Here is a 287279-nt window from a genome sequence, read left to right as displayed (position 1 = left end):
AGTGAAGACGGAGCTGGAAGATGTGAGGCCGCTCTCGGCCCTGTCTGTCTCTCTGACTCTGTCCCCTCCGCTCCCCGCCTCTGTCTCTCTGCGCGTTTCTCGGGCAGGAGTAGTGGCAGAGGATTGGAGGATGGGTTATGTTATCCATTCACGAAGGAAAGGATCGAAGGAAAACCAAACATTGTTCAGATTCTGGAGGGTCTCGGCCTGAAACGTCGGCTGTTTACTGTTTCTCACAGATGCTGCCTGGCCTGCTGAGTTCCTCCAGCACTGTGCGTGTATCGCTGCAAGGAAAAGCCTGCGAGCTGAGTCAGGTCTGCTGCTGCAGTTCATTCATTAAAGACTCGGCTGACAATGTCAATGCCCGGCTCAGCAAATATGCAGATATCAGTAAAGTGAGAAAAAATGTAACCAGCAATACAACAGGACGGTGATCAATGAGGTCACTGATTTGAGGAATGACAGATAAATGTGAGATAGAAACATAGAAAATAGGTGCAGAAGTAGTCCATTCGGCCCTTCGAGTCTGCAAACAAGAACAAGAGATGTTCCATTGTCATTGACGAACCAGGGCAGAACTGCCGTGGGGAATGTTCGGTCCCTGGGAGTGCTGTAAAACAGAGAGATATCGGAGTGCAGATATCGAATTCCTTCAAAGTGTAAACACAGGTAGGCAGGACGGTGAAGAAGGTGTTTGCCACACTTGCATTAATCGTGAGAGTATTGGACACTGTACCGTAACGTCACATTACAGCTCTACCAGCCTTGGGGAAACTACTCTTGGAGCACGGCGTACAGTTATAGTTGCCCTGTGGTGAGAGGGTGACATTAAACTGGAGAGGGAGCAAAAGGGATTTAACAGGAGGCCGGATAGGCTGGAACATTCTCATCAGAGTGTATGTGACATTACAGAAGCTGATAAAATAATGGTAGACATTGATACGGACAATAGTGAATCTGTTATCTCCAGGGTCATGGAGTTGGAAGCTAGAGATTACAGGTATAAAGTGCGAGAGGAAAGATTTAACTGGGACCCTGAGGAGCAGGTTTTGTTCACAGAATGTGCTGTTTACATGGAACAAACTACCTCCAGTGATGGTATAGGGGGGCACAGTTGCCAAATCTCTTGGACTGTGGAGAGGGAAGTTTCACAGGGACATGGGCCAAATTCAGGTAACTGACAATGGTTTTGTTTGACCGCTTGGTCAGCATGGATGTGTTGGGCTGAAGGGCCTGTTTCTGTGCTGCATAACTCAGTGACTACGTCTGTTGCTGTGGCAGAGAAGGTTTGGGGAATGTAGACAGGAGAGTAAATGGTTGAGGATGGGGCAGATGGAACAGAATGTGGGGAAATGTGAGATCACCCATTCCCAGGAACAAACTGTAAGAGTTATTTCCACATGGAGATGGTCAGAGAGACCTGGGCGTCCTTGTAAACAAATCACTTGAGTTAACATGCAGATACAACAAGTAATGAGAGAGGCAAACAGTATTTTGTCCTGCGATCCAGGAGGAGTGGAGAAGAGGGGTACAGATGTCTCACTGGGAGTCTATAGGGCCCTGGTGAGAGCACACCTTGAATATAGTGTCCGGGTTTGGTCACACTTCCTCAGGAAGGATATCCCTGCAATAGAGAGAGCGCAGTGACTGTTCCCCACACTGACCGGGCTGGTTCCAAGGATGGAGGGTTGGTTATGTGAGAGGAGAGTGAGTGGGCTGGGTCTGTATTCCTGCAGTTAATGAGAAAATGAGGAAATCTGTTAGATTCTTTCAGGATGTGACAGACAGTAGGCAAGGAGGATCTTTCCCCTGAATGAGATCTCCATAACTGAGGAAAATACCCTCAGAATGAGGCATAAATCACAAACACCAGAGAATCTGCTGATGCTAGAAATCCAAAGCAAAACATACAAAATGCTGTAGGAACTCAGCAGGACAGGCAGCCTTTATGGAAAAGAGTAAACAGTCAACACTTCGTCCTGAGACCCTTCCATCAGATCTCTCCTTGGTGAAGGTTCTCAGCCTGAAGCATCGACTCATTACTCTTTCCCATAGATGCTGCCCGGCCTGCTGACTTCCTGCAGTATTTTGTGTCTGTTGATCAGAGTGAGGTGACAAGCATTCAGGATGGAAATGAGATCATATTCCTTTAATCTGAGAACAAAGAACTGTATTCCTTATATAAGTAATCTGGAGCCTCAGGTGCTGGGTTGAGTCAAAGTTGAGATCAACAGTCTCTGGGAGAATTTTAGTCTCTAAGTGAGTCCATAAGACCATCAGATTTAGGAGCAGAATTCAGCCATTTGGCCCATCGAGCCTGCTCTGCCATTTCATCATCACTGATCAATTTTTCCTCAGCCCCAATCTCTGCCTATATCCAGTGATTTGGCCTCTACAGCTGCCTGTGGACACAAATTCCACCGATTCACCACTCTCTGGCTGAAGAAATTCCTCCTCAACTCCACTCTAAAAGGATGCCCCTCTATTTTGAAACCAGGTGGTCTGGTTACAGACACTCCTACCACAGGAAAAGTGCTCTCCACATCCACTCACTCAAGCCCTTTCACTATTTGATAGGTTTCAATTCAGTAACCCTTCTTTCTTTGAATTTCCAGTGAATAGAGGCCTAGTGACATGAAACACTCTTCATTAGACAAGCCATTTAATCCTGGATAAAATTACCCATTTGTGACGTAATGTCAGTACAATAAATTCTGGATTTCAGAGATTTTTGCGTTTTGGAATCATGGATCAATCTGCCCAACATTAATCACTAGTTTGTACTGCAGTAAACACTGTTAATTTAACCCATGCAATCCCAGGCACACAGAGGCAAAATAAAGACAGGTGTAAATTTAGAGTAGGGAAGTTGAACTGTACTTGGAGGTAAAGCCTGATTACTAGGCCTCAGAACATTCTATTCCCCAAATGGTCAAAATAAAGCCAAGTAACAAGGTCGAAAATACCCACAACTTGCAGAATTACACGCCTCTCATTTTTTTCTGCTCCCTGGGATAAACACGGCGGGCCTGATCCACCCTGGCTGGGTGGCCTGGGCGAGATTCTCTCATACATCCACCAGGCCTACCCTCAAACCTAATCCAGAGGTCCAAGGGGGCACACAACCCCACAAACCCGATGACGAGTGTCAGGAGGAGGAAGATCCAATAAAGGCATGTGTTGGGCCTGGTGAATGAAGACATGGGCCGGATCAAAGTGGCAGCGTTGCGTGACACTGAGTCGAGAGTGACAAGATGAAGAAGCACAAGAGGGGCGATTCTCCCACTGATAGTCCTCTGTCTATTTGAATATTTTGGTATAATTCTTATTTAATTCCAGTGTTTATGTCAATGTTGTGTCTGATGCAATGTGTCTGTGATACTGCTACAAATCCGTTGTTCCTCTCACCTGTGCGTAAATAAACTCGATTTGAACTTTTCATTGAAATGTCCAAATCTCTCCTTCGCTCTCCTGCTGCCCTGTGTCATGAACTGAACCTCTTAGTGTTTATTTTCACAATATTTCATTTGATTTTATTTTCATTCTGCTTTTGATATTTGCGTTTCCCTTTTCAGTTTCAGGCCGCACCCCCGCCTGTCTCTGCCCTTCTGTACTTCCTCCCGCATTAAACGACAGCGGTAACCGCCACACATTGGCGCCACTTCCCATCCCCCAGCGTTCTGATTGGTGATGCATTTCTCCAAACAGCCAATGGAAATGCTCGGCATTCCCATCCTCATTAACATACCCCTTTGGGCGCTGGCTATTTATTCCGCGCTCCAAACAGCTTCTGCTTATTATTGTGTTTGAAACTGACGAGGAAATGCCTGATCCACCGAAACCCGCTCCCAAGAAGGGCGCCAAGAAAGCTCTGGCCAAACCGGCGAGCAAGTCTGGCAAGAAGCGCAAGAGGTCGAGGAAGGAGAGTTACGCCATCTACATCTACAAAGTGATGAAGCAGGTTCACCCCGACACCGGCATCTCCTCCAAGGCCATGAGCATCATGAATTCATTCGTGAGCGATATTTTCGAGCGCATCGCGGGTGAGGCTTCCCGCCTGGCCCATTACAACAAGCGGTCGACCATCAGCTCCCGGGAGATCCAGACCGCCGTGCGCCTGCTGCTGCCCGGGGAGCTGGCCAAGCACGCCGTGTCCGAAGGGACAAAGGCGGTGACCAAGTACACCAGCTCCAAGTAAATCTCCCCAGTGAGATGATCGAAAACAAAACGGCTCTTTTAAGAGCCACTCACAATTTCAATGAAAGAGTTGTACGAGCATTTAGGTAATAAATTACACATACTTTATGTCTGGTGACTTTTACAACAGCTAAATCGCGGTTTTAGTAAGCTCCCACTGAACTGACAAGGAATTGTTACCCCCCCCCACGCTTCCCCATCAGTCCGTCCCACTCGGTATCCATGCCAAGCGGAGGATTGCTGCCGTTGTTTTATTTGTGGCTTCTGGAGTTTATTGGTTCCAGTTGGGTAACTCCTGAATCTCATTTCAACTCGAGCCTGAAAGACATCATGGCTCTTTCATATGGAGAAGCGTCGACACTGCTTCTTATAGATGTTGCCTGGCCTGCTGTGTTCCACCAGCATTTTGTGTGTGTTGTTTGAATTTCCAGCATCTGCAGATTTCCTTCTGATGGCTCTTTCATATAATAACTTTATAAAATTGCAGACTATACTCTGGTCAAAGTTTGAGAAGAGTTGTTTTCCAGAACCTGATAACGTTCGCACAGAGACCGACCGCGGGCAGAAGCTGAGGGTCCGTTTTATTCGGTTCCGTTACGGGTTGTCATAAATTAGAGAATTGAGTTCCCAGACACTCCAATATCAACTACACTTAAATCAAATGTGCCCGGTTTCAGTAACAGAGGGAAATGCGAAGACCCAATCTTAAAACAGAACTGCAATTATTTAACTTGAAATTAAATTTGAACAATAGATTTATTTTTTGGCGGGCTTTCTTCCAGATTTCAGTGCACTTTGGGGAGGAGACGGTTATTTTCCGCGCTTCTACCTTTACGGACTGCTGATTGGTGATTAACCAGCTCTTCGATTGGAGCATTTCACTTCACCAATGAGAATAAGCAGGATCACACCAATCACAAACATTCAGTTTGCATTCTCAAAGAGGGTATAAAAAAGGCGAGTTTGGGCTGTATGAACATTCCTTCATTCTCGCTTGAGTAGGACTGTGATTGTGGAAATGTCTGGACGTGGAAAAGGCGGCGCTGGCAAAGCTCGGTCCAAGGCCAAATCTCGCTCGTCTCGGGCTGGACTGCAGTTCCCGGTCGGCCGGGTTCACAGACTCCTGAGAAAGGGCAACTATGCTGAGCGGGTGGGTGCCGGAGCCCCGGTCTATCTGGCTGCTGTGCTCGAGTATCTGACGGCCGAAATCCTCGAATTGGCCGGTAACGCGGCCCGGGACAATAAGAAGACCCGCATCATCCCCCGACACCTGCAGCTGGCCGTCCGCAACGACGAGGAGCTGAACAAGCTGCTGGGAGGGGTGACTATCGCTCAGGGCGGTGTGTTACCCAACATCCAGGCCGTCCTGTTGCCCAAGAAAACCGGCGCTGCCAGTAAGTGAAGCGACGTAAGCTGAATCTATTTACCCAAAGGCTCTTTTCAGAGCCAATCACAATGTCTGTGGAAGGGCTGAGCGGCGGGTGTTTTCCGTCCGTTTGATATCCTGCATCTGTCAATGTCTCGACATGTTTCTTCCGGCAGATAAACCAATATAAATCTGCAGGAAACCGGCTCGTTTTCCCCTCTCAGCCGACCGAATGTAGCTCTCTCCCCTTGCAGAGAGTCAGCGGGTTCACTAGGCGCAGAGTCGTGAAATGAACTTCCGGAGTCAGCCCCGAGAGGGAGAATTTAATCTCCGACCACTGAACGACTCCGCTCTTCATCACCCAGAACCGCGTTGTCTGGGTTCCACATTGCGGGTTGACCCCGGACCGTTCCGGTGTGCAGAAGGCGGGAACATCGCCTGTTCGTTGCTTCATGAGCGATTCCCATCGCCTCACAGAAAAACAACATTTGCGTTTTACATTTCAGAATCAAGTTTATTATCACCGGCATGTGACGTGAAATTTGTTAACTTAGCAGCAGCAGTTCAATGCAATACATAATCTAGCAGAGAGAGAAAAATAATAATAAATAAAATAACACATAATGGAAAAACAAGTAAATTAGTTACGTATACTGAATACACTATTTTTAAAATGTGCAAAGTCAGAGAAACTGTATATTGGAAAAGTGAGGTATTATCCAAAGCTTCAATGTCCATTTAGGAATCGGATGGCAGAGGGGAAGAAGCTGTTCCTGAATGGCTGAGTGTGTGCCTTCAGGCTTCTGTATCTCCTGCCTGACGGTAACAGTGAGAAAAGGGCATGCCCTGGGTGTTGGAGGTCTTTAATAATGGACGCTGCCTTTATGAGCACCGCTCCCTAAAGATGTCCTGGGTACTATCAGCAGCTTCTTTCGGTGCTGTGCAGTAGCCCCTCCACACCAGACAGATGCAGCCTGTCAGAATGCTCTCCGCGGTACAGCTATACAGGTCTCTGTCTGTCTACAAAGGTACGTTTACCCTGTGGAACCGACCGTATTTACTGAAAAAAACTCGTCCACCCAGGCCTCTGAATATAAATGAACATTTTGCGAAAGAGACCCTACTGACTGTCTTCATGCCAAAGAAACGCATTGATTGATCACCTTCTGACTAAAGAAATTTCTCATCTCTATTCTAGAGGGGCATCTTTGTATTGAGGGTGTGGTCTGCTTCTAGATTCCTCCATTATTGGAAACGTCCTCTCATATCAAAGCTATCTAGGCTTTTCAACATTCAATGTGTTTCTATACGATTCTCCCTCATTCTTCTAGATTCCTGTGAGTACAGGCACAGATTATCAAACCATATAACAATCACAGCACGGAAACAGGACATTCCGGCCCTCCTAGTCCGTGCCGAACTCTTAATCTCACCTAGTCCCACCTACCCGCACTCAGCCCATAACCCTCCACTCCTTTCCTGTCCATATACCTATCCAATTTTACCTTAAATGACACAACTGAACTGGCCTCTACTACTTCTACAGGAAGCTCATTCCACACAGCTATCACTCTCTGAGTAAAGAAATACCCCCTCGTGTTTCCCTTAAACTTTTGCCCCCTAACTCTCAAATCATGTCCTCTCGTTTGAATCTCCCCTACTCTCAATGGAAACAGCCTATTCACCTCAACTCTATCTATCCCTCTCAACATTTTAAATACCTCGATCAAATCCCCCCTCAACCTTCTATGCTCCAATGAATAGAGACCTAACTTGTTCAACCTTTCTCTGTAACTTAAGTGCTGAAACCCAGGTAACATCCTAGTAAATCGTCTCTGCACTCTCTCTAATTTATTGATATCTTTCCTATAATTCGGTGACCAGAACTGTACACAATATTCCAAATTTGGCCTTACCAATGCCTTGTACAATTGTAACATTACATCCCAACTTCTGTACTCAATGCTCTGATTTATAAAGGCCAGCGTTCCAAAAGCCTTCTTCACCACCCTATCTACATGAGACTCCACCTTCAGGGAACTATGCACTGTTATTCCTAGATCTCTCTGTTCCACTGCATTCCTCAATGCCCTACCATTTACCCTGTATGTTCTATTTGGATTATTCCTGCCAAAATGTAGAACCTCACACTTCTCAGCATTAAACTCTATCTGCCAACGTTCAGCCCATTTTTCTAACCGGCATAAATCTCCCTGCAAGCTTTGAAAACCCACCTCATTATCCACAACACCTCCTACCTTAGTATCATCAGCATACTTACTAATCCAATTTACCACCCCATCATCCAGATCATTTATGTATATTACAAACAACATTGGGCCCAAAACAGATCCCTGAGGCACCCCGCTAGTCACCGGCCTCCATCCCGATATACAATTATCCACTACTACTCTCTGGCATCTCCCATCTAGCCACTGTTGAATCCATTTTATTACTCCAGCATTAATACCTAACGACTGAACCTTCTTAACTAACCTTCCATGTGGAACTTTGTCAAAGGCCTTGCTGAAGTCCATATAGACTACATCCACTGCCTTACCCTCGTCAACATTCCTCGTAACTACTTCAAAAAATTCAATAAGGTTTCTCAAACATCCCAGTATTCTTCTAACATATGCAGTGATATCTAAGCCCCTGAGTCTAAGGGAGTCCCAGTCAACATTGGGGAAATTAGTCGCCCTCTACAATGACCCTGTTGTTTTTACATCTTTCATTCCCTGCTACATTTCAGTTTCTTTACCTCCTGCTGGCATTTGGGAGGCCTGTAGCACAACTCCGTCAGTGAATGCACCTCTCTTATCCTGAGCTCTATTCACACTGTCTCACTGGATAAACCCTCCAGTGTGTTCTCTCTTAGTCCCTCACCCACAATTCCATGCAAAGGCTGATCTGCCTCTTGTATGTCAATCCCAATTCCCTGATTTTATTAACATTTATCTTGCTTCTCTTTAAATCTTTTTGGTCATACAGCATCTCCACTCCTCTCAGTTAGGGATTCTAGTGTTTGTTATACGTGTTTTGTTTATTTTATCATTTGTGGCCTTGTGGAACAGTGCAGGCATGTACTTTGGTTTCCTGCATTCACAATTTTGTGTGCCACAGTCATATGATTATGCAAAGGCAGAGGGAGTTTAAATGAAGTGAACATGGGCATTTGGCATTTGATTGTGCATAGTTATGCACTTACCAAGATCCAATAAAAAGAAGTTAGATTTTAACAGAGCGGACATTCAATGAGTGGGCCAGAAATTGGAGTGGGGAGTTGAGGCTTCGGCACTTCTGAGAGGTGTAGGCTGTAGGAAGATATGTTTTTCTTTATTCTTTATTTCCTCTGTATTACACATTTGTAGCAGAAAGGATGCCAGACAAGATTCTGCCTAATGTCAGTGTCACAAAATTGTCTTGGCGGAAGGAGAGAGAGGGTGTTCGTGGCAGCTTGTCATTCAGGTTGGAGGCCTCTGACCAGTGACGTTCACAGGGATCGGTTCTGGTACTGTCATTTGTCATCAATGTGAACAGTTTCTCTGACATTGTTGTGAATGTGAATAGTCAGGTTGCAGATGACAGCAATGTTGGTGGTAAAGTAGAGAATGAAGATTCTTTGAGAGTACAATGGGATCGAGATGACCTGGGGAAGTCGGCCTAAGAATGGCAGATGGATGTTGATGTGGACAAGTATGAACTCTTGCATTTTGAGAAATCCAACCAGGGAAGGACCTGCACAGTAAATTCTTGTTCCTTGGAGAGTATTGCTGGCAGAGTGTCCATGGAATACAGGAACATCATTCATTGAAAGTGACAACACAGGTAGTCAGGATGGTGAAGATGATGTTTGGCCTATTTGTCTTCATTGGTCAGGGAACTGAGTTACAGGATTTGGGATGTCATATGACAACTGTAATCATCAAAGTGAGATTGCACTGTATTGTGCACAGTTCTAGTCACCCAGCTACAGGAAAGATGTCATGAAGCTGGAAAGTGTGGAGGGAAGTTTGATGAGGGTGTTACTGACACTGGAGGATTTGAATTATTAGCAGAAGTTTGGACAGACTGGGACCCTCTATCTCACCAGAGAGATTAAGGAGCTGTCTGGTGACCATCCAAAGGTTTCCAAAATAATTAGGCAATCACTCTTTGTGTCAGGGTAGGGAAGCATAAATTTACAGGACAATTGTTTAAGGTGAAGGGGAAACATTTAAAGGCTACCTGACAGGTGGGGGGATGTTGCATGTTTGATTGGGGAGACTAACACTACAGTAATAAGTGAGGGATTCGATGAGGCCTTGTAAGTAGAGGTTTTAAATAAAATGATGAATGGTGATTTTGATGGGATTACACTGCTGGCCTCCCAATAGGCTCAGGTATTGTGGAGCAGACATGTTGGTAAATCACACAGAGGTGTAATGGGAACAGGCTTACAGCAGTCGGGCATTTTGATTTCCCCAGCATTAACCAGATTACCTTTGTATGAAAAGCTTCAGTTTCCAGGAGTAATTTGGCAGATGCAGGATCAGTTCATCCCTCAGCAGAAACAATATTCAAAAGGGAGAATGAGGCAACCATCAGCAACAACGGAAGACAAAGGCAGCATAAAGGAACATGAGAGAGCAGAGAATATCACAAAAGTTAGTGGGAAGCTAAAGGATTAGTGGACTTCAAAAGAACAGAATGTAACTAAATAGCAATATGGAGAGTACAGATGAATAATTAAAGTAACTGGCCAATAGTATAAAGGGGAATAAGGATTTCTTTCAGATATTTAAAGAGTAAAAAGAGGCAAGAATGGATTAGGTTTCAGGTTTTCCATTCTCACCTTTGGAATCACATCGCTCCCTGATCCTCTTTTACACTGTTCAGTTTATTCTGTATTTCTTATTTAACTGGGCAATCTTGATAACTAAGCACAGCGTGATAAATGCATTTCAATGGTGAGGCAGTGCACATTGCAATAGACAATAGAGAGTAGGTGCAGGAGTAGGCCATTCGGCCTTTCTCGCCAGCACCGCCATTCACTGTGATCATGGCTGATCATGCACAATCAGTACCCCATTCCTGCCCTCTTCCCATATCCCTTGACCCCGCTATCTATAAGAGCTCTATCTAACTCTCTCTTGAAAGCATCCAGAGACTTGGCCTCCACTGCCTTCTGGGGCAGAGCATTACATATATCCACCACTCTCTGGGTGAAAAAGTTTTTCCGCATCTCTGTTCTAAATGGCCTACCACTTATTCTTAAACTGTGGCCTCTAGTTCTGGACTCACCCATCAGCGGGAACATGCTTCCTGCCTTCAGTGTATCCAATCTCTTAATAATCTTATATGTTTCAATCAGATCCCCTCTCATCCTTCTATATTCCCGTGTATACAAGCCCAGTCGCTCCAATCTTTCAACATATGACAGTCCCGCCATTCCTGGAATTAACTTTGTGAACCTACGCTGCACTCCCTCAATAGCAAGAATGTCCTTCCTCAAATTTATTGACCAAAACTGCAAAAGTCAAACCAGTGTAGAACTTACACTATGAATGATCGGTCATTAGGGAGTGTAATGGGCCGGAGAGATTTAGGGGTAAATCTCTCACACACAGTTCATTGAAAGTGGTGTCACTGGTAGACAGGGTGATGAAGAACGGGTTTAACATGCTGGTCTTCATTAGTCAGGGGACTGAGTATATCAGTTGGGATATTATGTTACAGTTGTGTAAGTGACTGGAGGCCACACTTGTATTGTGTACAGCTCTTGTCACCGTTTTAGGAAAGGTGGTTAAACTGGGGAGAGTGTAGAAAAGATTTCCAAGGATGTTTCCCGGACCTGAGGTTCTCAATTACACAGAGAGGTTGGTCAGACAATGTCCGTTGTCCTTTATTCCTTGGAATCAGAATCATTTATCACCGTGTTATATGACAAGGAATCTGTCATTTTATTTTGACAGCAGTACAATGCGATAAAGGTGCAGATGTGAACATTGTGTCAGCAGAACACCAAGAGATTCTGGGAATGGCGAACAACGCGGACAAAATGCTGGAGGAACCCGGCTAGTCAGGCAGCATCTCCCACCAGAGACCTGATGAAAGGTCTCAGTCCGAAAGTGGGCTGTATATTCCCACCATTGATGCTGCCTGACTTGTTGATTTCCACCAGCATTGAGTGTGTATTGTGTCAGAGAGAGTGAGTTAAAGGGGCGGGCGGCTCAGACCAGAGTCACTGTGTTTGTGGGTCCGAAAGCATCGTAGGATTTCTCAGCGCCTCCTGTAGAAAATGAAAAGATTTTTCTGTTACTGAAGCGCCCCACTCCCCAGCTCAGTCCCGAAGAGGGAATTAACCGCAAAGTTTTAATTAGATTAAATATTTCAGCCATAAAGCAGAGAACAGGTCAATGATCGGGAGAGCGAACGCGGCAATGCAGTAAGGAAACGGGTTAAAATAGAAAGCGCTGCCTTTAATCCCGATTAAACTTTCTTTCCAGCGAACATTCCGGTCTCAGGGACGGACAGGGACTAGTCTGAGTCTCCGCAGCGTCCGATTTGAATTGGAATCGGCGAGTTTTTGAGGAAAGAGAAACACAGAAAAATGAAGCCGCCGGGAGCAGACAGCAGGATGTCTCCGCCCCGTCCGCTCGCTGCCTTTAAATTGCTCTGTGCCGCCGCCTTTCGCTTCATTTCTCATTCAATTCTGATTGTGAGAAGGATTTACCAGAGTCGCCGACATGACCGAGACAGCACCCGCCGAAACGGCTCCTCCAGCCGCACCCGCCGCCGCAAAGACGACTCCCAAGAAGAAGGCGGCTGCCCGGAGCAAACCAACCGGTCCCTCGCTGGGCGAACAGATCGATAAGATCGTGGCGGGTTGTCGCGATAGGAAGGGTATGTCCGGTACGGCCATCATTAAGGCTCTGGCCGACAGCGGTGTCGATGTGGTGAAACTTCGCCCCCAGATCAAAATGAGCATCAAGAGGAAACTGGAAAGCGGCTCCTTGGTTCAGGCCAAGGGCTCGGGTATTTCGGGATCCTTTAAATCCGGTAAAGGAAAAACTGCCGTGAAGGTGGTGAAGAAAGCGAACAAGCCAGCGGCAAAGAAATCTGCCACCAAGAAATCTCCCAGTAAGAAGCTTGGCGCCAAGAAACCCGCGGCTAAGAAAGTGGGAGGTAAGAAACCAACAGCTAAGAAAGCGGCAGCTAAGAAACCAGCGGCTAAGAAACCCGCGGCTAAGAAAGCGGCGCCGAAGCCCAAGAGCCCCAAGAAAGCCGCAGCCCCGAAGACGAAGGCGGCCAAGAAGCCGAAGTCGAAATCCGCGAAACCCAGGAAGACAGCAGTCAAAAAGTGAATTGAGAATACACCATTTGTGTGTATCTGAACCCAACGGCTCTTCTCAGAGCCACCCACATCTCAGAAAAGAGCTGATTCAGAGTGTTGTGATTCCCGCGCCGGGTCCGATTGAGTTTTCCGGGGGAACTTCTCACATGGAACCCGAGATTACCGGTACCTCTGACATTTGGTGCGGCCGTGCCGTCTCAGTGTCTGAAATGAGACGTGGATGCCCGAGCTGAGATTGGGAGATATGGGATGTGGGCAGTTTCAGGCCCAATTCCTTCTCCGATCCGGAAGAGAGTGACTGAGACATTGACACCAGCGGAGATTCAGCTGAGTTGATTGGGAACTGCTGAAACCTATGCGAGAGGGGAGGGGGCGTGTTGAGAGAGGGATCCGTCTCTGGGGACGGACTGCAGCGGGAGGATATGTGATAAACTACCCGGTGGCATTGCCGACTGACCTTCATTCAGGCCCCAGCTACAAAACTACATAATTAATTTACACAAAACACCAATACCAAAAATGTACAAGAGAGTGAAATCTAATGTAAAAAATCACTATTTCCTGGTAGTCACCACCCCCCGAAATCCCCCACTGTACCCCTCGCGTCGGCATGCTCCCACTCCAAGCACAGCGGGCACGAACGTATCCCCATGTCCAAAGCAAACAAAACGGTAACAGCCGCACCAGCTGTACATGACAGGTTTGTGGGAGAAGTGAAGGGCCAGATGAGACCCTGACAGGGAGGGAAGCGCGTTAATCTCTGGATGCATTCAAGAGAGAGTTAGTTAGAGCTCTTATAGATAGCGGGGTCACGGGATATGGGGAGAGGGCAGGAACGGGGTACTGATTGTGTATGATAAGCCATGATCAGTGAATGGCGGAGCTGGCTAGAAGGGCCGAATGGCCTACTCCTGCACCTACTGTCCATTGTCTATTATCTCCTGTCCCTCGCTGAATTACCCTGTCTGCACAGAACTGATGCTCGGGGTCAATTAGAGCAAAACCGATCGGGAAGGCAGATCGCTACTACAATAATGATCAGCAAGCTACAGCCCTTTCCTTTGCCGTGGTAGTGGCTCTTAAAAGAGCCTTTTCTGGTGTTCGGTGTGTAGGCTGGGCTTAGGCGCGCTCCCCGCGGATGCGGCGGGCCAACTGGATGTCCTTGGGCATAATGGTGACTCGCTTGGCGTGGATGGCGCACAGGTTAGTATCCTCAAAGAGCCCGACCAGGTAAGCCTCACTTGCCTCCTGCAGGGCCATGACGGCCGAGCTCTGGAAACGCAGATCGGTTTTGAAGTCCTGAGCGATCTCCCGCACCAGGCGCTGGAAGGGAAGTTTGCGGATGAGCAGCTCGGTGGATTTCTGGTAGCGCCGGATCTCCCTCAGAGCCACGGTGCCGGGCCGGTAGCGATGAGGCTTCTTCACTCCGCCGGTGGCAGGAGCGCTCTTCCGCGCCGCTTTGGTCGCCAACTGTTTGCGAGGAGCTTTTCCTCCAGTCGATTTGCGCGCTGTCTGCTTGGTGCGGGCCATTCTGCTTCGGGAGTGAGAAGACAGGCAGAAATACAGGAACAAGATAGACGAAACGTGCTCCAAAACAGGGTTTTATAAAGCTGGGAAGGGCCGTCCCACCGCTTATGATTGGATGAACAGCGACTGTCTATTAAAGGATCTCATTGCTACGATTGGTTTATTGCTTTCATGCAGACTGGCGGCGAATAACAATTTTCGACAAAGTGGGAAATTGTTAGCTGGCGGTCGGACTTCATCCAATCGGAATGCACTGTGATTGGCGCCCGATTAATTTCAAACCGCCCGCCAATTTCAGAGCACCCAGCTTGATAACTTTTTATTTACAAGTAATTCTATCACGGATCATGGATTTTCAGTTTCATTTAATATCTAATTCCCTCAGTTAAGATTTGAATGCATGATTACGGAATCGACTCTCTGAACGACTTAACTGATTTCTGTCCGAGATGGACAGAATGATTAAGATCGATATAAATGCATCCAGAATTTACGGTAATCACCGCCTGGAAAGGTACAATCGTAGCTATATATTTTTGAAGCGGAATGATTAATCTATTTCAAATGAAACCAGATTAATATATCGACAAAAAATAATTAAAATCTTATAGACACGGCTCCCTCTGTGAGGCGGTGGGTGGCTCTTAGAAGAGCCTTTGTGTTCTCGGGAGGAAGTGGGAGTTTTTCAGCCGCCGAAGCCATAGAGAGTGCGGCCCTGGCGTTTCAGAGCGTACACCACATCCATGGCAGTGACCGTCTTGCGCTTGGCGTGTTCAGTGTAGGTGACCGCATCCCGGATCACATTCTCCAGGAAAACCTTCAGCACCCCGCGGGTCTCCTCGTAGATTAGACCCGAGATCCGCTTGACGCCGCCACGGCGAGCCAGACGGCGGATGGCCGGTTTGGTGATGCCCTGGATGTTATCACGGAGCACTTTACGGTGCCGCTTGGCTCCGCCTTTGCCCAGTCCTTTGCCTCCTTTCCCTCTGCCGGACATGATGCTGCTTCACTCAGGTCGCTGCTCAGTGACAAACCGACTGCTGCTGTCTCCTTTTATACACAGCGCCCCGACCTGCCCGAGAAACGCGCAGAGAGACAGAGGCGGGGAGGCGAGGAGACAGAGTCAGAGTGACGGACAGAGCCGAGAGCGGCCTCTCATCGTCCAGCTCCGCCTTCACTTTACCACACCCGCCAATTTCCAACGGTTTATCCGACACAAAGCGCTCCAGCTCCATCTGTGTCCTCTGATCCTAGACTTCCCCACTATAGGAAACATCCCCTCCACATCCACTCTAGACAGACAGAGAGACATACTTTATTGATCCCGGGGGAAATTGGGTTTCGTTACAGTCGCACCAACCAAGAATAGTGTAGAAAAATAGCAATATAAACCATAAATAATTAAATAATAATAAGTAAATTATGCCAACTGGAAATAAGTCCAGGACTAGCCTATTGGCTCAGGTTGTCTGACACTCCGAGGGACGAGTTGTAAAGTTTGATGGCCACAGGCAGGAATGACTTCCTATGACACTCAGTGTTGCATCTCGGTGGAATGAGTCTCTGGCTGAATGTACTCCTGTGCCTAACCAGTACATTATGGAGTGGATGGGAGTCACTGTCCAAGATGGCATGAAACATGTACAGACTGGAAGATTTCTGGAAATTTGCTGATTCTCCTGCTTTAAATTACCAGGAAGTGCTTTTCCATTCCGCAAATCCCCGAGGACCTCGGTCTGTCCCTCCCCGGCCCCATGACCAGTGCCAGCGTCCTCACACACAGCAGTTGGTGGGCGAGGGTGCAGTCACTTCCTGTGATGAGAGGGTTAATTCATCAGAACAATTGTTCCTCTGGGTCGCGAGGGAAATGAAAGTCTGGTCACATAAAGGAACAGGATACATAGGCAGATAGAAGGATATACAGAGCGCACGTTGCCGCCTTCTAAAGCCCAGGTAAAGAGGTGGCTGAGGAGCTGGTGTGAGGTGGGTGAGGGCTTTAGGTACGAGGATCATTGAGGTCCCGAGGGAAAGGTGAGACGGGTCCAAGGAGAGGAGCTCAACATCTCTAGGTTTCATTGTTTTACATGTGAGTGGGGGGGAGGGGGGGTTATAAGATGCAGAGGTTACCCCACTGGGAATGTCACAGCAAACTGGAGGGCTCACTTACAGAGGCAATCTACAGTCACACGGATTGGATTATAGTATTGACCCCCAATAACCACCGGGAGGTGGAGGAACACAGAGGTTTATGTTTATGGAGAGGTGCAGAACGGAACTGTCATAGTGGGAGACTTTATCTTCCCTAGAATTGACTGGATCTTGATCAATGCTTAGATGCTCAAGATTTCTTCAGCGATTCCGAGGAATGTTTGAAACATTATGTACAGAGCCCCACCAGAGGCGAGAACAGACGGGAATTAGTTCAGGGAAACGAGCCAGGCCAGCTGACGATCACAATTTATTTTTTCCGTTAGTTATGAGTAAGACAGAAGCCAAGGGGCATTGATTGGGAGCAGCCACTGCCAGACAAGTCCACATCTGACATGTGGGAGTTGTTTAAAGACCAGCAGATCTGAGTTCAGGATCAGCATGTTCCTGTAAGGATTAAGGACAAGGATGGTAAGGTAAGGGAACTTTGGATGAATGGAGAGATCCTGAATTTAGTCAGAAGGATATGAAAGGTTTAAGCAGCTAAAATCAGACTGGGTATCTTTGGAATATAAAGATAGCGGGGAAATGCTAAAGCTGGTGATAGGAAAGGCCAAATGGGGCCTCAAACTGTCCTTGTGGAGTGGGATCAAAGATAATCCCAAGGCCTTTTGATTTATATTAGTTAAACAGGGATAACCAGAGACTGGAAAGGTCCACTCAAGATTAAAGGAGGAATGATGTGGTTGAAATTAGATGAAGTGGCTGAGGTACTAAATGAGTCCGTTGTGTCAATATTTACTGAGGAGAAGGAATTGAATGTCAATGAAAACAGAGCGAGACATGCTAATGTGCAGAGATGTGTTGAGATTGAGGAGGAGGATGTGCTGGGACGTCTGAAAAGCAATAAGATGGATAAGACTCCAAGAACTGAACGCATATATCCTACAATAGTGAAAGAAGCAAGTGAGCAGATTGCTGGGGATTTGACAAGGATCTATTTCGGGGTCCCCAACTTTTTTTGCACCGCGGACCCATTTAATATCGACAATATTCTTGAGGACCAGCTGGCGGGGGGAGGTTTGTTAATATATACCAGAATACAGGTGAAACTATAAGTCACTTATAAGTGGCTAATTAATACACTCAATTTCATTTCTAAAAGGGTTTATCTAAAGAATTTAATATTAAACACACAGTGCATATTTTCCTCCCATGCATATAGTGATAAGTCAATTATAGGGCACTTATAAGTCAATAGCATCATAACATGTTAAGTAACATTTGGATATTAAACACAAAGCGCATATTTTCCTCATATGAACATATAAAATCATTGCAACACACCAATATTGGTGAATCAGTAAGAGCCCAGGGCTTGTTTCCCTGCAATAAGGCGGTCTCATCGGGGGGTGATGGGAGACATCAATACTCAAAAGGGGTTCCTTATGTCCTGACGAAGGGTCTCGGCCCGAAACGTCGACAGTGCTTCTCCTAACAGATGCTGCCTGGCCTGCTGTGTTCTACCAGCATTTTGTGTGTGTTTGAACTTCCAGCATCTGCAGATTTCCTCATGTTTGCTCCTTATATCCAGTCTATTCCGCAATTTAGTTTTTGCTGCATTCGTTGCAGAAAACCCGGCTTCACAGAGATATGATGTTGGAAACGGAAGCAACGTTTTCAGTGCTTTCGTGGCTATCTCAGGATATTCAGCCTTGACTTTGATCCAGAATGCCGGCAGAGATGTTATGTCAAACATATTTTTCAGCCCATCCTCATTTGCAAGCTCGAGGAGTTGATCTTCCCGCGCTGACATGGATAGTTGTCATTCTCCCCTGAAGTGACAAATTGAGTTCATTGAGCAGGTTGAAGATGTCACACAGATAAGCGAGTTTTGCTATCCACTCCTCGTCAAGTGTGCTGCCAGTGGTGACGTTTTTCCTGAAAGAAATCTCTGTAGCTGCTTTCTTAACTCAAAAACCTTGGCCAGGGCTCTCCATCTTGATAGCCACCTGACTTCAGTGTGAAAGAGAAGGCGTTTGTGCTCTGTATCCATTTCTTCACAAAGCTGCTCAAACAGATGTGAGTTAAGGGCTTTTACTTTGATGTGATTGATAACTTCAACGACGTCACTAAATACGCTATTAAGATCAGGTGACATTTTTCATGGAGAGGACATTGATGGGCTCACAGAGTGCATCACTGGTTACATCAACTTCTGTGTGGACTGCAATGTTCCGGCAAGAACTGTCCTTCGTTATTCAAATAACAAGTCATGGGTAACAAAGGACATTAAGGACAACCTGAACGCTAAAAAGAGGGCATTTAGGGATGGAAATAGGGAGGAGTTGAGGACAATACAGAGGGACCTGAAAGCCAAGATCAGGGAGGCTAAAGACAGGTGTAGGAGGAAGCACGAGGAAATCTGCAGATGCTGGAAATTCAAACACACACAAAATGCTGGTGGAACACAGCAGGCCAGGCAGCATCTGTAGGAAGAATCACCGTCGACGTTTTGGACCGAGACCCTTCGTCAGGACGCTTGAGTGGAAACTCCAGCAGAACAACATGAGAGAGGTCTGTAGTGGGATGAGGACCATCACAGGTTTCCGGCAAACTAGCAACAGAGGAGCTGAAGGCAGTGTGGACAGGGACGACAAACTTAACCTGTTCTTCAACAGATCTGACACTGTGGCCCCTGCCCATCCCCCACATGATTCATCTGTTTTCGGCCCCCAATCAACACGTACTCCACTCTCCCCTCCTACCCCTCCTCACAGACCTTGTCTTCACCATGTCTTCAACCTGAGCCTATGGAAGATGACCTGCCTCGTCCCTGTACCGAAGACGCCGTGCCCCAGTGGCTCCAATGACTACAGACCGGTGGCATTGACCTCCCACATCATGAAGACCCTGGAGAGACTTGTTCTAGGGCAGCTCCGGCCTATGATTAGGCCACACTTAGACCCCGTCCAGTTCGCCTACCAGCCTCGACTAGGAGATGAGGATGCCATCGTCTACCTGCTGAACCGTGTCTCCGCCTGCCTGGACAAGCCGGCGAGCACTGTGAGGGTCATGTTTTTTGACTTCTCCAGTGCGTTCAACACCATCCACCCTGCTCTGCTGGGTGAGAAGCTGACAGTGATGCAGGTGGATGCTTCCCTGGTGTCATAGATTATTGATTACCTGACTGGCAGACCACAGTACGTGAGCTTGCAACACTGTGTCAGACAGAGTGGTCAGCAGCACTGGGGCTCCACAGGGCACTGTCCTGTCTCCCTTTCTCTTCACCATCTACACCTCGGACTTCAACTACTGCACAAAGTCTTGCCATCTTCAGAAGTTTTCTGATGACTCTGCCATAGTTAGATGCATCAGCAAGGGAGATGAGGCGGAGTACAGGTGTACGGTGGGAAACTTTGTCAAATGGTGCGTGCAGAATCATCTGCAGCTTAATGTTAAAAAGACTAAAGAGCTGGTGGTGGACCTGAAGAGGGCTAAGGCACTGGTGACCCCTGTTTCCATCCAAGGGGTCAGTGTGGACATGGTGGAGGATTACAAATACCTGGGGATACGAATTGACAATAAACTGTACTGGTCAAAGAACAGTGAGGCTGTCTACAAGAAGGGTCAGAGCCGTCTCTATTTCCTGAGGAGACTGAGGTCCTTTAACATCTGCTAGACGATGCTGAGGCTGTTCCATGAGTCTGTGGTGGCCAGTGCTATCATGTTTGCTGTTGTGTGCTGGGACAGCAGGCTGAGGGTAGCAGACACCAACAGAATCAACAAACTCATTCGTAAGGCCAGTGATGTTGTGGGGGTGGAACTGGACTCTCTGAAGGTGGTGTATGAAAAGAAGATGCTGTCCAAGTTGCATGCCATCTTGGACAATGTCTCCCATCCAATGCATAATGTACTGGTTAGGCACAGGAGTACATTCAGCCAGAGACTCATTCCACCGAGATGCAACACTGAGCGTCATAGGAAGTCATTCCTGCCTGTGGCCATCAAACTTTACAACTCGTCCCTCGGAGTGTCAGACACCCTGAGCCAATATGCTGGTCCTCGACTTATTTCCATTTGGCATAATTTACTTATTATTATTTAATTATTTATGGTTTATATTGCTATATTTCTACACTATTCTTGGTTGGTGCGACTGTAACAAAACCCAGTTTCCCTCGGGATTAATAAAGTATGTCTGTCTGTCTGTGTCCTCAATTGCAACATATGAGGTCCCTCAGTACTGGAGTGTAGCAAATGTTGCAGCTTTGATCAAAAAAGGAAATAACAAGAATCTAGAGATCTATCGGCAAGGCAGCCTCATTTCAGTGGTGGAGAAGCTACAGGGGAGGATATTGAGGTACAGGGTTTATGCTCATTTGGAAAGGATTGGCCTGCTTAGCGACAATCACAATGGCTTTGTGCAGGCAGATCACACTTGATAAAGCTGATTGAGGTTTCTGAGGAGGTGATACAGACTCTGAGATATAGGATCAGAATTAGGCCATTAGGCCCATCAAATCTGCTCCGTCATTTCATCATGGCTAATCCATTTTCCCTCAAAGCCCCAATCTCCTGCCTTCTCCCCGTAACCCTTCATGATCTGACCAATCAAGAATCTACCAACCTCTGCCTTAAATATACATAAAGTCTTCGCTCCATAGCTGCCCGAGGCAACAAATTCCACAGATTCACCACTCTCTGGCTAAAGAAATTCCTCATCTCCACATTCTACGAGGATGATGCTCTATTCTGAGGCTGCGTCCTCTGGTCTCAGACACTCCCATCCTCTGCACATCCACTTTATCAAGGCCTTTCACCATTCCATAGGTTTCAATTAGGTCAGCCCTCATTGACCTAAATTCCAGTGAGTACAGGCCCAGAGCAATCAAACGCTCTTCATATGCCATGCTGTTTAATCCTGGAGTCAATTTTGAGAATCTCCTTTGAAACACATCCAGTTTCAGCTCATCCTTCCTAAGATAAAGGGCCCACAAATGCCCACAATACTCCAGTATGACCTCACCAGTACTTTATAAAGTCTCAACATTGTTATGATTGGTGCAGATATTGTGGACTGAAGGGCAGGTTGCCATCTGTTCCATATTGTGTACTGACGGATATGTTTGATCTACCAGCTATTGCAGGGACATGGGTACAGAGACTTCGACTGGGAATTTGACATTCCTACATGTCCAATGTTCCACACGGAATCGGCAAAATGGAAAGGAGCAGGGTGGATTTGTGCATAACGTGCTGGTGAAGGGGTGGATACAGTGCCACCAAAAGTATTCAGTCTCCTTTGGAGGTTTTCATGTTTATTGTTTTGCAATGTCGATTCACAGTGGATTTAATTTGGCTTTATTTTCCCACACTGATCAGCAGAATGGACTCTCTGGTGTCAAAGTGAAAAACAGATCTTTCCAAAGTGATCTAATTAATTGCAAATATAAAACACAAAACAATTTAATTGCATTGGTATTCACCTCCTTCAAGTCAAGTTGATGCACCTTTGTCAGTAATTACCGTTGGCTCTGTATGGATAGGTCTCTATCCGCTTTGCACATCTTAACACTGAAAATTTTCCCCATTCTTCTTTACAAAACTGCTGAAGCTCTGGCAGATTGCATGCGGTTCATGAGTGAACAGATCTTTTCAAGTCCAGTTACAAATTCTCAATTGGATTGAGGTCTTGACTCTGACTTGGCCACTCCAGGACATTAACTTTGGTTTTAAGTCATTCCTGTGACTTGCAGTTATTCTCCTGCTGGAAAATGAATTTTCTCCTACGTCACAGTTCACTTGCAGACTGAATTAAGTTTTCCTCCAAGATTTCACTGTATTTGGCTGCATTCATTTTACCCTCTACTTTTATGAGCCTTTCAGGGCCTGCTGCAGTGAAACAGCCCCACAGCATGATGCAGCCTCACCATGCTGGGATGGTGTGTTTCTGATGCTGTGCGGTGTTTGTCTTGCGCCAAACTTAGTGTTTAATCTGATGGCCAAAATGGTCAATTTTGTTTCATCAGACTATAGAACCTTCTTCCAGTTGACTTCAGAGTCTTCTGGCAAACCCCAGGTGAGATTTCATGAGAGCTTTTTTCAACAATGGCTTTCTCTTTGCTACTCTCCCATAAAGCTCTGACACGTGATGCATCTGGGCAACAGTTGTTGTATACACAGTCTCTCTCATCTCAGCCACTGAAGGTTGTGATTTCTCTAGAGTTATCACAGGTCTCTTGGTGGCCTCCCTCACTCATCCCCTTCTTGCACAGTCACTCAGTTTTTGAGGATGGCCTGATCCTGGCAGATTTACAGCTCTGCCATATTCTTTCCATTTCAGAATGAGTGACTTAACTGTACTCCAAGTGATATTCAGTGACTTGAACATTTCTTTGTATCCATCTCCTGAATTGTGTTTTTCAATTACCTTTTTGCAGAGCTGCTCAGAGTGTTAATTTGTTTTTATGGTGTAGTTTCTCCCAGGATACTGACTACCAACAATCGTGTATTTTTACTACAATCAATTGAAACACCTTGACTCACACAGAGACCTCCACTTAACTGATAATGTAATTCCTAAAACTACTTGGCTGCACCAGTGATGATTTGGGGGTGAATATTTATACAGTCAATTATTTTGTGTTTTATATCTGTAATTAATTTAAAGCACTTTGTGGAGATGTTTTCATTTTGACACAAAAGTCTTTTTCTCCTGATCAGTAAAACAAATGCCAAATTCAATCCACTATCATTCAATGTTGTAAAACAATAAAACATGACAACTTTAAAGCAGCATGAATACTTTTCATAGGTACCATACATGTAGGGACAGTGATGGTGAAAGGGGAGGGAAAGAAGACACGGGGAGGAGTGGTCTCAAGATCCTCAGGTGTTCCTCCCGATGGGATAAAGCACAAAAGGGGAAATATCAAAGAGAGATGAGAATGGAGCTGTGATTGTCATGAGAGATTTAATCGGAAGCAGATTGGGGTACCAGTACATCGAGTATCTTTGCTCTGTGAGCTGCAACAACCACAATCTGCCAGTGGCAATGCATTCTAGTTCCATTTCCCATTCACATACTGACATATTGGTGCCTTACAGGTGTCTTAACCAGTGGTGGGGTGGTAATGGGGACAAGCTGTCACTTCCTATTAATTGCTGCTTGTCAACCAAATTGTCAACCAAGTCCAGCTCCTGGCTTTTACATATGGCTTAGCTACGAAGCCCGACAGACTCTTCCTTAGTGACAGGGGAGGGTCTAAATGGGTTTACTGGCATCATATAACTAACTGCTATGGGCAGATGGGGCTTTCACCAACGGTTGGCAGCTCCTCTAGTGGAAGGAAAATTATGATCTGAAACCTCTACTGGCTTGTGGCTCGACCCATTCATGGGGAAGGCTTCGGGAGTAAACCCCGAGGAACAATCCAGAGCTGGATTCCCTGTCAGTCCGATGTTGAATGCAGACTGGCAATCCTGTGACACCGTTGGTGCCTGACCCCATCGGTCTCTGTCGTTGATCTGGATTCATCAGCTGTGTGGAGAGCAGGAGCCCCTGCATGGGCAACAGCTTGCTTTACGTATCGTACTACCCTGGCTTGCAAATTGACTTTCAGAGCGAGGGTACAATATCCATGGTCGACCCTGACCCAGCAGAGGGCCATCACTAACATGTCTGTCCATGGCCTCCTCTCCAGCTACGATGAGGCCAAATACGGGTTGGACGAGCAACATCTCATATTCTGATATTGATTTCTCCAAATTTCAGAAATCACTGCCCTCTGTTTCCACACATTCACCGAACTACTATTTATCTTCTGACTTTTCCCCCATTCTGGTGCCATTTACCCCCTTTACCTCTCCTCACGCACCATCATGACTTGCCCATCAACTCTCTCTGGTTCTCCACCTCCTTCGTGTCATCCCATGGTCCAACGTTCTCTCCTACTGGATTCCTTTCTCTTCATCTCTTTGCCTTTCCTGTCTGTCACCCAGGTCCTCACATCATCATCCCTCCACAAACCACACCCTCCCCCACTCACTTGTCCTCCTCCCCCTCGCCAGCACCTTATTCTGGCTTTTGTCCCTTTCTTTCTAATCCTGATGAAGGTTCTCAGCCCGAAATGTCGACTCTTTGCTGAGTTCCTGCAGTATTTTGTGCGTGTTTGCGTCAGTCTGTGTGTTGATTAAGCTGATCAAACTGGTACAGTGGAAGAGGAATTTGTGGAGTGGTCAGAGACAGTTTCTTACAGCAGGATCTTACCCAGGAACAGGACATCTCATATGTAATCTGTGTAATGAGGTGAGAATGCAGAGAGATCTTGTGGTGAAGGATCCCTGAAGAAGTGAGCACAATGTGGGAGAACTCCAGACCACAGATTGAGGGTGAACACCAGGGTCCAGAACCAGTGTCCTCAACCTAAATAAAGGCAATTACAGAGACGTGACAGTGGAGTTGTCTGGGGCAGATGGGGTAAATATGCTTAGGGACAGGTCAGCAATGAGCAGTGGCGATGTTTAAGGAGACTGTTCATAGCAGTCAGCAGACATTGATCCCGATTCTACAGAGGGATCACAGAGAGCAAAGAACATTCTGTGGTCAATGGAGTTCAAGGGAAATATTAAATCAAAGAGCATAAAAAGAGGCAAGGGTTGGCAGTAGAAAAGAGGATCAGGATTTTTCCAGGAACCAGTGATGAAACAAAAGCTAAAACTAACAAGGAAAAAGCAGATAGGTTAACTCAATAATTTTAATTAGTGTTCACAGTGGGGACACAGCAAACTTCCCAGAGATATCTAACAGTGACATTTCAACATTGTGCCATAATGTGTAACAATCACCATCAGGAGGGAGAAACTAATGGGACTAAATGCAAACATTTCCAGGTCCCAATGACCTGCACTGGAGGGTTTCACAGGAGGTCTGGAGAGAAAGTAGAGACATTGAAGTCTGTCAAAACTCACTGTTACAGAAAGGTCCCAGTGGAGTTGAAAACCATTGTTGAAGAAGGGTGGAAGATAAAAACCAGGTGACTGTAGTCCAGTTAACTTCACTTCAAGTACTGGAGTCTATAATCTGTGAAGAAATAACAAGTCATTTAGAAAAGTTTAATGTCATTGAATTAAGTCAACAGGGTTTACAGTCAGATTCACACAGCACAGAAACGAGCCCGTCAGCTCAAGTGGTCCACGCTGACCAAAGTTCCCATCTGAGCTTGTGGTCTGTCACCCCCTCACCCCCACATTAAGAACAAGGCTATCCTCCTGTTTAGCCCATATCCTTCAAAACTTTTCCTTCCCATCTACCTGTCCAAGTACTTTTTTTTAATATACCTGACTCAACCACTCCCCCCGGCAGCTCACTCCATACACTGACCAGCCTGTGTGTGATAAAGTTGCCCTTCAGGTTCCTATTAAATCTCATCTCAAACCAATGCCCTCCAGTTCTTGATTCCCCTACCCTGGCAAAAACATTGTTATCTTTGACTCAACCCAGACTGCTTATTATTTTATACACCTCTGCAATATTGCCACTCATTCTCCAACTTTCCAAGGAAAATTATCCAAAACGCTTTCCACAAATCAGTCCTTCGAGATCCAGTAACATGCCCGTAAATCACCTCTGCACTCTTTCCAGCTCAATGGTGTCTGTCATACTGCATGGTCACTAAAACTAAACACTATTTATGAAATGCGGCCAAACCAAAGTGTTGTACAACTGCACCATTTCATCCCAGCTTCTATATCCGGTGCTCTGACTGAAGGCCAGTGTTCCAAAAGCCTCTTCACCGCCCTGTCCATCTGGAACCTGGTTTTTGTCTCTGTAACCTGGGTTACTGAATGTTAAGTCATGTTTGACAAACATACCAGAGATTTGAGACTTTACAGGGGAAGTTGGAGAAGTGGTGATTTTGGATTTTCAGGAGCCATTTGCCAAGGTCCCACATGAAAGGCTCGTGCACAAGACCAGATCTCAGTACTGGGAAGGAAGCGTGTTAATATTGACTGAAGACTGGTTATCATACTGAGACAGAATAACAGGTCTGTTTCAGGCTGGGATGACATAACTACTGGAGTGTCGAGGTGTTGCCTGCACAACAAAATAGACACGGGTGCAGTGAGGGGTTCATAAGACCATATATGGCCAAAGTTCAGAGGTGAATGGTTCATTGACATTTACTGCTGGCGTGTTGGTGCAGAGAAACAGAGAAGTGTTGTTACAGTGTCAGACAAATGCACAATGATGGATTTTGGGAAGTTAAAGCAGGTCAGGACGTACCCAGTGAATGGCAGGGTCCTGAGGAGTGTTGATGAAAAGATAAACCTGAGGCACAGGTAAATAGTTCCCTGAATGTGCCAACACAGGTAGACAAAGTGGTGAAGAAGGTGCACAACATGCTTACCTTCATTGGCAAAGGCTCTGAGAGGAGTTGGGACATCACATTACAGTTGTACAAATCAATAATTACACCACACCAGGAGCACCCTGTGCAGTTCTGGTCACCATGAGAGGAAGGTTGTGATTAAGCTGGAAAGATGCAGAAACAATTCACAGGAATGTTACCTGGACTGCGGGCTTGATTTACAAGGAAAGATCAGACTGACTGGGACTGTTTTCCCTGGAGTGAAGGAATCTGAGGGGAGACCTGACAGAAGTTTATAAAACTATGAGAGGTGCAGACTAGGTAGACAGTCAGAATCACTTCCTCAGGTTAGAAATATCAAATATGAGAAGGCACAGCTTTAAAATGCCAGGGTGAGAATTTAAAGTGGGATGTCAGGGCAGGTTAGATTTCTGTTTCCGTACAGAGAGTGGTGAGGGCCGGGTTTGGGCTGCCATGGGGAGTGGTGGAAGTAGATATGATAATGACATTTAACAGGGTTTTTGATAACCCATGAATATTCAGAGAATTGAAGCACATGAATTATACGCAGGCTGAAGAGATTTAGTTCCATTTGACATCCTGTTCAGCACAGACAGAAGAAGGGCCTGTTCCTGTGCTGTACTGTTCTGTGTTCTCGGTGAGCATCAGTGACGGGGGAGTCTTTAGCCGGGGTCACAAACAGGTGTATCTGTGGCAAGGAGAGAGACTGCAGGATGGTGCATTACCTCCCTGGTACCAGGGCCAAGGATGTAACTGAACAAGTACAGGCCATTCTGAAAGGTCAGGGTGAGCAGCCAGAGGCCGTGTCCATATTGGTTCTAACAAAAGAGGCAAAGTCCTGCAAACAGAACTTAGGGAGTTGGGGAAAAAATTAAGTAGAAACTCTGTGGTGAGGAGGGGGGCAATCCCAGAGTCACCTGCTAGCGAGGGAAGAAAGAAAAAGGTGGTACAGTTATATGTGTGGCTCACAAGCTGGTGCAGGATGGAGGATTTTTGTTACATGGATCATTGGGTTCTCTTTCAGGAGAGGAGATGGGAAGAGTGAAAGGTCAGTAGTGGAGTTGACGGATGTGGATCAACACAGCAAGTAGGTCCAAATAGACAAATTACAGTGTCTCAGTCGCACTACAAGTGCACAGATAAACAAATACCAGATAGGCCTCAAATTTACATTTAATTTTTAAAAATGGATCTGAAAGAAACTTAACACAATTTTTGGTCTTTAATGGAGCAATCGGGAAAGGATCATGAGTTTTTAATCAAAAAATACTGATGATAGGCTTGTTCTGCCTACTTTTGAGTGGGGAAGGATCAGGAAATATACGAAATAAAGCCTTTAAAACTATCTATATATCTAGATCTCTGAACCAGCATTACTTATTTTTTGTGATGTGGCAATCACAATAATGTATGCAAGTCTTTGAAGTCCTTTGAAACTCTTAAGTATTTGAAAGAGAGCGAGCTAGAAATGATAATTAAAAGGAGAAAAGTTGAGAAGGTTTGTGAGACATAAATTCCAGCCTGACTGGGCTGAATAGCAAGTTTCTGTGTGCTGTATTACATCTTGTATATAATTTCCAGATAAAATATCAGAATATCAAAGTTTCTTAAAATTACTTCCTCAAAGGGATTTTATGATATTTTGTTGATAATCAATGATGCTCAAAGTTGCTGTATTTTCAAAGTTCAAGATAAGTTTATTATCAATGCATATGTCACCATATACAACCCCAAGGACATTCACAGTAAAAACTAAAAAAAACAATAGAATCATTAAAAGACTGCACCCAACAGGACAGACAAACAACTGTTGTGCAAAAGACAACAAGCTCTGTAAATACAAAAAGAAAGAAAAATAAATAAACAAACAATAAATATTGAGAGCATGGGATGGAGTCCTTGAAGGTGAGTCCACAGATTGTGGGAAGAACTCAGTGATGGGGCAAGTGAAGTTATCCCTTTTGACTCAGGGGGCTGATGATAACTTTTCCTGAACCTGGTGGTGTGGTCCCTGAGGCTCTCTGACCAACTCCTTGATGGCAGCAATGAGAGGAGAGCTTGTCCTGCGTGTTGGGGGTTCCTGATGAATGCTGCTTTCCTGCAATAGCATTTTGTGTAGATATGCTCAGTGGTAGGAAGGTCTTTACCTGCGATGGACAAAATTTACAAAATAGGTTTTAGTGTTTATAGGAATATTTTATTTAGAGATAAAGCACGGAACAGGCTCGAGCACCACCACTTAGCAGCCTCCAATTTAACCCTAGTCTATTCCTGTGGCAATTTGCAATGACCAATTAACCAACTAACCGATTTGTCTTTGGACAGTGGGAGGAAAGCTGGGCGGCGGTGTTAACTGTGAGGAGGATGCTAAGAGGATGCAGGGTGACTTGGATAGGTTAGTTGAGTGGGCAAATTCATGGCAGATGCAATTTAATGTGGATAAATGTGAGGTTATCCACTTTGGTTGCAAGAACAGGAAAAAAGATTATTATCTGAACGGTGGCCGATTCGGAATAGGGGAGATGCAACGAGACCTGGGTGTCATTGTACACCAGTCATTGAAGGTGGGCATGCAGGTACAGCAGGCGGTGAAAAAGGCAAATGGTATGTTGGCATTCATAGCAAAAGGATTTGAGTACAGGAGCAGGGAGGTTCTACAGCAGTTGTACAAGGCCTTGGTGAGACTGCATCTAAAATATCATTCTTGCCATAGGGGGAGTACAGAGAAGGTTCACCAGTTTGATTCCTGGGATGGCTGGACTTTCATATGAAGAAAGACTGGATCAACTAGGCTTATACTCACTGGAATTTAGAAGATTGAGGGGAGATCTTATTGAAACGTATAAAATTCTAAAGGGATTGGACAGGCTAGATGCAGGAAGATTGTTTCCGATGTTGGGGAAGACCAGAACGAGGGGTCACAGTTTAAGGATAAAGGGGAAGCCTTTTAGGACCGAGATGAGGAGAAACTTCTTCACACAAGAGAGTGGTGAATCTGTGGAATTCTCTGCCGCAGGAAACAGTTGAGGCCGGTTCATTGGCTATATTTAAGAGGAAGTTAGATATGGCCCTTGTGGCTAAAGGGATTGGGGGGTATGGAGAGAAAGCAGGTACAGGGTTCTGAGTTGGATGATCAGCCATGATCATACTGAATGGCGGTGCAGGCTCGAAGTGCCGAATGGCCTACTCCTGCACCTATTTTTAATGTTTCTATTAGAAATAAGAGAAAGAATAAAAAGCTACCGCAAACAGACTAACATGAGGGGTGTCATCACTTCCCCGGCTATAGGTTGACTCATTACAGAGCCGAGGGTCAGAATGACTTCAACCCGTGTTGATGCCATTAGCCCAGTACACCACTGCATAGTTAGGCCCAGTTAATGAGCACAGTGGCACCGAGGGGCTGAATTGTGTTTGTATCAGTGCCGGGTGCGGAACAGTTAATGCAGACGTACTTACAGCCTGGATTAGTACATGGCACAGTGATTCAGCCATACAGAGAAGGGCAGGACTGGTAGCTAAACATTCCAGGATTCAGATTCAGACAGTCCAGAGGGAGGTGAATGAGGCTGGGGGAGCTGTGCTGCTGATCAGGCAGAATGTCACAAATTCAAGGTCATCCAGTGAGACAGTGCGGGTAGAATTCAGGAATAAGAAGAGTGCAATCACTGTGATGGGATTGTACTGTAGGGCTCCAAATAGCCAGTAAGAGAGAGGAACAAATTTGTCGGCAGGTTATGGGCTGATGTAAAAACAACAGAGTAGCTTTGCTGAGTGAATAATCTCCCCAGAGTGACTGGGACTCCCTTACCACCTGAGACTTGGATGGGGCATTATTTGTTAAGTGTGTTCAGAAAGGTTTCCTGAAACAGTATGTAGATGGTCCACCATGGACGGAGACATTCTTGACTTTGCCTTGGGAAATATGGGACTCACCAGAGTGGTGGCGGGAACAACCAGTGTTCAAAGAGGAATTAGACAGGTCCTTCAGGGGAAATAACCTGCAGAGCTGTGGGGACAGAGTGGGGAATGAGAATGTGGAAATGTTGTAGCAGGAGTTGGTATAAACTTGATGGGTCAGATAGTCCAGACCATCCCAGAATGATCCTGTGACCATTAACAGTCTGAAAAAATCATTCTGGTCTCCAGTCAATCTTCCAAGCTCCAGGATGGACAAGATCAATTGTGTAATAAGGACACACTTCTGTAAAAACACTGACACTGTATTCCAAGCACACTGAGCTGCCAGAGCACAGCACCAGCCAGTGAGGACACAGACCAGTACAACACCCAGCTCTCTACTACAAAGTTCAAAGCTGAAAGTAAATGTAATATCAAAATACATTTCTCTCATCATACACAACCCCGGGGTTTCTTTTCTTGCGGGCATACTGCTGGTTTGTTAGAGCTCTTGGGGAGGGTATAAACTGATTTGGCAGGGGCGTGAGAACTGGCATGAAAGTACTTAGGATAGTACAGTTGGCAAAGAAAGAAAAGATAGCATGCAGTCACACTGTCAGGAAGAGCGAGCAGATGATAGGACACAACTGCAGCCAGCAGAGGGATGCAGAATCAATAAGGGTAGCAAATCCAATACTTGAAGTGTTATACCACAATGCACAGAGTATAAAAAATAAGGTGGATAACCTTATTGCCCTGTTACGGATTGTCATGTATACCCCTGGGAGGATGACGACCCAGAGACAGCAGCCCGTCAGGTCAGTGGTACTGAGACCCCAGACCGATGCTCCGCGGGAGGAAAGGTCAAGCAGAGCAGTGATGACAGCACACTCACAGTACAGGGGATGTGCAGGAGATTCTGTGGCAGCAACAGAGATGACACGATGGTGTGTTGTCTTCTGGCTACTGGGGTCAGGTTCGTCTCAGATGTGCAGGATTTCCTAAAGATAAACTTGCCAGTCGAGTCAGTGGTCAGTGGTTAGAACAAAGGTAAGGAGCAAATTCCTTGGAAAAAGGTAGTGAATCTGTGTAGCCTATGTCAGGATGTTGTTCAGTGACAAGAGATCAGCATTTAACACCGTCAATCCCACAGTCCTGATCAATAAGCTATGGAACCTGGTCCCTCTGCAAATGGATCCTCGACTTCCTAACCGGGAAACCACAATCTATGCGGATTAGTGATAATCCACACAAATTGTGTGGATTAATAGAGATGGGCTAATCCCTATTGACATCAGTCGATCTGCGGTTCAGAGGGTAAACAGCTTTAAATTCCTCGACATCAACATATCCGAGGATCTCACGTGGTCTGTACGTACCTGCTGAGTGGTGGAAAAGGCACAACAGCATCTCGTTCACCACAGACGACTGAGGAAGTTTGCTATGGGCCCCCAAATCCTAAGAACTTTCTACAGGGGCACAACTGGGAGCATCCCGACTGGCTGAATCACTGCCTTGTATGGGAACTGTACTTCCCTCAATCGCAGGACTCTGCAGAGTGTGTTGTGGACAGCCCAGCGCATCTGTAGTTGTGAACTTCCCATCATTCAGGACATTTACAAAGACAGGTGTGAGAAAAGGGCCCGAGGGATCATTGTGGACCCGAGTCACCCCAAGCACAATCTATTCCAGCAGCAACCATCTTTCTATATTAGCATGTCCTGCATTGAACTGCTGCTGCTAAATTAACAAATTTCCTGACTCCTGCCGGTGGTAATAAACCTGATTCTGGTTCTGACTCTGAATTCATCCCCACAGACGGATGTGGCCAATTCATTGGGTATATTGAATGAGGAGGTTCTCGATTGTGGTGGGGGGGGGGGGTGGGATAAGAGTGTTTGAGAGGGTTAAGAGATCTGTCATGATCTCTTATTCCTGGCAGAATGGGGCAGCAGACAGGATGGGCCAAATGGCCTAACTCTGCTCCTGTGTCTTATGGTCCGATGGTCTCGGAGCAGCTGCAGGACATTTCAAAGGGAAGGTTGAGCAGCCGGACATCGTGGTGGACGGTGCATGTTGGTAATAGCAACGTAGGGATACGGAGGGTTGTGTCCTGTGCAGTGAATTTAGAGAAATCAGACAGAAACTAAGACGTGACAGGGTGGAGGTTGAAAGGGAATCTGAAGGGTGAGTTGATGGAGGTGGATAAAATTATGTGAGGCATATAAAGGTCAGAGAGACAGAGACTGTTTCCCGTGGTGTGGCTGTCTAAAGCTATAGTTTTAAGGTGACAGGGGGGTGGTTTAAAGGGGATCTGAAGGGTAAATATTTGACACAGAGAATAGCTGGTATCCCAAATGAGCTGCCAGAGGAGGTGGTGGAGGCAAAAACACACAAAGTTTCTGTTGATGAACACTTCTCAGGAACCTGTCATTACTGTGTTCATCCTGCCCTGGTTTAACTTCCCAGTGCTGGGTCCATTGTTATTTTCCATCTGTATAAACAATCTGGATGAGAATGTGGTAAACTGGATCAGCAAGTTTGCAGATGACACCAAGATTAGGGGTATGATGGACAGCAAAGGCGGCTAGCAAATCTTGATGTGGGATGTGGACCAGCTGGCAGAATGAAGTTGGTTACAATCTGGAACACACTTCCTGGGGGGGGGGGGGGTGCAGGCTGGTATTTAAGGAACATCTGGCTGAACATTTGAATCACTAGGGTAGGAGACAGACCAAGTGCTGAGTTAGTGGAGACAGATTTTCGATGGTCAGTATAGACATGCAGAAACCACTGACTGTGAAAGTTCAGTGGGAACCTGGAACACAGAACTTCAGGATGGACTTACCTAAAACACTCAGAACCCAGGACAATGGATTTTTGTTGGACAAAGGTATTAATGCATTAGGGTTAATAGTGAATCAAACACCTCAAAAGGCTACCAAAATGCACCCATTCCACAGGCACCAGTAACAGTACTTTTAAATGGGAATTTGGTGAAGAACAATGGTTAATAGCAGGAGAGATGGCGGACAGCTTGGTCACAATGGAAGGGTGCAAATATCTTCTCAGAGGATAAGGGGTTTAGTGGGACAAGCTCACAGCTGAGAATGAAGTTAACAAACCCCACTGCAGTGGAGGACTGTTGTTGCCAGGGTTGTCCAGGATAGAAACAGACCCTCTGGCCCATCACATTTATGCTCCCTATCACGCACAGCTATACTAATCCCACTTTCCTGCATTAGTTTCATATCCCTCCAGGCCTTGTTCACCGAAGTACCTGTGCATGTGTCTCTAATATTGTTACACAGTTCCCTGTATGTGGCATCACAGGTAGACAGGGCTGTGTGTTCTACTTGCCTTATCAGCCAAAGAATTGCCTCTCATTAGAATTGTACAGAACTGCAAAAGACAGATTTAAAGGGGATCTGAGGGGTAACATCCTGCCCTGGTTGAACCGCCCAGAATAGAGTCAGTGATTTATACAGAACTGAAACCGTCCCTTTGGTAAAACTCATCCACGCCGACCAAGTTGTCGACCTGAACTCGTCCCATCCGCCTGCATTAGGCCCGTGTCCCTCTCAACCTTTCCTATCCATGTAACTGTGCAAATATGGTTGAAATATTGTACCTGAGGCAGAGAGCCGGTGCGGTGAGGCGCTGACAGACACTCACTGTTCCGTGGGCAGGAAGAGGAGAGGCCGATTCCCACAGTGGAGCCGAAACCCAAAGTAGAGACCGACTCCACTTTACTACAACCCCGTGCCCACCATCCCGGACCAACCGCCCACCCCGGACCGTTCCCCTGGAAACGACGTCTGTGAAGGCGGGACATGAATGACGTCAGCTCGTCACAGATCGGCACACTCGCGGTATCACGTGACTGTGACCACCAGCCCGGGAGGCGGGGCAGAGAGAGCTGTCAATCAGTGGAGCCGCTGAGAAATTGCGAGCATTGTAACAGAGTGGGTACAGAGGGGCATTTCCGGGAATAGTGACCCCCCTCCCCACACCCACAGGAATTGAATGTCTTACATACAGCAATATTCACATTTTAATTTGACTCTTCGGTCTTATAAATAGTTAATGTTTGTATTTTGTATAATCTTGTGTATATAATCTTTTATAATTTGGGGTGAAATAACGTTGTATCTGGATCACTGAACCTCTTCATGAAAACATAACGTTATGGAAAAATATTGTCAAAGTCAACATTTTAATCCAAATTAAGTTAATAGAAACGTAGAAAACCTCCAGCACAATACAGACCCTTCGGCCCACAAAGTTGTGCTTTAGAAAAGCCCTCTGTTTTTCTAAGCTCCATGTACCTATCTGAAAGTCTCTTAAAAGACCCTATCTTATCCGCCTCCACCACCGTTGCCAGCAGCCCATTCCACGCACTCACCACTCTCTGAATAAACAACTTGCCACTGACATCTCCTCTGTACCTACTCCCCAGCACCTTAAACCTGTGTCCGCTTGTGGCAGCCATTTCAGTCCTGGGAAAAAGCCTCTGACTATCCACACGATCAATGCCTCTCATCATCTTATACACCTCTATCAGGTCACCTCTCATTCTCTGTCGCTCCAAGTAGAAAAGGCCAAGTTCACTCAACCTATTCTCATAAGGCATGTTCCCCAATCCAAGCAACATCCTTGTAAATCTCACCTGAACCATTTCTATGGTTTCCATATCCTTCCTGTAGTGAGACGACCAGAACTGAGCACAATACTCCAAGTGGGGTCTGTCCATTGTCTTATATAGCTGCAACAATACTTCTCGGCTCCGAAGCTCAATCCTACGATTAATGAATACCAAGGCACCGTATGCCTTCTGAACCACAACGTCAGACTGTGTAGCATCTTTGAGTGTCCTATGGATTCAGACCCCTGATCCTCCACACTGCCAAGAGTCTTATCATTAATGGTACATTCTACCATCGAATTTGAACTACCAAAATGAACCACATCACACTTTCTTGCCACTTCTCTGCTCAGATTTGCATCCTATCAATGTCTCGCTGTTATCTCTGACCGCGCTCCACACTATCCACAACATCCCCAACCTTTATGTCATCAGCAGATTCGCTAACCCATCCCTCCACTTCCTCATCCAGGTCATTTATAAAAATCACAAAGAGTAGGGGTCCCAGTACAGATCTCTGGGGCACACCACTGTTCACCAGCCTCCGTGTAGAATATACCAACTCTATAACCACTCTTCGCCTTCTGTGGGCAAACCAGTTCTGGATCCACAAAGCAATGTCCCCTTGGATCCCATGCCTCCTTACTTTCTCAATGTGCCTTGCATTGTGTTCCTTATCGAATGCCTTGCTGAAATCCATATACACTACATCTACGGCTCTGCCTTCATCACTGTGTGCAGTCACATCCTCAAAAAATTCAACCAGGCTCGTAAGGCACGACCTGCCTTTCACAAAGCCATGCTGAATATTCCTAATCATATGATGCCTTCATAAATCCTGCCTCTCAGTATCTTCTCCATCAACTTACCGACCTCTGATGTAAGACTCACTTCTTGAGACTTGGTCAGAGCACAGCAATGGTTCGATTTTGTTTTGCATCGGCCTTGTCTGAGAACCTGGACTTTGGAGTCAACAGACTCTGAATACTCGCGCTATTTGTTCAATAATTAGATGTTCTTTTGAGCCCGTTACCTGTTTGAGAGTTTTGGTTACTAGTCCTGTTTTTGCCTAGCATTTATTGATTTACTTTCATTTGAACACTGTTCACATGAAAGATTTGTGAACTATCGACCCGCTTCAGTGTCTCTCACATTGCACTTTGGCCATATCCAAACCAGGGCAACAAAACAAACCCCATTTCAACAATGTATCGGATCACTAAAATATCACACCTTAGAATTAATGTCTTTGCTGATGTATGGAACCCACAGATGAACCCAATACTCTGAGAAACAGAGAAAATGCTGAATAGATCAGGCGGCATCTGTGTAAAGTTAATGTTGCATATGGAGTTGTTAATTCAGCTACTCTTGTCTGCTGAGTGATGTGTGTTTTCATCACTATCAGTTTCGGTTTTCACGTTCGTTTTCTTCCACACAACCCAAAACACCTTGACCTGTCACACAACCCCAAACCCCACGCACTACCACCACAGTCTGTAAAAGTACGTACTCACCAGGACTCCCTCGCTTTGCTTCCCAATATAAGTCCAGGACTAAATCAGCCCAATTCTACTGAAATAGGAAATTCCATTTTCACTGGTAGGTTTGCAAATGTCACATTATGTTAATCAAGGCTGCTTTCAAGTTTAACAGAATTGCTTCAATACCAATTCCTACCCACAATCGTATGGCTGTGAATCGTATCTGATCTCAGGACCTCATATTATATTCAATAACGCTGAACAAACAGCATCGTTTTGGGCCATTCAGAGGGCGGTTTTTCAACTGATAACTTTATCTCTCCAGGCATTCGGTGTAGCCTCCTGAACATTCCCAGGGTTCCTTAGTCTCATTTTGAACTTAAAAGAAATTCATAGAATCAGGTAGAGGCAAAAGTCACCAAGAGAAACTCGCTTATGAACTACTGCGCCCTGATATGGAAGATCTCGGACAGCAGGCCCACAGGTGAAGTATTGAATGGTGGGAATTGAAAGTGACCGCACTGGTTTCCTTTCGTAGACCAAAGTCCAGCTGGATGGTCTATCTGCGACTCTCTTTCTTTCTCTCTCTCTCTCATCTATTTTGTATCTTTTGCTTGTCTGTTTCTCTTTCACTTCCAGCATCTATTCCTCTCCCAATTTCAAGCACAATTTTTATTTTACAACAAACAAACAATACTGAGTTAACGAGTCATTGCTAGTGAGTGCAGAGGTTGCTCGGGGTTGAAGTGAGTGAAGTTATCCACGCTGCATCATCCAGCTACCCCCTGTATTTTGCACATTCAGGAAATGGACACAGTATCTATAGAAGCGAGACAAAGCAGCATCTATTTCATGGACCCTATACAGATTACAGAGGAGGAGATGTTTGCTCTCCTCAGATAAATGAGGAAAGATAAATCCCCAGGGTGTTCCCTCGGACTTTGCAGGAGGGAAGTGCAGAGAGTGCCAAAACTCTACCAGAGATATTTAAATCATGCTTTGCAACAGATGTGCTACCAGAGGACTGGAGGGCAGCAATGTTGTTCCGCTCTTTAAGGATGGCTCAAAAATTAAACCTGGAAATGATAGGCCCTTAGGCCTGACATCATTATTTTCAAAGTAAATGGAATTTATTTAAAGGGGCTGGATTTATAAGTATTTGGATAAACATGAACTGATTAAGGATATTCATCGGTGACGAGCGTGGTAGGTCATGCCAACTAATCTTACAGAGTTTTCAAGGAAGTTATCAGAAAAGTTCACAAAGGGAAGGAAGTGGATGTTGTCTACATGGACTTCAGAAAGGTATTTGACAAGGTCCTGCATAATGGTTTGGATAAGACGTTTCAGCGATTGGTGCTGGGTCTATTGTTGTCTGTCATCTATATCAGTGATCTGTGTGATAATGTGGTGAACTGGATCACAAATATATGGCTCATATCAAGATTAGGGCTGCTGTGGACAGCGAGGAATGCTATCATAGATTGCAGTGGGATCTGGACCAGCTGGTAAAATGGGCTGAAATTGGCAGATGGAACTTAATGCTGACAAGCATGAGTTCTTACACTTCTGTGGTGTACGGTGAACAGTGGGAAAGTAAGGAGTATGCTAGAACAAAGGGAACTGGGATTACATGTCCATAATAGTTGAAAGGGGAGTCAAGGTAGATAGTGTCATAAAGAAAGCTTTTGGCATATCAAAGTATCGAGTGCAGGAGATGGGATTATTTTGAAGTTGAATAAGTCAGTGGTGAGGCATAATTTGAAGTATTGTGTGCAGTTTTGTTTGCCAACTCACAGGAATGCAAATAAGTATGAAAGAGTGAAAGGAAATATTATAAGGACATTGCTGGGTCTGGAGGACCTGAGTAATAAGGAAAGATTGAATAGATTAGAACTTTATTTCTCGGAACGTAGAGGATTGAGAGGATATTGAAAGGGGTACACAAAATTATGAGGGGTATTGTTCGGGTACATGCAAGCAAGCTTTTCCCCCACAGGTTGGGTGGGATGACAACCGGAGGTCATGGGTTGAGGGTGAAAGGTGAAAGGTTTAAGGGATCATGAGCGGAAAGTTCGTCACTCAGAAGGTTGTGGAAAACACAAGTGGTATATGCAAGCTCGATTTCAATGTACCAGAGATGTCTGGATAGATTCATGGCTGATAGGGCTATGGAGGTCAATAGCTTTGGTGCACGCAGATGGGATTAGGCAATTTAAATAGTTATGGGGTGAAGGGCCTGTTTCTGTGTTGTACATTTCTGTGACATTATGGCCTCACCAGTACCCTGTAAAGTTGCAGCATAACCTCCCTGCTCTAAAATTCAATTTCTCTAGCCAATATTCTATTTGCAGGTTGATAACCAATTGAACGAAACGTTTGCAATCGCAGTCCCAAGTCACCCTGCACAGCAGCTTACTGCATGTTTTCAGCATTTAAATTATCATCTGAACTGTATTTTTTCTTAGAAATGGATGACGTTGCACTTGTCAGCATTTTACTCCATCTCCCAGACAATTCCCCATTGGTATCGATGTTGTCAGCTCATCCCACCACTCCTTAGAATGATCTCTGACTTCTCTGACCCTGCTACCTTGTTTGGCCACATATTGGCAACGCACTCTAGTCCGGTCTGCTGTGTAAGTCTAGGGAAGACAATATACGACCCGACCAAACATCTGAGATAGAGGTGCAAGCCCAGCTCAAACCCCTGTTATGTGGATGCTGTGTGATTTGTTACCGTGTTCAAAATGTACCACGGAATAACAGGTAGTACACCATATACAATTAAACTATTTAGCTTTATAATTCTTAATTTGACTAAAGGGTTAGTAGGAAAAACAAAGAAAATGGCCAATTTTAATAAAACAGTCTGAAGTGCACAAGTTAGAGCTGATAGTTTCCCATTCGCCGATCCTCCTCCTAAGTCCGCGGACGATGTTGAATCATGGTCCCACTCCGGGTCGAGTCCTATGACCTCTTCCCTCCGGCGTCTCCTTACTTCATCTCCCGCCGAACAGAAGACCCGGCTCTACACTGGTGTCAGGCACACAACACGAAAACACACAGCCTTCATTGGGCGGTTTATATTCCAAATCACTCTTTATCTCTTACCATAATCCAAACACTGCTTCTGCAGAAGGACTATTACGTCAGCATTGAAAAGTGATAGCATTAATCATGTCCTCATGACACTGAGATAATTTGCTACCCCTTCATACAAAGCACGGAGTCCAACCCAGGTGTACACTTAGAGAGCATCAGACGGAGAACTTCAAGCAGATGGTGTTTGGAAACCGGAATCCATGCCTGAGTGACCGGCGGAAGCAGGTACACTCACAACATTAGAGAATTGTCTGGGCGAGTACTTGAATTATCAAGACTCTGAAGGAAATAGCTGCTGAGCGAGGTCTTTTTTGGTACGATCGGTACTTGATCGTCAGCACGGACATTGTGGGCCGAACGGCCTGTTTCAGCGGTGCGGGGGGGGGGGAGGTGCATGATTCTGTGACTGTATGTTGCATTTATTAATCACAATAAAGGGGTTAGTTTACTCTCGTAGTGGGGGGGGGGGTGATGAGAGAGTGGATGGCGAGTAGACTGACAGCACTCAGTGTGAACACATCATCCGACATGTTTTGTTGTTGGTTGTGGGAAGCTGGGTTAGAGTGAGAGCAGGAGGCTGCCGAGATCGGTTGACCGGGGAAAATGTGAGGGAGAGCAATTCCATCGTTGATGGACTGGCCTGGCCAGCCCATAATAATTTTCGAGTGACCCATGGATTGAAATGACTTGTGGAATTGGTAGGCGAGTTGTGAGGGTTGGAGCAGTGGGACGCTGGAAGTGCATGAGTGTGGCTGGAGGTGATTCTGAATGTTGTCGGTCGGATTCTTCAGTGTGGTGCAGTTCGTGTTATGTCCAGTTGGGGTCGCGATCGTCCGACAGAGCGGAGATACAGAAGCCGTGTTTGAGTGAAGTTGATTGAAGTGGGACTGATGGCTTCAGAATTGGTTGAGCTACATGTCGTTTCCCGCCTGTGGCATTATGAAAGCAGAAATATAAATGTATAACTGTGATGAAAATGTTGATTGGAAGACGGAGTTGGGCTGGAATGAGAGCACCTGGTTTGGCTAATCTTTGAAGATAATAGGTGACTGAATGGCGGGAGAAAAGTGAGACTCTGCTGTGGGAAGGACACGTGTGAAAGGCTCCAGTATCGCAGTGAACAAACATCAAGATGATTCTGTTCACTGTGGTGTGTTCTGAAACATGCAGATGCGAAGGTATGAGTTCCTCGTTAGTATAGTGGTTAGTATCCCCGCCTGTCACGCGGGAGACCGGGGTTCAATTCCCCGACGGGGAGTTGCAAGTTTTACTGCATCATTCAAGGGGAATGTTGAATTAAGAAGACAAATTAAAGCGGACAAAGCATTTGTGTTTACGCTAAATCAGTTCATTGGGCATTGGCAAGGTGGAATATAGTTCGGACTGCTCTGAGGCCGGGTCAGTAGAGTCTTCCGAGAAGAAAGGGGCGTTGTTCTCAGCCTCTTTCCTCAAATATCCCCTGACAATCTGTATCTCAGAACCGTTACTTGTTCGTTATTCGTTATAACACTCAGTGACAGAGTCCATCATTCCGAGCATATTAATCCGGGGCATTTGTTGTCAATTATGAGTTCCCGCATGGTCCCACCACAGTAGTAAAGTAACTGACCACTATCAGTCCAGACAAAGGATGCCGGTCGGAAACGTCGTCTGTTTACCATTTTCCATCGATTATGCTTGTTCTGCCGAGTTCCTTCAGCTTTTTCTGTGTTGCTTGGATTTCCTGCATCTGCAGATTTCTCTTGTTTCTGACCAATATTATGTGTCACACTGGAACACTTCCTTTGCATCCTCATCTTGTTTTGGTATGCAAAATGGCTCCAGTCCCCCGCTGTGCAAAGGGGAACTCTGCTCTTCAAAGATCATTCTTCCCTGGGTTGACTGCACACGATCTGTAAACTTTCCTTGCCAAGACGCGACATTAACTTGACTCGCTGTGACTTCCACACTCCCCACTTCCCTTTCGTCCTGTAAAGGACAGCATGGATTGTGGCTGCAGTTGAACTGCACAGAGAATTCGGGTCTCCTCAGTGACCCTGTCATCGTCTGTCTGAAGAGGAGGATTGCGGAACGATAGGAGGCAGCTATCCTTTGGGTCCTCTCTCCATAGAGAGCTCTCAGTAAGAAACTTCAACAAGTTTCAACAGCAGCAAGAATATAAACCGCCTTGCCCACTGTACACTGGAGTTGCACGAGCATCCCAGCAAGGAATGAAGCTAATCAAGGGGGGTTCATTATAACAGAATCACTCAGTACAATTGAGGGGTTCAGACTCCACTGTTAACCCACCTTCCGTATGTATGGCCCCCAACACACTCAACAACTTGAGCGTTTAGTACCAACATGTGTTCATAAGTAAGCGTCATGTTCTTTGAGTGGAACAGGAGCTGTGCCGCTTCATCTATGACATGAGGCGAAGAATCCATCAAGGCCAAGAATTGAGAGGCAGGCATACATCAGGAGGCATTTTACAGCGGGCAGAATTACAATTGTACAAATTCTACAGTACAGTTTGGGAAAGGATTATTTAAAGTAAAGTTCATAGTTTGTGGTGGTTGTGGCGGCTGAGGCTGAAACTGTTATCAAAGTTGCTTTGGCGCTGAGGGCATCTTTGAACTCAGTGGCGAGACTGTCCACAAACAATGTGCACCTCTCACTGACGCCTCCACCTTTTACCAGTAACTGTCCTCCGCCATCTCCCCATGTTTCTTGAAGTGAATCAAAGAACTGCAAAATCCATAATTTAGGATAGCTTTTATTTTCTCTAAATAACACTATACAATGTTCGGCACAAAATAAATACCAGTCACAAGTGGTTGACAAGTCAAATGCATTTAAAGCAGGTAACGTTCAAACAAAATTTAGAATGAAATTGTAAACAGATTTAATCTAGTAATGATGAGCAACAATGTGGTCACTGTCATCTATATTAAATATAAAACAGAATACAAGTTAAAATAACATTCAAATCATACAGGGCAGCTGTCACAATATTTTTATACAATGGTCAATATTAATGAGACAATGGTAGAGCAGTCCAGGGAGTCTCCAGTCCTCACACAAATATTATCCACTCCCTTAACAGCTTGAAGCACTTGATTTCATCAGAAATTATTCAGAATTTTACTTACCTCTTTTCATCTCACACAAGTAACAATCTACATTTCCTTTAACCCGGACTCATTTAATCATCATTTGCAATAACATTCATTACGATCGAGTAAATCTGTGTATTTCTGAAATACCTTGTTTATCTACTTTACAAATTTATTAAGGTGCCCATCTGCTTTTTGTGCAATACGGTGTATCGTATGTCACTATGGATTGTGAAGGAAACACTTCAATATAACATGACATTTTAGTTCAAAGTGCATAAATGTCTCCATATAGCTCATTCTCTGTAAGATTTAAAATTAAGATGTGCATTTCTGAAAGAGGTCTAGGTTAAATTCAAAGGACAAATGTGATTTAATTATGTCTGGGTTAAAGTCAGAGGACAAAGGTGATTTAATTATGTCCGGGGACAAATGTGATTTAATTATGTCTGGGTTAAAGTCTGTAAACAAATGTGATTTAATTATGAATGCAGAAGCCCTGACAAGATTAACTGTTTGTGGAATCATTGAAGTCCTGAGATATGGACTATTGTTTTACAGAAACGTGTAAAAAAACAACTCCAAATATGGAATGGGAAAACACTGTGTACCTCCCGAGTCAGGGAGGGGAGGGGTAAGGAAGAAGGATAAAACCTGCTGCCCTGTCAGGTTCAGGGTTCCCTTCTCTGAGGGGGCCCAGCTCTGCAGAACTGTTAATAAACTTTGTTTCCTTGAATTTGTCTTAAAGCCATTATTTGGGAGCATGGCTCGTTTCTGACATTCTCCCATCGAGCTTTTGAGAGATTTACACCAGCCTCATCAAGAACTCAGGAGACACTACTGGGGTGAGCTTTGTTGTAACCATACCTGTGGGGGGCAGGGGTAAAACAGGTTTGTACTACTTCCTACTCAGACATTGGTTCGAGTTCTGTCTTGTTAAACATAGAATAGCACAGCACATTACAGGCCCTTTGGCCCACAATGTTGTGCCGTCCCTTAAACCCTGCCTCCCATATAACCTCCCCCCATCTTAAGTTCCTCCATATACCTGTCTAGTAGTCTCTTAAACATTGAGGTAGACTCGATTACATTTTCCTGTTCTTTCCGACTCTATTTCTCTAACTTTTTTTTCATCTTCTCTGCTCTTACTGCGAGAAGCAACCAATTATTTTTGCATTTCTCTCCAGGTGAACACCACAGGGCACCTGAAAGTTTCCTCTCTCCTTTATCTGTACTTCTGCAAGCACTCACTTCTTCCACTCCACCCACTTCTCAACATATTTCATTCTTTCTGCTCCATACCATAGGAATAGACATGCCACCGGAGTTGTCTTAGATGTCCAGTAAGGGACTCTCACGTGACTATTCAGACACACAATCAAGGCACTCACTCATACTTCAGAATTCCCTTTCTTTCGTGCATCATGGGATCAAATCCACCCCAAGGCATATGCATGATGACCAATGGGATTCAATCTAGCAGCAGACATCCTCTTTTCCTGTAGACTCATGAGATCCAGCCCTGCCCGAGGCAGCCACAGTTTCCCTCTATTCACTCAGCTGATTCAAACCCACCTAATGCTCCTTCTTTACTGTTGCAGCTTTCCTACAGTAGACAAAGGTGATGGACTACTCCACACACGAGGAATTCTGTTTGAGGACCGATTGGCTTCTGGGGCTGAATTCCTTTCTCTTGTACAACAAAGCCAAGGGTTCAGTTTCTCAGAGGAAACTCCATGTTTCCACCATCACCCATTAGCTGGAATCTGAAAACTCACACTCGTTCTTCAATCAAACCTCAGTTACCTGTGCACAAGGAGAACAACATGGCCTCTGAACCAAACTGTTCTCAAATTTGATCAAAGAAATATCACTTTTTACAGAGTTGTTTATTCGGAGACTGATAATGACCAAATGGTAATCTCCTTGCCCACCCCCACTCTCCACTTCCTGCAGCAATTGCTCCCTATGTGACTCCCTTGTCCACTCATCGCTCCGGACTGATCCCCCTCCTGGTACTTACACTTGCAAAGTGTCATACCCACCCCTACCCCTCCTCCCACACTACCATTCAGGGCCCTAACCAGTCCTTCCAGGTGAGGCAAAAATTCACCTGCGAGTCTGTTGGGGTTGTCTACTGTCTCCAGTGCTCCCGGTGTGGCCTCCTGTATATCAGTGCATCCTGATTTAGATTGGAGGACACTTCATCAAGCATCTTCGCTCCGTCTGCCAGGAAAAGTGGCATCTCCCCATGGCTATTATTTCAATTCCACTTCCTATTCACTTTCCAATATGTCAGTCCATCACCACCTCTACTGCCGCAATGAGTCCACACTCAGGTTGGAGGAGCAACGCCTTATATTCCAAAAGGGTAGCCTCCAACCTGATGGCATGAACATCAATTTCTTGCACTTCCACTAATTGCCCCCTGCTCTCCTTCACCATTCCACATTCCTGTTTCCTTCTCCTACTTAATCTCCTTACCTGTCCATCCCCTCCTTCTTCCCTTTCTTCCACGGTCTTCTCTTCTCTGCTATCAGATTCCCCTTCCGCTAGCCCTTCATCTCTATCACCAATCTATTTCCCAGCTCTTTCCTTAGCCCCTCCCCTCTCCCAGTTTCACATCGTCCCGCTGTTTCTTCTTCAAAGGCTCTAATCCATTTCCCTACTCCTTCATGTAAATTGGGCAGTGTGTTTTTCAGCCCTTCTAGATCCTGGGATCCCCAAGGGATATACTGCACTTGTCCTGATCATTTTACTAACAACGGCATCATTCTTCCTCCTTCTTCCCACCTGCCCTGGCTCTCCTCCTCACCTGACTCCCCATCTGCCTCAGGGTATGTCTTTACTGCCTCCCACACAAATGTCTCCGGGGTCCTCTTCTTCCCTCCGTCTCCCTGTGGAGTCCTTTCTTTTTGCCTTTATTCAATACTTGGTTATCCCCTAGAGTATTTTTCGCATCTCTCCTGGCAATCCCCTCTCAGTAACTTATCTGGCTCTCTCTCTACTTCCGCAAGTCGCTCCCCTACCACCTCCTTCTGCTCTTCTAGGCTTCTGCCTCCTACCTCTTCCCCGAAAATTCTCACATCCTCTCTCCACTTAACTCTTGCTCCTCCAATGAGTCACTTTCTCTTTCTTCCTGTCCTGATGAGCCACTTTCTTTTCTAGTCTGTTTATTTCTATAGTATAACCGATACTCCTCATACTCCTTTACCTCTCTCAAGTATTTCATCCGTTCAATCTCTTCTCCCATTTCTCTCTATACCTGTTCTATCTTTATCCTTTCTGCCTGTATTTCCTTCCATATCGCCGCTTTTTCCTTCTCATATTATTGTTTTTTTTTCCTCCTCATTATCCCAAACCTGTACTTCTCCCTGCATGTTTACTGTTCCCGTCAGCAGGGGTCACTGCTTAGGGGTTCCTACCCCATTATAGGGAGGGGGTTTTTCTGTTTCTTTCACATCCGGGTACGGAGCTGAAGCCAGCTTCTCACCGTACCCTTCTCTCTCTCTAACAGGCTGTTTCTCCAGCACCTTAGTGTTTTCCTCGCTTGTAATCAATATTCTACCTGTCCTCCTCAGCCTTTCCCCCTCCATTCTGAAGAGTTTTAGCACTTCCACTTCTCGTTCTCTGTTTTGCCCTCTTTTCTTAGATTTATCTTTTGGTTTGTATTTTTTAATGAGTCCCTCCATATCTTTGCACAAACTTTCATCAAACGTTCCTTCTCTTGGCCACTTTGTGACCAGGTTTTTGGTTCTTTTTTCCCATTTTTCTGAAGTTTTTGTGATCTCATTTTGAATTAACGGGAATTTTTTGCTCAGAATCTCTACTGCTGTTCCTTTCCCTGTCATGTTATTCTCTCTTTTTAAGGTATTTCAGAGATTCACAGTTTGTTTACTGGATAATATTATTTACTCTAATTCTACACCTAGTTCTAGTCTAACACCACGTGGACTTTTTCTTAACTAAACTTACTCTAATTCTACGCCTAGTCTAACACCTCGCCCGTTCAGACCCTTATCTCTTAAGGCGGTATCCACGAGGATTTAATACTCTAATTCTATTCTATTTTCCTTTCCCTGCCCGTTCAGCCCTTCATTTCATATGAAGCGGTACCCACAGGGATTTACCAACACTATGTGGTCTTTTTCTTAACGTCTTATTAACTTATTTGTACTTACCCTCACTGCAGTGTTCTTGAGCAATCCTCTGAGCCTCCTCTGCCAATTCTGCCAGATTCTTTGGACCGGAGAGACCCTTCGGCAGTGGTTCCACACTTCTGAAACTCCAAGACCTCCCCAAAGCCAACAGAATTCTTTCCCCAAATTGTCACAAAAAACGCTTTCCTTTTGTTTGGGTGCACCCTTAATTCTGTTAGCCTGTGGGGGTCCCTAGAGGACCTCTCATTAACACACCATTGTCTTCAACAAATAACTGACTTCATAGTTTTGGTTACACACAAAATTTATACTTTTATAAAATTACTACTTTTATACTCCAATACTTTTTCCTTGTTAGTTTTTAGCTTTAGTCTTATCACTGGTTCCTGGAAAAATCCTGCTCCTCTTCTCTGCCTCCTTTGAGCACAGAAGGTTCTTTGCTCTCTGTGATCCCTCTGTAGAATCAGGATCAACGTCTGCTGTGTGTTACAAACAGTCTCCTTAAACATCTGCTACTGTTTTCCCACATTGTGATCACTTCTTCAGGGATCCTTCACCACAAGATCTCTATGTAATCCCACCTCATTACACAGATTACATCTGAAATGGCCTGTTCCTGGGTAAGATCCTGCTGTAAGAAACTGTCTCTGACCACTCCACAAATTCCTCTTCCACTGTACCAGTTTGATTAGCTTAATCAACACACAGACTGAAGCAAACATGCACAAAATACTGCAGGAACTCAGCAAAGAGTCGACATTTCGGTCTGAGAACCTTCATCAGGATTAGAAAGAAAGGGACAAAAGCCAGAATAAGGTGCTGGGGAGGAGGAGGAGGACAAGTGAGTGGGGGAGGGGGGTGGTTTGTGGAGGGATGATGATGTGAGGAGCTGGGTGACAGGCAGAAAAGGCAAAGAGAGGAAGAGAAAGGAATCAATTAGGACAGAACGTTAGACGATGGGATGACACAAAGGAGGTGGAGAACTAGAGAGAGTTGATGGGCAGGCCATGAGGGTGTGTGAGGAGAAGTCAAGGGGTTAAATGGCACCAGAATTGGGGTAAAAGTCAGAAAAAAGGAGCAGTTTGGGAGGTGTAGTGATTTCAAGAACTTGGAGAAATCAATGTTCATTCCATCGAGATTGGAGGCGGCACAGTTAGTGTATGAGGTGTTGTTCATCTAACCCGTAGTTGGCCTCATCGTAGCAGGAGAGGAGGCCATGGACAGACATGTTAGTGATGGCCCTCTGCTGGGTCAGGGTCGACCATGGATATTGTACCCTCGCTCTGAAAGTCAATTTGCAAGCAAGCTGTTGCCCATGCAGGGGCTCCTGCTCTCCACGCAGCTGATGAATCCAGATCAACGACAGAGACCGGTGGGGTCAGGCAACAACGGTGTCACAGGATTGCCAGTCTGCATTGAACATCGGACTGACAGGGAATCCAGCTCTGGATTGTTCCTCGGGGTTTACTCCCGAAGCCTTCCCCATGAATGGGTCGAGCCACGAGCCAGTAGAGGTTTCAGATCAGAATTTTCCTTCCACTAGATGAGCTGCCAATCGTGGGTGAAAGCCCCATCTGCCCATAGCAGTTAGTTATATGATGCCAGTAAACCCATTTGCTACTGTCCACTGTCACTAGTTCTTTGGGCTTAGTAGCTAAGCCATATATAAAAGCCTGGAGCTGGATTTGGTTAACAGAGGCAATTTGAGGCACACACCATTGGCAGCATTTAATGGGAAGTGGCAGCTTGTCCCATTACCACACGATCACCAGTTAAGACAGCTGTAAGACGGTATGTGAATGGGGATCTCAATTGGAATGAGCTGCCACCAGCAGATCGTGGTTTTTGCAGCTCACAGAGCAAAGTTACTCGATGCAGCAGTACTCCAATCTGCTTCTGATTAAATCTCTCATGACAATCATATTTCCATTCTCATCTCTCTTTGATATTTCCCCTTTTGTGCTTTATCCCATCGGGAGGAACACCTGAGGATCTTGAGACCACTCCTCCCTGTGTCTTCTTTCCCTCCCCTTTCACCATCACTGTCCCTACATGTAAAGTGCCTATTAAGAAGTATTCCCACCTCTTGGAACTTTCCATATTTTATTTCATTACAACATTGAATCATAGTGGCTTGAATTTGGCTTTTTTTGATACTGATCAGCGGTTTAAAAAAAAAACTCGTGTCAAAGTGAAAACAGATCTCTACAAAGTGCTCTAAATTAATTACAAATATAATACATAAAATAATTGCCTGTGTAAGTATTCTCCCCCTTTAATATGACACATCAAATCATCACTGGTGTAGCCAATTGGTTTTAGGAGTTAGATTATCAGTTAAATGGAGATCACCGTGTGCAGTCAAGCTGTTTCAGTTGATAGTAGTAATAACACACAATACACAGGTAGTCAGTATCCTGGCAAACACTACACCATGAAGACAAAAGAACACTACAAGCAGCTCTGCAAAAAAGCTTCTTGAAGAGCACAGGTCAGGAGATGGTTACAAGAAGATTTCCAAGTCACTGAATATCCTTGGTGTACAATTTAGTCAATCATCCAGAAATGGAAAGAACATGTCACCGCTATTAATCTTGTTAAGAACCCCGTAACTGGGTGACTTACCAGCAAAGATAGGGACGTCCGTTGAAGTCTGATGATACTATTTTTAACAGTATTTATTAGTAAAAATACACAAAAATAATATCAATGCAAATATACAGATAATATACATCATCAATACTAAACCTAAAAGTGCGGGTATAATAATAATCAATAAGAAATAAGCTCTATCTTTGTCGAGGGGATAATGTATTGTCCGATGGAAATATAAAGTTCAGTGCAGTTCACACAAGCTGCCGTCTTTTGGTTGTCGCTGTGTTGCAATTGTTGGAGAGAGAGAGAGAGAAAGAGAATGGGAACATTTACCGCTACGGGTTTTGCCAACCTTCCTTTATGATTTCGATCCATCAGGTGTCTCGTTGTCGTGGCCGTTCAATTGTGACCTCTCCTTTAGCTAAACCGTTCTTCCGTGGTGAGCCCGCCACCCCGGCAAGGGAGGACGCACACGAGCTCCCACCGGCTTTCGCTATAAAAAGCTGTCACGGGATTTCTAGCGTTTCTCCTGGTGCGTCTAAAGGGGTGTTCCCCAGACCCCTCTTTTATCCTTACTCACGGGGTCTCAGATCAATCAGGTTGGGATGATGCAATCCCTCAACCAGACCACTCTATTTGTCCCCTGAGGGGTTTCAATGAATAGTACAGTACTCAATACACAATTCCTTCTCCAAGAGACAATGGCAGTAATCAGTGTTTCCGTTCCGCTTATGTCAGGAGACATTCCACCTGGTTGTTTATTCTGCATCTCTTCCTCTCATTTCCTGACATGCTGTGTATCTCTCTCATCCCCTGGGTCTCAGACCCGAAATAATAGCGATCTTGCGATTCTCAAGGTGGGGGGGGGGGGGGTCGGGCATTGGCGATTCTGGAACCTTCTGCCCATCAGATTTGCTCCACATTCGTAACAATCTATTTTCTAAATGGTGAGAAGATACAAAAATTACGGTGCAAAGGGATTTTTGAGTCACTGTGCTGGATTCTCTAAAGGTTAATTTGCAGGTCGAGCCTGTAGTGAGGAAGGCAAATATGATGTTAGCATTCATTTCAAGAGGACTAGAATATAAAAGCAAGAATGCAATGTTGAGACTTTATCAAGTACTGGTGAGGTCTCACTTGGAGTATTGGGAGCAATTATGGGCCCTTTATCTTCAGAAGGATGAGCTGAAACTGGATGGGTTTCAAACGAGATTCTCAAAAATGATTCCAGGATTAAACAGCGTCATATGAAGAGTGTTTGATAGTTCTGGGCCTTTATTCCCTGGAGTTTAGAATAATGAGGGATGATGAATTGAAACCTATCGAATGGTGAGCGGCCTTGATAAAGTTGATATGGAGAGGATGGGAGTGTCTAAGACCAGAGGACACGGGCGCAAATAGAGGGGCATCCTTTTAGAATGGAGATGAGGATGAATTTCTTCAGAGAGTGGTGAATTTGTGGAATTCATTGCCACAGGTGGCAGCTGTGGAGGCCAAGACTTTAGGTATTTAAGGCAGAAGTTGATTGGTTCTTGATTGGTCAGTGCATGAAGGGATACAGGGAGAAGGCAGGAGATTGGGGCTGAGAGGAAAGATGTATCAGCCAAGATGAAAAGACAGAGCAGACTTGATGGGCCAAATGGCCTAATTCTACTCCTGTATCTTATAACCTGTATCACCACCACCAAACCCTCGATCAATTTTGTCAAGCATGATCTGCCCACACAAAACCATGCTGATTGTCCCTAAGCAAGCCATGCCTTTCCAAATGTGGATAAATCCTGTACCTCAATATAGACTCGGATCTGCTGGTCTTTAAACAACTCCCACATGTCAGGCCTGGACTTGTCTAACAGTGGCTGCTCCCAATCAATGCCCCTTGGCTTCTGTCTTACTGCATTCTAACTTGCCCTCCTGTGATTTAGTACCTTCATACAAGATCTAATTTTATTCTTACTCATAGGTAAGAGAAATATAAGATCCCAAAATATTCACTGACTCTCAGCTGTCAGCTGGCCTGGTTCATTTCTGAAAAACTAATTCCCGTCTGTTCTGAACTCTGATTGGGCTCTACATAATGTTTCAAACACTCCTCAGATTCACTGAACCAGTCTGGAATATCTTAGCAATAAGCAAGTTGCAGTCAATTCTATGGAAGATAAAGTCCCCCACTTGTTACTGGGGAGGGGCAATTCAATAACCCCGTCAGTGTAACTGAAGTTTGCCTTTGTAAATGAACCCTCCAGTTTGCTGTGACATTCCCAGTTGTGTAATCTTTGCACCTTTTAACCCCCTTCCCCCCACTGACATGTAAAACAATCAAACCCAGGAATGTTGAGCTGCCAGCCCTGTCCATCTGACACATACTCCTAATGTTTAAATAAACTCATTTCAGACCATCAGTTCCACCATTGGCCTGACATTGGCTCTCGTTCTTTGCAGACTGTCTTGTCATCCATGCATTCTCCCACTCGCTACTCCAGTGCAAATTCCGCCAAGTGACACCATCAAACCTCCTGGTGAGGATATTGGTTCCCCTCCGGTCCAGATTGAAATGGTCTTGTTTGTCCCGGTCCCTCACCTGCCTGGAAGGGAGCCCATTGATCCATGAATCTGAAGCCCTCCCTCCTGCATCAGTTCCTCAGCAACATATTAAACTGCACGAAATATCAATTTCTCACCACACAACCACATGGTTTGGGTCATAATTCTGTAATTATAATCCTGGAAGACCTGCTGTTTTAACCTTTCAAAATCAATTTGTAGGACCTCATACCTGCTCGTTTAAACCTTTCCGTGTAGCACGAAGAAGCTTCCAGTAAACATATTGACTCCCCTCCTCACTGGACCTGTCTCACCTTCATTTCGAGAGGCAAATGATCCTTGTACCAGAAGCCCTACCAACCTCGCACCAGCTCCTCAGCCACCCCTTTACCTGGGCTTTAGAAGGCGCCAGAAGCGCGGTCTATATATCCTTCTATCTGCCTATGTATCCTGTTCCTTTATGTGACCGGACTTTCATTTCCCTCGCGACCCAGAGGAACAATTGTTCTGATGAATTAACCCTCTCATCTCTGGAAGTGACTGCACCCTCGCCCACCAACTGCTGTGTGTGAGGGCGCTCGCACTGGTCATGGGGTCGGGGAGGGACAGACTGAGGTCCTCGGGGATTTGCGGAATGGAAAAGCACTTCCTATAATTTAAAGCAGGAGAATCGGCAAATTTCCAGAAATCCTCCTGTCTGTACGTGGTGTGTGAGGGAGTTTATTTCGCTGGAGCGCTTTGTGTCGGATAAACCGTTGGAAATTGGCGGGTGTGGTAAAGTGAAGGCGGTGCTGGACGATGAGAGGCCGCTCTCGGCTCTGTCCGTCACTCTGACTCTGTCTCCTCCCCTCCCCGCCTCTGTCTCTCTGCGCGTTTCTCGGGCAGGTCGGGGCGCTGTGTATAAAAGGAGACAGCAGCAGTCGGTTTGTCACTGAGCAGCGACCTGAGTGAAGCAGCATCATGTCTGGCAGAGGGAAAGGAGGCAAAGGACTGGGCAAAGGCGGAGCCAAGCGGCACCGTAAAGTGCTCCGTGATAACATCCAGGGCATCACCAAACCGGCCATCCGCCGTCTGGCTCGCCGTGGTGGCGTCAAGCGGATCTCGGGTCTGATCTACGAGGAGACCCGCGGGGTGCTGAAGGTTTTCCTGGAGAATGTGATCCGGGATGCGGTCACCTACACTGAACACGCCAAGCGCAAGACGGTCACTGCCATGGATGTGGTGTACGCTCTGAAACGCCAGGGCCGCACTCTCTATGGCTTCGGCGGCTGAAAAACTCCCACTTCCTCCCGAGAACACAAAGGCTCTTCTAAGAGCCACCCACCGCCTCACAAACGGAGCCGTGTCCACAACCCTTTAATTATTTTTATCGATATATTTTGCTGAGATACTTTTGAAGCAGATTAATCCTTTATGCTTGAAATATGTTTGCGATTCTGCCTTTTCAGTCGGTGATTACGGCAGAAGCTCTGAATGCATTAAGATCGATCATCATCCCCTCGTCCGTCTCGGACAGAAATCAGTTCCCTCATTCAGAGAAACGATTCTGTAATCATTCATTTAAATCTTCACTGAGGGAATTATATATTAAATGAAACTGAAATTGTAGAATCCGTGATGCAATTAATGGTAAATAATATAAAAAAGTAATCAAGCACCGTTGCTGGGTGCTCTGAAATTGGCGGGCGATTTGAAATTAATCCTGCGCCAATCACACTGTATTCTGATTGCATGAAGTCCGACAGCCAGTAAATTCCTAGAAATCCTTCACTGTGTACGTGGTGTGTGAGGGAGTTTTCTTTCCCCTCTCTGGAGCTCTGTGTTTCGGATAAACCGTTGGAAATTGCCGGGTGTAGTAAAGTGAAGACGGAGCTGGAAGATGTGAGGCCGCTCTCGGCCCTGTCTGTCACTCTGACTCTGTCCCCTCACCTCCCCGCCTCTGTCTCTCTGCGCGTTTCTCGGGCAGGAGTAGTGGCAGAGGATTGGAGGATGGGTTATGTTATCCAGTCACGTAGGAAAGGATCGAAGGAAAACCAAACACAAGACATTGTTCAGATTCTGGAGGGTCTCGGCCTGAAACGTCGGCTGTTTACTGTTTCTCACAGATGCTGCCTGGCCTGCTGAGTTCCTCCAGCACTGTGCGTGTATCGCTGCAAGGAAAAGCCTGCGAGCTGAGTCAGGTCTGCTGCTGCAGTTCATTCATTACAGACTCGGCTGACAATGTCAATGCCCGGCTCAGCAAATATGCAGATATCAGTAAAGTGTGAAAAAATGTAACCAGCAATACAACAGGACGGTGATCAATGAGGTCACTGATTTGAGGAATGACAGATAAATGTGAGATAGAAACATAGAAAATAGGTGCAGAAGTAGTCCATTCGGCCCTTCGAGTCTGCAAACAAGAACAAGAGTTGTTCCATTGTCATTGACGAACCAGGGCAGAACTGCCGTGGGGAATGGTCGGTCCCTGGGAGTGCTGTAAAACAGAGAGATATCGGGGTGCAGATATCGAATTCCTTCAAAGTGTAAACACAGGTAGGCAGGACGGTGAAGAAGGTGTTTGCCACACTTGCATTCATCGGGAGAGTATTGGACACTGTACCGTAACGTCACATTACAGCTCTACCAGCCTTGGGGAAAATACTCTTGGAGCACGGCGTACAGTTATAGTTGCCCTGTGATGAGAGGGTGACATTAAACTGGAGAGGGTGCAAAAGGGATTTAACAGGAGGCCGGATAGGCTGGACATTTCCATCAGAGTGTATGTGACATTACAGAAGCTGATAAAATAATGGTAGACATTGATACGGACAATAGTGAATCTGTTATCTCCAGGGTCATGGAGTTGGAAGCTAGAGATTACAGGGATAAAGTGCGAGAGGAAAGATTTAACTGGGACCCTGAGGAGCAGGTTTTGTTCACAGAATGTGCTGTTTACATGGAACAAACTACCTCCAGTGATGGTATAGGGGGGCACAGTTGCCAAATCTCTCGGACTGTGGAGAGGGAAGTTTCACAGGGACATGGGCCAAATTCAGGTAACTGACAATGGTTTTGTTTGGCCGCTTGGTCAGCATGGATGTGTTGGGCTGAAGGGCCTGTTTCTGTGCTGCATAACTCAGTGACTACGTCTGTTGCTGTGGCAGAGAAGGTTTGGGGAATGTAGACTGGAGAGTAAATGGTTGAGGATGGGGCAGATGGAACAGAATGTGGGGAAATGTGAGATCACCCATTCCCAGGAACAAACTGTAAGAGTTATTTCCACATGGAGATGGTCAGAGAGACCTGGGCGTCCTTGTAAACAAATCACTTGAGTTAACATGCAGATACAACAAGTAATGAGAGAGGCAAACAGTATTTTGTCCTGCGATCCAGGAGGAGTGGAGAAGAGGGTTACAGATGTCTCACTGGGTGTCTATAGGGCCCTGGTGAGAGCACACCTTGAATATAGTGTCCGGGTTTGGTCACACTTCCTCAGGAAGGATATCCCTGCAATAGAGAGAGCGCAGTGACTGTTCCCCACACTGACCGGGCTGGTTCCAGGTATGGAGGGTTGGTTATGTGAGAGGAGAGTGAGTGGGCTGGGTCTGTATTCCTGCAGTTAATGAGAAAATGAGGAAATCTGTTAGATTCTTTCAGGATGTGACAGACAGTAGGCAAGGAGGATCTTTCCCCTGAATGAGATCTCCATAACTGAGGAAAATACCCTCAGAATGAGGCATAAATCACAAACAAGAGAGAATCTGCTGATGCTAGAAATCCAAAGCAAAACATACAAAATGCTGTAGGAACTCAGCAGGACAGGCAGCCTTTATGGAAAAGAGTAAACAGTCAACACTTCGTCCCGAGACCCTTCCATCAGATCTCTCCTTGGTGAAGGTTCTCAGCCTGAAGCATCGACTCATTACTCTTTCCCATAGATGCTGCCCGGCCTGCTGACTTCCTGCAGTATTTTGTGTCTGTTGATCAGAGTGAGGTGACAAGCATTCAGGATGGAAATGAGATCATATTCCTTTAATCTGAGAACAAAGAACTGTATTCCTTATATAAGTAATCTGGAGCCTCAGGTGCTGGGTTGAGTCAAAGTTGAGATGAACAGTCTCTGGGAAAATTTTAGTCTCTAAGTGAGTCCATAAGACCATCAGAGTTAGGAGCAGAATTCAGCCATTTGGCCCATCGAGCCTGCTCTGCCATTTCATCATCACTGATCAATTTTTCCTCAGCCCCAATCTCTGCCTATATCCAGTGATTTGGCCTCTACAGCTGCCTGTGGACACAAATTCCACCGATTCACCACTCTCTGGCTGAAGAAATTCCTCCTCAACTCCACTCTAAAAGGATGCCCCTCTATTTTGAAACCAGGTGGTCTGGTTACAGACACTCCTACCACAGGAAAAGTCCTCTCCACATCCACTCACTCAAGCCCTTTCACTATTTGATAGGTTTCAATTCAGTAACCCTTCTTTCTTTGAATTTCCAGTGAATAGAGGCCTAGTGACATGAAACACTCTTCATTAGACAAGCCATTTAATCCTGGATAAAATTACCCATTTGTGACGTAATGTCAGTACAATAAATTCTGGATTTCAGAGATTTTTGCGTTTTGGAATCATGGATCAATCTGCCCAACATTAATCATTAGTTTGTACTGCAGTAAACACTGTTAATTTAACCCATGCAATCCCAGGCACACAGAGGCAAAATAAAGACAGGTGTAAATTTAGAGTAGGGAAGTTGAACTGTACTTGGAGGTAAAGCCTGATTACTACGCCTCAGAACATTCTATTCCCCAAATGGTCAAAATAAAGCCAAGTAACAAGGTCGAAAATACCCACAACTTGCAGAATTACACGCCTCTCATTTTTTTTTGCTCCCTGGGATAAACACGGCGGGCCTAATCCACCCTGGCTGGGTGGCCTGGGCGAGATTCTCTCATACATCCACCAGGCCTACCCTCAAACCTAATCCAGAGGTCCAAGGGGGCACACAACCCCACAAACCGGATGACTAGTGTCAGGAGGAGGAAGATCCAATAAAGGCATGTGTTGGGCCTGGTGAATGAAGGCATGGGCCGGATCAAAGTGGCAGCGTTGCGTGACACTGAGTCGAGAGTGACGAGATGAAGAAGCACAAGAGGGGCGATTCTCCCACTGATAGTCCTCTGTCTATTTGAATATTTAGGTATAATTCTTATTTAATTCCAGTGTTTATGTCAATGTTGTGTCTGATGCAATGTGTCTGTGATACTGCTACAAATCCGTTGTTCCTCTCACCTGTGCGTAAATAAACTCGATTTGAACTTTTCATTGAAATGTCCAAATCTCTCCTTCGCTCTCCTGCTGCCCTGTGTCATGAACTGAACCTCTTAGTGTTTATTTTCACAATATTTCATTTGATTTTATTTTCATTCTGCTTTTGATATTTGCGTTTCCCTTTTCAATGTCAGCCCGCACCCCCGCCTGTCTCTGCCCTTCTGTACTTCCTCCCGCATTAAACGACAGCGGTAACCGCCACACATTGGCGCCACTTCCCATCCCCCAGCGTTCTGATTGGTGATTCATTTCTCCAAACAGCCAATGGAAATGCTCAGCATTCCCATCCTCGTTAACATACCCCTTTGGGCGCTGCCTATTTATTCCGCGCTCCGGACAGCTTCTGCTTATTATTGTGTTTGAAACCGACGAGGAAATGCCTGATCCACCGAAACCCGCTCCCAAGAAGGGCGCCAAGAAAGCTCTGGCCAAACCGGCGAGCAAGTCTGGCAAGAAGCGCAAGAGGTCGAGGAAGGAGAGTTACGCCATCTACATCTACAAAGTGATGAAGCAGGTTCACCCCGACACCGGCATCTCCTCCAAGGCCATGAGCATCATGAATTCATTCGTGAGCGATATTTTCGAGCGCATCGCGGGTGAGGCTTCCCGCCTGGCCCATTACAACAAGCGGTCGACCATCAGCTCCCGGGAGATCCAGACCGCCGTGCGCCTGCTGCTGCCCGGGGAGCTGGCCAAGCACGCCGTGTCCGAAGGGACAAAGGCGGTGACCAAGTACACCAGCTCCAAGTAAACCTCCCCAGTGAGATGATCGAAAACAAAACGGCTCTTTTAAGAGCCACTCACAATTTCAATGAAAGAGTTGTACGAGCATTTAGGTAATAAATTACACATACTTTATGTCTGGTGACTTTTACAACAGCTAAATCGCGGTTTTAGTAAGCTCCCACTGAACTGACAAGGAATTGTTACCCCCCACGCTTCCCCATCAGTCCGTCCCACTCGGTATCCATGCCAAGCGGAGGATTGCTGCCGTTGTTTTATTTGTGGCTTCTGGAGTTTATTGGTTCCAGTTGGGTAACTCCTGAATCTCATTTCAACTCGAGCCTGAAAGACATCATGGCTCTTTCATATGGAGAAGCGTCGACACTGCTTCTTATAGATGTTGCCTGGCCTGCTGTGTTCCACCAGCATTTTGTGTGTGTTGTTTGAATTTCCAGCATCTGCAGATTTCCTTCTGATGGCTCTTTCATATAATAACTTTATAAAATTGCAGACTATACTCTGGTCAAAGTTTGAGAAGAGTTGTTTTCCAGAACCTGATAACGTTCGCACAGAGACCGACCGCGGGCAGAAGCTGAGGGTCCGTTTTATTCGGTTCCGTTACGGGTTGTCATAAATTAGAGAATTGAGTTCCCAGACACTCCAATATCAACTACACTTAAATCAAATGTGCCCGGTTTCAGTAACAGAGGGAAATGCGAAGACCCAATCTTAAAACAGAACTGCAATTATTTAACTTGAAATTAAATTTGAACAATAGATTTATTTTTTGGCGGGCTTTCTTCCAGATTTCAGTGCACTTTGGGGAGGAGACGGTTATTTTCCGCGCTTCTACCTTTACGGACTGCTGATTGGTGATTAACCAGCTCTTCGATTGGAGCATTTCTCTTCACCAATGAGAATAAGCAGGATCACACCAATCACAAACATTCAGTTTGCATTCTCAAAGAGGGTATAAAAAAGGCGAGTTTGGGCTGTATGAACATTCCTTCATTCTCGCTTGAGTAGGACTGTGATTGTGGAAATGTCTGGACGTGGAAAAGGCGGCGCTGGCAAAGCTCGGTCCAAGGCCAAATCTCGCTCGTCTCGGGCTGGACTGCAGTTCCCGGTCGGCCGGGTTCACAGACTCCTGAGAAAGGGCAACTATGCCGAGCGGGTGGGTGCCGGAGCCCCGGTCTATCTGGCTGCTGTGCTCGAGTATCTGACGGCCGAAATCCTCGAATTGGCCGGTAACGCGGCCCGGGACAATAAGAAGACCCGCATCATCCCCCGACACCTGCAGCTGGCCGTCCGCAACGACGAGGAGCTGAACAAGCTGCTGGGAGGGGTGACTATCGCTCAGGGCGGTGTGTTACCCAACATCCAGGCCGTCCTGTTGCCCAAGAAAACCGGCGCTGCCAGTAAGTGAAGCGACGTAAGCTGAATCTATTTACCCAAAGGCTCTTTTCAGAGCCACTCACAATGTCTGTGGAAGGGCTGAGCGGCGGGTGTTTTCCGTCCGTTTGATATCCTGCATCTGTCAGTGCCTCGACATGTTTCTTCCGGCAGATAAACCAATATAAATCTGCAGGGAAACCGGTTCGTTTCAGTCCCGGCTCGTTTTCCCCTCTCAGCCGACCGAATGTAGCTCTCTCCCCTTGCAGAGAGTCAGCGGGTTCACTAGGCGCAGAGTCGTGAAATGAACTTCCGGAGTCAGCCCCGAGAGGGAGAATTTAATCTCCGACCACTGAACGACTCCGCTCTTCATCACCCAGAACCGCGTTGTCTGGGTTCCACATTGCGGGTTGACCCCGGACCGTTCCGGTGTGCAGAAGGCGGGAACATCGCCTGTTCGTTGCTTCATGAGCGATTCCCATCGCCTCACAGAAAAATAACATTTGCGTTTTACATTTCAGAATCAAGTTTATTATCACCGGCATGTGACGTGAAATTTGTTAACTTAGCAGCAGCAGTTCAATGCAATACATAATCTAGCAGAGAGAGAAAAATAATAATAAATAAAATAACACATAATGGAAAAACAAGTAAATTAGTTACGTATACTGAATACACTATTTTTAAAATGTGCAAAGTCAGAGAAACTGTATATTGGAAAAGTGAGGTATTATCCAAAGCTTCAATGTCCATTTAGGAATCGGATGGCAGAGGGGAAGAAGCTGTTCCTGAATGGCTGAGTGTGTGCCTTCAGGCTTCTGTATCTCCTGCCTGACGGTAACAGTGAGAAAAGGGCATGCCCTGGGTGTTGGAGGTCTTTAATAATGGACGCTGCCTTTATGAGCACCGCTCCCTAAAGATGTCCTGGGTACTATCAGCAGCTTCTTTCGGTGCTGTGCAGTAGCCCCTCCACACCAGACAGATGCAGCCTGTCAGAATGCTCTCCGCGGTACAGCTATACAGGTCTCTGACTGTCTACAAAGGTACGTTTACCCTGTGGAACCGACCGTATTTACTGAAAAAAAACTCGTCCACCCAGGCCTCTGAATATAAATGAACATTTTGCGAAAGAGACCCTACTGACTGTCTTCATGCCAAAGAAACGCATTGATTGATCACCTTCTGACTAAAGAAATTTCTCATCTCTATTCTAGAGGGGCATCTTTGTATTGAGGGTGTGGTCTGCTTCTAGATTCCTCCATTATTGGAAACATCCTCTCATATCAACGCTATCTAGGCTTTTCAACATTCAATGTGTTTCTATACGATTCTCCCTCATTCTTCTAGATTCCTGTGAGTACAGGCACAGATTATCAAAACATATAACAATCACAGCACGGAAACAGGCCATTCCGGCCCTCCTAGTCCGTGCCCAACTCTTAATCTCACCTAGTCCCACCTACCCGCACTCAGCCCATAACCCTCCACTCCTTTCCTGTCCATATACCTATCCAATTTTACCTTAAATGACACAACTGAACTGGCCTCTACTACTTCTACAGGAAGCTCATTCCACACAGCTATCACTCTCTGAGTAAAGAAATACCCCCTCGTGTTTCCCTTAAACTTTTGCCCCCTAACTCTCAAATCATGTCCTCTCGTTTGAATCTCCCCTACTCTCAATGGAAACAGCCTATTCACCTCAACTCTATCTATCCCTCTCAACATTTTAAATACCTCGATCAAATCCCCCCTCAACCTTCTACGCTCCAATGAATAGAGACCTAACTTGTTCAACCTTTCTCTGTAACTTAAGTGCTGAAACCCAGGTAACATCCTAGTAAATCGTCTCTGCACTCTCTCTAATTTATTGATATCTTTCCTATAATTCGGTGACCAGAACTGTACACAATATTCCAAATTTGGCCTTACCAATGCCTTGTACAATTGTAACATTACGTCCCAACTTCTGTACTCAATGCTCTGATTTATAAAGGCCAGCGTTCCAAAAGCCTTCTTCACCACCCTATCTACATGAGACTCCACCTTCAGGGAACTATGCACTGTTATTCCTAGATCTCTCTGTTCCACTGCATTCCTCAATGCCCTACCATTTACCCTGTATGTTCTATTTGGATTATTCCTGCCAAAATGTAGAATCTCACACTTCTCAGCATTAAACTCTATCTGCCAATGTTCAGCCCATTTTTCTAACCGGCATAAATCTCCCTGCAAGCTTTGAAAACCCACCTCATTATCCACAACACCTCCTACCTTAGTATCATCAGCATACTTACTAATCGAATTTACCACCCCATCATCCAGATCATTTATGTATATTACAAACAACATTGGGCCCAAAACAGATCCCTGAGGCACCCCGCTAGTCACCGGCCTCCATCCCGATATACAATTATCCACTACTACTCTCTGGCATCTCCCATCTAGCCACTGTTGAATCCATTTTATTACTCCAGCATTAATACCTAACGACTGAACCTTCTTAACTAACCTTCCATGTGGAACTTTGTCAAAGGCCTTGCTGAAGTCCATATAGACTACATTCACTGCCTTACCCTCGTCAACATTCCTCGTAACTACTTCAAAAAATTCAATAAGGTTTCTCAAACATCCCAGTATTCTTCTAACATATGCAGTGATATCTAAGCCCCTGAGTCTAAGGGAGTCCCAGTCAACATTGGGGAAATTAGTCGCCCTCTACAATGACCCTGTTGTTTTTACATCTTTCGTTCCCTGCTACATTTCAGTTTCTTTACCTGCTGGCATTTGGGAGGCCTGTAGCACAACTCCGTCAGTGAATGCACCTCTCTTATCCTGAGCTCTATTCACACTGTCTCACTGGATGAAGCCTCCAGTGTGTTCTCTCTTAGTCCCTCACCCACAATTCCATGCAAAGGCTGATCTGCCTCTTGTATGTCAATCCCAATTTCCTGATTTTATTAACATTTATCTTGCTTCTCTTTAAATCTTTTTGGTCATCCAGCATCTCCATTCCTCTCAGTTAGGGATTCTAGTGTTTGTTATACGTGTTTTGTTTATTTTATCATTTGTGGCCTTGTGGAACAGTGCAGGCATGTACTTTGGTTTCCTGCATTCACAATTTTGTGTGCCACAGTCATATGATTATGCAAAGGCAGAGGGAGTTTAAATGAAGTGAACATGGGCATTTGGCATTTGATTGTGCATAGTTATGCACTTACCAAGATCCAATAAAAAGAAGTTAGATTTTAACAGAGCGGACATTCAATGAGTGGGCCAGAAATTGGAGTGGGGAGTTGAGGCTTCGGCACTTCTGAGAGGTGTAGGCTGTAGGAAGATATGTTTTTCTTTATTCTTTATTTCTTCTGTATTACACATTTGTAGCAGAAAGGATGCCAGACAAGATTCTGCCTAATGTCAGTGTCACAAAATTGTCTTGGTGGAAGGAGAGAGAGGGTGTTCATGGCAGCTTGTCATTCAGGTTGGAGGCCTCTGACCAGTGACGTTCACAGGGATCGGTTCTGGTACTGTCATTTGTCATCAATGTGAACAGTTTCTCTGACATTGTTATGAATGCGAATAGTGAGGTTGCAGATGACAGCAATGTTGGTGGTAAAGTAGAGAGTGAAGATTCTTTGAGAGTACAATGGGATCGAGATGACCTGGGGAAGTCGGCCTAAGAATGGCAGATGGATGTTGATGTGGACAAGTATGAACTCTTGCATTTTGAGAAATCCAACCAGGGAAGGACCTGCACAGTAAATTCTTGTTCCTTGGAGAGTATTGCTGGCAGAGTGTCCATGGAATACAGGAACATCATTCACTGAAAATGACAACACAAGTAGTCAGGATGGTGAAGATGATGTTTGGCCTATTTGTCTTCATTGGTCAGGCAATTGAGTTACAGGATTTGGGATGTCATATGACAACTGTAATCATCAAAGTGAGATTGCACTGTATTGTGCACAGTTCTAGTCACCCAGCTACAGGAAGGATGTCATGAAGCTGGAAAGTGTGGAGGGAGGTTTGATGAGGGTGTTACTGACACTGGAGGATTTAAATTATTAGCAGAAGTTTGGACAGACTGGGACTCTCTTTCTCACCAGAGAGATTAAGGAGCTGTCTGGTGACCATCCAAAGGTTTACAAAATCAGTAGGCAATCACTCTTTGTGTCAGGGTAGGAAGCATAAATTTACAAGACAATTGTTTAAGGTGAAGGGGAAACATTTAAAGTCTACCTGATAGGTGGGGGGATGTTGCATGTTTGATTGGGGAGACCAACACTACAGTAATAAGTGAGGGATTTGATGAGGCCTTGTAAGTAGAGGTTTTAAATAAAATGATGAATGGTGATTTTGATGGGATTACACTGCTGGCCTCCCAATAGGCTCAGGTATTGTGGAGCAGACATATTGGTAAATCACACAGAGGTGTAATGGGAACAGGCTTCCAGCAGTCGGGCATTTTGACTTCCCCAGCATTAACCAGATTACCTTTGTATGAAAAGCTTGAGTTTCCAGGAGTAATTTGGCAGATGCAGGATCAGTTCATCCCTCAGCAGAAACAATATTTGAAAGGGCGAATGAGGCAACCATCACCAACAATGGAAGACAAAGGCAGCATAAAGGAACATGAGAGAGCAGAGAATATCACAAAAGTTAGTGGGGAGCTAAAGGATTAGTCGACTTAAAAAGAACAGAAGGTAACTAAATAGCAATATGGAGAGAACAGATGAATTATTAAAGTAACTGGCCAATAGTATAAAGGGGAATAAGGATTTCTTTCAGGTAGTTAAAGAGTAAAAGAGGCAAGAATGGATCAGGTTTCAGGTTTCCCATTCTCACCTTCGGAATCACATCCCTCCCTGATCCCCTTTTACACTGTTTAGTTTATTCTGTATTTCTTATTTAACTGGGCAATCTTGATCATTTAGCACAGCGTGATAAATACATTTCAATGGTGAGGCAGTGCACATTGCAATAGACAATAGAGAGTAGGAGCAGGAGTAGGCCATTCAGCCGTTCTCGCCAGCACCGCCATTCACTGTGATCATGGCTGATCATGCACAATCAGTACCCCATTCCTGCCCTCTTCCCATATCCCTTGACACCGCTATCTATAAGAGTTCTATCTAACTCTCTCTTGAAAGCATCCAGAGACTTGGCCTCCACTACCTTCTGGGCCAGAGCATTCCATATATCCACCACTCTCTGGGTGAAAAAGTTTTTCCGCATCTCTGTTCTAAATGGCCTACCACTTATTCTTAAACTGTGGCCTCTAGTTCTGGACTCACCCATCAGCGGGAACATGCTTCCTGCCTTCAGTGTATACAATCTCTTAATAATCTTATATGTTTCAATCAGATCCCCTCTCATCCTTCTATATTCCCGTGTATACAAGCCCAGTCGCTCCAATCTTTCAACATATGACAGTCCCGCCATTCCGGGAATTAACTTTGTGAACCTACGCTGCACTCCCTCAATAGCAAGAATGTCCTTCCTCAAATTTGTTGACCAAAACTGCACACAAAGTCAAACCAGTGTAGAACTTACACTATGAATGATCGGTCATTAGGGAGTGTAATGGGCCGGAGAGATTTAGGGGTAAATCTCTCACACACAGTTCATTGAAAGTGGTGTCACTGGTAGACAGGGTGGTGAAGAACGGGTTTAACATGCTAGTCTTCATTAGTCAGGGGACTGAGTATATCAGTTGCGACATTATGTTACAGTTGTGTAAGTGACTGGAGGCCACACTTGTATTGTGTACAGCTCTTGTCACCGTTTTAGGAAACGGGGTTAAACTGGGGAGAGTGTAGAAAAGATTTCCAAGGATGTTTCCCGGACCTGAGGTTCTCAGTTACACAGAGGTTGGTCAGACAATGTCCGTTGTCCTTTATTCCTTGGAATCAGAATCATTTATCACCGTGTTATATGACAAGGAATCTGTCATTTTATTTTGACAGCAGTACAATGCGATGAAGGTGCAGATGTGAACATTGTGTCAGCAGAACGCCAAGAGGTTCTGGGAATGGCGAACAACGCGGACAAAATGCTGGAGGAACCCGGCTAGTCAGGCAGCATCTCCCACCAGAGACCTGATGAAGGGTCTCAGTCCGAAAGTGGGCTGTATATTCCCACTATTGACGCTGTCTGACTTGTTGATTTCCACCAGCATTGAGTGTGTATTGTGTCAGAGAGAGTGAGTTAAAGGGGCGGGCGGCTTAGACCAGAGTCACTGTGTTTGTGAGTCCGAACACATCGTAGGATTTCTCAGCGCCTCCTGTAGAAAATGAAAAGATTTTTCTGTTACTGAAGCGCCCCACTCCCCAGCTCAGTCCCGAAGAGGGAATTAACCGCAAAGTTTTAATTCGATTAAATATTTCAGCCAGAAAGCAGAGAACAGGTCAACGATCGGGAGAGCGAATGCGGGCAATGCAGTAATGAAACGGGTTAAAATAGAAAGCGCTGCCTTTAATCCTGATTAAACTTTCTTTCCAGCGAACATTCCGGTCTCAGGGACGGACAGGGACTAGTCCGAGTCTCCGCAGCGTCCGATTTGAATTGGAATCGGCGAGTTTTTGAGGAGTGAGAAACACAGAAAAATGAAGCCGCCGGGAGCTGACAGGAGGATGTCTCCGCCCCGTCCGCTCGCTGCCTTTAAATTGCTCTGTGCCGCCGCCTTTCGCTTCATTTCTCATTCAGTTCTGATTGTGAGAAGGATTTACCAGAGTCGCCGACATGACTGAGACAGCACCCGCCGAAACGGCTCCTCCAGCCGCACCCGCCGCCGCAAAGAAGACTCCCAAGAAGAAGGCGGCTGCCCGGAGCAAACCAACCGGTCCCTCGCTGGGCGAACAGATCGATAAGATCGTGGCGGGTTGTCACGATAGGAAGGGTATGTCCGGTACGGCCATCATTAAGGCTCTGGCCGACAGCGGTGTCGATGTGGTGAAACTTCGCCCCCAGATCAAGATGAGCATCAAGAGGTTTTAAATAAAATGATGAATGGTGATTTTGATGGGATTACACTGCTGGCCTCCCAATAGGCTCAGGGATTGTGGAGCAGACATGTTGGTAAATCACACAGAGGTGTAATGGGAACAGGCTTACAGCAGTCGGGCATTTTGACTTCCCCAGCATTAACCAGATTACCTTTGTATGAAAAGCTTGAGTTTCCAGGAGTAATTTGGCAGATGCAGGATCAGTTCATCCCTCAGCAGAAACAATATTTGAAAGGGAGAATGAGGCAACCATCAGCAACAACGGAAGACAAAGGCAGCATAAAGGAACATGAGAGAGCAGAGAATATCACAAAAGTTAGTGGGGAGCTAAAGGATTAGTGGACTTAAAAAGAACAAAAGGTAACTAAATAGCAATATGGAGAGAACAGATGAATAATTAAAGTAACTGGCCAATAGTATAAAGGGGAATAAGGATTTCTTTCAGATATTTAAAGAGTAAAACGAGGCAAGAATGGATTAGGTTTCAGATTTTCCATTCTCACCTTTGGAATCACATCCCTCCCTGATCCTCTTTTACACTGTTTAGTTTATTCTGTATTTCTTATTTAACTGGGCAATCTTGATAATTTAGCACAGCGTGATAAATACATTTCAATGGTGAGGCAGTGCACATTGCAATAGACAATAGAGAGTAGGAGCAGGAGTAGGCCATTCGGCCCTTCTGGCCAGCACCGCCATTCACTGTGATCATGGCTGATCATGCACAATCAGTACCCCATTCCTGCCCTCTTCCCATATCCCTTGACACCGCTATCTATAAGAGTTCTATCTAACTCTCTCTTGAAAGCATCCAGAGACTTGGCCTCCACTGCCTTCTGGGCCAGAGCATTCCATATATCCACCACTCTCTGGGTGAAAAAGTTTTTCCGCATCTCTGTTCTAAATGGCCTACCCCTTATTCTTAAACTGTGGCCTCTAGTTCTGGACTCACCCATCAGCGGGAACATGCTTCCTGCCTTCAGTTTGTCCAATCTCTTGTATTGTGTACAGCTCTTGTCACCGTTTTAGGAAAGGTGGTTAAACTGGGGAGAGTGTAGAAAAGATTTCCAAGGATGTTTCCCGGACCTGAGGTTCTCAATTACACAGAGAGGTTGGTCAGACAATGTCCGTTGTCCTTTATTCCTTGGAATCAGAATCATTTATCACCGTGTTATATGACAAGGAATCTGTCATTTTATTTTGACAGCAGTACAATGCGATGAAGGTGCAGATGTGAACATTGTGTCAGCAGAACACCAAGAGATTCTGGGAATGGCGAACAACGCGGACAAAATGCTGGAGGAACCCGGCTAGTCAGGCAGCATCTCCCACCAGAGACCTGATGAAGGGTCTCAGTCCGAAAGTGGGCTGTATATTCCCACCATTGATGCTGCCTGACTTGTTGATTTCCACCAGCATTGAGTGTGTATTGTGTCAGAGAGAGTGAGTTAAAGGGGCGGGCGGCTCAGACCAGAGTCACTGTGTTTGTGGGTCCGAACACATCGTAGGATTTCTCAGCGCCTCCTGTAGAAAATGAAAAGATTTTTCTGTTACTGAAGCGCCCCACTCCCCAGCTCAGTCCCGAAGAGGGAATTAACCGCAAAGTTTTAATTAGATTAAATATTTCAGCCATAAAGCAGAGAACAGGTCAATGATCGGGAGAGCGAACGCGGCAATGCAGTAATGAAACGGGTTAAAATAGAAAGCGCTGCCTTTAATCCCGATTAAACTTTCTTTCCAGCGAACATTCCGGTCTCAGTGACAGACAGGGACTAGTCCGAGTCTCCGCAGCGTCCGATTTGAATTGGAATCGGCGAGTTTTTGAGGAGAGAGAAACACAGAAAAATGAAGCTGCCGGGAGCTGACAGCAGGATGTCTCCGCCCCGTCCGCTCGCTGCCTTTAAATTGCTCTGTGCCGCCGCCTTTCGCTTCATTTCTCATTCAGTTCTGATTGTGAGAAGGATTTACCAGAGTCGCCGACATGACTGAGACAGCACCCGCCGAAACGGCTCCTCCAGCCGCACCCGCCGCCGCAAAGAAGACTCCCAAGAAGAAGGCGGCTGCCCGGAGCAAACCAACCGGTCCCTCGCTGGGAGAACAGATCGATAAGATCGTGGCGGGTTGTCACGATAGGAAGGGTATGTCCGGTACGGCCATCATTAAGGCTCTGGCCGACAGCGGTGTCGATGTGGTGAAACTTCGCCCCCAGATCAAGATGAGTATCAAGAGGAAAGTGGAAAGCGGCTCCTTGGTTCAGGCCAAGGGCTCGGGTGTTTCGGGATCCTTTAAATCCGGTAAAGGAAAAACTGCCGTGAAGGTGGTGAAGAAAGCGAACAAGCCAGCGGCAAAGAAATCTGCCACCAAGAAATCTCCCAGTAAGAAGCTTGGCGCCAAGAAACCCGCGGCTAAGAAAGTGGGAGGTAAGAAACCAACAGCTAAGAAAGCGGCAGCTAAGAAACTAGCGGCTAAGAAACCAGCAGCTAAGAAACCCGCGGCTAAGAAAGCGGCGCCGAAGCCCAAGAGCCCCAAGAAAGCCGCAGCCCCGAAGACGAAGGCGGCCAAGAAGCCGAAGTCGAAATCCGCGAAACCCAAGAAGACAGCAGTCAAAAAGTGAATTGAGAATACACCATTTGTGTGTATCTGAACCCAACGGCTCTTCTCAGAGCCACCCACATCTCAGAAAAGAACTGATTCAGAGTGTTGTGATTCCCGCGCCGGGTCCGATTGAGTTTTCCGGGGGAACTTCTCACATGGAACCCGAGATTACCGGTACCTCTGACATTTGGTGCGGCCGTGCCGTCTCAGTGTCTGAAATGAGACGTGGATGCCCGAGCTGAGATTGAGAGATATGGGATGTGGGCAGTTTCAGGCCCAATTCCTTCTCCGATCCGGGAGAGAGTGACTGAGACATTGACACCAGCGGAGATTCAGCTGAGTTGATTGGGAACTGCTGAAAGCTACGCGAGAGGGGAGGGGGCGTGTTGAGAGAGGGATCCGTCTCTGGGGACGGACTGCAGCGGGAGGATATGTGATAAACTACCCGGTGGACCTTCATTCCGGCCCCAGCTACAAAACTACATAGTTAATTTACACAAAACACCAATACCAAAAATGTACAAGAGAGTGAAATCTAATGTAAAAAAATCACTATTTCCTGGTAGTCACCAACCCCCCCCGAAATCCCCCACTGTACCCCTCGCGTCGGCATGCTCCCACTCCAAGCACAGCGGGCACGAACGTATCCCCATGTCCAAAGCAAACAAAACGGTAACAGCCGCACCAGCTGTACATGACAGGTTTGTGGGAGAAGTGAAGGGCCAGATGAGACCCTGACAGGGAGGGAAGCGCGTTAATCTCTGGATGCATTCAAGAGAGAGTTAGATAGAGCTCTTATAGATAGCGGTGTCAAGGAATATGGGGAGAGGGCAGGGACCGGGTACTGATCGTGTATGATAAGCCATGATCACAGTGAATGGCGGAGCTGGCTAGAAGGGCCGAATGGCCTACTCCTGCACCTACTGTCCATTGTCTATTATCTCCTGTCCCTCGCTGAATTACCCTGTCTGCACAGAGCTGATGCTCGGGGTCAATTAGAGCAAAACCGATCGGGAAGGCAGGTCGCTACTACAATAATGATCAGCAAGCTACAGCCCTTTCCTTTGCCGTGGTAGTGGCTCTTAAAAGAGCCGTTTCTTGTGTTCGGTGTGTAGACTGGGTTTAGGCGCGCTCCCCGCGGATGCGGCGGGCCAACTGGATGTCCTTGGGCATAATGGTGACTCGCTTGGCGTGGATGGCGCACAGGTTAGTATCCTCAAAGAGCCCGACCAGGTAAGCCTCACTTGCCTCCTGCAGGGCCATGACGGCCGAGCTCTGGAAACGCAGATCGGTTTTGAAGTCCTGAGCGATCTCCCGCACCAGGCGCTGGAAGGGAAGTTTGCGGATGAGCAGCTCGGTGGATTTCTGGTAGCGCCGGATCTCCCTCAGAGCCACGGTGCCGGGCCGGTAGCGATGAGGCTTCTTCACTCCGCCGGTGGCAGGAGCGCTCTTCCGCGCCGCTTTGGTCGCCAACTGTTTGCGAGGAGCTTTTCCGCCAGTCGATTTGCGCGCTGTCTGCTTGGTGCGGGCCATTCTGCTCCGGGAGTGAGAGCACAGGCTGAAATACAGGAACAAGATAGACGAAACGGGCTCCAGCACAGGCTTTTATACAGCTGGGAAGGGCCGTCCCACCGCTTATGATTGGCTGAACAGCGACTGTCTATTAAAGGATCTAGTTGCTACGATTGGTTTATTGATTTCATGTAGACTGGCGGCGAATAACTATTTTCGACAAAATGGAAAATTGTTAACTGGCGGTCGGTCTTCATCCAATCAGAATGCACTGTGATTGGCGCCCGATTAATTTCAAACCGCCCGCCAATTACAGAGCGCCCAGCTTGATAACTTTTTATTTACAATTAATTCTATCACGGATCATGGATTTTCAGTTTCATTTAATATCTAATTCCCTCAGTTAAGATTTGAATGCATGATTACGGAATCGACTCTCTAAACGACTTAACTGATTTCTGTCCGAGATTGACAGAATGATTAAGATCGATATAAATGCATCCAAAATTTACGGTAATCACCGCCTGGAAAGGTACAATCGTAGCTATATATTTTTGAAGCGGAATGATTAATCTATTTCAAATGAAACCAGATTAATATATCGACAAAAAAAATAATTAAAAGATTGTGGACACGGCTCCCTCTGTGAGGTGGTGAGTGGCTCTTAGAAGAGCCTTTGTGTTCTCGGGAGGAAGTGGGAGTTTTTCAGCCGCCGAAGCCATAGAGAGTGCGGCCCTGGCGTTTCAGAGCGTACACCACATCCATGGCAGTGACCGTCTTGCGCTTGGCGTGTTCAGTGTAGGTGACCGCATCCCGGATCACATTCTCCAGGAAAACCTTCAGCACCCCGCGGGTCTCCTCGTAGATCAGACCCGAGATCCGCTTAACGCCGCCACGGCGAGCCAGACGGCGGATGGCCGGTTTGGTGATGCCCTGGATGTTATCACGGAGCACTTTGCGGTGTCGCTTGGCTCCGCCTTTGCCCAGTCCTTTGCCTCCTTTCCCTCTGCCAGACATGATGCTGCTTCACTCAGGTCGCTGCTCAGTGACAAACCGACTGCTGCTGTCTCCTTTTATACACAGCGCCCCGACCTGCCCGAGAAACGCGCAGAGAGACAGAGGCGGGGAGGGGAGGAAACAGAGTAAGAGTGACGGACAGAGCCGAGAGTGACCTCTCATCGTCCAGCCCCGCCTTCACTTTACCACACCCGGCAACTTCCAACGATTTATCCGACACAAAGCGCTCCAGCTCCATCTGTGTCCTCTGATCCTAGACTTCCCCACTATAGGAAACATCCCCTCCACATCCACTCTAGACAGACAGAGAGACATACTATATTGATCCCGGTGGAAATTGGGTTTCGTTACAGTCGCACCAACCAAGAATAGTGTAGAAATATAGCAATATAAACCATAAATAATTAAATAATAATAAATAAATTATGCCAACTGGAAATAAGTCCAGGACCAGCCTATTGGCTCAGGTTGTCCGACACTCCGAGGGACGAGTTGTAAAGTTTGATGGCCACAGGCAGGAATGACTTCCTATGACGCTCAGTGTTGCATCTCGGTGGAATGAGTCTCTGGCTGAATGTACTCCTGTGCCTAACCAGTACATTATGGAGTGGATGGGAGTCATTGTCCAAGATGGCATGAAACATGTACAGAGTGGAAGATTTCTGGAAATTTGCTGATTCTCCTGCTTTAAATTACCAGGAAGTGCTTTTCCATTCCGCAAATCCCCGAGGACCTCAGTCTGTCCCTCCCCGGCCCCATGACCAGTGCGAGCGTCCTCACACACAGCAGTTGGTGGGCGAGGGTGCAGTCACTTTCAGTGATGAGAGGGTTAATTCATCAGAACAATTGTTCCTCTGGGTCGCGAGGGAAATGAAAGTCTGGTCACATAAAGGAACAGGATACATAGGCAGATAGAAGGATATACAGAGCGCACGTTGCCGCCTTCTAAAGCCCAGGTAAAGAGGTGGCTGAGGAGCTAGTGTGAGGTGGGTGAGGGCTTTAGGTACGAGGATCATTGAGGTCCCGAGGGAAAGGTGAGACGGGTCCAAGGAGAGGAGCTCAACATCTCTAGGTTTCATTGTTTTACATGTGAGTGGGGGGGAGGAGGGTTATAAGATGCAGAGGTTACCCCACTGGGAATGTCACAGCAAACTGCAGGGCTCACTTACAGAGGCAATCTACAGTCACACGGATTGGATTATAGTATTGACCCCCAATAACCACCGGGAGGTGGAGGAACACAGAGGTTTATGTTTATGGAGAGATGCAGAACGGAACTGTCATAGTGGGAGACTTTATCTTCCCTAGAATTGACTGCATCTTGCTCAATGCTTAGATGCTCAAGATTTCTTCAGCGATTCCGAGGAATGTTTGAAACATTATGTACAGAGCCCCACCAGAGGCGAGAACAGACGGGAATTAGTTCAGGGAAACGAGCCAGGCCAGCTGATGATCACAATTTATTTTGTTCGTTAGTTATGAGTAAGACAGAAGACAAGGGGCATTGATTGGGAGCAGCCACTATCAGACAAGTCCACATCTGACATGTGGGAGTTGTTTAAAGACCAGCAGATCTGAGTTCAGGATCAGCATGTTCCTGGAAGGAGTAAGGACATGGGTGGTAATTTAAGGGAACTTTGGATGAATGGAGAGATCCTGAATTTAGTCAGAAGGATATGGAAGGTTTAAGAAGCTAAAATCAGACTGGGTATCTTTGGAATATAAAGATAGCGGGGAAATGCTAAAGCTGGTGATAGGAAAGGCCAAATGGGGCCTCAAACTGTCCTTGTGGAGTGGGATCAAAGATAATCCCAAGGCCTTTTGATTTATATTAGTTAAACAGGGATAACCAGAGACTGGAAAGGTCCACTCAAGATTAAAGGAGGAATGATGTGGTTGAAATTAGATGAAGTGGCTGAGGTACTAAATGAGTCCGTTGTGTCAATATTTACTGAGGAGAAGGAATTGAATGTCAATGAAAACAGAGCGAGACATGCTAATGTGCAGAGATGTGTTGAGATTGAGGAGGAGGATATGCTGGGACGTCTGAAAAGCAATAAGATGGATAAGACTCCAAGAACTGAACGCATATATCCTACAATAGTGAAAGAAGCAAGTGAGCAGATTGCTGGGGATTTGACAAGGATCTATGTCGGGGTTCCCAACTTTTTTTGCACCGCGGACCCATTTAATATTGACAATATTCTTGAGGACCAGCTGGCGGGGGGAGGTTTGTTAATATATACCAGAATACAGGTGAAACTATAAGTCACTTATAAGTGGCTAATTAATACACTCAATTTCATTTCTAAAAGGGTTTATCTAAAGAATTTAATATTAAACTCACAGTGCATATTTTCCTCCCATGCATATAGTGATAAGTCAATTATAGGGCACTTATAAGTCAATAGCATCATAACATGTTAAGTAACATTTGGATATTAAACACAAAGCGCATATTTTCCTCGTATGAACATATAAAATCATTGCAACACACCAATATTGGTGAATCAGTAAGAGCCCTGGGCTTGTTTCCCTGCAATAAGGCGGTCTCATCGAGGGGTGATGGGAGACAGCAATACTCAAAAGGGGTTCCTTATGTCCTGACGAAGGGTCTCGGCCCAAAACGTCGACAGTGCTTCTTCCTGTAGATGCTGCCTGGCCTGCTGTGTTCTACCAGCATTTTGTGTGTGTTTGAATTTCCAGCATCTGCAGATTTCCTCGTGTTTGCTCCTTATATCCAGTCTATTCCGCATTTTAGTTTTTGTTGCATTCGTTGCAGAAAATCCCGCTTCACAGAGATATGATGTTGGAAACGGAAGCAACGTTTTCAGTGCTTTAGTGGCTGTCTCAGGATATTCAGCCTTGACTTTGATCCAGAATGCCGGCAGAGATGTTATGTCAAACATATTTTTCAGCCCACCGTCATTTGCAAGCTCGAGGAGTTGATCTTCCCGCGCTGACATGGATAGTTGTCATTCTCCCCTGAAGTGACAAATTGAGTTCATTGAGCAGGTTGAAGATGTCACACAGATAAGCGAGTTTTGCTATCCACTCCTCGTCAAGTGTGCTGCCAGTGGTGACGTTTTTCCTGAAAGAAATCTCTGTAGCTGCTCTCTTAACTCAAAAACCTTGGCCAGGGCTCTCCATCTTGATAGCCACCTGACTTCAGTGTGAAAGAGAAGGCGTTTGTGCTCTGTATCCATTTCTTCACAAAGCTGCTCAAACAGATATGAGTTAAGGGCTTTTACTTTGATGTGATTGATAACTTCAACGACGTCACTAAATACGCTGTTAAGATCAGGTGACATTTTTCATGGAGAGGACATTGATGGGCTCACAGAGTGCATCACTGGTTACATCAGCTTCTGTGTGGACTGCAATGTTCCGGCAAGAACTGTCCTTCGTTATTCAAATAACAAGTCATGGGTAACAAAGGACATTAAGGACAACCTGAACGCTAAAAAGAGGGCATTTAGGGATGGAAATAGGGAGGAGTTGAGGACAATACAGAGGGACCTGAAAGCCAAGATCAGGGAGGCTAAAGACAGGTGTAGGAGGAAGCACGAGGAAATCTGCAGATGCTGGAAATTCAAACACACACAAAATGCTGGTGGAACACAGCAGGCCAGGCAGCATCTATAGGAAGAATCACCGTCGACGTTTCGGACCGAGACCCTTCGTCAGGACGCTTGAGTGGAAACTCCAGCAGAACAACATGAGAGAGGTCTGGAGTGGGATGAGGACCATCACTGGGTTCCGGCAAACTAGCAACAGAGGAGCTGAAGGTAGTGTGGACAGGGACAACAAACTTAACCTGTTCTTCAACAGATCTGACACTGTGGCCCCTGCCCATCCCCCACATGATTCATCTGTTTTCGGTCCCCAACCAACACATACTCCACTCTCCCCTCCTCACAGCCCCCCACCCTGCTCTCAGGACTACACCCCTCCCCCACCTGAAACCACCACGGTGGGCTTCACAGCTGAACAGGTGAGAAGACAGCTGAAACGTCTCCACCCAAGCAAGGCTGCAGGCCCGGATGGTGTCAGCCCCAGGGTGCTCACAGCCTGTGCCCCCCAGCTATGTGGAGTACTTCACCATGTCTTCAACCTGAGCCTGAGTCTCCAGAGGGTTCCTGTGCTATGGAAGATGTCCTGCCTCGTCCCTGTACTGAAGACGCCGTGCCCCAGTGGCTCCAATGACTACAGACCGGTGGCATTGACCTCCCACATCATGAAGACCCTGGAGAGACTTGTTCTAGGGCAGCTCCGGCCTATGGTTAGGCCACACTTAGACCCCGTCCAGTTCGCCTACCAGCCTCGACTAGGAGTTGAGGATGCCATCGTCTACCTGCTGAACCGTGTCTACGCCTGCCTGGACAAGCCGGCGAGCACTGTGATTTTTTGACTTCTCCAGTGCGTTCAACACCATCCGCACTGCTCTGCTGGGTGAGAAGCTGACAGTGATGTAGGTGGATGCTTCCCTGGTGTCATAGATTATTGATTACCTGACTGGCAGACCACAGTACGTGAGCTTGCAAATCTGTGTCAGACAGAGTGGTCAGCAGCACTGGGGCTCCACAGGGGACTGTCCTGTCTCCCTTTCTCTTCACCATCTACACCTCGGACTTCAACTACTGCACAAAGTCTTGCCATCTTCAGAAGTTTTCTGATGACTCTGCCATAGTTAGATGCATCAGCAAGGGAGATAGATAGATAGATAGATAGATACTTTATTCATCCCCATGGGGAAATTCCAACTTTTTTCCAATGTCCCATACACTTGTTGTAGCAAAACTAATTACACACAATACTTAACTCAGTAAAAAAATATGATATGCATCTAAATCACTAACTCAAAAGCATTAATAATAGCTTTTAAAAAGTTCTTAAGTCCTGGCGGTAGAATTGTAAAGCCTAATGGCATTGGGGAGTATTGACCTCTTCATCCTGTCTGAGGAGCATTGCATCGATAGTAACCTGTCGCTGAAACTGTTTCTCTGTCTCTGGATGGTGCTATGTAGAGGATGTTCAGAGTTATCCATAATTGACCGTAGCCTACTCAGCGCCCTTCGCTCAGCTACCGATGTTAAACTCTCCAGTACTTTGCCCACGACAGAGCCCGCCTTCCTTACCAGCTTATTAAGACGTGAGGCGTCCCTCTTCTTAATGCTTCCTCCCCAACACGCCACCACAAAGAAGAGGGCGCTCTCCACAACTGACGTATAGAACATCTTCAGCATCTCACTACAGACATTGAATGACGCCAACCTTCTTAGGAAGTACAGTCGCCTCTGTGCCTTCCTGCACAAGGCATCTGTGTTGGCAGTCCAGTCTAGCTTCTCGTCTAACTGTACTCCCAGATACTTGTAGGTCTTAACCTGCTCCACACATTCTCCATTAAAGTACAGGTGTACGGTGGGAAACTTTGTCAAATGGTGCGTGCAGAATCATCTGCAGCTTAATGTTAAAAAGACTAAGGAGCTGGTGGTGGACCTGAAGAGGGCTAAGGCACTGGTGACCCCTGTTTCCATCCAAGGGGTCAGTGTGGACATGGTGGAGGATTACAAATACCTGGGGATACGAATTGACAATAAACTGGACTGGTCAAAGAACAGTGAGGCTGTCTACAAGAAGGGTCAGAGCCATCTCTATTTCCTGAGGAGACTGAGGTCCTTTAACATCTGCCAGACGATGCTGAGGCTGTTCCATGAGTCTGTGGTGGCCAGTGCTATCACGTTTGCTGTTGTGTGCTGGGGCAGCAGGCTGAGGGTAGCAGACACCAACAGAATCAACAAACTCATTCGTAAGGCCAGTGATGTTGTGGGGGTGGAACTGGACTCTCTGAAGGCAGTGTATGAAAAGAAGATGCTGTCCAAGTTGCATGCCATCTTGGACAACGTCTCCCATCCAATGCATAATGTACTGGTTAGGCACAGGAGTACATTTAGCCAGAGACTCATTCCACCGAGATGCAACACTGAGCATCATAGGAAGTCATTCCTGCCTGTGGCCATCAAACTTTACAACTCCTCCCTCGGAGTGTCAGACACCCTGAGCCAATATGCTGGTCCTGGACTTATTTCCATTTGGCATAATTTACTTATTATTATTTATTTATGGTTTTATATTGCTATATTTCTACACTATTCCTGGTTGGTGCGACTGTAACGAAACCCAGTTTCCCTCGGGATTAATAAAGTATGTCTGTCTGTCTGTGTCCTCAATTGCAACATATGAGGTCCCTCAGTACTGGAGTGTAGCAAATGTTGCAGCTTTGATCAAGAAAGGAAATAACAAGAATCTAGAGATCTATCGGCAAGTCAGCCTCATTTCAGTGGTGGAGAAGCTACAGGGGAGGATATTGAGGTACAGGGTTTATGCTCATTTGGAAAGGCACGGCCTGTTTAGGGACAATCAGCATGGCTTTGTGCAGGCAGATCACACTTGATAAAGCTGATTGAGGTTTCTGAGGAGGTGATACAGACTCTGAGATATAGGATCAGAATTAGGCCATTAGGCCCATCAAATCTGCTCCGTCATTTCATCATGGCTAATCCATTTTCCCTCAAAGCCCCAATCTCCTGCCTTCTCCCCACAACCCTTCATGATCTGACCAATCAAGAATCTACCAACCTCTGCCTTACATATACATAAAGTCTTCGCTCCGTAGCTGCCCGAGGCAACAAATTCCACAGATTCACCACTCTCTGGCTAAAGAAATTCCTCATACCCACATTCTACAAGGATGGTGCTCTATTCTGAGGCTGCGTCCTCTGGTCTCAGACACTCCCATCCTCTGCACATCCACTTTATCAAGGCCTTTCACCATTCGATAGGTTTCAATTAGGTCAGACCTCATTGACCTAAATTCCAGTGAGTACAGGTCCAGAGCAATCAAACGCTCTTCATATGCCATGCTGTTTAATCCTGGAGTCAATTTTGAGAATCTCCTTTGAAACACATCCAGTTTCAGCTCATCCTTCCTAAGATAAAGGGCCCACAAATGCTCACAATACTCCAGTATGACCTCACCAGTACTTTATAAAGTCTCAACATTGTTATGATTGGTGCAGATATTGTGGACTGAAGGGCAGGTTGCCATCTGTTCCATATTGTGTACTGACGAATATGTTTGATCTACCAGCTATTGCAGGGACATGGGTACAGAGACTTCGACTGGGAATTTGACATTCCTACATGTCCAATGTTCCACACGGAATCGGCAAAATGGAAAGGAGCAGGGTGGATTTGTTCATAACGTGCTGGTGAAGGGGTGGATACAGTGCCACCAAAAGTATTCAGTCTCCTTTGGAGGTTTTCATGTTTATTGTTTTGCAACGTTGATTCACAGTGGATTTAATTTGGCTTTATTTTCCCACACTGATCAGCAGAATGGACTCTCTGGTGTCAAAGTGAAAAACAGATCTTTCCAAAGTGATCTAATTAATTGCAAATATAAAACACAAAACAATTTAATTGCATTGGTATTCACCTCCTTCAAGTCAAGTTGATGCACCTTTGTCAGTAATTACCGTTGGCTCTGTGTGGATAGGTCTCTATCCGCTTTGCACATCTTAACACTGAAAATTTTCCCCATTCTTCTTTACAAAACTGCTGAAGCTCTGGCAGATTGCATGTGGTTCATGAGTGAACAGATCTTTTCAAGTTCAGTTACAAATTCTCAATTGGATTGAGGTCTGGACTCTGACTTGGCCACTCCAGGACATTAACTTTGGTTTTAAGTCATTCCTGTGACTTGCAGTTATTCTCCTGCTGGAAAATGAATTTTCTCCTAAGTCACAGTTCACTTGCAGACTGAATTAGGTTTTCCTCCAAGATTTCACTGTTTTTGGCTGCATTCATTTTACCCTCTACTTTTATGAGCCTTTCAGGGCCTGCTGCAGTGAAACAGCCCCACAGCATGATGCAGCCTCACCATGCTGGGATGGTGTGTTTCTGATGCTGTGCGGTGTTTGTCTTGCGCCAAACTTAGTGTTTAATCTGATGGCCAAAATGGTCAATTTTGTTTCATCAGACTATAGAACCTTCTTCCAGTTGACTTCAGAGTCTTCTGGCAAACTCCAGGTGAGATTTCATGAGAGCTTTTTTCAACAATGGCTTTCTCTTTGCTGCTCTCCCAAAAAGCTCTGTCAGGTGAGGCATCTGGGCAACAGTTGTTGTATACACAGTCTCTCTCATCTCAGCCACTGAAGATTGTGATTTCTCTAGAGTTAGCATAGGTCTCTTGGTGGCCTCCCTCACTTGTCCCCTTCTTGCACAGTCACTCAGTTTTTGAGGATGGCCTGATCCTGGCAGATTTACAGCTCTGCCATATTCTTTCCATTTCAGGATGAGTGACTTAACTGTACTCCAAGTGATATTCAGTGACCTGAACATTTCTTTGTATCCATCTCCTGAATTGTGTTTTTCAATTACCTTTTTGCAGAGCTGCTCAGAGTGTTAATTTGTTTTTATGGTGTAGTTTCTCCCAGGATACTGACTACCAACAATCGTGTATTTTTACTACAATCAATTGAAACACCTTGACTCACACAGAGACCTCCACTTAACTGATAATGTAATTCCTAAAACTACTTGGCTGCACCAGTGATGATTTGGGGGTGAATATTTATACAGTCAATTATTTTGTGTTTTATATCTGTAATTAATTTAAAGCACTTTGTGGAGATGTTTTCACTTTGACACAAAAGTCTTTTTCTCTTGATCAGTAAAACAAATGCCAAATTCAATCCACTATCATTCAATGTTGTAAAACAATAAAACATGACAACTTTAAAGCAGCATGAATACTTTTCATAGGTACCTTACACGTAGGGACAGTGATGGTGAAAGGGGAGGGAAAGAAGACACGGGGAGGAGTGGTCTCAAGATCCTCAGGTGTTCCTCCCGATGGGATAAAGCACAAAAGGGGAAATATCAAAGAGAGATGAGAATGGAGCTGTGATTGTCATGAGAGATTTAATCGGAAGCAGATTGGGGTACCAGTACATCGAGTATCTTTGCTCTGTGAGCGGCAACAACCACAATCTGCCAGTGGCAATGCATTCTAGTTCCATTTCCCATTCACATACTGACATATTGGTGCCTTACAGGTGTCTTAACCAGTGGTGGGGTGGTAATGGGGACAAGCTGTCACTTCCTATTAATTGCTGCTTGTCAACCAAATTGTCAACCAAGTCCAGCTCCTGGCTTTTATATATGGCTTAGCTACGAAGCCCGACAGACTCTTCCTTAGTGACAGGGGAGGGTCTAAATGGGTTTACTGGCATCATATAACTAACTGCTATGGGCAGATGGGGCTTTCACCCACGGTTGGCAGCTCCTCTAGTGGAAGGAAAATTCTGATCTGAAACCTCTACTGGCTTGTGGCTAGACCCATTCATGGGGAAGGCTTCGGGAGTAAACCCCGAGGAACAATCCAGAGCTGGATTCCCTGTCAGTCAGATGTTCAATGCGGACTGGCAATCCTGTGACACCGTTGGTGCCTGATCCCACCGGTCTCTGTCGTTGATCTGGATTCATCAGCTGTGTGGAGAGCAGGAGCCCCTGCATGGGCAACAGCTTGCTTTACGTATCGTACTACCCTGGCTTGCATATTGACTTTCACAGTGAGAGTACAATATCCATGGTCGACCCTGACCCAGCAGAGGGCCATCACTAACATGTCTGTCCATGGCCTCCACTCCTGCTACGATGAGGCCAACTACAGGTTGGACGAGCAACATCTCATATTCTGATATTGATTTCTCCAAATTTCAGAAATCACTGCCCTCTGTTTCCACACATTCACCGAACTACTATTTATCTTCTGACTTTTCCCCCATTCTGGTGCCATTTACCCCCTTTACCTCTCCTCACGCACCATCATGACTTGCCCATCAACTCTCTCTGGTTCTCCACCTCCTTCGTGTCATCCCATGGTCCAACGTTCTCTCCTACTGGATTCCTTTCTCTTCATCTCTTTGCCTTTCCTGTCTGTCACCCAGGTCCTCACATCATCATCCCTCCAGAAACCACCCCCTCCCCCACTCACTTGTCCTCCTCCCCTTCGCCATCACCTTATTCTGGCTTTTGTCCCTTTCTTTCTAATCCTGATGAAGGTTCTCAGCCCGAAATGTCGACTCTTTGCTGAGTTCCTGCAGTATTTTGTGCGTGTTTGCGTCAGTCTGTGTGTTGATTAAGCTGATCAAACTGGTACAGTGGAAGAGGAATTTGTGGAGTGGTCAGAGACAGTTTCTTACAGCAGGATCTTACCCAGGAACAGGACATCTCATATGTAATCTGTGCAATGAGGTGAGAATGCAGAGAGATCTTGTGGTGAATGATCCCTGAAGAAGTGATCACAATGTGGGAGAACTCCAGACCACAGATAGAGGGTGAACACCAGGGTCCAGAACCAGTGTCCTCAACCTAAATAAAGGCAATTACAGAGACGTGACAGTGGAGTTGTCTGGGGCAGATGGGGTAAATATGCTTAGGGACAGGTCAGTAATGAGCAGTGGCGATGTTTAAGGAGACTGTTCATAACAGTCAGCAGACATTGATCCCGATTCTACAGAGGGATCACACAGAGCAAAGAACGTTCTGTGGTCAATGGAGTTCAAGGGAAATATTAAATCAAAGAGGATAAAAAGAGGCAAGGGTTGGCAGTAGAAAAGAGGATCAGGATTTTTCCAGGAACCAGTGATGAGACAAAAGCTAAAACTAACAAGGAAAAAGCAGATAGGTTAACTCAATAATTTTAATTAGTGTTCACAGTGGGGACACAGCAAACATCCCAGAGATATCTAACAGTGACATTTCAACATTGTGCCATAATGTGTAACAATCACCATCAGGAGGGAGAAACTAATGGGACTAAAAGCAAACATTTCCAGGTCCCAACGACCTGCACTGGAGGGTTTCACAGGAAGTCTGGAGAGAAAGTAGAGACATTGAAGTCTGTCAAAACTCACTGTTACAGAAAGGTCCCAGTGGAGTTGAAAACCATTGTTGAAGAAGGGTGGAAGATAAAAACCAGGTGACTGTAGTCCAGTTAACTTCACTTCAAGTACTGGAGTCTATAATCTGTGAAGAAATAAGAAGTCATTTAGAAAAGTTTAATGTCATTGAATTAAGTCAACAGGGTTTACAGTCAGATTCACACTGCACAGAAACGAGCCCGTCAGCTCAAATGGTCCACGCTGACCAAAGTTCCCATCTGAGCTTGTGGTCTGTAACCCCCTCACCACCACATTAAGAACAAGGCTATCCTCCTCCTTAGCCCATATCCTTCAAAACTTTTCCTTCCCATCTACCTGTCCAAGTACTTTTTTAAAATATACCTGACTCAACCACTCCCCCCGGCAGCTCACTCCATACACTGACCAGCCTGTGTGTGGAAAAGTTGCCCTTCAGATTCCTATTAAATCTCATCTCAAACCAATGCCCTCCAGTTCTTGATTCCCCAACCCTGACAAAAACATTGTTATCTTTGACTCAACCCAGGCTGCTTATTATTTTATATACCTCTGCAATATCGCCACTCATTCTCCAACTTTCCAAGGAAAATTATCCAAAACGCTTTCCACAAATCAGTCCTTCGAGATCCAGTAACATGCCCGTAAATCACCTCTGCACTCTTTCCAGCTCAATGGTGTCTGTCATACTGCATGATCACTAAAACTAAACACTATTTATGAAAGGCGGCCAAACCAACGTGTTGTACAACTGCACCATTTCATCCCAGCTTCTATATCCGGTGCTCTGACTGAAGGCCAGTGTTCCAAAAGCCTCTTCACCACCCTGTCCATCTGGAACCTGGTTTTTGTCTCTGTAACCTGGGTTACTGAATGTTAAGTCATGTTTGACAAACATACCAGAGATTTGAGACTTTACAGGGGAAGTTGGAGAAGTGGTGATTTTGGATTTTCAGGAGCCATTTGCCAAGGTCCCACATGAAAGGCTCGTGCACAAGACCAGATCTCAGTACTGGGAAGGAAGCGTGTTAATATTGACTAAAGACTGGTTATCATACTGAGACAGAATAACAGGTCTGTTTCAGGCTGGGATGACATAACTACTGGAGTGTCGAGGTGTTGCCTGCACAACAAAATAGAGACGGGTGCAGTGAGGGGTTCATAAGACCATATATGACCAAAGTTCAGAGGTGAATGGTTCATTGACATTTATTGCTAGGGCATTAGTGCAGAGAAACAGAGAAGTGTTGTTACAGTGTCAGACAAATGCACAATGATGGATTTTGGGAAGTTAAAGCAGGTCAGGACGTACCCAGTGAATGGCAGGGTCCTGAGGAGTGTTGATGAAAAGATAAACCTGAGGCACAGGTAAATAGTTCCCTGAATGTGCCAACACAGGTAGACAAAGTGGTGAAGAAGGTGCACAACATGCTTACCTTCATTGGCAAAGGCTCTGAGAGGAGTTGGGACATCACATTACAGTTGTACAAATCAATAATTACACCACACCAGGAGCACCCTGTGCAGTTCTGGTCACCATGAGAGGAAGGTTGTGATTAAGCTGGAAAGATGCAGAAACAATTCACAGGAATGTTACCTGGACTGCGGGCTTGATTTACAAGGAAAGATCAGACTGACTGGGACTGTTTTCCCTGGAGTGAAGGAATCTGAGGGGAGACCTGACAGAAGTTTATAAAACTATGAGAGGTGCAGACTAGGTAGACAGTCAGAATCACTTCCTCAGGTTAGAAATATCAAATATGAGAAGGCACAGCTTTAAAATGCCAGGGTGAGAATTTAAAGTGGGATGTCAGGGCAGGTTAGATTTCTGCTTCCGTACAGAGAGTGGTGAGGGCCGGGTTTGGGCTGCCATAGGGAGTGGTAGAAGTAGATATGATAATGACATTTAACAGGGTTTTTGATAAACACATGAATATTCAGAGAATTGAAGCACATGAATTATACGCAGGCAGAAGGGATTTAGTTCCATTTGACATTGTGTTCAGCACAGACATCATGGGAAGAAGGGCCTGTTCCTGTGCTGTACTGTTCTGCGTTCTCGGTGAGCCTCAGTGACAGGGGAGTCTTTAGCCGGGGTCACAGACAGGTGTATCTGTGGCAAGGAGAGAGACTGCAGGATGGTGCATTACCTCCCTGGTACCAGGGCCAAGGATGTAACTGAACAAGTACAGGCCATTCTGAAAGGTCAGGGTGAGCAGCCAGAGGCCGTGTCCATATTGGTTCTAACAAAAGAGGCAAAGTCCTGCAAACAGAACTTAGGGAGTTGGGGAAAAAATTAAGTAGAAACTCTGTGGTGAGGAGGGGGGCAATCCCAGTGTCACCTGCTAGCGAGGGAAGAAAGAAAAAGGTGGTACAGTTATATGTGTGGCTCACAAGCTGGTGCAGGACGGAGGATTTTTGCTACATGGATCATTGGGTTCTCTTTCAGGAGAGGAGATGGGAAGAGTGAAAGGTCAGTAGTGGAGTTGACGGATGTGGATCAACACAGCAAGTAGGTCCAAATAGACAAATTACAGTGTCTCAGTCGCACTACAAGTGCACAGATAAACTAATACCAGATAGGCCTCAAATTTACATTTAATTTTTAAAAATGGATCTGAAAGAAACTTAACACAATTTTTGGTCTTTAATGGAGCAATCGGGAAAGGATCATGAGTTTTTAATCAAAAAATACTGATGATAGGCTTGTTCTGCCTACTTTTGAGTGGGGAAGGATCAGGAAATATCCGAAATAAAGCCTTTAAAACTATCTATATATCTAGATCTCTGAACCAGCATTACTTATTTTTTGTGATGTGGCAATCACAATAATGTATGCAAGTCTTTGAAGTCCTTTGAAACTCTTAAGTATTTGAAAGAGAGCGAGCTAGAAATGATAATTAAAAGGAGAAAAGTTGAGAAGGTTTGTGAGGCATAAATTCCAGCCTGATTGGGCTGAATAGCAAGTTTCTGTGTGCTGTATTACATCTTGTATATAATTTCCAGATAAAATATCAGAATATCAAAGTTTCTTAAAATTACTTCCTCAAAGGGATTTTATGATATTTTGTCAATAATCAATGATGCTCAAAGTTGGTGTATTTTCAAAGTTCAAGATAAGTTTATTATCAATGCATATGTCACCATATACAACCCCAAGGACATTCACAGTAAAAACTAAAAAAAACAATAGAATCATTAAAAGACTGCACCCAACAGGACAGACAAACAACTGTTGTGCAAAAGACAACAAGCTCTGTAAATACAAAAAGAAAGAAAAATAAATAAACAAACAATAAATATTGAGAGCATGGGATGGAGTCCTTGAAGGTGAGTCCACAGATTGTGGGAAGAACTCAGTGATGGGGCAAGTGAAGTTATCCCTTTTGGCTCAGGGGGCTGATGATAACTTTTACTGAACCCGGTGGTGTGGTCCCTGAGGCTCTCTGACCAACTCCTTGATGGCAGCAATGAGAGGAGAGCTTGTCCTGCGTGTTGGGGGTTCCTGATGAATGCTGCTTTCCTGCAATAGCATTTTGTGTAGATATGCTCAGTGGTAGGAAGGTCTTTACCTGCGATGGACAAAATTTACAAAATAAGTTTTAGTGTTTATAGGAATATTTTATTTAGAGATAAAGCACGGAACAGGCCTTCGAGCACCACCACTTAGCAGCCTCCAATTTAACCCTAGTCTATTCCTGTGGCAATTTGCAATGACCAATTAACCAACTAACCGATTTGTCTTTGGACAGTGGGAGGAAAGCTGGGCGGCGGTGTTAACTGTGAGGAGGATGCTAAGAGGATGCAGGGTGACTTGGATAGGTTAGTTGAGTGGGCAAATTCATGGCAGATGCAATTTAATGTGGATAAATGTGAGGTTATCCACTTTGGTTGCAAGAACAGGAAAAAAGATTATTATCTGAACGGTGGCCGATTAGGAAAAGGGGAGATGCAACGAGACCTGGGTGTCATTGTACACCAGTCATTGAAGGTGGGCATGCAGGTACAGCAGGCGGTGAAAAAGGCAAATGGTATGTTGGCATTCATAGCAAAAGGATTTGAGTACAGGAGCAGGGAGGTTCTACAGCAGTTGTACAAGGCCTTGGTGAGACTGCATCTAGAATATCATTCTTGCCATAGGGGGAGTACAGAGAAGGTTCACCAGATTGATTCCTGGGATGGCAGGACTTTCATATGAAGAAAGACTGGATCGACTAGGCTTATACTCACTGGAATTTAGAAGATTGAGGGGAGATCTTATTGAAACGTATAAAATTCTAAAGGGATTGGACAGGCTAGATGCAGGAAGATTGTTTCCGATGTTGGGGAAGTCCAGAACGAGGGGTCACAGTTTAAGGATAAAGGGGAAGCCTTTTAGGACCGAGATGAGGAGAAACTTCTTCACACAGAGAGTGGTGAATCTGTGGAATTCTCTGCCGCAGGAAACAGTTGAGGCCGGTTCATTGGCTATATTTAAGAGGAAGTTAGATAAGGCCCTTGTGGCTAAAGGGATCGGGGGGTATGGAGAGAAAGCAGGTACAGGGTTCTGAGTTGGATGATCAGCCATGATCATACTGAATGGCGGTGCAGGATCGAAGGGCCGAATGGCCTACTCCTGCAGCTATTTTTAATGTTTCTATTAGAAATAAGAGAAAGAATAAAAAGCTACCGCAAACAGTCTAACATGAGGGGTGTCGTCACTTCCCCGGCTATAGGTTGACTCATTACAGAGCCGAGGGTCAGAATGACTTCAACCCGTGTTGATGCCATTAGCCCAGTACACCACTGCATAGTTAGGCCCAGTTAATGAGCACAGTGGCACCGAGGGGCTGAAGTGTGTTTGTATCAGTGCCGGGTGTGGAACAGTTAATGCAGACGTACTTAGAGCCTGGATTAGTACATGGCACAGTGATTCATCCATACAGAGAAGGGCAGGACTGGTAGCTAAACATTCCAGGATTCAGATTCAGACAGTCCAGAGGGAGGTGAATGAGGCTGGGGGAGCTGTACTGCTGATCAGGCAGAATGTCACAAATTCAAGGTCATCCAGTGAGACAGTGCGGGTAGAACTCAGGAATAAGAAGAGTGCAATCACTGTGATGGGATTGTACTGTAGGGCTCCAAATAGCCAGTAAGAGAGAGGAACAAATATGTCGGCAGGTTATGGGCTGATGTAAAAACAACAGAGTAGCTTTGCTGAGTGAATAATCTCCCCAGAGTGACTGGGACTCCCTTACCACCTGAGACTTGGATGGGGCATTATTTGTTAAGTGTGTTCAGAAAGGTTTCCTGAAACAGTATGTAGATGGTCCACCATGGACGGAGACATTCTTGACTTTGCCTTGGGAAATATGGGACTTACCAGAGTGGTGGCGGGAACAACCAGTGTTCAACGAGGAATTATACAGGTCCTTCAGGGGAAATAACCTGCAGAGCTGTGGGGACATTGTGGGGAATTGGACTGTGGAAATGTTGTAGCAGGAGTTGGTATAAACTTGATGAGTCAGATAGTCCAGACCATCCTAGAATGATCCTGTGACCAATAACAGTCTGAAAAAATCATTCTGGTCTCCAATCAATCTTCCAAGCTCCAGGGTGGACAAGATCAATTGTGTAATAAGGACACACTTCTGTAAAAACACTGACACTGTATTCCAAGCACACTGAGCTGCCAGAGCACAGCACCGGCCAGTGAGGACACAGACCAGTACAACACCCGGCTCTCTACTACAAAGTTCAAAGCTGAAAGTAAATGTAATATCAAAATACATTTCTCTCATCATACACAACCCCGGGATTTATTTTCTTGTGGGCATACTGCTGGTTTGTTAGAGCTCTTGGGGAAGGTATAAACTGATTTGGCAGGGGCATGAGAACTGGCATGAAAGTACTTAGGATAGTACAGTTGGTAAAGAAAGAAAAGATAGCATGCAGTCACACTGTCAGGAAGAGCCAGCAGATGATAGGACATAACTGCAGCCAGCAGAGGGATGCAGAATCAATAAGGGTAGCAAATCCAATACTTGAAGTGTTATACCTCAATGCACAGTGTATAAAAAATAAGGTGGATAATCTTATTGCCCTGTTACGGATTGTCATGTATACCCCTGGGAGGATGACGACCCAGAGACAGCAGCCCGTCAGGTTGGTGGTACTGAGACCCCAGACCGATGCTCCGCGGGAGGAAAGGTCAAGCAGAGCAGTGATGACAGCACACTCACAGTACAGGGGATGTGCAGGAGATTCTGTGGCAGCAACAGAGATGACACGATGGTGTGTTGTCTTCTGGCTACTGGGGTCAGGTTCGTCTCAGATGTGCAGGATTTCCTAAAGATAAACTTGCCAGTCGAGTCAGTGGTCAGTGGTTAGAACAAAGGTAAGGAGCAAATTCCTTGGAAAAAGGTAGTGAATCTGTGTAGCCTATGTCAGGATGTTGTTCAGTGACAAGAGATCAGCATTTAACACCGTCAATCCCACAGTCCTGATCAATAAGCTATGGAACCTGGTCCCTCTGCAAATGGATCCTTGACTTCCTAACCGGGAAACCACAATCTATGCGGATTAGTGATAATCCACACAGATTGTGTAGATTCATGGAGATGGGCTAATCCCTATTGACATCAGTCGATCTGCGGTTCAGAGGCTAAACAGCTTTAAATTCCTCGACATCAACATATCCGAGGATCTCACGTGGTCTGTACGTACCTGCTGAGTGGTGGAAAAGGCACAACAGCATTTTGTTCACTGCAGACGACTGAGGAAGTTTGCTATGGGCCCCCAAATCCTAAGAACTTTCTACAGGGGCACAACTGGGAGCATCCCGACTGGCTGAATCACTGCCTTGTATGGGAACTGTACTTCCCTCAATCGCAGGACTCTGCAGAGTGTGTTGCGGACAGCCCAGCGCATCTGTAGTTGTGAACTTCCCATCATTCAGGACATTTACAAAGACAGGTGTGAGAAAAGGGCCCGAGGGATCATTGTGGACCCAAGTCACCCCAAGCACAATCTATTCCAGCAGCAACCATCTTTCTATATTAGCAAGTCCTGCATTGAACTGCTGCTGCTAAATTAACAAATTTCCTGACTCCTGCCGGTGGTAATAAACCTGATTCTGGTTCTGACTCTGAATTCATCCCCACAGACGGATGTGGCCAATTCACTGGGTATATTGAATGTGGAGGTTCTCAATTGTGGGGGGGGGGGTGGGATAAGAGTGTTTGAGAGGGTTAAGAGATCTGTCATGATCTCTTATTCCTGGCAGAATGGTGCAGCAGACTGGATGGGCCAAATGGCCTAATTCTGCTCCTGTGTCTTATGGTCCGATGGTCTCGGAGCAGCTGCAGGACATTTCAAAGGGAAGGTTGAGCAGCCGGACATCGTGGTGGACGGTGCATGTTGGTAATAGCAACGTAGGGATACGGAGGGTTGTGTCCTGTGCAGTGAATTTAGAGAAATCAGACAGAAACTAAGACGTGACAGGGTGGAGGTTGAGTTGATGGAGGTGGATAAAATTATGTGAGGCATATAAAGGTCAGAGAGACAGAGACTGTTTCCCGTGGTGTGGCTGTCTAAAGCTATAGTTTTAAGGTGACAGGGGGGTGGTTTAAAGGGGATCTGAAGGGTAAATATTTGACACAGAGAATAGCTGGTATCCCAAATGAGCTGCCAGAGGAGGTGGTGGAGGCAAAAACACACAAAGTTTCTGTTGATGAACACTTCCCAGGAACCTGTCATTACTGTGTTCATCCTGCCCTGGTTTAACTTCCCAGTGCTGGGTCCATTGTTATTTTCCATCTGTATAAACAATCTGGATGAGAATGTGGTAAACTGGATCAGCAAGTTTGCAGATGACACCAAGATTAGGGTATGATGGACAGCAAAGGCGGCTAGCAAATCTTGATGTGGGATGTGGACCAGCTGGCAGAATGAAGTTGGTTACAATCTGGAACACACTTCCTGGGGGGGGGGGGGGTGCAGGCTGGTATTTAAGGAACATCTGGCTGAACATTTGAATCACTAGGGTAGGAGACAGACCAAGTGCTGAGTTAGTGGAGACAGATTTTCGATGGTCAGTATAGACACGCAAAAACCACTGACTGTGAAAGTTCAGTGGGAACCTGGAACACAGAACTTCAGGATGGACTTACCTAAAACACTCAGAACCCAGGACAATGGATTTTTGTTGGACAAAGGTATTAATGCATTAGGGTTAATAGTGAATCAAACACCTCAAAAGGCTACCAAAATGCACCCATTCCACAGGCACCAGTAACAGTACTTTTAAATGGGAATTTGGTGAAGAACAATGGTTAATAGCAGGAGAGATGGCAGACAGCTTGGTCACAATGGAAGGGTGCAAATATCTTCTCAGAGGATAAGGGGTTTAGTGGGACAAGCTCACAGCTGAGAATGAAGGTAACAAACCCCACTGCAGTGGAGGACTGTTGTTGCCAGGGTTGTCCAGGATAGAAACAGACCCTCTGGCCCATCACATTTATGCTCCCTATCACGCACAGCTGTACTAATCCCACTTTCCTGCATTAGTTTCATATCCGTCCAGGCCTTGTTCACCGAAGTACCTGTGCATGTGTCTCTAATATTGTTACACAGTTCCCTGTATGTGGCATCACAGGTAGACAGGGTTGTGTGTTCTACTTGCCTTATCAGCCAAAGAATTGCCTCTCATTAGAATTGTACAGAACTGCAAAAGACAGATTTAAAGGGGATCTGAGGGGTAACATCCTGCCCTGGTTGAACCGCCCAGAATAGAGTCAGTGATTTATACAGAACTGAAACCGTCCCTTTGGTAAAACTCATCCACGCCGACCAAGTTGTCGACCTGAACTCGTCCCATCCGCCTGCATTAGGCCCGTGTCCCTCTCAACCTTTCCTATCCATGTAACTGTGCAAATATGGTTGAAATATTGTACCTGAGGCAGAGAGCCGGTGCGGTGAGGCGCTGACAGACACTCACTGTTCCGTGGGCAGGAAGAGGAGAGGCCGATTCCCACAGTGGAGCCGAAACCCAAAGTAGAGACCGACTCCACTTTACCACAACCCCGTGCCCACCATCCCGGACTCACCGCCCACCCCGGACCGTTCCCCAGGAAACGACGTCTGTGAAGGCGGGACATGAATGACGTCAGCTCGTCACAGATCGGCACACTCGCGGTATCACGTGACGGTGACCAAATTCCCGGGAGGCGGGGCAGAGAGAGCTGTCAATCAGTGGAGCCGATGAGGAATTGCGAGCATTGTAACAGAGTGGGTACAGAGGGGCATTTCCGGGAATAGTGACCCTCCTCCCCACACCCACGGGAATTGAATGTCTTACATACAGTAATATTCACATTTTAATTTGACTCTTCGGTCTTATAAATAGTTAATGTTTGTATTTTGTATAATCTTGTGTATATAATCTTTTATAATTTGGGGTGAAATAACGTTGTATCTGGATCACTGAACCTCTTCATGAAAACAGAACGTTATGGAAAAATATTGTCAAAGTCAACATTTTAATCCAAATTAAGTCAATAGAAACGTAGAAAACCTCCAGCACAATACAGACCCTTCGGCCCACAAAGTTGTGCTGAACATGTCCCTACCTTAGAAGTTACTGGGCTTACCCATAGCCCTCTGTTTTTCTAAGCTCCATGTACCTATCTGAAAGTCTCTTAAAAGACCCTATCTTATCCGTCTCCACCACCGTTGCCAGCAGCCCATTCCACGCACTCACCACTCTCTGAATAAACAACTTGCCACTGACATCTCCTCTGTACCTACTCCCCAGCACCTTAAACCTGTGTCCGCTTGTGGCAGCCATTTCAGACCTGGGAAAAAGCCTCTGACTATCCACACGATCAATGCCTCTCATCATCTTATACACCTCTATCAGGTCACCTCTCATTCTCTGTTGCTCCAAGTAGAAAAGGCCAAGTTCACTCAACCTATTCTCATAAGGCATGTTCCCCAATCCAAGCAACATCCTTGTAAATCTCATCTGAACCATTTCTATGGTTTCCATATCCTTCCTGTAGTGAGACGACCAGAACTGAGCACAATACTCCAAGTGTCTTATATAGCTGCAACAATACTTCTCAGCTCCGAAGCTCAATCCTACGATTAATGAATACCAAGGCGCCATATGCCTTTTGAACCACAACGTCAGACTGCGTAGCATCTTTGAGTGTCCTATGGATTCAGACCTCTGATCCTCCACACTGCCAAGAGTCTTATCATTAATGCTACATTCTACCATCGTATTTGAACTACCAAAATGAACCACATCACACTTTCTTGCCACTTCTCTGCTCAGATTTGCATCCTATCAATGTCTCGCCGTTATCTCTGACCGCGCTCCACACTATCCACAACACCCCCAACCTTTATGTCATCAGCAGATTCGCTAACCCATCCCTCCACTTCCTCATCCAGGTCATTTATAAAAATCACAAAGAGTAGGGGTCCCAGTACAGATCTCTGGGGCACACCGCTGTTCACCAGCCTCCGTGTAGAATATACCAACTCTATAACCACTCTTCGCCTTCTGTGGGCAAACCAGTTCTGGATCCACAGAGCAACTTCCCCTTGGATCCCATGCCTCCTTACTTTCTCAATGTGTTCCTTATCGAATGCCTTGCTGAAATCCATATAGACTACATCTACGGCTTTGCCTTCATCACTGTGTGCAGTCACATCCTCAAAAAATTCAACCAGGCTCGTAAGGCACGACCTGCCTTTCACAAAGCCATGCTGAATATTCCTAATCATATGATGCCTTCATAAATCCTGCCTCTCAGTATCTTCTCCATCAACTTACCGACCTCTGATGTAAGACTCACTTCTTGAGACTTGGTCAGAGCACAGCAACGGATCGATTTTGTTTTGCATCGGCCTTGTCTGAGAACCTGGACTTTGGAGTCAACTGACTCTGAAGACTCGCGCTATTTGTTCAATAATTAGATGTTCTTTTGAGCCCGTTACCTGTTTGAGAGTTTTGGTTACTAGTCCTGATTTGGCCCAGCGTTTATTGATTTACTTTCATTTGAACACTGTTCACTTGAAAGATTTGTGAACTATCGACCCGCTTCAGTGACTCTCACATTGCACTTTGGCCATTTCCAAACCAGGGCGACAAAACAAACCCCATTTCAACAATGTATCGGATCACTAAGATATCACACCTTAGAATTAATGTCTTTGCTGATGTATGGAACCCACAGATGAACCCAATACTCTGAGAAACAGAGAAAATGCTGAATAGATCAGGCGCAATCTGTGTAAAGTTAATGTTGCATATGGAGTCGTTAATTCAGCTACTCTTGTCTGCTGAGTGATGTGTGTTTTCATCACTATCAGTTTCGGTTTTCACGTTCATTTTCTTCCACACAACCCAAAACACCTTGACCTGTCACACAACCCCAAACCCCACGCACTACCACCACAGTCTGTAAAAGGACGTACTCACCAGGACTCCCTCACTTTGCTTCCCAATATAAGTCCAGGACTAAATCAGCCCAATTCTACTGACATAGGAAATTCCATTTTCACTGGTAGGTTTGCAAATGCCACATTACGTTAATCAAGGTTGCTTTCAAGTTTAACAGAATTGCTTCAATAGCAATTCCTACCCACAATCGTACGGCTGTGGATCGTATCTGATCTCAGGACCTCGTATTATATTCAATAACGCTGAACAAACAGCATCGTTTTGGGCCATTCGGAGGGCGGTTTTTCAACTGATAACTTTATCTCTCCAGGCATTCGGTGTAGCCTCCTGAACATTCCCAGGGTTCCTTAGTCTCATTTTGAACTTAAAAGAAATTCATAGAATCAGGTAGAGGCAAGACAAACTCGCTTATAAACTACTGCGCCCTGATATTGAAGATCTCGGACAGCAGGCCCACAGGTGAAGTATTGAATGGTGGGAATTGAAAGTGACCGCACTGGTTTCCTTTTGTAGACCAAAGTCCAGCTGGATGGTCTATCTGCGACTCTCTTTCTTTCTCTCTCTCTCTCTCTCATCTATTTTGTATCTTATGCTTGTCTGTTTCTCTTTCACTTCCAGCATCTATTCCTCTCCCAATTTCAAGCACAATTTTTATTTTACAACAAACAAACAATACTGAGTTAACGAGTCATTGCTAGTGAGTGCAGAGGTTGCTCGGGGTTGAAGTGAGTGAAGTTATCCACGCTGCATCATCCAGCTACCCCCTGTATTTTGCACATTCAGGAGATGGACACAGTGTCTATAGAAGTGTGACAAAGCAGCATCTATTTCATGGACCCTATACAGATTACAGAGGAGGAGATGTTTGCTCTCCTCAGATAAATGAGGAAAGATAAATCCCCAGGGTGTTCCCTCGGACTCTGCAGGAGGGAAGTGCAGAGAGTGCCAGAACTCTACCAGAGATATTTAAATCGTGCTTTGCAACAGATGTGCTACCAGAGGACTGGAGGGCAGCAATGTTGTTCCGCTCTTTAAGGATGGCTCAAAAATTAAACCTGGAAATGATAGGCCCTTAAGCCTGACATCATTATTTTCAAAGTAAATGGAATTTATTTAGAGGGGCTGGATTTATAAGTATTTGGATAAACATGAACTGATTAAGGATATTCATCGGCGTCGAGCGTGGTAGGTCATGCCAACTAATCTTATAGAGTTTTCAAGGAAGTTATCAGAAAAGTTCACAAAGGGAAGGAAGTGGATGTTGTCTACATGGACTTCAGAAAGGTATTTGACAAGGTCCTGCATAATGGTTTGGATAAGACTTTTCAGCGATTGGTGCTGGGTCTATTGTTGTCTGTCATCTATATCAATGATCTGTGTGATAATGTGGTGAACTGGATCACAAATATATGGCTCATATCAAGATTAGGGCTGCTGTGGACAGCGAGGAATGCTATCATAGATTGCAGTGGGATCTGGACCAGCTGGTAAAATGGGCTGAAATTGGCAGATGGAACTTAATGCTGACAAGCGTGAGTTCTTACACTTCTGTGGTGTACGGTGAACAGTGGGAAAGTAAGGAGTATGCTAGAACAAAGGGAACTGGGATTACATGTCCATAATAGTTGAAAGGGGTGTCAAGGTAGATAGTGTCATAAAGAAAGCTTTTGGCATATCAAAGTATCGAGTGCAGGAGATGGGATTATTTTGAAGTTGAATAAGTCAGTGGTGAGGCATAATTTGAAGTATTGTGTGCAGTTTTGTTTGCCAACTCACAGGAATGCAAATAAGTTTGAAAGAATGAAAGGAAATATTACAAGGACGTTGCTGGGTCTGGAGGACCTGAGTAATAAGGAAAGATTGAATAGATTAGAACTTTATTTCTCGGAACGTAGAGGATTGAGAGGATATTGAAAGGGGTACACAAAATTATGAGGGGTATTGTTCGGGTACATGCAAGCAAGCTTTTCCCCCACAGTTTGGGTGGGATGACAACCGGAGGTCATGGGTTGAGGGTGAAAGGTGAAAGGTTTAAGGGATCATGAGCGGAAAGTTCGTCACTCAGAAGGTTGTGGAAAACACAAGTGGTATATGCAAGCTCGATTTCAATGTACCAGAGAAGTCTGGATAGGTTCATGGCTGATCGGGCTATGGAGGTCAATAGCCTTGGTGCACGCAGATGGGATTAGGCAATTTAAATAGTTATGGGGTGAAGGGCCTGTTTCTGTGTTGTACATTTCTGTGACATTATGGCCTCACCAGTACCCTGTAAAGTTGCAGCATAACCTCCCTGCTCTAAAATTCAATTTCTCTAGCCAACATTCTATTTGCAGGTTGATAACCAATTGAACGAAACGTTTGCAATCGCGGTCCCAAGTCACCCTGCACAGCAGCTTACTGCATTTTTTCAGCATTTAAATTATCATCTGAACTGTATTTTTTCTTAGAAATGGATGACGTTGCTCTTGTCAGCATTTTACTCCATCTGCCAGACAATTCCCCATTGCTATCGATGTTGTCAGCTCATCCCACCACCCCTTAGAATGATCTCTGACTTCTCTGACCCTGCTACCTTGTTTGGCAACATATTGGCAACGCACTCTAGTCCGGTCTGCTGCGTAAGTCTAGGGAAGACAATATACGGCCCGGCCAAACATCTGAGATAGAGGTGCAAGCCCAGCTCAAACCCCTGTTTATGTGGATGCTGAGTGATTTGTTACCGTGTTCAAAATGTACCACGGAATAACAGGTAGTACACCATATACAATTAAACTATTTAGCTTTATAATTCTTAATTTGACTAAAGGGTTAGTAGGAAAAAACAAAGAAAATGGCCAATTTTAATAAAACAGTCTGAAGTGCACAAGTTAGAGCTGATAGTTTCCCATTCGCCGATCCTCCTTCTACGTCCCCGGACGATGTTGAATCATGGTCCCACTCCGGTTCGAGTCCTATGACCTCTTCCCTCCGGCGTCTCCTTCCTTCATCTCCCGCCGAACAGAAGACCCGGCTCTACACCGGTGTCAGGCACTCAACACGAAAACACACAGCCTTCATTGGGCGGTTTACATTCCAAATCACTCGTTATCTCTTACCATAATCCAAACACTGCTTCTGCAGAAGGACTATTACGTCAGCATTGAAAAGTGATAGCATTAATCATGTCCTCATGACATTGAGATAATTTGCTACCCCTTCATACAAAGCACAGAGTCCAACCCAGGTGTACACTTAGAGAGCATCAGACGGAGAACTTCATGCAGATGGTGTTTGGAAACCGGAATCCATGCCTGAGTGACCGGCGGAAGCAGGTACACTCACAACATTAGAGAATTGTCTGGGCGAGTACTTGAATTATCAAGACTCTGAAGGAAATAGCTGCTGAGCGAGGTCTTTTTTGGTATGATCAGTACTTGATCGTCAGCACGGACATTGTGGGCCGAACGGCCTGTTTCAGCGGTGCGGGGGGGGAGGTGCATGATTCTGTGACTGTATGTTGCATTTATTAATCACAATAAAGTGTATAGTTTACTCTCGTAATGGGGGGGGGGGTGGTTGGTGATGAGAGAGTGGATGGCGAGTAGACTGACAGCACTCAGTGTGAACACATCATCCGACATGTTTTGTTGTTGGTTGTGGGAAGCTGGGTTAGAGTGAGAGCAGGAAGCTGCCGAGTTCGGTTGACCAGGGAAAATGTGAGGGAGAGCAATTCCATCGTTGATGGACTGGCCTGGCCAGCCCATACTAATTTTCGAGTGACGCATGGATTGAAATGACTTGTGGAATTGGTAGGCGAGTTGTGAGGGTTGGAGCAGTGGGACGCTGGAAGTGCATGAGTGTGGCTGGAGGTGATTCTGAATGTTGTCGGTCGGATTCTTCAGTGTGGTGCAGTTCGTGTTATGTCCAGTTGGGGTCGCGATCGTCCGACAGAGCGGAGATACAGAAGCCGTGTTTGAGTGAAGTTGATTGAAGTGGGAGTGATGGCTTCAGAATTGGTTGAGCTACATATCGTTTCCCGCCTGTGGTATTATGAAAGCAGAAATATAAATGTATAACTGTGATGAAAATGTTGATTGGAAGACGGAGTTGGGCTGGAATGAGAGCACCTGGTTTGGCTAATCTTTGAAGATAATAGGTGACTAAATGGCTGGAGGAAAGTGAGACTCTGCTGTGGGAAGGACACGTGTGAAAGGCTCCAGTATCGCAGTGAAGAAACATCAAGATGATTCTGTTCACTGTGGTGTGTTCTGAAACATGCAGATGCGAAGGTATGAGTTCCTCGTTAGTATAGTGGTTAGTATCCCCGCCTGTCACGCGGGAGACCGGGGTTCAATTCCCCGACGGGGAGTTACAAGTTTTACTGCATCACTCAAGGGGAATTGAATGAAGAAGACAAATTAAAGCGGACAAAGCATTTGTGTTTACGCTAAATCAGTTCATTGGGTATTGGCAAGGTGGAATATAGTTCAGACTGCTCTGAGGCCGGGTCAGTAGAGTCTTCCGAGAAGAAAGGGGCGTTGTTCTCAGCCTCTTTCCTCAAATATCCCCTGACAATCTGTATCTCAGAACCGTTACTTGTTCGTTATTCGTTTTTACACTCAGTGACAGAGTCCATCATTCCGAGCATATTAATCCGGGGCATTTGTTGTCAATTATGAGTTCCCGCATGGTCCCACCACAGTAGTAAAGTAACTGACCACTATCAGTCCAGACAAAGGATGCCGGTCGGAAACGTCGTCTGTTTACCATTTTCCATCGATTATGCTTGTTCTGCCGAGTTCCTTCAGCTTTTTCTGTGTTGCTTGGATTTCCTGCATCTGCAGATTTCTCTTGTTTCTGACCAATATTATGTGTCACCCTGGAACACTTCCTTTGCATCCTCATCTTGTTTTGGTATGCAAAATGGCTCCAGTCCCCCGCTGTGCAAAGGGGAACTCTGCTCTTCAAAGACCATTCTTCCCTGGGTTGACTGCACACGATCTGTAAACTTTCCTTGCCAAGACGCGACATTAACTTGACTCGCTGTGACTTCCACACTCCCCACTTCCCTTTCGTCCTGTAAAGGACAGCATGGTTTGTGGCTGCAGTTGAACTGCACAGAGAATTCGGGTCTCCTCAGTGACCCTGTCATCGTCTGTCTGAAGAGGAGGATTGCGGAACGATAGGAGGCAGCTATCCTTTGGGTCCTCTCTCCATAGAGAGCTCTCAGTAAGAAACTTCAACAAGTTTCAACAGCAGCAAGAATATAAACCGCCTTGCCCACTGTACACTGGAGTTGCACGAGCATCCCAGCAAGGAATGAAGCTGATCAAGGGGGGTTCATTATAACAGAATCACTCAGTACAATTGAGGGGTTCAGACTCCACTGTTAACCCACCTTCCGTATGTATGGGACCCCTACAACACACTCAACAACTCGAGCGTTTAGTACCAACATACGTTCATAAGTAATGGTCATGTTCTTTGATTGGAACAGGACCTGTGCCGCTTCATCTATGACATGAGGCGAAGAAGCCATCAAGGCCAAAAATTGAGAGGCAGGCTTACATCAGGAGGCATTTTACAGGGGGCATAATTACAATTGTACAAATTCTACAGTACAGTTTGGGAAAGGATTATTTAAAGTAAACTTCATAGTTTGTGGTGGTTGTGGCGGCTGAGGCTGAAACTGTTATCAAAGTTGCTTTGGCGCTGAGGGCATCTTTGAACTCAGTGGCGAGACTGTCCACAAACAATGTGCACCTCTCACTGACACCTCCACCTTTTTCCAGTAACTGTCCTCCGCCATCTCCCCATGTTTCTTGAAGTGAATCAAAGAACTGCAAAATCCATAATTTAGGATAGCTTTTATTTTCTCTAAATAACACTATACAATGTTCGGCACAAAATAAATACCAGTCACAAGTGGCTGACAAGTCAAATGCATTTAAAGCAGGTAACGTTCAAACAAAATTTAGAATGAAATTGTAAACAGATTTAATCTAGTAATGATGAGCAACAATGTGGTCACTGTCATCTATATTAAATATAAAACAGAATACAAGTTAAAATAACATTCAAATCATACAGGGCAGCTGTCACAATATTTTTATACAATGGTCAATATTAATGAGACAATGGTAGAGCAGTCCAGGGAGTCTCCAGTCCTCACACAAATATTATCCACTCCCTTAACAGCTTGAAGCACTTGATTTCATCTGAAATTATTCAGAATTTTACTTACCTCTTTTCATCTCACACAAGTAACAATCTACATTTCCTTTAACCCGGACTCATTTAATCATCATTTGCAATAACACTCATTACGATCGAGTAAATCTGTGTATTTCTGAAATACCTTGTTTATCTACTTTACAAATTTATTAAGGTGCCCATCTGCTTTTTGTGCAATACGGTGTATCGTATGCCACTATGGATTGTGAAGGAAACACTTCAATATAACATGACATTTTAGTTCAAAGTGCATAAATGTCTCCATATAGCTCATTCTCTGTAAGATTCAAAATTAAGATGTGCATTTCTGAAAGAGGTCTGGGTTAAAGTCAAAGGACAAATGTGATTTAATTATGTCTGGGTTAAAGTCAGAGGACAAAGGTGATTTAATTATGTCCGGGGACAAATGTGATTTAATTATGTCTGGGTTAAAGTCAGAGGGCAAAGGTGATTTAATTATGTCCGGGGACAAATGTGATTTAATTATGTCTGGGTTAAAGTCAGTAAACAAATGTGATTTAATTATGAATGCAGAAGCCCTGACAAGATTAACTGTTTGTGGAATCATTGAAGTCCTGAGATATGGACTATTGTTTTACAGAAACGTGTAAAAAAACAACTCCAAATATGGAATGGGAAAACACTGTGTACCTCCCGAGTCAGGGAGGGGAGGGGTAAGGAAGAAGGATAAAACCTGCTGCCCTGTAAGGTTCAGGGTTCCCTTCTCTGAAGGCACCCAGCTCTGCAGAACTGTTAATAAATTTTGTTTCCTTGAATTTGTCTTAAAGCCATTATTCGGGAGCGTGGCTCGTTTCTGACATTCTCCCATCGAGCTTTTGAGAGATTTACACCAGCCTCATCAAGAACTCAGGAGACACTACTGGGGTGGGCTTTGTTGTAACCGTACCTGTGGGGGGCAGGGCTAAAACAGGTTTGTACTACTTCCTACTCAGACATTGGTTCGAGTTCTGTCTTGTTAAACATAGAATAGCACAGCACATTACAGGCCCTTTGGCCCACAATGTTGTGCCATCCCTTAAACCCTGCCTCCCATATAACCTCCCCCCATCTTAAGTTCCTCCATATACCTGTCTAGTAGTCTCTTAAACATTGAGGTAGTCTCAATTACATTTTCCTGTTCTTTCCGACTATATCTCTCTAACTTTTTTTTTCATCTTCTCTGCTCTTACTGCGAGAAGCAACCAATTATTTTTTGCATTTCTCTCCAGGTGAACACCACAGGGCACCTGAAAGTTTCCTCTCTCCTTTATCTGTACTTCTGCAAGCACTCACTTCTTCCACTCCACCCACTTCTCAACATATTTCATTCTTTCTGCTCCATACCATAGGAATAGACATGCCACCGGAGTTGTCTTAGATGTCCAGTAAGGGACTCTCACGTGACTATTCAGATACACAATCAAGGCACTCACTCATACTTCAGAATTCCCTTTCTTTCGTGCATCATGGGATCAAATCCACCCCAAGGCATATGCATCATGACCAATGGGATTCAATCTAGCATCAGACATCCTCTTTTCCCGTAGACTCATGAGATCCAGCCCTGCCCGAGGCAGCCACAGTTTCCCTCTATTCACTCAGCTGATTCAAACCCACCTAATGCTCCTTCTATACTGTTGCAGCTTTCCTACAGTAGACAAAGGTGATGGACTACTCCACACACGAGGAATTCTGTTTGAGGACCGATTGGCTTCTGGGGCTGAATTCCTTTCTCTTGTACAACAAAGCCAAGGGTTCAGTTTCTCAGAGGAAATTCCATGTTTCCACCATCACCCATTAGCTGGAATCTGAAAACTCACACTCGTTCTTCAATCAAACCTCAGTTACCTGTGCACAAGGAGAACAACATGGCCTCTGAACCAAACTGTTCTCAAATATGATCAAAGAAATATCACTTTTTACAGAGTTGTTTATTCGGAGACTGATAATGACCAAATGGTAATCTCCTTGCCCACGCCCACTCTCCACTTCCTGCAGCAATTGCTCCCTATGTGACTCCCTTGTCCACTCATCGCTCCGGACTGATCCCCCTCCTGGTACTTACACTTGCAAAGTGTCATACCCACCCCTACCCCTCCTCCCACACCACCATTCAGGGCCCTAACCAGTCCTTCCAGGTGAGGCAAAAATTCACCTGCGAGTCTGTTGGGGTTGTCTACTGTCTCCAGTGCTCCCGGTGTGGCCTCCTGTATATCAGTGCATCCTGATTTAGATTGGAGGACACTTCGTCAAGCATCTTCGCTCCGTCTGCCAGGAAAAGTGGCATCTCCCCATGGCTATTATTTCAATTCCACTTCCTATTCACTTTCCAATATGTCAGTCCATCACCACCTCTACTGCCACAATGAGTCCACACTCAGGTTGGAGGAGCAACGCCTTATATTCCAAAAGGGTAGCCTCCAACCTGATGGCATGAACATCAATTTCTTGCACTTCCACTAATTGCCCCCTGCTCTCCTTCACCATTCCACATTCCTGTTTCCTCCTCCTACTTAATCTCCTTACCTGTCCATCTCCTCCTTCTTCCCTTTCTTCCACGGTCTTCTCTTCTCTGCTATCAGATTCCCCTTCCGCTAGCCCTTCATCTCTATCACCAATCTATTTCCCAGCTCTTTCCTTAGCCCCTCCCCCTCCCAGTTTCACATCGTCCCGCTGTTTCTTCTTCAAAGGGTCTAATCCATTTCCCTACTCCTTCATGTAAATTGGGCAGTGTGTTTTTCAGCCCTTCTAGATCCTGGGATCCCCAAGGGATATACTGCACTTGTCCTGATCATTTTACTAACAACGGCATCATTCTTCCTCCTTCTTCCCACCTGCCCTGGCTCTCCTCCTCACCTGACTCCCCATCTGCCTCAGGGTATGTCTTTACTGCCTCCCACACAAATGTCTCCGGGGTCCTCTTCTTCCCTCCGTCTCCCTGTGGAGTCCTTTCTTTTTGCCTTTATTCAATACTTGGTTATCCCCTAGAGTATTTTTCGCATCTCTCCTGGCAATCCCCTCTCAGTAACTTATCTGGCTCTCTCTCTACTTCCGCAAGTCGCTCCCCTACCACCTCCTTCTGCTCTTCTAGGCTTCTGCCTCCTACCTCTTCCCCGAAAATTCTCACATCCTCTCTCCACTTAACTCTTGCTCCTCCAATGAGTCACTTTCTCTTTCTTCCTGTCCTGATGAGCCACTTTCTTTTCTAGTCTGTTTATTTCTATAGTATAACCGATACTCCTCATACTCCTTTACCTCTCTCAAGTATTTCATCCGTTCAATCTCTTCTCCCATTTCTCTCTGTACCTGTTCTATCTTTATCCTTTCTGCCTGTATTTCCTTCCATATCGCCGCTTTTTCCTTCTCGTATTGTTTTTTTTTCCTCCTCATTATCCCAAACCTGTACTTCTCCCTGCATGTTTACTGTTCCCGTCAGCAGGGGGCACTGCTTAGGGGTTCCTTCCCCATTATAGGGAGGGGGTTTTTCTGTTTCTTTCACATCCGGGTACGGAGCTGAAGCCAGCTTCTCACCTTCTCTCTCTCTAACAGGCTGTTTCTCCAGCACCTTAGTGTTTTCCTCGCTTGTAATCAATATTCTACCTGTCCTCCTCAGCCTTTCCCCCTCCGTTCTGAAGAGTTTTAGCACTTCCACTTCTCGTTCTCTGTTTTGCCCTGTTTTCTTAGATTTATCTTTTGGTTTGTATTTTTTAATGAGTCCCTCCATATCTTCGCACAAACTTTCATCAAACGTACCTTCTCTTGGCCACTTTGTGACCAGGTTTTTGGTTCTTTTTTTCCCATTTTTCTGAGGTTTTTGTGATCTCATTTTGAATTAACGGGAATTTTTTGCTCAGAATCTCTACTGCTGTTCCTTTCCCTGTCATGTTATTCTCTCTTTTTAAGGTATTTCAGAGATTCACAGTTTGTTTACTGGATAATATTATTTACTCTAATTCTACACCTAGTTCTAGTCTAACACCACGTGGACTTTTTCTTAACTAAACTTACTCTAATTCTACGCCTAGTCTAACACCTCGCCCGTTCAGACCCTTATCTCTTAAGGCGGTATCCACGAGGATTTTCTACTCTAATTCTATTCTAACACCTCGCCCGTTCAGAGCCTTATCTCTTAAGGCAGTATCCACGAGGATTTTCTACCCTAATTCTATTCTATTTTCTTTTCCCTGCCCGTTCAGCCCTTCATTTCATACGAAGCGGTACCCACAGGGATTTACCAACATCACGTGGTCTTTTTCTTAACGTCTTATTAACTTATTTGTACTTACCCTCACTGCAGTGTTCTTGAGCAATCCTCTGAGCCTCCTCTGTTAACCCCCAATTCTGCCAGATTCTTTGGACCGGAGAGACCCTTCGGCAGTGGTTCCACACTTCTGAAACTCCAAGACATCCCCAAAGCCAACAGAATTCTTAGTCCAAATTGTCACAAAAAACGCGCTCCTTTTCTTTGGGTGCACCCTTAATTCTGTTAGCCTTGTGAGGGTCCCTAGAGGACTGGGAAGCATCCCCAATCTGCCGTTTCCCTTCCGCGGGTCTCTATCCAGTCCTGCCGCGGTCGCCAATTTTGTCGTGGTTTTCGTGCCTCACAAATGACCAAGAGACGCAGAAGATTCTTCAAGAAGGGTTAAACTTTAATTTGCAAATCAAAGCTGAGACAGTCATTGAGCTAGTCGCTGATTGCCCACCGATCCCCGGACACACCATTTTTTATAGCAATCTCCTGGTCCAGTTGCATTAGCATATGTAATCGATCTATAGTTGCGTATTACACGTACCTCTCGTACATCATGTCCCTATTGTTTCTATCAATTGACTTAATCATGTGCTAATCTACATCTCTTTAACACACCATTGTCTTCTACGTTCTTAAGATTTCATTCTCTAGCAAATAGCAAGTTTACATTCTTAATACTTCGTGACTTAATTATGTTCTAATCTACATCTCTTAACTACCTCTCATTAACACACCATTGTCTTCAACAAATAACTGACTTCATAGTTTTGGTTACACACAAAATTTATACTTTTATAAAATTACTACTTTTATACTCCATTACTTTTTCCTTGTTAGTTTTTAGCTTTAGTCTTATCACTGGTTCCTGGAAAAATCCTGCTCCTCTTGTCTGCCTCCTTTGACCACAGAAGGTTCTTTGCTCTCTGTGATCCCTCTGTAGAATCAGGATCAACGTCTGCTGTGTGTTACAAACAGTCTCCTTAAACATCTGCTACTGTTTTCCCACATTGTGATCACTTCTTCAGGGATCCTTCACCACAAGATCTCTCTGTAATCCCACCTCATTACACAGATTACATCTGAAATGGCCTGTTCCTGGGTAAGATCCTGCTGTAAGAAACTGTCTCTGACCACTCCACAAATTCCTCTTCCACTGTACCAGTTTGATCAGCTTAACCAACACACAGACTGAAACAAACATGCACAAAATACTGCAGGAACTCAGCAAAGAGTCGACATTTCGGTCTGAGAACCTTCATCAGGATTAGAAAGAAAGGGACAAAAGCCAGAATAAGGTGCTGGGGAGGGGGAGGAGGACAAGTGAGTGGGGGAGGGTGTGGTTTGTGGAGGGATGATGATGTGAGGAGCTGGGTGACAGGCAGAAAAGGCAAAGAGAGGAAGAGAAAGGAATCAATTAGGACAGAACGTTAGACGATGGGATGACACAAAGGAGGTGGAGAACCAGAGAGAGTTGATGGGCAGGTCATGAGGGTGTGTGAGGAGAAGTCAAGGGGTTAAATGGCACCAGAATTGGGGTAAAAGTCAGAAAAAAGGAGCAGTTTGGGAGGTGTAGTGATTTCAAGAACTTGGAGAAATCAATGTTCATTCCATCGAGATTGGAGGCGGCACAGTTAGTGTATGAGGTGTTGCTCATCTAACCCGTAGTTGGCCTCATTGTAGCAGGAGAGGAGGCCATGGACAGACATGTTAGTGATGGCCCTCTGCTGGGTCAGGGTCGACGATGGATATTGTACTCTCACTGTGAAAGTCAATTTGCAAGCCAGGGTAGTACGATACGTAAAGCAAGCTGTTGCCCATGCAGGGGCTCCTGCTCTCCACGCAGCTGATGAATCCAGATCAACGGCACAGACCAATGGGGTCAGGCACCAACGGTGTCACAGGATTGCCAGTCTGCATTCAACATCGGACTGACAGGGAATCCAGCTCTGGATTGTTCCTCGGGGTTTACTCCCGAAGCCTTCCCCATGAATGGGTCGAGCCACAAGCCAGTAGAGGTTTCAGATCAGAATTTTCCTTCCACTAGATGAGCTGCCAATCGTGGGTGAAAGCCCCATCTGCCCATAGCAGTTAGTTATATGATGCCAGTAAACCCATTTGCTACTGTCCACTGTCACTAGTTCTTTGGGCTTAGTAGCTAAGCCATATATAAAAGCCTGGAGCTGGATTTGGTTAACAGAGGCAATTTGAGGCACACACCATTGGCAGCATTTAATGGGAAGTGGGAGCTTGTCCCATTACCACCCGATCACCAGTTAAGACAGCTGTAAGACGGTATGTGAATGGGGAACTCAATTGGAATGAGCTGCCACCAGCAGATCGTGGTTGTTGCAGCTCACAGAGCAAAGTTACTCGATGCAGCAGTACTTCAGTCTGCTTCTGATTAAATCTCTCATGACAATCACATTTCGATTCTCATCTCTCTTTGATATTTCCCCATTTGTGTTTTATCCCATCGGGAGGAACACCTGAGGATCTTGAGACCGCTCCTCCCCGTGTCTTCTTTCCCTCCCCTTTCACCATCACTGTCCCTACATGTAAAGTGCCTATTAAGAAGTATTCCCACCTCTTGGAACTTTCCATATTTTATTTCATTACAACATTGAATCATAGTGGCTTGAATTTGGCTTTTTTTGATACTGATCAGCGGTTTAAAAAAAAACTCGTGTCAAAGTGAAAACAGATCTCTAAAAAGTGCTCTAAATTAATTACAAATATAATACATAAAATAATTGCCTGTGTAAGTATTCTCCCCGTTTAATATGACACATCAAATCATCACTGGTGTAGCCAATTGGTTTTAGGAGTTAGATTATCAGTTAAATGGAGATCACCGTGTGCAGTCAAGCTGTTTCAGTTGATAGTAGTAATAATACACAATACACAGGTAGTCAGTATCCTGGCAAACACTACACCATGAAGACAAAAGAACACTACAAGCAGCTCTGCAAAAAAGCTTCTTGAAGAGCACAGGTCAGGAGATGGTTACAAGAAGATTTCCAAGTCACTGAATATCCTTGGTGTACAATTTAGTCAATCATCCAGAAATGGAAAGAATATGGCACCGCTATTAATCTTGTTAAGAACCCCGTAACTGGGTGACTTACCAGCAAAGATAGAGACGTCCGTTGAAGTCTGATGATACTATTCTTAACAGTATTTATTAGTAAAAATACACAAAAATAATATCAATGCAAATATACAGATAATATACGTCGTCAATACTAAACCTAAAAGTGCGGGTATAATAATAATCAATAAGAAATAAGCTCTATCTTTGTTGAGGGGATAATGTATTGTCCGATGGAAATATAAAGTTCAGTGCAGTTCACACAAGCTGCCGTCTTTTGGTTGTCGCTGTGTTGCACTTGTTGGAGAGAGAGAGAGAGAGAGAGAGAGAGAAAGAGAATGGGAACATTTACCGCTACGGGTTTTGCCAACCTTCCTTTATGATTTCGATCCATCAGGTGTCTCATTGTCGTGGCCGTTCAATTGTGACCTCTCCTTTAGCTAAACCGTTCTTCCGTGGTGAGCCCGCCACCCCGGCAAGGGAGGACGCACACGAGCTCCCACCGGCTTTCGCTATAAAACGCTGTCACGGGATTTCTAGCGTTTCTCCTGGTGCGTCTAAAGGGGTGTTCCCCAGACCCCTCTTTTATCCTTACTCACGGGGTCTCAGATCAATCAGGTTGGGATGATGCAATCCCTCAACCAGACCACTCTATTTGTCCCCTGAGGGGTTTCAATGAATAGTACAGTACTCAATACACAATTCCTTCTCCAAGAGACAATGGCAGTAATCAGTGGTTCCGTTCCGCTTATGTCAGGAGACATTCCACCTGGTTGTGTATTCTGCATCTCTTCCTCTCATTTCCTGACATGCTGTGTATCTCTCTCATCCCCTGGGTCTCAGACCCAAAATAATAGCAATCTTGCGATTCTCAAGGTGGGGGGGGGGGTGCGGGCATTGGCGATTCTGGAACCTTCTGCCCATCAGATTTGCTCCACATTCGTAACAATCTATTTTCTAAATGGTGAGAAGATACAAAAATTACGGTGCAAAGGGATTTTTGAGTCACTGTGCTGGATTCTCTAAAGGTTAATTTGCAGGTCGAGCCTGTAGTGAGGAAGGCAAATATGATGTTAGCATTCATTTCAAGAGGACTAGAATATAAAAGCAAGAATGCAATGTTGAGACTTTATCAAGTACTGGTGAGGTCTCACTTGGAGTATTGGGAGCAGTTATGGGCCCTTTATCTTCAGAAGGATGAGCTGAAACTGGATGGGTTTCAAACGAGATTCTCAAAAATGATTCCAGGATTAAACAGCGTCATATGAAGAGTGTTTGATAGCTCTGGGCCTTTATTCCCTGGAGGTTAGAATAATGAGGGATGATGAATTGAAACCTATCGAATGGTGAGCGGCCTTGATAAAGTTGATATGGAGAGGATGGGAGTGTCTAAGACCAGAGGACACGGGCGCAAATAGAGGGGCATCCTTTTAGAATGGAGATGAGGATGAATTTCTTCAGAGAGTGGTGAATTTGTGGAATTCATTGCCACAGGTGGCAGCTGTGGAGGCCAAGATTTTAGGTATTTAAGGTGGAGGTTGATTGGTTCTTGATTGGTCAGTGCATGAAGGGATACAGGGAGAAGGCAGGAGATTGGGGCTGAGAGGAAAGATGTATCAGCCAAGATGAAAAGACAGAGCAGACTTGATGGGCCAAATGGCCTAATTCTACTCCTGTATCTTATAACCTGTATCACCACCACCAAACCCTCGATCAATTTTGTCAAGCATGATCTGCCCACACAAAACCATGCTGATTGTCCCTAAGCAAGCCATGCCTTTCCAAGTGTGCATGAATCCTGTACCTCAATATCGACTCGGATCTGCTGGTCTTTAAACAACTCCCACATGTCAGGCCTGGACTTATCTAACAGTGGCTGCTCCCAATCAATGCCCCTTGGCTTCTGTCTTACTGCATTCTAACTTGCCCTCCTGTGATTTAGTACCTTCATACAAGATCTAATTTTATTCTTACTCATAGGTAAGAGAAATATAAGATCCCAAAATATTCACTGACTCTCAGCTGTCAGATGGCCTGGTTCATTTCTGAGAAACTAATTCCCGTCTGTTCTGAACTCTGATTGGGCTCTACATAATGTTTCAAACACTCCTCAGATTCGCTGAACCAGTCTGGAATATCTTAGCAATAAGCAAGTTGCAGTCAATTCTGTGGAAGATAAAGTCCCCCACTTGTTACTGGGGAGGGGCAATTCAATAATCCCGTCAGTGTAACTGAAGTTTGCCTTTGTAAATGAACCCTCCAGTTTGCTGTGACATTCCCAGTTGTGTAATCTTTGCACCTTTTAACCCCCTTCCCCCCACTGACATGTAAAACAATCAAACCCAGGAATGTTGAGCGGCCAGCCCTGTCCATCTGACACATACTCCTAATGTTTAAATAAACTCATTTCAGCCCATCAGTTCCACCATTGGCCTGACATTGGCTCTCGTTCTTTGCAGACTGTCTTGTCATACATGCATTCTCCCAATCGCTACTGCAGTGCAAATTCCGCCAAGTGACACCATCAAACCTCCTGGTGAGGATATTGGTTCCCCTCCGGTCCAGATGGAAATGGTCTTGTTTGTCCCGGTCCCCCACCTGACTGGAAGGGAGCCCATTGATCCATGAATCTGAAGACCTCCCTCCTGCATCAGTTCCTCAGCAACACATTAAACTGCACGAAATATCAATTTCTCACCACACAACCACATGGTTTGGGTCATAATTCTGTAATTATAATCCTGGAAGTCCTGCTGTTTTAACCTTTCAAAATCAATTTGTAGGACCTCATACCTGCTCGTTTAAACCTTTCCGTGTAGCACGAAGAAGCTTCCAGTAAACATATTGACTCCCCTCCTCACTGGACCTGTCTCACCTTCATTTCGAGAGGCAAATGATCCTTGTACCTGAAGCCCCACCCACGACGCACCAGCTCCTCAGCCACCCCTTTACCTGGGCTTTAGAAGGCGCCAGAAGCGCGGTCTATATATCCTTCTATCAGCCTATGTATCCTGTTCCTTTATGTGACCGGACTTTCATTTCCCTCGCGACCCAGAGGAACAATTGTTCTGATGAATTAACCCTCTCATCTCTGGAAGTGACTGCACCCTCGCCCACCAACTGCTGTGTGTGAGGGCGCTCGCACTGGTCATGGGGTCGGGGAGGGACAGACTGAGGTCCTCGGGGATTTGCGGAATGGAAAAGCACTTCCTATAATTTAAAGCAGGAGAATCGGCAAATTTCCAGAAATCCTCCTGTCTGTACGTGGTGTGTGAGGGAGTTTATTTCGCTGGAGCGCTTTGTGTCGGATAAATCGTTGGAAATTGGCGGGTGTGGTAAAGTGAAGGCGGGGCTGGACGATGAGAGGCCGCTCTCGGCTCTGTCCGTCACTCTGACTCTGTCTCCTCCCCTCCCCGCCTCTGTCTCTCTGCGCGTTTCTCGGGCAGGTCGGGGCGCTGTGTATAAAAGGAGACAGCAGCAGCCGGTTTGTCACTGAGCAGCGACCTGAGTGAAGCAGCATCATGTCTGGCAGAGGGAAAGGAGGCAAAGGATTGGGCAAAGGCGGAGCCAAGCGACACCGTAAAGTGCTCCGTGATAACATCCAGGGCATCACCAAACCGGCCATCCGCCGTCTGGCTCGCCGTGGCGGCGTCAAGCGGATCTCGGGTCTGATCTACGAGGAGACCCGCGGAGTGCTGAAGGTTTTCCTGGAGAATGTGATCCGGGATGCGGTCACCTACACTGAACACGCCAAGCGCAAGACGGTCACTGCCATGGATGTGGTGTACGCTCTGAAACGCCAGGGCCGCACTCTCTATGGCTTCGGCGGCTGAAAAACTCCCACTTCCTCCCGAGAACACAAAGGCTCTTCTAAGAGCCACCCACCGCCTCACAAACGGAGCCGTGTCCACAACCCTTTAATTATTTTTATCGATATATTTTGCTGCGTTACTTTTGAAGCAGATTAATCCTTTATGCTTGAAATATGTTTGCGATTCTGCCTTTTCAGTCGGTGATTACGGCAGAAGCTCTGAATGCATTAAGATCGATCATCATCCCCTCGTCCGTCTCGGACAGAAATCAGTTCCCTCATTCAGAGAAACGATTCTGTAATCATCCATTTAAATCTTCACTGAGGCAATTATATATTAAATGAAACTGAAATTGTAGAATCCGTGATGCAATTAATGGTAAATAATATAAAAAAGTAATCAAGCACCGTTGCTGGGTGCTCTGAAATTGGCGGGCGATTTGAAATTAATCTTGCGCCAATCACACTGTATTCTGATTGCATGAAGTCCGACAGCCAGTAAATTCCTACAAATCCTTCACTGTGTACGTGGTGTGTGAGGGAGTTTCTTTCCCCTCTCTGGAGCTCTGTGTTTCGGATAAACCGTTGGAAATTGCCGGGTGTAGTAAAGTGAAGACGGAGCTGGAAGATGAGAGGCCGGTCTCTGCCCTATCTGTCACTCTGACTCTGTCCCCTCACCTCCCCGCCTCTGTCTCTCTGCGCGTTTCTCGGGCAGGAGTAGTGGCAGAGGATTGGAGGATGGGTTATGTTATCCAGTCACGTAGGAAAAGATCGAAGAAAAACCAAACACAAGACATTGTTCAGATTCTGGAGGGTCTCGGCCTGAAACGTCGGCTGTTTACTGTTTCTCACAGATGCTGCCTGGCCTGCTGAGTTCCTCCAGCACTGTGCGTGTATCGCTGCAAGGAAAAGCCTGCGAGCTGAGTCAGGTCTGCTGCTGCAGTTCATTCATTACAGACTCGGCTGACAATGTCAATGCCCGGCTCAGCAAATATGCAGATATCACTAACCAGCAATACAACAGGACGGTGATCAATGAGGTCACTGATTTGAGGAATGACAGATAAATGTGAGATAGAAACATAGAAAATAGGTGCAGGAGTAGTCCATTCGGCCCTTCGAGTCTGCAAACAAGAACAAGAGTTGTTCCATTGTCATTGACGAACCAGGGCAGAACTGCCGTGGGGAATGGTCGGTCCCTGGGAGTGCTGTAAAACAGAGAGATATCGGGGTGCAGATATCGAATTCCTTCAAAGTGTAAACACAGGTAGGCAGGACGGTGAAGAAGGTGTTTGCCACACTTGCATTCATCGGGAGAGTATTGGACACTGTACCGTAACGTCACATTACAGCTCTACCAGCCTTGGGGAAACTACTCTTGGAGCACGGCGTACAGTTATAGTTGCCCTGTGATGAGAGGGTGACATTAAACTGGAGAGGGTGCAAAAGGGATTTAACAGGAGGCCGGATAGGCTGGAACATTTCCATCAGAGTGTATGTGACATTACAGAAGCTGATAAAATAATGGTAGACATTGATACGGACAATAGTGAATCTGTTATCTCCAGGGTCATGGAGTTGGAAGCTAGAGATTACAGGTATAAAGTGCGAGAGGAAAGATTTAACTGGGACCCTGAGGAGCAGGTTTTGTTCACAGAATGTGCTGTTTACATGGAACAAACTACCTCCAGTGATGGTATAGGGGGGCACAGTTGCCAAATCTCTCGGACTGTGGAGAGGGAAGTTTCACAGGGACATGGGCCAAATTCAGGTAACTGACAATGGTTTTGTTTGGCCGCTTGGTCAGCATGGATGTGTTGGGCTGAAGGGCCTGTTTCTGTGCTGCATAACTCAGTGACTACGTCTGTTGCTGTGGCAGAGAAGGTTTGGGGAATGTAGACAGGAGAGTAAATGGTTGTGGATGGGGCAGATGAAACAGAATGTGGGAAAATGTGAGATCACCCATTCCCAGGAACAAACTGTAAGAGTTATTTCCACATGGAGATGGTCAGAGAGACCTGGGCGTCCTTGCAAACAAATCACTTGAGTTAACATGCAGATACAACAAGTAATGAGAGAGGCAAACAGTATTTTGTCCTGCGATCCAGGAGGAGTGGAGAAGAGGGGTACAGATGTCTCACTGGGAGTCTATAGGGCCCTGGTGAGAGCACACCTTGAATATAGTGTCCGGGTTTGGTCACACTTCCTCAGGAAGGATATCCCAGCAATAGAGAGAGCGCAGTGAATGTTCCCCACACTGACCGGGCTGGTTCCAGGGATGGAGGGTTGGTTATGTGAGAGGAGAGTGAGTGGGCTGGGTCTGTATTCCTGCAGTTAATGAGAAAATGAGGAAATCTGTTAGATTCTTTCAGGATGTGACAGACAGTAGGCAAGGAGGATCTTTCCCCTGAATGAGATCTCCATAACTGAGGAAAATACCCTCAGAATGAGGCATAAATCACAAACAAGAGAGAATCTGCTGATGCTGGAAATCCAAAGCAAAACATACAAAATGCTGTAGGAACTCAGCAGGACAGGCAGCCTTTATGGAAAAGAGTAAACAGTCAACACTTCGTCCCGAGACCCTTCCATCAGATCTCTCCCTGGTGAAGGTTCTCAGCCTGAAGCATCGACTCATTACTCTTTCCCATAGATGCTGCCCGGCCTGCTGACTTACTGCAGTATTTTGTGTCTGTTGATCAGAGTGAGGTGACAAGCATTCAGGATGGAAATGAGATCATATTCCTTTAATCTGAAAACAAAGAACTGTATTCCTTATATAAGTAATCTGGAGCCTCAGGTGCTGGGTTGAGTCAAAGTTGAGATGAACAGTCTCTGGGAAAATTTTAGTCTCTAAGTGAGTCCATAAGACCATCAGATTTAGGAGCAGAATTCAGCCATTTGGCCCATCGAGCCTGCTCTGCCATTTCATCATCACTGATCAATTTTTCCTCAGCCCCAATCTCTGCCTATATCCAGTGATTTGGCCTCTACAGCTGCCTGTGGACACAAATTCCACCGATTCACCACTCTCTGGCTGAAGAAATTCCTCCTCAACTCCACTCTAAAAGGATGCCCCTCTATTTTGAAACCAGGTGGTCTGGTTACAGACACTCCTACCACAGGAAAAGTCCTCTCCACATCCACTCACTCAAGCCCTTTCACTATTTGATAGGTTTCAATTCAGTAACCCTTCTTTCTTTGAATTTCCAGTGAATAGAGGCCTAGTGACATGAAACACTCTTCATTAGACAAGCCATTTAATCCTGGATAAAATTCCCCAATTGTGATGTAATGTCAGTACAATAAATTCTGGATTTCAGAGATTTTTGTGTTTTGGAATCATGGATCAATCTGCCCAACATTAATCACTAGTTTGTACTGCAGTAAACACTGTTAATTTAACCCATGCAATCCCAGGCACACAGAGGCAAAATAAAGACAGGTGTAAACTTAGAGTAGGGAAGTTGAACTGTACTTGGAGGTAAAGCCTGATTACTACGCCTCAGAACATTCTATTCCCCAAATGGTCAAAATAAAGCCAAGTAACAAGGTCGAAAATACCCACAACTTGCAGAATTACACGCCTCTCTTTTTTTTTGCTCCCTGGGATAAATCTCGCCTGGGCGAGATTCTCTCATACATCCACCAGGCCTACCTCAAACCTAATCCAGAGCTCCAAGGGGGCACACAACCCCACAAACCCGATGACTCGTGTCAGGAGGAGGAAGATCCAATAAAGGCATGTGTTGGGCCTGGTGAATGAAGGCATGGGCCGGATCAAAGTGGCAGCGTTGCGTGCCACTGAATCCAGAGTGACGAGATGAAGAAGCACAAGAGGGGCGATTCTCCCACTGATAGTCCTCTGTCTATTTGAATATTTAGGTATAATTCTTATTTAATTCCAGTGTTTATGTCAATGTTGTGTCTGATGCAATGTGTCTGTGATACTGCTACAAATCCGTTGTTCCTCTCACCTGTGCGTAAATAAACTCGATTTGAACTTTTCATTGAAATGTCCAAATCTCTCCTTCGCTCTCCTGCTGCCGTGTGTCATGAACTGAACCTCTTAGTGTTTATTTTCACAATATTTCATTTGATTTTATTTTCATTCTGCTTTTGATATTTGCGTTTCCCTTTTCAGTTTCAGGCCGCACCCCCGCCTGTCTCTGCCCTCTCTGTACTTCCTCCCGCATTAAACGACAGCGGTAACCGCCACACATTGGCGCCACTTCCCATCCCCCAGCGTTCTGATTGGTGATTCATTTCTCCAAGTAGCCAATGGAAATGCTCAGCATTCCCATCCTCATTAACATACCCCTTTGGGCGCTGCCTATTTATTCCGCGCTCCAAACAGCTTCTGCTTATTATTGTGTTTGAAACCGACGAGGAAATGCCTGATCCACCGAAACCCGCTCCCAAGAAGGGCGCCAAGAAAGCTCTGGCCAAACCGGCGAGCAAGTCTGGCAAGAAGCGCAGGAGGTCGAGGAAGGAGAGTTACGCCATCTACATCTACAAAGTGATGAAGCAGGTTCACCCCGACACCGGCATCTCCTCCAAGGCCATGAGCATCATGAACTCGTTCGTGAGCGATATTTTCGAGCGCATCGCGGGTGAGGCTTCCCGCCTGGCCCATTACAACAAGCGGTCCACCATCAGCTCCCGGGAGATCCAGACCGCCGTGCGCCTGCTGCTGCCCGGGGAGCTGGCCAAGCACGCCGTGTCCGAAGGGACAAAGGCGGTGACCAAGTACACCAGCTCCAAGTAAAGCCCCCCAGTGAGATGATCGAAAACAAAACGGCTCTTTTAAGAGCCACTCACAATTTCAATGAAAGAGTTGTACTAGCATTTAGGTAATAAATTACACATACTTTATGTCTGGTGACTTTTACAACAGCTAAATCGCGGTTTTAGTATGCTCCCACTGAACTGACAAGGAATTGTTACCCCTCCCTTCCCCATCAGTCCGTCCCACTCGGTATCCATGCCAAGCGGAGGATTGCTGCCGTTGTTTTATTTGTGGCTTCTGGAGTTTGTTGGTTCCAGTTGGGTAACTCCTGAATCTCATTTCAACTCGAGCCTGAAAGACATCATGACTCTTTCATATGGAGAAGCGTCGACACTGTTTATTATAGATGTTGCCTGGCCTGCTGTGTTCCACCAGCATTTTGTGTGTGTTGTTTGAATTTCCAGCATCTGCAGATTTCCTTCTGATGGCTCTTTCATATAATAACTTTATAAAATTGCAGACTATACTCTGGTCAAAGTTTGAGAAGAGTTGTTTTCCAGAACCTGATATCGTTCGCACAGAGACCGACCGCGGGCAGAAGCTGAGGGTCCGTTTTATTCGGTTCCGTTACGTGTTGAAAGAAATTAGAGAATTGAGTTCCCAGACACTCCAATATCAACTACACTTAAATCAAATGTGCCCGGTTTCAGTAACAGAGGGAAATGCGAAGACCCAATCTTAAAACAGAACTGCAATTATTTAACTTGAAATTAAATTTGAACAATAGATTTATTTTTTGGCGGGCTTTCTTCCAGATTTCAGTGCACTTTGGGGAGGAGACGGTTATTTTCCGCGCTTCTACCTTTACGGACTGCTGATTGGTGATTAACCAGCTCTTCGATTGGAGCATTTCTCTTCACCAATGAGAATAAGCAGGATCACACCAATCACAAACATCAGTTTGCATTCTCAAAGAGGATATAAAAAAGGCGAGCTTGGGCTGTATGAACATTCCTTCATTCTCGCTTGAGTAGGACTGTGACTGTGGAAATGTCTGGACGTGGAAAAGGCGGCGCTGGCAAAGCTCGGTCCAAGGCCAAATCTCGCTCGTCTCGGGCTGGACTGCAGTTCCCGGTCGGCCGGGTTCACAGACTCCTGAGAAAGGGCAACTATGCCGAGCGGGTGGGTGCCGGAGCCCCGGTCTATCTGGCTGCTGTGCTCGAGTATCTGACGGCCGAAATCCTCGAATTGGCCGGTAACGCGGCCCGGGACAATAAGAAGACCCGCATCATCCCCCGACACCTGCAGCTGGCCGTCCGCAACGACGAGGAGCTGAACAAGCTGCTGGGAGGGGTGACTATCGCTCAGGGCGGTGTGTTACCCAACATCCAGGCCGTCCTGTTGCCCAAGAAAACCGGCGCTGCCAGTAAGTGAAGCGACGTAAGCTGAATCTATTTACCCAAAGGCTCTTTTCAGAGCCACTCACAATGTCTGTGGAAGGGCTGAGCGGCGGGTGTTTTCCGTCCGTTTGATATCCTGCATCTGTTAGTGCCTCGACATGTTTCTTCCGGCAGATAAACCAATATAAATCTGCAGGGAAACCGGTTCGTTTCAGTCCCGGCTCGTTTTCCCCTCTCAGCCGACCGAATGTAGCTCTCTCCCCTTGCAGAGAGTCAGCGGGTTCACTAGGCGCAGAGTCGTGAAATGAACTTCCGGAGTCAGCCCCGAGAGGGAGAATTTAATCTCCGACCACTGAACGACTCCGCTCTTCATCACCCAGAACCGCGTTGTCTGGGTTCCACATTGCGGGTTGACCCCGGACCGTTCCGGTGTGCAGAAGGCGGGAACATCGCCTGTTCGTTGCTTCATGAGCGATTCCCATCGCCTCACAGAAAAATAACATTTGCGTTTTACATTTCAGAATCAAGTTTATTATCACCGGCATGTGACGTGAAATTTGTTAACTTAGCAGCAGCAGTTCAATGCAATACATAATCTAGCAGAGAGAGAAAAATAATAATAAATAAAATAACACATAATGGAAAAACAAGTAAATTAGTTACGTATACTGAATACACTATTTTAAAAATGTGCAAAGTCAGAGAAACTGTATATTGGAAAAGTGAGGTATTATCCAAAGCTTCAATGTCCATTTAGGAATCGGATGACAGAGGGGAAGAAGCTGTTCCTGAATGGCTGAGTGTGTGCCTTCAGGCTTCTGTATCTCCTGCCTGACGGTAACAGTGAGAAAAGGGCATGCCCTGGGTGTTGGAGGTCTTTAATAATGGACGCTGCCTTTATGAGCACCGCTCCCTAAAGATGTCCTGGGTACTATCAGCAGCTTCTTTCGGTGCTGTGCAGTAGCCCCTCCACACCAGACAGATGCAGCCTGTCAGAATGCTCTCCGCGGTACAGCTATACAGGTCTCTGACTGTCTACAAAGGTACGTTTACCCTGTGGAACCGACCGTATTTACTGAAAAGAACTCGTCCACCCAGGCCTCTGAATATAAATGAACATTTTGCGAAAGAGACCCTACTGACTGTCTTCATGCCAAAGAAACGCATTGATTGATCACCTTCTGACTAAAGAAATTTCTCATCTCTATTCTAGAGGGGCATCTTTGTATTGAGGGTGTGGTCTGCTTCTAGATTCCTCCATTATTGGAAACATCCTCTCATATCAACGCTATCTAGGCTTTTCAACATTCAATGTGTTTCTATACGATTCTCCCTCATTCTTCTAGATTCCTGTGAGTACAGGCACAGATTATCAAAACATATAACAATCACAGCACGGAAACAGGCCATTCCGGCCCTCCTAGTCCGTGCCCAACTCTTAATCTCACCTAGTCCCACCTACCCGCACTCAGCCCATAACCCTCCACTCCTTTCCTGTCCATATACCTATCCAATTTTACCTTAAATGACACAACTGAACTGGCCTCTACTACTTCTACAGGAAGCTCATTCCACACAGCTATCACTCCCTGAGTAAAGAAATACCCCCTCGTGTTTCCCTTAAACTTTTGCCCCCTAACTCTCAAATCATGTCCTCTCGTTTGAATCTCCCCTACTCTCAATGGAAACAGTCTATTCACCTCAACTCTATCTATCCCTCTCAACATTTTAAATACCTCGATCAAATCCCCCCTCAACCTTCTACGCTCCAATGAATAGAGACCTAACTTGTTCAACCTTTCTCTGTAACTTAAGTGCTGAAACCCAGGTAACATCCTAGTAAATCATCTCAGCACTCTCTCTAATTTATTGATATCTTTCCTATAATTCGGTGACCAGAACTGTACATAATATTCCAAATTTGGCCTTACCAATGCCTTGTACAATTGTAACATTACATCCCAACTTCTGTACTCAGTGCTCTGATTTATAAAGGCCAGCGTTCCAAAAGCCTTCTTCACCACCCTATCTACATGAGACTCCACCTTCAGGGAACTATGCACTGTTATTCCTAGATCTCTCTGTTCCACTGCATTCCTCAATGCCCTACCATTTACCCTGTATGTTCTATTTGGATTATTCCTGCCAAAATGTAGAACCTCACACTTCTCAGCATTAAACTCTATCTGCCAACGTTCAGCCCATTTTTCTAACCGGCATAAATCTCCCTGCAAGCTTTGAAAACCCACCTCATTATCCACAACACCTCCTACCTTAGTATCATCAGCATACTTACTAATCCAATTTACCACCCCATCATCCAGATCATTTATGTATATTACAAACAACATTGGGCCCAAAACAGATCCCTGAGGCACCCCGCTAGTCACCGGCCTCCATCCCGATATACAATTATCCACTACTACTCTCTGGCATCTCCCATCTAGCCACTGTTGAATCCATTTTATTACTCCAGCATTAATACCTAACGACTGAACCTTCTTAACTAACCTTCCATGTGGAACTTTGTCAAAGGCCTTGCTGAAGTCCATATAGACTACATCCACTGCCTTACCCTCGTCAACATACCTCGTAACTACTTCAAAAAATTCAATAAGGTTTCTCAAACATCCCAGTATTCTTCTAACATATGCAGTGATATCTAAGCCCCTGAGTCTAAGGGAGTCCCAGCCAACATTGGGGAAATTAGTCGCCCTCTACAATGACCCTGTTGTTTTTACATCTTTCGTTCCCTGCTACATTTCAGTTTCTTTACCTCCTGCTGGCATTTGGGAGGCCTGTAGCACAACTCCGTCAGTGAATGCACCTCTCTTATCCTGAGCTCTCTTCACACTGTCTCACTAGATAAAACCTCCAGTGTGTTCTCTCTTAGTCCCTCACCCACAATTCCATGCAAAGGCTGATCTGCCTCTTGTATGTCAATCCCAATTCCCTGATTTTATAAACATTTATCTTGCTTCTCTTTAAATCTTTTTGGTCATCCAGCATCTCCATTCCTCTCAGTTAGGGATTCTAGTGTTTGTTATACAGTGTTTTGTTTATTTTATCATTTGTGGCCTTGTGGAACAGTGCAGGCATGTACTTTGGTTTCCTGCATTCACAATTTTGTGTGCCACAGTCATATGATTATGCAAAGGCAGAGGGAGTTTAAATGAAGTGAACATGGGCATTTGGCATTTGATTGTGCATAGTTATGCACTTACCAAGATCCAATAAAAAGAAGTTAGATTTTAACAGAGCGGACATTCAATGAGTGGGCCAGAAATTGGAGTGGGGAGTTGAGGCTTCGGCACTTCTGAGAGTTGTAGGCTGTAGGAAGATATGTTTTTCTTTATTCTTTATTTCCTCTGTATTACACATTTGTAGCAGAAAGGATGCCAGACAAGATTCTGCCTAATGTCAGTGTCACAAAATTGTCTTGGTGGAAGGAGAGAGAGGGTGTTCGTGGCAGCTTGTCATTCAGGTTGGAGGCCTCTGACCAGTGACGTTCACAGGGATCGGTTCTGGTACTGTCATTTGTCATCAATGTGAACAGTTTCTCTGACATTGGTGTGAATGTGATTAGTGAGGTTGCAGATGACAGCAATGTTGGTGGTAAAGTAGAGAGTGAAGATTCTTTGAGAGTACAATGGGATCGAGATGACCTGGGGAAGTCGGCCTAAGAATGGCAGATGGATGTTGATGTGGACAAGTATGAACTCTTGCATTTTGAGAAATCCAACCAGGGAAGGACCTGCACAGTAAATTCTTGTTCCTTGGAGAGTATTGCTGGCAGAGTGTCCATGGAATACAGGAACATCATTCACTGAAAGTGACAACACAGGTAGTCAGGATGGTGAAGATGATGTTTGGCCTATTTGTCTTCATTGGTCAGGGAACTGAGTACAGGATTTGGGATGTCATATGACAACAGTAATCATCAAAGTGAGATTGCACTGTATTGTGCACAGTTCTATTCACCCAGCTACAGGAAGGATGTCATGAAGCTGGAAAGTGTGGAGGGAGGTTTGATGAGGGTGTTACTGACACTGGAGGATTTAAATTATTAGCAGAAGTTTGGACAGACTGGGACTCTCTTTCTCACCAGAGAGATTAAGGAGCTGTCTGGTGACCATCCAAAGGTTTACAAAATCAGTAGGCAATCACTCTTTGTGTCAGGGTAGGAAGCATAAATTTGCAAGACAATTGTTTAAGGTGAAGGGGAAACATTTAAAGTCTACCTGATAGGTGGGGGGATGTTGCATGTTTGATTGGGGAGACCAACACTACAGTAATAAGTGAGGGATTTGATGAGGCCTTGTAAGTAGAGGTTTTAAATAAAATGATGAATGGTGATTTTGATGGGATTACACTGCTGGCCTCCCAATAGGCTCAGGTATTGTGGAGCAGACATATTGGTAAATCACACAGAGGTGTAATGGGAACAGGCTTCCAGCAGTCGGGCATTTTGACTTCCCCAGCATTAACCAGATTACCTTTGTATGAAAAGCTTGAGTTTCCAGGAGTAATTTGGCAGATGCAGGATCAGTTCATCCCTCAGCAGAAACAATATTTGAAAGGGCGAATGAGGCAACCATCACCAACAATGGAAGACAAAGGCAGCATAAAGGAACATGAGAGAGCAGAGAATATCACAAAAGTTAGTGGGGAGCTAAAGGATTAGTCGACTTAAAAAGAACAGAAGGTAACTAAATAGCAATATGGAGAGAACAGATGAATTATTAAAGTAACTGGCCAATAGTATAAAGGGGAATAAGGATTTCTTTCAAGTAGTTAAAGAGTAAAAGAGGCAAGAATGGATCAGGTTTCAGGTTTCCCATTCTCACCTTCGGAATCACATCCCTCCCTGATCCCCTTTTACACTGTTTAGTTTATTCTGTATTTCTTATTTAACTGGGCAATCTTGATCATTTAGCACAGCGTGATAAATACATTTCAATGGTAAGGCAGTGCACATTGCAATAGACAATAGAGAGTAGGAGCAGGAGTAGGCCATTCAGCCGTTCTCGCCAGCACCGCCATTCACTGTGATCATGGCTGATCATGCACAATCAGTACCCCATTCCTGCCCTCTTCCCATATCCCTTGACACCGCTATCTATAAGAGTTCTATCTAACTCTCTCTTGAAAGCATCCAGAGACTTGGCCTCCACTACCTTCTGGGCCAGAGCATTCCATATATCCACCACTCTCTGGGTGAAAAAGTTTTTCCGCATCTCTGTTCTAAATGGCCTACCACTTATTCTTAAACTGTGGCCTCTAGTTCTGGACTCACCCATCAGCGGGAACATGCTTCCTGCCTTCAGTGTATACAATCTCTTAATAATCTTATATGTTTCAATCAGATCCCCTCTCATCCTTCTATATTCCCGTGTATACAAGCCCAGTCGCTCCAATCTTTCAACATATGACAGTCCCGCCATTCCGGGAATTAACTTTGTGAACCTACGCTGCACTCCCTCAATAGCAAGAATGTCCTTCCTCAAATTTGTTGACCAAAACTGCACACAAAGTCAAACCAGTGTAGAACTTACACTATGAATGATCGGTCATTAGGGAGTGTAATGGGCCGGAGAGATTTAGGGGTAAATCTCTCACACACAGTTCATTGAAAGTGGTGTCACTGGTAGACAGGGTGGTGAAGAACGGGTTTAACATGCTAGTCTTCATTAGTCAGGGGACTGAGTATATCAGTTGCGACATTATGTTACAGTTGTGTAAGTGACTGGAGGCCACACTTGTATTGTGTACAGCTCTTGTCACCGTTTTAGGAAACGGGGTTAAACTGGGGAGAGTGTAGAAAAGATTTCCAAGGATGTTTCCCGGACCTGAGGTTCTCAGTTACACAGAGGTTGGTCAGACAATGTCCGTTGTCCTTTATTCCTTGGAATCAGAATCATTTATCACCGTGTTATATGACAAGGAATCTGTCATTTTATTTTGACAGCAGTACAATGCGATGAAGGTGCAGATGTGAACATTGTGTCAGCAGAACGCCAAGAGGTTCTGGGAATGGCGAACAACGCGGACAAAATGCTGGAGGAACCCGGCTAGTCAGGCAGCATCTCCCACCAGAGACCTGATGAAGGGTCTCAGTCCGAAAGTGGGCTGTATATTCCCACTATTGACGCTGTCTGACTTGTTGATTTCCACCAGCATTGAGTGTGTATTGTGTCAGAGAGAGTGAGTTAAAGGGGCGGGCGGCTTAGACCAGAGTCACTGTGTTTGTGAGTCCGAACACATCGTAGGATTTCTCAGCGCCTCCTGTAGAAAATGAAAAGATTTTTCTGTTACTGAAGCGCCCCACTCCCCAGCTCAGTCCCGAAGAGGGAATTAACCGCAAAGTTTTAATTCGATTAAATATTTCAGCCAGAAAGCAGAGAACAGGTCAACGATCGGGAGAGCGAATGCGGGCAATGCAGTAATGAAACGGGTTAAAATAGAAAGCGCTGCCTTTAATCCTGATTAAACTTTCTTTCCAGCGAACATTCCGGTCTCAGGGACGGACAGGGACTAGTCCGAGTCTCCGCAGCGTCCGATTTGAATTGGAATCGGCGAGTTTTTGAGGAGTGAGAAACACAGAAAAATGAAGCCGCCGGGAGCTGACAGGAGGATGTCTCCGCCCCGTCCGCTCGCTGCCTTTAAATTGCTCTGTGCCGCCGCCTTTCGCTTCATTTCTCATTCAGTTCTGATTGTGAGAAGGATTTACCAGAGTCGCCGACATGACTGAGACAGCACCCGCCGAAACGGCTCCTCCAGCCGCACCCGCCGCCGCAAAGAAGACTCCCAAGAAGAAGGCGGCTGCCCGGAGCAAACCAACCGGTCCCTCGCTGGGCGAACAGATCGATAAGATCGTGGCGGGTTGTCACGATAGGAAGGGTATGTCCGGTACGGCCATCATTAAGGCTCTGGCCGACAGCGGTGTCGATGTGGTGAAACTTCGCCCCCAGATCAAGATGAGCATCAAGAGGAAAGTGGAAAGCGGCTCCTTGGTTCAGGCCAAGGGCTCGGGTGTTTCGGGATCCTTTAAATCCGGTAAAGGAAAAACTGCCGTGAAGGTGGTGAAGAAAGCGAAGAAGCCAGCGGCAAAGAAATCTCCCAGTAAGAAGCTTGGCGCCAAGAAACCCGCGGCTAAGAAAGTGGGAGGTAAGAAACCAACAGCTAAGAAAGCGGCAGTTAAGAAACCAGCAGCTAAGAAACCCGCGGCTAAGAAAGCGGCGCCGAAGCCCAAGAGCCCCAAGAAAGCCGCAGCCCCGAAGACGAAGGCGGCCAAGAAGCCGAAGTCGAAATCCGCGAAACCCAAGAAGACAGCAGTCAAAAAGTGAATTGAGAATACACCATTTGTGTGTATCTGAACCCAACGGCTCTTCTCAGAGCCACCCACATCTCAGAAAAGAGCTGATTCAGAGTGTTGTGATTCCCGCGCCGGGTCCGATTGAGTTTTCCGGGGGAACTTCTCACATGGAACCCGAGATTACCGGTACCTCTGACATTTGGTGCGGCCGTGCCGTCTCAGTGTCTGAAATGAGACGTGGATGCCCGAGCTGAGATTGGGAGATATGGGATGTGGGCAGTTTCAGGCCCAATTCCTTCTCCGATCCGGGAGAGAGTGACTGAGACATTGACACCAGCGGAGATTCAGCTGAGTTGATTGGGAACTGCTGAAACCTACGCGAGAGGGGAGGGGGCGTGTTGAGAGAGGGATCCGTCTCTGGGGACGGACTGCAGCGGGAGGATATGTGATAAACTACCCGGTGGCATTGCCGACTGACCTTCATTCCGGCCCCAGCTACAAAACTACAGTTAATTTACACAAAACACCAATACCAAAAATGTACAAGAGAGTGAAATCTAATGTAAAAAAATCACTATTTCCTGGTAGTCACCACCCCCCCCCCCGAAATCCCCCACTGTACCCCTCGCGTCGGCATGCTCCCACTCCAAGCACAGCGGGCACGAACGTATCCCCATGTCCAAAGCAAACAAAACGGTAACAGCCGCACCAGCTGTTCATGACAGGTTTGTGGGAGAAGTGAAGGGCCGGATGAGACCCTGACAGGGAGGGAAGCGCGTTAATCTCTGGATGCATTCAAGAGAGAGTTAGATAGAGCTCTTATAGATAGCGGTGTCAAGGAATATGGGGAGAGGGCAGGGACCGGGTACTGATCGTGTATGATAAGCCATGATCAGTGAATGGCGGAGCTGGCTAGAAGGGCCGAAAGGCCTACTCCTGCACCTACTGTCCATTGCCTATTATCTCCTGTCCCTCGCTGAATTACCCTGTCTGCACAGAACTGATGCTCGGGGTCAATTAGAGCAAAACCGATCGGGAAGGCAGGTCGCTACTACAATAATGATCAGCAAGCTACAGCCCTTTCCTTTGCCGTGGTAGTGGCTCTTAAAAGAGCCTTTTCTGGTGTTCGGTGTGTAGGCTGGGCTTAGGCGCGCTCCCCGCGGATGCGGCGGGCCAACTGGATGTCCTTGGGCATAATGGTGACTCGCTTGGCGTGGATGGCGCACAGGTTAGTATCCTCAAAGAGCCCGACCAGGTAAGCCTCACTTGCCTCCTGCAGGGCCATGACGGCCGAGCTCTGGAAACGCAGATCGGTTTTGAAGTCCTGAGCGATCTCCCGGACCAGGCGCTGGAAGGGAAGTTTACGGATGAGCAGCTCGGTGGATTTCTGGTAGCGCCGGATCTCCCTCAGAGCCACGGTGCCGGGCCGGTAGCGATGAGGCTTCTTCACTCCGCCGGTGGCAGGAGCGCTCTTCCGCGCCGCTTTGGTCGCCAACTGTTTGCGAGGAGCTTTTCCACCAGTCGATTTGCGCGCTGTCTGCTTGGTGCGGGCCATTCTGCTTCGGGAGTGAGAACACAGGCTGAAATACACGAACAAGATAGACGAAACGGGCTCCAGCACAGGCTTTTATACAGCTGGGAAGGGCCGTCCCACCGCTTATGATTGGCTGAACAGCGACTGTCTATTAAAGGATCTAGTTGCTACGATTGGTTAATTGATTTCATGCAGACTGGCGGCGAATAACTATTTTCGACAAAATGGAAAATTGTTAACTGGCGGTCGGACTTCATCCAATCAGAATGCACTGTGATTGGCGCCCGATTAATTTCAAACCGCCCGCCAATTTCAGAGCGCCCAGCTTGATAACTTTTTATTTACAATTAATTCTATCACGGATCATGGATTTTCAATTTCATTTAATATCTAATTCCCTCAGTTAAGATTTGAATGCATGATTACGGAATAGACTCTCTAAGCGACTTAACTGATTTCTGTCCGAGATGGACAGAATGATTAAGATCGATATAAATGCATCCAGAATTTACGGTAATCACCGCCTGGAAAGGTACAATCGTAGCTATATATTTTTGAAGCGGAATGATTAATCTATTTCAAATGAAACCAGATTAATATATCGACAAAAAAAATAATTAAAAGGTTGTGGACACGGCTCCCTCTGTGAGGTGGTGAGTGGCTCTTAGAAGAGCCTTTGTGTTCTCGGGAGGAAGTGGGAGTTTTTCAGCCGCCGAAGCCATAGAGAGTGCGGCCCTGGCGTTTCAGAGCGTACACCACATCCATGGCAGTGACCGTCTTGCGCTTGGCGTGTTCAGTGTAGGTGACCGCATCCCGGATCACATTCTCCAGGAAAACCTTCAGCACCCCGCGGGTCTCCTCGTAGATCAGACCCGAGATCCGCTTGACTCCACCACGGCGAGCCAGACGGCGGATGGCCGGTTTGGTGATGCCCTGGATGTTATCACGGAGCACTTTACGGTGCCGCTTGGCTCCGCCTTTGCCCAGTCCTTTGCCTCCTTTCCCTCTGCCGGACATGATGCTGCTTCACTCAGGTCGTTGCTCAGTGACAAACCGGCTGCTGCTGTCTCCTTTTATACACAGCGCCCCGACCTGCCCGAGAAACGCGCAGAGAGACAGAGGCGGGGAGGGGAGGAGACAGAGTCAGAGTGACGGACAGAGCCGAGAGTGACCTCTCATCGTCCAGCCCCGCCTTCACTTTACCACACCCGCCAATTTCCAACGATTTATCCGACACAAAGCGCTCCAGGTCCATCTGTGTCCTCTGATCCTAGACTTCCCCACTATAGGAAACATCCCCTCCACATCCACTCTAGACAGACAGAGAGACATACTTTATTGATCCCGGTGGAAATTGGGTTTCGTTACAGTCGCACCAACCAAGAATAGTGTAGAAATATAGCAATATAAACCATAAATAATTAAATAATAATAAATAAATTATGCCAACTGGAAATAAGTCCAGGACCAGCCTATTGGCTCAGGTTGTCCGACACTCCGAGGGACGAGTTGTAAAGTTTGATGGCCACAGGCAGGAATGACTTCCTATGACGCTCAGTGTTGCATCTCGGTGGAATGAGTCTCTGGCTGAATGTACTCCTGTGCCTAACCAGTACATTATGGAGTGGATGGGAGTCATTGTCCAAGATGGCATGAAACATGTACAGACTGGAAGATTTCTGGAAATTTGCTGATTCTCCTGCTTTAAATTACCAGGAAATGCCTTTCCATTCGGCAAATCCCCAAGGACCTCAGTCTGTCCCTCCCCGGCCCCATGACCAGTGCGAGCGTCCTCACACACAGCAGTTGGTGGGCGAGGGTGCAGTCACTTTCAGTGATGAGAGGGTTAATTCATCAGAACAATTGTTCCTCTGGGTCGCGAGGGAAATGAAAGTCCGGTCACATAAAGGAACAGGATACATAGGCAGATAGAAGGATATACAGAGCGCACGTTGCCGCCTTCTAAAGCCCAGGTAAAGAGGTGGCTGAGGAGCTAGTGTGAGGTGGGTGAGGGCTTTAGGTACGAGGATCATTGAGGTCCCGAGGGAAAGGTGAGACGGGTCCAAGGAGAGGAGCTCAACATCTCTAGGTTTCATTGTTTTACATGTGAGTGGGGGGGAGGGGGGGTTATAAGATGCAGAGGTTACCCCACTGGGAATGTCACAGCAAACTGGAGGGCTCACTTACAGAGGCAATCTACAGTCACACGGATTGGATTATAGTATTGGCCCGCAATAGCCACCAGGAGGTGGAGGAACACAGAGGTTTATGTTTATGGAGAGGTGCAGAACAGAACTGTCATAGTGGGAGACTTTATCTTCCCTAGAATTGACTGCATCTTGCTCAATGCTTAGATGCTCAAGATTTCTTCAGCGATTCCGAGGAATGTTTGAAACATTATGTACAGAGCCCCACCAGAGGCGAGAACAGACGGGAATTAGTTCAGGGAAACGAGCCAGGCCAGCTGACGATCACAATTTATTTTTTCCGTTAGTTATGAGTAAGACAGAAGCCAAGGGGCATTGATTGGGAGCAGCCACTGCCAGACAAGTCCACATCTGACATGTGGGAGTTGTTTAAAGACCAGCAGATCTGAGTTCAGGATCAGCATGTTCCTGTAAGGATTAAGGACAAGGATGGTAAGGTAAGGGAACTTTGGATGAATGGAGAGATCCTGAATTTAGTCAGAAGGATATGAAAGGTTTAAGCAGCTAAAATCAGACTGGGTATCTTTGGAATATAAAGATAGCGGGGAAATGCTAAAGCTGGTGATAGGAAAGGCCAAATGGGGCCTCAAACTGTCCTTGTGGAGTGGGATCAAAGATAATCCCAAGGCCTTTTTGATTTATATTAGTTAAACAGGGATAACCAGAGACTGGAAAGGTCCACTCAAGATTAAAGGAGGAATGATGTGGTTGAAGTTAGATGAAGTGGCTGAGATACTAAATGAGTCCGTTGTGTCAATACTGACTGAGGAGAAGGAATTGAATGTCAATGAAAACAATGTGAGACATGCTAATGTGCAGAGACGTGTTGAGATTAAGGAGCAGGCTGTGCTGGGACGTCTGAAAAGCAATAAGATGGATAAGACTCCAAGAACTGAACACATATATCCTACAATAGTGAAAGAAGCAAGTGAGCAGATTGCTGGGGATTTGACAAGGATCTATGTCGGGGTCCCCAACTTTTTTTGCACCGCGGACCCATTTAATATTGACAATATTCTTGCGGACCGGCTGGCGGGGGGGAGGTTTGTTAATATATAGCAGAATACAGGTGAAACTATAAGTCACTTATAAGTGGCTAATTAATACACTCAATTTTGTTTCTAAAAGAGTTTATCTAAAGAATTTAATATTAAACACACAGTGCATATTTTCCTCCCAAGCATATAGTGATAAGTCAATTATAAGGCACTTATAAGTCAATAGCATCATAACATGTTAAGTAACATTTGGATATTAAACACACAGCACATATTTTCCTCGTATGAACATATAAAATCATTGCAACACACCAATATTGGTGAATCAGTAAGAGCCCTGGGCTTGTTTCCCTGCAATAAGGCGGTCTCATCGCGGGGTGATGGGAGACAGCAATACTCAAAGGGGGTTCTTTATGTCCTGACAAAGGGTCTCGGCCTGAAACGTCGACAGTGCTTCTCCTTACAGATGCTGCCTGGCCTACTGTGCTCTACCAGCATTTTGTGTGTGTTTGAACTTCCAGCATCTGCAGATTTCCTCGTGTTTGCTCCTTATATCCAGTCTATTCCGCAATTTAGTTTTTGTTGCATTCGTTGCAGAAAACCCCGCTTCACAGAGATATGATGTTGGAAACGGAAGCAACGTTTTCAGTGCTTTCGTGGCTATCTCAGGATATTCAGCCTTGACTTTGATCCAGAATGCCGGCAGAGATGTTATGTCAAACATATTTTTCAGCCCACCGTCATTTGCAAGCTCGAGGAGTTGATCTTCCCGCGCTGACATGGATAGTTGTCATTCTCCCCTGAAGTGACAAATTGAGTTCATTGAACAGGTTGAAGATGTCACAAAGATAAGCGAGTTTTGCTATCCACTCCTCGTCAAGTGTGCTGCCAGTGGTGATGTTTTTCCTGAAAGAAATCTCTGTAGCTGCTCTCTTAACTCAAAAACCTTGGCCAGGGCTCTCCATCTTGATAGCCACCTGACTTCAGTGTGAAAGAGAAGGCGTTTGTGCTCTGTATCCATTTCTTCACAAAGCTGCTCAAACAGACATGAGTTAAGGGCTTTTACTTTGATGTGATTGATAACTTCAACGACGTCACTAAATATGCTGTTAAGATCAGGTGACATTTTTCATGGAGAGGACATTGATGGGCTCACAGAGTGCATCACTGGTTACATCAGCTTCTGTGTGGACTGCAATGTTCCAGCAAGAACTGTCCTTAGTTATTCAAATAACATGTCATGGGTAACAAAGGACATTAAGGACAACCTGAACGCTAAAAAGAGGGCATTTAGGGATGGAAACAGGGAGGAGTTGAGGACAATACAGAGGGATCTGAAAGCCAAGATCAGGGAGGCTAAAGACAGGTGTAGGAGGAAGCACGAGGAAATCTGCAGATGCTGGAAATTCAAACACACACAAAATGCTGGTGGAACACAGCAGGCCAGGCAGCATCTATAGGAAGAATCACTGTCGACGTTTTGGACCGAGACCCTTCGTCTGGACGCTTGAGTGGAAACTCCAGCAGAACAACATGAGAGAGGTCTGGAGTGGGATGAGGACCATCACTGGGTTCCAGCAAACTAGCAACAGAGGAGCTGAAGGCAGTGTGGACAGGGACAACAAACTTAACCTGTTCTTCAACAGATTTGACACTGTGGCCCCTGCCCATCCCCCACATGATTCATCTGTTTTCGGCCCCCAATCAACACATACTCCACTCTCCCCTCCTACCCCTCCTCACAGCCCCCCACCCTGCTCTCAGGACTACACCCCTCCCCCACCTGAAACCACCACGGTGGGCTTCACAGCTGAACAGGTGAGAAGACAGCTGGAACGTCTCCACCCAAGCAAGGCTGCAGGCCCGGATGGTGTCAGCCCCAGGGTGCTCAAAGCCTGTGCCCCCCAGCTATGTGGAGTACTTCACTATGTCTTCAACCTGAGCCTGAGTCTCCAGAGGGTTCCCGTGCTATGGAAGATGTCCTGTCTCGTCCCTGTACTGAAGACGCCGCGCCCCAGTGGCTCCAATGACTACAGACCGGTGGCATTGACCTCCCACATCATGAAGACCCTGGAGCGACTTGTTCTAGGGCAGCTCCGGCCTATGGTTAGGTCACACTTAGACCCCGTCCAGTTCGCCTACCAGCCTCGACTATGAGTTGAGGATGCCATCTTCTACCTGCTGAACCATGTCTACGCCCGCCTGGACAAGCTGGCGAGCACTGTGAGGGTCATGTTTTTTGACTTCTCCAGTGCGTTCAACACCATCCGCCCTGCTCTGCTGGGTGAGAAGCTGACAGTGATGCAGGTGGATGCTTCCCTGGTGTCATAGATTATTGATTACCTGACTGGCAGACCACAGTACGTGAGCTTGCAACACTGTGTCAGACAGAGTGGTCAGCAGCACTGGGGCTCCACAGGGGACTGTCCTGTCTCCCTTTCTCTTCACAATCTACACCTCGGACTTCAACTACTGCACAAAGTCTTGCCATCTTCAGAAGTTTCCTGATGACTCTGCCATAGTTAGATGCATCAGCAAGGGAGATGAGGCAGAGTACAGGGCTACTGTGGGAAACTTTGTCAAATGGTGCGAGCAGGATCATCTGCAGCTTAATGTTAAAAAGACTAAGGAGCTGGTGGTGGACCTGAAGAGGGCTAAGGCACTGGTGACCCCTGTTTCCATCCAAGGGGTCAGTGTGGACATGGTGGAGGATTACAAATACCTGGGGATACGAATTGACAATAAACTGGACTGGTCAAAGAACAGTGAGGCTGTCTACAAGAAGGGTCAGAGCCGTCTCTATTTCCTGAGGAGACTGAGGTCCTTTAACATCTGCCAGACGATGCTGAGGCTGTTCCACGAGTCTGTGGTGGCCAGTGCTATCACGTTTGCTGTTGTGTGCTGGGGCAGCAGGCTGAGGGTAGCAGACACCAACAGAATCAACAAACTCATTTGTAAGGCCAGTGATGTTGTGGGGGTGGAACTGGACTCTCTGAAGGCAGTGTATGAAAAGAAGATGCTGTCCAAGTTGCATGCCATCTTGGACAATGTCTCCCATCCAATGCATAATGTACTGGTTAGGCACAGGAGTACATTTAGCCAGAGACTCATTCCACCGAGATGCAACACTGAGCATCATAGGAAGTCATTCCTGCCTGTGGCCATCAAACTTTACAACTCGTCCCTCGGAGTGTCAGACACCCTGAGCCAATACGCTGGTCCTGGTCTTATTTCCACTTGGCATAATTTACTTATTATTATTTAATTATTTATGGTTTTATATTGCTATATTTCTACACTATTCCTGGTTGGTGCGACTGTAACAAAACCCAGTTTCCCTCGGGATTAATAAAGTATGTCTGTCTGTCTGTGTCCTCAATTGCAACATATGAGTTCCCTCAGTACTGGAGTGTAGCAAATGTTGCAGCTTTGATCAAGAAAGGAAATAACAAGAATCTAGGGATCTATAGGCAAGGCAGCCTCATTTCAGTGGTGGAGAAGCTACAGGGGAGGATATTGAGGTACAGGGTTTATGCTCATTTGGAAAGGCACGGCCTGTTTAGGGACAATCAGCATGGCTTTGTGCAGGCAGATCACACTTGATAAAGCTGATTGAGGTTTCTGAGGAGATGATACAGACCCTAAGATATAGGATCAGAATTAGGCCATTAGGCCCATTAAATCTGCTCCGTCATTTCATCATGGCTAATCCATTTTCCCTCAAAGCCCCAATCTCCTGCCTTCTCCCCACAACCCTTCATGATCTGACCAATCAAGAATCTACCAACCTCTGCCTTAAATATACATAAAGTCTTGGCTCCACAGCTGCCCGAGGCATCAAATTCCACAGAGTCACCACTCTCTGGCTAAAGAAATTCCTCATCTCCACATTCTACAAGGATGATGCTCTATTCTGAGGCTGTGTCCTCTGGTCTCAGACACTCCCATTCTCTGCACATCCACTTTATCAAGGCCTTTCACCATTCGATAGGTTTCAATTAGGTCAACCCTCATTGATCCGAATTCCAGTGAGTACAGGCCCAGAGCAATCAAACGCTCTTCATATGCCAAGCTGTTTCATCCTGGAGTCAATTTTGAGAATCTCCTTTGAAATGCATCCAGTTTCAGCTCATCCTTCCTAAGATAAAGGGCCCACAAATGCCCACAATACTCCAGTATGACCTCACCAGTACTTTATAAAGTCTCAACATTGTTATGATTGGTGCAGATATTGTGGACTGAAGGGCAGGTTGCCATCTGTTCCATATTGTGTACTGACGAATATGTTTGATCTACCAGCTATTGCAGGGACATGGTTACAGAGACTTGGACTGGGAATTTGACATTCCTACATGTCCAATGTTCCACATGGAATCGGCAAAATGGAAAGGAGCAGGGTGGATTTGTTCATAACATGCTGGTGAAGGGGTGGATACAGTGCCATCAAAAATATTCAGTCTCCTTTGGAGGTTTTCATGTTTATTGTTTTGCAACGTTGATTCACAGTGGATTTAATTTGGCTTTATTTTCCCAAACTGATCAGCAGAATGGACTCTCTGGTGTCAAAGTGAAAAACAGATCTTTACAAAGTGATCTAATTAATTGCAAATATAAAACACAAAATAATTTAATTGCATTGGTATTCACCTCCTTCAAGTCAAGTTGATGCACCTTTGTCAGTAATTACCGTTGGCTCTGTATGGACAGGTCTCTATCCGCTTTGCACATCTGGACACTGAAATTTTCCCCATTCTTCTTTACAAAACTGCTGAAGCTCTGGCAGATTGCATGCGGTTCATGAGTGAACAGATCTTTTCAAGTCCAGTTACAAACTCTCAATTGGATTGAGGTCTGGACTCTGACTTGGCCACTCCAGGACATTAACTTTGGTTTTAAGTCATTCCTGTGATTTGCAGTCATTCTCCTGCTGGAAAATGAATCTTTTCCTAAGTCACAGTTCACTTGCAGACTGAATTAAGTTTTCCTCCAAGATTTCACTGTATTCGGCTGCATTCATTTTACCCTCTACTTTTATGAGCCTTTCAGGGCCTGCTGCAGTGAAACAGCCCCACAGCATGATGCAGCCTCCACCATGCTGGGATGGTGTGTTTCTGATGCTGTGCGGTGTTTGTCTTGCGCCAAGCTTAGTGTTTAATCTGATGGCCAAAATGGTCAATTTTGTTTCATCAGACTATAGAACCTTCTACCAGTTGACTTCAGAGTCTTCTGGCAAACTCCAGGTGAGATTTCATGAGAGCTTTTTTCAACAATGGCTTTCTCTTTGCCACTCTCCCATAAAGCTCTGACAGGTGATGCATCTGGGCAACAGTTGTTGTATACACAGTCTCTCCCATCTCAGCCACTGAAGATTGTGATTTCTCTAGAGTTATCACAGGTCTCTTGGTGGCCTCCCTCACTCGTCCCCTTCTTGCACAGTCACTCAGTTTTTGAGGATGGCCTGATCCTGGCAGATTTACAGCTCTGCCATATTCTTTCCATTTCAGGATGAGTGACTTAACTGTATTCCAAGGGATATTCAGTGACTTGAAAATTTTTTTGTATCCATCTCCTGAATTGTGTTTTTCAATTACCTTTTTGCAGAGCTGCTCAGAGTGTTAATTTGTTTTTATGGTGTAGTTTCTCCCAGAATACTGACTACCAACAGTCATGTATTTTTACTACAATCAATTGAAACACCTTGACTCACACCGAGACCTCCACTTAACTGATAATGTAATTCTTATAACTACTTGGCTGTACCAGTGATGATTTGGGGGTGAATATTTATACAGTCAATTATTTTGTGTTTTATATCTGTAATTAATTTAAAGCACTTTGTGGAGATGTTTTCACTTTGACACAAAAGTCTTTTTTCTCTTGATCAGTAAAACAAATGCCAAATTCAATCCACTATCATTCAATGTTGTAAAACAATAAAACATGATAACTTTAAAGCAGCATGAATACTTTTCATAGGTACCTTACATGTAGGGACAGTGATGGTGAAAGGGGAGGTGTAAGATTCAAAATTAAGATGTGCGTTTCTGAAAGAGGTCTGGGTTAAAGTCAGAGGACAAATGTGATTTAATTATGTCTGGGTTAAAGTCAGTAAACAAATGTGATTTAATTATGAATGCAGAAGCCCTGACAAGATTAACTGTTTGTGGAATCATTGAAGTCCTGAGATATGGACTATTGTTTTACAGAAATGTGTAAAAAAACAACTCCAAATATGGAATGGGAAAACACTGTGTACCTCCCGAGTCAGGGAGGGGAGGGGTAAGGAAGAAGGATAAAACCTGCTGCCCTGTAAGGTTCAGGGTTCCCTTCTCTGAGGGGGCCCAGCTCTGCAGACTGTTAATAAACTTTGTTTCCTTGAATTTGTCTTGAAGCCATTATTCGGGAGCGTGGCTCGTTTCTGACAACTTGGGGTGCTCGTCCGGGATCCACACTCCGGCCGTGAGGGGGGCAAGGAAGGACATCGGAGAAGGTGCACCCTGCCGAGTTCGGCAGTCCCTGATTCCTTGCTCTTCGCCCCGCGCAGCTTGAGCGAGTGATATCCGGCGGACTCAAGGAAACAAAGAGCGGTTGTCGAGGCAGTCGAGACAGTGAGCGATCGAGTAATTTCTGTGCACAGGACCCAGGTAAGAAATTAAATTCCTGTAGAGACGTAGTACACAAGAATCGTGGAGCTGCGGGGTTCCTGCAGGTAGATCCTGTAGAGACGTAGTGCACGAGAATTGTGGAACTGCGGGGTGCCTGCAGGTGGATTCCTGGGCGATCGCGGGAATACAGGTTCCGGAATTGGACAGGAGTGACCGAGCTAGGTGGGTCACATTCAAATTAAATTCCTGCAGAGACGTAGTGCACGAGAATTGTGGAATTACGGGGTGCCTGCGGGTGGATTGGAACTGGGCAAGTCCTCGAGATGGGGAATAAGGGGTCTAAGAGAGAAAAGGGTAAAGGAAATCCAGGCGCCAACGATGAAAAATACCCCGGGGTACCCCCTGATAGTCCCTTGGGACGGATGTTAGAAAATTGGGATTAGGGGAGGCGAAAAGGGAAGTCAAAGAAAAAGATGATACAGTACTGTGAATTCTGGTCCCGCCAGCCGATCCAAGGGTTGGCTGTGTGGTGGCCTAAGTTTGGGTCTAGCGAGGATTGGGTACAACAAGCCCTTAATCTGTACGTGAATTCAAAACCTAACGTTAAACCCGAAGAAAGTGATTATGCCCTATGCTGGTTACCAACGATAAATAGTTATAAATTGAAAACGATAAATGAAGGGGGACAGAAAAAGAATACATGGGAGGTGCTCGAGCACCTGCCTCCCCCATATGTGCCCCCTACCACTCTGCAAATCGATGACCTTGAGGCAAGGGAAAGTGAAAATGAATCAGCAGCTGCAGCTGGAGAAAATGCAGACCAGGGTGAAGAGGAAACAGAGCGTGCAAAACCGCAGAGTATAGGAGCCAGGAGGATGGAAACCAGGTCACAAACAGCTAAAAATCACAAAGAGGAAGTCGAACAGACTGCCAGACTATATCCTCTGAGAGAAGTACCTATGGGAGGAGCAAATGGAGGGACAGGGTATGTTAATGTTCCCCTGACTAGCGCTGAGGTACGGAATTTTAGAAAGGAAATGAAAAGCCTGTTAGAAGATCCTATGGGCCTTGCGGAACAATTGGACCAATTCCTGGGACCAAATACCTATACCTGGGATGAAATGTACTCAATTATGGGAACCTTGTTTTCCACCCAAGAAAGACAAATGATAAGACAGGCGGCCATAGTAATGTGGGAAAAGGAAAGGCCAAACGAAGCAGAGCCGCAACAGAAATTCCCTCTTGTGGACCCAGGCTGGGATAAGCAAACGGAGGGGAGCCGAAGAAATATGAGAGATATGCGAGAATTCCTAATAAAGGGAATAAGACAGGCTGTGCCAAAGGGATACAACTTCACTAAGGCCTTTGGAAGTCACCAGAACCCTGATGAAACCCCGTCAGATTTCCTGGATAGGATTCGGAAAAATATGCAACAATACGCAGGAGTAGACCCAGAGACAGAGGTGGGACAACAACTAATTCGAGTAGAGCTTGTGTCCAAAGCCTGGCCGGACATTAGGACAAAGCTGGAGAAAATGAAAGACTGGAACAGCAAGCCCTTGAGTGAATTACTCCGTGAGGCTCAGAAGGTCTTTGTCAGAAGGGACGAAGAGAAACAAAAGAAGACGGCAAGGATAATGGTCCAGACAGTGCGACAAGTAACCGCAGATAGTAGAGAGAGACGGGGACCATGGTTGGATCGAGGTAGTAGCCAGGAGCAAGGAGGAGGGCTAAGGAAGGCTTTAAGATGTTTTCACTGCAACAAAGAGGGACACTTCAGGCGCGAGTGCCCCAGATACCGACGGGAAGTGCGCTCGTATGCCATGATGGAAGATGAAGACTAGGGAGGTCGGGGGTTCCACCCCTTGGGGATGAATTATCGGCAGGAACCCCTGGTAAATTTAAAAGGAGGTCCCCAAGGGTCAGATTCAACCTTTATGGTAGATTCGGGTGCCGAAAGATCTAGCGTAATCCAGAAACCTCCCGGCGCCCAAACTGGAACAAAAGTAATGGGGGTATCCGGTATCGGAGGAAAGACAATACAAGTGCAAATTGTGGACAATGTGGAAGTCGGATATGAAGATAGAGCAACCAGATGAGACCTCCTCCTGCTGCCCTCGGCAGGATTTAATCTATTAGGAAGAGATCTGCAAGTTCAATTGGGTATTGGAACAGTGCCAAGTAATGGAGAAATAATAGTAAAACTATTCGCATTAAAAGAGGAAGACGATCGGAAAATAGCACCCGAGGTATGGTACAGAGAGGGAAACAGGGGAGGATTGAACATCAGCCCTTCACAGATTACCTTGTTACCGGACAGTCGCCCAGTGAGAAGGAAGCAGTACCCCATTGCGATGGAAGGAAGAAAAGGTCTGCAGCCGGTGATTGAGGGATTGATCGCTGACGGACTACTGGAGGAATGTATGTCACCATATAATACCCCAATACTCCCGGTGCAAAAGCCAGATGGGACTTATCGGTACAAGACCTGCGGGGCCTAAATGCAGTAGTCCAAACCCGATACCCAGTAGTGCCCAACCCTTACACGCTGATGAGTAAGATCTCCCCTGACCATGAATGGTTCAGTGTAATAGATCTAAAAGACGCCTTCTGGAGTTGCCCGCTAGAAGAGAGCAGTCGTGACATGTTTGCGTACGAATGGGAAAATCCTACGACGGGGCGGAAAAGACAACTCCGGTGGACGGTCCTGCCACAGGGGTTCACCGAATCACCTAACCTATTTGGGCAGGTCTTGGAGCAAGTACTAGCGGAATTCCAATGTGCTCCAGAGAGCCAACTGCTACAGTATGTGGACGATCTATTACTATCCGGGCCAACACAGGAAGGGGTGCAGGAAGACACCATCAGACTACTGAACTTACTGGGGAAGCAGGGGCTACGGGTCTCGAAGAAAAAGTTACAATTTGTAGAAAAGGAAGTAAGGTATCTGGGACACCGGGTCAGTAAAGGACAGCCATGCATTACCCCAGAAAGGATAGCTGGAATAACGGGAGTGTCACTACCACGTACCAAGAAGGAGATACGCACCAGTTAATTTGCGATGCACTTGATATCGAATGGAAGTACCATACCCCGTGGCATCCCCAGAGTTCGGGAAGAGTAGAACGAATGAACAGCACCCTGAAGGCACAGCTAACCAAGTTGATGTTGGAAACCAAGCTACCATGGACCAAGTATTTGCCGATCGCTCTCCTGAGAATACGTACAGCGCCCCGGAAGGACATAGGAGTATCTCCTTATGAGATGCTCTTTGGACTGCCATATTGGAATAAAATAGAGGAGTATCCCACACTACAGGGGGGTGATGTATTTGTAAAGAACAATTTACTGGCCTTGTCCCGTTCCTTTGCAGAACTGCGGACAAAGGGTCTCTTGGCCCAGACTCCGCCGCTCGACTTTGCTTTACATCAGATCGTGCCTGGAGATTGGGTTCTGGTAAGGACCTGGAAGCCGGAGAAGTTACAGCCACAGTGGGAAGGTCCTTTCCAGGTCCTGCTAACAACAGAGGCGGCTGTACGGACAAAAGAAAAAGGGTGGACACACGCATCCAGGGTAAAAGGACCGGTGAAGCCCGAAAGCCGCGCTGAGTGGACCTGTGTTCCCGGTGAAGAACCATTGGTGGTGAAGCTAAAAAGGCAGCAAAAATGAACTCTATGTGGACTGTAACATTATTGACTGTAATATATTTGATTCTATATGTCGGGGAAATTGGAGGGAAATGTGACAAGTGCAGAACCGTGGTATGAGTGGGGCAGAGGGTCTTCCCTGGATCCTTCGTATCCCACTCGCATGTAAATGACCGTTGTTATGATAAAAGCAGAAGGGTGTTGGGAAAATGGTAAGCCGTACTATCTGGTCTATAATAAAGGCGGTTGGTGGCGAACAGTACTCTGGATGGTGGGAGGTGGATTAATGAGTCTGATGCTTTTACCCTGCCTCATCCCCTGTGTACAAGCACTAATAAGACAAAGTGTGTCACAACTTCAGGCAATAGCAATACCTCAGCACGGCACTGGCATTGGAGTTGTTGGCAAAACAGCAGAGCCAGATGCGAACAGCAATATACCAGAACAGGCTGGCTGTGGATTACCTATTGGCCTCTGAAGGTGGGGTATGTGGGAAGTTCAATCTTACAAACTGTTGCCTTAAGATAGACGACAGTGGAAAGGCTGTGTTAAAAATATCCGACAAAATTCAGAAACTGGCCCACGTGCCAGTACAAACCTGGAGATCCCTGGGGAACATGAGTTGGCTAGACGGGCTACTAGGAGGGAGCTGGTGGCGTATCGCTCTCCTCGTAGCAGGCGGGGGTCTAATGATTCTCTTGATCCTGCCGTGCTTGATTCCTTGTATACAGGCACTGGTCAGGCGTAACGTGTCCCAGCTCCAGGCAGTAGCGATACCCCAACATGGGACGAATGAGCTAAAGATTATGCTATTAAAGAAGAAAGTTGACCCTCACGGGGGGGCGGAGGAAGGGTGGTGGGCCCCCTGGGAGTGAGAGAAATGCTAGCTGCTACGCACATCTTAAAAAGAAAAAGGGTGGAATTGTAAGATTCAAAATTAAGATGTGCGTTTCTGAAAGAGGTCTGGGTTAAAGTCAGAGGACAGATGTGATTTAATTATGTCTGGGTTAAAGTCAGAGGACAAATGTGATTTAATTAGGTCGGGGTTAAAGTCAGAAAACAAATGTGATTTAATTATGTCTGGGTTAAAGTCAGTAAACAAATGTGATTTAATTATGAATGCAGAAGCCCTGACAAGATTAACTGTTTGTTGAATCATTGAAGTCCTGAGATATGAACTATTGTTTTACAGAAATGTGTAAAAAAACAACTCCAAATAAGGAATGGGAAAACACTGTGTACCTCCCGAGTCAGGGAGGGGAGGGGTAAGGAAGAAGGATAAAACCTGCTGCCCTGTAAGGTTCAGGGTTCCCTTCTCTGAGGGGGCCCAGCTCTGCAGAACTGTTAATAAACTTTGTTTCCTTGAATTTGTCTTGAAGCCATTATTCGGGAGCGTGGCTCGTTTCTGACAGGAGGGAAAGAAGACACGGGAAGGAGTGGTCTCAAGATCCTCAGGTGTTCCTCCCGATGGGATAAAGCACAAAAGAGGAAATATCAAAGAGAGATGAGAATAGAGCTGTGATTGTCATGAGAGATTTAATCGGAAGCAGATTGGGGTACCACTACATCAAGTACCTTTGCTCTGTGAGCTGCAACAACCACAATCTGCCAGTGGCAATGCATTCTAGTTCCATTTCCCATTCACATACTGACATATTGGTGCCTTACAGGTGTCTTAACCAGTGGTGGGGTGGTAATGGGGACAAGCTGTCACTTCCTATTAATTGCTGCTTCAAATTGCCTCTGTCAACCAAGTCCAGCTCCTGGCTTTTACATATGGCTTAGCTACGAAGCCCGACAGACTCTTTCTTAGTGACAGGGGAGGGTCTAAATGGGTTTACTGGCATCATATAACTAACTGCTATGGGCAGATGGGGCTTTCACCCACGGTTGGCAGCTCAACTAGTGGAAGGAAAATTCTGATCTGAAACCTCTACTGGCTTGTGGCTCGACCCATTCATGGGGAAGGCTTCGGGAGTAAACCCCGAGGAACAATCCAGAGCTGGATTCCCTGTCAGTCCGATGTTCAATGCAGACTGGCAATCCTGTGACACCATTGGTGCCTGACCCCACCGGTCTCTGTCGTTGATCTGGATTCATCAGCTGTGTGGAGAGCAGGAGCCCCTGCATGGGCAACAGCTTGCTTTACGTATCGTACTACCCTGGCTTGCATATTGACTTTCACAGCAAGGGTACAATATCCATGGTCGACCCTGACCCAGCAGAGGGCCATCACTAACATGTCTGTCCATGGCCTCCTCTCCTGCTACGATGAGACCAACTACAGGTTGGACGAGCAACATCTCATATTCTGATATTGATTTCTCCAAATTTCAGAAATCACTGCCCTCTGTTTCCACACATTCACCAAACTACTATTTATCTTCTGACTTTTCCCCCATTCTGGTGCCATTTACCCCCTTTACCTCTCCTCACGCACCATCATGACTTGACCATCAACTCTCTCTGGTTCTCCACCTCCTTCGTGTCATCCCATGGTCCAACGTTCTCTCCTACTGGATTCCTTTCTCTTCATCTCTTTGTCTTTCCGGTCTGTCACCCAGGTCCTCTCATCATCATCCCTCCACAAACCACCCCCTCCCCCACTCACTTGTCCTCCTCCCCCTCGCCAGCACCTTATTCTGGCTTTTGTCCCTTTCTTTCTAATCCTGATGAAGGTTCTCAGCCCGAAATGTCGACTCTTTGCTGAGTTCCTGCAGTATTTTGTGCGTGTTTGCGTCAGTCTGTGTGTTGATTAAGCTGATCAAACTGGTACAGTGGAAGAGGAATTTGTGGAGTGGTCAGAGACAGTTTCTTACAGCAGGATCTTACCCAGGAACAGGACATCTCATATGTAATCTGTGTAATGAGGTGAGAATGCAGAGAGATCTTGTGGTGAAGGATCCCTGAAGAAGTGAGCACAATGTGGGAGAACTCCAGACCACAGATTGAGGGTGAACACCAGGGTCCAGAACCAGTGTCCTCAACCTAAATAAAGGCAATTACAGAGACGTGACAGTGGAGTTGTCTGGGGCAGATGGGGTAAATATGCTCAGGGACAGGTCAGTAATGAGCAGTGGCGATGTTTAAGGAGACTGTTCATAACAGTCAGCAGACATTAATCCCGATTCTACAGAGGGATCACACAGAGCAAAGAACATTCTGTGGTCAATGGAGTTCAAGGGAAATATTAAATCAAAGTGCATAAAAAGAGGCAAGGGTTGGCAGTAGAAAAGAGGATCAGGATTTTTCCAGGAACCAGTGATGAGACAAAAGCTAAAACTAACAAGGAAAAAGCAGATAGGTTAACTCAATAATTTTAATTAGTGTTCACAGTGGGGACACAGCAAACATCCCAGAGATATCTAACAGTGACATTTCAACATTGTGCCATAATGTGTAACAATCATCATAATGAGGGAGAAACTAATGGGACTAAATGCAAACATTTCCAGGTCCCAACGACCTGCACTGGAGGGTTTCACAGGAAGTCTGGAGAGAAAGTAGAGACATTGAAGTCTGTCAAAACTTACTGTTACAGAAAGGCAGAAAGGTCCCAGTGGAGTTGAAAACCATTGTTGAAGAAGGGTGGAAGATAAAAACCAGGTGACTGTAGTCCAGTTAACTTCACTTCAAGTACTGGAGTCTATAATCTGTGAAGAAATAACAAGTCATTTAGAAAAGTTTAATGTCATTGAATTAAGTCAACAGGGTTTACAGTCAGATTCACACTGCACAGAAACGAGCCCGTCAGCTCAAATGGTCCACGCTGACCAAAGTTCCTATCTGAGCTTATGGTCTGTAACCCCCTCACCACCACATTATGAACAAGGCTATCCTCCTCCTTAGCCCATATCCTTCAAAACTTTTCCTTCCCATCTACCTGTCCAAGTACTTTTTTTAAACATACTTGACTCAACCACTCCCCCCGGCAGCTCACTCCATACACTGACCAGCCTGTGTGTGGAAAAGTTGCCCTTCAGGTTCCTATTAAATCTCATCTCAAACCAATGCCCTCCAGTTCCTGATTCCTCAACCCTGGCAAAAACATTGTTATCTTTGACTCAACCCAGGCTGCTTATTATTTTATATACCTCTGCAATATCGCCACTCATTCTCCAACTTTCCAAGGAAAATTATCCAAAACGCTTTCCACAAATCAGTCCTTCGAGATCCAGTAACATGCCCGTAAATCACCTCTGCACTCTTTCCAGCTCAATGGTGTCTGTCATACTGCATGATCACTAAAACTAAACACTATTTATGAAATGCGGCCAAACCAACCTGTTGTACAACTGCACCATTTCATCCCAGCTTCTATATTCGGTGCCCTGACTGAAGGCCGGTGTTCCAAAAGCCTCTTCACCACCCTGTCCATCTGGAACCTGGTTTTTGTCCCTGTAACCTGGGTTACTGAATGTTAAGTCATGTTTGACAAACATACCAGAGATGTGAGACTTTACAGGGGAAGTTGGAGAAGTTGTGATTTTGGATTGTCAGGAGCCATTTGCCAAGGTGCCACATGAAAGGCTGGTGCACAAGACCAGATCTCAGTACTGGGAAGGAAGTGTGTTCATACGAACTGAAGACTGGTTATCATACTGAGACAGAAAACAGGTCTGTTTCAGGCTGGGATGACATAACTACTGGAGTGTCGAGGTGTTGCCTGCACAACAAAATAGACACGGGTGCGGTGAGGGGTTCATAAGACCATAAATGACCAAGGTTCAGAGGTGAATGGTTCATTACTTATTGCTGGAGCATTAGTGCAGAGAAACAGAGAAGTGTTGTTATAGTGTCAGACAAATGCACAATGATGGATTTTGAGAAGTTAAAGCAGGTCAGGACATACCCAGTGAATGGCAGGGTCCTGTGGAGTGTTGATGAAAAGATAAACCTGAGGCACAGGTAAATAGTTCCCTGAAAGTGCCAACACAGGTAGACAAGGTGGTGAAGAAGGTGCACGACATGCTTACCTTCATCGGCAAAGGCTCTGAGAGGAGTTGGGACATCACATTACAGTTGTACAAATCAATAATTACACCACACCAGGAGCACCCTGTGCAGTTCTGGTCACCACGAGAGGAAGGATGTGATTAAGCTGGAAAGACGCAGAAACGATTCACAGGAATGTTACCTGGACTGGGGGCTTGAGTTACAAGGAAAGATCAGACTGACTGGGACTGTTTTCCCTGGAGTGAAGGAGGCTGAGGGGAGACCTGACAGAAGTTTATAAAACTATGGGAGGTGCAGACTAGGTAGACAGTCAGAATCACTTCCTCAGATTAGAAATATCAAATATGAGAAGGCACAGCTTTAAAATGCCAGGGTGAGAATTTAAAGTGGGATGTCAGGGCAGGTAAGATTTCTGTTTCCGTACAGAGAGTGGTGAGGGCCGGGTTTGGGCTGCCATGGGGAGTGGTGGAAGTAGATATGATAATGACATTTAACAGGGTTTTTGATAAACACATGAATATTCAGAGAATTGAAGCAAATGAATTATACGCAGGCAGAAGGGATTTAGTTCCATTTGACATCGTGTTCAGCACAGACATCATGGGAAGAAGGGCCTGTTCCTGTGCTGTACTGTTCTGCGTTCTCAGTGAGCCTCAGTGACGGGGGAGTCTTTAGCCGGGGTCACAGACAGGTGTATCTGTGGCAAGGAGAGAGACTGCAGGATGGTGCATGACCTCCCTGGTACCAGGGCCAAGGATGTAACTGAACAAGTACAGGCCATTCTGAAAGGGCAGGGTGAGCAGCCAGAGGACGTGTCCAGATTGGTTCTAACAAAAGAGACAAAGTCCTGCAAAGAGACTGAGGGAGTTGGGGAAAAAGTTAAGTAGAAACTCTGTGTTGAGGTGGGGGGGGGGGGGGTAATCCCAGTGTCACCTGCTAGCGAGAGAAGAAAGAAAAAGGTGGTACAGTTATATGTGTGGCTCACAAGCTGGTGCAGGACGGAGAATTTTTGTTACATGGATCATTGGGCTCTCTTTCAGGAGAGGAGATGGGAAGAGTGAAAGGTCAGTAGTGGAGTTGATGGATGTGGATAAACACAGAAAGTAAGTCCGAATAGATAAATTAGAGTGTCTCAGTAGCACTACAAGTGCACAGATAACAAATATTAGAAATAAGAGAAAGAATAAAAAGTTACCGCAAACAGTCTAACATGAGGGGTGTCGTCACTTCCCCGGCTATAGGTTGACTCATTACAGAGCCGAGGCATTCCTGGAGCAGATGCCCGAGGACATATGCCTGCTGCTGTCCAACACAGATTTCAGCGACCCCCCGGAAGGTGGCGGCCCGGGCAGACGTGCTGTGGAAAGCCAAGGAGAGTGGGACGTCCGTCGCAAAAATCACCAGGCCATGCTCCCAACAGCATACCAGACCAGGCCCGGCCGCAGAGCCCACTAACCCCAGAGGCAGGGGTGAGGAGACCAACGGACAATGGTGCTTCTACCACCAGCGGTGGGGCGCAGAAGCCCATCGCTGTAGCCCGCCCTGCAAGTTCCCGGGAAACGCCATGGCCAGCCGCCACTGATGGCTACAGCGGCTGGCCATTGGGATAGCCTACTGAATGTCTGGGACAAGCAGTCGGGATGCTGCATTTTGGTCGACACCGGAGCCGAGATCAGCGTCTTCCCTGTGACAAGTTACGACACCCGCCACAGAGAACCGGGGTCCCACCCTGAGGGCCGCAAACGGCAGCACAGTAAGGACCTACGGCACCCATACTGGCTACAGTTCGGCTCCAGCCAGTTCACGTGGGACTTCTGTTACGTACCCTTGTCACATTACTGGGGTTGAAGATATACTGGACTTGAGGTAATGGTTTTGTGATGGTGGAGTGATGTCATTTTCCTGCCAGTAGAGGTCATGTGACAGGTTTTTTTTACAGGGTATAAAAGGAGGACCCCTCCCAGTGAGGGGCAGTTCGTGGCTGGATTTGCCATGTTGACTTCATGCCACTGTGTGATTTAATGTTATGACGCAGTTTAGTTGAAAGATGAAGTTTTATCTAATGCCTAAAGTTTAAAAGGTCATTGCCAGCAGTTTCTTTATAACACTGCTAGTTGAGAATCAGTGGTGAGTGAAGATCGGAGTTCGGGAGTTAAAAGATCGAGGAGAATCGATTTCGATGGTGAAACAGGTTTGACCTTGTTTGATCCTCATTCGGAAGGAATTCGTTGACTGTTCTCGTGTTAATCCATGTGAAATAGCAGAAAGTATTGGGAACAGTTCTGTAAAGGAAAGGTCAGTGCCTTTAAGCCGTTCTATTTGTCCATCTATGTAAATTCTTCTTGGGAAAAGCTCGATTTTGGGAACCGAAGCAACATGACGTGAAAGAGAATTTAAATCATCTTAAAAAGTCTCTCCCTGAAATGGACTGTGAGCATTTTGAACTTTTGCAATACTACTTTGAAGAACTGTTTTTGCAACATCGCTTTAAGAACTGTTTAAGCTTCCTTGCTTTAAGAACTGTTTAAGCTTCCTTGCTTTAAGAACTGTTTAAGCTGCCGCACAGTTGTGGAGAGCGCCCTCTTCTTTGTGGTGGGGTGCTGGAACAACTCATCGAGGGTCGCTGACAACCGCTGGTGTTTTTCAGCAAACACCTACGTCCACCCGAGCTCAAATACAGTGCTTTCGACTAGGAACTGTTGGCGCTATACCTGGCAATCTGGCATTTCAGGTACTTCTTAGAAGGTAGGCCCTTTATCGTGTTCACAGACCACAAACCTCTTATGTTTGCGTTCACGAAAGCATCCGACCCCTGGTCGTCCCTCCAGCAGCGACATCTGTCCTACATCTCCAAATACACGATGGATGTCCTGCATGTCTCAGGAGAGGACGATGTTGTGGCGAACGCCCTCTCCCGCCCTAACATCCAAGCCCTGTCCCAGGGGGTAGACTATAAAGCGCTGGCGGAGGCGCAGCAGGCAGACGAGGAGATCCCTAGTTACAGAACCGCAGTCTCCAGTTTGCAGCTCCAGGACCTCCCTGCAGGCCCAGGTGAGAGGATCCTACTCTGTGACGTCACCACCGGCCAACCCCACCCCGTCGTCCCAGCAGCCTGGCGGCGGCACATTTTCATCTCCACCGACAAATTAGTGCACCCCTCCATCAGGTCAACCGTCCGGATGGTAGCCAACAGGTTCGTTTGGCACGGACTCCACAAGCAGGTCAGTGAATGGGCCAAAACGTGCATGCACTGCCAAACAGCTAAGGTGCAGCGGCACACCAAAGCCCTGCCGCAGCAGTTCCACCCCACCCGCCGGCGTTTCAACCACATTCATGTGGATATCGTGGGCCCCCTGCCAGTGTCGCGAGGAGCGCGGCAACTCCTGACTATCGTGGACCAGTTCACAAGATGGCCAGAGGCGGTCCCGCTCATGGACACCACCTCTGAATCTTGCGCCCCAGCACTGATTGCAACCTGGATATCTCGGTTTGGTGTACCGGCCCACAATACCTCCGACAGAGGCACCCAGTTCACCTCCAGCCTATGGTCAGCTATGCCCAGCCTTTTGGGGACACAGCTGCACCACACAACTGCCTACCACCCACAGTCGAACTGACTAGTGGAGTGTTTCCACCGTCACCTGAAGTCGGCTCTCATGGCCCGCCTGAGAGGACCTAACTGGGTGGACGAGCTTCCCTGGGTCCTGCTCGGAATCCGCACGGCGCCCAAAGAAGATCTGCACGCCTCGTCGGCCGAGTTGGTGTACGGCGCACCCCGGTCGTCCCAGGGGAGTTCATACCAGCCTCAAGGGTGCAAGAGGAAGAACCCGCAGCAGTCCTGGGCAGACTACGCGAGAGGCTCGGTAACCTGGCCCCCATACCCACTTCACAGAATGGACAGAACCCGACCTGCATACCCAAAGACCTGCAAAACTGTAAGTTTGTTTTTGTACGACAGGGTGGACATCGGGCACCGCTACAGCGGCCCTACGAGGGGCCGTTTACCGTGATCAGAAACAACAGGTCCACATTCGTACTGGACATTGGGGGGCAAGAGGAGGTTTTCACAGTGGACCGACTCAAACCAGCCCGTGTGGACTTGGCGCAGCCGGTCGAGATTCAGGCACCGCGGCGCAGAGGCAGACCATCCAAACAGAGTCCGACCCAGACTGAGTACATTGGGGGGTGTATCGCCGGTTCTGGGGGGGGGGGGGGGGGGGGGGGGGAGGTTATGTGGCGACCTACTTCCCAGCGCACTCGAACCAGCTCACAAAGTGGAGCGCCGACGTTGAGGCCGGTCCCAAAAAGGGCATCAAGCCTGCTTCACCAGCAAGAGGAAAAGCCCGCACGAGGGACAGGACTGTGAATACGCTCCCCCTACAGTATTCCCACCCGGGGAGGGCAGGAACAGGAAGGCTTTTAAGCAAGGCCGCCAAGTTTGAATAAACCTCTTTTGTAACTGCAGCTCACCGACTACGTGTCGTTATTTCAGCACCGCGTGTAGCACACCGCTACAACATAGTCATAATTAAATAAATAGAGAACATGACGAGGTCAGCAGGAGACGCTCATGGAGTGAGTACTGTTTCAGATTCGCTCCATAACCTTTACTTTTTTTAACCTATGATCACCCTTATTTAATTTATTTTTACCTACACCAAAAGATTCTTGCTACTTTCTTGGACTTATCTTTAAGAGTTTATTGTGAATTTTTGAAGAAATGAATACAGAAATGGCTCTTAGATCTAAAGGGAAAGAACCGGGGAAGGATCCTAATGGCAACGGGAAGAAAAAGCAGACCGATCCTAAGCGTACTGGATTGACTTATGAAATGTTATTGGAGGTTTTAAATCAAAAATTTGAACAACAACGACAAATTTTTAAACAAGATATAAAGGCTTTTCAAGATTATATGGATAAGACGGATTCAGTAGTTAACCAGCAGCAATTTCTAATCACAACTCTGCAAGAGGATGCTCGGAAGCGAGACTTGATAATTGAAAAACTGCAGCAGAACTTACTTTTGACGATTAAACAGGTGGAAACACTTAAAGCCAAGAGTGTCGACTTTGAGAATCGGTCCAGAAGACAGAACCTACGCATACTTGGTCACCCGGAAGGTATTGAACAAGGGAACCACATGAAGTACTTTGCTCAACTTTTAAAGGATGCGTTCCCTTCTGTATTCCCAGACAGTCCTCCGTTACTCGATCGCGCTCACAGAATTATGCGTCGATCACCGAGTGCTTCAGCTAAACCACCGGTTGTAATTATCCGATTTCATTATGCCCATGTTAAAGAGCAACTTATTCGTGTGGCTCGGCGTGTAGGGATGGTCAAATTTCAAGACCACAATTTTCGATTAGTAGAAGATTTTAGTCCAGAAGTAATGAAGGCAAGGCTTCTTTTGAAACCTCTGATATCTAAATGTTATGAGAAAAATCTAAAACCTGCGCTCTTATACCCTGCGAAGCTCAGAATCTCGCCTCCACATGCTCCACGTCGTGTTTTTCTTTCTACATCTGAAGTGAGAAGCTTTCTGAAGGAGAACTTCCCTACTGCTACGGACACTCATCTCTAATAAATGAGTGAGTTTGATCGTGCAAGATGGTTTTTATTTCCAAAACCAGATTTTGTTTCTGGCTATTGGTGTAGGTTTACTCTATATTTTATACTCTAGTTAAAGTTTTTTTTTCGACATACTAATCTTTTTATTTTACTTACTTCAACCACTGTACTTTATCTTTGGTTATTATTATTAATCCTTCGAAGGTGAATTTTTAATCCTTCGAAGGTGAATATTTTTTTTTACTAAGATGGCGGTTTTTTCTCTAAAATATTTTTGACTTTTTTTAATTTTGCTTTTTTTTTCTCTCGTCTTCTTCCTATAATGCATCTCTTATCACAGTTTAAATTTTTTTGGTTTCTTTGGGTTTTAACCCGATTTATAAGTTACTAGTGATTATATTCTTTTTGTTTTTTTTACTACCAATTATATTAAGAAGTTTGGTTTTAGTATAGTGATTATAATTTCTTTAGAGTTTGGGTGGATTTTTTTAATATTCTTTATATACGGAGTTGTCTTCTGCTGATATGGGGGTAGATTTAGTTTCATCTTTCCCTTTTCCCAGCCTATCCTTGGCTGAGGTGGTCTTTTTTTTCCTCTTGGGTGGGGGGGTGGGAGGTCTTTTTCTAAATCTTATGTTTCTTATATCAGTTTTTTTCAGTATTTTCATTTGGGCTGTTTTTGAACTACAAAAATGTCCACGATGTCATCACTTCCGGGTCCGCTCCTTATTTTTGTTCCTCTTCCGGGTGCATGAGTTCATAATTTGGTTAACCCTTTATTTACCAAAGGGTTGATTTCAGAAATATGGCTCAGACCATTAATTTTGTCTCTTGGAATACTAATGGCTTAAACCATCCGATTAAACGGAAAAAGATTTTCAAAGTATTCCAAAGACTTAATGCTCATATTATTTTTGTACAAGAAACTCATGTGAGGAAAGAGGACAATTATCGCTTTTTTAGGTTTTGGGAGGTCCAACAGTATCATTCGAATTTGAATGCCAAAGTAAAGGGAGTTTCAATTTTTATTGACTCCTCTATTGCATTTGTCCAACATGATATCTTTTCGGATCCGAATGGTAGATTTTTGTTAATTACTGGCTTACTTTTTAACAAAAAGGTTGCTATGGTTAATGTTTATGCTCCAAATGTGGATTGTTCTGATTGTTTGAAGTCCTTATTTACTTCTCTACCTAATCTAAATGAATATAAGTTAATAATGGGTGGTGACTTTAATTGTTGTTTAAATCCTTTGATGGACAAATCTATATCTACTCAGACTTTACCCAATAAGTTGGCCACTTGTATTAACTCTTTTTTGACTGATAATGGAATTTTTGATACTTGGAGATTTCGGCATTCTAAGGACAAAGAGTTTTCTTTTTTCTCACATGTTTATCATTCCTACTCGAGAATTGATTATTTTTTTATTGACTCCTGTTTTATTCCATCGATAATTGGTTGTAATTATGATATTATAGCCATCTCTGACCATACTCCATTAAAACTTTCTATTAAATTTACGGATACAGCTTCTAATGCTAGACAATGGCGATTTGATTCTACCTTACTGCAAGATCCGGATTTAATTAAATTTATGAAGGAACAGATCGATTTCTTCTTTTCAACTAATTCCATGGATGATATTTCTTGCGGAACACTTTGGGACACTTTTAAAGCATATATACGTGGATAGATTATCTCTTACTCTGTTGGTCTGAGAAAACGTATTAAGAAGGAAACTCTTTTATTGGTTGATAAAATTAAAGAGATTGACAAGAAATATTCGATCACTCCTAGTAAGGAGCTTTACAAACAAAGGGTTGAACTTCAAACGGAACATAGTTTATTACTTACATCTTTGATTGAAAATCAATTAATGAAAACCAGATCTGATTTTTATATACATAGTGATAAATCGGGTAAACTGTTAGCTAGTCAATTGAAGAATGCTTTGGTTAAACGTCAAATTACTAAGATCCGTCAGCAGAATGGGGATTTGACAGTTAACCATGATGAGATAAATAAATCATTTCAAGAGTTTTATACCTCCCTGTATCATTCTGAATTCCCTCATGATCGTAATACCATGTGTGATTTTCTTGGGAAATTGAATTTTCCAAAATTATCATCAGATGATCCTTCAATATTAGAAACTCCTATTACAAATGCAGAAATTAAAGGGGTTATTTCCTCCATGAATTCTGGGAAAGCACCAGGTCCTGATGTGTATACAGTAGAATTTTTAAAATGTTTTTCCGCTACTCTTTCTCCTTGGTTATGCAGGGTTTTTGAAGAAGCAATTAGATTGGGCAATTTGCCACAATCTTTTTATAGAGCTTCCATTTCTTTAATATTGAAGAAAGATAAAGACCCTACTGACTACACATCCTATAGACCAATATCTTTATTGAAATTAGATTCCAAGATCTTTTCCAAGTTACTGGCATCCAGGTTGGAGAAGGTATTACCCCAAATTATTTCGGAAGATCAAACCGGTTTTATTAAAAATCGCTATTCTTTTTTCAATGTTAGGAGATTATTGAATATTGTTTATAATCCTTGACATAGCACTTCAGAATGTGTTATTTCATTAGATGCGGAGAAAGCATTTGATAGAGTTGAATGGCCATACTTATTTAATGTGCTGGAGAAGTTTAATTTTAGTCCGACATTCATTTCCTGGATTAAACTGATATATCATACTCCAGTAGCCACGGTGCTTACTAACAATCAAATATCTCCCTTTTTTCATTTATTTCGGGGCACTAGACAAGGCTGTCCTCTTAGTCCATTATTATTTGATATTGCTTTAGAACCCTTGGCAATTGCTATCAGAGAATCACAGAATATTTTTGGCATTAATCATGGGACAGATATACATAAGTTATCATTATATGCACATGATTTATTATTATTTATTTCTGATCCTGAGAAATCCATTCCTGCAGTTTTATCATTGTTGCCTCAATTTAGTGATTTTTCCGGGTATAAATTAAATCTTAATAAGAGTGAATTGTTTTCTTTAAATAGACAGGTTCCAATTTATGGAAATTTACCTTTTAAATTAGTTAATGACTCTTTTACTTACTTAGGGATTAAGATGACAAAAAACTATAAAGACTTATTTAAGGTTAATTTTTTACCCTTAATCAATCAGATTAAATGTTTGTTTACTAAGTGGTCACCACTATCTTTATCTCTGATAGGCCGGATTAATGCTATTAAGATGGTTATTTCACCCAAGTTTTTATGTATATTTCAAGCGGTACCAATTTTTAATCCGAAATCTTTTTTTGCTAATGTTGATTCAAAAATTTCCTCATATATATGGCATTATAAAAATCCTAGGTTAGGTAAAATATATTTACAGAAGGCAAGGAAGGAAGGTGGATTGGCATTGCCTAATTTTAGATTTTATTATTGGGTAGTTAATATCCGATATTTGATATGTTGGTTAAAGGATTGGGATATATCTTTTAGCCCTCATTGGGTGAACCTGGAAATTAAATCTGTACAAGGATTTGCATTGGGTTCTATTTTAGGGACTTCTCTTTCCTTTGCTCTTTCTAAATTGCCGAAACGAATTGACAACCCGATAGTTAAACATACTTTACGTATATGGTTTCAATTTCGGAAATTTTTTGGGGTTGACTCAGTTTGTTTTAAATATTCCTATTGTATCCAATTGCATTGCTGTTTTTATCCTTCTATTATAGACCAAGCTTATTTAGCTTGGAAGACTAAAGGATTACTACGATGTTCCGATTTATTTTTGGATAATTGTTTTATGTCTTTTGAGCAATTATCTAATAAATATAATTTGCCTAGATTTCATTTTTTTAGATATTTACAGATTAGGAATTTCTTAAATACTGTACTTCCTACTTTTCCAAATTTTGTGTCTTCAGGTATTTTGGAGAATTTGTTTGAACTAAACCCTTTTCAGAAAGGGCTAATATCAAAACTTTACAATATAATTATGAAGATACGTTCAGAGCCCTTTTATAAGACTAAAAATGATTGGGAAAGAGAACTTAACCTTACTATCCCTATTGAGAATTGGGATAAAATTCTTCAATTAGTTAATACATCATCTATATGTGCTAAACATTCATTAATACAGTTTAAAGTTGTGCACAGGGCTCATATGTCCAAGGATAAATTGGCTCATTTTTATTCCTATATAAATCCTATTTGTGACAGATGTCATTCTGAGATAGCGTCTTGAACTCATATGTTCTGGTCGTGTCTGCTTTTGAAAAAATATTGGAAAGATATTTTTGATATTATTTCTGCGGTATTGAACATTGATTTACAACCTCATCCTATTACTGCAATTTTTGGTTTACCAATGATGGACTCACTCCATTTATCCTCTTCCGCTTGTCGAATGATTGTATCTCTTACACTAATGGCTAGAAGATCTATTTTGTTGAATTGGTAAGAAATTAACCCTCCTACTGTATTTCATTGGTTTTCTCAAACTATGTTATGTCTAAATTTAGAAAAAATCAGAAATGTATTTGATACTTCTATTAAATTTGAAAAGATATGGAGACCATTTATTCAATATTTTCATATGATGTAATATGACCGTGTTCCAAGCCTATTTGATTTTCCAGTTTCGATTTTATGTATGTTGAGGATCAGAGTTGACGACACTGATGATTTTATATTTTTGTGAGATATTATAAACAGCCCTTTTTTTCTTTTTCCATTTTTTCTTTTTCTCTTTTTTTCTTTTTTTTTCCTTATTAGTTATTAGATTATTAGATTAGTTTATTTAGCATAATTTTTTTTCTTTTTCTTTTTTCTGTTTTTTTAATTATATATTATGATATACCTAAGTTTGCCTTGTTTATTTATATATTGTATCGTCCATGATTTGGGAATACTCATTTATACTGTAATCATTGCTTATGTATTCTTTCATGTTCAGTTGAAATGTGTATGTTTGTAATCCCATTATCTATGTATCAATTTTATTTTGTTGATATTAATAACAATAATAAAAAGAATGAAAAAGAAAAGAAAAGAGAACATGACATGCAGAATATTTGAAAGTGAAGTGATACATTGTGGGAAACAGTTCAATGGTGAGTTAAGTGAAGTTAAATAGAGTTATCTTCACTGGTTCTGGTTTAAAGTGACACCAGTGAATCTCTTTTTCTGGTAAACAAATAGCCTGTAACTTTCCTTTCAACTTGGACGCAATTTGATGAGGCAGAACCAAGGTGAGGAAGACCCAAAGTACGGTCGTTTTAAACTCCGGGCTGAAATGGCAAAGTCAGGTACAGGCCAAATCGAGGTGGTGGGTACCAGGCCCCAGATCATATCAAAGCAACTGAACCCAATGTTTGGACGACGATTTAGATGCAGGACCAGAACGAAAAGGTCAGGTTGTTCTGCCCAAGGCCAAGGACAAAAGATATTTAATGATAGGATCAGCTTGCATCTGAAAAAGCATAAACAAGTTCAGAGTAGCCAATATCGCTTTGCATGGGCAACGTCAACTCTAGCAAACTTGGCCAAACGTTCTAAGTGACAGACTCGACTGATGAGAGCTGGGTAGTGGGTATAGGAGAGAAGGACTTTGGTAAAGCTTTCAACAAGAGTCCCCATGGTAGGCTGATCCACAGCATGGAAGCACATGACTCAAAAGAAATTTGGTAGAGTATATTCAAAATGTACTCGGGCAGAGAACACAGAAGGTAATGGTTGAGGGGTGTGATTCTGACTGGAGACCTGTGAACAAGGGCCCCACAAGGAATTCTACTCTTTGTGAAATGATTTGGATGAAAATGAGGGAGGGCTGATTTGTTGGTCTGCAGAGACACAGAAATTGGTGCAGTTATGGATCGTGAGGAAAGTTGCCAAAGGATTCAGCAGAACATAGACCGGCTGGAAATGTGGGCAGAGAAATGGGAGATAAGTCGGTGTACTCTGGGAAGTCAAATGTCAGAGGATTTCTTTGGAATTCCTCTCCCCATCAGAGTGGCTGGAATTACAGTTACGGCAGTGACATGCTCCACCTCAGGATGTGGGAGTCACTCAGTGTCCCCGATAACTTCACATGAGGGAAGTGCACCGAGGTGCAGCTCCTGACTGACCGTGTGAAGGAAATGAAGATGGAGATGGACAGACCTAGAGTTTCCAGGATGCTGAGACCAGAGATTCAGTGAGTTGGTCACACCTGAGGTTAGGATGCAGACTGTTGTGTGACCATCACAATGGAAAGGGGAAGAAACAGACAGAGTAATGTCTCCCTGTGGCCGTCACCCTCAGCAACAAGTACACTCCTTTGGATACCCCTGGGAGGATGACGAACCAGAGACAGCAGCCCATCAGGTTGGTGGTACTGAGACCCCAGACCGATGCTCCGCGGGAGGAAAGGTCAAGCAGAGCAGTGATGACAGCAGACTCACAGTACAGGGGATGTGCAGGAGATTCTGTGGCAGCAACAGAGATGACACGATGGTGTGTTGTCTTCTGGCTACTGGGGTCAGGTTCGTCTCAGATGTGCAGGATTTCCTAAAGATAAACTTGCCAGTCGAGTCAGTGGTCAGTTATCAGAACAAAGGTAAGGAGCAAATTCCTTGGAAAAAGGTAGTGAATCTGTGTAGCCTATGTCAGGATGTTGTTCAGTGACAAGAGATCAGCATTTAACACCGTCAATCCCACAGTCCTGATCAATAAGCTATGGAACCTGGTCCCTCTGCAAATGGATCCTCGACTTCCTAACCGGGAGACCACAATCTGTGTGGATTAGTGATAATCCACACAGATTGTGTAGATTCATGGAGATAGGCTAACCCCTATTGACATCAATGGATCTGCGGTTGAGAGGGTAAACAGCTTTAAATTCCTTGACATCAACATACCCGAGGATCTCATGTGGTCTGTACGTACCTGCTGAGTGGTGGAAAAGGCACAACAGCATTTTGTTCACTGCAGACGACTGAGGAAGTTTGCTATGGGCCCCCAAATCCTAAGAACTTTCTACAGGGACAAAGCTGGGAGCATCCCGACTGGCTGAATCACTGCCTTGTATGGGAACTGTACTTCCCTCAATCGCAGGACTCTGCAGAGTGTGTTGTGGACAGCCCAGCGCATCTGTAGTTGTGAACTTCCCATGATTCAGTACATTTACAAAGACAGGTGTGAGAAAAGGGCCCGAGGGATCATTGTGGACCCGAGTCACCCCAAGCACAATCTATTCCAGCAGCAACCATCTTTCTATATTAGCATGTCCTGCATTGAACTGCTGCTGCTAAATTAACAAATTTCCTGACTCCTGCCGGTGGTAATAAACCTGATTCTGGTTCTGATTCTTAATTCATCCCCACAGACGGATGTGGCCAATTCACTGGGTATATTGAATGTGGAGGTTCTCGATTGTGGGGGGGGGGGGATAAGAGTGTTTGAGAGGGTTAAGAGATCTGTCATGATCTCTTATTCCTGGCAGAATGGTGCAGCAGACTGGATGGGACAAATGGCCTAACTCTGCTCCTGTGTCTTATGGTCCGATGGTCTCGGAGCAGCTGCAGGACATTTCAAAGCGAAGGTTGAGCAGCCGGACATCGTGGTGGACGGTGCATGTTGGTAATAGCAACGTAGGGATACGAGGGTTGTGTCCTGTGCAGTGAATTTGGAGAAATAAGACAGAAACTAAAAAGTAGTAAGCTCTGTATTACTCCCAGTGACACTTGTTAGTGGGGGGAGATATAGAGAGATACCAGTGACGAATGTGCGGCTCAGGAGCTGGTGCAGGGGGCAGAGCGCCAGTTTCATGGATCAATCGGACATCTTCTAGGGATGGGAAGGCAGAAACTGTTCACTCCCCGGGGTCTTTTAGGGAAGGAACAGTTTTCTCCGTCCTAAAACTGCACAGGATAGTTTTGATGTGACAGGGTGGAGGTTGAAAGGGAATCTGATGGGTGAGTTGATGGAGGGGAATAAAATTATGTGAGGCATACAAAGGTTAGAGAGACAGAGACTGTTTCCCATGGTGTGGCTGTATAAAGCTATAGTTGTAAGGTGACAGGGGGGTGGTTTAAAGGGGATCTGAAGGGTAAATATTTGACACAGAGAATAGCTGGTATCCCAAATGAGCTGCCAGAGGAGGCAAAAACACACAAATTTTCTGTTGATGAACACTTCTCAGGAACCTGTCATTACTGTGTTCATCCTGCCCTGGTTTAACTCCCCAGTGCTGGGTCCATTGTTATTTTCCATCTGTATAAACGATCTGGATGAGAATGTGGTAAACTGCATCAGCAAGTTTGCAGATGACACCAAGATTAGGGGTATGATGGACAGCAAAGGCGGCTAGCAAATCTTGATGTGGGATGTGAACCAGCTTGCAAAATGAAGTTGGTTACAATCTGGAACACACTTCCTGAGGGAGTGATGCAGGCTGGTATTTAAGGACCATCTGGCTGAACATTTGAATCACCAGGTCAGGGTAGGAGACAGACCAAGTGCTGAGTTAGTGGAGATAGATTTTCGATGGTCAGTATAGACACGCAGAAACCACTGACTGTGAAAGTTCAGTGGGAACCTGGAACACAGAATTTCAGGATGGACTTACCTAAAACACTCAGAACCCAGGACAATGGATTTTTTTGGACAAAGATATTAAAGGATTAGGGTTAATAGTAAATCAAACACCTCAAAAGGCTACCAAAATGCACCCATTCCACAGGCACCAGTAACAGTTCTTTTAAATGGGAATTCAGTGAAGAACACTGGTTAATAGCAGGAGAGATGGCGGACAGCTTGGTCACAATGGAAGGGTGCAAATATCTTCTCAGAGAATAAGAGGTTCAGTGGAACAAGCTCACAGCTGAGAATGAAAGTAACAAACCCCACTGCAGTGGAGGACTGCTGTGGTCAGGGTTGTCCAGGATAGAAACAGACCCTCTGGCCCATCACATTTATGCTCCCCATCACACACAGCTATACTAATCCCACTTTCCTGCATTAGTTTCATATCCCTCTGGGCCTTGCTCACCGAAGTACCCGTGCATGTGTCTCTAATATTGTTACACAGTTCCCTGTATGTGGCATCACAGGTAGACAGGGTTGTGTGTTCTACTTGCCTTATCAGCCAAAGAACTGCCTCTCATTAGAATTGTACAAAACTGTTTAAAGACAGATTTACAGGGGATCTGAAGGGTACACACTTCACACAGAGAATAGCTGCTATCCTAAATCAGCTGCCAGAGGAGGTGTGGGGGCAGAAACCCACAAAGTCTCTGTTCAGTAAAACTTCCCAGGAACCTGCCATTCACTGTGTACATCCTGCCCTGGTTGAACCGCCCAGAATAGAGTCAGTGATTTATACAGAACTGAAACCGTCCCTTCGGTAAAACTCATCCACGCCGACCAAGTTGTCGACCTGAACTCGTCCCATCCGCCTGCATTAGGCCCGTGTCCCTCTCAACCTTTCCTATCCATGTAACTGTGTAAATATGGTTGAAATATTGTACCTGAGGCAGAGAGCCGGTGCGGTGAGGCGCTGACAGACACTCACTGTTCCGTGGGCAGGAAGAGGAGAGGCCGATTCCCACAGTGGAGCCGAAACCCAAAGTAGAGACTGACTCCACTTTACTACAACCCCGTGCCCACCATCCCGGACCGGACCGTTCCCCTGGAAACGACGTCGGTGAAGGTGGGACCTCGGTGACGTCAGTTCGTCACAGATCGGCACCCTCGCGATATCACGTGACGGTGACCATCAGCCCGGGAGGCGGGGCAGAGAGAGCTGTCAATCAGTGGAGCCGCTGAGAAATTGCGAGCATTGTAGCACAGTGGGTACAGAGGGGCATTTCCAAGAACAGTGACCCCCTCCTCCCCACACCCACGGGAATTGAGTGTGTTATAGACAGTAATATTCACATTTTAATTTGACTCTTCGGTCTTATAAATAGTTAATGTTTGTAATTTATATAATCTTGTGTATATAATCCTTTATAATTTGGGGTGAAATAACGTTGTATCTGGATCACTGAACCTCTTCATGAAAACAGAACGTTATGGAAAAATATTGTCAAAGTCAACATTTTAAACCAAATTAAGTTAATAGAAACATAGAAAACCTCCAGCACAATACAGACCCTTCGGCCCACAAAGTTGTGCTGAACATGTCCCTACCTTAGAAGTTACTAGGCTTACCCATAGCCCTCTGTTTTTCTAAGCTCCATGTACCTATCTGAAAGTCTCCTAAAAGACCCTATCTTATCCGCCTCCACCACCGTTGCCAGCAGCCCATTCCACGCACTCACCACTCTCTGAATAAAAAACTTGCCACTGACGTCTCCTCTGTACCTACTCCCCAGCACCTTAAACCTGTGTCCGCTTGTGGCAGCCATTTCAGTCCTGGGAAAAAGCCTCTGACTATCCACACGATCAATGCCTCTCATCATCTTATACAACTCTATCAGGTCATCTCTCATCCTCTGTCACTCCAAGTAGAAAAGGCTGAGTTCACTCAACCTATTCTCATAAGGCACACTCCCGAATCCAGGCAACATCCTTGTAAATCTCACCTGAACCATTTCTATGGTTTCCACATCCTTCCTGTAGTGAGACGACCAGAACTGAGCACAATACTCCAAGTGGGGTCTGTCCAGGAACTTATATAGCTGCAACAATACTTCTCGGCTCCGAAGCTCAATCCTACGATTAATGAATACCAAGGCACCGTATGCCTTCTTAACCACAACGTCAGACTGTGTAGCATCTTTGAGTGTCCTATGGATTCAGACCTCTGATCCTCCACACTGCCAAGAGTCTTATCATTAATGCTACATCGTATTTGAACTACCAAAATGAACCACATCACACTTTCCTGCCACTTCTCAGACCAGATTTGCATCCTATCAATGTCCCACTGTTACCTCTGACAGCGCTCCACACTATCCGCAACACCCCCAAACTTTATGTCATCAGCAGAATCGCCAACCCATCCCTCCACTTCCTTATCCAGGTCATTTATAAAAATCACAAAGAGTAGGGGTCCCAGTACATATCTCTGGGGCACACCACTGTTCACCAGCCTCCGTGTAGAATATACCAACTCTATAACCACTCTTTGCCTTCTATGGGCAAACCAGTTCTGGATCCACAAAGCAACGTCCCCTTGGATCCCATGCCTCCTTACTTTCTCAATGTGCCTTGCATTGTGTTCCTTATCGAATGCCTTGCTGAAATCCATATACACTACATCTACGGCTCTGCCTTCATCACTGTGTGCAGTCACATCCTCAAAAAATTCAACCAGGCTCGTAAGGCATGACCTGCCTTTCACAAAGCCATGCTGAATAATCCTAATCATATGATGCCTTCATAAATCCTGCCTCTCAGTATCTTCTCCATCAACTTACCGACCTCTGATGTAAGACTCACTTCTTGAGACTTGGTCAGAGCACAGCAACAGATCGATTTTGTTTTGCATCGGCCTTGTCTGAGAACCTGGACCTTGGAGACAACTGACTTTGAAGACTCGCGCTATTCGTTCAATAATTAGATGTTCTTTTGAGCCCGTTACCTGTTTGAGAGTTTTGGTTACTAGTCCTGTTTTTGCCTAGCATTTATTGATTTACTTTCATTTGAACACTGTTCACATGAAAGATTTGTGAACTATCGACCCGCTTCAGTGTCTCTCACATTGCACTTTGGCCATATCCAAACCAGGGCGACAAAACAAACCCCATTTCAACAATGTATCGGATCACTGAAATATCACACCTTAGAATTAATGTCTTTGCTGATGTATGGAACCCACTGATGAACCCAATACTCTGAGAAACAGAGAAAATGCTGAATAGTTCAGGCGGCATCTGTGTAAAGTTAATGTTGCGTATGGAGTCATTAATTCAGCTACTATTGACTGCTGTGTGATGTGTGTCTTCATAACCGTCAGTTTCGGTTTTCACGTTCATTTTCTTCCACACAACCTAAAACACCTTGACCTGTCACACAACCCCAAACCCCACGCACTACCACCACAGTCTGTAAAAGGACATACTCACCAGGACTCCCTCGCTTTGCTTCCCAATATAAGTCCAGTACTAAATCAGACCGATTCTACTGAAATAGGAAATTTCATTTTCACTGGTAGGTTTGCAAATGCTACATTACGTTAATCAAGGTTGCTTTCAAGTTTAACAGAATTGCTTCAATACCAATTCCTACCCACAATCGTACGGCTGTGAATCGTATCTGATCTCAGGCCCTCATATTATATTCAATAATGCTGAACAAACAGCATCGTTTTGGGCCATTCGGAGGGCGGTTTTTCAACTGATAACGTTATCTCTCCAGGCATTCAGTGTAGCCTCCTGAACATTCCCAGGGTTCCTTAGTCTCATTTTGAAATTGACAGAAATTCATAGAATCAGGTAGAGGCAAAAGTCACCAAGAGAAACTCGCTTATGAACTACTGCGCCCTGATATTGAAGATCTCGGACAGCAGGCCCACAGGTGAAGTATTGAATGGTGGGAATTGAAAGTGACCGCACTGGTTTCCTTTGGTAGACCAAAGTCCAGCTGGATGGTCTATCTGCGACTCTCTTTCTTTCTCTCTCTCTCTCTCTCATCTATTTTGTATCTTATGCTTGTCTGTTTCTCTTTCACTTCCAGCATCTATTCCTCTCCCAATTTCAAGAACAATTTTTATTTTACAACAAACAAATAATACTGAGTTAAAGAGTCATTGCTAGTGAGTGCAGAGGTTGCTCGGGGTTGAAGTGAGTGAAGTTATCCACGCTGCTTCATCCAGCTATCGCCTGTATTTTGCACATTCAGGAGATGGTCACAGTGTCTATAGAAGCGACATGAAGCAGCATCTATTTCATGGACCCTATACAGATTACAGATGAGGAGATGTTTGCTCTCCTCAGATAAATGAGGATAGATAAATCCCCAGGGTGTTCCCTCGGACTCTGCAGGAGGGAAGTGCAGAGAGTGCCAGAACTCTACCAGAGATATTTAAATCGTGCTTAGCAACAGATGTGCTACCAGAGGACTGGAGGGCAGTAATGTTGTTCCGCTCTTTAAGGATGGATCAAAACTTAAACCTGGAAATGATAGGCCCTTAAGCCAGACATCATTATTTGCAAAGTAAATGGAATATATTTAGAGGGGCTGGATTTACAAGTATTTGGATAAACATGAACTGATTATGGATATTCATCATGGCTTTGAGCGTGGTAGTTAATGCCAACTAATCTTACAGAGTTTTCAAGGAAGTTATCAGAAATGTTCACAAAGGGAAGGAAGTGGATGTTGTCTACATGGACTTCAGCAAGGTATTTGACAAGGTCCTGCATAATGGTTTGGATAAGATGTTTTAGGGATTGGTTCTAGGTCTATTGTTGTCTGTCATCTATATCAATGATCTGTGTGATAATGTGGTGAACTGGATCACAAATATACAGCTCATATCAAGATTAGGGCTGCTGTGGACAGCGAGGAACGCTATCATAGTTTGCAGTGGGATCTGGAGCAGCTGGTAAAATGGGCTGAAAATGGCAGATGGAACTTAACGCTGACAAGCGTGAGTTCTTGTACTTCTGTGGGGTACAGTGAACCGTGGGGAAGTAAGGAGTATGCTAGAACAAAGGGAACTGGGATTACATGTCCATAATAGTTGAAAGGGGTGTCAAGGTAGATAGTGTCATAAAGAAAGCTTTTGGCATTATCAAAGTATCGAGTGCAGGAGATGGGATTATTTTGAAGTTGAATAAGTCAGTGGTGAGTCATAATTTGAAGTATTGTGTGCAGTTTTGTTTGCCAACTCACAGGAATGCAAATAAGTTTGAAAGAGTGAAAGGAGATATTACAAGGACGTTGCTGGGTCTGGAGGACCTGAGTAATAAGGAAAGATTGAATAGATTAGAACTTTATTTCTCGGAATGGAGAGGATTGAGAGGATATTTGAAAGGGGTACACAAAATTATGAGGGGTATTGTTCGGTAACATGCAAGCAAGCTTTTCCCCCTCAGGTTGGGTGGGATGACAACCGGAGGTCATGGGTTGAGGGTGAAAGGTGAAAGGTTTAAGGGATCATGAGTGGAAAGTTCGTCACTCAGAAGGTTGGGGAAAACACAAGTGGTATATGCAAGCTCGATTTCAATGTACCAGTGAAGTCTGGATAGGTTCATGGCTGATCGGGCTATGGAGGTCAATAGCCTTGGTGCACGCAGATGGGATTAGGCAATTTAAATAGTTATGGGGTGAAGGGCCTGTTTCTGTGTTGTACATTTCTGTGACATTATGGCCTCACCAGTACCCTGTAAAGTTGCAGCATAACCTCCCTGCTCTAAAATTCAATTTCTCTAGCCAACATTCTATTTGCAGGTTGATAACCAATTGAACGAAACGTTTGCAATCGCGGTCCCAAGTCACCCTGCACAGCAGCTTACTGCATTTTTTCAGCATTTAAATTATCATCTGAACTGTATTTTTTCTTACAAATGGATGACGTTGCTCTTGTCAGCATTTTACTCCATCTGCCAGACAATTCCCCATTGGTATCGATGTTGTCAGCTCATCCCACCACCCCTTAAAATGATCTCTGACTTCTCTGACCCTGCTACCTTGTTTGGCAACATATTGGCAACGCACTCTAGTCCGGTCTGCTGCGTAAGTCTAGGGAAGACAATATACGGCCCGGCCAAACATCTGAGATAGAGGTGCAAGCCCAGCTCAAACCCCTGTTTATGTGGATGCTGAGTGATTTGTTACCGTGTTCAAAATGTACCACGGAATAACAGGTAGTACACCATATACAATTAAACTATTTAGCTTTATAATTCTTAATTTGACTAAAGGGTTAGTAGAAAAAACAAAGAAAATGGCCAATTTTAATAAAACAGTCTGAAGTGCACAAGTTAGAGCTGATAGTTTCCCATTCGCCGATCCTCCTTCTACGTCCCCGGACGATGTTGAATCATAGTCCCACTCCGGGTCCTTCCCTCCGGCGTCTCCTTCCTTCATCTCCCGCCGAACAGAAGACCCGGCTCTACACCGGTGTCAGGCACACAACACGAAAACACACAGCCTTCATTGGGCGGTTTACATTCCAAATCACTCGTTATTGACCGACGGAGGCAGGTACACTCACAACATTAGAGAATTGTCTGGGCGAGTACTTGAATTATCAAGACTCTGAAGGAAATAGCTGCTGAGCGAGGTCGTTTTTGTTATGATCGGTACTTGATCGTCAGCACGGACATTGTGGGCCGAACCGCCTGTTTCAGGGTTGCATGATTCTGTGACTGTATGTTGCATTTATTAATCACAATAAAGGGGTTAGTTTACTCTCGTAGTGGGGGGGGGGGGGGTGGTGATGAGAGAGTGGATGGTGAGTAGACTGACAGCACTCAGTGCGAACACATCATCCGACATGTTTTGTTGTTGGTTGTGGGAAGCTGGGTTAGAGTGAGAGCAGGAGGCTGCCGAGATCGGTTGACCGGGGAAAATGTGAGGGAGAGCAATTCCATCGTTGATGGACTGGCCTGGCCAGCCCATACTAATTTTCGAGTGACCCATGGATTGAAATGACTTGTGGAATTGGTAGGCGAGTTGTGAGGGTTGGAGCAGTGGGACGCTGGAAGTGCATGAGTGTGGCTGGAGGTGATTCTGAATGTTGTCGGTCGGATTCTTCAGTGTGGTGCAGTTCGTGTTATGTCCAGTTGGGGTCGCGATCGTCCGACAGAGCGGAGATACAGAAGCCGTGTTTGAGTGAAGTTGATTGAAGTGGGAGTGATGGCTTCAGAATTGGATGGGCTACATGTCGTTTCCCGCCTGTGGCATTACGAAAGCAGAAATATAAATGTATGACTGTGATGAAAATGTTGATTGGAAGACGGAGTTGCGCTGGAATGAGAGCACCTGGTTTGGCTAATCGTTGAAGATAATAGGTGACTGAAAGGCTGGAGAAAAGTGAGAGACTGCTGTGGGAAGGACACGTGTGAAAAGCTCCAGTATCGCAGTGAACAAACATCAAGATGATTCTGTTCACTGTGGTGTGTTCTGAAACGTGCATAAACTGGGACATGAATTCCTCGTTAGTATAGTGGTTAGTATCCCCGCCTGTCACGCGGGAGACCGGGGTTCAATTCCCCGACGGGGAGTTGCAAGTTTTACTGCATCATTCAAGGGGAATGTTGAATTAAGAAGACATATTAAAGCGGACAAAGCATTTGTGTTTACGCTAAATCAGTTCATTGGGCATTGGGCAAGGTGGAATATAGTTCGGACTGCTGTGAGGCCGGGTCAGTAGAACCTTCCGAGAAGAAAGGGGCGTTGTTGTCAGCCTCTTTCCTCAAATATCCCCTGACAATCTGTATCTCAGAACCGTTACTTGTTCGTTATTCGTTTTTACACTCAGTGACAGAGTCCATCATTCCGAGTATATTAATCCGGGGCATTTGTTGTCAACTATGAGTTCCCGCATGGTCCCACCACAGTAGTAAAGTAACTGACCACTATCAGTCCAGACAAAGGGTGCCGGTCGGAAACGTCGTTTGTTTACCCTTTTCCATCGATTATGCTTGTTCTGCCGAGTTCCTTCAGCATTTTCTGTGTTCCTTGAATTTCCAGCATCCGCAGATTTCTCTTGTTTCTGACCAATATTATGTGTCACCCTGGAACACTTCCTTTGCATCCTCATCTTGTTCTGGTATGCAAAATGGCTCCAGTCCCCCGCTGTGCAAAGGGAAACTCTGCTCTTCAAAGATCATTCTTCCCTGGGTTAGCTGCACACGATCTGTAAACTCTCCTTGCCAAGACGCGACAGTAACTTGACTCGCTGTGACTTCCACACTCCCCACTTCCCTTTCGTCCTGTAAAGGACAGCATGGATTGTGGCTGCAGTTGAACTGCACAGAGAATTCGGGTCTCCTCAGTGACCCTGTCATCGTCTGTCTGAAGAGGAGGATTGCGGAACGATAGGAGGCAGCTATCCTTTGGGTCCTCTCTCCATAGAGAGCTCTCAGTAAGAAACTTCAACAAGTTTCAACAGCAGCAAGAATATAAACCGCCTTGCCCACTGTACACTGGAGTTGCACGAGCATCCCAGCAAGGAATGAAGCTAATCAAGGGGGCTTCATTATAACAGAATCACTCGGTACAATTGAGGGGTTCAGACTCCACTGTTAACCCACCTTCCGTATGTATGGCCCCCTACAACACACTCAACAACTCGAGAGTTTAGTACCAACATGCGTTCATAAGTAAGCGTCATGTTCTTTGAGTGGAACAGGAGCTGTGCCGCTTCATCTATGACATGAGGCGAAGAATCCATCAAGGCCAAAAACTGAGAGGCAGGCTTACATAAGGAGGTATTTTACAGGGGGCAGAATTACAATTGTACAAATTCTACAGTACAGTTTGGGAAAGGATTATTTAAAGTAAAGTTCATAGTTTGTGGTGGTTGTGGCGGCTGAGGCTGAAACTGACTGTTAGCAAAGTTGCTTTGGCGCTGAGGGCATCTTTGAACTCAGTGGCGAGGCTGTCCACAAACAATGTGCACCTCTCACTGACGCCTCCACCTTTTTCCAGTAACTGTCCTCCGCCATCTCCCCATGTTTCTTGAAGTGAATCAAAGAACTGCAAAATCCATAATTTAGGATAGCTGTTTTATTTCTAAATAACACTATACAATGTTCAGCACAAAATAAATACCAGTCACAAGTGGTTGACAAGTCAAATACATTTAAAGCAGGTAACGTTCAAACAAAATTTAGAATGAAATTGTAAACAGATTTAATCTAGTAATGATGAGCAACAATGTGGTCACTGTCATCTTTATTAAATATAAAACAGAATACAAGTTAAAATAACATTCAAATCATACAGGGCAGCTGTCACAATATTTTTATACAATGGTCAATATTAATGAGACAATGGTAGAGCAGTCCAGGGAGTCTCCAGTCCTCACACAAATATTATCCACTCCCTTAACAGCTTGAAACACTTGATTTCATCTGAAATTATTCAGAATTTTACTTACCTCTTTTCATCTCACACAAGTAACAATCTACATTTCCTTTAATCCAGACTCATTTAATCATCATTTGCAATAACATTCATTCCGATCGAGTAAATCTGTGTATTTCTGAAATACCTTGTTTATCTACTTTACAAATTTATTAAGGTGCCCATCTGCTTTTTGTACAATACGGTGTATCGTATGTCACTATGGATTGTGAAGGAAACACTTCAATATAACATGACATTTTAGTTCAAAGTGCATAAATGTCTCCATATTGCTCATTCTCCCATCGAGCCTTTGAGAGATTTACGCCAGCCTCATCAAGAACTCAGGAGACACTACTGGGGTGGGCTTTGTTGTAACTGTACCTGTGGGGGGCAGGGGTAAAACAGGTTCCTACTACTTCCTACTCTGACATTGGTACGAGTTCTGTCTTGTTAAACATAGAATAGTACAGCACATTACAGGCGAAGGTTCACAATATTGTGCTGTCCCTCAAACCCTGCCTCCCATATAACCTCCCCCCATCTTAAGTTCCTCCATATACCTGTCTAGTAGTCTCTTAAACATTGAGGTAGACTCGATTACATTTTCCTGTTCTTTCCGACTCTATTTCTCTAACTTTTTTTTCATCTTCTCTGCTCTTACTGCGAGAAGCAACCAATTATTTTTGCATTTCTCTCCAGGTGAACACCACAGGGCACCTGAAAGTTTCCTCTCTCCTTTATCTGTACTTCTGCAAGCACTCACTTCTTCCATTCCACCCCCTTCTCAACATATAACCATATAACAATCACAGCACGGAAACAGGCCATTCCGGCCCTCCTAGTCCATGCCAAACTCTTAATCTCACCTAGTCCCACCTACCCGCACTCAGCCCATAACCCTCCACTCCTTTCCTGTCCATATACCTATCCAATTTTACCTTAAATGACACAACTGAACTGGCCTCTACTACTTCTACAGGAAGCTCATTCCACACAGCTATCACTCTCTGAGTAAAGAAATACCCCCTTGTGTTTCCCTTAAACTTTTGCCCCCTAACTCTCAAATCATGTCCTCTCGTTTGAATCTCCCCTACTCTCAATGGAAACAGTCTATTCACGTCAACTCTATCTATCCCTCTCAACATTTTGAATACCTCGATCAAATCCCCCCTCAACCTTCTACGCTCCAATGAATAGAGACCTAACTTGTTCAACATTTCTCTGTAACTTAAGTGCTGAAACCCAGGTAACATCCTAGTAAATCGTCTCTGCACTCTCTCTAATTTATTGATAACTTTCCTATAATTCGGTGACCAGAACTATACACAATATTCCAAATTTGGCCTTACCAATGCCTTGTACAATTTTAACATTACATCCCAACTTCTGTACTCAATGCTCTGATTTATAAAGGCCAGCATTCCAAAAGCCTTCTTCACCACCCTATCTACATGAGACTCCACCTTCAGGGAACTATGCACTGTTATTCCTAGATCTCTCTGTTCCACTGCATTCCTCAATGCCCTACCATTTACCCTGTATGTTCTATTTGGATTATTCCTGCCAAAATGTAGAACCTCACACTTCTCAGCATTAAACTCCATCTGCCAACGTTCAGCCCATTTCCAGCATCTGCTCATTTTCTCATGTTTGAAATGGACCTTGTTTATGTTCAAATTCCTTATTTGTCTGTTTAATCCACATTGAAACTTTGATAATACAGTATAAATAGCGAAAACAATCTGCAAATTAAATGCCAATAGTAATCCAGAATTAGTAAAGCAACTGTTACATGGTAATCTGTCACTTGCATCATTATCTTGTCTTGGAATGTAAAATGGGTCCATCCCCTGCTGTGCAAAGGGAAGCTCTGCTCCTCAACACCCTTTCTGCCCAGGTTGACTGCACCTACCTGTAAACTATCCTTGCCTGAGCAGTAACTTTACCCCAGCCTTGTTACAACCTCAACTAGCTCAGCCACTGAAAAGTCAGTCACCTGGCTCACTTCTCAGAACAGGACAGACCTCCCAACTAGTTGGACCACACACATACTGCTTAAAGAACCCCTTTTAGACATGGCTAACAAATTCTGCTGCATCGAATATCCGTGGAATTCCCAGTCAGTGCTGAAAGTTCAAAAGTTTAAAGCACATTTATTATTACAATTATGCTGACATTATACAGCCTTGAGATTCCTCTCCTAACAGGCAGCCATGAAACAAAGGAACATAAAAGGAACAAAACAAAAACGAAAAGAGGACCATCAAACACTCAATGTGCAGAGAGAAAAAATAACATGCAAACAAACAGAGAGCCCAAATTTCAGCGCAGGGCAGAGTAAACATCGTGGAGCAGTGATCTGAACCAACTTGTTCAGTCGGATATGGGTGCCTCCTGGAAGAGAGCTTTCCTCGGCCTGGACCAGATGGACTGAAAGTTCCATTTTCATGCAGTGTGTCGCTGCAAATCTGAACATTGTTCACTCGGTTTGATGACATTTCAATTCTTTAAATGACTTGTAATTTCCTCATAGATCAGACTCCAGCATCTTGCCCTCAACACTTGTGAAAGTAACAGGACAACAATTACCTTCTGTTGTATTCTAACTTTCTTGAACAATGGAAGCAGTTGAGGTTTTTCACTCCATTGGGACCTTCCTGGAACACAGTGTGTTCTGGCAAACAGCAACTTCTACCCGTACTTTCTATCCAGCCACTTCCCTGTTAAACTCTCGAGTGCAGGTCATTGTGACCCGGTGATGTTAACTTTTAGTCTCATTAGATTTTTTTCTCATGATGGTGAGTGTTGTAAGTCATTGCACAGTGTTGAAATGTCAACCAATATATCATTGAGATGTGTCCCATGTCCCCAATGTGAACAATATTCTCATATCGAGTTTAATTTATTGCAATTTTATTTGTTAGAGTAGCTTTGAGGCTCTTGCCACTGGTTCCTGAATTAATCTCAGTCTGTTAGTCTATCTCTAGGCCTTGTCACTATCTGTGCTCTAGGCTTTGATTTAATGTTTCCCTAGACCCCATTGACCCATCATTCTCCTGGGTCCCTCTGTCTAATTGGGATCAATGTCTGCTGAGTGTTATGAACCAGTAGTTTAAACATCCACCACTGCTGGTCTGTTGAGCTGTCATGATCTTATTTACCCTGTCGACCCCATGCAACCCCACTTTCACATCTATGTAATTGTCCTTAATTATGTTGAGGACATTGGTTGTGGACATGGATGTTCACCCTCAAATTGTATCTGGAATCCTCCCATGTTTTGTTGACTTCTTCTTCAGGTGTCCCTGACCACAGGATCTCTTATTAATCCCACACCATCACGTCTGAAATGTCCAGTTCCTGGATAAGTTCTGTAACATTATGCTGTAGGAAGCAGTCTCTGATCACTCCACAAATTCCTTTTCCTGTGCCAGATTGATTAGTCTTATCAATGAACAAAGGCACCCTCCTCATTTCACTTTTGCAGACTTGTGTGGAACATTGCATATGCTGGAATACTGAGTTCCCAGTCCCAGTCTGCCTGCAACCATATCTCTGGAATACCTATAACATCAAACACATTTGTCACAATACAATGCAATTTTCACACTGTATTTTCGCATTTATAAGAAATAGTATATAACTTCAATTCCTACACTTTGCTTATTTTAATGTAATATTCTTCTTCAGTTGTAATTTTTATTTCACTTCCACGGTGAAGGAATTTGCATTCAAAGTCAACAGCATCTCCTCCACAATTACCATCAGCACTGGTGCACCACGAGGCTGTGTGCTTGGCCACTACTCTACTCACTCTATACCTGTGATTGTGTGGCTCAGTACAGCTCCAATGCTACATTTAAGTTTGCAGATGACACCACTGTTGCTGGATGAATCAAAGGTGGTGACAAATTTGCCATCAGGAGGGAGATGGAAAATCTAGTTGAATGGAGTCTCAACAATAATCACTCACTCAACATCAACAAAACCAAAGAGTTAATTATTGACTACAGGTTAATCATTGACTACAGGAGAAGGGAAGTGCAGGTCTATGTGCCTCTTATCATCGGGGAATTCGAGGTGGAGAGTGTCGATAACTTTAAATTCCTTGTCGTTATCATTTCAGAGGATCTGTCCTGGGACGGACAGTAAGTGCCATCATAAAGAAGGCACGGCAGTGACTACTTAGAAGTTTGCCTATAATCCCCATGATATTGAAAACTTTGACACACTTCTATAGATGCACAGTGGAGAGTATCCTGACTGGTTGTTGCAACACAGCCTGATATGGAAACACAATGATCAGGAATGGAAAAGTCTGCAAGAAGTAGTGGATACATCCCAGTCCATCACAGGCAAAGCCCTCCGCATCACTCAGTACATTTACAGGAAGCGCTTCTACAAGCAAACTGCATCCATCATCAACAACATCCTTCATCCACCTCATGCCCTCTTTGCACAGCTGCCATCGGGAAGGACGACCAGGAGCCCCAGTTCCCACAGCACCAGGTTCAGAATGAGTTATTACCTTACACAGGTCATGCTCTTGAAACAGAGTAAATAACTTCTCTGAACTGAGTCCATAACTTGCAGACTCACTTTGAAGTATTCTACAACTGAATTTCACAGTAATATTTATTTTATTTTATTTTTCCACTATTTGTCTTCTTTTGCACATTAGTTGTCTGTCAGTCTTTGCTGTTTATATTTTTTTGTCAATTCTATGGTATTTATTTTCCTGTAAATACCTGAAAGAAAATGAATCTGAAGTCATAACCTTTTACATCAGAGGTCCCAACACACTAGGCCACTGCTACACCACGATAAGGAATGCCTATTCTTGTTAAGTCAGATCATTTGACTGTACTCCTGCTACCTGCATACAGACAGAGCCTAAGGAACAAGGCTCCAGAGATCCAGATAACCAAGGGTTGGTCTTGAGAGGCAGAGGAACGGTTACAGGATTGCCTTGAGTCAGCAGTCTGAGCCATGTTCAAGAACTCATCTAACTATCTGACCGATTAGGCCAGGGTCATTACAGAGTTCATTAAAACATCTGTGGAGGTGTGTGTCCCCACAAAATCACTCAGGGTTTTCCCAAATCAAAAGCTCTGGATAAGCACTGAGATCCAGAACCTGCTGAGCACCAGATCAGTGGCATTCAAGTCTGGAGATCAGGAGTGTTACAAGAGGTGCAGGTGTGATCTCCAGAAAGCCTCTTGGGCAATGTGGAGACTACGGACTAAACTGGAATAAAATAGGGATTCTGGACAGTTGTGGCAGGGTTTGAATGCCAGAACCTCCTGCAAAGGTAAATCCTGTGACAAAGGGGACAGCAGAGCTTTGCTTACAGATGAGCTCAATGCCATCTTTGACCACCAGAAGAGGGAGGAATCATCGTACACCCCAATGTCTCCCGATGATCATTTGGTCTCAGTATCTGAAGATGATGTGCAGGCTGCCTTCAAGAGAGTGAATCCAAGGAGAGCATCCAGTGTGGATGGAGTACCGGGCCGAGTACTGAAGACCTGTGCTGACCAGCTGGCTGGTGTATTCACAGATACCTTCAACCTCCCTATCTGGCAGTGTGTGGTACCCTCCTGCTGGAAGAAAGCTTCAATCATATCAGTGCCCAACAGCAGCATGGTAACTTGTTTAAATGACTATTGCCCAGTGGCTGTTACATCCATGGTGATGAAGAGTTTTGAGAGACAGGTGTTGAAGCATATCAGCTCTTGTCTGAATGGTGACTTGGATCCTCTCCAATTTACCTACCGAAGCAACAGCAGATGTGTCTCGTTGGCTCTTCACACAACTCTGGAACATCTGGACACCAAAGATGCAAACATCAGGATGCCCTTTATTGATTACAGCTCAGCATTTAACACTGTCATCCTCTCAAATCTAATCAGTAAACTCCAAGACTGGGCCTCAAGTAGGGACATGTTCAGCACAACTTTGTGGGCCGAAAGGCCTGTTTGGTGCTGTAGGTTTTCTATGCTTCTATTAACTTACTTTGGATTAAAATGTTGACTTTGACAATTTTTTTCCGTGACGTTCTGTTTTCATGAAGGGTTCAGTGATCTTGTTACAACGTTTTTCTACCCCAAGTTGTAAAAGATTATCCACACAAAAATAAACAAAATAAAAACGTTAAATATTTCTAAAACCGAAGAGTCAAATTAAAATGCGAATATTACTGTCTAAAACACACTCAATTCCCGTGGGTGGAGGGGGGATCACTGTTCCCGGAAATGCCCCCTGTACCCACTGTGTTACAATGCTCGCAATTTCTCAGCGTCTCGACTGATTGACAGCTCTCTATGCCCCGCCTCCCGGGCTGTTGACACGCGTCACGTGATACCGTGTACCGTATGCCGATTTGTGACGAGCTGACGTCATAGATGTTTCACCGACACCGACGTCGTTTCCAGGGGAACGGTCCGGGGCGGGCGGTGAGTCCGGGATGGTGGGCACGGGGTTGTAGTAAAGTGGAGTCGGTCTCTACTTTGGGTTTCGGCTCCACTGTGGGAATCGGCCTCTCCTCTTTCTGCCCACGGAACAGTGAGTGTCTGTCAGCGCCTCACCGCACCGGCTCTCTGCCTCAGGTACAATATTTCAACCATATTTGCACAGTTACATGGATAGGAAAGGTTGAGAGGGACACGGGCCTAATGCAGGCGGATGGGACGAGTTCAGGTCGACAACTTGGTCGGCGTGGATGAGTTTTACCGAAGGGACGGTTTCAGTTCTGTATAAATCACTGACTCTATTCTGGGCGGTTCAACCAGGGCAGGATGTTCACAGTGAATGACAGGTTCCTGAGAAGTTTTAATGAACAGAGTCTTTATGGGTTTCTGCTCCCAGTCCTCTGGCAGCTCGTTCGGGATACCAGTTATTCTCTGTGTGAAATATTTACACTTCAGATCCCCTTCTCACTGTTACCTTAAAACGATTCCCTTTAGTTTTAAAAAGCCAGTCAGGATGCTCTCAATCATGCCCCGATAGAAAGTTCGTAAGATTTGGGGGCCCACACCAAATTTCCTCAACTGTCTGAGGTGAAAGATGCACAGTTATGCCTTTTCAACCACACAGCCGATATGCTGAGTCCACGTGAGATCCTCGGTGATGTTTATGCCGAGGGATTTAAAGCTGTTCACCCTCTCAACCCCAGATCCATTGATGTCGGTATGGGTTAGCCTGTCTCCATTCATCTTGTAGTTCACAACAAGCTCCTTTGTTTTTGCGATATAGTCGGAGAGGTTGTTTTCTTGACAGCACTGTGTCAGGGTGATGACTTCTTCTCTGTAGGTTGCCTCATCATTATTTGAAATAGGCCAATCAGTGCAGTGTCTTCAGCGAATTTAATTAGCAGATTGGAGCTGCGGGTGGCGACACAGACATGGGAATACAGACAGTAAAGAAGGGAGCTTAGTATACAGACCTGAGGGGCACCTGTGTTGTGGGTCAGAGGGACAGCGATGAGGGAGTCCACTCTTACCACCTGCCAGCAGTCTGACAGGAAGTCCAGGATCCTGCTACAGAAATAGGATGAGGCTGAGGTCTCTAAGCTTCTTGTGGAGCCTGGAGGGAATTACGGTGTTGAACGCTCAACTGTAGTCCAAGAACAGCATTCTGACATAAGCATCCCTCTTCTCCAAGGACGATGTACACGAAACACCCTTCCCACTCCATTCTAGGCCTTTCGATATTTGATCAGTTTCGATGAGAGTCCCTCATTCTTCTAAAGTCCAGCGAGTACAGTCCCAGAGCCATCAAACAATCCTCGTGTATTAACCCTTTTATTGCCGGGATCATTTTTGTGAACCTCCTCTAGACTCTCTCCAATGCTAGCACATACTTTTTTAGAGAAGGGGCCCAAAACTGTTCACAATACAGGTGTCCGCCACTTTTCGAATGTTCACTTTTCGCCACTTCGCTTTTACAAAAGACCTACATTAGTAACCTGTTTTCCCATTACAAGGAGGAATTTCGCTTTTACGAAAATTTTTCCCATATAAATTAATGGTTCTTCACTTTACGCCATTTTGGCTTAAGAAAGGTTTCATAGGAACGCTCTACCCTTTGTATGGGGGGACACCTGTACTCCAAGTGTGATTTGCCGATGCCTTATCAATCCTCAGCATTCTAGCCTTGCTTCTGTGTCGTGGACCACTGGAAATTAATGCTAACATTGCATTTGGCTTCCTTACCACCGACTCTAACGGTAAGTTTATCTTTTGGAAATCGTACATATCTCAGACATACCTGACCCTGGTACCCAGGAGGTAAAACATCATCCTGACATCTCTGTTGCTGCCACAGAATCTCCTGCGTGCCTCCTGTACTGTAAGGCTGCTGCCATTACTGCTCTGCTTCTCCTTTCCTCCCACAGAGCATCAGACCGGGGTGTCAGTACCAACGACCTGACGGGCTGAACTGCTCTGGTTTCTCTTCCTCCCAAGGGTGTCCAAAGGAGTGTACAGCCACAGGGAGACGTTGAACTGTCTGTCCCTTCCCCTTTCCTGTCATGGTGGTCACTAAACTATCTGCAGCCTGACCTTAGGTGTGACCAACTGACTGAATCTCTGGTCTCAGCATCCTGGAAACTCTAAATCTGTCCATCTCCAGCTCAGTTTCCTTCACACAGTGAGTCAGGAGCTGCAGATGGTACATATCCCTGATGTGAAGTTGTCGGGGACACTGACTGACTCCCTGATCTCCAACATCTTGAGGTGGAGCTTGTCATTGCCATAAATACCATTTCAACTACTCCAGCAGGGAGAGGAATTCCAAAGAAAACCTCAGAAATTTGACTTCCGAAAGTTATTTGGCTCATCTGCCATTTCTCTGTCCACATTTACAGCTGGTCTATATTCTGCTGAATCCTTTGTGAAACTTGCTCTGCATCCACAACTCCACTAATTTCTGTGTCTCTGCAGACCTACAAATCAGCCCAGCTTCATTTTCATCCAAATCGCTCCACAAACAGCAGAGTTCCCAGCTCTGATCCTTGGGGGGCCCCACTGGTCACAGGTCTCCAGTCAGAATCACACCCCTCAACCATGAGCTTCTCTGTTCTCTGACCGAGTACATTTTGAATATATTCTAGCAAATATCTATTCAGCCCGTGTGCCTTCTTGCTTTTGATCAGGGCCCTTGTTGAAAGTCCATGTGTTCTATATCCACCACCCGGCCCTCTTCTGCTTAACACTTTGAGTACCGTATTGCTACCCTTTGATGCTGCATCCCTCATGCACTGATACTCACCCTGCTGGCTGTAGTTATGTCCTATCATCTGCCTGCCCTTCCTGGCAGTCTAATTTCATGCTATCTTTGCTTTTTTACCCTCCATGCTATCCTGAGTGCCTTCACTCTGGTTTCTACACCCTCCCCTCCACCAAATTAGTTTAACTCTCCCCTATCTAATAAACTGGCAGTATGCCCACAAGAAAACTAATCTCAGGCTTGCATATGGTGACAGAAATGTATTTTGATATTACATTTACTTTCAGCTTTGAACTTTGTAGTAGAGAGCCGGGTGTTGTACTGGTCTGTGTCCTCACTGGCCGGTGCTGTGCTCCGGCAGCTCAGTGCGCTTGGAATACAGTGTCAGTGTTTTTACAGAAGTGTGTCCTTATTACACAATTGATCTTGTCCACACTGGAGCTTAGAAGATTCACTGGATACCAGAATGATTTGTTTTGGTCACCCTGCTGTATGACAGACACCATTAAGCTGGAAAGAATGCAGAGGAGATTTCTGGAAAGCATTTTAGACAATTTTCTCTGGAATGTTGCAGAATGAGTGCTGATATTGCAGAGGTGTATAAATTAATGAGGACTTGGGGTGGGTCAAAGAGAACAGTCTTTTTGCCAGTATTGGGGAATCAAGAACTAGAGGACATTGGTTTAGGATGAGATTTAATAGGGACCTGAATGGCAACTTTTCCACACACAGGCTGGTCAGTAAATGGAATGAGCTGCTAGGGGAGTCGTTGAGTCAGGTGTATTTAAAAGGCATTTGGGCAGGTAGATGGAAAGGAAAGGTTTTTAAGGATTTGGGTCAAATGCAAGGAAATGGGACAATGAGGAGGATAGCCTTGTTCTTAATGTGGTGGTGAGGGGGTTACAGCCCACAAGCTCAGATGGGAACTTTGGTCAGTGTGGACCATTTTAGCTGAAGGGTTCGTTTCTGTGCTGTGTGAATCTGACTGTAAACCCTGTTGACTTAGTTCAATGACATTAAACTTTTCTAAATGACTTGTTATTTCTTCACAGATTATAGACTCCAGTACTTGAAGTGAAGTTAACTGGACTACAGTCACCTGGTTTTTATCTTCCACCCTTCTTCAACAATGGTTTTCAACTCCACTGGGACCTTTCTGTAACAGTGAGTTTTGACAGACTTCATTGTCTCTACTTTCTCTCCAGACTTCCTGTGAAAGCCTGCAGTGCAGGGCGTTGGGACCTGGTAATGTTTGCTTTTAGTCCCATTAGTTTTTTCCCTCGTGATGGTGATTGTTACACATTGTGGCACAATGTTGAAATGATACCATCAGATATCTGTGGGATGTTTGTTGTGTCTCCACTGTGAACACTAATGCAAATTCTTGAGTTGATTTATTTGCTTTTGTCGTGGTTTTTCGTGCCTCACAAATGACCAAGAGACGCAGAAGATTCTTCAAGAAGGGTTAAACTTTAATTTGCAAATCAAAGCTGAGACAGTCATTGAGCTAGTCGCTGATTGCCCACCGATCCCCGGACACAGCATTTTTTATAGCAATCTCCTGGTCCAGTTGCATTAGCATATGTAATCGATCTATAGTTGCTTATTACACGTACCTCGCGTACATCATGTCCCTATTGTTTCTATCAATTGACTTAATCATGTTCTAATCTACATCTCTTTAACACACCATTGTCTTCTACGTTCTTAAGATTTCATTCTCTAGCAAATAGCAAGTTTACATTCTTAATACTTCGTGACTTAATTATGTTCTAATCTACATCTCTTAGCTACCTGTCATTAACACACCATTGTCTTCAGCAAATAACTGACTTCATAGTTTTGGTTACACACAAAATTTATACTTTTATGAAATTACTACTTTTATACTCCAATATATACCCCCTTTGAGACCCAGAGGGTCTCACAGAGAAAGAAGACCAAGAGTCCGTGCACAAAAGCCACAATAAACTCAAGCATTTATTCCCAAATCTCGGGTTAAACTATAATTTTCTGCACCAAGACCTCAAAGTATTCTCTCCCTGTTACCCTGGGCCGCTGAGCCAAAAACCTGTCCCTCTGTATCTGAGACAGGTAAAAAGACTCAGCAGCCCTTACAATCTACTCCCACACTGTCGTTTTGCTCCTGTTCATCCTGCAGGTGTTGTAGGCTGTAACGATACATTTTCGGTGTTTCTTTCTCCACTAAGCTTGCTTCAGTAATTGCCACGAGCATCGGAAATTGTTTGGTTGCAGCACGCACTACAAGAGATTTGAGACAAGGAAGAAAACAGCACAGCACAAACGCACAGCTCAACAATATAATACTGACAGTTATTGCTATTTTAGTCAGCCATGCTCCCCATCCTCTGAGTCTACTTTCTAACCAATCAAAGAACTGATGTCCGAACCCTGCATTCTGTTTGACCTCCGTCCGCAGATTCTTTAACTTATTCATTGCTCTGGTGAAAGACCCTTCTGGGCTAGTATTGTTCGGTATGAAAGTGCAGCATTGTTCTCCAAACATTACACACACACCCCCTTTTTCTGCCAAAAGCCAATCCAGTACCTGTCTGTTTTGCCACGCCACCCTGGTAGTTGCATCTAGCTGTTGCCCTAAGGCCTCCAGTGCATCATCGGTGTAGTTGATGAACCTCTGTTGATTGTAGTATATATAGTTTATCCATTCAACAGTTTTGCTTACCCCTATCACAGGTATGATAGCTTCCCAGTGAGCATCTCGTGCGGTGTCAGGCATGTCATTCGATTAGTTTGCATGCGGTAACTCATCAATGCTAACGGTAAAGCATCGACCCAATTAAGTTTAGTGTCTGCACAAATTTTGTTTAGTTTGGCTTTCAGGGTTCCACTAATTCTCTCTATCATGCCCTGCGACTGAGGGTGGTATACACATCCAAATCTTTGCTTTATCCTCAGCGCCTGTAGTACCAGTTCGACCACTTTCTGGATAAAAGCTGAACCATTGTCTGAGCTAACTTCTGTAGGTATTCCAAACCTTGGGATCACTTCATTTGTCAGGAATTTTACCACTGTTTTTGCCCCTTGATCTCTTGAAGGTACCGCCACCACCCATCTGCTAATTCGATCAATTACTACCAGCATGTATCTTTTCCCTCTCACTGTCTTTATCATGTCTACGTAATCGATCACTAAATGTTTAAATGGTCCTTCAGGTACAGCAATGTGACCTATTGGGGTTGTAATTCCCTTCCGAACATGATTTTGTGCGCATACCTCGCACTGTGACAAGACAAAGTCCACTGAAGCCTGTAAATAAGGTGACCAAAAACCATCCTGCTTTATTTTCCTTATCACTTCCCCCCTTGCACAATGGTCCATCCCATGCGCTTCTGAAATCAGAATCGTCAGTAGAGGGGTGGGTGCTACCAACAAACCATCTTCCGTGCTCCACAAGCCTTCCGGGTTCTGCTTGGCCCCCCTTTTTCTCCACATTGTCTGTTCTGCCAAAGTTGCCTTACCTTGTATTTCAATTAGGTCCTCTACCTCAGGTTCTGGAGTTAGGCTTACCTGGGGGGCAATGACAGCTGATGTACACCCAGACGCTTTTCTGGCTGCCTCGTCCGCAGCTTGATTTCCCTTTGTTATTACATCATTTCCCTTTTATGTGCCTGGCATTTTACTATAGCCAATGCTTTAGGTTTCATTATGGCTTTTATTAAGTCTAGAATTTGCTGACAATGTTGTATGGGATCTCCATTACCTTTTTTAAAACCTCTCTGCTTCCACACTGCCCCGAACAAATGGCATACTCCGTGAGCATATGCCGAATCAGTATAGATATCTACTTTCTTACCTTCCATCATTTCACACGCAGCTGTCAGGGCTTTGATTTCTGCTAGTTGGGCGGAACACGGTTGGGGACAGGACTCCATCCTAATAATCTTATAGCTCGACTGATCCTGCTGCACCACTGAGACTCCTGTGTGATTTCCATCATAATCCCTATAACAAGAGCCATCTACGAACAGAACCTTTTTATCTATATCCTCTAGTGGTTCTGACCGTAAATCTGCTCTCAATTTGGCAAATGCCATTGTCTTCCCTACACAATCATGGGGTTCTCCTTCATAGTCTAAAGGGACAAAATTGGCTATATTACTGGTAGTGCATCTCTGTATAGTTATGTCAGGAAATGTCAATAGCATCTGATACGCTGCTATCCTGGCTGGCGTCAGCACAAATTTCCCCCTTTCTAGCAATTCTGCTACTTTGTGGTGTGTGTACAGAATCACAGGATAGCCCAGGGTTACCGAAGATGCCTTTTCATATGCATAGTACAGCGCCGCCAATCCCTGATAACAGGGTGGATACCCCTGAGCCACCTCACCTAGTCTCGTACTGTAGTATGCTATCGGCTGCTTTGCTTTTCCTGTGCCTGTCTCCTGTGTTAGAACCGCTGTGACATAACCCTCCTGTCGGTTGGATACATACAAATGAAAAACCTTCTCGTAGTCAGGCAAAGCTAATGCTGGTGCTGACTGCAATTCCTGCTTAATAGTATTGAAAGCTATCTCCGCCTCTCCATTCCACTGTAAGCCGTTCTTCAAATTTGTATGTCCTGCTTCTTTCATTATCTTTCTCAAAGGTGCCACAATCTCAGCATATTCTCCTATCCAATCTGAGCTGTACCATGCCATTCCCAAAAACGTCATCATCTGCCCTACAGTCTGGGGTTTTGGGGTCTTAGTTATTGCCTCAATCTGATCTGGTGCTATCGCATTCATTCCCTTGGATATTACCCTGCCTACGTACTCCACTTGCTGCATGCAAAATTGCAGTTTCTTTTTGGATACTTTATGTCCTCCGCGCGCTAATTTCTCTAACAGAGTTATAGTGTCCTGCTCACACTGTTCCTTACTGTGGGAGCAAATCAACAGGTCATCCACATACTGTAACAATGTACTTTCCAACAGCATGCCCTCTAGGTCTGCCTTCAATACCTGATTAAAAATGTGTGGTGAATGTTTAAATCCTTGCGGCATTCTGGTATAGGTATACTGAGCACCTCTGTAAGTAAATGCAAACAGATACTGACACTGATCGGCTAGAGGAATGCTGAAGAAAGCCGAACACAAATCAATCACTGAAAAGTAACTTGCTTCTGGTGGAACATTAGTCAAAAGCGTGTGTGGGTTGGGGACTACCGCTGGCCAGTCCTCTACCACATCATTTACCGCTCGCAAATCCTGCACCAATCTCGACTTAGATTTATCTGCTTTTAAGACCGGCAACAACGGGGTATTGCATGGACTGTTTGTTCTTTTAAGCACTCCTATTTCAAGCAACCCCTGCACTGTCGACGCTATTCCCTCTTCTGCTTCTGGTCTTAGTGGGTATTGTGGTCTCCTGGGTGGAATTGCTCCTTTTTTCAGCCTTATTTCCACCGGACTTGCTGTTTTTATTTTCCCTACGTCCGTGTCATGCTGTGACCACAGAATAGACGGCAACTCATCTAACCTTTTATCTTTCTGCTGGCCTCTTTCCTTTCCCAGCAAGGGCATGTGTGGTTGGGGAGTTATTTCGACCTCTCTCACTGTCCCTACCATATCTACACTTACCATTATTTTAATGCAATTGTTGTATTCTGATATCCACACCTCTGGCATGATTTTCCACCACACTGTTACGGTTTCAGCACTCTTAACTAAAGGTCCTAAGTCTTTAGACTGATATCCCTTATTTACCAACAACGTTACGTGGGGCGCAGCCTCCGATATCCTGTACCATTTTTCTAAAAAGGTGTTCCACTTAACTTGTAAAGCTGCCCCTTGCTTTCCAATTATCACAGCCTCCCCTTCCAGGTGCTGTTGGGTACATACCTCCAGGTGCCATTTCTCCTCTAACTCCCTGTTCTGAGTCTCGTCAAAAATCACTGTACAATGTAGCTCAGATTTGGGCATTACAGCCCTGGGTAATATAGCCTACATGCCCTTTTTCCATTTTTCCCAGGTTTCCTGAATCTGATCTGCGATGTCTCCTATCCAAAAGACATTAGCCTTCTTGTCTTCTCGCACTATCAATTGAGCCCCTGCTCTTTTCACACTCAGCCCATTTCTGGTGCATTCTAATTTTAATTCCAGTTTCAATAAGGGATCTCTGCCTAACAAATAAAATACTATCCTTTAATTCCTTTAAATACTAGCACCGGCAAAACAATTTCTTTATTTCCCATTCTCAACCGCACTGGAGCCGTGCACTGTGTCAACTGTGTTTTCCCCGAGAACCCTACCGTCTTAATAAACTTTCCTGACATGGGAAGGTGAAGGGCATACTGTGGCTGTACACAAGTGTACGTGGCTCCAGTATCTATCATCATTGGTGTCAGTTGCCCTTCTAACATAACCTGAACAATGGGTTCCTCATCTGCTTCCCTTGTTATCATTGGGTAATGTCCCTTCCCACTCAAGTTCTCGGGGCACCCCTAATACCTCGCATAGGGTTTCACAGGACCGCTTGGGCCTGTGGGGGCTGGTCCTGGGATAAACTTTAGTTCCCTTCTTATCGGTTCCTGCTGGTGTGTGACAGGCCATAGTGTAAACGGACAATCTCTTCTCATGTGACCTGGCTGATTACATTCCCAGCACAATCTCTCTACCTCTCTTTCCCACTGTTTCCTCACTGGTCCCCTTTGCCCATAGCTCCTCTGTCCCCCTCCTTGGGACTTCCAGTCCTGTCTGGGCTGTTTGAATTTAGTCTGTTCCTGGTAGGGCATTTGTGGGAATGCTCCCTCAAAGACAATTATTGGCATGGGGTTTTCCAGCCCTTGTCTTACAGTATGATCGGTCCCTCCATATAGCAGTGCTTTGTCCAGTTCGATGGCTGTACTCGAACCGGTGGTTGCTGGCAGCATCTTTTTGTTTTTCTCTTTTTCCTTCTTTTTGAGTTCTTTGAGCTGCATTTGTATTAACTTTCTTTGCACCTCTTCCTGCTGCTCAGCCAACCTTTGTTTGTCTTTCCGGTATTTCTCAACCGCATGGACTACGTGGTCTCTAAATTCTTGTGGGGTATTTGACGTTAGCCCAACCACTTCCTCCAGTCTGGATTTTACTTGTCGTGGCATTGCATCCAAAATGCTATGTCGGAACAGTGAGGTCATAAACAAGCTATTCTCCACCTCTTGCTCAGTCTCCAGTCTCCACCTTTTCAACTGGTTTTCTACGTAGGCTGCTGGGTTTTCAGTGTCTTCCAATGGATCCCCTTTTAAGGCTTTGGGGTCCACTTTGGGTGGATAAAGCTTTCTGAGGGCCTGCCATACCCTCTGCCTCACTCTGTCAAACCCGCCTCCATCAGTTCTCGGGTCGTTCGAGTTTACTATGCCAGCCATTTCCATTAGTTCATTAAATTTGGAGGTTCCCATCAGCTTTATCAGTAGTGCCTTCAAATCTCCCATAGCCAATAATCGTCCCGCCGTTTCTTCTTCAAAGGCTCTAATCCATTTCCCTGCTCCTTCATGTAAATTGGGCAGAGTATTTTCCAGCCCTTCTAGATCCTGGGATCCCCAAGGGATATACTGCACTTGTCCTGATCCTTTAACTAACAATGGCATCATTCTTCCTCCTTCTTCCCACCTGCCCTGGCTCTCCTCCTCGCCTGACTCCCCATCTGTCTCAGGGTATGTCTTTACGGCCTCCCACACAAATGTCTCCGGGGTCCTCTTCTTCCCTCGGTCTCCCTGTGGAGTCCTTTCTTTTTGTCTTGATTCAATACTTGGTTGGCCCCTAGAGTATTTTTCGCATCTCTCCTGGCAATCCCTTCGCAGTAACTTATCTAGCTCTCTCTCTACTTCCACAAGTCGCTCCCCTACTGCCTCCTTCTCCTCTTCTAGGTTTCTGTCTCCTACCTCTTCCCCGCAAATTCTCGTATCCTCTCTCTTTCCACTTAATTCTTGCTCCTCCAATGAGTCACCTTCTCTTTCTTCCTGTCCTGATGAGCCACTTTCTTTTCTGGTCTGTTTATTTCTATAGTATAACCGATACTCCTCATACTCCTTTACCTCTCTCAAGTATTTCATCCATTCAATCTCTTCTCCCATTTCTCTCTGTACCTGTTCTATCTTTATCCTTTCTGCCTGTATTTCTTTCCATATCGCCGCTTTTTCCTTCTCGTATTGTTTTTTTTCCTCCTCATTATCCCAAACCTGTACTTCTCTCTGCATGTTTACTGTTCCTGTCAGCAGGGGGCACTGCTTAGGGGTTCCTTCCCCATTATAGGGAGGGGGTTTTTCTGTTTCTTTCGCATCCGGGTACGGAGCTGAAGCCAGCTTCTCACCGTACCCTTCTTTCTCTCTAACAGGCTGTTTCTCCAGCACCTTAGTGTTTTCCTCGCTTGTAATCAATATTCTACCTGTCCTCCTCAGCCTTTCCCCCTCCGTTCTGAAGAGTTTTAGCACTTCCACTTCTCGTTCTCTTTTTTGCCCTCTTTTCTTAGATTTATCTTTTGGTTTGTAATTTTTAATTAGTCCCTCCATATCTTCGCACAAACTTTCATCAAACGTTCCTTCTCTTGGCCACTTTGTGACCAGGTTTTTGGTTCTTTTTTCCCATTTTTCTGAGGTTTTTGTGATCTCATTTTGAATTAACGGGAATTTTTTGCTCAGAATCTCTACTGCTGTTCCTTTACCTGTCATGTTATTCTCTCTTTTTAAGGTATTTCAGAGATTCACAGTTTGTTTACTGGATAATATTATTTACTCTAATTCTACACCTAGTCCTAGTCTAACACCACGTGGACTTTTTCTTAACTAAACTTACTCTAATTCTACGCCTAGTCTAACACCTCGCCCGTTCAGACCCTTATCTCTTAAGGCGGTATCCACGAGGATTTTCTACTCTAATTCTATTCTAACACCTCGCCCGTTCAGACCCTTATCTCTTAAGGCGGTATCCACGAGGATTTTCTACTCTAATTCTATTCTAACACCTCGCCCGTTCAGACCCTTATCTCTTAAGGCGGTATCCACGAGGATTTTCTACTCTAATTCTATTCTAACACCTCGCCCGTTCAGAGCCTTATCTCTTAAGGCGGTATCCACGAGGATTTTCTACTCTAATTCTTTTCTAACACCTCGCCCGTTCAGACCCTTATCTCTTAAGGCAGTATCCACGAGGATTTAATACTCTAATTCTATTCTATTTTCCTTTCCCTGCCCGTTCAGCCCTTCATTTCATACGAAGCGGTACCCACACGGATTTACCAACACCTCGTGGTCTTTTTCTTAACATCTTATTAACTTATTTGTACTTACCCTCACTGCAGTGTTCTTGAGCAATCCTCTGAGCCTCCTCTGTACCGGAGAGACCCTTCGGCAGTGGATCCACACTTCTAAAACTCCAAGACCTCCCCAAAGCCAACAGAATTCTTAGCCCAAATTGTCACAAAAAATGCTTTCCTTTTGTTTGGGTGCACCCTTAATTCTGTTAGCCTTGTGGGGGTCCCTAGAGGACTGGGAAGCGTCCCCAATCTGCCGTTTCCCTTCCGCGAGTCTCTATCCGGTCCTGCCACGGTCGCCAATTTTGTCGTGGTTTTTCGTGCCTCACAAATGACCAAGAGACGCAGAAGATTCTTCAAGAAGGGTTAAACTTTAATTTGCAAATCAAAGCTGAGACAGTCATTGAGCTAGTCGCTGATTGCCCACCGATCCCGGGACACAGCATTCTTTATAGCAATCTCCTGGTCCAGTTGCATTAGCATATGTAATCGATCTATAGTTGCTTATTACACGTACCTCTCGTACATCATGTCCCTATTGTTTCTATCAATTGACTTAATCATGTTCTAATCTACATCTCTTTAACACACCATTGTCTTCTACGTTCTTAAGATTTCATTCTCTAGCAAATAGCAAGTTTACATTCTTAATACTTCCTGACTTAATTATGTTCTAATCTACATCTCTTAACTACCTCTCATTAACACACCATTGTCTTCAACAAATAACTGACTTCATAGTTTTGGTTACACACAAAATTTATACTTTTATAAAATTACTACTTTTATACTCCAATACTTTTTCCTTGTTAGTTTTTAGCTTTAGTCTTATCACTGGTTCCTGGAAAAATCCTGCTCCTCTTGTCTGCCTCCTTTGACCACAGAAGGTTCTTTGCTCTCTGTGATCCCTCTGTAGAATCAGGATCAACGTCTGCTGTGTGTTACAAACAGTCTCCTTAAACATCTGCTACTATTTTCCCACATTGTGATCACTTCTTCAGGGATCCTTCACCACAAGATCTCTCTGTAATCCCACCTCATTACACAGATTACATCTGAAATGGCCTGTTCCTGGGTAAGATCCTGCTGTAAGAAACTGTCTCTGACCACTCCACAAATTCCTCTTCCACTGTACCAGTTTGATCAGCTTAATCAACACACAGACTGAAGCAAACATGCACAAAATACTGCAGGAACTCAGCAAAGAGTCGACATTTCGGTCTGAGAACCTTCATCAGGATTAGAAAGAAAGGGACAAAAGCCAGAATAAGGTGCTGGGGATGGGGAGGAGGACAAGTGAGTGGGGGAGGGGGGTGGTTTGTGGAGGGATGATGATGTGAGGAGCTGGGTGACAGACAGAAAAGGCAAAGAGAGGAAGAGAAAGGAATCCATTAGGACAGAACGTTAGACGATGGGATAACACAAATGAGGTGGAGAACCAGAGAGAGTTGATGGGCAGGTCATGAGGGTGTGTGAGGAGAAGTCAAGGGGTTAAATGGCACCAGAATTGGGGTAAAAGTCAGAAAAAAGGAGCAGTTTGGGAGGTGTAGTGATTTCAAGAACTTGGAGAAATCAATGTTCATTCCATCGAGATTGGAGGCGGCACAGTTAGTGTATGAGGTGTTGCTCATCTAACCCGTATTTGGCCTCATTGTAGCAGGAGAGTAGGCCATGGACAGACATGTTAGTGATGGCCCTCTGCTGGGTCAGGGTCGACCATGGATATTGTACTCTCACTGTGAAAGTCAATTTGCAAGCCAGGGTAGTACGATACGTAAAGCAAGCTGTTGCCCATGCAGGGGCTCCTGCTCTCCACGCAGCTGATGAATCCAGATCAACGGCACAGACCGATGGGGTCAGGCACCAACGGTGTCACAGGATTGCCAGTCTGCATTGAACATCGGACTGACAGGGAATCCAGCTCTGGATTGTTCCTCGGGGTTTACTCCCGAAGCCTTCCCCATGAATGGGTCGAGCCACGAGCCAGTAGAGGTTTCAGATCAGAATTTTCCTTCCACTAGTTGAGCTGCCAACCGTGGGTGAAAGCCCCATCTGCCCATAGCAGTTAGTTATATGATGCCAGTAAACCCATTTGCTACTGTCCACTGTCACTAGTTCTTTGGGCTTAGTAGCTAAGCTATATATAAAAGCCTGGAGCTGGATTTGGTTAACAGAGGCAATTTGAGGCACACACCATTGGCAGCATTTAATGGGAAGTGGGAGCTTGTCCCATTACCACCCCATCACCAGTTAAGACAGCTGTAAGACGGTATGTGAATGGGGAACTCAATCGGAATGAGCTGCCACCAGTAGATCGTGGTTGTTGCAGCTCACAGAGCAAAGTTACTCGATGCAGCAGTACTCCAATCTGCTTCTGATTAAATCTCTCATGATAATCACATTTCCATTCTCATCTCTCTTTGATATTTCCCCTTTTGTGTTTTATCCCATCGGGAGGAACACCTGAGGATCTTGAGACCGCTCCTCCCCGTGTCTTCTTTCCCTCCCCTTTCACCATTACTGTCCCTACATGTAAAGTGCCTATTAAGAAGTATTCCCGCCTCTTGGAACTTTCCATATTTTATTTCATTACAACATTGAATCATAGTGGCTTGAATTTGGTTTTTTTTGATACTGATCAGCGTTTTAAAAAAAAACTCGTGTCAAAGTGAAAACAGATCTCTACAAAGTGCTCTAAATTAATTACAAATATAATACATAAAATAATTGCCTGTGTAAGTATTCTCCCCCTTTAATATGACACATCAAATCATCACTGGTGTAGCCAATTGGTTTTAGGAGTTAGATTATCAGTTAAATGGAGATCACCATGTGCAGTCAAGCTGTTTCAGTTGATAGTAGTAATAATACACAATATACAGGTAGTCAGTATCCTGGCAAACACTACACCATGAAGACAAAAGAACACTACAAGCAGCTCTGCAAAAAAGCTTCTTGAAGAGCACAGGTCAGGAGATGGTTACAAGAAGATTTCCAAGTCACTGAATATCCTTGGTGTACAATTTAGTCAATCATCCAGAAATGGAAAGAACATGTCACCGCTATTAATCTTGTTATGAACGCCGTAACTGGGTGACGTACCAGCAAAGATAGAGATGTCCGTTGAAGTCTGATGATACTATTTTTAGCAGTATTTATTAGTAAAAATACACAAAAATAATATCAATGCAAATATACAGATAATGTACGTCATCAATACTAAACCTAAAAGTGCGGGTATAATAATAATCAATAAGAAATAAGCTCTATCGTTGTCGAGGGGATAATGTATTGTCCAATGGAAATATAAAGTTCACTGCAGTTCACACAAGCTGCCGTCTTTTGGTTGTCGCTGTGTTGCACTTGTTGGAGAGAGAGAGCGAGAGAGAGAAAGAGAATGGGAACATTTACCGCGACGGGTTTTGCCAAACTTCCTTTATGATTTCGATCCGTCAGGTGTCTCGTTGTCGTGGCCGTTCAATTGTGACCTCTCCTTTAGCTAAACCGTTCTTCTATGGTGAGCCCGCCACCCCGGCAAGGGAGGACGCACACGAGCCCCCACCGGCTTTCGCTATAAAACGCTGTCTCGGGATTTCTAGCGTTTCTCCTGGTGCATCTAAAGGGGTGTTCCCCAGACCCCTCTTTTATCCTTATTCAAGGGCTCTCAGATCAATCAGGTTGGGATGATGCAATCCCTCAACCAGACCACTCTGGTTGTCCCCCTGAGGGGTTTCAATGAATAGTACAGTACTCAATACACAATTCCTTCTCCAAGAGACAATGGCCGTTATCAGTGGTTCCGTTCCGCTTATGTCAGGAGACATTCCATCTGGTTGTGTATTCTGTGTGTCTCCCTCTCATTTCCTGGCATGCTGTGTATCTCTGTCATCTCCTGGGTCTCAGACCCGAAATACTAGCGATCTTGCGATTCTCAAAGGGGTGGGGGGGGGCGGGCATTGGCGATTCTGGACCCTTCTGCCCATCAGATTTGCTCCACATTCGTAACACCCCTATCCTTCTAAGGATTTTTGCCACAGGTAAAAATTAATTAATATAGAGTCTTACAGGATTTCAGAATCTAACACAATAGAAAAGTTTTTTTTCCCACTACAGAGTAATACAGTTATACATTTAATCCAGCATCTAAACAGTTAGCGATTACATTGTCACTTCCTTTAATATCTTAATATCTTGTACCTTAATAAATTCCTGTAACACCAGACTCCAATTTAGTAACCACCTATTTTTATTCCTTTTCTTCAGCAAAAAAAAAGAAAGAGTTGTGATCTTAGCTTACGTGTATGTTACAAAAGTTCATGCAAATCTAATCTTTATTTTACTTTCAAACTTAACGGTCAATCTTCCATGGTGTTGTCTTTATTATTTACATGCTTTATCGAAATCCCTTAAAACTGGATCCTGTTATTTAAAGTGGCATCCCATCAACCCTCGCCCCTTTTCCAGTTAACTCCCACGTGGTTAGCTTGTGTACCAGTGTGGAATAGGCTTTTGCATGCTCCTTTCATAGGAGTTATTTTATCAACAATGTTTTCCAAACGTAGCCCATTTTCTGAATTTCCACACAATTCTTTATTTTTAAGCAAGTCGTTAATTTTACCTTCAGGACCCTTCATTCTATTAGTTGTCAGTTTAATATCTCTTTGTCCAAACAACATTTCAAATTCTGCCTCTTCACAGCACACCCTTGAATAACATTAGCGCATGGGGCACCTTTACATTCCAAATCAAACTGTAATTGATTTGCAGGCACCGTGTTAACAAGCCATTGTCCCTTCAGCCTGGTTACTGTTTCTGACACCAATCCAGACTTTAAATTTTCTTCATTCAATTTAGGAACTACACTTTTCCCTTTCCCTTCAATAATAATATCCACATCACCACCTTTTATCTCCTCACTAACTTTTAACACACCTTCGAACACAAACAACTGGGAATTCTCACTTCCCACTAGTACCAAGGTTAACCCTTTCTTCACTGAACCAAGTCCATCTGACCCACAAGGACTGCATTCCTTTTTAACTGAATCAAACACCTCAGACTTTTCCTGAGTTTCATTACTAGGTTTAGTACCACGTGCATCCACATCTTGAACACACTCAAACGGGACATCTGCCTCCTCCAGGCTTTCAATACCTGTCCCCTTTTCAAATTCTACGTTCCCCTGATCCTCCCAGTTACTCTCTGGGCAACACCATTCCGGAGTAAATTGAACCCTGCGGGTTGAAACAACCTCATCTGCCAACCCAGCAGACTCCTTCAAGGTAATGGCATCCTTTTCATCTAGGACTGCCCTCATTTCATTATCGGGAACACCTTTAAAATTTTCAACTTCTTCAAACAGTTCTGTCAAGCCAGACAGATCATCCATGTCCAACCCTGGACCTTCTACCAGCCTTATCTGTTTCTCATCTTTACTCTGTGCCTCTATAAATTTCCTCCTGGCTAGGGGTAGGTCTACCTCCTTTCCCTTACTCTCTTTCACCTCCCTATTCTCCGTTTTACCACCCTCTAACCCCTCTTGGTACAGGGTCGGTAAAAACGTCTCAGCCAAATCGATACTGGCCTGAATTAAACTGGTCTCTGTCTCAGCTGCCTTTCTCGACATGCTGCGAGTGGTTGCGCATGCGGGATAGATCTTGGAACCTAGAGGCGGGTCCTCAGCACTTACAGGCTGGCTCTTCAGCTCCATGGCCGACCAAACTTCACCACCAGCTAAATCGTTACCCAGAAGGATGTCTACGTCAGTTCTCGGGAATTCTGATCGCACCCCTATTTCAACTGGTCCAGATACCAGCTCACAATTTATAATGATCCTATGCAAAGGCACAGCTTCTGTCCCTTTTCCTATGCCTCTCAAAGCTACCTCTCCAGTCTCGGGACCAAAATCTAGTACCTTACTGAGAATCAATGACTGCTCAGCTCCAGTGTCTCTCCAGATCCGCACTGGAACTGGTGTTTCTCCCTCTTTCACAGACACGGTCCCTTCTGAAATAAATTTCTCACGCCCCTCTTGTATTCTATCTACCTGGGGCTTTCTCGTAGATTTACTGATCAACACAATACATCCTGTAGGGACTGCTGCTTTCCCTTTTCCTGTCTCCTTCCTCGGAGCAAAGCACTTAGATGCAATATGATCCACATTTCCACAATTAAAAATTAAAACAGGTCAAGCCAGGACCCCTCCTGCCGTCTTCCCTTTCTTCCTCCTTATTTTTACCACTAGCTCCTGGCTGAATCTCTGCCTCAGCCGGCGGGCTTTCTCTACCGTTCCCACGGTCTTTCTGGTAACTTTAATTCGAGGAAAACTTTGTCTTGTGGGTTAGGGCATATTCATCTGCGAACCTGGCAAATTCGGATATGGACTTACTCCGCTTCTCGTTCAAATACATCTGGATATCATCCGAAATACAACCTTTAAATTCCTCAATCAAAATTAACTCCCTTAAACACCGAAAATCTTCTTCCACCATTTCTGCTGCACACCAATGATCCAAGAGCACACCCTTCTTATAGCCAAACTCTGCATACGTCTGATTCCACACTTTATTTAAATTTCTGAACTTTTGTCTATAGGCCTCAGGTAGCAATTCGTAGGCCCGAAGAATGGCCTCTTTTACTTCCTCATAATTCTCAGACTCCTCCTCCTCCTCCATAGACAACGCCGCATATGCCCGTTGTGCCTTCCCTTTTAACAGACTTTGTAACAACGCCACCCACTGATCTCTGGGCCACTTCTGACTCACTGCCACCTTTTCAAAATGCAAGAAATAACTATCAACATCTGTCTCTTCGAACGGAGGTACTAACCTAAACTCCCTACTAACATTAAACCTCTCCTCTCGGTCCGGCCTTTGAGCTCTTCGCTCTTGCCTGAACTTCTCCATGTCCAGCTCATGTTTCCTCTGTTTCTCCTTCTCCTCATATTCCCTCTCCTTTTCGGCTCCTTCCTACTCCTTTTCAGCTTCTTCCAGCTGTTTTAACTTAATTTCATGCTCCAACCTTAATTTTTCAAACCCTAACTGAGCCGTCCCACCAGCTGGTACCTTTTCAGGGATATTTTCCAATACCTCAGCCGAAAACACATTGTTCACAATATAATACTGAGTTATTGCCCTCCGCTCATCCCGCTTTTTCATTGACAACCTCACCTCTGCGAGACTTAGTCCTTTTGCAATATTTATCAAGACCGACTTTGTGGCAGCCTTTTTTATAAATTCGTCTACGTCCATCTTTGCTGGTTTCCCGTCTGGTTACCTGCACAACCAGATCCAAGTTTGGACTTAAAAGCCCGATTTACTGGCCCTCCAATTTGGTATCAGATCTCAAGACGAAGCCCCACGTTGTTACGAATCCCGTAACTGGGTGACTTACCAGCAAAGATAGAGACGTCCATTGAAGTCTGATGATACTATTCTTAACAGTATTTATTAGTAAAAATACACAAAAATAATATCAATGCAAATATACAGATAATATACGTCGTCAATACTAAACCTAAAAGTGCGGGTATAATACTAATCAATAAGAAATAAGCTCTATCGTTGTTTAGGGGATAATGTATTGTCCGATGGAAATATAAAGTTCACTGCAGTTCACACAAGCTGCCGTCTTTTGGTTGTCGCTGTGTTGCAATTGTTGGAGAGTGAGCGAGAGAAAGAGAATGGGAACATTTACCGCTACGGGTTTTGCCAACCTTCCTTTATGATTTCGATCTATCAGGTGTCTCGTTGTCGTGGCCGTTCAATTGTGACCTCTCCTTTAGCTAAACCGTTCTTCCGTGGTGAGCCCGCCACCCCGGCAAGGGAGGACGCACATGAGCTCCCACCGGCTTTTGCTATAAAACGCTGTCACGGGATTTCTAGCGTTTCTCCTGGTGCGTCTAAAGGGGTGTTCCCCAGACCCCTCTTTTATCCTTACTCACGGGGTCTCAGATGTCAATCAGATTGGGATGATGCAATCCCTCAACCAGACCACTCTGGTTGTCCCCTGAGGGGTTTCAATGAATAGTACAGTACTCAATACACAATTCCTTCTCCAAGAGACAATGGCAGTAATCAGTGGTTCCGTTCCGCTTATGTCAGGAGACATTCCACCTGGTTGTGTATTCTGCATCTCTCCCTCTCATTTCCTGGCATGCTGTGTATCTGTGTATCTCTCTCATCCCCTGGGTCTCAGACCCGAAATAATAGCGATCTTGCGATTCTCAAGGTGGGGGGGGGGGGGCATTGGCGATTCTGGAACCTTCTGCCCATCAGATTTGCTCCACATTCGTAACAATCTATTTTCTAAATGGTGAGAAGATACAAAAATTACGGTGCAAAGGGATTTTTGAGTCACTGTGCTGGATTCTCTAAAGGTTAATTTGCAGGTCGAGCCTGTAGTGAGGAAGGCAAATATGATGTTAGCATTCATTTCAAGAGGACTAGAATATAAAAGCAAGAATGCAATGTTGAGACTTTATCAAGTACTGGTGAGGTCTCACTTGGAGTATTGGGAGCAGTTATGGGCCCTTTATCTTCAGAAGGATGAGCTGAAACTGGATGGGTTTCAAACGAGATTCTCAAAAATGATTCCAGGATTAAACAGCGTCATATGAAGAGTGTTTGATAGCTCTGGGCCTTTATTCCCTGGAGGTTAGAATAATGAGGGATGATGAATTGAAACCTATCGAATGGTGAGCGGCCTTGATAAAGTTGATATGGAGAGGATGGGAGTGTCTAAGACCAGAGGACACGGGCGCAAATAGAGGGGCATCCTTTTAGAATGGAGATGAGGATGAATTTCTTCAGAGAGTGGTGAATTTGTGGAATTCATTGCCACAGGTGGCAGCTGTGGAGGCCAAGACTTTAGGTATTTAAGGTGGAGGTTGATTGGTTCTTGATTGGTCAGTGCATGAAGGGATACAGGGAGAAGGCAGGAGATTGGGGCTGAGAGGAAAGATGTATCAGCCAAGATGAAAAGACAGAGCAGACTTGATGGGCCAAATGGCCTAATTCTACTCCTGTATCTTATAACCTGTATCACCACCACCAAACCCTCGATCAATTTTGTCAAGCATGATCTGCCCACACAAAACCATGCTGATTGTCCATAAGCAAGCCATGCCTTTCCAAGTGTGCATGAATCCTGTACCTCAATATTGACTCGGATCTGCTGGTCTTTAAACAACTCCCACATGTCAGGCCTGGACTTATCTAACAGTGGCTGCTCCCAATCAATGCCCCTTGGCTTCTGTCTTACTGCATTCTAACTTGCCCTCCTGTGATTTAGTACCTTCATACAAGATCTAATTTTATTCTTACTCATAGGTAAGATCCCAAAATATTCACTGACTCTCAGCTGTCAGCTGGCCTGGTTCATTTCTGAAAAACTAATTCCCGTCTGTTCTGAACTCTGATTGGGCTCTACATAATGTTTCAAACACTCCTCAGATTCGCTGAACCAGTCTGGAATATCTTAGCAATAAGCAAGTTGCAGTCAATTCTATGGAAGATAAAGTCCCCCACTTGTTACTGGGGAGGGACAATTCAATAACCCCGTCAGTGTAACTGAAGTTTGCCTTTGTAAATGAACCCTCCAGTTTGCTGTGACATTCCCAGTTGTGTAATCTTTGCACTTTTTAACCCCCTTCGCCCCACTGACATGTAAAACAATCAAACCCAGGAATGTTGAGCTGCCAGCCCTGTCCATCTGACTCATACTCCTAATGTTTAAATAAACTCATTTCAGCCCATCAGTTCCACCATTGGCCTGACATTGGCTCTCGTTCTTTGCAGACTGTCTTGTCATACATGCATTCTCCCACTCGCTACTCCAGTGCAAATTCCGCCAAGTGACACCATCAAACCTCCTGGTGAGGATATTGGTTCCCCTCCGTCCAGATGGAAATGGTCTTGTTTGTCCCGGTCTCCCACCTGACTGGAAGGGAGCCCATTGATCCATGAATCTGAAGCCCTCACTCCTGCATCAGTTCCTCAGCAACATATAAAACTGCACGAAATATCAATTTCTCACCACACAACCACATGGTTTGGGTCATAATTCTGTAATTATAATCCTGGAAGTCCTGCTGTTTTAACCTTTCAAAATCAATTTGTAGGACCTCATACCTGCTCGTTTAAACCTTTCCGTGTAGCACGAAGAAGCTTCCAGTAAACATATTGACTCCCCTCGTCACTGGACCTGTCTCACTTTCATTTCGAGAGGCAAATGATCCTTGTAGCAGAAGCCCCACCCACCTCGCACCAGCTCCTCAGCCACCCCTTTACCTGGGCTTTAGAAGGCGCCAGAAGCGCGGTCTATATATCCTTCTATCTGCCGATGTATCCTGTTCCTTTATGTGACCGGACTTTCATTTCCCTCGCGACCCAGAGGAACAATTGTTCTGATGAATTAACCCTCTCATCCCTGGAAGTGACTGCAACCTCGCCCACCAACTGCTGTGTGTGAGGGCGCTCGCACTGGTCATGGGGTCGGGGAGGTCCTCGGGGATTTGCGGAATGGAAAAGCACTTCCTATAATTTAAAGCAGGAGAATCGGCAAATTTCCAGAAATCCTCCAGTCTGTTCGTGGTGTGTGAGGGAGTTTATTTCGCTGGAGCGCTTTGTGTCGGATAAACCGTTGGAAATTGGCGGGTGTGGTAAAGTGAAGGCGGAGCTGGACGATGAGAAGCCGCTCCCGGCTCTGTCCGTCACTCTGACTCTGTCTCCTCCCCTCCCCGCCTCTGTCTCTCTGCGCGTTTCTCGGGCAGGTCGGGGCGCTGTGTATAAAAGGAGACAGCAGCAGTCGGTTTGTCACTGAGCAGCGACCTGAGTGAAGCAGCATCATGTCCGGCAGAGGGAAAGGAGGCAAAGGACTGGGCAAAGGCGGAGCCAAGCGGCACCGTAAAGTGCTCCGTGATAACATCCAGGGCATCACCAAACCGGCCATCCGCCGTCTGGCTCGCCGTGGCGGCGTCAAGCGGATCTCTGGTCTGATCTACGAGGAGACCCGCGGGGTGCTGAAGGTTTTCCTGGAGAATGTGATCCGGGATGCGGTCACCTACACTGAACACGCCAAGCGCAAGACGGTCACTGCCATGGATGTGGTGTACGCTCTGAAACGCCAGGGCCGCACTCTCTATGGCTTCGGCGGCTGAAAAACTCCCACTTCCTCCCGACAACACAAAGGCTCTTCTAAGAGCCACCCACCGCCTCACAAACGGAGCCGTGTCCACAACCCTTTAATTATTTTTATCGATATATTTGGCTGAGTTACTTTTGAAGCAGATTAATCCGTTCCGCTTGAAATATGTTTGCGATTCTGCCTTTTCAGTCGGTGATTACGGCAGAAGCTCTGAATGCATTAAGATCGATCATCATCCCCTCGTCCGTCTCGGATAGAAATCAGTTCCCTCATTCAGAGAAACGATTCTGTAATCATCCATTTAAATCTTAACTGAGGGAATTATATATTAAATGAAACTGAAATTGTAGAATCCATGGTACAATTAATGGTAAATAATATAAAAAAGTAATCAAGCACCGTTGCTGGGTGCTCTGAAATTGGCGGGCGATTTGAAATTAATCCTGCGCCAATCACACTATTCTGATTGCATGAAGTCCGACCGCCAGTAAATTCCTAGAAATCCTTCACTGTGTACGTGGTGTGTGAGGGAGTTTCTTTCCCCTCTCTGGAGCTCTGTGTTTCGGATAAATCGTTGGAAATTGCCAGGTGTAGTAAAGTGAAGACGGAGCTGGAAGATGTGAAGCCGGTCTCGGCCCTGTCTGTCACTCTGACTCTGTCCCCTCCCCTCCCCGCCTCTGTCTCTCTGCGCGTTTCTCGGGCAGGAGTAGTGGCAGAGGATTGGAGGATGGGTTATGTTATCCATTCACGAAGGAAAGGATCGAAGGAAAACCAAACACAAGACATTGTTCAGATTCTGGAGGGTCTCGGCCTGAAACGTCGGCTGTTTACTGTTTCTCACAGATGCTGCCTGGCCTGCTGAGTTCCTCCAGCACTGTGTGTGTATCGCTGCAAGGAAAAGCCTGCGAGCTGAGTCAGGTCTGCTGCTGCAGTTCATTCATTACAGACTCGGCTGACAATGTCAATGCCCGGCTCAGCAAATATGCAGATATCACTAACCAGCAATACAACAGGACGGTGATCAATGAGGTCACTGATTTGAGGAATGACAGATAAATGTGAGATAGAAACATAGAAAATAGGTGCAGGAGTAGTCCATTCGGCCCTTCGAGTCTGCAAACAGGAAGAAGAGATGTTCCATTGTCATTGACGAACCAGGGCAGAACTGCCGTGGGGAATGGTCGTTCCCTGGGAGTGCTGTAAAACAGAGAGATATCGGGGTGCAGATATCGAATTCCTTCAAAGTGTAAACACAGGTAGGCAGGACGGTGAAGAAGGTGTTTGCCACACTTGCATTCATCGGGAGAGTATTGGACACTGTACCGTGACGTCACATTACAGCTCTACCAGCCTTGGGGAAACTACTCTTGGAGCACGGCGTACAGTTATAGTTGCCCTGTGATGAGAGGGTGACATTAAACTGGAGAGGGTGCAAAAGGGATTTAACAGGAGGCCGGATAGACTGGAACATTACCATCAGAGTGTATGTGACATTAGAGAAGCTGATAAAATAATGGTAGACATTGATACGGACAATAGTGAATCTGTTATCTCCAGGGTCATGGAGTTGGAAGCTAGAGATTACAGGTATAAAGTGCGAGAGGACCATGAGGACCATGGGACCATGAGGATCAGGTTTTGTTCACAGAATGTGCAGTTTACATGGAACAAACTACCTCCAGTGATGGTATAGGGGGGCACAGTTGCCAAATCTCTTGGACTGTGGAGAGGGAAGTTTCACAGGGACATGGGCCAAATTCAGGTAACTGACAATGGTTTTGTTTGGCCGCTTGGTCAGCATGGATGTGTTGGGCTGAAGGGCTTGTTTCTGTGCTGCATAACTCAGTGACTACGTCTGTTGCTGTGGCAGAGCGGGAGGGACAGGGTCAGTAGTGAGAAGGTTTGGGGGATGTAGACAGGAGAGTAAATGGTTGAGGATGGGGCAGATGGAACAGAATGTGGGGAAATGTGAGATCACCCATTCCCAGGAACAAACTGTAAGAGTTATTTCCACATGGAGATGGTCAGAGAGACCTGGGCGTCCTTGTAAACAAATCACTTGAGTTAACATGCAGATACAACAAGTAATGAGAGAGGCAAACAGTATTTTGTCCTGCGATCCAGGAGGAGTGGAGAAGAGGGGTACAGATGTCTCACTGGGAGTCTATAGGGCCCTGGTGAGAGCACACCTTGAATATAGTGTCCGGGTTTGGTCACACTTCCTCAGGAAGGATATCCCTGCAATAGAGAGAGCACAGTGACTGTTCCCCACACTGACTGGGCTGGTTCCAGGGATGGAGGGTTGGTTATGTGAGAGGAGAGTGAGTGGGCTGGGTCTGTATTCCTGCAGTTAATGAGAAAACGAGGAAATCTGTTAGATTCTTTCAGGATGTGACAGACAGTAGGCAAGGAGGATCTTTCCCCTGAATGAGATCTCCATAACTGAGGAAAATACCCTCAGAATGAGGCATAAATCACAAACAAGAGAGAATCTGCTGATGCTGGAAATCCAAAGCAAAACATACAAAATGCTGAAGGAACTCAGCAGGACAGGCAGCCTTTATGGAAAAGAGTAAACAGTCAGCAATTCGTCCCGAGACCCTTCCATCAGATCTCTCCCTGGTGAAGGTTCTCAGCCTGAAGCATCGACTCATTACTCTTTCCCATAGATGCTGCCCGGCCTGCTGACTTCCTGCAGTATTTTGTGTCTGTTGATCAGAGTGAAGTGACAAGCATTCAGGATGGAAATGAGATCATCTTCCTTTAATCTGAGAACAAAGAACTGTATTCCTTATATAAGTAATCTGGAGCCTCAGGTGCTGGGTTGAGTCAAAGTTGAGATGAACAGTCTCTGGGAAAATTTTAGTCTCTAAGTGAGTCCATAAGACCATCAGATTTAGGAGCAGAATTCAGCCATTTGGCCCATCGAGCCTGCTCTGCCATTTCATCATCACTGATCAATTTTTCCTCAGCCCCAATCTCTGCCTATATCCAGTGATTTGGCCTCTACAGCTGCCTGTGGACACAAATTCCACCGATTCACCACTCTCTGGCTGAAGAAATTCCTCCTCAACTCCACTCTAAAAGGATGCCCCTCTATTTTGAAACCGTGTGGTCTGGTTACAGACACTCCTACCACAGGAAAAGTCCTCTCCACATCCACTCACTCAAGCCCTTTCACTATTTGATAGGTTTCAATTCAGTAACCCTTCTTTCTTTGAATTTCCAGTGAATAGAGGCCTAGTGACATGAAACGCTCTTCATTAGACAAGCCATTTAATCCTGGGTAAAATTCCCCATTTGTGACGTAATGTCAGTACAATAAATTCTGGATTTCAGAGATTTTTGCGTTTTGGAATCATGGATCAATCTGCCCAACATTAATCACTAGTTTGTACTGCAGTAAACACTGTTAATTTAACCCATGCAATCCCAGGCACACAGAGGCAAAATAAAGACAGGTGTAAATTTAGAGTAGGGAAGTTGACCTGTACTTGGAGGTAAAGCCTGATTACTACGCCTCAGAACATTCTATTCCCCAAATGGTCAAAATAAAGCCAAGTAACAAGGTCGAAAATACCCACAACTTGCAGAATTACACGCCTCTCTTTTTTTTGCTCCCTGGGATAAACACGGCGGGCCTGATCCACCCTGGCTGGGTGGCCTGGGCGAGATCGTCTCATACATCCACCAGGCCTACCCTCAAACCTAATCCAGAGGTCCAAGGGGGCACACAACCCCACAAACCCGATGACTAGTGTCAGGAGGAGGAAGATCCAATAAAGGCAAGTGTTGGGCCTGGTGAATGAAGGCATGGGCCGGATCAAAGTGGCAGCGTTGCGTGCCACTGAATCGAGAGTGACGAGATGAAGAAGCACAAGAGGGGCGATTCTCCCACTGATAGTCCTCTGTCTATTTGAATATTTTGGTATAATTCTTATTTAATTCCAGTGTTTATGTCAATGTTGTGTCTGATGCAATGTGTCTGTGATACTGCTACAAATCCGTTGTTCCTCTCACCTGTGCGTAAATAAACTCGATTTGAACTTTACATTGAAATGTCCAAATCTCTCCTTCTCTCTCCTGCTGCCCTGTGTCATGAACTGAACCTCTTAGTGTTTATTTTCACAATATTTCATTTGATTTTATTTTCATTCTGCTTTTGATATTTGCGTTTACCTTTTCAGTTTCAGGCCGCACCCCCGCCTGTCTCTGCCCTTCTGTACTTCCTCCCGCATTAAACGACAACGGTAACCGCCACACATTGGCGCCACTTCCCATCCCCCAGCGTTCTGATTGGTGATTCATTTCTCCAAACAGCCATTGGAAATGCTCAGCATTCCCATCCTCATTAACATACCCCTTTGGGCGCTGCCTATTTATTCCGCGCTCCAAACAGCTTCTGCTTATTATTGTGTTTGAAACCGACGAGGAAATGCCTGATCCACCGAAACCCGCTCCCAAGAAGGGCGCCAAGAAAGCTCTGGCCAAACCGGCGAGCAAGTCTGGCAAGAAGCGCAAGAGGTCGAGGAAGGAGAGTTACGCCATCTACATCTACAAAGTGATGAAGCAGGTTCACCCCGACACCGGCATCTCCTCCAAGGCCATGAGCATCATGAATTCATTTGTGAGCGATATTTTCGAGCGCATCGCAGGTGAGGCATCCCGCCTGGCCCATTACAACAAGCGGTCCACCATCAGCTCCCGGGAGATCCAGACCGCCGTGCGCCTGCTGCTGCCCGGGGAGCTGGCCAAGCACGCCGTGTCCGAAGGGACAAAGGCGGTGACCAAGTACACCAGCTCCAAGTAAAGCTCCCCAGTGAGATGATCGAAAACAAAACGGCTCTTTTAAGAGCCACTCACAATTTCAATGAAAGAGTTGTACTAGCATTTAGGTAATAAATTACACATACTTTATGTCTGGTGACTTTTACAAGAGCTAAATCGCGGTTGGAATAAGCTCCCACTGAACTGACAAGGAATTGGTTCGACCCCCCCCCCCCCACCCGCTTCCCCATCAGTCCGTCCCACTCGGTATCCATGCCAAGCGGAGGATTGCTGCCGTTGTTTTATTTGTGGCTTCTGGAGTTTATTGGTTCCAGTTGGGTAACTCCTGAATCTCATTTCAACTCGAGCCTGAAAGACATCATGGCTCTTTCATATGGAGTAGCGTCGACAGTGCTTCTCCTTATCGATGCTGCCTGGCCTGCTGTGTTCAACCAGCATTTTGTGTGTGTTGTTTGAATTTCCAGCATCTGCAGATTTCCTTCTGATGGCTCTTTCATATAATAACTTTATAAAATTGCAGACTATACTCTGGTCAATGTTTGAGAAGAGTTGTTTTCCATAACCTGATAACGTTCACACAGAGACCGACCGCGGGCAGAAGCTGAGGGTCAGTTTTATTCGGTTCCGTTACGGGTTGAAATAAATTAGAGAATTGAGTTCCCAGACACTCCAATATCAACGACACTTAAATCAAATGTGCCCGGTTTCAGTAACAGAGGGAAATGCGAAGACCCAATCTTAAAACAGAACTGCAATTATTTAACTTGAAATTAAATTTGAACAATAGATTTATTTTTTGGCGGGCTTTCTTCCAGATTTCAGTGCACTTTGGGGAGGAGACGGTTATTTTCCGCGCTTCTACCTTTACGGACTGCTGATTGGTGATTAAGGCAGTTCTTTGATTGGAGTATTTTTCTTCACCAGTTAGAATAAGCAGGATTACACCAATCACAAACATCAGTTTGCATTCTCAAAGAGGGTATAAAAAGGGCGAGTTGTGGCGGTATGAACATTCCTTCATTCCCGTTGGAGTAATATCGTGACGGTGGAAATGTCTGGACGTGGAAAAGGCGGCGCTGGCAAAGCTCGGTCCAAGGCCAAATCTCGCTCGTCTCGGGCTGGACTGCAGTTCCCGGTCGGCCGGGTTCACAGACTCCTAAGAAAGGGCAACTATGCTGAGCGGGTGGGTGCCGGTGCCCCGGTCTATCTGGCTGCTGTGCTCGAGTATCTGACGGCCGAAATCCTCGAATTGGCCGGCAACGCGGCCCGGGACAATAAGAAGACCCGCATCATCCCCCGGCACCTGCAGCTGGCCGTCCGCAACGACGAGGAGCTGAACAAGCTGCTGGGAGGGGTGACTATCGCTCAGGGCGGTGTGTTACCCAACATCCAGGCCGTCCTGTTGCCCAAGAAAACCGGCGCTGCCAGTAAGTGACGTGACGTAAGCTGAATCTATTTACCCAAAGGCTCTTTTCAGAGCCACTCACAATATCTGTGGAAGGGCTGAGCGGCGGATGTTTTCCGTCTATTTGATATCCTGCATCTGTCAATGCCTCGACATGTTTCTTCCGCGTAAGAAACCGATATAATTCTGCAGGGAAACCGGTTCGTTTCAGTCCCGGCTCGTTTTCCCCTCTCAGCCGACCGAATGTAGCTCTCTCCCCTTGCAGAGAGTCAGCGGGTTCACTAGGCGCAGAGTCGTGAAATGAACTTCCGGAGTCAGCCCCGAGAGGGAGAATTTAATCTCCGATCACTGAACGACTCCGCTCTTCATCACCCAGAACCGCGTTGTCTGGGTTCCTCATTGCGGGTTGACCCCGGACCGTTCCGGTGTGCAGAAGGCAGGAACATCGCCTGTTCGTTGCTTCATGAGCGATTCCCATCGCCTCACAGAAAAATAACATTTGCGTTTTACATTTCAGAATCCAGTTTATTATCACCGGCATGTGGCGTGAAATTTGTTAACTTAGCAGCAGCAGTTCAATGCAATACATAATCTAGCAGAGAGAGAAAAATAATAATAAATAAAATAACACATAATGAAAAAACAAGTAAATTAGTTACGTATACTGAATACACTATTTTAAAAATGTGCAAAGTCAGAGAAACTGTATATTGGAAAAGTGAGGTATTATCCAAAACTTCAATGTCCATTTAGGAATCGGATGGCAGAGGGGAAGAAGCTGTTCCTGAATCGCTGAGTGTGTGTCTTCAGGCTTCTGTATCTCCTGCCTGACGATAACAGTGAGAAAAGGGCATGCCCTGGGTGTTGGAGGTCTTTAATAATGGACGCTGCCTTTATGAGCACCGCTCCCTAAAGATGTCCTAGGTACTATCAGCAGCTTCTTTCGGTGCTGTGCAGTAGCCCCTCCACACCAGACAGATGCAGCCTGTCAGAATGCTCTCCGCGGTACAGCTATACAGGTCTCTGACTGTCTACAAAGGTACGTTTACCCTGTGGAACCGACCGTATTTACTGAAAAAAAAACCTCGTCCATCCAGGCCTCTGAATATAAATAAACATTTTGCGAAAGAGACCCTACTGACTGTCTTCATGCCAAAGAAACGCATTGATTGATCACCTTCTGACGAAAGAAATTACTCATCTCTATTCTAGAGGGGCATCTTTGTATTGAGGGTGTGGTCTGGTTCTAGATTCTTCCATTATTGGAAACATCCTCTCATATCAACGCTATCTAGGCTTTTCAACATTCAATGTGTTTCTATACGATGCTCCCTCATTCTTCTAGATTCCAGTGAGTACAGGCCCAGATCATCAAACATCCCAGTATTCTTCTAACACATGCAGTGATATCTAAGCCCCTGAGTCTAAGGGAGTCCCAGTCAACATTGGGGAAATTAGTCACCCTCTACAACGAGCCTGTTGCTTTTACATCTTTCATTCCCTGCTACATTTCAGTTTCTTTACCTCCTGCTGTGCATTTGGGAGGCCTGTAGCACAACTCCGTCAGTGAATGCACCTCTCTTATCCTGAGCTCTATCCACACTGTCTCACTGGATAAACCCTCCAGTGTGTTCTCTCTTAGTCCCTCACCCACAATACCATGTAAAAGCTGATCTGCCATCAGACTCCTCCTGTATGTCGATCCCAATTCCCTGATTTTATAAACAGTTATCTTGCTTCTCTTTAAATCTTTATGGTCATCCAGCATCTCCACTCCTCTCAGTTAGGGATTCTAGTGTTTGTTATACAGTGTTTTGTTTGTTTTATCATTTGTGGCCTTGTGGAACAGTGCAGGCATGTACTTTGGTTTCCTGCATTCACAATTTTGTGTGCCACAGTCATATGATTATGCAAAGGCAGAGGGAGTTTAAATGAAGTAAACATGGACAGTTGGCACATTTTGCATGTCATCGTTCCCAGGGGGATGTTTGATTGTGCATAGTTAGGCTCTTAGCACGATCCAATAAAAATAAGTTAGATTTAAAGAGAGCGGTCATTGTATGAGTGGGCCAGAATTGGAGTGGGGAGTTGAGGCTTTGGCACTTCTGAGAGGTGTAGGCTGTAGGAAGATATGTTTTCCTTTATTTTTTATTTCTTCTGTATTACACATTTGGATCTGAAAGGATGCCAGAGAAGATTCTTCCCAATATCAGCATCACAAAATTGTCTTGGTGGAAGGAGAGAGAGGGCGGTCGTGGCAGCTTGTCATTCAGGTTGGAGTCCTCTGACCAGTGACGTTCACAGGGATCGGTTCTGGTACTGTCATTTGTCATCGATGTGAACAGTTTCTCTGACATTGTTGTGAACGTGATTAGTGAGTTTGCAGATGACAGCAATGTTGGTGGCAGAGTGGACAGTGAAGATTCTTTGAGAGTACAATGGGATCGAGACGACCTGGGGAAGTCGGACAAAGAATGGCAGATGGATGTTGATGTGGACAAGTATGAGCTCTTGCATTTTGAGAAGTCCAACCAGGGAAGGACCTGCGCAGTAAATTCTTGTTCCTTGGAGAGTATTGCAGACAGAGTGTCCATGGAATACAGGAACATCATTCACTGAAAGTGACAACACAGGTAGTCAGGATGGTGAAGATGATGTTTGGCCTATTTGTCTTCATTGGTCAGGGAACTGAGTTACAGGATTTGGGATGTCATATGACAACTGTAATCGTCAAAGTGAGATTGCACTGTATTGTGCACAGTTCTCGTCACCCAGCTACAGGAAGGATGTCATGAAGCTGGAAAGTGTGGAGGGAAGTTTGATGAGGGTGTTACTGACACTGGAGGATTTGAATTATTAGCAGAAGTTTGGACAGACTGGGACTCTCTTTCTCACCAGAGAGATTAAGGAGCTGTCTGGTGACCAACCAAAGGTTTACAAAATAATTAGGCAATCACTCTTTGTGTCAGGGTGGGGAAGCATAAATTTACAGGACAATTGTTTAAGGTGAAGGGGAAACATTTAAAGGCTACCTGACAGGTGGGGGGATGTGGCATGTTTGATTAGGGAGACCAACACTACAGTAATAAGTGAGGGACTTGATGAGGTCTTGTAAGTAGAGGTTTTAAATAAAATGATGAATGGTGATTTTGATGGGATTACACTGCTGGCCTCCCAATAGGCTCAGGTATTGTGGAGCAGACATGTTGGTAAATCACACAGAGGTGTAATGGGAACAGGCTTACAGCAGTCGGGCATTTTGACTTCCCCAGCATTAACCAGATTACCTTTTTATGAAAAGCTTGAGTTTCCAGGAGTAATTTGGCAGATGCAGGATCAGTTCATCCCTCAGCAGAAACAATATTCGAAAGGGAGAATGAGGCAACCATCAGCAACAACGGAAGACAAAGGCAGCATAAAGGAACATGAGAGAGCAGAGAATATCACAAAAGTTAGTGGGAAGATAAAGGATTAGTGCACTTAAAAAGAACAGAAGGTAACTAAATAGCAATATGGAGAGAACAGATGAATAATTAAAGTAACTGGCCAATAGTATAAAGGGGAATAAGGATTTCTTTCAGATATTTAAAGAGTAAAAGAGGCAAGAATGGATCAGGTTTCAGGTTTCCCATTCTCACCTTCGGAATCACATCGCTCCCTGATCCTCTTTTACACTGTTTAGTTTATTCTGTATTTCTTATTTAACTGGGCAATCTTGATCATTTAGCACAGCGTGATAAATGCATTTCAATGGTAAGATAGATAGATAGATAGATACTTTATTCATCCCCATGGGAAAATTCAACTTTTTTTTCCCAATGTCCCATACACTTGTTGTAGCAAAACTAATTACACACAATACTTAACTCAGTAAAAAATATGATATGCATCTAAATCACTATCTCAAAAAGCATTCATAATAGCTTTTAAAAAGTTCTTAAGTCCTGGCGGTTGAATTGTAAAGCCTAATGGCATTGGGGAGTATTGACCTCTTCATCCTGTCTGAGGAGCATTGCATCGATAGTAACCTGTCGCTGAAACTGCTTCTCTGTCTCTGGATGGTGCTATGTAGAGGATGTTCAGAGTTTTCCATAATTGACCGTAGCCTACTCAGCGCCCTTCGCTCAGCTACCGATGTTAAACTCTCCAGCACTTTGCCCACGACAGAGCCCGCCTTCCTTACCAGCTTATTAAGACGTGAGGCGTCCCTCTTCTTAATGCTTCCTCCCCAACACACCACCACAAAGAAGAGGGCGCTCTCCACAACTGTCCTATAGAACATCTTCAGCATCTCACTACAGACATTGAATGACGCCAACCTTCTAAGGAAGTACAGTCGACTCTGTGCCTTCCTGCACAAGGCATCTGTGTTGGCAGTCCAGTCTAGCTTCTCGTCTAACTGTACTCCCAGATACTTGTTGGTCTTAACCTGCTCCACACATTCTCCATTAATGATCACTGGCTCCATATGAGGCCTAGATCTCCTAAAGTCCACCACCATCTCCTTGGTCTTGGTGATATTGAGACGCAGGTAGTTTGAGTTGCACCATATCACAAAGTCCTGTATCAGTTTCCTATACTCCTCCTCCTGTCCATTCCTGACACACCCCACTATGGCCGTGTCATCAGCGAACTTCTGCACATGGCAGGACTCCGAGTTATATTGGAAGTCTGATGTGTACAGGGTGAACAGGACCGGAGAGAGTACGGTTCCCTGCGGCGCTCCTGTGCTGCTGACCACCGTGTCAGACCTACAGTCTCCCAACCGCACATACTGAGGTCTATCTTTCAAGTAGTCTACTATCCAATCCACCATGTGAGAGTCTACTCCCATCTCCGTTAGTTTGTGCCTTAAGATCTTGGGCTGGATGGTGTTAAAGGCACTAGAGAAGTCAAGGAATGTAATCCTCACAGCACAAGGCAGTGCACATTGCAATAGACAATAGACAAAATCAAACCAGTGTAGAACTTACACTATGAATGATCGGTCATTAGGGAGTGTAATGGGCTGGAGAGATTTAGGGGTAAATCTCTCACACACAGTTAATTGAAAGTGGTGTCACTGGTAGACAGGGTGGTGAAGAACGGGGTTTAACATGCTGGTCTTCATTAGTCAGGGGACTGAGTATATCAGTTGCGATATTATGTTACAGTTGTGTAAGTGACTGGAGGCCACACTTGTATTGTGTACAGCTCTTGTCACCGTTTTAGGAAACGGGGTTAAACTGGGGAGAGTGTAGAAAAGATTTCCAAGGATGTTTCCCGGACCTGAGGTTCTCAGTTACACAGAGGTTGGTCAGACAATGTCCGTTGTCCTTTATTCCTTGGAATCACAATCATTGATCACTGTGTTATATGACAAGGAATCTGTCATTTTATTTTGACGGCAGTACAATGCGATGAAGGTGCAGATGTGAACATTGTGTCAGCAGAACGCCAAGAGATTCTGGGAATCGCGAACAACGCGGACAAAATGGTGCAGGAACCCAGTAAGTCAGGCAACATCTCCCACCAGAGTCCTGATGAAGGGTCTCAGCCCGAAATGTCGGCTGTTTATTCCCACCATTGATGCTGCCTGACTTGCTGATTTCCGCGAGCATTGAGTGTGTATTGTGTCAGAGAGAGTGAGTTAAAGGAGCGGGCGGGTTAGACCAGTGTCACTGTGTTTGTGGGTCCGAACACATCGTAGGATTTCTCAGCGCCTCCTGTCGAAAATGAAAATATTTTTCTGTTACGGAAGCGCCCCACTCCCCAGCTCAGTCCCGAAGAGGAAATTAACCGCAAAGTTTTAATTAGATTAAATATTTCAGCAAAAAGCAGAGAACAGGTCAACGATCGGGAGAGAGAACGCGGGCAATGCAGTAATGAAACGGGTTGAAATAGAAAGTGCTGCCTTTAATCCCGATTAAACTTTCTTTCCAGCGAACATTCCGGCCTCAGGGACGGACAGGAACTAGTCCGAGTCTCCGCAGCGTCCGATTTGAATTGGAATCGGCGAGTTTTTGAGGAGAGAGAAACACAGAAAAATGAAGCCGCCGGGAGCTGACAGCAGGATGTCTCCGCCCCGTCCGCTCGCTGCCTTTAAATTGCTCTGTGCCGCCGCCTTTCGCTTCATTTCTCATTCAGTTTTGATTGTGAGAAGGATTTACCACAGTCGCCGACATGACTGAGACAGCACCCGCCGAAACGGCTCCTCCAGCCGCACCCGCCGCCGCAAAGAAGACTCCCAAGAAGAAGGCGGCTGCCCGGAGCAAACCAACCGGTCCCTCGCTGGGCGAACAGATCGATAAGATCGTGGCGGGTTGTCACGATAGGAAGGGTATGTCCGGTACGGCCATCATTAAGGCTCTGGCCGTCAGCGGTGTCGATGTGGTGAAACTTCGCCCCCAGATCAAGATGAGCATTAAGAGGAAAGTGGAAAACGGCTCCTTGGTTCAGGCCAAGGGCTCGGGTGTTTCGGGATCCTTTAAATCCGGTAAAGGAAAAACTGCCGTGAAGGTGGTGAAGAAAGCGAACAAGCCAGCGGCAAAGAAATCTGCCACCAAGAAATCTCCCAGTAAGAAGCTTGGCGCCAAGAAACCCGCGGCTAAGAAAGTGGGAGGTAAGAAACCAGCAGCTAAGAAAGCGGCAGCTAAGAAACCAGCGGCTAAGAAAGCGGCAGCTAAGAAACCAGCGGCTAAGAAAGCGGCAGTTAAGAAACCAGCAGCTAAGAAACCCGCGGCTAAGAAAGCGGCGTCGAAGCCCAAGAGCCCCAAGAAAGCCGCAGCCCCGAAGACGAAGGCGGCCAAGAAGCCGAAGTCGAAATCCGCAAAACCCAAGAAGACAGCAGTCAAAAAGTGAATTGAGAATACACCATTTGTGTGTATCTGAACCCAACGGCTCTTCTCAGAGCCACCCACATCTCAGAAAAGAGCTGATTCAGAGTGTTGTGATTCCCGCGCCGGGTCCGATTGAGTTTCCGGGGGAACATCTCACATGGAACCCGAGATTACCGGTACCTCTGACATTTGGTGCGGCCGTGCCGTCTCAGTGTCTGAAATGAGACGTGGATGCCCGAGCTGAGATTGAGAGATATGGGATGTGGGCAGTTTCAGGCCCAATTCCTTCTCCGATCCGGGAGAGAGTGACTGAGACATTGACACCAGCGGAGATTCAGCTGAGTTGATTGGGAACTGCTGAAAGCTACGCGAGAGGGGAGGGGGCGTGTTGAGAGAGGGATCCGTCTCTGAGGACGGACTGCAGCGGGGGGATATGTGATAAACTACCCGATGGCATTGCCGACGGACCTTCATTCAGGCCCCAGCTACAAAACTACATAGTTAATTTACAAAAAACACCAATACCAAAAATGTACAAGAGAGTGAAATCTAATGTAAAAAAAAACACTATTTCCTGGTAGTCACCACCCCCCGAAATCCCCCACTGTACCCCTCGCGTCGGCATGCTCCCACTCCAAGCACAGCGGGCACGAACGTATCCCCATGTCCAAAGCAAACAAAACGGTAACAGCCGCACCAGCTGTACATGACAGGTTTGTGAGAGAAGTGAAGGGCCAGATGAGACCCTGACAGGGAGGAAAGCGCGTTAATCTCTGGATGCATCCAAGAGAGAGTGAGATAGAGCTCATAGATAGCGGGGTCAAGGGATATGGGGAGAGGGCAGGGACCGGGTACTGATCGTGTATGATCAGCCATGATCACAGTGAATGGCGGTGCTGGCTAGAAAGGCCGAATGGCCTACTCCTGCACCTACTGTCCATTGTCTATTATCTCCTGTCCCTCGCTGAATTACCCTGTCTGCACAGAACTGATGCTCGGGGTCAATTACTGCAAAACCGATCGGGAAGGCAGATCGCTACTACAATAATGATCAGCAAGGTACAGCCCTTTCCTTTGCCGTGGTAGTGGCTCTTAAAAGAGCCGTTTCTTGTGTTCGGTGTGTAGGCTGGGCTTAGGCGCGCTCCCCGCGGATGCGGCGGGCCAACTGGATGTCCTTGGGCATAATGGTGACTCGCTTGGCGTGGATGGCGCACAGGTTAGTGTCCTCAAAGAGCCCGACCAGGTAAGCCTCACTTGCCTCCTGCAGGGCCATGACCGCCGAGCTCTGGAAACGCAGATCGGTTTTGAAGTCCTGAGCGATCTCCCGGACCAGGCGCTGGAAGGGAAGTTTGCGGATGAGCAGCTCGGTGGATTTCTGGTAGCGCCGGATCTCCCTCAGAGCCACGGTGCCAGGCCGGTAGCGATGAGGCTTCTTCACTCCGCCGGTGGCAGGAGCGCTCTTCCGCGCCGCTTTGGTCGCCAACTGTTTGCGAGGAGCTTTTCCGCCAGTCGATTTGCGCGCTGTCTGCTTGGTGCGGGCCATTCTGCTTCAGGAGTGAGAACACAGGCTGAAATACACGAACAAGATAGACTTAACGGGCTCCAGAACAGGCTTTTATACAGATGAGAAGGGCCGTCCCATCGATTATGATTGGCTCAACACCAACTGTCTATTAAAGGATCTAGTTGCTGCGAATGGTTTATTGATTTCATGCAGGCTGGCGGCGAATAACAATTTTCGACAAAATGGGAAACTGTTAACTGGCGGTCGGACTTTATCCAATCGGAATGCACTGTGATTGGCGCCCGATTAATTTCAAACCGCCCGCCAATTTCAGAGCACCCAGCGATGGTGCTTGATAACTTTTTATTTACAATTAATTCTATCACGGATCATGGATTTTCAGTTTCATTTAATATCTAATTCCCTCAGTTAAGATTTGAATGCATGATTACGGAATCGATTCTCTAAACGAGGGAACTGATTTTTGTCCGAGATGGACAGAATGATTAAGATCGATATGAATGCATTCAACATTTACGGTAATCACCGCCTGGAAAGGCACAATCGCAGCTATATATATTTCAAGCGGAATGATTAATCTATTTCAAATGGAACCAGATTAATATATCGACAAAAAATAATTAAAAGGTTGTGGTCATGGCTCCCTCTGTGAGGCGGTGGGTGGCTCTTAGAAGAGCCTTTGTGTTCTCGGGAGGAAGTGGGAGTTTTTCAGCCGCCGAAGCCATAGAGAGTGCGGCCCTGGCGTTTCAGAGCGTACACCACATCCATGGCAGTGACCGTCTTGCGCTTGGCGTGTTCAGTGTAGGTGACCGCATCTCGGATCACATTCTCCAGGAAAACCTTCAGCACCCCGCGGGTCTCCTCGTAGATCAGACCCGAGATCCGCTTGACGCCGCCACGGCGAGTCAGACGGCGGATGGCCGGTTTGGTGATGCCCTGGATGTTATCACGGAGCACTTTACGGTGCCGCTTGGCTCCGCCTTTGCCCAGTCCTTTGCCTCCTTTCCCTCTGTCAGACATGATGCTGCTTCACTCAGGTCGCTGCTCAGTGACAAACTTAATAATTAAATAATAATAAGTAAATTATGCCAAGTGGAAATAAGTCCAGGACCAGCCTATTGGCTCAGGTTGTCTGACACTCCGAGGGACGAGTTGTAACGTTTGATGGCCACAGGCAGGAATGACTTCCTATGACGCTCAGTGTTGCATCTCGGTGGAATGAGTCTCTGGCTGAATGTACTCCTGTGCCTAACCAGTACATTATGGAGTGGATGGGAGACATTGTCCAAGATGGCGTGCAACACGTACAGACTGGAAGATTTCTGGAAATTTGCTGATTCTCCTGCTTTAAGTTATAGGAAGTGCTTTTCCATTCCGCAAATCCCTCAGTCTGTCCCTCCCCGGCCCCATGACCAGTGCCAGCGTCCTCACACACAGCAGTTGGTGGGCGAGGGTGCAGTCACTTCCAGTGATGAGAGGGTTAATACATCAGAACAATTGTTCCTCTGGGTCGCGAGGGAAATGAAAGTCCGGTCACATAAAGGAACAGGATACATAGGCAGATAGAAGGATATACAGACCTCGCTTTGGCGCCTTCTAAGGCCAGGTAAAGTGGTGGCTGAGGAGCTGGTGCGAGGTGGGTGGGGGCTTTAGGTACGAGGATCATTGAGGTCCCGAGGGAAAGGTGAGACGGGTCCAAGGAGGGGAGCCAATATGTTTACCGGATCATTCTTCGTGCTACACGGAAGGGTTTAAATGAGCATGTATGAGGTCCTACACAGTGATTTTCGGAAAAAAGGTTAAAAAGCAGGACTTCCAGGATTGTAATTACGGAATTGTGGCCCAAACCTTGTGCTGGTGTGGTGAGAAAACAATTGCTGCTGAGGAACTGATGCAGGAGTGAGGGCTTCAGATTCATGGATCAATGGGCTCCCTTCCAGTCAGGTGGGAGACCGGGACAAACAAGGCCATTTCCATCTGAACGGAGGGGAACCAATATCCTCACCAGGAGGTTTGATGGTGTCACTTGGCAGAGTTTGAACTCGAGTAACAAGTGGGAGAATGTATGTATGACAAGACAGTCTGAAAAGAACGAGAGCTAATGGCAGGCCAATAAACATGGTGGGATTGATGGGCTGAAATAAGTTTATTTCAGCATTAGGGAGTATTATGTTGTCGGATGTTCAGGGCTGGCAGCTCAACATCTCTAGGTTTCATTGTTTTACATGTGAGTGGGGGGGAGGAGGGTTATAAGATGCAGAGGTTACCCCACTGGGAATGTCACAGCAAACGGGAGGGCTCACTTACAGAGGCAATCTACAGTCACACAGATTGGATTATAGTATTGGCCCCCAATAACCACCGGGAGGTGGAGGAACACAGAGGTTTATGTTTATGGAGAGGTGCAGAACAGAACTGTCATAGTGGGGGACTTTATCTTGCCTAGAATTGACTGCATCTTGATCAATGCTTAGGTGCTCAAGATTTCTTCAGCGATTCCGAGGAGTGTTTGAAAAATTATGTACAGAGCCCCACCAGAGGCGAGAACAGACAGGAATTAGTTCAGGGAAACGAGCCAGGCCAGCTGACGATCACAATTTATTTTGTTCGTTAGTTATGAGTAAGACAGAAGCCAAGGGGCATTGATTGGGAGCAGCCACTATCAGACAAGTCCACATCTGACATGTGGGAGTTGTTTAAAGACCAGTAGCTCAGAGTTCAGGATCAGCATGTTCCTGGAAGGAGTAAGGACATGGGTGGTAATTTAAGTGAACTTTGGATGAATGGAGAGATCCTGAATTTAGTCAGAAGGATATGGAAGGTTTAAGCAGCTAAAATCAGACTGGGTATCTTTGGAATATAAAGATAGCGGGGAAATGCTAAAGCTGGTGATAGGAAAGGCCAAATGGGGCCTCAAACTGTCCTTGTGGAGTGGGATCAAAGATAATCCCAAGGCCTTTTGATTTATATTAGTTAAACAGGGATAACCAGAGACTGGAAAGGTCCACTCAAGATTAAAGGAGGAATGATGTGGTTGAAGTTAGATGAAGTGGCTGAGGTACTAAATGAGTACATTGTGTCAATATTTACCGAGGAGAAGGAATTGAATGTCAGTGAAAACAGAGCGAGACATGCTACTGTGCAGAGACGTGTTGAGATTAAGGAGCAGGCTGCGCTGGGACGTCTGAAAAGCAATAAGATGGATAAGACTCCAAGAACTGAACGCATATATCCTACAATAGTGAAAGAAGCAAGTGAGCAGATTGCTGGGGATTTGACAAGGATCTATGTCGGGGTCCCCAACTTTTTTTGCACCGCGGACCCATTTAATATTGACAATATTCTTGCGGACCGGCTGGCGGAGATGGTGGTGGGGGGGTTTGTTAATATATACCAGAATATAGGTGAAACTATAAGTCACTTATAAGTGGCTAATTAATACACTCAATTTCGTTTCTAAAAGGGTTTATCTAAAGAATTTAATATTAAACTCACAGTGCATATTTTCCTCCCATGCATATAGTGATAAGTCAATTATAGGTCACTTATAAGTCAATAGCATCATAACATGTTAAGTAACATTTGGATATTAAACACACAGCGCATATTTTCCTCGTATGAACATATAAAATCATTGCAACACACCAATATTGGTGAATCAGTAAGAGCCCTGGGCTTGTTTCCCTGCAATAAGGCGGTCTCATCGAGGGGTGATGGGAGACCGCAATACTCAAAAGGGGTTCCTTATGTCCTGACGAAGAGTCTCGGCCCGAAATGTCGACAGTGCTTCTCCTAACAGATGCTGCCTGGCCTGCTGTGTTCTACCAGCATTTTGTGTGTGTGGTTTGAATTTCCAGCATCTGCAGATTTCCTCGTGTTTGCTCCTTATATCCAGTCTATTCCGCAATTTAGTTTTTGTTGCATTCGTTGCAGAAAACCCGGCTTCACAGAGATATGATGTTGGAAACGGAAGCAACGTTTTCAGTGCTTTCATGGCTATCTCAGGATATTCAGCCTTGACTTTGATCCAGAATGCCGGCAGAGATGTTATGTCAAACATATTTTTCAGCCCACCGTCATTTGCAAGCTCGAGGAGTTGATCTTCCCGCGCTGACATGGATAGTTGTCATTCTCCCCTGAAGTGACAAATTGAGTTCATTGAGCAGGTTAAAGATGTCACACAGATAAGCCAGTTTTGCTATCCACTCCTCGTCAAGTGTGCTGCCAGTGGTGACGTTTTTCCCGAAATAAATCTCTGTAGCTGCTCTCTTAACTCAAAAACCTTGGCCAGGGCTCTCCATCTTGATAGCCACCTGACTTCAGTGTGAAAGAGAAGGCGTTTGTGCTCTGCATCCATTTCTTCACAAAGCTACTCAAACAGATGTGAATTAAGGACTTTTACTTTGATGTGATTGATAACTTCAACAACGTCACTAAATATGCTGTTAAGATCAGGTGACATTTTTCAGCTAGCCAGCATCTCCCTGTTTATGACAGTTTGCAGACTGGCATTCAGGAGCAACCTCTTTGACTCGGGTAGTGAAACCAGACAGCCGTCCAGTCATAGCTGCAGCCCCATCTGTGCATATTCCACACAGAATGACCAGTCCGGTTTGCCTAACATGTAGTCATTCAAAGACTTGAACAGTTCTGCCTCAGTTGTGTTAGTTGGCAGTGGCAGTGCACACAACATATCCTCATGCACATCGTCTTGAAATATATATCGCACATAAACCAGCAGTGTTACCTTGTTGTTGACATTGGTAGACTCGTCGACCTGGATAGCATACCATGGTGACTCATTAAGCCGTTCTAACATCTGTGCTTCGATGTCCTCCGCTTTGTCATCGATTCTCCTTGAAACTGGAAGAGAAACCTGTGCCATCTTGTTAGCTGCAGCTTCTCTCAACAGTTCACAGCACATGTCCTTGGCAGCAGGCAGAATCAATTCTTCCCCAACAGTGAAAGGCTTCTTAGCCTTCGCAATACGGCTAGCCACTAACTATGATGCTCTCAGAGCAGCAGCATTTGTGGAGGTGGTGGCTCTCAGCACTTGCTTCTGTCCAGCTTGCTCACGTTTTTTCCACTCAAAAAACTCAAACGGTTTGTCTTTAAGTGCAGGGTGCTGGGACTCAAGATGCCGAAGCAGTTTTGAGGGCTTCATTGCCTCATTAGACAGCATGTCTCCACATCACACACAGGGGTTTGGAGCATACGAGTCACCGGTCGCAATAAAGCCATATTTTATGTGCGACTCATCATATTTTCTGTTGAAGGAAGCTTTCTTTTTTTTGTCGTCTTGGCCTCAGCTGTCTCTGCGTTGTCATCATCATTGGGCCTTTTATGTCCCCTACCACCTCTTCCAAAGAAACTCTCAAGCGACGTTTGTTTTTTACTCATACCGACTGATGACCTTGCGTGCGTTCAAGTTCAACAGTGGCGTGACAGGGAATGAGGAAAGGTGCAGCTGACTCATATCGTTTCATATCACCAAATCATATCGTTTCTTCACAGCCCGGCAGCATGTGTTTTGCGGCCCGGTACCGGTCTGCAGCCCGGTGGTTGGGGACCACTGATCTGAGACACTCCAGAGTTGTTTTGAGGTGACAGACAGGCAGGCACTCTGTGAGCCACATGGAGAGGACATTGATGGGCTCACAGAGTGCATCACTGGTTACATCAACTTCTGTGTGGACTGCAATGTTCCGGCAAGAACTGTCCTTTGTTATTCAAATAACAAGTCATGGGTAACAAAGGACATTAAGGACAACCTGAATGCTAAAAAGAGGGCATTTAGAGATGGAAATAGGGAGCAGCTGAGGACAATACAGAGGGACCTGAAAACCAAGATCAGGGAGGCTAAAGACAGGTGTAGGAGGAAGCACGAGGAAATCTGCAGATGCTGGAAATTAAGACAACACACACAAAATGCTGGTGGAATACAGCAGGCCAGGCAGCATCTATAGGAAGAATCACTGTCGACGTTTCGGACCGAGACCCTTCGTCAGGACGCTTGAGTGGAAACTCCAGCAGAACAACATGAGAGAGGTCTGGAGTGGGATGAGGACCATCACTGGGTTCCAGCAATCTAGCAACAGAGGAGCTGAAGGCAGTGTGGACAGGGACAACGAACTTAACTTGTTCTTCAACAGATCTGACACTGTGGCCCCTGCCCATCCCCCACATGATTCATCTGTTTTCGGTCCCCAACCAACACATACTCCACTCTCCCCTCCTACCCCTCCTCACAGCCCCCCACCCTGCTCTCAGGACTACACCCCTCCCCCACCTGAAACCACCACGGTGGGCTTCACAGCTGAACAGGTGAGAAGACAGCTGAAACGTCTCCACCCAAGCACGGCTGCAGGCCCGGATGGTGTCAGCCCCAGGGTGCTCAAAGCCTGTGCCCCCCAGCTATGTGGAGTACTTCACCATGTCTTCAACCTGAGCCTGAGTCTCCAGAGGGTTCCCGTGCTATGGAAGACGTCCTGCCCCGTCCCTGTACCGAAGATGCCGTGCCCCAGTGGCTCCAATAACGACAGACCGGTGGCATTGACCTCCCACATCATGAAGACCCTGGAGAGACTTGTTCTAGGGCAGCTCCGGCCTATGGTTAGGCCACACTTAGACCCCCTCCAGTTCGCCTACCAGCCCCAACTAGGAGTTGAGGATGCCATTGTCTACCTGCTGAACCGTGTCTATGCTCACCTGGACAAGCCGGCGAGCACTGTGAGGGTCATGTTTTTTGACTTCTCCAGTGTGTTCAACACCATCCGCCCTGCTCTGCTGGGTGAGAAGCTGACAGTGATGCAGGTGGATGCTTCCCTGGTGTCATAGATTATTGATTACCTGACTGGCAGACCACAGTACGTGAGCTTGCAACACTGTGTCAGACAGAGTGGTCAGCAGCACTGGGGCTCCACAGGGCACTGTCCTGTCTCCCTTTCTCTTCACCATCTACACCTCAGACTTCAACTACTGCACAAAGTCTTGCCATCTTCAGAAGTTTTCTGATGACTCTGCCATAGTTAGATGCATCAGCAAGGGAGATGAGGCGGAGTACAGGTGTACGGTGGGAAACTTTGTCAAATGGTGCGAGCAGAATCATCTGCAGCTTAATGTGAAAAAGACTAAGGAGCTGGTGGTAGACCTGAAGAGGGCTAAGGCACTGGTGACCCCTGTTTCCATCCAAGGGGTCAGTGTGGACATGGTGGAGGATTACAAATACCTGGGGATACGAATTGACAATAAACTGGACTGGTCAAAGAACAGTGAGGCTGTCTACAAGAAGGGTCAGAGCCATCTCTATTTCCTGAGGAGACTGAAGTCCTTTAACATCTGCCAGACGATGCTGAGGATGTTCCACGAGTCTGTGGTGGCCAGTGCTATCACGTTTGCTGTTGTGTGCTGGGGCAGCAGGCTGAGGGTAGCAGACACCAACAGAATCAACAAACTCATTCGTAAGGCCAGTGATGTTGTGGGGGTGGAACTGGACTCTCTGAAGGCAGTGTATGAAAAGAAGATGCTGTCCAAGTTGCATGCCATCTTGGACAATGTCTCCCATCCAATGCATAATGTACTGGTTAGGCACAGGAGTACATTTAGCCAGAGACTCATTCCACCGAGATGCAACACTGAGCGTCATAGGAAGTCATTCCTGCCTGTGGCCATCAAACTTTACAACTCCTCCCTCGGAGTGTCAGACACCCTGAGCCAATACGCTGGTCCTGGACTTATTTCCATTTGACATAATTTACTTATTATTATTTAATTATTTATGGTTTTATATTGCTATATTTCTACACTATTCCTGGTTGGTGCGACTGTAACAAAACCCAGTTTCCCTCGGGGTTAATAAAGTATGTCTGTCTGTCTGTGTCCTCAATTGCAACATATGAGGTCCCTCAGTACTGGAGTGTAGCAAATGTTGCAGCTTTGATCAAGAAAGGAAATAACAAGAATCTAGGGATCTATCGGCAAGGCAGCCTCATTTCAGTGGTGGAGAAGCTACAGGGGAGGATATTGAGGTACAGGGTTTATACACATTTGGAAAGGCATGGCCTGCTTAGGGACAATCAGCATGGCTTTGTGCAGGCAGATCACACTTGATAAAGCTGATTGAGGTTTCTGAGGAGGTGATACAGACTCTAAGATATAGGATCAGAATCAGGCCATTAGGCCCATCAAATCTGCTCCATCATTTCATCATGGCTAATCCACTTTCCCTCAAAGCCCCAAACTCCTGCCTTCTCCCTGTAACCCTTCATGATCTGACCAATCAAGAATCTACCAACCTCTGCCTTAAATATACATAAAGTCTTGGCTCCACAGCTGCCCGAGGCAACAAATTCCACAGATTCCCCACTCTCTGGCTAAAGAAATTCCTCATCTCCACATTCTACGAGGATGGTGCTCTATTCTGAGGCTGTGTCCTCTGGTCTCAGACACTCCCATCCTCCGCACATCCACTTTATCAAGGCCTTTCACCATTCGATAGGTTTCAATTAGGTCACCCCTCATTCACCTAAATTCCAGTGAGTACAGGCCCAGAGCAATCAAACGCTCTTCATATGCCAAGCTGTTTAATCCTGGAATTAATTTTGAGAATCTCCTTTGAAATGCATCCAGTTTCAGCTCATCCTTCCTAAGATAAAGGGCCCACAAATGCTCACTATACTCCAGTGAGACCTCACCAGTACTTTATAAAGTCTCAACATTGTTATGATTGGTGCAGATATTGTGGACTGAAGGGCGGGTTGCCATCTGTTCCATATTGTGTACTGACGAATATGTTTGATCTACCAGCTATTGCAGGGACATGGTTACAGAGACTTGGACATGGAATCTGACATTCCTACATGTTTACTGTTCCACACGGAATAGGCAAAATGGAAAGGAGCAGGGTGGATTTGTTCATAACGTGCTGGTGAAGGGGTGGATACAGTGCTATCAAAAGTATTCAGTCTCCTTTGGAGGTTTTCATGTTTATTGTTCTGCAACGTTGATTCACAGTGGATTTAATTTGGCTTTATTTTCCCACACTGATCAGCAGAATGGACTCTCTGGTGTCAAAGTGAAAAACAGATCTTTACAAAGTGATCTAATTAATTGCAAATATAAAACACAAAATAATTTAACTGCATTGGTATTCACCTTCTTTAAGTCAGTAATTAGTTAGATGAACCTTTATCAGTAATTACCGTTGGCTCTGTATGGATAGGTCTCCATCCGCTTTGCACATCTGGACACTGAAAATTCTCCCCATTTTTCTTTACAAAACTGCTGAAGCTCTGTCAGATTGCATGCGGTTCATGAGTGAACAGATCTTTTCAAGTCCAGGCACAAATTCTCAATTGGATTGAGGTCTGGATTCTTGACTTTGCCACTCCAGGACATTAACTTTGGTTTTAAGTCATTCCTGTGTAGTTTTGATTTTATACCTGCTGTCATTCTCCTGCAGGAAAATGAATCTTCTCCTAAGTCACAGTTCACTTGCAGACTGAATTAGGTTTTCCTCCAAGATTTCACTGTATTAGGCTGCATTCATTTTACCCTCTACTTTTACGAGCCTTTCAGGGCCTGCTGCAGTGAAACAGCCCCACAGCATGATGCAGCCTCACCATGCTGGGATGGTGTGTTTTTGATGCTGTGCGGTGTTTGACTTGCGCCAAACTTAGTGTTTAATCTGATGGCCAAAAAGGTCAATTTTGTTTCATCAGACTATAGAACCTTCTTCCAGTTGACTTCAGAGTCTTCTGGCAAACTCCAGGTGAGATTTCATGAGAGCTTTTTTCAACAATGGCTTTCTCTTTGCTACTCTCCCAAAAAGCTCTGACAGGTGAAGCATCTGGGCAACAGTTGTTGTATACACAGTCTCTCCCATCTCAGCCACTGAAGATTGTGATTTCTCTAGAGTTAGCATGTCTCTTGGTGGCCTCCCTCACTCGTCCCCTTCTTGCACAGTCACTCAGTTTTTGAGGATGGCTTAATCCTGGCAGATTTACAGCTCTGCCATATTCTTTCCATTTCAGGATGAGTGACTTAACTGTACTCCAAGGGATATTCAGTGACTTGAAAATTTTCTTGTATCCATCTCCTGAATTGTGTTTTTCAATTACCTTTTTGCAGAGCTGCTCAGAATGTTAATTTGTTTTTATGGTGTAGTTTCTCCCAGAATACTGACTACCAACAGTCGTGTATTTTTACAACAATCAATTGAGACAGATTGACTGCACCCAGTGACCTCCACTGAACTGATAATGTAATTCCTAAAACTACTTGGCTGTACCAGTGATAATTTGGGGGTGAATATTTATACAGTCCATTATTTTGTGTTTTATAACTGTAATTAATTTAAAGCACTTTGTGGAGATCTGTTTTCACTTTGACACAAAAGTCTTTTTCTCTTGATCGGTAAAACAAATGCCAAATTCAATCCACTGTCATTCAACGTTGTAAAACAATAAAACATGACAACTTTAAAGCAGCATGAATACTTTTCATAGGTACCTTACATGTAGGGACAGTGACGGTGAAAGGGGAGGGAAAGAAGACACGGAGAGGAGTGGTCTCAAGATCCTCAGGTGTTCCTTCCGATGGGATAAAGCACAAAAGGGGAAATATCAAACAGAGGTGAGAATGGAAATGTGATTGTCATGAGAGATTTAATCGGAAGCAGATTGGGGTACCACTACATCGAGTAACTTTGCTCTGTGAGCTGCAACAACCACATTGGGGACAAGCTGTCACTTCCTATTAATTGCTGCTTCAAATTGCCTCTGTCAACCAAGTCCAGCTCCTGGCTTTTACATATAGCTTAGCTACGAAGCCTGACAAACTCCTTCTAGTGATGAGGAGGGTCTAAATGGGTTTACTGGCATCATATAACTAACTGCTATGGGCAGATGGGGCTTTCACCCACGGTTGGCAGCTCATCTAGTGGAAGGAGAATTCTGATCTGAAACCTCTACTGGCTTGTGGCTCGACCCATTCATGGGGAAGGCTTCGGGAGTAAACCCCGAGGAACAATCCAGAGCTGGATTCCCTGTCAGTCCGATATTCAATGCAGACTGGCAATCCTGTGACACCGTTGGTGCCTGACCCCCACCGGTCTCTGTCGTTGATCTGGATTCATCAGCTGTGTGGAGAGCAGGAGCCCCTGCATGGGCAACAGCTTGCTTTACGTATCGTACTACCCAGGCTGGCATATTGACTTTCAGAGCGAGGGTACAATATCCATAGTCGACCCTGACGCAGCAGAGGGCCATCACTAACATGTCTGTCCATGGCCTCCTCTCCTGCTACGATGAGGCCAAATACAGGTTAGATGAGCAACATCTCATATTCTGATATTGATTTCTCCAAATTTCAGAAATCAGTGCCCTCTGTTTCCACACATTCACCGAACTACTATTTTTCTTCTGACTTTTCCCCCATTCTGGTGCCATTTACCCCCTTCACCTTGTGAATGGGTAACTATGATGTTGTTGGGATAACGGAGACATGGCTGCAGGGAGATCAGACCTGGGAAATTAATGTACAAGGGTATACGTGCTATCGTAGGGACAGAAATGTGGGCAGAGGGGGTGGGGTGGCCCTGTTGGTGAGGAATGAGATTCAGTCCTTTGCAAGGGGGGACATAAGATCAGAAGTAGAGTCTGTGTGGATAGAACTGAGGAACAGTAAGGGCAAAACGACCCTAATGGGTGTTGACTACAGGCCACCAAACAGTAGCATGGATATTGGGTGCAAGTTGAATAGGGAGTTAACATTGGCATGTGGCAAAGGTAATGTCGCAGTAGTTATGGGGGATTTCAACATGCAGGTGAACTGGGAGAATCAGGTTGGTGCTGGACCCCCGGATAGGGAGTTTGTAGAGTGACTACGGGATGCATTCTTGGAACTGCTTGTACGAGAGCCGACCAGGGACAAGGCTATTCTGGATTTAGTGTTATGTAATGAACAGGATTTGATAAGCGATCTTGAAGTAAAGGAGCCATTAGGAGGTAGTGATCATAACATGATAAGTTTTTATCTGCAATTTGAGAAGGATAAGGGCAGCTCGGAGGTGTCAGTGTTGCAGTTGAACAGGGGAAACTATGGAGCCATGAGGGGGGAGCTGGCCAAAGTTGACTGGACGGATATCCTAGCAGAAAAGACAGTGGAACAGCAATGGCAGGTATTCTTGGGAATAATGCACAAGGTGCAAAATCAGTTCATCCCCCGGAGAACGAAGGATTCAAAGGGGGGAAAGGGGCCACAGTGGTTGACAAAGGAAGTCAGAGATTGCATAGCATTAAAAAAAAAGGAAGTATGACAGAGCTAAGGTGAGTGGGAGGACAGATGATTGGGAAGTTTTAAAGGAACAACAGAACTTAACTAAAAAGGCAATACGGGAAGAAAAAAATTAGGTACGAACGCAAGCTAGCCAGGAATATAAAGGAGGATAGCAAAAGCTTTTTTAGGTATATGAAGAGAAAGAAGATAGTTAAGAACAATGTTGGGCCCTTGAAGAATGAATTGGGTGAAATTGTTATGGGAAACAGAAATGGCAGAAGAATTTAATAAGTACTTTAGATTTGTCTTCACTAAGGAAGACACAAGCAATCTCCCAGATGTATGGATGGGCCAAGGACATAGGGTAACAGAGGAAATGAAACAGATTGACATTAGGTAGGAAACTGTGATGAGTAGACTGATGGGACTGAAGGCTGACAAATCCCCAGGTCCAGATGGTCTGCATCCTAGGGTACTAAAGGAGGTGGCCCCGGAAATTGCGGATGCATTGGTAATCATTTTCCAATGTTCCTTAGATTCAGGATCAGTTCCTGAGGATTGGAGAATGGCTAATGTTATCCCACTTTTTAAGAAAGGAGGGAGTGAGAAAACAGAGAACTATCGACCTGTCAGCCTGACATCGGTGGTGGGGAAGATGCTAGAGTCCATTATTAAAGATGAAATAGTGGCATATCTAGATAGCAATGATAGGATTGGGCCAAGCCAGCATGGATTTACCAAGGGTAAATCATACTCGACTTATCTGTTGGAGTTTTTCGAGGATATGACCAGGAAGTTAGATGGGGGAGATCCAGTGGATGTAGTTTACCTCGATTTTCAGAATGCATTTGATAAGGTCCCACATAGGAGATTGGTGGGTAAAATCAAAGCTCATGGCATTGGGGGGGAAGACATTGACATGGATAGTAAACTGGTTGGCAGATAGAAAGCAAAGCGTAGCGGTGAATGGGTGTTTCTCGGAATGGCAGGTGGTGACTAGTGGGGTGCCACAGGGCTTGGTATTGGGACCACAGCTGTTTACAATTTACGTCAACGATTTAGATGAAGGCATTGAGAATAACATCAGCAAATTTGCTGATGATACTAAGCTGGGTGGCAGTGTGACTTGTGATGAGGATGTTAGGAGAATTCAGGGTGACTTGGATAGGCTGGGTGAGTGGGCAGATACTTGGCAGATGGCGTTTAATGTGAATAAGTGTGAGGTTATCCACTTTGAGAGTAAGAACAGGAAGGCAGATTATTATCTGAACGGTGTAGAGTTAGGTAAGGGAGAAATACAAAGAGATCTAGGAGTCCTTGTTCATCAGTCACTGAAGGTGAATGAGCAAGTGCAGCAGGCAGTGAAGAAGGCTAATGAAATGTAGGCCTTTATTACAAAGGGAATTGATTACAAGAGCAAGGAAATCCTCTTGCATTTGTACAGAGCCCTGGTGAGACCACACCTGGAGTATTGTATACAGTTTTGGTCTCCAGGGTTAAGGAAGGACATCCTGGCTGTAGAGGAAGTGCAGCGTCGATTCACGAGGTTAATTCCTGGGATGTCTGGACTGTCTTACGCAAAGAGGTTAGAGAGACTGGGCTTGTACACGCTGGAATTAAGGAGATTGAGAGGGGATCTGATTGAAACATATAAGATTATTAAGGGATTGGACAAGATAGAGGCAGGAAATATGTTCCAGATGCTGGGAAAGTCCTGTACCAGAGGGCATGGTTTGAGAATAAGGGGTAGGGCATTTAGGACAGAGTTAAGGAAAATCTTCTTCTCCCAGAGAGTTGTGGGGGTCTGGAATGCACTGCCTCAGAAGGTAGTGTAGGCCAATTCACTGGATGCTTTCAAGAAGGAGCTAGATAGGTATCTTATGGATAGGGGAATTGAGGGATGTGGGGACAAGGCAGGAACCGGGTATTGATAGTAGATGATCAGCCATGTTTTCAAAATGGCGGTGCAGGCTCGAAGTGCCGAATGGTCTACTTCTGCACCTATTGTCTATTCACCTCTCTTCACGCACCGTCATGACCTGCCCATCAACTCTCTCTAGTTCTCCACCTCCTTCGTGTCATCCCATGGTCCAACGTTCTCTCCTACTGGATTCCTTTCTCTTCATCTCTTTGCCTTTCCTGTCTGTCACCCAGGTCCTCACATCATCATCCCTCCACAAACCACCCCCTCCCCCACTCACTTGTCCTCCTCCCCCTCCCCAGCACCTTATTCTGGCTTTTGTCCTTTTCTTTCTAATCCTGATGAAGGTTCTCAGCCCGAAATGTCGACTCTTTGCTGAGTTCCTGCAGTATTTTGTGCGTGTTTGCGTCAGTCTGTGTGTTGATTAAGCTGATCAAACTGGTACAGTGGAAGAGGAATTTGTGGAGTGGTCAGAGACAGTTTCTTACAGCAGGATCTTACCCAGGAACAGGCCATTTCAGATGTAATCTGTGTACTGAGGTGGGATTAAAGAGAGATCTTTTGGTGAAGGATCCCTGAAGAAGTGATCACAATGTGGGAGAACTCCAGACCACAGATTGAGGGTGAACACCAGGGTCCAGAACCAGTGTCCTCAACCTAAATAAAGGCAATTACAGAGACGTGACAGTGGAGTTGTCTGGGGCAGATGGGGTAAATATGCTCAGGGACAGGTCAGTAATGAGCAGTGGCGATGTTTAAGGAGACTGTTCATAACAGTTAGCAGACATTGATTCCGATTCTACAGAGGGATCACAGAGAGCAAAGAACATTCTGTGGTCAATGGAGTTCAAGGGAAATATTAAATCAAAGAGCATAAAAAGAGGCAAGGGTTGGCAGTAGAAAAGAGGATCAGGATTTTTCCAGGAACCAGTGATGAGACAAAAGCTAAAATTAACAAGGAAAAAGCAGATAGGTTAACTCAATAATTTTAATTAGTGTTCACAGTGGGGACACAGCAAACTTCCCAGAGATATCTAACAGTGACATTTCAACATTGTGCCATAATGTGTAACAATCACCATCAGGAGGGAGAAACTAATGGGACTAAAAGCAAACATTTCCAGGTCCCAACGACCTGCACTGGAGGGTTTCACAGCAAGTCTGGAGAGAAAGTAGAGACACTGAAGTCCGTCAAAACTCACTGTTACAGAAAGGTCGCAGTGGAGTTGAAAACCATTGTTGAAGAAGGGTGGAAGATAAAATCCAGGTGACTGTAGTCCAGTTAACTTCACTTCAAGTACTGGAGTCTATAATCTGTGAAGAAATAACAAGTCATTTAGAAAAGTTTAATGTGATTGTACTAAGTCAACAGGGTTTACAGTCAGATTCACACAGCACAGAAATGAGCCCTTCAGCTCAAATGGTCCACGCTGACCAAAGTTCCCATCTGAGATTGTGGTCTGTAACCCCCTCACCACCACATTAAGAGCAAGGCTATCCTCCTCCTTAGCCCATATTCTTCAAAACTTTTCCTTCCCATCTACCTGTCCAAGTACCTTTTTTAAACATACCTGTCTCAACCACTCCCCCCGGCAGCTCACTCCATACACTGACCAGCCTGTGTGTGGAAAAGTTGCCCTTCAGGTTCCTATTAAATCTCATCTCAAACCAATGCCCTCCAGTTCCTGATTCCCCAACCCTGGCAAAAATATTGTTATCTTTGACTCAACCCAGGCCCTTATAATTTTATACACCTCTGCAATATCGCCACTCATTCTCCATTCCAAGTAAAACCATCCAAAACACTTTCCACAAATCAGACCTTCAAGATCCAGTAACATGCTCGTAAATCACCTCTGCACTCTTTCCAGCTCAATGGTGCCTGTCATATAACATGGTCATTCTCCAACATTCCAAGGAGGAGGAGCAGAGAGTGATGAATCCCCGATTGTCAATGACGGGAATGTGGTACGGGCATGTTCTGATTGGACATTTGGTCTCTACAACAGGATATGGGGAAGCTGGTGTTGGATACTTGGTAAATGGAGCTTAATGTGGTGAAGTATGATGGCATGTGGTAGGAGAAATCAAAATTCCCTACTACTTATGTGGAGATAAATTGTAATTGAGAGAAACAGAGAGGGGTGAAGGTGTTGCCTGCACAACAAAATAGACACGGGTGCAGTGAGGGGTTCATAAGACCATATATGACAAAGGTTCAGAGGTGAATGGTTCATTACTTATTGCTGGGGCATTAGTGCAGAGAAACAGAGCAGTGTAGTTACAGTGTCAGACAAATGCACAATGATGGATTTCGGGAAGTTAAAGCAGGTAGGACATACCCAGTGAATGGCAGGGTCCTGTGGAGTGTTAATGAAAAGATAAACCTGAGGCACAGGTAAATAGTTCCCTGAAAGTGCCAACACAGGTAGACAAAGTGGTGAAGAAGGTGCACAACATGCTTACCTTCAACAGCAAAGGCTCTGAGAGGAGTTGGGACATCACATTACAGTTGAACAAATCAATAATTACACCACACTAGGAGTACCCTGTGCAGTTCTGGTCACCACGAGAGGAAGGATGTGATTAAGCTGGAAAGGTGCAGAAACGATTCACAGGAATGTTACCTGGACTGGGGGCTTGAGTTACAAGGAAAGATCAGACTGACTGGGACTGTTTTCCCTGGAGTGAAGGAGTCTGAGGGGAGACCTGACAGAAGTTTATAAAACTATGAGAGGTGTAGACAAGGTAGACAGTCAGAATCACTTCCCCAGGGTAGAAATATCAAATATCAGAAGGCACAGCTTTAAAATGCCAGGGTAAGAATTTAAAAGTGGATTTCAGGGCAGGTAAGATTTCTGTTTCCGTACAGAGAGTGGTGAGGGCCGGGTTTGGGCTGCTATGAGGAGTGGTGGAAGCAGATATGATAATGACATTTAACAGGGTTTTAGATAAGGCCATGAATATTCAGAGGATTGAAGCACATGAATTATACGCAGGCTGAAGAGATTTAGTTTCATTTGACATCGTGTTCAGCACAGACATCATGGGAAGAAGGGCCTGTTCCTGTGCTGTACTGTTCTGTATTCTCGGTGAGCCTCAGTGACGGGGGATTCTTTAGCCGGGGTCACAGACAGGTGTATCTGTGGCAAGGAGAGAGACTGCAGGATGGTGCATTACCTCCCTGGTACCAGGGCCAAGGATGTAACTGAACAAGTACAGGCCATTCTGAAAGGACAGGGTGAGCAGCCAGAGGCCGTGTCCATATTGGTTCTAACAAAGGAGACAAAGTCCTGCAAACAGAACTTAGGGAGTTGGGGAAAAAATTAAGTAGAAACACTGTGGTGAGGCGGGGGGTAATCCCAATGTCACCTGCTAGTGAGGGAAGAAAGAAAAAGGTGGTACAGTTATATGTGTGGCTCACAAGCTGGTGCAGGATGGAGGATTTTTGTTACATGGATCATCAGGCTCTCTTTCAGGAGAAGAGTGAAAGGTCAGTAGTGGCATTGATGGATGTGGATTAACACAGAAAGTAAGTCCAAATAGATAAATTACAGTGTCTCAGTAGCACTACAAGTGCACAGATAAACAAATATTAGAAGTAAGAGAAAGAATAAAAAGTTTTCAGATGACAAGAAGGCAGGTACTGTTCAGGAAACAGGTAGGCTGTAGAAGTACTTTGACAGATTAGGAGAATTGGCAAGACAATGGCAAAGGAAATACAATGTTGGAAAATGCATGGTCGTGCACTTTGGTAGTAGAAATAAACGTACAGACTATTTTCCAAATAGGGAGAAAATCCAAAAACCTGAGATGCAAAGGGACCTGGAGTCTTTGTGCAGGCCAACCTAAAGATAAGTTGCAGGTAGAATCGGAGGTGAGGAAAGCAAAAGCAATGTTAACATTCATATCAAGCAGTTAGAATACAAGAGCAGGGATGTGATGCTGAGACTTTATAAGGCATTGGTGAGGCCTCACCTTGAGTATTGTGATGAGCTTTGGCCTCCTCATCGAAGAAAAGATGTGCTGGCATTGGAAAGGGTTCAGAAGAGGTTCACAAGGGTGATTCTGGGAATGAAACGGTTATCATACGAGGAACATTTGATAGCTCTGGGTCTGTACTCGCTGGAATTTCGAAGGAAGGCGGGGGGGGGGGGGGGAATTTCATTTCAAATGCTGAAAGGCCTAGACTGAGTAGATGTGGAAAGGATGTTTCCTATGGTGGGGGAGTCTAGGACGAGAAGGCACAATCTCAGGATAGAGGGCTGTCCATTCAAAACAGAAATGCGGAGAAATTCTTTAGTCAGAGGGTGGTGAATTAGTGCAATTTATAACAACAGGCTGCTGTGGAGGCCACATCCTTGGGTGTATTTAAGGCAGAGCTTGATAGGCTCATGATTGGACACGGCATCAAAGTTTGCAAGGAGAAGGCCAGGGAGTGGGGCTGCACAGAGAGAAAAGTGTCAGCCATGATTGAATGGCAGAGCAGACTCGATGGGCCAAATAGCCTAATTCTGCTGCTATGTCGTACAGCATTACTCAGTAAATCCAAGAACCACAACAGAAAGACCGCACCCAACAGGGTGGCTAAATCACCAATGTGCAAACGACAATAACTTGTGTAAATACAAGAGAGAAAATAATAATATTGTGGTGACTCACTTCCCAGCGCACTCGAACAGGCTCACATAGAGGCGTGTGCCGGCATTGAGGCCGGTCCCAAAAAGGGCACCAAGCCTGCTTCACTAGCAAGGGGAAAGCCCGTGCGCGGGACGGGACTGAGGGCGGGAACAGGAAGGCTTTAAAGCGAGGCCGCCAAGTTTGAATAAACCTCTTTTGCAACTGCAGCTCACCGACTACGTGTCGTTATTTCTGCGCTGCGTGTAGCACACTGCTACAATTGGTGACCCCGACGGCCCAAACGATATTTGGACCAGAGATGAACGACGCCGCATCTGTTCATGCATTTTCGTTAAAACTGCCAAGCTTCAGGACGCTGCGACCTCACCAATGGTTCCAGCAAGCAGAAGCCCAATTCCACATTCGGCAGATAACCTCGGATGCCACACGTTACTACTACGTGGTGAGCTCCCTCGACCAGGAGACAGCCGCCCAGGTTGAGCAGTTCATACAGTCAACCCCGGAGGACGGCAAATACACAGAATTCAAAGCCCTGCTCATAAGGACTTTTGGACTGTTATGGCACGAGCGAGCTGTCCGCTTACTGCACCTGGATGGTTTGGGTGACAGGCCACCGTCGGCTTTGATGAACGAGATGCTGTCCCTGGCCGGAGGTCACAGCCCTGCCTCATGTTTGAGCAGGTGTTCCTGGAGCAGCTGCCCGAGGACAGCTGCTGTCAGACGTGGATTTCAGCGACCCCTGGAAGGTGGCAGCCCGTGCAGACATGCTGTGGAAAGCCAAGGAGAGTGGGGCGTCCGTCGCATAGCTCACCAGGCGACGCTCCCAGCAGCATACCAGACCAGGCCCGGCCGCAGAGCCCACTAACCCCAGATGGAGGGGTAAGGAGACCAACAGACAATGGTGCTTCTACCACCAGCTGTGGGGCGCAGAAGCCTGCCGCTGTAGCCCGCCCTGCAAGTTCCTGGGAAACGCCAGGGCCTGCCGCCGATGGCTACAGCGGCTGGCCATCGGGATAGCCTCCTGTATGTCTGGGACAGGCAGTCCGGATGCCGCTTTTTGGTTGACACCCGAGCCGAGATCAGCATCTTACCTCTGACAAGTTACGACACCCGCCACAGAGAACTGGGTCCCACACTGCGGGCCACGAACGGCAGCACAGTAAGGACCTACGGCACCCATATGGTGCAGCAACAGTTCGGCTCCAGCCGGTTCACGTGGGACTTCACACTGGCCGCCGTAGTCCAAACGCTCCTGGGAGCGGATTTTTTGCGAGGTCACAGCCTACTGGTCGACCTGCCAAGGAAGAGACTGGTCCACGCTGAGACCTTTCAAACGTTCTCCCTGGGTGAAGCCCAGTTGCCGGCCCCACACCTGGACTCCATCACGCTGTCCGACAATGATTTCACCAGAGTCCTGGTGGGTTTCCCATCGGTTCTGGCGCCGCAGTTCACGGCAGCCATGCCCAGACACGGCGTACAGCACCACATCCCGACACAAGGACCACCCCTCCACGCCCGTGCTCGATGGCTTCCCCCGGACAAGCTCCGACTGGCGAAGGAGGAGATCAAGAGGATGGAGGAACTGGGGATCTTACGGCGGTCCGACTGCCCATGGGCCTCCACACTGCACATGGTGCCCAAAGCAACAGGGGGCTGGAGACCATGCGGCGACTACCGCACGCTGAACGAGGCTACAACACCGGACCACTACCCTGTGCCGCACATCCAGGACTTTGCAGCAAACCTGCACGGGGCACGGATCTTCTCCAAGGTAGACCTCGTCCGGGAATACCATCAAACTCCGATGCATCTGGACGACGTCCCGAAAACGGCACTCATCACCCCGTTCGGCCTTTTCGAGTTCCTCCGCATGCCGTTTGGCCTAAAGAATGCCGCACAGACATTTCAGCGGTTAATGGACGCGGGGAAAGGCAACCTGGACTTCGCTTTCATCTATTTGGATGACATCCTCATAGCCAGCAGTAGTCGTCAGGAGCATCTGTCCCACCTCAGTCAACTCTACACCCGACTGAGTGAATACAGCCTGACAATCAACCCGGCCAAATGCCAGTTCGGACTCGACACCATCAACTTCCTGTTCCACAGGATTACTAAAGACGGGGCAACCCCTCTGCCCGCCAAGGTAGACACGGTCCATCATTTCCCCCGACACAACACAATCAAAGGCCTTCCGGAATTTGTGGGTATGGTAAATATCTACCACCGCTTCCTCCCTTCAGCTGCCCGAATCATGCGCCCCCTGTTCGCCCTGATGTCGGGTAAAGGCAAGTACATTACCTGGGACGAGGAGTCCACCGCCGCTTTCATTAAAACCAAAGAAACCTTGAAAAACGCCGCGATGCTAGTGCACCCCAGAACGGACGTCCCTACCGCCCTCACAGTGGACGCATCCAACACGGCAGTCGGTGGGGTGCTGGAACAACTCATCGAGGGTCGCTGACAACCGCTGGTGTTTTTCAGCAAACACCTACGTCCACCCGAGCTCAAATACAGTGCTTTCGACTAGGAACTGTTGGCGCTATACCTGGCAATCTGGCATTTCAGGTACTTCTTAGAAGGTAGGCCCTTTATCGTGTTCACAGACCACAAACCTCTTATGTTTGCGTTCACGAAAGCATCCGACCCCTGGTCGTCCCTCCAGCAGCGACATCTGTCCTACATCTCCAAATACATGATGGATGTCCTGCATGTCTCAGGAGAGGACGATGTTGTGGCGGACGCCCTCTCCCGCCCTAACATCCAAGCCCTGTCCCAGGGGGTAGACTATAAAGCGCTGGCGGAGGCGCAGCAGGCAGACGAGGAGATCCCTAGTTACAGAACCGCAGTCTCCAGTTTGCAGCTCCAGGACCTCCCTGCAGGCCCGGTGAGAGGACCCTACTCTGTGACGTCACCACCGGCCAACCCCACCCCGTCGTCCCAGCAGCCTGGCGGCGGCACATTTTCATCTCCACCCACAAATTAGCTCACCCCTCCATCAGGACAACCGTCCGGATGGTAGCCAACAGGTTCGTTTGGCACGGACTCCACAAGCAGGTCAGTGAATGGGCCAAAACGTGCATGCACTGCCAAACAGCCAAGGTGCAGCGGCACACCAAAGCCCTGCTGCAGCAGTTCCACCCCACCCGCCGGCGTTTCAACCACATTCATGTGGATATCGTGGGCCCCCTGCCAGTGTCGCGAGGAGCGCGGCACCTATTGACTATTGTGGACCGGTTCACAAGATGGCCAGAGGCAGTCCCGCTCACCGACACCGCCTCCAAATCTTGCGCCCGAGCACTGATTGCAACCTGGGTATCTCGGTTTGGTGTACCGGCCCACATTACCTCCGACAGAGGCGCCCAGTTCACCTCCAGCCTGTGGTCAGCTGTGCCCAGCCTTTTAGGGACACAGCTGCACCACACAACTGCCTACCACCCACAGTCGAACGGACTAGTGGAGCGTTTCCACCATCACCTGAATTCGGCTCTCATGGCCCGCCTGAGAGGACCTAACTGGGTGGACGAGCTTCCCTGGGTCCTGCTCGGAATCCGCACGGCGCCCAAAGAGGATCTGCACATCTCGTCGGCCGAGTTGGTGTACGGCGCACCCCTGGTCGTCCCAGGATGAACACTTCCCAGGAACCTGTCATTACTGTGTTCATCCTGCCCTGGTTTACCTCCCCAGTGCTGGGTCCATTGTTGTTTTCCATCTGTATAAATGAGCTGGATGAGAACGTGGTAAACTGGATCAGCAAGTTTGCAGATGACACCAAGATTAGGGGTACAATGGACAGCAAAGGCGGCTAGCAAAACTTGATGTGGGATGTGGACCAGCTGGCAAAATCAAGTTAGTTACAATCTGGAACACTCTGGCAGATGGAATTTAATGCACACAAGTATGAGGTGTCTGCAACATAAATTTAACAAGAGAAATGTGTGGTTTACAGAGGACCTGAGGTCCTCTCTCCTCTGAAGGTGGTTACAATTGGGAACACACTGCCTGTGGGGGTGGTGCAGGCTGGTATTTAAGGACCATCTGACTGAGCATTTGAATCACCAGGGCAGGGTAGGAGACAGACCAAGTGCTGAGTTAGTGGAGACAGATTCTCGATGGTCAGTATAGACATGCAGAAACCAGTGACTGTGAAAGTTCAGTGGGAACCTGGAACACAGAACTTCAGGATGGACTTACCTAAAACACTCAGAACCCAGGACAATGGATTTCTGTTGGACAAAGGTATTAATGCATTAAGGTTAATAGTGAACCAACCCCCTCAAAAGGCTACCAAAATGCATCCATTCCCCGTGCACCAGTAACAGGACTTATAAATGGGAATTTGGTGAAGAACACCGGTTAGTATTAGGAGAGATGGCGGACAGCTTGGTCACAAAGGAGGGGTGCAAATATCTTCTCAGAGGATAAGGGGTTCAGTGGAACAAGCCCACAGCTGAGAATGAAGGTAACAAACCCCACTGCAGTGGAGGAATGCTGTTGCCAGGGTTGTCCAGGATAGAAACAGACCCACTGGCCCATCACATTTATGCTCCCCATCACGCACAGCTATATACAGTTCCCTGAATGTGGCATCACAGGTAGACAGGGTTGTGTGTTCTACTTGCCTTATCAGCCAAAGAACTGCCTCTCATTAGAATTGTACAAAACTGTTTAAAGACAGATTTAAAGGGGATCTGAAGGGTACACACTTCACACAGAGAATAGGTGCTATCCTAAGTCAGCTGCCGGAGGAGGTGTGGGGGCAGAAACCCACAAAGTCTCTGTTCATTAAACCTTCTCAGGAACCTGTCATTCACTGTGTACATCCTGCCCTGGTTTAACCGCCCAGAATAGAGTCAGTGATTTATACAGAACTGAAACCGTCCCTTTGGTAAAACTCATCCACGCCGACCAAGTTGTCGACCTGAACTCGTCCCATCCGCCTGCATTAGGCCCGTGTCCCTCTCCACCTTTCCTATCCATGTAACTGTGCAAATATGGTTGAAATATTGTACCTAAGGCAGAGAGCCGGTGCGGTGAGGCGCTGACAGACACTCACTGTTCCGTGGGCAGGAAGAGGAGAGGCCGATTCCCACAGTGGAGCCGAAACCCAAAGTAGAGACCGACTCCACTTTACTACAACCCAGTGTCCACCATCCCGGACGAACCGCCCGCCCCGGACCGTTCCCCAGGAAACAACGTCGGTGAAGGCGGGACATGAATGACGTCAGCTCGTCACAGATCGGCACACTCGCATATTCACGTGAAGGTGTCCATCAGCTCGGGAGGCGGGGCCGGGAGAGCTGTCAATCAGTGGAGCCGCTGAGAAATTGCGAGCATTGTAACAGAGTGGGTACAGGGGGGCATTTGCGGGAACAGTGACCCCCCCTCCCCACACCCACGGGAATTGAATGTCTTACATACAGTAATATTCACATTTTAATTTGACTCTTGGGTCTTATAAATAGTTAATGTTTGTATTTTGTATAATCTTGTGTATATAATCTTTTATAATTTGGGGTGAAATAACGTTGCATCTGGATCACTGAACCCTTCATGAAACAGAACGTTATGGAAAAATATTGTCAAAGTCAACATTTTAATCCAAATTAAGTTAGTAGAAACGTAGAAAACCTCCAGCACAATACAGACCCTTCGGCCCACAAAGTTGTACTGAACATGTCCCTACCTTAGAAGTTACTGGGCTTACCCATAGCCCTCTATTTTTCTAAGCTCCATGTACCTATCTGAAAGTCTCTTAAAAGACCCTATCTTATCCGCCTCCACCACCGTTGCCAGCAGCCCATTCCACGCACTCACCATTCTCTGAATAAAAAACTTGCCACTAACATCTCCTCTGTACCTACTCCCCAGCACCTTAAACCTGTGTCCGCTTGTGGCAGCCATTTCAGTCCTGGGAAAAAGCCTCTGACTATCCACACGATCAATGCCTCTCATCATCTTATACACCTCTATCAGGTCACTTCTCATCCACCGTCGCTCCAAGGAGAAAAGGCCAAGTTCACTCAACCTATTCTCATAAGGCACACTCCCCAATCCAGGCAACATCCTTGTGAATCTCCTCTGCACCTTTTCTATAGCTTCCACATCCTTCCTGTAGTGAGGCAACCAGAACTGAGCACAATACTCCAAGTGGAGTCTGTCCAGGAACTTATACAGCTGCAACAATACTTCTCGGCTCCGAAGCTCAATCCTACGATTAATGAATACCAAGGCACCGTATGCCTTCTGAACCACAACGTCAGACTGTGTAGCATCTTTGAGTGTCCTATGGATTCAGACCTCTGATCCTCCACACTGCCAAGAGACTTATCATTAATGCTACATCCTACCATCATATTTTAACTACCAAAATGAACCACATCACACTTTCCTGCCACTTCTCGGCCCAGATTTGCATCCTATCAATGTCCCGCTGTTACCTCTGACCGCGCTCCACACTATCCACAACACCTCCAACCTTTGTGTCATCAGCAGATTCGCTAACCCATCCCTCCACTTCCTCATCCAGGTCATTTATAAAAATCACGAAGAGTAGGGGTCCCAGTACAGATCTCTGGGGTGCACCACTGTTCACCAGCCTCCATGTAGAATATATCAACTCTATAACCACTTTTTGCCTTCTGTGGGTTGTGGGATCCAGTTCTGGATCCACAAAGCAACGTCCCCTTGGATCCCATGCCTCCTTACTTTCTCAATGTGCCTTGCATTGTGTTCCTTATCGAATGCCTTGCTGAAATCCATATACACTACATCTACGGCTCTGCCTTCATCACTGTGTGCAGTCACATCCTCAAAAAATTCAACCAGGCTCATAAGGCACGACCTGCCTTTCACAAAGCCATGCTGAATAATCCTAATCATATGATGCCTTCATAAATCCCGCCTCTCAGTATCTTCTCCATCAACTTACCGACCTCTGATGTAAGACTCATTTTTTGAGACTTGGTCAGAGCACAGCAATGGTTCGATTTTGTTTTGCATCGGCCTTGCCTGAAAACCTGGACTTTGGAGTCAACTGACTCTGAAGACTCACGCTATTCGTTCAATAATTAGATGTTCTTTTGAGCCCGTTACCTGTTTGAGAGTTTTGGTTACTAGTCCTGTTTTTGCCTAGCATTTATTGATTTACTTTCATTTGAACACTGTTCACATGAAAGATTTGTGAACTATCGACCCGCTTCAGTGTCTCTCACATTGCACTTTGGCCATATCCAAACCAGGGCGACAAAACAAACCCCATTTCAACAATGTATCGGATCACTAAAATATCACACCTTAGAATTAATGTCTTTGCTGATGTATGGAACCCACTGATGAACCCAATACTCTGAGAAACAGAGAAAATGCTGAATAGTTCAGGCGGCATCTGTGTAAAGTTGATGTTGCGTATGGAGTCATTAATTCAGCTACTATTGACTGCTGTGTGATGTGTGTCTTCATCACTGTCAGTTTCGGTTTTCACGTTCATTTTCTTCCACACAACCTAAAACACCTTCACCTGTCACACAACCCCAAGCCCCACGCACTACCACCACAGTGTGTAAAAGGACGTACTCACCAGGACTCCCTCGCTTTGCTTCCCAATATAAGTCCAGGACTAAATCAGCCCGATTCTACTGACATAGGAAATTCCATTTTCACTGGTAGGTTTGCAAATGCCACATTACGTTAATCAAGGTTGCTTTGTAGTTTAACAGAATTGCTTCAATAGCAATTCCTACCCACAATCGTACGGCTGTGGATCGTATCTGATCTCAGGACCTCATATTATATTCAATAACGCTGAACAAACAGCATCATTTTGGGCCATTCTGAGGGCGTTTTTTCAACTGATAACTTTGTCATTCCAGGCATTCGGTGTAGCCTCCTGAGCATTCCCAGGTTTACCGAGTCTCAGTTTGAACTTAAAAGAAATTCATAGAATCAGGTAGAGGCAAAAGTCACCAAGAGAAACTCGCTTATGAACTACTGCGCCCTGATATTGAAGATCTCGGACAGCAGGCCCACAGGTGAAGTATTGAATGGTGGGAATTGAAAGTGACTGCACTGGTTTCCTTTCGTAGACCAAAGTCCAGCTGGATGGACTATCTGCGACTCTCTTTCTTTCTCTCTCTCTCTCTCTCTCTCTCTCATCTATTTTGTATCTTATGCTTGTCTGTTTCTCTTTCACTTCCAGCATCTATTCCTCTCCCAATTTCGAGCACAATTTTTATTATTTAACCGGACTGTCCATTCCATGGCAGAACGGAGCATTTCTTCTCAATTTTCTTTTGACCTATGGCAGATTGAGATGCTCATAAAAGACTGTTCATCAGCAACATCACACACAACATTCTGGTGGAAATCAGCAGAGTTCCGTGGGTTACCTTGGATTTCCACCATCTGTAAATTTTCTCCTGTTTGAACATTAAAAACGCGTTCATTTGACCGTTTCCATATTGACGTCTGTCTCCCTATTGTATCTTTGTTCGAACCTGTGTTTCTGTGTGTGTGTGTGTGTGTGTGTGTGTGTGTGTGTGTGTGTGTGTGTGTGTGTGTGTGTGTGTGTGTGTGTGTGTGTGTGTGTGTGTGTGTGTGTGTGTGTGTGTGTGTGTATGAGTGTGCGTGTGCGTGTGCGCGCGCGCACGTCTGTGTGTGTGTGAGACCAGTAAGGAACTGAAGGATAAAGGACGGTACCAAATGGGAAACTGCAGGGAGAGAAGGTAATTGTCGGACAGTGTCGCTGGTCTCCGTTTATCGATGAACAATTAGCCAGAAGAACGTTGAAATCTATAAATGTAGCTGCTCCGTGACCAGGCCCAGTACTTATAATTAAATCGTGAGGCCGCATTGTCACCAGAGACAGTGCTGATGTAATGCACAAGATTTCCGATGTATTTTACTTCAGTTGGCGCAATACTTACATCAGTGACAATGGTGTTGAATTAAAATGTTTGTTTCTGCAACTGTAGTTGAATTAAAGTGTTTGTTCAAGTGACTGTAACTAGGAAAGTTAGTGAGGTGTATAACCGTATCTCTGGAGATTAATACTCAGTATAAATCAGCGCTGCTTTGAATGGATGATCTGTCTGCCGGAGCTGTGAATTCTGGAGGAACAGAAATCACCGATTCTCACTGAAATGGTGTATCCAGTCATCCAGCGCATACGAGAAGTTTACTATCCTTTTATATCAGCCTTTGGAATTCCCGGTAAGCCGCAGTGTCAGCTGCCGTTGGTGGAAAATGAAGTTTAATTCTAATGTTTCTATCTCTGGTTCCACTGTTACATGCCCATTCCTAGAGTTCTACATTTCAGGAATGGAATAGACCCACTGGGAAGTGGGTTCTGGGATCTGGATTTAAAATCAAACTGTTGCAGGAATTCAGCGAATCCACAAACATCTGTGATTCAGAGCGGGTCCGGCAGCGTTCTTCCAGCGGATTGTGATCAATGACGGGACGTTATTGGGCTTTTGGGCTCTTAGCAGCTGCACTGCATTTGCAAATATTGTGTTGATACAGCCCGCGGAGATCATGCCAATTGATTATCTGCATTTGTATGTGAGCGGTTGTCTGAATGAGATGCAACAATCAAGCCAACGACTGGTAGTGACACTTCAGCAATCTGCGATATGGCTGAATGCAAAGCGATTGATGGACAGCACAATGAAGTCGTTGCCGAGCTAATTAGCGAAAGCGAGGTGGTGTTTCATAGTCATCAGTACAGTGAAATGTATTCTATTATATCTACATCTGACACCGTTACAGGCATTTCACTGCGGCGTCGAGTTTGCTGCTGGGCGATGAATCCCTCCCCCCTGTGATGGATTCAGTGGGAGGCGTCATGTCTGTCTGTGAGGTTGTGTCAGACCGCGCTGTATCTGTTGGAATCAGTCAGTGTTCTGTTTTCAAGTCACTGCACCGCGCACACCCCTCATACAAACTATTCTCCCTCCTGGCATCTGGCAAAAGGTACCGAAGCATTCGGGCTCTCACGACCAGACTGTGCAACAGTTTCTTCCCCCAAACTATTAGACTCCTCAATTCCTGCTAAAACATTACATCATTTATTAATACATTGTAATTTGCCCTTTACAGTGTCTATTGTCTTGTTTGTTAATTATTGTACTGTCTTGCAGTTTTGTGCAATTTATGTAGTTCCGTGTTGGTCTGAAGTTTAATATAGATTTGTGTTGTTTCACGTAGTCTAGTGTAGTTTTGTGTTGTTCCATGTAGCACAGTGGTCCTGGAGGAACGTTGTTCCGTTTTCACTGTGTACTGTACCAGCAGTTATGGTTGAAACGACAAAAGAAGCGACTTGACTTGACTTGAGGAGAGATACTTCAACTCTTTTACCATATCGTCTGTTTTCCCTTGAAGAGTTTTCCGGCATTTCCTGTTTTTCTTCCTTCCTTCACCTGCTCTGCTGCTGACAGGGATCGCCATGGAAGCTGATGATTGGCTAATGGAGAGAACCCCGCCATCAGAGCCCGGATTTATTCACTTCATCCAGACGAGACGCGGGTAGAAAATGTTCCACCCAGTATTGACTCTGAGGAGGTAGTTTCCCAGTTTTAGCTTTCAGCTGCCACTTCACATTTCTGTCATCAGTAAGGAATCCGTATTCAGATCATTTTGACTTCATTTTACTGTGTAAACTCCTTCTCTGTCTCTGCCAGCTATGCGCCCTTTCTCAACCCTCCCACCACTAATTGTAAAAATAAAGTGGAAATATCACAGGATCTCCCCCCCCCCCCCCCCACAAACAGCTGTATTCTTCAACTTTCTGTTTCCTGTCTCTCCTCCAGCGAACTTGGTGTCGATTGTGATCCTGTCCCGGGGAAAGTGTGGTCTCTCCAAATGTGTCACTCGCTACCTGGTGGGAATGGCAGCGGCTGATCTCCTGGTCGTTATCTCCGATCCGCTGCTGAAGTGGACTGCTGAGATTTATTTCCCCCGATCATTCCTGCGAATCACTCCTGTGTGCAGACTCGTCGAATGGTTGATTTCTGCGAGCACTGTGTCCTCAGTCTGGCTGACTGTCGTTTTCACCGTCGATCGATTTGTGGCTATTTGCTGTGAGAAGCTGAAAACAAAATATTGCACCGAGAGAACGGCGGCTGTGGTTATCGGGACAGTGAGTGTGCTGGCCTGTTTGCAGACTGTCCCCTGGGGCTTTGCATTGGAGCCTGGAGAAATAATTGATGGTGTTCCCTGGGGTTGTGTTCCCTCACGGAGCTTCACAAACTCTCCCTCATGGGCGGCATTTGAGATGTGTATTCTCATTTTAACCCCTTGTGTCCCATTCTTTCTGATTTTTCTGTTCAATATTCTGACTGTCAGGCGGATTCTAGTGGCCAGTCGCGCCCGCAGGGGTCTCCGGGGACAAAAGAGTGGAGAGAATGACAAGGACCGGGAGATGGAGAACCGACGCAAATCCATCGTTTTGCTCTTCAGCATAACCGGTAGTTTCATATTGTTGTGGGGAACATTCGTGGTATTTCATATCTATAGACGGATTTCAATAAGTTTTGTTTATTCTGTCACGTATTCCAGTTACATCACAAAACACGCATCTTTAATGCTGCAGATTCTCAGTTCCTGCACCAACACGTGTATTTACGCCCTGACTCAGAGCAAATTCCGAGAGGAACTGAAGAATGTGGTGAAATACCCACTGAATCGGATTTTAACATTCGTTAATCATTTGAAATAAATGCTGTAAAGTTGTACCATTCGCTGCCTTCATGTTCCCTATTCTATACCCCCTCTTGTGAGTAAAGGGAAACAATGTGATGAACAGAGTTACGAAACAAACACGAGAAAATCTGCAGATGATCGAAATATAAAAGAACACACACACAAAATCAGTTCATAATGAAGGGTCTTGGTCCTAAAAGTCGACCGTTTACTCTTTTCCACACACAGAATGATGGAGGAACTCAACAGGTCAGGCTATGGAAAAGAATAAACTGTCGTCGTTTCGGCCCACGATACTTCATCAGAGTCTGTCAACCGTTCACTCTTTTCCATTTTGTGTGCGTTGCCTTAGAGTTACAAAACAGCTGATCACAGTTGATTCGGACGGCATCACTGTCCACACCATCGCAGAGAGATCCCCTTTGCAGCCCTGTTAAATTGAAGCTTGAGGCGAACACGTTCCCCCCGCTTCCCGGTTTTGACAAAACTGCCTGATCTTGGGGTATGTTATCGTCTGTATCATCCACTCCTGCTCCCGTCATTATCCGTCCTTCCTTTCACCCTCTTTTTCTCCTCAAGGGAGCTTGAGAGAGCGTGATAGAAAGAGAGAGAGAGAGAGTGAGAGAGAGAGAGAGAGAGAGAGAGAGAGAGAGAGAGAGAGAGAGAGAGAGAGAGAGAGAGAGAGAGAGAGAGAGAGAGAGAGAGAGAGAGAGAGAGCGAAAGAACGAAAGATCGAACAGAATGTGTGGCATTATCGCATCTGTGATCCCCCCAATCACTGAGACCTGCTTGATTCTTGGATGAGAAGTGTTATTTTGATTTATACACTGCTCCTATTGTATTTATTGTTTTCTTTCTACATTGATATCGTACGAGTTATAATAAAGCGTGCAGTCTCCTTTCTTTGCGTATACATATGTAAATACAGTGAACGGAAACAAAAAAGAGCATACTGAATTTTGAAATAATTTTCATGATAAAGAGCCTATCAGATAAACACAGGAATATAGATGGATGGATATGATTCACATTCAGCAAGCACTCTAGCGGGGGCACAAATAGGAGTATCAGTGGAAATGAGTGAGATTGCAGGATGATGCGTTACCCCCATCATACCAGGGCCAAGGATGTCTGTGAGAAGGTAGAGACAACTCTAAAAGGGCCGGGTGAGCAGCCAGAGGTCGTGGTCCTTATTGGAACAAACAACAGAGAAACATGGTCCTGCAATGAGAATTTAGGGAGTAAGGCCGAAAGTTAAGAAGTAGGAACTCTCGGGTGGTGATCTCAGAATTAATTCTGGTGTCACATGCGAGCGAGGAATGAAATGGCAACTTTCATCCAATTAAATGTGTAGCTAACAATCTGGCACACGGGAAAGGGCATCAGGTATACAGATCATTGGGAGTTCTTCCAAGATATATGGGACTTGTGCAAGAAGGATGGGTTACCCCTGCAGTGAAGGGGAGCTGATATTCTGACAGGGAATTTCGCTGGAGACACCCTGAAGAGTTTTATCATGTGGCATGCAGAGGCCGGGGTGGGGGGCGGGGGAGTTGGGAACTCGAACTACAGTTCATCAAGTCGCATTCAGCGGAAGGTAGAGACGAGGTCAAGAAACGCCAAAAGGAAGTCAAGCTGGAGCCACGTTAATGAGCACAGTGCACCAAAGGGCAGAAGTGTGTTTATTTCAGTGCCCGATGTAGAACAATTAAGGTAGACATATTTCGAGTCCGGTTAAGAGAAGAGCAGGACTGGTAGCTAAACATTCCAGGATTCAGATGATTTAGAGAGTCCAGAGGGAGGTAAAATATGTTGCTGAGATGCACTGCTGATCAGTCAGAATGTCACAAATTCAACGTCTTCCCAGAGCCTCATCCAGTGAGACAATGAGGGTGGAACTCAGGAATGAGAAAGGTGCAATCACTGTGATGGGATTATACTGTAGGCCTCCAAATAGCCAGTGTGAGAGAGGAACAGATATGTCGGCATGTTGTGGATTGATATAAAAATCTACAGTAGCTCCAGTGGGTGAATAATCTCCCCAGAATGACTGGGACTCCCTAACCGCCTAAGACTTGAATGGGGCATTATTTATTCGTTTTCTTTGGGACGTTTTCCTGAAACAGTATGTAGATGGTCCACCAGGGAGGGAGAGATAGTTGACTTAATGCTGCAAAATGATACTAGCAAGATGGTTGGACTTTCATTTGGAAAAAAATGTAAAGATTATAATTATGGAGGTTTTTGGACTGTTATTAGTAAGGGTCAGAATGGACCTGCAGATGGAGAAATGCAAATTTGGGGAAGGCAAATTACAACAGAATTGGGCAGGAATCGTAGAGAGTAGTCTGGGAGCCGATCATTCTGGTTAAGTCCAGGTCTGATATGTGAGAGTCACTTACTGTCTTGCTGATCAGAATTCAGGACTTTCCTGTCCCTGTGGGGAAGGAGAAGGAAGGCGAAATTCAGGAACTTCAGATGATGAGTGATATTGTATTCAATTAAAACAAGTAAGAGGAGGTATATGTAAGGTTTAGAAAGCTGAAATTGCACAAGGCCTTGGAGCAACATACAGGAAGAAAGAAGCAAGTCACAGTGTGAACCAGGAGAATGAACAGTGACCAGGAAATGTCCTCGCTGAGGAGAATCAATGAGAATCCTGAGATAGTTTATGCAGACACTGGAAACAATAGTATACTGCGGAAGAGGACAGGACCACATAAGGACAAAAAGGGAGATTATGTCCAGAGCCAGAGTTAACATGCGAGGTAGAGAATGAATACTTTGCCTTCATTGGTGTTCACTAAGGAGAAGGAAATAGGGGAAAACGAGATGATGGTGGCTAAGTTGATATTCTCAGGTGTTTTTTTACTAAGGGGAAGGCAGTGTTGGGCTCTAAAAGAGTACAAAGATGGGTAAATCCTCACAAAATGCTGGTGAACGCAACAGGCCAGGCAGCATCTATAGGAAGAAGTAGAGTCGACGTTTCGGGCCGAGACCCTTCGACAAGACTAACTGAAAGAAGAGATAGTAAGAGATTTGAAAGTAGGAGGGGGAGGGGGAAATCCGAAATGATAGAAGACAGGAGGGGAGGGATGAAGCTAAGAGCTGGAAAGCTGATTGGCAAAAGGGGTACACAGCTGGAGAAGGGAAAGGATCATGGGACGGGAGGCCTAGGGAGTAAGAAAGGGGGAGTAGAGCACAAGAGGGAGATGGAGAACATGCAAGGAGTGATTGTGAGAGGGGCAGAGAGAGAAAAAAATGCGGGGGAATAAAAAAATAAGGGATGGGGTAAGAAGGGGAGGAGTGGCATTACCAGAAGTTAGAGAAATCAATGTTCATGCCACCAGGCTGAAGGATACCTAGACAGAATATAAGGTGTTGTTCCTCCAACCTGACTGTGGCTTCAGCTTGACAGTAGAGGAGGCCAAGGATAGACATATCAGAATGGGAATGGGACGTGGACACACATTTCCTGGTCTTCTGGTCCCACAGCACCAGTTTCAGGCATAGCCATTACCCCTCAAAGGTAAGGGTTTTGAAGCAGAGGGGACACTTTCAGTCACCCCAATAATGAATCCACATTCAGGGACACCACAACTCTATGTTCTCGATATTAACTTCGTATTGATTATATATTTTTATAGCATTTGTTTTCTTTTGTGCACTGGTGGTCTGTCTATCTTAGTTGCATTCTGCTTTTCATTGATCCATTGTGTTTCGTTTTACTTACTGTGTATGCCTGAAGAAAATGAGTCGCGGGGTAGCATATTGCGACACATAAGTACTTTGAAAAATAAATGTACTTTAAATGCTGTATTTGACGGAACAAGTTTTGTGAGGATACGTGGAGTAAGAATGGACTTTTCTCATGGGAGGGTATCAGGATGACAAGTATCTTACGCTTTTCCGTTGATGCTGACTGGCCTGCTGAGTATCTCCAGCATTGTGTGTGCGTTCCAGGCGAACGAGAACTATGTCAGGCAGGAACTGGCAAGAGTAGAGATTGCGAGCAGCTGTGATTCGGTGAACTCATATCTCATCTGTGAGAGTTACTTAAAGACAAGTGGTTCAGAATTCAAATTGTTTCCATGAGGGGAAAATACACGGATGCAATATCTGAGAACATTAGATGATGAGAGATGCTGCAAATGCAGTAAGAAAGAAAAATAACCTGTATGGAAGATTTAGGGAGTGGAAATTAGACAAGACCCTTGATAACTTTTCAGCAATGTGCAACTTGAACATAGAATAGCAGTGCTCAGTGATGTTGCGGAAGGGGGCTGATTTTGCTGAGCATGTCTGGAGAGAATGCCAAGGCATTTTATGCATACATTAGAAAAAACAGCAGCCCCGCTGAGAAGGTAGGATTGTCGACAATTCCAGAGCAAAGGAGGGAACGTATGCCTGGAGTTAGAGGAAGTGGGAAAGCACCAAATGAATATTTCATGTCAATATCCATCAAAGAGAAAGTGATAGTGGATAGAATGATCAGGAAGGATGCACCGATATTCCATGGCACTTTGATAATAAGCTGTTGGGAGCTTCGGGACTCTCCAAGAACATTAGGTGGATAAATTACCAGGATTTGTTAGGATGCATCCCACGTTATTGAGTGAGTGAAGCAAGATTGCAGATTGCTGGGGCCTTCACAGAGATCTTTGTAGTATTTTTTTTAATTACACATAGTGTTGCAGAGGACTGAAGATGAGCCAATATTGTCCAGCTGCTTAACAATGGCTCATAGAGACAAATGAGGAAACTACATCACTGACACAGAAATTTGGTGCAGATGTGGATGGTGATAGGCATTGCCAAAAGATTCAATAGAACAGAGTCCAGCTGGAAATGTGGGCAGAGAAATGGCATATGAGGTGTTGTACGCTGGGAAGTCAAATTTCAGAGGTTCTTTTTTCAGAATCACTCTCCGGTTTGGAATGGGCTGTTATGGCAGGGACATGCTCTGTGTCAGAATGTGGCAGATCAGGGAGTCAGTCAGTGCCCCATTAACTTCACACGAGTGAAGTGCACCAGCTGCAGCTCCTGACTGACCGTGTGAACTCTGCGCTCTTTCGACATTTTTGATAAATTTCCCATAGATCGGTGACAGAACTGAAAACAATACCTTATATTAGGCCTCACCAACACCTTCTACATCTTCAACAGAACACCTCAAATCCTGTACTCAGTACATAGATTTATAAAGTCCAGTGTGCCAAAAGCTATTTTTACAACTCTCTCTACCTTGATTGAAAGGGAAGCCTATAAAGACCTTTTCAAGTATATCAGAACTGATATCATACCCAACAAGGTGATTATACAAGTCACTTCTTTGGTCACGGAACTTGAATCTTTCATGCTATCTGGTGGAGTTACACTCCTGCAGGATTCTACAAGGAAGTACATTCATAGGAAACTGGAATCTGAGCTGGGCAATTCGGTAGATATATTTCCAGATGACAGGGGAAAATTGTTAATGTTTCCTGAAAGTGTATCATTAAGGGACGTTGTCTTGGAAAATCAAACTCTACAGAGGGAACTCAAAGTTTGGAGGGCCAAGGCAACCAATCAGGAAGGTTGCTGCCACTGTTGGCATAGAGGTTTGTAGGGCTCTCATCGGGTTGCACGCATATACAGGATGTGACACTGTAAGCCTGTTGCTGGCAAAGGGAAGACAAGTGCCCTGAATCTTCTGACCAGCAACAGGGAAACTCAGGACACATTCTTAGAGTTGGTCAGGAATGGGGCCTCTCCCCAGAACTGATGGACAAACTGGAGGCATTTACATGTCTCCTGTATGCCCGCAAAGCATCGACCACCAAGGTCAATGAGCTCAGATATCACCATTTCTGTGCCAAACAAAAGGTGAAATCGAAATTTATCAACTCCCACCATGCAAGGACTGCTTAAACAAAACATGCACAGCGAGCCAACTACAATGCTGGTATCTGGAGAAGATGTTTGGAGAAGGACCCACAAGTGCCAAGCTCTGTTGGTGGAGGATGGAAGATGGACAGAGTAGAGGAAGCTGAAGAGTTGGTGGTGCACTGGATGGAAGGCCAGCTAGCACCCGATGTCGTCCTGGATCTACTGGCCTGTAACTGTCCATAGAAATGTTCACTCCCAAGAAGTATGTGTGTTGCAAATGGCCTCAGGTGTACTGACATGTGTAGACTGGCAGACTGTGAGCACCAGGCATCCACCTCGGAGAGTGTGGAAAGTTCAGATGAAGATGTGGAAGACGTGGAAGACTTGGAAAATTATTATGATTATTAATAGGTTCTGAAAGTATTGAAAATAATTATGGAAAACAGTCTTTGATTAAATATATTCATTTTACAACCAAATGGGGCCTAGGTTATGGCCGTTTGGAACCCCACATTTGAATTATTGTACTGTAATTCTATATGCTATGACAAAAGCTTAAGATTGTTTTGATTTGATACAACAATATGGAAATATCATGACATTGATAAAACTCCAGAAATCTCTCCAAATGTGTTTTTTTTTTACCCTTTGGGGGGTGTGGTAACATTTTCTGCTGTACTGATATTATTACAGAATATATACAAAAAGGGATTGCTTATCTGAATCCCTGAATAACTTCTCTACAAATCCACGTAATTATATGTGTCCTGGGGTTTTTAATTGACTTTTCCAAAATAAACAAAAGACAAACATTTTTCTAAAAATGAAATGATTCACTCTACTGAAATTCGCACTGTATTGTGAGTGCCACCAGTGACATAGTTTTCAATGCAGAATTTCAGAACAACATTTGATGAAAAGTGCTTGAACTTGGCTATCATTGCTACAAATTTCAATGTTGAGGGATCATTGATGACAAAGTACCACTGGTTTGAATATATATGTTGTACTTTATATTGGCCACTTTTCAGAAATGCTTATTTTTGGGTAGTGTTATCAAATGCATGATAGCATACACAAAGCTACCACTGGTGCAATGTTATCACATATTTTCTAACTCTAGAGATGCATACCTTGCCAAAAACCACTATAAGCATTATTCCTCTCAGATGGTACTGTCCAACCCTACTGGCCCACGGACTATCAGTGCCCGACTGCCCACCCGACAAGTCAACCATTGCTTCTCCTTGCAAAGTGTAACACCTAAGACTTGTCTGCATTAAACTCCATTTTTTGAACTGGTCCATATCCCATAGCAAGCTTTGATAACATTTCTTGCTGTCCACTATGCCCCCAATCTTGGTGTCATCCACACATTTGCTGATCCAATTTATCACATTATCATCAAGATTCTTGCTTTAGATGGTCAATAACAACAGACACAGCACCGATTCCTGCATCACACCATTAATCACTGGCCTCTAGTCAGAGAGGCAACATATGCTACCACACTCTAGCTTCTCCAGCAAAGCCAATATGTAATCCAACTTACTACCTCATCTGGAATACCATTCAAAAATTGCCGTTTACAATGCGGGAACTTGTCAACGGGCTTCCTGAAGCCCATACGGACAACATCTACTGCCTTTTCCTCGTCTATCCTCCTGGTAACTTCATTGAAAAATGCCATGATAAGGTCACGTCCACTTCTTCCATGGGCAGAGAATTCTGCAGATTCACTACTCTCTGGGAGGAGCAGTTTCTCCTCAACACCATCCTAAATCTATTTCCCTGAATCTTAATCACAATGCTATATCCCCTAGTTTTAGTCTTACTGAGCAGTGGAGACAATATTCCCGACTCCACTTCATTCATCCCTTTTCACAATTTTGTATATTTCTCTAATGTCCCCTCTCATTCTTCTGAATTCCATCATGTAGAGTCCCAGGCAACTCAATCTCTTCTCATTGACTAACTCCACCTTCTCCAGAATCAACCTGGTGAACCTCCTCTGCAAATCCAGCAAACCCAGTATCTTTCCTGAACAAAGAAAACCAGATCTGCATGCAGTTTTCAATGTACAAAGTAAATTTGTCACCAAGACACATACAACGTCACCATGTAATTGAGATTTTTTTCCTGCAGACATTCGGAGTAGAACAAATAAAAGCAATAGGATCAAAGAAATAAAACACACAAAGACTAACATTTTGCAACTAGAAATAAAGGAACAAACAAACAAATAATACTGAGTTAAAGAGTCATTGCTAATGAGTGCAGAGGTTGCTCGGGGTTGAAGTGAGTGAAGTTATCCACGCTGCTTCATCCAGCCACCCCCTGTATTTTGCACATTCAGGAGATGGACACAGTGTCTATAGAAGTGAGACAAAGCAGCATCTATTTCATGGACCCTATACAGATTACAGAGGAGGAGATGTTTGCTTTCCTCAGATAAATTAGGATAGATAAATCCCCAGGGTGTTCCCTCGGACTCTGCAGGAGGGAAGTGCAGAGAGTGCCAGAACTCTACCAGAGATATTTAAATCATACTTTGCAACAGATGTGCTACCAGAGGACTGGAGGGTAGCAATGTTGTTCCGCTCTTTAAGGATGGCTCAAAACTTAAACCTGGAAATGATAAGCCCTTAAGCCAGACATCATTATTTGCAAAGTAAATGGAATGTATTTAGAGGGGCTGGATTTATAAGTATTTGGATAAACATGAACTGATTAAGGATATTCATCGGCGTCGAGCGTGGTAGGTCATGTCAACTTATCTTATAGAGTTTTCAAGGAAGTTATCAGAAACGTTCACAAAGGGAAGGAAGTGGATGTTGTCTACATGGACTTCAGCAAGGTATTTGACAAGGTCCTGCATAATGGGTTGGATAAAACGTTTCAGGGATTTGTGTTGGGTCTATTGTTGTCTGTCATCTATATCAATGATCTGTGTGATAATGTGGTGAACTGGATCACAAATATACGGCTCACATCAAGATTAGGGCTGCTGTGGACAGCGAGGAACGCTATCATAGATTGCAGTGGGATGTGGACCAGCTGGTAAAATGGGCTGAAATTGGCAGATGGAACTTAACGCTGACAAGCGTGAGTTCTTGCACTCCTGTGGGGTACAGTGAACCGTGGGGAAGTAAGGAGTATGCTAGAAAAAGGGAACTGGGATTACATGTCCATAATAGTTGAAAGGGGTGTCAAGGTAGATAGTGTCATAAAGAAAGCTTTTGGCATATCAAAGTATCGAGTGCAGGAGATGGAGTGTATTTTGAAGTTGAATAAGTCAGTGGTGAGGCATAATTTGAAGTATTGTGTGCAGTTTTGTTTGCCAACTCACAGGAATGCAAATAAGTTTGAAAGAGTGAAGGGAAATATTACAAGGACGTTGCTGGGTCTGGAGGACCTGAGTAATAAGGAAAGATTGAATAGATTAGAACTTTATTTCTCGGAAGGTAGAGGATTGAGAGGATATTTGAAAGGGGTACACAAAATTATGAGGGGTATTGTTCGGTAACATGCAAGCAAGCTTTTCCCCCTCAGGTTGGGTGGGATGACAACCGGAGGTCATGGGTTGAGGGTGAAAGGTGAAAGGTTTAAGGGATCATGAGGGGAAAGTTCGTCACTCAGAAGGTTGTGGAAAACACAAGTGGTACGTGCAAGCTCGATTTCAATGTACCAGTGAAGTCTGGATAGGTTCATGGCTGATCGGGCTATGGAGGTCAATAGCCTTGGTGCACGCAGATGGGATTAGGCAATTTAAATAGTTATGGGGTGAAGGGCCTGTTTCTGTGTTGTACATTTCTGTGACATTATGGCCTCACCAGTACCCTGTAAAGTTGCAGCATAACCTCCCTGCTCTAAAATTCAATTTCTCTAGCCAACATTCTATTTGCAGGTTGATAACCAATTGAACGAAACGTTTGCAATCGCGGTCCCAAGTCACCCTGCACAGCAGCTTACTGCATTTTTTCAGCATTTAAATTATCATCTGAACTGTATTTTTTCTTACAAATGGATGACGTTGCTCTTGTCAGCATATTACTCCATCTCCCAGACAATTCCCCATTAGTATCGATGTTGTCAGCTCATCCCACCACTCCTTAGAATGATCTCTGACTTCTATGACCCTGCTACCTTGTTTGGCCACATATTGGCAACGCACTCTAGTCCGGTCTGCTGCGTAAGTCTAGGGAAGACAATATACGGCCCGGCCAAACATCTGAGATAGAGGTGCAAGCCCAGCTCAAACCCCTGTTTATGTGGATGCTGAGTGATTTGTTACCGTGTTCAAAATGTACCACGGAATAACAGGTAGTACACCATATACAATTAAACTATTTAGCTTTATAATTCTTAATTTGACTAAAGGGTTAGTAGGAAAAACAAAGAAAATGGCCAATTTTAATAAAACAGTCTGAAGTGCACAAGTTAGAGCTGATAGTTTCCCATTCGCCGATCCTCCTCCTACGTCCGCGGACGATGTAGAATCATGGTCCCATTCCGGGTCCTTCCCTCCGGCGTCTCCTTCCTTCATCTCCCGCCGAACAGAAGACCCGGCTCTACACCGGTGTCAGGCACACAACACGAAAACACACAGCCTTCATTGGGCGGTTTACATTCCAAATCACTCGTTATTGACCGGCGGAGGCAGGTACACTCACAACATTAGAGAATTGTCTGGGCGAGTACTTGAATTATCAAGACTCTGAAGGAAATAGCTGCTGAGCGAGGTCGTTTTTGTTATGATCGGTACTTGATCGTCAGCACGGACATTGTGGGCCGAACGGCCTGTTTCAGCGGTGCGGGGGGGGGGGGGGAGATGCATGATTCTGTGACCGTATGTTGCATTTATTAATCACAATAAAGGGGTTAGTTTACTCTCGTAGTGGGGGGGGGGGGTGATGAGAGAGTGGATGGCGAGTAGACTGACAGCACTCAGTGTGATCTCATCATCCGACATGTTTTGTTGCTGGTTGTGGGAAGCTGGGTTAGAGTGAGAGCAGGAAGCTGCCGAGATCGGTTGACCGGGGAAAATGTGAGGGAGAGCAATTCCATCGTTGATGGACTGGCCTGGCCAGCCCATAATAATTTTCGAGTGACCCATGGATTGAAATGACTTGTGGAATTGGTAGGCGAGTTGCGAGGGTTGGAGCAGTGGGACGCTGGAAGTGCATGAGTGTGGCTGGAGGTGATTCTGAATGTTGTCGGTCGGATTCTTCAGTGTGGTGCAGTTCGTGTTATGTCCAGTTGGGGTCGCGATCGTCCGACAGAGCGGAGATACAGAAGCCGTGTTTGAGTGAAGCTGATTGAAGTGGGAGTGATGGCTTCAGAATTGGATGGGCTACATGTCGTTTCCCGCCCGTGGCATTACGAAAGCAGAAATATAAATGTATGACTGTGATGAAAATGTTGATTGGAAGACGGAGTTGCGCTGGAATGAGAGCACCTGGTTTGGCTAATCGTTGAAGATAATAGGTGACTGAATGGCTGGAGAAAAGTGAGAGACTGCTGTGGGAAGGACACGTGTGAAAAGCTCCAGTATCGCAGTGAACAAACATCAAGATGATTCTGTTCACTGTGGTGTGCTCTGAAATGTGCATAACCTAGGGCATGAATTCCTCGTTAGTATAGTGGTTAGTATCCCCGCCTGTCACGCGGGAGACCGGGGTTCAATTCCCCGACGGGGAGTTGCAAGTTTTACTGCATCATTCACGGGGAATGTTGAATGAAGAAGACATATTAAAGCGGACAAAGCATTTGTGTTTACGCTAAATCAGTTCATTGGGCAAGGTGGAATATAGTTCGGACTGCTGTGAGGCCGGGTCAGTAGAGTCTTCCGAGAAGAAAGGGGCGTTGTTCTCAGCCTCTTTCCTCAAATATCCTCTGACAATCTGTATCTCAGAACCGTTACTTGTTCGTTATTCGTTTTTACACTCAGTGACAGAGTCCATCATTCCGAGCATATTAATCCGGGGCATTTGTTGTCAACTATGAGTTCCCGCATGGTCCCACCACAATAGTAAAGTAACTGACCAATATCAGTCCAGACAAAGGGTGCCGGTCGGAAACGTCGTCTGTTTACCCTTTTCCATCGATTATGCTTGTTCTGCCGAGTTCCTTCAGCATTTTCTGTGTTGCTTGAATTTCCAGCATCCGCAGATTTCTCTTGTTTCTGACCAATATTATGTGTCACCCTGGAACACTTCCTTTGCATCCTCATCTTGTTTTGGTATGCAAAATGGCTCCAGTCCCCCGCTGTGCAAAGGGAAACTCTGCTCTTCAAAGATCATTCTTCCCTGGGTTGACTGCTCACGATCTGTAAACTTTCCTTTACCAAGACGCGACATTAACTTGACTCGCTGTGACTTCCACACGCCCCACTTCCCTTTCGTCCTGTAAAGGACAGCATGGATTGTGGCTGCAGTTGAACTGCACAGAGAATTCGGGTCTCCTCAGTGACCCTGTCATCGTCTGTCTGAAGAGGAGGATTGCGGAACGATAGGAGGCAGCTATCCTTTGGGTCCTCTCTCCATAGAGAGTTCTCAGTAAGAAACTTCAACAAGTTTCAACAGCAGCAAGAATATAAACCGCCTTGCCCACTGTACACTGGAGTTGCACGAGCATCCCAGCAAGGAATGAAGCTGATCAAGGGGGGTTCATTATAACAGAATCACTCGGTACAATTGAGGGGTTCAGACTCCACTGTTAACCCACCTTCCGTATGTATGGGACCCCTACAACACACTCAACAACTCGAGCGTTTAGTACCAACATACGTTCATAAGTAAGGGTCATGTTCTTTGAGTGGAACAGGAGCTGTGCCGCTTCATCTACGACATGAGGCGAAGAAGTCATCAAGGCCAAGAATTGAGACATGGGCGTACATCAGGAGGCATTTTACAGCGGGCAGAATTACAATTGTACAAATTCTACAGTACAGTTTGGGAAAGGATTATTTAAAATAAACTTCATAGTCTGTGGTGGTTGTGGCGGCTGAGGCTGAAACTGACTGTTAGCAAAGTTGCTTTGGCGCTGAGGGCATCTTTGAACTCAGTGGCGAGGCTGTCCACAAACAATGTGCACCTCTCACTGACGCCTCCACCTTTTACCAGTAACTGTCCTCCGCCATCTCCCCATGTTTCTTGAAGTGAATCAAAGAACTGCAAAATCCATAATTTAGGATAGCTTTTATTTTCTCTAAATAACACTATACAATGTTCGGCACAAAATAAATACCAGTCACAAGTGGTTGACAAGTCAAATGCATTTAAAGCAGGTAACGTTCAAACAAAATTTAGAATGAAATTGTAAACAGATTTAATCTAGTAATGATGAGCAACAACGTGGTCACTGTCATCTATATTAAATATAAAACAGAATACAAGTTAAAATAACATTCAAATCATACAGGGCAGCTGTCACAATATTTTTATACAATGATCAATATTAATGAGACAATGGTAGAGCAGTCCAGGGAGTCTCCAGTCCTCACACAAATATTATCCACTCCCTTAACAGCTTGAAGCACTTGATTTCATCTGAAATTATTGTAAACCACTCAGAATTTTACTTACCTCTTTTCATCTCACACAAGTAACAATCTACATTTCCTTTAACCCGGACTCATTTAATCATCATTTGCAATAACATTCATTACGATCGAGTAAATCTGTGTATTTCTGAAATACCTTGTTTATCTACTTTACAAATTTATTAAGGTGCCCATCTGCTTTTTGTGCAATACGGTGTATCATATGTCACTATGGATTGTGAAGGAAACACTTCAATATAACATGACATTTTAGTTCAAAGTGCATAAATGTCTCCATATTGCTCATTCTCCCATCGAGCTTTTGAGAGATTTACACCAGCCTCATCAAGAACTCAGGAGACACTACTGGGGTGGGCTTTGTTGTAACCGTACCTGTGCGGGGCAGGGGTAAAACAGGTTCGTACTACTTCCTACTCAGACATTGGTACGAGTTGTGTCTTGTTAAACATAGAATAGTACAGCACATTACAGGCCCTTCGGCCCACAATGTTGTGCCGTCCCTCAAACCCTGCCTCCCATATAACCTCCCCCCATCTTAAGTTCCTCCATATACCTGTCTAGTAGTCTCTTAAACATTGAGGTAGACTCGATTACATTTTCCTGTTCTTTCCAATTCTATTTCTCTAACTTTTTTTTCATCTTCTCTGCTCTTACTGCGAGAAGCAACCAATTATTTTTGCATTTCTCTCCAGGTGAACACCACAGGGCACCTGAAAGTTTCCTCTCTCCTTTATCTGTACTTCTGCAAGCACTCACTTCTTCCACTCCACCCACTTCTCAACATACTTCATTCTTTCTGCTCCATACCATAGGAATAGACATGCCACCGGAGTTGTCTTAGATGTCCAGTAAGGGACTCTCACGTGACCATTCAGACACACAATCAAGGCACTCACTCATACTTCAGAATTCCCTTTCTTTCGTGCATCATGGGATCAAATCCACCCCAAGGCATATGCATCATGACCAATGGGATTCAATCTAGCATCAGACATCCTCTTTTCCCGTAGACTCATGAGATCCAGCCCTGCCCGAGGCAGCCACAGTTTCCCTCTATTCACTCAGCTGATTCAAACCCACCTAATGCTCCTTCTTTACTGTTGCAGCTTTCCTACAGTAGACAAAGGTGATGGACTACTCCACACATGAGGAATTCTGTTTGAGGACCGATTGGCTTCTGGGGCTGAATTCCTTTCTCTTGTACAACAAAGCCAAGGGTTCAGTTTCTCAGAGGAAACTCCATGTTTCCACCATCACCCATTAGCTGGAATCTGAAAACTCACACTCGTTCTTCAATCAAACCTTAGTTACCTGTGCACAAGGAGAACAACATGGCCTCTGAACCAAACTGTTCTCAAATTTGATCAAAGAAATATCACTTTTTACAGAGTTGTTTATTCGGAGACTGATAATGACCAAATGGTAATCTCCTCGCCCACCCCCACTCTCCACTTCCTGCAGCAATTGCTCCCTGTGTGACTCCCTTGTCCACTCATCGCTCCGGACTGATCCCCCTCCTGGTACTTACACTTGCAAAGTGTCATACCCACCCCTACCCCTCCTCCCACACTACCATTCAGGGCCCTAAACAGTCCTTCCAGGTGAGGCAAAAATTCACCTGCGAGTCTGCTGGGGTTGTCTACTGTCTCCAGTGCTCCCGGTGTGGCCTCCTGCATATCAGTGCATCCTGATGTAGATTGGAGGACACTTCGTCAAGCATCTTCGCTCCATCTGCCAGGAAAAGTGGCATCTCCCCATGGCTATTATTTCAATTCCGCTTCCTATTCCCTTTCCAATATGTCAGTCCATCACCACCTCTACTGCCGCAATGAGTCCACACTCAGGTTGGAGGAGCAATGCCTTATATTCCAAAAGGGTAGCCTCCAACCTGATGGCATGAACATCAATTTCTTGCACTTCCACTAATTGCCCCCTGCTCTCCTTCACCATTCCACATTCCTGTTTCCTTCTCCTACTTAATCTCCTTACCTGTCCATCCCCTCCTTCTTCCCTTTCTTCCACGGTCTTCTCTTCTCTGCTATCAGATTCCCCTTCCTCTAGCCCTTCATCTCTATCACCAATCTATTTCCCAGCTCTTTCCTTAGCCCCTCCCCTCTCCCAGTTTCACACATCACCTACCATCTTTTACTTCTTCCTTCCTCCCCCACCTTCTTAATCGGACTTCTCTTCTTTTTTCAAATCATGATTAAGGGCCTCGGCTCAAACGCACATTGAATCTTTACTCTTTATCATAGATGCTGCCCGGCCTGCTGAGTTCCTCCAGCATTTTGTGTGTGTTGCTTTGGATTTCCAGCATCTGCTCATTTTCTCATGTTTGAAATGGAACTTGTTTATGTTCAAATTCCTTATCTGTCTGTTTAATCCACATTGAAACTACGATAATACAGAATAAATAGTCAAAACAATCTGCACATTAAATGCCAATAATAATCCAGAATTAGTAAAGCAACTGTTACACGGCAATCTGTCACTTGCATCATTATTTTGTCTTGGAATGTAAAATGGGTCCATCCCCTGCTGTGCAAAGGGAAGCTCTGCTCTTCAACACCCTTTCTGCCCAGGTTGACTGCACCTACCTGTAAACTATCCTTGCCTGAGCAGTAACTTTACCCTAGCCTTGTTACAACCTCAACTAGCTCAGCCACTGAAAAGTCAGTCACCTGGCTCACTTCTCAGAACAGGACAGACCTCCCAACTGGTTGGACCACACACATACTGCTTAAAGAATCCCTTTTAGACATGGCTAACAAATTCTGCCACATCGAATATTGTGCTCCGTGGAATTCCCAGTCAGTGCTGAAAGTTCAAAAGTTTAAAGCACATTTATTATTACAATTATGCTGACATTATACAGCCTTGAGATTCCTCTCCTAACAGGCAGCCATGAAACAAAGGAACATAAAAGGAACAAAACAAAAACGAAAAGAGGACTGTCAAACACTCAATGTGCAGAGAGAAAAAATAACATGCAAACAGACAGAGAGCCCAAAGTTCAGCGCAGGGCAGAGTAAACATCATGGAGCAGTGATCTGAACCAACTTGTTCAGTCGGATATGGGTGCCTCCTGGAAGAGAGCTTTCCTCGGCCTGGACCAGATGGACTGAAAGTTCCATTTTCATGCAGTGTGTCGCTGCAAATCTGAACATTGTTCACTCGGTTTGATGACATTTCACTTCTTTCAATGACTTGTAATTTCCTCATAGATCAGACTCCAGCATCTTGCCCTCAACACTTGTGAAAGTAACAGGATGACAATTACCTTCTGTTGTATTCTAACTTTCTTGAACAATGGAAGCAGTTGAGGTTTTTCACTCCATTGGGACCTTCCTGGAACACTGTGTGTTCTGGCAAACAGCAACTTCTACCCGTACTTTCTCTCCAGCCACTTCCCTGTTAAACTCTCGAGTGCAGGTCATTGTGACCTGGTGATGTTAACTTTTAGTCTCATTAGATTTTTTTCTCATGATGGTGAGTGTTGTAAGTCATTGCACAGTGTTGAAATGTCAAGCAATATATCATTGAGATGTGTCCCATGTCCCCAATGTGAACAATATTCACATATCGAGTTTAATTTATTGCAATTTTATTTGTTAGAGTAGCTTTGAGGCTCTTGCCACTGGTTCCTGAATTAATCTCAGTCTGTTAGTCTATCTCTCGGCCTTGTCACTATCTGTGCTCTAGGCTTTGATTTAATGTTTCCCTTGACCCCATTGACCCATCATTCTCCTGGGTCCCTCTGTCTAATTGGGATCAATGTCTGCTGAGTGTTATGAACCAGTAGTTTAAACATCCACTACTGCTCGTCTGTTGAGCTGTCATGATCTTATTTACCCTGTCGACCCCATGCAACCCCACATTCACATCTATATAATTGTCCTTAATTATGTTGAGGACATTGGTTGTGGACATGGATGTTCACCCTCAAATTGTATCTGGAATCCTCCCATGTTTTGTTGACTTCTTCTTCAGGTATCCTTGAACACAGGATCTCTTATTAATTCCACACCATCATGTCTGAAATGTCCAGTTCCTGGGTAAGTTCTGTAACATTATGTTGTAGGAAGCAGTCTCTGATCACTCCACAAATTCCTTTTCCTGTGCCAGATTGATTAGTCTTATCAATGAACAAAGGCACCCTCCTCATTTCACTTTTGCAGACTTGTGTGGAACATTGCATATGCTGGAATACTGAGTTCCCAGTCCCAATCTGTCTGCAACCATATCCCTGGAAAACCTATAACATCAAACTCATTTGTCACAATACAATGCAATTTTCACACTGTATTTTCGCATTTATAAGAAATAGTATATAACTTCAATTCCTACACTTTGCTTATTTTAATGTAATATTCTTCTTCAGTTGTAATTTTTATTTCACTTCCACGCTGAAGGAATTTGCATTCAAAGTCAACAGCAACTCCTCCACAATCACCATCAACACTGGTGCACCACAAGGCTGTGTGCTTGGCCACTACTCTACTCACTCTATACCTGTGATTGTGTGGCTCAGTACAACTCCAATGCCACATTTAAGTTTGCAGATGACACCAATGTTGCTGGATGAATCAAAGGTGGTGACAAATTTGCCATCAGGAGGGAGATGGAAAATCTAGTTGAATGGAGTCTCTACAATAATCACTCACTCAACATCAACAAAACCAAAGAGTTAATTATTGACTACAGGTTAATCATTGACTACAGGAGAAGGGAAGTGCAGGTCTATGTGCCTCTTATCATCGGGGAATTCGAGGTGGAGAGTGTCGATAACTTTAAATTCCTTGTCGTTATCATTTCAGAGGATCTGTCCTGGGACGGACAGTAAATGCCATCATAAAGAAGGCATGGCAGTGACTACTTAGAAGTTTGCTTATAATCAGCATGATATTGAAAACTTTGACACACTTCTATAGATGCACAGTGGAGAGTATCCTGACTGGTTGTTGCAACACAGCCTGATATGGAAACACAATGATCAGGAATGGAAAAGTCTACAAGAAGTAATGGATACATCCCAGTCCATCACAGGCAAAGCCCTCCCCATCATCCAGTATATTTACAGGAAGCGCTTCTACAAGCAAACTGCATCCATCATCAACAACATCCTTCATCCACCTCATGCCCTCTTTGCACAGCTGCCATCAGGGAGGACGACCAGGAGCCCCAGTTCCCACAGCACCAGGTTCAGAATGAGTTATTACCTTACACAGGTCATGCTCTTGAAACAGAGTAAATAACTTCTCTGAACTGATTCCATAACTTGCAGACTCACTTTCAAGTATTCTACAACTGAATTTCACAGTAATATTTATTTTATTTTATTTTTCCACTATTTGTCTTCTTTTGCACATTAGTTGTCTGTCAGTCTTTGCTGTTTATATTTTTTTGTCAATTCTATGGTATTTATTTTCCTGTAAATACCTGAAAGAAAATGAATCTGAAGTCGTAACCTTTTACATCAGAGGTCCCAACACACTAGGCCACTGCTACACCACAATAAGGAATGCCTATTGTTGTTAAGTCGGATCATTTGACTGTACACCTGCTACCTGCATACAGACAGAGCCTAAGGAACAAGGCTCCAGAGATCCAGATAACCAAGGGTTGGTCATGAGAGGCAGAGGAATGGTTACAGGATTGCCTTGAGTCAGCAGTCTGAGACATGTTCAAGAACTCATCTAACTGTCTGACCGATTAGGCCAGGGTCATTACAGAGTTCATTAAAACATCTGTGGAGGTGTGTGTCCACAAAATCACTCAGGATTTTCCCAAATCAAAAGCTCTGGATAAGCACTGAGATCCAGAACCTGCTGAGCTTCAGATCAGTGGCATTCAATCTGGAGATCAGGAGTGTTACAAGAGGTGCAGGTGTGATCTCCAGAAAGCCTCTTGGGCAATGTGGAGACTCCGGACTAAACTGGAATAAAATAGGGATTCTGGACAGTTGAGGCAGGGTTTGAATGCCAGAACCTCCTGCAAAGGTAAATCCTGTGACAAAGGGGACAGCAGAGCTTTGCTTCCAGATGAGCTCAATGCCATCTTTGCTCGCTTTGACCACCAGAAGAGGGAGGAACTATCGTACACCCCCATGTCTCCCGATGATCATTTGGTCTCAGTATCTGAAGATGACGTGCAGGCTGCCTTCAAGAGAGTGAATCCAAGGAGAGCATCCAGTGTGGATGGAGTACCGGGCCGAGTACTGAAGACCTGTGCTGACCAGCTGGCTGGTGTATTCACAGATACCTTCAACCTTCCTATCTGGCAGAGTGTGGTACCCTCCTGCTGGAAGAAAGCTTCAATCATATCAGTGCCCAACAGCAGCATGGTAACTTGTTTAAATGACTGTTGCCCAGTGGCTGTTACATCCATGGTGATGAAGAGTTTTGAGAGACAGGTGTAGGTTTTCTATGCTTCTATTAACTTACTTTGGATTAAAATGTTCACTTTGACAATTTTTTTTCCGTGACGTTCTGTATTCAAGAAGGGTTCAGTGATCTTGTTACAACGTTTTTCTACCCCAAGTTGTAAAAGATTATCCACACAAAAATAAACAAAATAAAAACGTTAATTATTTCTAAAACCAAAGAGTCAAATTAAAATGTGAATATTACTGTCTATAACACACTCAATTCCCGTGGGTGGAGGGGGGATCACTGTTCCCGGAAATGCCCCCTGTACCCACTGTGTTACAATGCTCGCAATTTCTCAGCGTCTCGACTGATTGACAGCTCTCTATGCCCCGCCTCCCGGGCTGTTGACACGCGTCACGTGATACCGTGTAGCGTATGCCGATTTGTGACGAGCTGACGTCATAGATGTTTCACCGTCACCGACGTCGTTTCCAGGGGAACGGTCCGGGGCGGGCGGTTAGTCCGGGATGGTGGGCACGGGGTTGTAGTAAAGTGGAGTCGGTCTCTACTTTGGGTTTCGGCTCCACTGTGGGAATCGGCCTCTCCTCTTCCTGCCCACGGAACAGTGAGTGTCTGTCAGCGCCTCACCGCACCGGCTCTCTGCCTCAGGTACAATATTTCAACCATATTTGCACAGTTACATGGATAGGAAAGGTTGAGAGGGACACGGGCCTAATGCAGGCGGATGGGACGAGTTCAGGTCGACAACTTGGTCGGCGTGGATGAGTTTTACCGAAGGGACGGTTTCAGTTCTGTATAAATCACTGACTCTATTCTGGGCGGTTCAACCAGGGCAGGATGTACACAGTGAATGACAGGTTCCTGAGAAGTTTTAATGAACAGGGTCTTTAAGGGTTTCTGCTCCCAGTCCTCTGGCAGCTCATTCGGGATACCAGTTATTCTCTGTGTGAAATATTTACACTTCAGATCCCCTACTCATTGTTACCTTAAAACGATTCCCTTTAGTTTTAAAAAGCCAGTCAGGATGCTCTCAATCATGCCCTGATAGAAAGTTCGTAAGATTTGGGGGCCCACACCAAATTTCCTCAACTCTCTGAGGCGAAAGATGCACAGTTATGCCTTTTCCACCACACAGCCGATATGCTGAGTCCACGTGAGATCCTCGGTGATGTTTATGCCGAGGGATTTAAAGCTGTTCACCCTCTCAACCCCAGATCCATTGATGTCGGTATGGGTTAGCCTGTCTCCATTCATCTTGTAGTTCACAACAAGCTCCTTTGTTTTTGCGATATAGTCGGAGAGGTTGTTTTCTTGACAGCACTGTGTCAGGGTGATGACTTCTTCTCTGTTGGTTGCCTCATCATTATTTGAAATAGGCCAATCAGTGCAGTGTCTTCAGCGAATTTAATTCGCAGATTGGAGCTGCGGGTGGCGACACAGACATGGGAATACAGACAGTAAAGAAGGGAGCTTAGTATACAGACCTGAGGGGCACCTGTGTTGTGGGTCAGAGGGACAACGGTGAGGGAGTCCACTCTTACCACCTGCCAGCAGTCTGACAGGAAGTCCAGGATCCTGCTACAGAAATAGGATGAGGCTGAGGTCTCTAAGCTTCTTGTGGAGCCTGGAGGGAATTATGGTGTTGAACGCTCAACTGTAGTCCAAGAACAGCATTCTGACATAAGCATCCCTCTTCTCCAAGGACGATGTACACGAAACACCCTTCCCACTCCATTCTAGGCCTTTCGATATTTGATCGGTTTCGATGAGAGTCCCTCATTCTTCTAAAGTCCAGCGAGTACAGTCCCAGAGCCATCAAACAATCCTCGTGTATTAACCCTTTTATTGCCTGGATCATTTTTGTGAACCTCCTCTGGACTCTCTCCAATGCTAGCACATACTTTTTTAGAGAAGGGGCCCAAAACTGTTCACAATTCAGGTGTCCGCCACTTTTCGAATGTTCACTTTTCGCCACTTCGCTTTTACAAAATACCTACATTAGTAACCTGTTTTCCCATTACAAAGAGGAATTTCGCTTTTACGAAAATTTTTCTCGTATAAATTAATGGTTTTTCAGTTCACGCCATTTTGGCTTAAGAAAGTTTTCATAGGAACGCTCTACCCTTTGTATAGGGGGGACCCCTGTACTTCAAGTGTGATTTGCCGATGCCTTATCAATCCTCAGCATTCTAGCCTTGCTTCTGTGTCGTGGACCACTGGAAATTAATGCTAACATTGCATTTGGCTTCCTTACCACCGACTCTAATGGTAAGTTTATCTTTTGGAAATCGTACTTATCTCAGACATACCTGACCCTGGTACCCAGGAGGTAAAACATCATCCTGACATCTCTGTTGCTGCCACAGAATCTCCTGCATGCCTCCTGTACTGTAAGGCTGCTGCCATTACTGCTCTGCTTCTCCTTTCCTCCCGCAGAGCATCAGACCGGGGTGTCAGTACCAAAGACATGACAGGCTGAACTGCTCTGGTTTCTCTTCCTCCCAAGGGTGTCCAAAGGGGTGTACAGCCACAGGGAGACGTTGAACTGTCTGTCCCTTCCCCTTTCCTGTCATGGTGGTCACTAAACTATCTGCAGCCTGACCTTAGGTGTGACCAACTGACTGAATCTCTGGTCTCAGCATCCTGGAAATTCTAAATCTGTCCATCTCCAGCTCAGTTTCCTTCACACAGTCAGTCAGGAGCTGCAGATGGTGCATATCCCTGATGTGAAGTTGTCTGGGACACTGACTGACTCCCTGATCTCCAACATCTTGAGCTGGAGCTTGTCATTGCCATAAATACCATTTCAACTACTCCAGCAGGGAGAGGAATTCCAAAGAAAACCTCAGAAATTTGACTTCCGAAAGTTATTTGGCTCATCTGCCATTTCTCTGTCCACATTTACAGCTGGTCTATATTCTGCTGAATCCTTTGTGAAACTTGCTCTGCATCCACAACTCCACTAATTTCTGTGTCTCTGCAGACCTACAAATCAGCCCAGCTTCATTTTCATCGAAATCACTCCACAAACCGCAGAGTTCCCAGCTCTGATCCTTGGGGGGGCCCCACTGGTCACAGGTCTCCAGTCAGAATCACACCCCTCAACCATGATCTTCTCTGTTCTCTGACCGAGTACATTTTGAATATATTCTAGCAAATATCTATTCAGCCCGTGTGCCTTCTTGCTTTTGATCAGGGCCCTTGTTGAAAGTCCATGTGTTCTATATCCACCACCCGGCCCTCATCTGCTTAACACTTTGAGTACCGTATTGCTACCCTTTGATGCTGCATCCCTCATGCACTGATACTCACCCTGCTGGCTGTAGTTATGTCCTATCATCTGCCTGCCCTTCCTGGCAGTCTAATTTCATGCTATCTTTGCTTTTTTACCCTCCATGCTATCCTGAGTGCCTTCACTCTGGTTTCTACACCCTCCCCTCCACCAAATTAGTTTAACTCTCCCCTATCTAACAAACTGGCAGTATGCCCACAAGAAAACTAATCTCAGGGTTGCATATGGTGACAGAAATGTATTTTGATAATACATTTACTTTCAGCTTTGAACTTTGTAGTAGCGAGCCGGGTGTTGTACTGGTCTGTGTCCTCACTGGCCGGTGCTGTGCTCCGGCAGCTCAGTGCGCTTGGAATACAGTGTCAGTGTTTTTACAGAAGTGTGTCCTTATTACACAATTGATCTTGTCCACCCTGAAGCTTAGAAGATTCACTGGAGACCAGAATGATTTGTTTTGGTCACCCTGCTGTATGACAGACACCATTAAGCTGGAAAGAATGCAGAGGAGATTTCTGGAAAGCATTTTAGACAATTTTCTCTGGAATGTTGCAGAATGAGTGCTGATATTGCAGAGGTGTATAAATTAATGAGGACTTGGGGTGGGTCAAAGAGAACTGTCTTTTTGCCAGTATTGGGGAATCAAGAACTAGAGGACATTGGTTTAGGATGAGATTTAATAGGGACCTGAATGGCAACTTTTCCACACACAGGCTGGTCAGTAAATGGAATGAGCTGCTAGGGGAGTCGTTGAGTCAGGTGTATTTAAAAGGCATTTGGGCAGGTAGATGGAAAGGAAAGGTTTTTAAGGATTTCGGTCAAATGCAAGGAAATGGGACAATGAGGAGGATAGCCTTGTTCTTAATGTGGTGGTGAGGGGGTTACAGCCCACAAGCTCAGATGGGAACTTTGGTCAGTGTGGACCATTTGAGCTGAAGGGTTCGTTTCTGTGCTGTGTGAATCTGACTGTAAACCCTGTTGACTTAGTTCAATGATATTAAACTTTTCTAAATGACTTGTTATTTCTTCACAGATTATAGACTCCAGTACTTGAAGTGAAGTTAACTGGACTACAGTCACCTGTTTTTTATCTTCCACCCTTCTTCAACAATGGTTTTCAACTCCACTGGGACCTTTCTGTAACAGTGAGTTTTGACAGACTTCATTGTCTCTACTTTCTCTCCAAACTTCCTGTGAAAGCCTGCAGTGCAGGGCGTTGGGACCTGGAAATGTTTGCTTTTAGTCCCATTAGTTTTTTCCCTCGTGATGGTGATTGTTACACATTGTGGCACAATGTTGAAATGATACCATCAGATATCTGTGTGATGTTTGTTGTGTCCCCACTGTGAACTCTAATGCAAATTCTTGAGTCGATTTATTTGCTTTTGTCGTGGTTTTTCGTGCCTCACAAATGACCAAGAGACACAGAAGATTCTTCAAGAAGGGTTAAACTTTAATTTGCAAATCAAAGCTGAGACAGTCATTGAGCTAGTCGCTGATTGCCCACCGATCCTTGGACACAGCATTCTTCATAGCAATCTCCTGGTCCAGTTGCATTAGCATATGTAATCGATCTATAGTTGCTTATTACACGTACCTCACGTACATCTTGTCCCTATTGTTTCTATCAATTGACTTAATCATGTTCTAATCTACATCTCTTTAACACACCATTGTCTTCTACGTTCTTAAGATTTCATTCTCTAGCAAATAGCAAGTTTACATTCTTAATACTTCGTGACTTAATTATGTTCTAATCTACATCTCTTAGCTACCTGTCATTAACACACCATTGTCTTCAGCAAATAACTGACTTCATAGTTTTGGTTACACACAAAATTTATACTTTTATGAAATTACTACTTTTATACTCCAGTATATACCCCCTTTGAGACCCAGAGGGTCTCACAGAGAAAGAAGACCAAGAGTCCGTGCACAAAAGCCACAATAAACTCAAGCATTTATTCCCAAATCTCGGGTTAAACTATAATTTTCTGCGCCAAGACCTCAAAGTATTCTCTCCCTGTTACCCTGGGCCGCTGAGCCAAAAACCTGTCCCTCTGTACCTGAGACAGGGAAAAAGACTCAGCAGCCCTTACAATCTACACCCACACTGTCATTTTGCTCCTGTTCATCCTGCAGGTGTTGTAGGCTGTAACGATACATTTTCGGTGTTTCTTTCTCCACTAAGCTTGCTTCAGTAATTGCCACGAGCATCGGAAATTGTTTGGTTGCAGCACGCACTACAAGAGATTTGAGACAAGGAAGAAAACAGCACAGCACAAACGCACAGCTCAACAATATAATACTGACAGTTATTGCTATTTTAGTCAGCCATGCTCCCCATCCTCCGAGTCTACTTTCTAACCAATCAAAGAACTGATGTCCGAACCCTGCATTCTGTTTGACCTCCGTCCGCAGATTCTTTAACTTATTCATTGCTCTGGTGAAAGACCCTTCTGGGCTAGTATTGTTCGGTATGAAAGTGCAGCATTGTTCTCCAAACATTACACACACACCCCCTTTTTCTGCCAAAAGCCAATCCAGTACCTGTCTGTTTTGCCACGCCACCCTGCTAGTTGCATCTAGCTGTTGCCCTAAGGCCTCCAGTGCATCATCGGTGTAGTTGATGAACCTCTGTTGATTGTAGTATATATAGTTTATCCATTCAACATTTTTGCTTACCCCTATCACAGGTATGATAGCTTCCCAGTGAGCATCTCATGCGGTGTCAGGCATGTCATTCGATTAGTTTGCATGCGGTAACTCATCAATGCTAACGGTAAAGCATCGACCCAATTAAGTTTAGTGTCTGCACAAATTTTGTTTAGTTTCGCTTTCAGGGTTCCACTAATTCTCTCTATCATGCCCTGCGACTGAGGGTGGTACACTCATCCAAATCTTTGCTTTATCCTCAGCGCCTGTAGTACCAGTTCGACCACTTTCTGGATAAAAGCTGAACCATTGTCCGAGCTAACTTTTGTAGGTATTCCAAACCTTGGGATCACTTCATTTGTCAGGAATTTTACCACTGTCTTTGCCCCTTGATCTCTTGAAGGTACCGCCTCCACCCATCTGCTAAATCGATCAATTACTACCAGCATGTATCTTTTCCCTCTCACTGTCTTTATCATGTCTACGTAATCGATCACTAGATGTTTAAATGGTCCTTCAGGTACAGGAATGTGACCTATTGGGGTTGTAATTCCCTTCCGAACATTATTTTGTGCGCATACCTCGCACTGTGACAAGACAAAGTCGACTGAAGCCTGTAAATAAGGTGACCAAAAACCATCCTTCTTTATTTTCCTTATCACTTCCCCCCTTGCACAATGGTCCATCCCATGCGCTTCTGAAATCAGAATCGTCAGTAGAGGGGTGGGTGCTACCAACAAACCGTCTTCCGTGCTCCACAAGCCTTCCGGGTTCTGCTTGGCCCCCTGTTTTCTCCACATTGTCTGTTCTGCCAAAGTTGCCTTACCTTGTATTTCAATTAGGTCCTCTACCTCAGGTTCTGGAGTTAGGCTTACCTGGGGGGCAATGACAGCTGACGTACACCCAGACACTTTTCTGGCTGTCTCGTCCGCAGCTTGATTTCCCTTTGTTATTACATCATTTCCCCTTTTATGTGCCTGGCATTTTACTATAGCCAATTCTTTAGGTTTTTCTTTATGGCTTTTATTAAGTCTAGAATTTGCTGACAATGTTGTATGGGATCTCCATTACCTTTTTTAAAACCTCTCTGCTTCCACACTGCCCCGAACAAATGGCATACTCCGTGAGCATATGCCGAATCAGTATAGATATCTACTTTCTCACCTTCCATCATTTCACACGCAGCTGTCAGGGCTTTGATTTCTGCTAGTTGGGCGGAACACGGTTGGGGACAGGACTCCATCCTAATAATCTTATAGCTCGACTGATCCTGCTGCACCACTGAGAATCCTGCGTGATTTCCATCATAATCCCTATAACAAGAGCCATCTACGAACAGAACCTTTTTATCTATATCCTCTAGTGGTTCTGACCGTAAATCTGCTCTCAATTTGGCAAATGCCATCGTCTTCCCTACACAATCATGGGGTTCTCCTTCATAGTCTAAACGGACAAAATCGGCTATATTACTGGTAGTGCATCTCTGTATAGTTATGTCAGGAAATGTCAATAGCATCTGATACGCTGCTATCCTGGCTGGCGTCAGCACAAATTTCCCCCTTTCTAGCAATTCTGCTACTTTGTGGTGTGTGTACAGAATCACAGGATAGCCCAGGGTTACCGATGATGCCTTTTCATATGCATAGTACAGCGCCGCCAATCCCTGAGAACAGGGTGGATACCCCTGAGCCACCTCACCTAGTCTCGTACTGTAGTATGCTATCGGCTGCTTTGCTTTTCCTGTGCCTGTCTCCTGTGTTAGAACCGCTGTGACATAACCCTCCTGTCGGTTGGATACATACAAATAAAAAACCTTCTCGTAGTCAGGCAAAGCTAATGCTGGTGCTGACTGCAATTCCTGCTTAATAGTATTGAAAGCTATCTCCGCCTCTCCATTCCACTGTAAGCCGTTCTTCAAATTTGTATGTCCTGCTTCTTTCATTATCTTTCTCAAAGGTGCCACAATCTCAGCATATTCTCCTATCCAATCTGAGCTGTACCCTGCCATTCCCAAAAACGTCATCATCTGCCCTACAGTCTGGGGTTTTGGAGCCTTAGTTATTGCCTCAATCTGATCTGGTGCTATCGCCTTCATTCCCTTGGATATTACCCTGCCTAAGTACTCCACTTGCTGCGTGCAAAATTGCAGTTTCTTTTTGGATACTTTATGTCCTCCGCGCGCTAATTTCTCTAACAGAGTTATAGTGTCCTGCTCACACTGTTCCTTACTGTGGGAGCAAATCAACAGGTCATCCACATACTGTAACAATGTACTTTCCAACGGCATGCCCTCTAGGTCTGCCTTCAATACCTGATTAAAAATGTGTGGTGAATGTTTAAATCCTTGCGGCATTCTGGTATAGGTATACTGAGCACCTCTGTAAGTAAATGCAAACAGATACTGACACTGATCGGCTAGAGGAATGCTGAAGAAAGCCGAACAGAAATCAATCACTGAAAAGTAACTTGCTTCTGGTGGAACATTAGTCAAAAGCGTGTGTGGGTTGGGGACTACCGCTGGCCAGTCCTCTACCACATCATTTACCGCTCGCAAATCATGCACCAATCTCGACTTAGATTTATCTGCTTTTAAGACCGGCAACAACGGGGTATTGCATGGACTGTTTGTTCTTTTAAGCACTGCTATTTCAAGAACCCCTGCACTGTCGACGCTATTCCCTCTTCTGCTTCTGGTCTTAGTGGGTATTGTGGTCTCCTGGGTGGAATTGCTCCTTTTTTCAGCCTTATTTCCACCGGACTAGCTGTTTTTATTTTCCCTACGTCCGTGTCATGCTGTGACCACAGAATAGACGGCAACTCATCTAACCTTTTATCTTTCTGCTGGCCTCTTTCCTTTCCCAGCAAGGGCATGTGTGGTTAGGGAGTTATTTCAACCTCTCTCACTGTCCCTACCATATCTACACTTACCATTATTTTAATGCAATTGTTGTCTTCTGATATCCACACCTCTGGCGTGATTTTCCACCACACTGTTACGGTTTCAGCACTCTTAACTAAAGGTCCTAAGTCTTTAGACTGATATCCCTTATTTACCAACAACGTTACGTGGGGCGCAGCCTCCGGTATCCTGTACCATTTTTCTAAAAAGGTGTTCCACTTAACTTGTAAAGCTGCCCCTTGCTTTCCAATTATCACAGCCTCCCCTTCCAGGTGCTGTTGGGTACATACCTCCAGGTGCCATTTCTCCTCCATTTCCCTGTTCTGAGTCTCGTCAAAAATCACTGTACAATGTAGCTCAGATTTGGGTATTACAGCCCTGGGTAATATAGCCTACATGCCCTTTTTCCATTTTTCCCAGGTTTCCTGAATCTGATCTGCGATGTCTCCTATCCAAAAGATATTAGCCTTCTTGTCTTCTCGCACTATCAATTGAGCCCCTGCTCTTTTCACACTCAGCCCATTTCTGGTGCATTCTAATTTTAATTCCAGTTTCAATAAGGCATCTCTGCCTAACAAATTAAATACTATCCTTTAATTCCTTTAAATACTAGCACCGGCAAAACAATTTCTTTATTTCCCATTCTCAACCGCACTGGAGCCGTGCACTGTGTCAACTGTGTTTTCCCCGAGAACCCTAACGTCTTAATAAACTTTCCTGACATGGGAAGGTGAAGGGCATACTGTGGCTGTACACAAGTGTACGTGGCTCCAGTACCTATCATCATTGGTGTCAGTTGCCCTTCTAACATAACCTGAACAATGGGTTCCTCATCTGCCTCCCTTGTTATCATTGGGTAATGTCCCTTCCCACTCAAGTTCTCGGGGCACCCCTAATACCTTGCATAGGGGTTCACAGGTCTGCTTGGGCCTGTGGGGGCTGGTCCTGGGATAAACTTTAGTTCCCTTCTTATCAGTTCCTGCTGGTGTGTGACAGGCCATAGTGTAAACGGACAATCTCTTCTCATGTGACCTGGCTGATTACATTCCCAGCACAATCTCTCTACCTCTCTTTCCCACTGTTTCCTCACTGGTCCCCTTTGCCCATAGCTCCTCTGTCCCCCTCCTTGGGACTTCCAGTCCTGTCTGGGCTGTTTGAATTTTGTCTGTTCCTGGTAGGGCATTTGTGGGAATGCTCCCTCAAAGACAATTATTGGCATGGGGTTTTCCAGCCCTTGTTTTACAGTATGATCAGTCCCTCCATATAGCAGTGCTTTGTCCAGTTCGATGGCTGTACTCGAACCGGTGGTTGCTGGCAGCATCTTTTTGTTTTTCTCTTTTTCCTTCTTTTTGAGTTCTTTGAGCTGCATTTGTATTAACTTTCTTTGCACCTCTTCCTGCTGCTCAGCCAACCTTTGTTTGTCTTTCCGGTATTTCTCAACCGCATGGACTACGTGGTCTCTAAATTCTTGTGGGGTCTTTGACGTTAGCCCAACCACTTCCTCCAGTCTGGATTTTACTTGTGGTGGCATTGCATCCAAAATGCTATGTCGGAACAGTGAGGTCATAAATAAGCTATTCTCCACCTCTTGCTCAGTCTCCAGTCTCCACCTTTTCAACTGGTTTTCTACGTAGGCTGCTGGGTTTTCAGTGTCTTCCAGTGGATCCCCTTTTAAGGCTTTGGGGTCCACTTTGGGTGGATAAAGCTTTCTGAGGGCCTGTCATACCCTCTGCCTCACTCTGTCAAACCCGCCTCCATCAGTTCTCGGGTCGTTCAAGTTTACTATGCCAGCCATTTCCATTAGTTCATTAAATTTGGAGGTTCCCATCAGCTTTATCAATAGTGCCTTCAAATCTCCCATAGCCAGTAATCGTCCCGTCGTTTCTTCTTCAAAGGCTCTAATCCATTTCCCTGCTCCTTCATGTAAATTGGGCAGAGTATTTTTCAGCCCTTCTAGATCCTGGGATCCCCAAGGGATATACTGCACTTGTCCTGATCCTTTAACTAACAACGGCATCATTCTTCCTCCTTCTTCCCACCTGCCCTGGCTCTCCTCCTCGCCTGACTCCCCATCTGTCTCAGGGTATGTCTTTACTGCCTCCCACACAAATGTCTCCGGGGTCCTCTTCTTCCCTCGGTCTCCCTGTGGAGTCCTTTCTTTTTGTCTTGATTCAATACTTGGTTGGCCCCTAGAGTATTTTTCGCATCTCTCCTGGCAATCCCTTCTCAGTAACTTATCTAGCTCTCTCTCTACTTCCACAAGTCGCTCCCCTACTGCCTCCTTCTCCTCTTCTAGGTTTCTGTCTCCTACCTCTTCCCCGCAAATTCTCGTATCCGCTCTCTCTTTCCACTTAATTCTTGCTCCTCCAATGAGTCACCTTCTCTTTCTTCCTGTCCTGATGAGCCACTTTCTTTTCTAGTCTGTTTATTTCTATAGTATAACCGATACTCCTCATACTCCTTTACCTCTCTCAAGTATTTCATCCATTCAATCTCTTCTCCCATTTCTCTCTGTACCTGTTCTATCTTTATCCTTTCTGCCTGTATTTCCTTCCATATCGCCGCTTTTTCCTTCTCGTATTGTTTTTTTTCCTCCTCATTATCCCAAACCTGTACTTCTCTCTGCATGTTTACTGTTCCTGTCAGCAGGGGGCACTGCTTAGGGGTTCCTTCCCCATTATAGGGAGGGGGTTTTTCTGTTTCTTTCGCATCCGGGTACGGAGCTGAAGCCAGCTTCTCACCGTACCCTTCTCTCTCTCTAACAGGCTGTTTCTCCAGCACCTTAGTGTTTTCCTCGCTTGTAATCAATATTCTACCTGTCCTCCTCAGCCTTTCCCCCTCCGTTCTGAAGAGTTTTAGCACTTCCACTTCTCGTTCACTTTTTTGCCCTCTTTTCTTAGATTTATCTTTTGGTTTGTAATTTTTAATTACCGTAGATTCCGGACTACAGAGCGCACCTGATTAAAAGCCGCTGGCTCTAATTTTAGAAAGAAAATCAATTTTTCACTTGTACAGGCCGCACCGGATTTTCGGCCGCAGGTGTCCCACGTTGTAATATGAGATATTTACACAGAAAGATATTACACGTGAGGATTTTTTAACTTTTAATTAAATCCATATGGTAACATAAACAAATACATATTGCAAATGCTTTTTTTCGAACCGTGCCTGTAACGCGGCTACTTTTAAATATACGTTGCGTATACTTTTTTACTGAACAACATTCCAATATCTCCTAACGACTGGTAAAAAATATATATACTGCAGCCTACCAGGAAAAGTTATTGATCGCCTTTAACTTAAAAGCAGCGTTTTCGCTCCGCCGCTCGCGTAATGTGCTCCCCCCCGCCGTCCCGTTTATCGCAAACTGGCATTTTTCCCACAAGACGCGGTGAAACCGGGTGTGACGTCATAGCATCCCGCGATGTAGTACAGAAAACAAATATAGTTAAAACTCTTCTAACTTTAACTAGAAAATGAATTACTAAGCGAAAATATTATAAACTAAATAACTGCCATAAAGGCAGCACAATGCTGTTCTTCGAGTGTTTTCCATGTTGATGAGGGTGAGTACAAATGACTGATTTACAATAATTTAATTGTGAAAGTGCGCTTGATTTATCGTACAATTTCATTGGACCTCTGTGAACTACTCATCAATTTTATTGGTCTACTGTTACGAGGCAAAATGTTTTTGGCGGCATGAAAAAAATCATGTATTAGCCGCACCGTATTAAAGGCTGCAGAGTTCAAAGCTGTTCAAAATGTGGGAAAAAAGTAGCGGCTTAAAATCCGGAATCTACGGTAGTCCCTCCATATCTTCGCACAAACTTTCATCAAACGTTCCTTCTCTTGGCCACTTTGTGACCAGGTTTTTGGTTCTTTTTTCCCATTTTTCTGAGGTTTTTGTGATCTCATTTTGAATTAACGGGAATTTTTTGCTCAGAATCTCTACTGCTGTTCCTTTACCTGTCATGTTATTCTCTCTTTTTAAGGTATTTCAGAGATTCACAGTTTGTTTACTGGATAATATTATTTACTCTAATTCTACACCTAGTTCTAGTCTAACACCACATGGACTTTTTCTTAACTAAACTTACTCTAATTCTACGCCTAGTCTAACACCTCTCCCGTTCAGACCCTTATCTCTTAAGGCGGTATCCACGAGGATTTTCTACTCTAATTCTATTCTAACACCTCGCCCGTTCAGACCCTTATCTCTTAAGGCAGTATCCACGAGGATTTAATACTCTAATTCTATTCTATTTTCCTTTCCCTGCCTGTTCAGCCCTTCATTTCATACGAAGCGGTACCCACAGGGATTTACCAACACCATGTGGACTTTTTCTTAACGTCTTATTAACTTATTTGTACTTGCCCTCACTGCAGTGTTCTTGAGCAATCCTCTGAGCCTCCTCTGCCAATTCTGCCAGATTCTTTGGACCGGAGAGACCCTTCGGCAGTGGTTCCACACTTCTGAGACTCCAAGACCTCCCCAAAGCCAACAGAATTCTTAGTCCAAATTGTCGCAAAAAGTGCTTTCCTTTTGTTTGTGTGCACCCTTAATTCTGTTAGCCTTGTGGGGGTCCCTAGAGGACTGGGAAGCGTCCCCAATCTGCCGTTTCCCTTCCGCGGGTCTCTATCCGGTCCTGCCGCGGTCGTCAATTTTGTTGTGGTTTTTCGTGCCTCACAAATGACCAAGAGACGCAGAAGATTCTTCAAGAAGGGTTAAACTTTAATTTGCAAATCAAAGCTGAGACAGTCATTGAGCTAGTCGCTGATTGCCTACCGATCCCCGGACACAGCATTTTTTATAGCAATCTCCTGGTCCAGTTGCATTAGCATATGTAATCGATCTATAGTTGCGTATTACACGTACCTCACGTACATTATGTCCCTATTGTTTCTATCAATTGACTTAATCATGTTCTAATCTACATCTCTTTAACACACCATTGTCTTCTACGTTCTTAAGATTTCATTCTCTAGCAAATAGCAAGTTTACATTCTTAATACTTCGTGACTTAATTATGTTCTAATCTACGTCTCTTAGCTACCTGTCATTAACACACCATTGTCTTCAGCAAATAACTGACTTCATAGTTTTGGTTACACACAAAATTTGTACTTTTATAAAAAAACTACTTTTATACTCCATTACTTTTTCCTTGTTAGTTTTTAGCTTTAGTCTTATCGCTGGTTCCTGGAAAAATCTGCTCCTCTTGTCTGCCTCCTTTGACCACAGAAGGTTCTTTGCTCTCTGTGATCCCTCTGTAGAATCAGGATCAACGTCTGCTGTGTGTTACGAACAGTCTCCTTAAACATCTGCTACTATTTTCCCACATTGTGATCACTTCTTCAGGGATCCTTCACCACAAGATCTCTCTGTAATCCCACCTCATTACACAGATTACATCTGAGATGTCTTGTTCCTGGGAAGATCCTGCTGTAAGAAACTGTCTCTGACCACTCCATGAATTCCTCTTCCACTGTACCAGTTTGATTAGCTTAATCAACACACAGACTGAAGCAAACATGCACAAAATACTGCAGTAACTCAGCAAAGAGTCGACATTTCGGTCTGAGAACCTTCATCAGGATTAGAAAGAAAGGGACAAAAGCCAGAATAAGGTGCTGGGGAGGGGGAGGAGGACAAGTGAGTGGGGGAGGGGGGTGGTTTGTGGAGGGATGATGATGTGAGGAGCTGGCTGACAGGCAGAAAAGGCAAAGAGAGGAAGAGAAAGGAGTCCATTAGGACAGAACGTTAGACGATGGGATGACACAAAGGAGGTGGAGAACTAGAGAGAGTTGATGGGCAGGTCATGAGGGTGTGTGAGGAGAAGTCAAGGGGTTAAATGGCACCAGAATTGGGGGAAAAGTCAGAAAAAAGGAGCAGTTTGGGAGGTGTAGTGATTTCAAGAACTTGGAGAAATCAATGTTCATTCCATCGAGATTGGAGGCGGCACAGTTAGTGTATGAGGTGTTGCTCATCTAACCCGTAGTTGGCCTCATTGTAGCAGGAGAGGAGGCCATGGACAGACATGTTAGTGATGGCCCTCTGCTGGGTCAGGGTCGACCATGGATATTGTACTCTCACTGTGAAAGTCAATATGCAAGCCAGGGTAGTACGATACATAAAGCAAGCTGTTGCCCATGCAGGGGCTCCTGCTCTCCACGCAGCTGATGAATCCAGATCAACGGCACAGACCGATGGGGTCAGGCCCCAACGGTGTCGCAGGATTGCCAGTCTTCATTGAACATCGGACTGACAGGGAATCCAGCTCTGGATTGTTCCTCGGGGTTTACTCCCGAAGCCTTCCCCATGAATGGGTCGAGCCACGAGCCAGTAGAGGTTTCAGATCAGAATTTTCCTTCCACTAGATGAGCTGCCAATCTTGGGTGAAAGCCCCATCTGCCCATAGCAGTTAGTTATATGATGCCAGTAAACCCATTTGCTACTGTCCACTGTCACTAGTTCTTTGGGCTTAGTAGCTAAGCCATATATAAAAGCCTGGAGCTGGATTTGGTTAACAGAGGCAATTTGAGGCACACACCATTGGCAGCATTTAATGGGAAGTGGGAGCTTGTCCCATTACCACCCCATCACCAGTTAAGACAGCTGTAAGACGGTATGTGAATGGGAAACTCAATTGGAATGAGCTGCCACCAGTAGATCGTGGTTGTTGCAGCTCTCAGAGCAAAGTTACTCGATGCAGCAGTACTCCAATCTGCTTCTGATTAAATCCCTCATGACAAACATATTTCCATTCTCATCTCTCTTTGATAGTTCCCCTTTTGTGCTTTATCCCATCGGGAGGAACACCCGAGGATCTTGAGACCGCTCCTCCCCGTGTCTTCTTTCCCTCCCCTTTCACCATCACTGTCCCTACACGTAAAGTGCCTATGAAAAGTATTCATGCCCCTTGGAAGTTTTCATGTTTTATTGTTTTATGATATTGTATCACAGTGGATTAAATTTGGCTTTTTTTAATTGATCAACAGAAAAAGACTCTTGTGTCAAAGTGAAAACAGATCTCTACAAAGTGCTCTAAATTAATTACAGATAGTAGTTTGGTTTACAGATTGGTTTTAGGAGTTAGATTATCAGTTAAATGGAGATCACCGTGTGCAGTCAAGCTGTTTCAGTTGATAGTAGTAATAATACACAATACACAGGTAGTCAGTATCCTGGCAAACACTACACCATGAAGACAAAAGAACACTACAAGCAGCTCTGCAAAAAAGCTTCTTGAAGAGCACAGGTCAGGAGATGGTTACAAGAAGATTTCCAAGTCACTGAATATCCTTGGTGTACAATTTAGTCAATCATCCAGAAATGGAAAGAACATGTCACTGTTATTAATCTTGTTAAGAACCCCGTAACTGGGTGACTTACCAGCAAAGATAGAGACGTCCGTTGAAGTCTGATGATACTATTTTTAACAGTATTTATTAGTAAAAATACACAAAAATAATATCAATGCAAATATACAGATAATATACGTCATCAATACTAAACCTAAAAGTGCGGGTATAATAATAATCAATAAGAAATAAGCTCTATCATTGTTGAGGGGATAATGTATTGTCCGATGGAAATATAAAGTTCACTGCAGTTCACACAAGCTACCGTCTTTTGGTTGTCGCTGTGTTGCACTTGTTGGAGAGAGAGAGCGAGAGAGAGAAAGAGAATGGGAACATTTACCGCTACGGGTTTTGCCAAACTTCCTTTATGATTTTGATCCGTCAGGTGTCTCGTTGTCGTGGCCGTTCAATTGTGGCCTCTCCTTTAGCTAAACCATTCTCCTATGGTGAGCCCGCCACCCCGGCAAGGGAGGACGCACACGAGCCCCCACCGGCTTTCACTGTAAAACGCTGTCTCGGGATTTCTAGCGTTTCTCGTGGTGCGTCTAAAGGGGTGTTCCCCAGACCCCTCTTTTATCCTTACTCACGGGGTCTCAGATGAATCAGATTGGGATGAAGCAATCCCTCAACCAGACCACTCTGGTTGTCCCCTGAGGGGTTTCAATGAATAGTACAGTACTCAATACACAATTCCTTCTCCAAGAGACAATGGCAGTAATCAGTGGTTCCGTTCCGCTTATGTCAGGAGACATTCCACCTGGTTGTGTATTCTGCATCTCTTCCTCTCATTTCCTGACATGCTGTGTATCTCTCTCATCCCCTGGGTCTCAGGCCTGAAATAATAGCGATCTTGCGATTCTCAAGGTGGGGGGGGGGGGGGGGGGGGCGGGCATTGGCGATTCTGGAACCTTCTGCCCATCAGATTTGCTCCACATTCGTAACAATCTATTTTCTAAATGGTGAGAAGATACAAAAATTACGGTGCAAAGGGATTTTTGAGTCACTGTGCTGGATTCTCTAAAGGTTAATTTGCAGGTCGAGCCTGTAGTGAGGAAGGCAAATATGATGTTAGCATTCATTTCAAGAGGACTAGAATATAAAAGCAAGAATGCAATGTTGAGACTTTATCAAGTACTGGTGAGGTCTCACTTGGAGTATTGGGAGCGGTTATGGGCCCTTTATCTTCAGAAGGATGAGCTGAAACTGGATGGGTTTCAAACGAGATTCTCAAAAATGATTCCAGGATTAAATAGCATCATATGAAGAGTGTTTGATAGCTCTGGGCCTTTATTCCCTGGAGGTTAGAATAATGAGGGATGATGAATTGAAACCTATCGAATGGTGAGCGGCCTTGATAAAGTTGATATGGAGAGGATGGGAGTGTCTAAGACCAGAGGACACGGGCGCAAATAGAGGGGCATCCTTTTAGAATGGAGATGAGGATGAATTTCTTCAGAGAGTGGTGAATTTGTGGAATTCATTGCCACAGGTGGCAGCTGTGGAGGCCAAGACTTTAGGTATTTAAGGTGGAGGTTGATTGGTTCTTGATTGGTCAGTGCATGAAGGGATACAGGGAGAAGGCAGGAGATTGGGGCTGAGAGGAAAGATGTATCAGCCAAGATGAAAAGACAGAGCAGACTTGATGGGCCAAATGGCCTAATTCTACTCCTGTATCTTATAACCTGTATCACCACCACCAAACCCTCGATCAATTTTGTCAAGCATGATTTGCCCACTCAAAACCATGCTGATTGTCCCTAAGCAAGCCATGCCTTTCCAAATGTGGATAAATCCTGTACCTCAATATAGACTCGGATCTGCTGGTCTTTAAACAACTCCCACATGTCAGGCCTGGACTTGTCTAACAGTGGCTGCTCCCAATCAATGCCCCTTGGCTTCTGTCTTACTGCATTCTAACTTGCCCTCCTGTGATTTAGTACCTTCATACAAGATCTAATTTTATTCTTACTCATAGGTAAGAGAAATATAAGATCCCCAAATATTCACTGACTCTCAGCTGTCAGCTGGCCTGGTTCATTTCTGAAAAACTAATTCCCGTCTGTTCTGAACTCTGATTGAGCTCTACATAATGTTTCAAACACTCCTCAGATTCACTGAACCAGTCTGGAATATCTTAGCAATAAGCAAGTTGCAGTCAATTCTATGGAAGATAAAGTCCCCCACTTGTTACTGGGGAGGGGCAATTCAATAATCCCGTCAGTGTAACTGAAGTTTGCCTTTGTAAATGAACCCTCCAGTTTGCTGTGACATTCCCAGTTGTGTAATCTTTGCACTTTTTAACCCCCTCACATGTAAAACAATCAAACCCAGGAATGTTGAGCTGCCAGCCCTGTCCATCTGACACATATTCCTAATGTTTAAATAAACTCATTTCAGCCCATCAGTTCCACCATTGGCCTGACATTGGCTCTCGTTCTTTGCAGACTGTCTTGTCATACATGCATTCTCCCACTCGCTACTCCAGTGCAAATTCCGCCAAGTGACACCATCAAACCTCCTGGTGAGGATATTGGTTCCCCTCCGGTCCAGATGGAAATGGTCTTGTTTGTCCCGGTCTCCCACCTGACTGGAAGGGAGCCCATTGATCCATGAATCTGAAGCCCTCACTCCTGCATCAGTTCCTCAGCAACATATTAAACTGCACGAAATATCAATTTCTCACCACACAACCACATGGTTTAGGTCATAATTCTGTAATTTTAATCCTGGAAGTCCTGCTGTTTTAACCTTTCAAAATCAATTTGTAGGACCTCATACCTGCTCGTTTAAACCTTTCAGTGTAGCACCAAGAAGCTTCCAGTAAACATATTGACTCCCCTCCTCACTGGACCTGTCTGACCTTCATTTCGAGAGGCAAATGATCCTTGTAGCAGAAGCCCCACCCACCTCGCACCAGCTCCTCAGCCACCCCTTTACCTGGGCTTTAGAAGGCGCCAGAAGCGCGGTCTATATATCCTTATATCAGCCTATGTATCCTGTTCCTTTATGTGACCGGACTTTCATTTCCCTCGCGACCCAGAGGAACAATTGTTCTGATGAATTAACCCTCTCATCACTGGAATTGACTGCACCCTCGCCCACCAACTGCTGTGTGTGAGGGCGCTCGCACTGGTCATGGGGTCGGGGAGGTCCTCGGGGATTTGCGGAATGGAAAAGCACTTCCTATAATTTAAAGCAGGAGAATCGGCAAATTTCTAGAAATCCTCCTGTCTGTACGTGGTGTGTGAGGGAGTTTATTTCGCTGGAGCGCTTTGTGTCGGATAGACCGTTGGAAATTGGCGGGTGTGGTAAAGTGAAGGCGGAGCTGGACGATGAGAGGCCGCTCTCGGCTCTGTCCGTCACTCTGACTCTGTCTCCTCCCCTCCCCGCCTCTGTCTCTCTGCGCGTTTCTCGGGCAGGTCGGGGCGTTGTGTATAAAAGGAGACAGCAGCAGTCGGTTTGTCACTGAGCAGCGTCCTGAGTGAAGCAGCATCATGTCTGGCAGAGGGAAAGGAGGCAAAGGACTGGGCAAAGGCGGAGCCAAGCGGCACCGTAAAGTGCTCCGTGATAACATCCAGGGCATCACCAAACCGGCCATCCGCCGTCTGGCTCGCCGTGGCGGCGTCAAGCGGATCTCGGGTCTGATCTACGAGGAGACCCGCGGGGTGTTGAAGGTTTTCCTGGAGAATGTGATCCGGGATGCGGTCACCTACACTGAACACGCCAAGCGCAAGACGGTCACTGCCATGGATGTGGTGTACGCTCTGAAACGCCAGGGCCGCACTCTCTATGGCTTCGGCGGCTGAAAAACTCCAACTTCCTCCCGAGAACACAAAGGCTCTTCTAAGAGCCACCCACCGCCTCACAAACGGAGCCGTGTCCACAACCCTTTAATTATTTTTATCGATATATTTTGCTGAGTAACTTTTGAAGCAGATTAATCCTTTATGCTTGAAATATGTTTGCGATTCTGCCTTTTCAGTCGGTGATTACGGCAGAAGCTCTGAATGCATTAAGATCGATCATCATCCCCTCGTTCGTCTCGGATAGAAATCAGTTCCCTCATTCAGAGAAACGATTCTGTAATCATCCATTTAAATCTTAACTGAGGCAATTATATATTAAATGAAACTGAAATTGTAGAATCCGTGATGCAATTAATGGTAAATAATATAAAAAAGTAATCAAGCACCGTTGCTGGGTGCTCTGAAATTGGCGGGCGATTTGAAATTAATCCTGCGCCAATCACACTGTATTCTGATTGCATGAAGTCCGACCGCCAGTAAATTCCTAGAAATCCTTCACTGTGTACGTGGTGTGTGAGGGAGTTTCTTTCCCCTCTCTGGAGCTCTGTGTTTCGGATAAACCGTTGGAAATTGCCGGGTGTAGTAAAGTGAAGACGGAGCTGGAAGATGTGAGGCCGGTCTCGGCCCTGTCTGTCACTCTGACTCTGTCCCCTCCGCTCCCCGCCTCTGTCTCTCTGCGCGTTTCTCGGGCAGGAGTAGTGGCAGAGGATTGGAGGATGGGTTATGTTATCCATTCACGAAGGAAAGGATCGAAGGAAAACCAAACACAAGACATTGTTCAGATTCTGGAGGGTCTCGGCCTGAAACGTCGGCTGTTTACTGTTTCTCACAGATGCTGCCTGGCCTGCTGAGTTCCTCCAGCACTGTGCGTGTATCGCTGCAAGGAAAAGCCTGCGAGCTGAGTCAGGTCTGCTGCTGCAGTTCATTCATTACAGACTCGGCTGACAATGTCAATGCCCGGCTCAGCAAATATGCAGATATCAGTAAAGTGTGAAAAAATGTAACCAGCAATACAACAGGACGGTGATCAATGAGGTCACTGATTTGAGGAATGACAGATAAATGTGAGATAGAAACATAGAAAATAGGTGCAGGAGTAGTCCATTCGGCCCTTCGAGTCTGCAAACAGGAACAAGAGTTGTTCCATTGTCATTGACGAACCAGGGCAGAACTGCCGTGGGGAATGGTCGGTCCCTGGGAGTGCTGTAAAACAGAGAGATATCGGGGTGCAGATATCGAATTCCTTCAAAGTGTAAACACAGGTAGGCAGGACGGTGAAGAAGGTGTTTTCCACACTTGCATTCATCGGGAGAGTATTGGACACTGTACCGTAACGTCACATTACAGCTCTACCAGCCTTGGGGAAACTACTCTTGGAGCACGGCGTACAGTTATAGTTGCCCTGTGATGAGAGGGTGACATTAAACTGGAGAGGGTGCAAAAGGGATTTAACAGGAGGCCGGATAGGCTGGAACATTTCCATCAGAGTGTATGTGACATTAGAGAAGCTGATAAAATAATGGTAGACATTGATACGGACAATAGTGAATCTGTTATCTCCAGGGTCATGGAGTTGGAAGCTAGAGACTACAGGTATAAAGTGCGAGCGGAAAGATTTAACTGGGACCCTGAGGAGCAGGTTTTGTTCACAGAATGTGCTGTTTACATGGAACAAACTACCTCCAGTGATGGTATAGGGGGGCACAGTTGCCAAATCTCTTGGACTGCGGAGAGGAAAGTTTCACAGGGACATGGGCCAAATTCAGGTAACTGACAATGGTTTTGTTTGGCCGCTTGGTCAGCATAGATGTGTTGGGCTGAAGGGCCTGTTTCTGTGCTACATAATTCAGTAACTAGGTCTGTTGCTGTGGCAGAGCGGGAGGGACAGGGTCAGTAGTGAGAAGGTTTGGGGGATGTATACAGGAGAGTAAATGGTTGAGGATGGGGCAGATGGAACATAATGTGGTGAAATGTGAGATCACCCATTCCCAGGAACAAACTGTAAGAGTTATTTCCACATGGAGATGGTCAGAGAGACCTGGGCATACTTGTAAACAAATCACTTGAGTTAACATGCAGATACAACCAGTAATGAGAGAGGCAAACAGTATTTTGTCCTGTGATCCAGGAGGAGTGGAGAAGAGGGGTACAGATGTCTCACTGGGATTCTATAGGGCCCTGGTGAGAGCACACCTTGAATATAGTGTCCGGGTTTGGTCACACTTCCTCAGGAAGGATATCCCTGCAATAGAGGGAGTTCAGTGACTGTTCCCCACACTGACTGGGCTGGTTCCAGGGATGGAGGATTGGTTATGTGAGAGGAGAGTGAGTGGGCTGGGTCTGTATTCCCTGCAGTTAATGAGAAAACAAGGAAATCTGTTAGATTCTTTCAGGATGTGACAGACAGCAGGCAAGGAGGATCTTTCCCCTGAATGAGATCTCCATAACTGAGGAAAATACCCTCAGAATGAGGCGTAAATCACAAACACCAGAGAATCTGCTGATGCTGGAAATTCAAGCAAAACATACAAAATGCTGAAGGAACTCAGCAGGACAGGCAGCCTTTATGGAAAAGAGTAAACAGTCAACAATTCGGCCCGAAACCCTTCCAGCAGATCTCTCTCTGGTGAAGGTTCTCAGCCCGAAGCATCGACTCGTTACTCTTTCCCATAGATGCTGCCCGGCCTGCAGACTTCCTCCAGTATTTTGTGTCTGTTGATCAGAGTGAGGTGACAAGCATTCAGGATGGAAATCAGATCATATTCCTTTAATCTGAGAACAAAGAACTTCTGTATTCTTTATATAAGGAATCTGGAGCATCAGGTGCTGGGTTGAGTCAAAGCTGAGATCAACAGTCTCTGGGAAAATTTTAGTATCTAAGTGAGTCCATAAGACCATCAGATTTAGGAGCAGAATTCAGCCATTTGGCCCATCGAGCCTGCTCTGCCATTTCATCATCACTGATCAATTTTTCCTCAGCCCCAATCTCTGCCTATATCCAGTGATTTGGCCTCTACAGCTGCCTGTGGACACAAATTCCACCGATTCACCACTCTCTGGCTGAAGAAATTCCTCCTCAACTCCACTCTAAAAGGATGCCCCTCTATTTTGAAACCGTGTGGTCTGGTTACAGACACTCCTACCACAGGAAAAGTCCTCTCCACATCCACTCACTCAAGCCCTTTCACTATTTGATAGGTTTCAATTCAGTAACCCTTCTTTCTTCGAATTTCCAGTGAATAGAGGCCTAGTGACATGAAACGCTCTTCATTAGACAAGCCATTTAATCCTGGGTAAAATTCCCCATTTGTGACGTAATGTCAGTACAATAAATTCTGGATTTCAGAGATTTTTGCGTTTTGGAATCATGGATCAATCTGCCCAACATTAATCACTAGTTTGTACTGCAGTAAACACTGTTAATTTAACCCATGCAATCCTAGGCACACAGAGGCAAAATAAAGACAGGTGTAAATTTAGAGTAGGGAAGTTGAACTGTACTTGGAAGTAAAGCCTGATTACTAGGCCTCAGAACATTCTATTCCCCAAATGGTCAAAATAAAGCCAAGTAACAAGGTCGAAAATACCCACAACTTGCAGAATTACACGCCTCTCTTTTTTTTGCTCCCTGGGATAAACACGGCGAGCCTGGGTGGGTGGCCTGGGCGAGATTCTCTCATACATCCACCAGGCCTACCCTCAAACCTAATCCAGAGGTCCAAGGGGGCACACAACCCCACAAACCCGATGACGAGTGTCAGGAGGAGGAAGATCCAATAAAGGCAAGTGTTGGGCCTGGTGAATGAAGGCATGGGCCGGATCAAAGTGGCAGCGTTGCGTGACACTGAGTCGAGAGTGACGAGATGAAGAAGCACAAGAGGGGCGATTCTCCCACTGATAGTCCTCTGTCTATTTGAATATTTTGGTATAATTCTTATTTAATTCC

The 287279-nt window shown here is 45.4% G+C and overlaps 22 protein-coding genes, 2 long non-coding RNA genes and 4 other non-coding genes across 32 annotated transcripts in view; 18 read left to right on the top strand and 10 right to left on the bottom strand.

Moving 5' to 3' along the window:
- LOC140717767 (histone H4) overlaps positions 1-92136 on the bottom strand; it is a 95596-nt gene extending 3460 nt beyond the window's left edge. Inside the window, exons 1-4 of one of the 4 annotated variants that reach the window (XM_073031486.1) lie at positions 34500-34667; positions 28965-29115; positions 25548-25659; positions 15063-15498 (exon numbers count right to left, since the gene is read on the bottom strand). In XM_073031486.1, the coding sequence (XP_072887587.1) occupies positions 15112-15423 (312 nt within the window). In that variant the 5' untranslated portion in view covers positions 15424-15498; positions 25548-25659; positions 28965-29115; positions 34500-34667 and the 3' untranslated portion in view covers positions 15063-15111. Of the gene's footprint in view, positions 1-15062; positions 15499-25547; positions 25660-28964; positions 29116-34499; positions 50983-83033; positions 83146-86137; positions 86609-91969 lie in introns of those variants that run through there. The other 3 variants (XR_012096598.1, XR_012096600.1, XR_012096599.1) reach the window with 3 other exon arrangements.
- On the top strand, positions 3801-4238 carry LOC140717766 (histone H2B-like). The gene has a single exon (XM_073031484.1). The coding sequence runs from the start codon at positions 3824-3826 to the stop codon at positions 4196-4198; it is 375 nt and encodes a 124-aa protein (XP_072887585.1). The 5' UTR covers positions 3801-3823; the 3' UTR covers positions 4199-4238.
- On the top strand, positions 5180-60596 carry LOC140717775 (uncharacterized). Its single transcript, XM_073031493.1, has 3 exons — positions 5180-5595; positions 51540-51548; positions 59558-60596. Exons 1-3 carry the CDS (start codon positions 5216-5218, stop codon positions 59955-59957), a joined length of 789 nt encoding a protein of 262 aa, XP_072887594.1. The 5' UTR covers positions 5180-5215; the 3' UTR covers positions 59958-60596.
- On the top strand, positions 12250-13650 carry LOC140717526 (histone H1-like). The gene has a single exon (XM_073031101.1). It carries the CDS (start codon positions 12292-12294, stop codon positions 12907-12909), a length of 618 nt encoding a protein of 205 aa, XP_072887202.1. The 5' UTR covers positions 12250-12291; the 3' UTR covers positions 12910-13650.
- Positions 13990-14514, bottom strand: LOC140717525 (histone H3). The gene has a single exon (XM_073031100.1). The coding sequence runs from the start codon at positions 14427-14429 to the stop codon at positions 14019-14021; it is 411 nt and encodes a 136-aa protein (XP_072887201.1). The 5' UTR covers positions 14430-14514; the 3' UTR covers positions 13990-14018.
- Positions 41289-41360, top strand: trnad-guc (transfer RNA aspartic acid (anticodon GUC)). The gene has a single exon. It is a non-coding gene; the product is annotated as a tRNA-Asp (tRNA).
- LOC140717524 (histone H4) lies at positions 53385-54057 on the top strand. The gene has a single exon (XM_073031098.1). The coding sequence runs from the start codon at positions 53457-53459 to the stop codon at positions 53766-53768; it is 312 nt and encodes a 103-aa protein (XP_072887199.1). The 5' UTR covers positions 53385-53456; the 3' UTR covers positions 53769-54057.
- LOC140717523 (histone H2B-like) lies at positions 58162-58806 on the top strand. The gene has a single exon (XM_073031097.1). The coding sequence runs from the start codon at positions 58185-58187 to the stop codon at positions 58557-58559; it is 375 nt and encodes a 124-aa protein (XP_072887198.1). The 5' UTR covers positions 58162-58184; the 3' UTR covers positions 58560-58806.
- LOC140717522 (histone H1-like) lies at positions 68722-69923 on the top strand. The gene has a single exon (XM_073031096.1). The coding sequence runs from the start codon at positions 68909-68911 to the stop codon at positions 69539-69541; it is 633 nt and encodes a 210-aa protein (XP_072887197.1). The 5' UTR covers positions 68722-68908; the 3' UTR covers positions 69542-69923.
- On the bottom strand, positions 70557-71101 carry LOC140717520 (histone H3). Its single transcript, XM_073031095.1, has one exon. The coding sequence runs from the start codon at positions 71053-71055 to the stop codon at positions 70645-70647; it is 411 nt and encodes a 136-aa protein (XP_072887196.1). The 5' UTR covers positions 71056-71101; the 3' UTR covers positions 70557-70644.
- Positions 71489-72102, bottom strand: LOC140717519 (histone H4). The gene has a single exon (XM_073031094.1). The coding sequence runs from the start codon at positions 72049-72051 to the stop codon at positions 71740-71742; it is 312 nt and encodes a 103-aa protein (XP_072887195.1). The 5' UTR covers positions 72052-72102; the 3' UTR covers positions 71489-71739.
- Positions 92137-98764: 6628 nt separating the features above from the next.
- trnad-guc (transfer RNA aspartic acid (anticodon GUC)) lies at positions 98765-98836 on the top strand. The gene has a single exon. It is a non-coding gene; the product is annotated as a tRNA-Asp (tRNA).
- Positions 98837-111379: 12543 nt separating this feature from the next.
- On the top strand, positions 111380-112378 carry LOC140717518 (histone H4). Its single transcript, XM_073031093.1, has one exon. It carries the CDS (start codon positions 111563-111565, stop codon positions 111872-111874), a length of 312 nt encoding a protein of 103 aa, XP_072887194.1. The 5' UTR covers positions 111380-111562; the 3' UTR covers positions 111875-112378.
- Positions 112379-116222: 3844 nt separating this feature from the next.
- LOC140717517 (histone H2B-like) lies at positions 116223-116739 on the top strand. Its single transcript, XM_073031092.1, has one exon. The coding sequence runs from the start codon at positions 116246-116248 to the stop codon at positions 116618-116620; it is 375 nt and encodes a 124-aa protein (XP_072887193.1). The 5' UTR covers positions 116223-116245; the 3' UTR covers positions 116621-116739.
- Positions 116740-117595: 856 nt separating this feature from the next.
- LOC140717772 (uncharacterized) lies at positions 117596-205347 on the top strand. The gene is made up of 3 exons (XM_073031491.1): positions 117596-118011; positions 196236-196244; positions 204248-205347. The coding sequence occupies exons 1-3, from the start codon at positions 117632-117634 to the stop codon at positions 204648-204650; spliced, it is 792 nt and encodes a 263-aa protein (XP_072887592.1). The 5' UTR covers positions 117596-117631; the 3' UTR covers positions 204651-205347.
- LOC140717516 (histone H1-like) lies at positions 124677-125375 on the top strand. Its single transcript, XM_073031091.1, has one exon. The coding sequence runs from the start codon at positions 124725-124727 to the stop codon at positions 125325-125327; it is 603 nt and encodes a 200-aa protein (XP_072887192.1). The 5' UTR covers positions 124677-124724; the 3' UTR covers positions 125328-125375.
- LOC140717515 (histone H3) lies at positions 126412-126934 on the bottom strand. Its single transcript, XM_073031090.1, has one exon. It carries the CDS (start codon positions 126849-126851, stop codon positions 126441-126443), a length of 411 nt encoding a protein of 136 aa, XP_072887191.1. The 5' UTR covers positions 126852-126934; the 3' UTR covers positions 126412-126440.
- LOC140717768 (histone H4) lies at positions 127358-127847 on the bottom strand. Its single transcript, XM_073031487.1, has one exon. It carries the CDS (start codon positions 127845-127847, stop codon positions 127536-127538), a length of 312 nt encoding a protein of 103 aa, XP_072887588.1. The 3' UTR covers positions 127358-127535.
- On the bottom strand, positions 143593-160448 carry LOC140717779 (uncharacterized). Its single transcript, XR_012096605.1, has 2 exons — positions 160306-160448; positions 143593-143940 (listed from the first exon to the last, which is right to left on the bottom strand). It is a non-coding gene; the product is annotated as an uncharacterized lncRNA (long non-coding RNA).
- On the top strand, positions 166885-166956 carry trnad-guc (transfer RNA aspartic acid (anticodon GUC)). The gene has a single exon. It is a non-coding gene; the product is annotated as a tRNA-Asp (tRNA).
- LOC140717765 (histone H2B-like) lies at positions 175273-203366 on the top strand. 2 transcript variants are annotated; one of them, XM_073031483.1, is made up of 4 exons: positions 175273-175413; positions 176950-177032; positions 179086-179197; positions 202615-203366. In XM_073031483.1, exon 4 carries the CDS (start codon positions 202863-202865, stop codon positions 203235-203237), a length of 375 nt encoding a protein of 124 aa, XP_072887584.1. In that variant the 5' UTR covers positions 175273-175413; positions 176950-177032; positions 179086-179197; positions 202615-202862; the 3' UTR covers positions 203238-203366. The 2 variants fall into 2 exon arrangements, with proteins under 2 accessions (XP_072887584.1, XP_072887583.1); XM_073031482.1 differs by lacking the exon at positions 176950-177032 and having other exon boundaries at positions 175281-175413.
- Positions 198077-198520, top strand: LOC140717514 (histone H4). Its single transcript, XM_073031089.1, has one exon. The coding sequence runs from the start codon at positions 198129-198131 to the stop codon at positions 198438-198440; it is 312 nt and encodes a 103-aa protein (XP_072887190.1). The 5' UTR covers positions 198077-198128; the 3' UTR covers positions 198441-198520.
- Positions 205348-210736: 5389 nt separating the features above from the next.
- On the top strand, positions 210737-211501 carry LOC140717512 (histone H1-like). Its single transcript, XM_073031087.1, has one exon. The coding sequence runs from the start codon at positions 210783-210785 to the stop codon at positions 211458-211460; it is 678 nt and encodes a 225-aa protein (XP_072887188.1). The 5' UTR covers positions 210737-210782; the 3' UTR covers positions 211461-211501.
- Positions 211502-212542: 1041 nt separating this feature from the next.
- On the bottom strand, positions 212543-213021 carry LOC140717511 (histone H3). The gene has a single exon (XM_073031086.1). The coding sequence runs from the start codon at positions 212979-212981 to the stop codon at positions 212571-212573; it is 411 nt and encodes a 136-aa protein (XP_072887187.1). The 5' UTR covers positions 212982-213021; the 3' UTR covers positions 212543-212570.
- Positions 213022-213671: 650 nt separating this feature from the next.
- Positions 213672-213983, bottom strand: LOC140717849 (histone H4-like). The gene has a single exon (XM_073031572.1). The coding sequence runs from the start codon at positions 213981-213983 to the stop codon at positions 213672-213674; it is 312 nt and encodes a 103-aa protein (XP_072887673.1).
- Positions 213984-228134: 14151 nt separating this feature from the next.
- Positions 228135-236942, bottom strand: LOC140717510 (uncharacterized). Its single transcript, XR_012096567.1, has 2 exons — positions 236811-236942; positions 228135-228474 (listed from the first exon to the last, which is right to left on the bottom strand). It is a non-coding gene; the product is annotated as an uncharacterized lncRNA (long non-coding RNA).
- An 18052-nt stretch (positions 236943-254994) lies between these two features.
- Positions 254995-255066, top strand: trnad-guc (transfer RNA aspartic acid (anticodon GUC)). The gene has a single exon. It is a non-coding gene; the product is annotated as a tRNA-Asp (tRNA).
- A 27955-nt stretch (positions 255067-283021) lies between these two features.
- Positions 283022-283708, top strand: LOC140717509 (histone H4). Its single transcript, XM_073031085.1, has one exon. It carries the CDS (start codon positions 283022-283024, stop codon positions 283331-283333), a length of 312 nt encoding a protein of 103 aa, XP_072887186.1. The 3' UTR covers positions 283334-283708.
- Positions 283709-287279: the final 3571 nt, after the last annotated feature.

The sequence above is a fragment of the Hemitrygon akajei genome, chromosome 28, assembly GCF_048418815.1.
Source record: "Hemitrygon akajei chromosome 28, sHemAka1.3, whole genome shotgun sequence".
NCBI lineage: Eukaryota > Metazoa > Chordata > Chondrichthyes > Myliobatiformes > Dasyatidae > Hemitrygon > Hemitrygon akajei.
Note: the sequence above shows the minus strand (reverse complement) of the source record. Positions and strands in the feature narration are given on the sequence as shown.

Coding starts and splice junctions, on each gene's coding strand:
- LOC140717766 (XM_073031484.1), top strand. CDS start 3,824: ATGCCTGATCCACCGAAACCCGCTCCCAAGAAGGGCGCCAAGAAAGCT.
- LOC140717775 (XM_073031493.1), top strand. CDS start 5,216: ATGTCTGGACGTGGAAAAGGCGGCGCTGGCAAAGCTCGGTCCAAGGCC.
- LOC140717526 (XM_073031101.1), top strand. CDS start 12,292: ATGACCGAGACAGCACCCGCCGAAACGGCTCCTCCAGCCGCACCCGCC.
- LOC140717525 (XM_073031100.1), bottom strand. CDS start 14,429: ATGGCCCGCACCAAGCAGACAGCGCGCAAATCGACTGGAGGAAAAGCT.
- LOC140717524 (XM_073031098.1), top strand. CDS start 53,457: ATGTCTGGCAGAGGGAAAGGAGGCAAAGGACTGGGCAAAGGCGGAGCC.
- LOC140717523 (XM_073031097.1), top strand. CDS start 58,185: ATGCCTGATCCACCGAAACCCGCTCCCAAGAAGGGCGCCAAGAAAGCT.
- LOC140717522 (XM_073031096.1), top strand. CDS start 68,909: ATGACTGAGACAGCACCCGCCGAAACGGCTCCTCCAGCCGCACCCGCC.
- LOC140717520 (XM_073031095.1), bottom strand. CDS start 71,055: ATGGCCCGCACCAAGCAGACAGCGCGCAAATCGACTGGCGGAAAAGCT.
- LOC140717519 (XM_073031094.1), bottom strand. CDS start 72,051: ATGTCTGGCAGAGGGAAAGGAGGCAAAGGACTGGGCAAAGGCGGAGCC.
- LOC140717518 (XM_073031093.1), top strand. CDS start 111,563: ATGTCTGGCAGAGGGAAAGGAGGCAAAGGATTGGGCAAAGGCGGAGCC.
- LOC140717517 (XM_073031092.1), top strand. CDS start 116,246: ATGCCTGATCCACCGAAACCCGCTCCCAAGAAGGGCGCCAAGAAAGCT.
- LOC140717772 (XM_073031491.1), top strand. CDS start 117,632: ATGTCTGGACGTGGAAAAGGCGGCGCTGGCAAAGCTCGGTCCAAGGCC.
- LOC140717516 (XM_073031091.1), top strand. CDS start 124,725: ATGACTGAGACAGCACCCGCCGAAACGGCTCCTCCAGCCGCACCCGCC.
- LOC140717515 (XM_073031090.1), bottom strand. CDS start 126,851: ATGGCCCGCACCAAGCAGACAGCGCGCAAATCGACTGGTGGAAAAGCT.
- LOC140717768 (XM_073031487.1), bottom strand. CDS start 127,847: ATGTCCGGCAGAGGGAAAGGAGGCAAAGGACTGGGCAAAGGCGGAGCC.
- LOC140717514 (XM_073031089.1), top strand. CDS start 198,129: ATGTCCGGCAGAGGGAAAGGAGGCAAAGGACTGGGCAAAGGCGGAGCC.
- LOC140717765 (XM_073031483.1), top strand. CDS start 202,863: ATGCCTGATCCACCGAAACCCGCTCCCAAGAAGGGCGCCAAGAAAGCT.
- LOC140717512 (XM_073031087.1), top strand. CDS start 210,783: ATGACTGAGACAGCACCCGCCGAAACGGCTCCTCCAGCCGCACCCGCC.
- LOC140717511 (XM_073031086.1), bottom strand. CDS start 212,981: ATGGCCCGCACCAAGCAGACAGCGCGCAAATCGACTGGCGGAAAAGCT.
- LOC140717849 (XM_073031572.1), bottom strand. CDS start 213,983: ATGTCTGACAGAGGGAAAGGAGGCAAAGGACTGGGCAAAGGCGGAGCC.
- LOC140717509 (XM_073031085.1), top strand. CDS start 283,022: ATGTCTGGCAGAGGGAAAGGAGGCAAAGGACTGGGCAAAGGCGGAGCC.